The sequence below is a fragment of the Acinonyx jubatus genome, chromosome C1, assembly GCF_027475565.1.
Source record: "Acinonyx jubatus isolate Ajub_Pintada_27869175 chromosome C1, VMU_Ajub_asm_v1.0, whole genome shotgun sequence".
NCBI classification, from domain to species: domain Eukaryota; kingdom Metazoa; phylum Chordata; class Mammalia; order Carnivora; family Felidae; genus Acinonyx; species Acinonyx jubatus.
In genome coordinates, this window is record NC_069381.1 from 74,781,584 (window position 1) to 75,002,700 (window position 221,117).

General features: G+C 43.1%; 1 protein-coding gene and 1 long non-coding RNA gene across 5 annotated transcripts; both read left to right on the forward strand.

Annotated features, from left to right (window-relative positions):
* Positions 1–14,755: 14,755 nt before the first annotated feature.
* Positions 14,756–32,299, forward strand: LOC113599263 (uncharacterized). Its single transcript, XR_008295040.1, has 6 exons — positions 14,756–15,983; positions 20,278–22,044; positions 23,021–23,542; positions 24,724–24,866; positions 26,589–26,724; positions 30,847–32,299. It is a non-coding gene; the product is annotated as an uncharacterized LOC113599263 (long non-coding RNA).
* Positions 32,300–85,386: 53,087 nt separating this feature from the next.
* LRRC8D (leucine rich repeat containing 8 VRAC subunit D) lies at positions 85,387–206,598 on the forward strand. Of its 4 annotated transcripts, XM_053214393.1 has the most exons (3): positions 108,122–108,259; positions 111,444–111,493; positions 203,653–206,598. In XM_053214393.1, exon 3 carries the CDS (start codon positions 203,655–203,657, stop codon positions 206,229–206,231), a length of 2,577 nt encoding a protein of 858 aa, XP_053070368.1. In that variant the 5' UTR covers positions 108,122–108,259; positions 111,444–111,493; positions 203,653–203,654; the 3' UTR covers positions 206,232–206,598. The 4 variants fall into 4 exon arrangements, with proteins under 4 accessions (XP_053070369.1, XP_053070367.1, XP_053070368.1 ...); XM_053214394.1 differs by lacking the exons at positions 108,122–108,259; positions 111,444–111,493 and adding an exon at positions 85,387–85,688; XM_053214392.1 differs by lacking the exon at positions 111,444–111,493 and having other exon boundaries at positions 108,120–108,259.
* Positions 206,599–221,117: the final 14,519 nt, after the last annotated feature.

The window sequence follows — 221,117 nt, forward strand, 5'->3', positions numbered from 1 at the left end:
TTCTATAGTCATCTATGACTCGTTATTTTACTGATCAACTGATAGTCCTTTGGAGAAAGACTGTTGAGACTAGGAAGGATTCTGAGTTGGGGAGAGGCCCTGTGAATTTGGGCATCAGATTGTGTGTGAGCTCGAGAAATTTTGGACACAAGAGCAGAGAAATACAATAGAATAGACACAGCTGGTGATTTCAGTGCAATCTGTACATATGAAAAAGACTATCCACTGGTACCTTCTAATGTCCCATCTTCTGGTCCTTTCATTTATACAGAATAGTGAGATAAACACTGGAATTAAATAAATTCATTCACTGTTGGTCAGGCTAGTAAGATATAAGCATTTTTGTTTGGGTGCAGAAGTATATAAGAGGAAAGTCACTGAAGGCAATTTTTGACTCAGTGGGGGTACTTACATGGCCATAGGCCTCCATATTTCTAAATCTAAGTTTGAATGTTATCCTAAATATCCAAGTAGTAAAAAAAGTGAAAGGCTGAATTATTTTTGTGTGTAAATCTTTGAATGCAGGCTATACTTTACATTTCATATTTGAACGAAGCAACATACAACCACATATAAGATTGGGCCCACAATAGATGACAGTTTTTTCAAAGTTAAAATATTTTGCATAAAAGACACAGCATGAAGCAAAGGTAATATTACCAAATGTAAACCAAATTGGCCATTCTGATTATTTTGATTTAGGGATTCCTGTTAGAAAGTTTGGGAACAAGTAGAAAATGGGCTCTCTCTTTAATTTTTTAATCTTTCAAGGAATTTATTGTATTTCAACTCAAGCTACATCTAGACATCACCATTAAAAACAAAGTGTCTTAGTAGCAGTTATCAGGTAATAATAGATCTTGGGAAAAGCGACACAAAAGGGGTAGCATGTAAATTTTATGTTTTATATCTCCTCCATAATCTAAGAAAAAAATAAGAAACTTCTAGCAGTGATTTTGCTATAAAAAATTTTTTTTGTAACGTTTCTTCAATCTTTATTGCACAGGTTCTTGGGATTCCTTTCTGATTTCATATGGTCTTTGCGGAGTAATTTTGTTAAATCATACTCTAGGGGGCGCCTGGGTGGCTCAGTCAGTTAATTGTCCAACTCTTGGTTTCAGCTCAGGTAATGACCTCATGGTTTATGAGTTCAAGCCTCCTGTGGAGCTCAATGCCGACAGCGCAGAGCCTGCTTTGGCTTCTCTCTCTCCTCTCTCTCTCTCTCTCTCTCTCTCTCTCTCAAAATAAATAAACATTTTTAAAAAATCATACTCTAACATTTGGACAGGGCTATTAACTGACAGCCTTGGGGCTGTGAAGGGACATCATCCCTGTCCAAACTGGTTCTGGGACGCACACGTTCCTTAGGGCTGCCATAACAAACTACCACACACAGGTGGCTTCCACAAACAAATATATCGCCTTACAGTTCTAGATCAAGATGCTAGCCGGGTTGGTGGCTGCTAAGGGCTGTAAGGGAAAATCTGCTCCACGCCTCCCTCCTGTCTCTTGGTGGTGTGTTGGCAATCTTTGGCAATCCTTGACTTGTAGATGGATCCCTGAATGTCTGCCTTCATCTTCATTTGGCGTCCTCCCTGTGTGTGTCTACCTCTGTGTTCAAACTTCCCCTTCTTATAAGGATTCCATCCTACTGATTAGGGCCCATCCTAATAATTTCGTCTTGATAATCTGCAAAGACCCTATTTCCAAATGCTTAGGACTTTATCATTCTGAGGATGTTGAAGAGAAAGAATTCCTGTTCTCTTCCAGGTCCCTGGCCTAAGAATCAAACTGATACGAGAAAAAAAAATTTAGGAGAAAAAAAATGTTGATAGCATATGTATGGGGAATACACAGACTGGAAACTCCAAAGACAGTCAGGAAAAATGAGATCTGTATGTCATCATGAACTAAGGAGAAGAGGATAGAGGTCTGGGACTTTGAAGGGAAGGAATGCCATTCACAGGGCAATAAGACAAGCAGATGTTTAGTAATTAGATGTTTGCTCTGCCATATAGATAGGTCACTCAGATAAAATTTATCTGTTAATAACCCTTACTCTGGGAAAGACCGCAATTTATATTCTTCTATTTAGTTAAAGGAGGGGCAAAAATTTTCTCTTGAGCCTGCAGGGTCTCAACTCCCTTCAACTGAAAATAATCTTCATGCCAAAGTGGCCCATCTTGGGACAGCCTGTCCTTGGCCACTGCAGGGGACACCATTCAATCCATTACTCTAGACAAGATACTTCACTTTCTTGATAAAGCTATTATATTCCAGGTTTATTAGAAACAGAGAATTTGGAGCCCTTAAAGATTGGTTAGTTAGGAGGTTTTCAAATAGTGTTCCAAGAAACTCTAATGCTCCAACAAAGTATCTCAGGAGGATTCGGAGACTAGTTAGAGCTCCTGGTTTCATACCTGTTCCAATTACTATTGCCCTGTAACAAGCCATCCCAAAACTTGGTAGGTTAAAACAACTCTTTCATGATACTCCCAGATTCCATGGGTATGGAATTTGGAGGGCATAGCAAAAACATATCAAACATAGCAGAGCATATCTCTGCTCCAGAGTGTCTGGAATCTCATTTGGGAAGACTCAATGGCTGGGAGCTAGAATCATCTGGAGTCATCTTCACTCCTACCTCTGGCATTTGCTTCTGGCTGTTGGCTATAACCTCAGCTGGTCCTCTCCACATAGCCTGAGCCTTCACACAGCTTGTCAGCTTCAGGGGAATCAGAGGCATTATGTGATACCCTAGGGCTCCGAAGAGACTATTCTAGTAGGCAGAAAGGATGCTGTATCACTTTACTCTTGTGACATCACTACTGCCATATTCTATTGGTTGAGACAGTTGTAAATCTTGCCCAGTTTAGGAGTAGGGGAGAGGGACTACACACCCCACCTTTCAATAAGAGGTGTGTCAGGATTGTAAGAATACGTGGAACAAAAAATATTGTTGTGGCATCTGTGAAGATTACAATCTGTGACACTATCCACACCAGTCTCTTCAACCATTAAGCACCACCTCTCGCTGACACTCTAACATTCACTAGCAACTGTATATAATAAATACAGGATCCACAGAAGCCAAATAACACTGATAAATTTTACACAATCCTTTAGCAGATCCAATGATTATTAAAGAAAACCCGAAAACTGAGCCAGCTAATATTTCCTTCACCCCTTTCCTCTGTTTCTTCTTTTTTTGGACAAGCTGGGAGAGCCTGGCAGAGTTTGTTATGAATTTACTGCAAGGAAGTCATCATTTCATTTTACGGAATTGCATCTTAAGAAATCATTAACTTTTGGGGCACCTGGCTGCCTCTGTCGGTAGAGTACGCGACTCTTGATCTTGGGGTCCTGGGTTTGAGCCACAACCCCTGGTTGTGAGTAGAATTCACAAAAATAAATTGCACAGCTCTTAAAAATATTCTTTTTAACCGTCGACTTTTTGACGATTAAAGCAAGGTGCTTTCACAAAACTTTCCTGACTATCCTATGTCTCTCCCAATGTCAGCCAAAACTTCGTATGGTGTTGGGAGATAGACATGTACACGCACACACCCCTGCTCTGTGACTTAAAGCAATCGGAGGAAAAGTCTCATCAGAGTCTGTGTGGAAAAGTGGAGAGACCTGGGGCGACCCGCTAGCCACGTCCCTCTCTGCCGCCCCAGCCCAGCTCCCTGCCCTCCCCTCCCGACGCACCCGCCCAGGGAGCCGCCCACCCCTTGCTTCGCAACAGCCTTGTCTTGTTACCTCGCATCCTTTCAGCTCAGGAGGAACGTTTAGGGTTGGGGAACGTTTTCTAGGAAACAATTACTCACGGCAAAGGGACCAGAAACGTCCCAGAGATGTGCTCCAGCAGACAGGGTAAACTAATGACTCGCAGCTGGGCAGCCTGCCCCGTCGGGCCGATGTGAACCGAGGGTGTGTAAGCCTGCCTCGGGATCGGTGCCCTCCCTCCAGCCTACTCATCGTCAAACCACGCACCGCGGGCTCCTCTCGCTCGTGTTCGCTCTCGTAAAATCCACCAGCGTGCTCAGTTCATCCGGAAAGAATAACTCTTCAATGGCATGCCTTCCTTCCGTCGTAAGCTTGTACCGCGGAGGTCAGCTGCAGTCGGAATGGGTCTTAAGACTTGGGTGAAATTGGTCATACCCTCCGCTCCACGCCCTTTGCAGCCCCTTGCCCTCCCCCACAGCCTTGACAAATTTCCGGTATGTTTATGGTTTCAGGCCACCGGCTCTGAGCCTCTGTTTCTGTGGAATGTCTTGCGCGCATCACCTCACCGTTCCAAGTGTTGGATCCCCCTTCCAGACCTGAAAGAGGAGTCGGCCCTGGTCCTTGACTTCCCCCAACACACACACCAGGCGTGGGTGCGTTTTGGAGACTCTAGTGGAGGTTTGGGGAGAGAGCAGAGCATTCAGGAGAGCCATGCAAGCCACTTTCCAGCCTCATAGTTGTAAAAGCCCTCAGCCTGTCCACGGAATTCTTCGACCACCCCCCCTCCCCCCCTCTTCTCTGCCCCACCCCCAAGCTCAAAGTCCTCGGTCCAGAGCTGGGCAGTTTAACTTTCTCTATTCTTCCGCCGCCTTCCTCTATCCACCTCCTCGCTCATGTCTTCCACCCTGGCAGCTTGTCCAAGATTTTCTCAGCACATTTCGGTTAAAAGGAATGCTGGTGTCTGCTGTTAAATTGTTTCATCAGCCAGTTTGCTACAAACCCTTGCTCTGGGCTGCACCTGACTATGCCTCCTGTCTTCTTCAACATTACCTGGCCTTTCTCCAACCCTCTGAATGTGCCAAATCTCCAAGTTTCATCCTCAGCCCTTTGTCCCCCTTTGGTCCTCCCAGGAACCCTTAGTGACCTCATGACTTTCAGGGCGACGCCGGCTGCCTTCCTATAGCAGCTCCCAGATCTGTGCCCTTGGTTACCCCTGCTCTCTGCATCCCACTTCAGCAGCCTTCTGGGCATTTCCTCCTGTCCTGTCATCTCAGGTTGCATGTATATGAGAACAGCAACCTAATCTAAGCACAACTATTGGCAACAGCCTCCACAGGGTGCTGTCCCTCCATCCTTGCTTTCTCCTCTTCTCCATTGCTGGACTGGTTTTCCAGAATGTAATTCTGATCTTATTGCTTCCTCTGCTCAAAACCTTCTGCTGTCTTCTTAATACAGTCTGTAGACCTTAGCCTGTGTTTCAAGGTTTACCATAATCTAGGTCTGACCTACGTTTCCAACACAAGCCCCGGAATCCAGCGTGAATTCAAATCCTCTCTGTCCATTTACCTGATGCATAACCTTGGGACAGTGAATATAAACTCTTTGGTCTCTGTGTATGTTAAAAACATGCATATTTGGCCCCTCTCAGGAAATACTAAAATGTTATGTATCCCAATGCTGATAATACCTCAAATTATGTCCTTGCTAAACTGTAAATCTATTTTCACAGTTTATCACCGTCCTGGTCTCAATCAAGGTAAAGACCATCTGTGCTTGGAGCGCCTGGCTGGTTCAGTAGGTAGAGCATGAGACTTTTGATCTCAGGGTGGTGAGTTCCAGCCCTACATGGGGTGTAGAGATTACTTAAAAATAAAAACAATCTTAAAAAAAAAAAAAAGAAAAGAAAAGATGGGCCACCTGGGTGGCTCGGTTGGTTAAGCGACTGACTTCGGCTCATGTCATGATCTCACTGCTTCTGGGTTCGAGCCCCGCGTCGGGCTCTGTGCTGACAGCTTGGAGCCTGGAGCCTGCTTCAGATACTGTGTCCCTCTCTCTCTGCCCCTCTCTCACTCGTGCTCTCTCTCTCTCTCTCTCTCATAAGTAAATAAACATAAAAAAATAAATAAAAGACAATCTGTGCTCTTGAAATTCTACCAGTATCCTCAGCCATAAGTCATAGCTACTTGCAGGGCCTCTATGATATGACCTAAGGTTTAATAGCAAGAGAATACAATGAGGTGACTATGTAATCATATGTATAGTCAGCCAAGTGGATGGTTAGCTATATCCTGCAGCAGTTACTGGACTGTGAGGAGACATGGATGGAGTTAGGGAGCAATGACTTATTCCCTTTTCTCCAGGAGTTCAAATGCTGACAGGTAGTTGGAAATACAGGGGGTAAGGGCTGGAGCCAAAAGTCTTGCTGCTTCGTAGCATCCGAATCCAAGCCAGAATTGACCTCTCACCTGTGTCACTGTCCGGATGTGTGTATTGGAGCAAATCACTTAGCTCCTTGAGTCACAGTCTCCTCCTCTGTAAAATGGGCAGCAGGTAGGGGGTACCCCCCTTAAGCGCTGTGGTGATGCTTAGGGTGTGATGCATACAATGTGCCCAGCTCAGCGCTTGCACTCAGGAGTTTTGCCAGTATCATGATGACTGTGGACTGAGCTCTGGGGAATGTAAGAAATACCATACAGTATTGTACATTTTCCAAAAGCCAACTCGTATTTGGACGTGCTAGGCGTTGTCTTTGAGGCAGTAAGCTTGTAGCCTTGGCCTCAAGGAGCCGGTGCATCCCAGGAGAGTCACAGGTGAGCAGTGCCAGGGGGCCACGTGACGAGTGGTGTAGCAAGTGTGAAAGTGCAGTACTCTGGAAACACACACTCTTTTTCCACTAACCACATTTACCGAGCACACTGCAGGTAGCAGACACTCTTCTAGGTGCTGAGGGATCAAAAATGAAGATGATCCCTGCTTTGAAGCACTTTCTAATCCAATAGGAAAAGACAACCAAGTATTCAATAGCAATAATGTGTCACAAGAGCTCATGCTACACGTGAGGGCAAGGGTGCGGTCACATTCACCTGGTCACTGGAAAGCTTTCTGGGAGTGAACCTGAGCTGAGTCTTGATGCATGTGACCCCCAAGCAAAAATGAGAAGACTGTGGGGAAAGAGCTTTTTGCGTGGGCACAGAAACCTGCAAGACCACCCAGTGTCATTGGAGGGCTTAGGGCCAGGGAAGAATCATGAACCATGGCACTGATGAAAGGTGAAGATGAAGAGACATGGTGGAGCCACTGGCACGTGCCCTGCCCGTGTCACCCAAGCCCGGGAGCTCTTGGGCTTATCCTTCAGGCAATGGGAAAGGGCAAAGAATTTCAACCCATCTTCCTTTACGTTCAAAGCCCGGATAATCCTACCACATCTATCTGAGAATTTCCTCCCTGTTTTCAAATCCTTGTAAAAAGAAAACACTACCATCTGGTCTTGCAGAAAACCAAAAGCTGCAAGGAGAAGCCAAGCATCGGCAGACTGACAATGCCCAGAGCAAACTTGGCTGTGCATAACGAGACTCACGAACAATGTGTTGCTTGAACTTGTCCTTGGCATTAGGACACCTCAGGGAAACCACCCAGAGGACTCATTCTCTGTCCCTGCCTCTTCCTCTTCTTTCACACCCTAGTTTCTTCCTTTGCTTTGCTGCCATTTTTTTTTAATAGCCCAGCTAATTGCAGGAAATTTGCCCTGTTGAGAGTTTGGAAAGTCATAAAGGAAACCACTCAATTAAATTGAACTCTGTGTGTAATTCTCACGACATAACTCGCCTCCTTCCTCTGCCCCTGCCCCTTAGGTTTTGGTCATTTGGAGGTGCCATTGGTTGATCTCAGGGCACACGAGGATGTACACACTTTGTATCTGCCACCCTCTCTGAAGCCCACTCCTGGGCGAGCCCAGGCTGCCTGTTTGAGTCATGTGGGCTGGATGGTCCAGACCAGGAGAAGTGGAAGAGGACGTGGCTCGGCTCAGCCAAGTGTCCCCGTCTGACCTCTTGCTCTTTTTCTGTCCCCAGAGGAAAGGTGGAGATTTCCTGCCCACAGAACTTAATTTCCTTTTCCCGTTCTTTGCAACACTGCATTCCTGTCCTACCTCCTGGGGAGAATGGGACTTGGTGTATCCTGCGGACAGCACTCAGTAGAATCCTTTTTTTCTCAAAACCGAGGCCTTTGATGGGCCTCCAGGGAAAACTACAGGTTGAAGAGCTAGAGGTCATCCCCCTCCTCTGCTGGTACCATTTCTTAGTGCATTTCTCACTCCCTTGCCTCCCCCCAGGGTGAGGCTCAGAATCTGGCTGGACCCCAGTGAGCCTGCCACAGTGGGAGCATCTCTGGTCACCTGCCTTCTCCCCGACCAGAGCCTGGGAGCCCCTCCCTCCTCCAGTCGCTTTCAGACACAGAGGAAGCATGGCACCTCTGAGCATCACATCGTGCTGGCAGCGTCTGTCCAGAGGGACCAGGTGATTCAACCTGGAAGTGGGGGGAGTTCATGCCCCGTGGGGTTTACTTGAACCAAAGACAGAAAGGAGACCCCAGGGCGCTAGCAATATATTCTGCTCCCTTCGTTCCTCCTATGGATCATCCCTATGCTCAGCTGTTTGGTATGCCCTGCTAGAGCATCCCATGCTAGCAAGGGACTGGCTGTGTTGTATCATGAAGCTGTGACCAACCCATTAACCAGTATTCACTTTCCTCTTTCCCGGCCTTGATTGTCCTTTTCTCTCATTTTTGTAACCCTGCCATTGCACCTCCCAAAGAAGCATGAGCAGGTAAGTTTTGCCTCAGTCTGTTTTCTAGGGAACCCACTACCAGTGGCTCACTGACCTCAAAATAACACTCTGGACCCATTAATTTGGTTGCTTTGCTCCTAGGTCATCCTGGGCAGGTTTATATTCACCTCTGCCCATCATACTCTAAAACCCCAAAGGAAGGGCATTCTTTATTTCTGCACTGGAGAAATTCAGATCTACAGATCTCTAGAAAACAGAAGGAGAACCATCCATCACAGCACTATTAACGAGGGGGGTTGGGGGGGGACAGAAATAATCCAAGCTTCCAAAAAACAGTGATTTTTTTGAAATGGTACCTTTATAGAATAAAACACTAGATAGACATTAAAAATTATGTTGCAGGCATGTTTATTGCCACATTAACATTCATGATGTGTTAATCGAAAAAAATCAAAGTACAGTATGATCTCACTTTTGCAAGAAATAAAAATACACATATCTGTGATTTTAAAAATTGGGGGAAGTTACATGCCAAATACAAACAGAATATGTCATTTGGTAGTAGGATTATGAATGAGTTTTCCTTAAGTCCTTATATGTATCAGTATTTTTATTTTTTTTTCCTCTAAGAAATACATATTAATTGTGTTTTTTGGTTTTTTTTTTTTTTAGTTAAAAGGAAAAATGTATCCTGGGCCTGCTGCTCAAAAATGCACACTCTGCCAGCAACATGCTGTAACTTTAGAAGGAAAATGAGATGAAGACTCCAGAGAGACTCTGGAAGGCTAATAATAACAGTTAAGTTTTTATAGTATTTTATTTTGGGGTGAAAATTCTCAAGAGGATATGACTTGAAATTGTTCCAATGATACACATGTGTTCAAGTATAAAGGTCCTATGTCTATAGCTCTAACAAGAGAAAGGATCCATATTGCCATTGTAACTATCTTTTGTGAGGAAGCTCATAAAGAACACCCATGTATTTCATTATTATAGTTAATCATTGTACTATTCTTTAAAACATGGGCTGCTCCTTGAATACTTTTTTTGTGTGTGTGTTTTAATTCTTGAGAATTTTAAAGAATAACCCATTGCATTTGCACAGGTTGGGGCAAATGGTGGGCAGTCCATATGGTCCACTAAGCTTTGTCTGTTTCCCAGACACTATGCTGGGTCCTGGGGAATATGGAACTGAAGACGTGTATTCTTCCCTCGACGTGTTGGTTGGGGACGTGGACCAGTGAACTGATGTCTGTGGCTGATAATAGTGGACATGCTGTGGCCGGAGTTCTGTGAGCCACAGAAGGGCACGCCATCCAGACTCGAGACATGAGTGGTCAGGAGACACTTCCCCAGAGCAGGTGACATCTGAGCTGTATGTTGAAGGATGTGTGGAAATTAGCCAAAGAAAAGGAGAAGGGCCTTCTAAGCATCAGCTCAGAGAAGTAGAAGGGAGCACACCCAGGAACTGGAAAAAGCGAAATCTGTTGATCAGTGCTATCTAGATGGAAAAGTTCCATACCTCTGCTGTCCAAAACAGGAGCCACAAGATAACATGTGGCTATTGAACAAGAGAACTGAATTTTAATTTTCTTTTTTTTTAATTTAAATTTAAATAGCTGCATGTGGCTACTGTATTTTTCACATCACTTTATTGAGGCATGCTTTGATGTGATTTAATGTGGGGTCCTGGAGCAAATGGTCAAGAAAGAACTCTTGAGATATTTTCGGTACAAAAAAGGTGGTTTTTTTAAGGCACAGGGATAGGAACCAAGGGCAGAAATAGCTGCTAGTTTTCTGTTGGGGTAGAGACAAATAAGTTCCCAAAAGATTTTCATGGGTTAGAGAGGCCTTACAGGATGCTGGAGACCTGGCTATCATCAAGCTAAGATTGCTTTTTGCCTTTAGAAAAGCATTAAGACAGTTGGGAGTTCCTGGAGGAATGTCCTACTCTGCCTGTCCCAAGTATTTGTCGATGGGCTGCAAGTTTTAAGGGAATTTAATTTTACCACGTTTCCTTTTGCCTTTGTTCTCCACATCATGATTAACATACCAAAAAATTGTACAGAATCAATACAACTTGATAAGTTTGGAGGTAAGTATATACCTGTGAAATCATCACCACCATCTATGCCCTAAACACCTCCATCACCTCCAAGGGTTTGCTCCTGCCGTCTTATTTATTATTATTCTATGTGTGTGATAAGAACACTTCACGGAAGATCTACTCTGGCTACAGTATTGAACAGCACAACAGCGGTGAGATCTGCTGCTAGATCTTTTACGTCTTTTTCTGGTAAGTTTCATTTTCATTCTAAAGGTGAAAAGGAGCCACTGCAAAACTTCAAAACAGAGTAATGGCATGAGTAGACTTAGAAGAAGAAAGATTTCTTGCAAATTTGGAAGCAAAGTAATTTGGCCAGTTTTTACTATGTGTTCATTTTCCATGACTGTCGTGGAAAAGGTGACAGAAAGGAAGCATGTAAAACAAACATTGCCATAAAATTCAACTTTAGAAATGGCCTGACAGTGGAAAAGAACAAACAGTTAGCTACCCACAGACCAATCAGTAAATGATAACCATCACAGTAGGAAATTGAGTACATGGTACGATGGACCATTCCCCAGAGCCCACAAACAAACGGCCAATTAAATGCATAAAACAGTGCTCAACCTCACTGGTATTCAAAGACATTTCAATGAAAATGAGATTCCCATTTTCAAGAACCAAATTAGTAAAGCTTTATTTTGAAGATGGTATGTTGTTGAAGATGTAGATAAAAGTCTTAAAAGTCTTTAAGAGAATAAATGTATGCATCCATTTTTCAGTCTTTTAGTAAAAGACGTGAAAATGTTTAAGCCCTGTCAGTGAGCTATTCCATATCTGGGAATTTGCCATAAAGAAGTAATTAGGGATTCTTGAAAAGATTTATGCACAAGGCTGTCCATGTCTGTGTTATATACAACAGTGAAAAAAAATGACAACAACCTAACTGGAATTCCCAATAGATTTATTAAATAAATTATAACACATCTATACAACTGAGAACCAAATAGACATTAAATGTCCTATTCCATATGAATACTTAACTGCATGGGCAAAATGTGTGTGATATATTTTTTAGTGGCCAAAAAAAAAAAAAAAAAAAGCATCCCTATTAGAATGTAAGCTTTCAGTTGAATATTAAAAAAATCATATGGATTAAAAAAATACTTGAAGGATGTTCACCAAAATATTATGAAATTGATCACTTAGTTGTGTGATTATAGGTGATCTTTATTCTCTTCTTTGTTTCTCTGTATTTTATAATTTTCTACAGTGAAAATCTGTGACATTTAAAAAAGAAAAAGGATTTTTTTTTCAGGTTGAGGTTCTTAATTATGTAGGTAGTGTTCAGTTATAACAGAAGTAATTTGAAGTATGTAACTGCCACACTTCTGTTCTATGAAATAAAAAAATTATAAAACGGTGGTAAGCATTTGCCAGTCTAGACTTGTGGATAGCAGAGCTGTTAAAGAAGGCCAAGTGACTTTGGAGTCCTTTCCAGAAACTCTTTCCTGCTGCTGGGAGCAGCTGAAGGCCTTAATTAATCAAGATAAAATGTTTCAACCAGAGATAATTATGTATATGAAGATGATTTTGCAGCCAGATATGTGGATGGTTTATATAAATAGGGGGGGGGGATTTTCCCCTCATTAATTCTTCCTAGTATTTTAACCCTGATGTATCTAGAAAAGAAGAAGAGGACAAGAGCAAGGAAAGCTTCCACCAGAGACTAAACAACCAGAAACTTTAGCTAATCAGAAATTCTTCTGCCTTTGACTTTTAAGAGAGAATGCAAACTCTCAAGAAAGTGACTGTAAATTGAGAATTTCTCATAACCAACTTTCAGGATATTTCTTAAGGCTTTGCCAATTCAGACTACTCTCCAGACTTTCTACATCAATATTTGTCATATCCGATGAAAATAATTCCTAATGGTGAATCTGAAATTCCAGAAAGATTTTTATTATCAACTAAAACAGATTAAATGATGTTCTATATACTCTGTATATACGACTTCCCCATCAGAAGGAAGGGAAGAAAGGAAGGAAAGGAGGAAGGAAGGGAGAAAGAAGGGAGGGAGGGAGGGAAGGAGAGAAGGAGAGAGGGAGAGAGGGAGAGAGGGAGGGTGACTACATATACAGACTAGGAAGAGTGGACTCCATCCAAGCCTCACATGTCGGCATCAGCGATGTGGCTTCCAAGGGCTTGGTACATCTCTGTGTAGCCTGGACAAATGTCTAGTATCCTACTCTGCCTGATAATTCCCTGGAGGGGTGAGAGTCCTGCCCCCTTACATCCTCCCTTCTCCTCTCGCTGGTCTTGGAGGCTCATAGATTTCTCCCATGGAGAGCACAGCCTCTGTCAGTAAGGGTCAGGGGTGAACTTCATCACTCAGGCCAGGTGGAAGGTCCAGAAATGGCAGGGTGACCTGGTGGTTCCATCCTTGGGAAGGGGATTGGGGTTTGCTGTTTGTGTATTTAAGCCGTATCATAGGTACCACACTTTTCCTTATTGTCTGTGTATGTATTAACTTTTTTTGTTTAGGATATTTCCCCCATGCCAAGGTTTGTTTACATTTTTTTTCAATGTTGAAATGATTCAGGTAATTTTTCTTCCAAAAAAAAGCCATTTCCTGGCTGTGCAATTCCTCCCCCGCTGCCAGTCACTTCTCATACCTTAGTGTCACAGCAGGAACCTTCCTCTGCTCCTGAATCTCCCAGCTCTTCTGGGATTAGCTGATGAACTGTCTAGGCAATTCAGCTCACACATTTCACTTCTAGTTGTGTTTAGTGACAGGAATGATTTCTGTTTTGACATTTGGAAACTTCATTAATTAGCAATGACTTCTTCATCTCCTCTGGTTCTGGCAGATACTTAGAGGGAAAAGAAGAAAAAGCCATCTTCTATTTTCAAAGTGACTTGGGTGGATATTGGGGTTCGGGCCTAGAAGTGGAGGTAGAGGTTAGTCAATGACAGAAATGGCAACTATGGGTCTCGGCAGATTATTCTCACAGAGTTACTATTATGTGACCCAGCCTGCGTGGGGTGGGACCAGGGATTTTTTGGGTCTCAGTATGAAAGGAAAAACAAGAACAGATCTACTTACATTATTTTTAAGTGTATTTTAAACATCTACATTTAATAGATGCTAGGACACAGGCAGTGCAAAATGAATGAGCAATTTCACATTTTTGAGAACTCAATTTAGTAAATCTAATCCTGCCTCGGGGGCAGCAGGACTCATAAGTACCCCCTGCCGGTTTTCCTGTGGTTATAAACAGATACATTGGAGAATTCAAATGTACGGTGTATAGTATTAATTTAAACTCCACGGAAGCCAGAACTTGTCGGTAGCCCCAAGGCCTAGAGCTTAGCACATAGATGATGTTCAATAAATATTTGTTGAATGAGATGAGCAAATGAATGTGGATAATTTATGTGATCACTCCTACCTTAAATTGTTTCCTCTGCACTAGTTGATCACCTGTGACATCGTTTCCAAATCATGCCTCTGATCTCTGCCTTTGCCTGAGGAAATGACTAGTATCTCCTCTTGGATGAATAACTCAGCTCTTACAACTACCTGAAAGTTTTTTTTTTTTTTTTAATGTTTATTTTTGAGAGAGACGGAGACAGAATCCGAGTGGGTTAGGGGCAGAGAGAGAGGAAGACACAGAATCCAAAGCAGGATCCAGGCTTCGAGCTGTCAGCACCAAGCCCGACACGGGGCTTGAACTCACAAGCTGTGAGATCATGACCTGAGCTGAAGTTGGACGCTCAACCAACTGAGCCACCCAGGCGCCCCTGAAAGTAGTCCTTTTAAGCAAGCCTGCATCCTGATGGACCACCCAGCTTCTTCACTGCGCCTTCTGTCTGTACGTGGAGGCTGGTGCATTTCTGTGGGCTTCTGTGAGTCCACTCCCCTCTGGGGCATCTCCTATCGGCAAAATGAGAGCAAGGGATTTGGTGGGGGAGAGGGGCAGATTCCTTTCTGAAGGTGAGGAGAGCCCTGACCCTAGGGCCAATTTATCTACTTAAATAGAGACCCACAAAAATATTTTAATCTTAATTTCTTTTAAAATTCTAAGGAAAACGAATATCATAATGCTTATATAATAGTGGTTCTAGCCTGGATTATATTCATCTTTATACCGACACAGTTATAAATTATAATTTTTAGGGGCACCTGGGTGGTTCAGTCGGTTAAGCATCCAACTTTGGTTCAGGTCATGATCTCACAGTTTGTGGGTTCAAGACCCACATGGGGCTCTGTGCTGACAGCTCAGAGCCTGGAGCCTGCTTCAGATTCTGTGTCTCCCTCTCTCTGTGCCCTCCCCTGCTCACTCTCTCTCTCTCTCTCTCTCAAATATAAATATTTTAAAAATATATAATATAATATAATATAATATATAATATAATATAATATGATATATATAATTTTTAATTCTTTCTTTAATGAAGGAAAGTGCCCATGGTGGAAAAAAGGGAGCAGGGCCCACGAAAGTCCTAGCATGGCCCTGGGTGTCCTGAGCAGAGCAGCAGAATTAGCCAAGCTTTGTGCTGCCCAGGAGGGTGTCCTCCCCTCAGACTCTTTCCCAGAGATAAGCAAGCTCTTCATGGAGGAAGGCAAACCGCCACATGGAGGCTAGGACGCTCTGTAACTTCCCCAGCCTCTAATTAGCTGTACCCTCTCCCCTCACTCCTGGACCCCAAGTAAGGGACACGCAGCACGATCCCATTGTTTCTTCTCTCAAGTAAGGTAAACCCCAGTGTGACTTCCTCCCCTGACTCTCAAGTAAAGAAAGCTGGTCAATGACTTCAACTCCTTTTCCCTCAAAAGTCAAGCTCAAGCATGACCTCCCCTCAAATCCAGCAGGAGCAGGCATGATGTCACTCCCACCCTCATGCCTCTCTCCCACCCGCCTGGCGGATGACACATTTCCACCCCGACTGCTTCTCAGAAGTGGCTCTGCCCGAAGGTGTGGGTGTCTGGCTGGCCGCTGCTTCCTGCCAGCCGCGGGGCAAGCCCACCAGGCTGGAAGGCAGCTTGCAGTCTGTGACATCACTGTGACTCAGCACTCTGTGGCAGATGAGAATTTATTCAAGGCTCAACATTAAATAAGGAGTTTTCAGGCAAGTCTGGAGGACAAGCTGAGCCAACTTAGGATGAGAAACTAAAAAGCAAAAGGGGAAATCCAGGGCTGAGAAATTCCTAGAAACGAAATCATAACCTTGGACAGGAGGAGAAGGTGACTTGAGCTACTAAGCAGGGATGACCAGACCTGCAGCGGCTCATGGGCCTGCAAGCACACAGGAACCCGACCACCTGTCTGTGTCCCCTGTGTGCCTTCTGACCTCCTCTGCAGGCTCTGGTACCTCCATCTATGAGGGACAGCGGCAAGCTCCCAACAGACATGGCAGTCCAGGTATGCATGGGGGACTCAGCATCTGGGGAGTGATATGATTTGAATCTGCAGCCCAGATTTAATTCACAAGAAAGAAGCAAGACATGGAAGGAGTTAACCTTATAAATAAAAAGTCTGGTGGGATGTGGACAGTCAGGGAGGCTGTACATGTGTGGGGCAGGGGGTATATGGGAACTCTCTGTACTTTCTGCTCAGTTTAGCTGTGAACCTAAAACTGCTCTAAACAATCCAATAACTTTTAAAAATTGGCTAAGGGCACCTGGGTGGATTCTTCAGTTAAGCGTCTGACTTCGGCTCAAGTCGTGATCTCACGGTTCTTTGGTTCAAGCCCTGCATCAGGCTCTGTGCTGACACCTCAGAGCCTGCAGCCTGCTTCAGATTCTGTGTCTCCCTCTCTCTCTGCCCCTCCCTTGCTCACATTCTGTCTCTCTCTGTCTCTCAAAAATGAATAAATGTTAAAACAAATTTTTTAATTGGCTGAAATTTCTTTTTAAAACCTATTCTATGGCCACAGAACCCTGCCTAGCATCATGCAGAGGTTGATCCTAGCTCAAGAAGAAGACTGGGCAGAGAAAGACAAGTATCATATGACTTCACTCCTATGAGGACTTTAAGAGACAAAACAGATGAACATAAGGGAAGGGAAACAAAAATAATATAAAAACAGGGAAGGGACAAACCATAAGAGACTCTTAAATATGGAGAACAAACAGAAGGTTGCTGGAGGGGCTATGGGAGTGGGGATGGGGTAAATGGGTAAGGGGAATTAAGGACTCTACTCCTGAAATCATTGTTGCACTAAATGCTAACTAATTTGGATGTAAATTAAAAAAAAAAAAAATTAAAAAAAAAAAAAGAGGAAGAGTGGGTAAGCAGGCTGGCTAAGCCATGGTGATGAGAGGAGCCATAGGAAATGTAACCTTTTCTCTATCTCATGCCTTTGGCTGATCCCTCATGTTACAATTCCTTAACTGTGTACAACTGCTTTGCATTCTACAGCTAGGAAGAAGGCCATAGCAAATACTTCTGGGAGAGACAGACTCCACCATATGAATAGCTAATAGATCAATTTTTGCAAGATAGTTTTTACATCCTAAGCCTCAGTTTCTTCACCTGTAAAATGAAGATAACAATATCACGTGACCCAAGAGATGTCCTATGGATCAGTCTTCAGGAAATCTTCATCTAGAAGAGTCACACCCTCCCTTCCTGGGCCCTCACCAGTACAACCTAAAGCCCTTCCTCATTTTACTTTTCTACAAAGCATTTCCCATCTTCTCCATATCATACATTTTACCTTTAAATTTCTCGTTATCTTTTTATGACATGAGCCGAAGTAGGACGCTTAACCAACTGAGCCATCCAGGCACCACTTCATATTTCCTTTTAAGCATCAAGTGAAATACTGGAAGTTTTTAATGCCTGTATAGTTGCATAATGCCTATAGAAGTATAGTTGGCCCACACCAGATTCTGCTCTAGGAGTCAAGAAGAGGTGCACCAGCTGGCTAACGTGCACATGTACATTATTTTAAAGACTCTCTGGTGTAGACACAATGAACCATCCTTATACAGTGGCCCTTCGATTTATTTAACTCCCTGTTGGCTCTGCACTGACAGCTTGGAGCCTGGAGCCTGCTTCGGATTCTGTGTCTTCCTCTCTGTCCCTCCTCTGCTCATGCTCTATGTCTCTGTCTCTCTCTCTCTCTCAAAATAAATAACATTTTAAAAAAGAAAATATGAAGAATTGTCCAAAAACCAACTCCAGTTAGCCACCCCACAACACCATTACCAGGAGGGTACCAGGCTATGAGGATCAAAGCAGAAGCTCAGAGGGGCATCAGAGCAAAAGTTTGGAAGTACTAAAGCAGGCAGAACTGAGCTGCAACAGGCAGCAGGAAAGAATCATCTTAAGTAGATATTAAGTAGATATCAGGGCATCCTGATAAGGCATGTTCCCCTTATACAAGCTCATGGAGTATGTAAAGCCAAAATCAATCAACAATCTGCCTTCCATCTTGATGGGAAGTTGGTTCTTTCAAAATACACTTACATTGGGGCAACTGACTCTCTCTCTTTCAAAAATAAATAAACATTAAAAAAATTAAACAAAACAAAACAAAATGCACTTGCATTGCCTCAGTTCCTATAACACACGCACACACACACACACACACCCCAAATCCTTCTATAGCAAGCTCAGTTTTTTTTTTCTTTTTCTTTTTTAATGTTTATTTCTTTTTGAGAGAGAGAGAGACAGAGTGTGAGCAGGCGAGGGGTAGAGAGAGAGGGAGACACGGAATCCGAAGCAGGCTCCAGGCTCCTAGCTGTCAGCACAGAACCTGATGCGGGGCTCGAACTCAGGAAACATGAGATCATGACCTGAGCCAAAGTCTGACGCTTAACTGACAGAGCCACCCAGGCGTCCCTCAAGCTCAGTTTTCTTATTGAAATGCTCTGCTGACCCTCAAAAGGGAAAGCAGAAATTCTTCAAAGTCATGATGAAGGTCCTGTTGTCTTGATGCCTTGAAATGACCAGTGTGCAAGTATTTGGTTTCTTCGTCTCAGCTCCTTCCCTCACATGGAGGTCCACCCAAGCTCCAGACAGGAAGGACAGGAGCTGAACTAGTTGTGGGAAGTCTGCGAAGTCCAGCAGACTGTCCTGGCTTGGCTCTCCCAAAGGAAAAAAAGAAAAGTCTTGTGAGCTGTAGGCAACTGATTCAAGGGGCACAACTCTATGTCCAGTGCCTTTGTGCAAACCATAAAAGTTGCCTCCTCCAGGCCCATGCATTGGAAAACTTTTCATTCCTCAAGGCTGAAGCGTCCCTGAGCCTGGTGAGAGAAGCAGGGCTTATTTCAGCCATTTCCTTCCCCTCTCCTTGTTTGGACCTCTCTGTGCAGGACAGAAACTGCCTAACTGCCCCTGGGGGGTGGCTGTGTGAGAGGGGGTATTGCAGGGCTAGAGGTACAAGAAGAGCAAAATGCCTGACTCCTACTGCGTACGCCCCCACAGATGAGACCCTTTTCCTTTGCAGCTGGAGTTTAGTCTGTTGTTGGATCTGTTCTAGGAGATGCTAACCTCCTAGTCTTTCTCATGCATGTTGCCCCCTAACCACTAGCCAGCCCTGCTCTAGGCCTGTGGTATCAATACTCAGACTAGGTGGAACTAGGAAAAATGTCTTTCATGGGTTTAAAGATTGAACAAGTAACTTAAAAGTCCATTTGGAAAGGGACAACATGGTGTTATGGAAAGGCCACAGGATATGGAATCAGGTGACCTGGAATGGTGGCTTGATAGGTGTCAAGTTGGAGAAGCCGAACTACATTTCCCAGAATTCCCTTCCCTGCATTGTTCTCATTAGACTGCCCACAAGAGATGATCTTGTGTGAGATTTGAAGGGAAGCAGTGAGCAATATTTCATAGTTCGCACATGTTGCCACTATTCTGTGGCTCACCTCACTTGTTCCCCCAAACCAGTGTCTTTTATTGCTGGTCTTGCCTTCCCAGAGCTCTCCACTGTGAGAGCAGTTGCTGGTGCTGACCTACCTCTCCCACCCCATTCCAAACTTCCTACATTGCATTTGTCTCTGACTAAATAAACCATCCCTGATCCTGTTAACTGACCTGCCCCTTGCAGGTGAGATAGCATTTTCTCAAGGACTTTGAGAGATAGGACTTTCACACAAAGAAAGGATGTGAGTAGAGCTTATAAACACTCAACCAGCTAGTGGAGGAGGTATTTTGGGGTGGTTTCCTCCAAATCACACAGTGACTGGCACAATATACTCTATTTGGATTCACAATAAAGGTGATTACTTATGACCTTACTAGCAGAGAATATAACTACCTCAAGCCCTCTACTGTTTAAATTCTTTTCCAGCTTTGGGGGCTTGCTGGAATATGGACTATTCAGACAAAGACGACTTTTACCACTCCTTCAGCTGTCTGCACCCTCCCCTCCCAATGCATACACCCTTCATCTGCCCACCTTCTCCCTTTCATCCTGCCATGTTATAACCCTGGCTTCCATCTATCTTGTCAAAAGTGAACAAAGGGGTATGAGCTATCCTAGGACAGCTTGACACAGAAAAGATGTCCTATCGAAATCCCAGAATGTCACGATGAACTAGTTTAGAAACAGTATGATACACTGCATTGCTTTGCCAAAGGCAGTCTCTGGGGAAAAAATATTGAACATTTGACTCATTCACTGACAATGTGGGACAATTAAATGGGGGAAGAAAAACAGAGAAAAAAGAAAGGAATGAATAAATGGTTTCATTTCTGCCCATAGGTATCTGATTCAGAGCACTCATGAATCTTGGACTACATTCAGCTATAATCATGGGTGATTCTCCATGCGAAGGGGCTAAACACTGGCAAACGAAAAGCAGATTTGTCCACTGCATTCCTATCCTAATGGATGCTGAGATAATGGATGCTCTACAATCACCCACAAATTTCCTGGTACTGCTGCTGTTACTGCAAAATGATGGCTCCTTCAAAGTATCATCTCTTGCCCCTGCCAGAGAAAGCCAGCCTTTAAAAGAAACTAAATCCAAGGTCACTCACTTCCACATAAAGAGAATATTTTGTCAGCTGCCAAAATTCATTTATCTAATGTACTCTTACCCAATAACTTAAGCCTGGTGTGCTGGGCAGAGTCCAACTTGGGTAATTCCATTCTCCCAACCAAATTCCCCCAAGGAGTTTGAACGAGAGAGGACATTATTCTTCACTTCTTCAATTCTCCTATTATTAATCAAAAGAATGCTTTTCATCCCCAAAGCATGATGGGGATATGAGGATAGAATTTTTAAAATGGGATTATTCTTAAGAATTTAGTAATGAGAGATTCCATTATATAAACTTAGTAAAGTTCTTTGGAAGTAGAGTCTAGATCCATTTGTGAAACAAATAGTTATTAAAGTATATGCCAAGTACTGTTCTCAACACTGCAGATGGAGCAGAACACAGAAGTAGTTTCTGCTTTCAAGAGGTAGCAATTAGAATAAGTTGATGAGTTTGGAGAGAGGGCCAGAAATCAGACCATTTAAGTACTGATATGGAGTTTGGATATTATTGTAGGCGCAGCTGGAGAGTATTGGTGGAACGATATGATTGATCAGATTTTGAGGTCTTTTTAATAAGACCATTCCTTCATGGATATCTATGGGCCAAGGTCCTAGCCTTCTGCTACTTTCCACGGAATTGAATCATTTCAGGACCAACACAACTGTGGCTGTAATTTCCTCCCCACAAGCCTTCAAACAGCATTGAATCTTGGTTAGCTCAGAGCGCCAAGGAGGCCAAAGCCATGGTTTGGCCATACGGCCATCAGCATGGCACTGCTCCATGACAAACCGTACCCCTTCTTCCTCTGTAGCTGGCTGTACTTCATAGGCTCCCTTTGGTCTCATAGGACACCAGACAAGAAGGTAAATGAGGAAGAATTAGTTCATCTCCACTGCTCCAAGAGCTGCCTATGACCTGCTGAAGGTAGTTCGGTGGCAAGATCAAAGAGCAGAAGCATCTCTACATGTATGTGACCTATTGAATGATGGTGTTCTTGGAAAGAGCATTACCACTGACAAAGAACCACTGAAAACTTTCTATTTATTGCCCATCCTGTGAGCAGTGACAAATATAAATAAGAAAATCATAACATCTGAAAATAAAAGGGGACATTAGTGGTCATGAAGTCCAACCTCTCTCCTAATGTAAGATTCTTCTATGCAGACCTGACAAGGAGTCTTCCAGTGTTCTATACCCTTCCTATATCAGATGGGGTCAGATGAATAGCAATTTAATTGCGTGTTGTTTTGTTGGTGAGGAAAGATCATTAACTGTGGTACCTTTTGCCCAAAGTTGTGGTCTGAAGGGTCAAAGGACACATAGAGAAAGTTACATCTGAATGAGAAGTTAAGGTTAAGACCTGGAAAAAGAGGACCAAATAAGTTTTCCAGTCTCAAGTGCAAGAGGGAGAATAAAGAATATGGAACCAAACAAGAAGATAACCAGGATGCTGATGAATGAGAAATGTGGAGCAGGTGGATTAGAGGTGAGTAACTCTGGAGAAAGTCCTATGGGTGTGTACAAGTTTTCATGATGGAATTGTTAACATAATTCTCACACAAATTTGTATGATTGTGCCAAGTACTCTGGCAGGAGCTAGAAGACAACTTATATCCGTCTTCCCCTAAATGGTCACTGCCTCACATGGAAGCCCATTGCATCATTAGGAAATATCAGTGACCAGAATATTCTCTGTATTGAGGCACTGGGTGGCTCAGTCTGTTGAGCATCTGATTCTTGGTTTCAGCTCAGGTCATGATCTCATGGTTCGTGAGTTTGAGCACCACATAGGGCTCTGTGCTAACAGCCAGAAGTCTGCTTGGGATTTTGTGTACGTCTCTCTCTGCCCCTCCCCTGCTCATGCTCTATCTCTCTCTCAAAAATAAGTCAATAAACATTAAAAACAACAACAACAACAACAAAGAATATTCTCTGTATCCTTTTCCCTCTGGCCATAAGTCTGTTCTTCAATGACATACAGAGCAAATCTAATTCCTTCCCCTCATGACAACCATTCCAATGTAACATGGCAGAAGAGGGGAGGGGCAGGGGGAAAGGGGAGGGAGAGAGAATCTTAAGCAGGCTTCATGTTTAGTGTGGAACCCGACGTGGGGCTCAGTCTCAATCGTGAGATCATGACCTGAGCCAAAATCAAGAGTCTGACACTTAAATGACTGAGCCATGCAAGCGCCCCTCCCTTAGCATTTTTATTAGATGTGTTTCATTCTTAGCTTCCTTTTAGAGGTTATATTCTTTGTTGACTGTACTCCTTCCACCAACACTTTTTTAACCACCAATGACCATTTATGACGAAAACTCATCAACCAGCTCTCTTTGCAGGCACAATAATTCCTTCAGGATCACTTTCACTTATGTCATCAGAATTTTACTTTTGAGAATTATTTATCTCCCATGGTTGGATCTTTTGATTATACCTGTGAGTTTTTCTTTTTCTTTTACAGAAACTTTCTGAATGGTATCTTAAGAGTTTTGAGACCATATCAGAAGCAGCCAAGAGGTCCTTTGTCAAAAATTTTGGACTCTCTGATGAGAATCTACTCCCTTTCTACTATTCCTCAATGAATTCTCCCACTTAGTGTTATGCGTTGAATTATGTCCCCCAAAAAAGATATGTTGAAGCCCTAATCCCCAGTACCTCAGGATGTAACCTTTTTCAGAAATAGGGTATTTATAGAGGTAATCAAGTTAAAAGGAGATCATAATCCAATAATAATGATATCTTCATCTCCAATAAAGAGGAGAAATTTAGACACAGAAATAGACACCCCATGGGAATAATGCCATATGAACATGAAAGCAGAGATGGGGTGATGCATCTGCAAACCAATGAACACCAAAGATTGGGAGCAAACTCCCAGAAGCTAAGAGAGAGGCATGGAACAAATTCTTCCTCCCAGACTTCAGAGGGAACCTATCCTGCTGACATCTTGACCTTGGACCTCTAGACTCTGAAACTCTGCTGTGTAAGTCACCCGATTTTGTGATACTTTGTTACAGCTGCCCTAGCAAACTAATACAGTCAGAATTAGTACAAAGATGTGAGAGTTTGCCCACTGATTCTAATGTGAACGCTGCCTTGTTTCCCCTGGTTCTGCCTGCTCTAGTTCACTCCATCAGAGCCCATTGTTATCCCACTCAAGATTCTCAGACTTGAGACCTAACCTCCAGATATTTTCATTTCAGTAACTGTAAGGTGAAGCATAGGAATCTGATTTTTATTAAGCCTTATAGACAATTCTGGAATGAGAAGTAGGAAGGACTTAACTGACTTTGTGTAGTTTAGTCCCCTCCCTGGCCCCAGGGCCTTAGCACATCTGAAAACTGATGGATCCACTTCTGCTGCTAAACTCAGCCAGGATCCAATGCCCCCAGTGGTAGCCAGAGGGCTCTCGTGCTGCCTGGTGTTCCTCTGGTGCCTATTCTCAGGACCAGGTCTAGGCTGGGGGCCTGCTATTCCCTCATGCCCCTGTTAGTCCTCTCCTTGAGAAGCGCCCTGACCCTAGACCCCAGCCTGGTGGCTAGGCCACTAAACTCTGAAGACAGGTCCTCCCAATAACTGACTGATCACTCTCTTGCTTCTTGAGCACCCCCTACCATCAATTTCCAACCACACTCTGGTCTTTCAAGGGACCAGCATGGGAAATATTTGTGCCCAGCATGGGAAATATTCTTAGTGACTGGTACCTGACTTATGAAGGGCCCTTCCCTGCCCTCTAGACACAGGATGTACCAACCTGGCTGCTTCTCCATAACCAAGCTCAGCAACTATTTGGATGACACAATGTGCTAGACCTTGTACTATACACATCCCTTCTGACTTTCATGTTAGGCTCACTATCTAATGAGGGATACAAAAAGGTACATGGATGCACATTACCTATGAGTACAGGGTCCTAGGGGCACAGAGGTGGAGCACCTGACGTGGGTCTGGAGGGTTCAGAGGTAGAGAAAGCAACTTGAAGAAGCTTCCATTTAAAACCAAGACCAAATATATATATATATATATATATATATATATATATATATATATACTAATATATTATTATTAATAACATGTTAATATAATGTGAAGAATATGATAATATTTTATTAATATATTATCAATATATTATTTATTATAGTTAATAATTATTAATGTTAACAGGGTTGGGAAGAAGAAGAGATCTTCAGGCTCAAGAGGCAGAAAGGGCATGATGGTTTCAAGAGCAAGAAGCTGGAGGGGTGGGTAAGAAGTGAAGGTTTTCCAGCCCCATCCTGTCCCATAGGAGAATCTTCCCTAGAAGAGAGGTAAGACAGATTACCCACTCAGCCATATTTGAGAACATGCCCCCATCCAGGAAAGCATCCCAACACACGTATGAGGGGAAAGTGGGTGGGTGGACCTCAACTGACCCTCAGCCCATCTGTCCTTCATTCAGTCTCTGTACCCTCATCTGTTCTCTTCATCTTCCCGATTTAATTTCTCTTCCACGCGACTCAACCAGCCTCACAAGCCACACAAATAATCTGTTATTATTCTTGGCCTGCAGTTTTTCAAACTTTAGCAGGCAGCCTCTTCAACCTCATGTAGCTAAAATCTAAGAGATAGGACTTCGGCCACAGCCCGGCACTGCCCTTCCCCCATCCCTAACCATTCTGGATGGTCCTGACAGGCAGCCTACCAGAAAATTAATTCCCAGCTGGGATTAAATGACAAGAAGTTTCTGCCAAACTACACTTGCCACTAACAACTCAAGAACTTGAGACACTGACCATAAGACTGGCCGTGAAAGACTCTCCCCCAGTCCCAAGTATTTGAACTTACCTGTGATGTAAGTCTTAACCTGGACAGCTTTGGACAGATGCACTCGTGAAATGTCAGATTATCCCTTCCTATCGAAGGGACTACTCATCAGCACAACATGGCAGCTGATATGTAAAGCGAATGGTAAAAAGGAAAGGCAATCATTTCCTCACTAAATGAAAGAAGAGATATGAATCTGAGGAACACAATCTGGCACTGATTGAAAGTAAATTACCAGCTGATTAGATGGCTGTAAATACAGGGAGAGAAGCCTCAACAGGCAGCTGGATTGCGTGAGGAAGAGGGAAATTAGAGAGGGCACAGGAGGTGTTGAGCACAGACAGGGCTCGGCAAAGAGGAATAGTGGCCGCTTTGTTCTGCCAAGATTATAGAAGCAGGAAGGGATCTTCGGGAAGCGTTCTGTAGATGGAGCCAGCGTGAAAGGGTGGCCCCCCACCTCCCACTGCAGTCTCCCAGCCCCACATCCCTAATGAGCCCAAAGGGATTCAACACTCAAACCCATACCCAGCAGCAGCTAGGACGGGTCGTTGTTGTTACTGCAACACGGGAAGCATCGATGACTTCTGTTCAGAGAGGAAAACCTGTTTTAGGTTAGATGCAATCTGGAAGCTTCTCCCCTCCTATCAGAAAAGCCACTCTTCTAAAAACCTCATCCCTCACATCCCTGCAGCCTACAAAGACAGAGTCCATGCAGATGTCAGTGGAGGATACCATCCCCCAAACAGCAGCTAGGCATGCTCCTTCAGGGAGCAAGCACTGAAAGCAGCAGCCCCTGTGAACTGAGAGCTCTCTGCAGTTAGTAGAAGGAGCTTGGGACAAGGAAGGACAGAATAGTGTAACTAGGAAACCAGGGTTCTCCTGTGCATACCAAAAAATATCCCCTCTTCCTCCGGCAAACGGCAGAAGCGTCTGGCCAGCTTAGGAGGAGGTGATCAGGGGGTGATCGGCAGAAGCGATGGGGCGAAAGGAGGATGACCGTAATGTTTGTATTGGTGATGAAGTGAGTTTAGCAAAGAACAGACAATGGATGCCTTAGTCCCATGGGTATTACTGTTTCCATAGCCCTGAGCCCAGCCTTACAAGCTTCTGTAATCCCTAAGCAAGGCAGCTGTGTGCTCTCATTGACTGAGGAAAAAATACAGAAAGAATATATAGCTCTTGGGTTAGTTCAGCAACACTCCACCCTCATTTTCTTTGTGTTCCAGCCCTCAGGCCCTGGGTATGCTCTCACATAGTTCCTGGAGGGAACTACTGAGGGACATGGAACCCAATGACCACATCAGTTGCCATTTGCATGTAGAAGGAACCATCCCAATGTAACATGGCAGAAGACATAAGAGGGTAGGTAAGGCATAAAGAATAAAGAAAACTGGGGGCGGGGGGAGAACTTGGCAAAGAAGTTTTAAGGCTTCAGTAAAGTCATTTCTCTAGCCAGATCCAACTAAGGGTATTGCTAATTCTCTAAGATAGGGGCATTTTAGGTTACGACACACTGGATGCTTCTTGAAGCTTATTGTGTGGATACCACATTTGGATGCTATTGGTACAATTAACTGTTTACCTGCGTACAGTTCTCATTCCACATGGGGAGTTAGTCATTCTCAAGAAATCTTTTGATTGCCTCTGTACAACTCAGAATTATAAGAACCCCTCAAAGCACTGGAGGTGCACAAAACTGTCATTGTCAAGATTATGGTGTTCTGAGGGTAAATTCCAGGTAAGTAGTCCCTTTTATCAAGTGTGTCCTTACAGCTCTCTGGATGTGACATCCACCACAAAGGGCAGTATCAATCAGATCACTAAAGGGACACACATAGCTTACACCAGCCAAGGAAAACTGCAGAGATTCTGTGAACTAGTCTGGGGCCAACTTTTAGATGAGGACAGAAATGAAACTGGGTTCACTTCGTCTGGTGTTAACTGGGATGAACGTTAACGTGCCAAACATATGAGTCACTGGCTACAAATAACCGATTGGAGAACTGAAGGGTGTGACTGGGGGTGGGGGTGGGGGGGTGGGAAGAGCGATGTGAGGAAAAGGGTGCGAGAACATTAGGATCGCATGTTGACAGCTGCTTCCCAGGAGGATAAGAAATGGGAAGAGTGCACGAGCAGGCACTGCAGAGTGTGAGGTTAAGTTTAAAGACCTTCCACAAAACCATCCTCTTGTTGAGTCACCACATCTTCTCGCACCCTTGGAACAGTGCTTGGTGGTGCTGGTGAGATGGGTGTTCCCAGTAACCCCTCAAGTCCATTCAATCTTCCTTCTCTGGCAAAGCAGAGGTGAGGATCAAATGAATGAAGTAAACATTCGGACCTCACAGACTCAAGAAGTACAACCTACTTCTCTCTCTTTCTTGGAAGTTTACTTATTTATTTTGAGAGAGAGTAGGTGGTGAGGGGCAGAGAGAGGGAGAGAGAAGCCCAAGCAGGCTCCATGCTGTTAGTGTGGAACCCAACTCAGGGCTCAATCCCATGAACCACGAGATCATGACCTGAGCAGAAATCAAGAGTTGGAAGCTTAACCAACGGAGCCACCCAGGCGTCCCACAACCTACTTTTCTTAAGATATCTCTATTCCTTTTTCCTAAAGACAGCAGATGAATCCCAAGAAGCTACAATGTGCCCTTAAGGAGACAATTTAGAGCACTGAGTATGCTTAATTTCTAGGATTCTAGGTTGGAACAAAGCTTATTGGTGAACCTTGCACCAACTGTAGCTGCCCAGTTTTTCCACATGGTTTCTTCTCTGCAGCCAGATAAGAGATTGTAGTGGCTGGAAGTAAAAGTATATCCCAGGCAAGAAACATTTAACAAGGTAAGACTTCAGAACTGCTTTGGTTAAACCCTGCTCTCCCAAAATTCTGGTGCAAGAAAAAAAAAAATACAGTCCTTTTCTAAAACTGATCAGTATTAATGTAATTCCCATCAAAATCTGAGCAAGTTAATTTGTAGGCCTTGACAAGCTTATTCCAAAATTTATTTGGAAAGGAAAAGGCCCCAGAATAGCCAAAACAGGGATACCTGGGTGGTTCAGTCAGTTAAGCATCCAACCCTTGATATCGGGTCAGTTCATGATCTCACAGTTTGTGGGATCAAGCCCCCCATCAGACTCTGTGCTGAAAACATGGCGTCTGCTTGGGATTCTCTCTCTCTCTCTCTTTCTCTCTCTCTTTCTCTCTCTCCCCCTCTTCCCCGCTCACACACATGCTCTCTCTCTATCAAAATAAATTAAATAAACTTAAAAAAAGAATAGCCGAAACAATGTTGAAAAACTAGAATGAAGTGAGAGAAACCACTCTTCTCAACATTAAGGCCTAATGCATAACTCCGGTATCAAGACAGCATGGTACTGGTGGAGGGAATAGGCACATGGATCAGTGGAACAGAATAAAGAACCCAGATCTAGAGCCACACAAATATGTCCCTAATTCTGATAAAGAAATGAAAGCAATCCAATGGAGGAGAAATAGCCTTTTCAATAAGTAGTGCTGGAAAAATTGGACATAAACCTCACACCTAATATAAAAATTAACTCACAGGGCGCCTGGGTGGCTCAGTCAGTTACGTGTCCGACTTTGGCTCAGGTCATGGTCTCACGGTTTGTGAGTTAGAGCCCCACATCAGACTCTGTGCTGACAGCTCAGAGCCTGGAGCCTGCTTTGGATGCTGTGTCCCTCTCTTTGTCAACTCTTCCCCTGCTCGTGTCTGTCTCTCTCTCTCAAAAATAAATAAACATTAAAAAAAATTAACTCATAATGGATCATGGACTTACATGTAAACATAAAACTACAAAACTTCTAGAAAAGAACACAGGAAGGTATCTTTGGGACCTAGGGCTCAGCAGAGTTGACCTCATCAAATTGGACCTTATCAAAATTTAATACTTTTCCTCTGTGAAAGACCCTGTAAAAGGATGAAAAAACAAATTACAGTCTAGGAAGAAAGATTTACAAATCACACAACCAACAAGGGCCTTGTGTCTAGAATATATAAAGAACTCTGGAAACTCAACATTAAAAAAAATGGATCCAAGCATCCTTCCACACCATGGTTCACAGCATGTGTTCTGTGGATCACCCAACTCAGGATCTTGGGTGTGGGGGAGGGATTGGTAAAATGCAAATTCCTGTGTCTCATTCCAGAAATTCTGATTCCATAGATTTAAACGGGGCCTGAGAAATCTGCCTTTAAATGAAGCTACTCAGGATGTCTGGCTAGTTCAGTCGGTAGAGCATGCTACTCTTGATCTCAATGCTCAGGGTTGTGAGTTCAAGCCCCACGTTGGGGGTAGAATTTACTTTTTTTTTTTTTTAAGTTTATTTATTTATTTTGAAAGGGACAGAGACAGCATAAGTGGGGCAGGGGTAGAGAGAGAGGAGAAAGAAAATCCCAAGCAGGCTCGCGCTGCCAGCATGAAGCCTGATGTGGGACTTGAACTTACAAAACAGTGAAATAGTGACCTGAGCCAAAACCAAGAGTTGGTCACTTAACCAACTGAGCCACCCAAGTGCCCCTAGAATTTTTTTTTTTTAATCTGTTAAAAATTAACAGTGAAAAAAAATAACACAAGCTCCTCAGGAGATTTTTTTTTTTTTAATATTAAAGCTTGAGAACTCCCACAGCTATTCCATCTAGTGAACTATAAAACAAGAACGGCATTAGAAAGAAAATCAGGACTGGGCCACTTGTGCCCTGAGGGGGCAAATGAGAACAGGAACTATTTAAAGACTAAAAACAAACTGGAAGTGTTATGAACAATTTCTTTTTTAATGTTTATTTATTTTTGAGAGAGAAAGAGAGAGAGACAGAATGTGAGCAGGAGAGAGGCAGAGAGGGAGACACAGAATCTGAAGCAGGCTCCAGGCTCCAAGCTGTCAGCACAGAGCCCATTGCGGGGCTGGAACCTGCAAACCATTGAGTTCACAACCTGAGCCGAAGTCAGACAGTTAACCAATGGAGCCACCCAGGCACCCAATAAGTAATTTCTACGAAGCAACTACTCTAGATTTATTAGGATGTGAATGATGAAGTACCCTCCCCACACACCCAAGTATACAAGCATAAGGAGAACCTGCTGTGTGCAGAGCTTTTTAAAAATTCTCATAGCCATGCTGCTTGAGGGGCCTGGCGCCCTCTGAGACGTGCTCATGAGGGATTGTGAGAGCCCAGGAAAGACCCTGTTCTGTGGGGACAGGGCATGCACTTTAGCAGGTTGGTGGACACTCATGTCCCCAGCTAAACCAGTGTCTCTGGGCCTCGGGGAACCCACAGCCAGGGACCCCAGCTCTGAGGGCTGAAGGCCTGCCCCAGGGTCCTCTAATGCCCTCCCTACCACCACCTTTCCCACTCGCTCACACATAAATATGTGCACAGGTCTAGAGATAAGGAACAACTCCTTCTCACCAACCCACCAGACAGTCTGTGTTTCTGCCTTCACCATTCTGCTTCCAACCCCTGACAGGTGGCAAGAGGGGAGCCTGAGGACAAGGCAACATGACTAAGTGCGAACACAGCATGAAGCCGCGCTCCTCTGAGCAGCTGGTAAGAGGGCTCTCACCTCATCTCTGGGAAGAGACGGAGGCCAGCCTGACAAAGAGAACGAGAAAACTGCCAGGGGAAGGTGAGGTAGGTAGCTGTCCACCCATCAGAAAGTAAAGTGATGTTTAGTAAGACCAAGGCCAGACCGAAGAGCCACTGGCCAGGATGGAATAGCACACAGATCTGTGTCTGAGGGCAGGAATGACCCGTCTCCCGCTCCAGGCTCCAGAGGCGACCTTTGCTGTCCAAGGACGCTGCCGAGTGGCTTTGCAGACCCCTGCACAACCCAGGTCTCTGAGTTTCCCAGTGTTTGCTCCTTGGTGCCTGTTGTATCTCTGCTTGGTCAGAATTGATGGGAGCTAATCACTGCTGAAGCAGAGACTCCAGTTCATTTCCATTCACCTCATTGTCTTTTGGGCTGCAGCCAAGCAACAAACATGAACATTCCCCCCTGCAGAGCAGACACACACAGACGCTTGGAAGCCTGCCCACATGTGCCACGCTCTCCCAGGCATGCACACGTTTACACATACACGTATACACCCGCACACGTGCACACGCATACTCACCCATCCACACTCTCACGCGTGCACGTATATGCATCCACACGTACACTCACCCGTGCACAGGTACCGCCCATATGCATCCCCACACTCACGCACATGGGCACACACATCCGCTCCAGCTGCGGTTCAACTGTGCAAGTTCTCTGTCTTCCGCGACCAGGATATCTTCAAACCTGAGATTTCCTACTCCTGCCCTCCTGTTACCCTGGCGGCCAGGGCACCCACACCAGCACTCCGTAACTTATCACCACCTCTTAGGCCACTTCCAGCCATCGTCAGTGCGTGGGAGACCTTCCAACCTTCTGTCTCAATGAAAATCAACCGTTGTAAACCCAGGCTCTCATGAAGCTCCAGGGACCAGCAGGACTTGGATTTTAAACAGTCCCACTGTCTTCCCTGCGTAGGAATCAGTCTGGGCTCCAGACGAGATGGGGCAGCCCTCTAGTGGCCATGGCCGAAATGACAATAGACTTTGAGGGCTCAAGGATGCTGTAGGCACCAGTCTGCTCTTCTTGAAGGCACAGGAAAGAAACCACAGTTATACAATCTTTATTGACTAACTCCTCCACTCCATTGCCCCTAGATCCTTCTAGTCACCAGGTCCTATCAATCTTCCCTTCCCAACAGCCATCCCCATTGTCCCACCTTAGCTCTCCCTTATCTGCATAGTTGGGCTGCAGTGGTCCATTGCCTGAACCTGTGTCCAGTCCATTTTGGACCTTGCTGCCAAATTCATTGACACTCATTGTTGGGTCTTCTACGTTCTCTTTTTAAGACTTCCAGGCTTCCCCCATCATCTATAGTGGTGACCCTCAAAAGGGAGACACCCTTCTCTCAGGACAGAATGAGCAGCATTTCCACACACAGGCTGGAGATGTTGATGCTCTTCCCCAGCCCATGCTCATGTTGAACCATTTTTATCAAGGGGCTGTTCCTCAAGATATCCTATCAGTTAAATGTAGAGGGCTGGGGAAAAGATGGAGAACCCCTAGTCCTCTGGGCTAAAGTTCAAACATCTCAGCAACCTACAATGTGTCCTCAAATTGCCTTTCTAGCCTTAGTGTTACAGTATAATGTTGAGGTTAAGGACTAGAATCAGACCGTCTGGGTTGGAACCCCAGGTCTACAACTTATTAGCTGTGTACCTGTATGGAAGATTCCGAATCCTCAGTTTATTTCCAATGTTGTTGAGATTTAGTGAGGTAGCCCATGTATCAGACTTAGCCCAGTGCTTGCCACACTCAGTGCTCAATTAATGACTGCTGTTATCATTACTCCTCTGTTAAGCCAACCGGTTTGCTCACAGGTCAAGCACTTTCCATCTCTGCACTTTGGCTCTTGACACTTTATTTGCTTGGAATGGCCTCTCCCTCCTCTCTAATGTTCTGCTGAGCCCAGCTCAAATTTCTTCACCTGCTCAGGGAACTGAGATAAGAATAGTGGGCTTATGACTTCACATATTATCTGCTGTGAGACGAAACCAATACTTTGTGAGAGTGCACCATTTAAACTTATATATGTATGTAATAGACCAATGTGTGGGATATTTTACTGTTTGTGCAATCACACATACATAAAGCCTTGTAACGTGTATTCATGTGTTACTGGAATACTTACTTAAAATTTTTTTTAATTTTGTTTTAATGTTTATTTATTTATTTATTTATTTATGTGTGAGAGAGAGAGAGAGACAGAGACAATGTAAGTGGGTTGGGGCAGAGAGAGAGAGAGGCACAGAATCCGAAGCAGGCTCCAGGCTCCGAGCTGTTGACACAGAGCCTGATGCGGGGCTTGAACTCACAAGCTGTGAGACCATGACCTGAGCTGAAGTCGGACGCTCAACCGACTGAGCCACCCAGGTGCCCCTAAATTTTTTTAAACATTTTACTTCTCTGCCAAATAGATTATAAATACATGAGGGTAAGAGCTCTGTTTTATACTTATATTCTCCATGAACATATCTTACATGATACTTTCACTATATGAGGTACTTAGTACTCATTTAATTAAGAAGTGACTTATCTTTTATAATAATAGTAACATGTTTTTGTCCCTTAAAGCAAATTTTCATTCACTACCTTATGACCTTTGATTATCTAACTTCTACAACATCCCTGAAAGAAAAGAAAAGCTTAGGCCTGTTTCATAGGGACTTCTTTATTGGAAGTCATGCAAGCACATTGTGTTATTTATATGTGTTAATTACATCACAATAACAGTCTCCAAATGGAAAGGTATCTGGATCAAAAAGGGCAGGTGGTAAATTTTGTAAAGTATGCCAATATCATGTTTATTTAGAAATCATGGAAATCAAGCTGAGCACTTGGCTGGACCCATACCTCAGGTTTTTAAAATTAGAGAGATCTGTAATTGCCCACCCCTTTCTGAACCCTCAATTCCTATTCAAACGCAACATGCAGCATTTTCTGGAAGAATCAGAAAAATAAGACCTAAGTATCACTCCTAAGGAACAGAAAATGGGTACTGTTACCATTCAAAAACAGAAGCAAATACCCTTAACATATATGGTTGGGAAAAGAACTAGCAGTTGAATTCAAATTTATGAGACATGGGATATATGAAGAATACAGCAATCCTTATCATTTTGATGTTACTTTTTAAAAACTGATGCTTAAAATTAAAAAAATGTATAGCCAGGGTGAAATTTCGTATATCATAGGTATTATCTAAATTCTTCTACTAGGTTTTTTCATGAAATATTGATGTATTTTAATGTATTGTAAAATATCTTCAATGAGGAAAATGTCACAGACTAAATTTATGTGACACATTAAAAAAATATGGAATATGGAATTTAGCCTATAAATATATTCTGGAGTCCAAGATACTTTCACTGTAAATTTCAAAAAGCACTGACAAAGACACAGAGCAATTGTTACTTTCATATGGTGCTGGTTGACTTGCACAATGTTATAATCACTTTAGAAAACAATTTGGTAGTTTCTTATAGAGTTAAGCAAATATTAACCACATGGACTGGCAAATACATGCCTGGGCTTTTATCCCAGAAAACTGCACACTTACGCTCCCACAAAAACCTGTACACTCATGTTTATAATCAGTAAAGATGAAGAACAGATTAGGGGTTTCCAGGAATTATTGGGTGGGGGAGGGTTTGGCTGCACAGGTGCAGCATGAGAGAATTTGGGGCAGGCAGAAGCAATGGAAATAGTCTATATCCTGATTGTGGTAGTGCTCACGTAAATCTATGCATGTTAAAAGTCATGGAACTATATACCCAAAAAGTAAAGTTTACAGTATGTAAATATAACAGTAAAAGCCTATTTTTTAAGAAAATCCAGAAACAAAGTTCAGGGAAAAGTGAATGGTGTCAATGAATTCAATGTAAATATATCGATCACTATTATGTATAAGGAGCTGCCTGGGGTAGAGGCAAAACGGAAACCAGAACCTAGTGATAAGGCAGTTTTAGGAGCATTAACTTTGAAATCTGCTAGAGCTAAGATAGAATGCCTGGTCTATCTCTTATGAAACCTGTTAGGGAGGTTGCCTAACATCTTTGAGCTTTAGTTTACGAGAATAATAAAACATACAGTACGAACATAGTAAGAGATTGAAAATGATAACTATTATTATTACCATAGCATTGCTAATATTAAAGCTAGTGATGCCAATAAAAATGATTGCTCTACCTTCAAAATACACCCAGCATCTAATCAGTCTCAGCATGTCCACTGCCACCGCCCTGGCCCAAAAGCCACCGTCACCTCCTGCAGTAGCTTACTAACTGCTCTCCCTGCTCCCACCCTACAACCTGTCCTCAACCCAGACACCAGAATGATCTCTCTAAAATGGAAGTCAGATTATGTCACTCTTCTCAAAACAATGTTGTGACTCGCCCTGGCACTCGAGGTGAAAGGCCAGGTCCTCCCTGTGTACTCAAAGATCCTGTGTGATCTGGTGCCATTTGCCTCTTATAATATCTTCTGTTGCTTTCCCCCTCACTCGCTCTTCTTCCACACTGACCTGTTACCCTGACTCCAGCACACAGGGCCTTGATTTACAGACTTTGTACTGGCCCTGGCCTCTGCCTCCAACATTTTCCACATGCCTGCATTGCTCATGCCCTTACCTTCCTTGTGACTTTGCTGGAATGTCACCTTCTCAAAAAGAAAAAAAAAAAAAAAAACCTATGTTAACCACTGTATTTATTTTTTTAAGTTTATTTATTTATTTTTGAGAGAGAGAGAAAGAGAGCATGAATGGGGAGGGGCAGAGAAAAACAGAGAGAGAGAGAGAGAGAGAGAATCCCAAGCAGGCTCTGCACTGTCCACGTGGAACCCGATGTAGGGCTCAACCCATGAACTGTGAGATCGTGACCCGAGTCGAAATCAAGAGTCAGATGCTTAACTGATTGAGCCACCCAGGTACCCACTCCTCAACCACTGTATTTAAAATTTCAACCTGCTCCACTTTCTCCCAGCCCCAACAATCCCCCTCGTCTTGCCCAGCTTTTCTTTTTCCATATGTCTTACCACCTTCTATGTAACAACACCAAACATTGGCAGATGGTTCTCTCACAAATTGCTGGTGGGAGTGTAACTTGGTACAACCACTTTGGAAATCTTTTAAAGACTTCAAAATATTTAAGTCTTCCAGATTTAATTAAAGATTTAAAAACCTTTAAATCTTTAAATTTAAAGAGTATCTACCAAAGCTAAAAATACCCTATGCTGCTCCTGTGTGTAAACCCAACAGAAAGGAATGCCAAAAGACTCATATTAAGAATGTTAAAAGCAATTTTATTCATAATATCTCTGAACGGCAAACAACCGAAATGCCAACCTATAGCGCAGTAGATAAATAAATTGTGATATTTTCAAGCCATGGAATAATACACAGCAATAAGAGGCACATGATAGTACCCTTAACAACATGAATGAATCACAGACCTAATATTGAGCAAGATAAGTCTGAAACAAAAGAGAATATTGCATATGATTTATTTGATGTTCAAGAAAGGCAATGGCTTTAATGATAAAATCAAAATGAAGCTACTTATTTCCCTAATGGGGAGGTAATCTAATCTCTCTGAAAATAATGATAATAATATCCATCTTGCAGGGCAAGGCTAACTGCAGGAAACTTATGTTTAACATCTAGCACCAGATCCTGGCACAGAATATTGGCTAACTAAACGATAGTTTGTCTTCATGTGTGTCCTTGATTTACATTAGCTTAGTAATTGTCAAGTAAAGATAGTTTTATGATACTCAACACAAAAGTTTCCATTATATATGCCATTAGTTGCCTCCCAATAGCCATTCCCTTTTCCTTCTTTTTTTTTTTTTTGAAAGTTTGTTTATTTTGAGAGAGAGAGAGACAGTGAGCAAGTAGGGGGAGGAGCAGAGAGAGGGAGAGAGAGAGAGAATCCCAAGCAGGCTCCATGCTGTCAGCATGGAGCCCAGCTTGGGGCTTGATCCCATGAACTGTGAGATCATGACCCGAGTCGAAATCAAGAGTTGGACGCTCAACCGACTGAGCCACCCAGGCCCCCATCCCATTTTCTTCTTAATAATAGAGTCCATATTTGTTCAGAGAAGCCATACGCCCAGCCCAGAGTGATGAAGTATGACTAAGCCATGGAACTCCCATGTCCCTTTGCCAGACCCACTTTCCCAATTTCCCCTTACACCGAGGGGCACCCATGTGCCCAGTTTGGGCCAATGAGACCTAAAGAGGAATTCTGATAGGAAACTGGCTAGAAAACAGTTGTTTTCTTCTCTAAAAGGAGAAAGGCACACACTCTCTCACTGCCTCCCCCCTCCCGTTTTCTGCCTTTGGATGAATGATATATGGAGCTGAAGCAACCACCTTTTGATCAAGAAAATCATAGAGAAAAGGACAAATAGCCCCAACATATCAGAATTAGCAATTCACCTACCTTCAAAGCTTTTGTTCTAAGAAGTAATTATCTTTATTATTTAAGCCCTGTTACTTAAGCCATTGTTAGTTGAGTATTCTATTACTTCCCGCTGAAAGCATTCCTGTGACGACCCCCTTCTAGACTACACGTGTGCCACAGAAAATCCTTAAACTGATCATTCGGACATCTTATCGTGCTCTCTTTAATTTGCCCAAAGTCTGAGCACAACCCACCCCTTTCTTGTCCTTCCACGAGTCTCCTCCGTGCCAATTTACTAAACTGCCTCTACTTTCTAAGGCAAACACCTTTCAATTGCATGTGAACACACTAATGAGGTCAGTGAGGTTCCTTATGCCTTGAGGCTAAGGAATGAAACTTAAGACACAGGAAAACTCTATTCAGTTGCTGAATTTGTTGGAGGGTAGCCAACTGCCAAATGCTGGTGGTAGCACATACTAACCTGCATTTGCCCACATGCGCCCCAGTGCACCAACACTGTAAATGGAAATGTCTTGTGAATAGGTGGTGTGTCCAAACAGGACTCGTTCGCGCTTAGCAGGGCAGATAAGTTAATGACATCCCAGGGCCCTCATGAGCCCACACCTCTTTCAAGGCCCTGTTTGGGGCCCATGCAATGTGTTGACATGGTAATATGTTTTTGTAAAACTTAGAAGTATATTGGCCACAATCAGGACCTCTGTCCCTTTCCTCTCCAACCCACCCTCTGTTACACTTGCCCTTCTGTAGGCTGGTGTTAGAGAGACCATGGGGTGTTAGGGGTTCAGCTAAGGGGAAGGTGAGTTGAAGATCCGTGGAGTTTAGGTTAAGAAGGTTAGGTTTATGTGGTTTACTTTCACATCTAGTTAAGTTATTGCTAGCTATTCTGGTGCAGGAATGGCTTCTGGCATTCTTCCCACCGCCCACTTCAGCAATGCCAAGGGTCATATTGCAATATGAACATGACCTATTGCACTGGGCATCGAAAGTATGTGGATAGTGAAGAAGAAACAAGTTTCCAAAATAATGAAGCAAGAAGCTAGTCTGTGAAAAATTCTGCCAGTCTTCAAATATGCAAAATTATAGGCAGAGGATTTGATTCTCACACATGCCCGTTCAAAACAAAAGTCTGTCCTGCCTGGAGTATACTCAATAAGCACTGTATGCAGTTATAAACCCACAGTATTCTTTTATGTAACTCACACAAAATAGAACTTATCGGCATTCCTGCGCTTGTAGGGCACAAAGCAACATCAGTTCTATGGTGACTATGTTTGTTTAGTCACGTATTTAAAAAATCCAATATATTGGGGGTGCCTGGGTGGCTCATTCGGTTAAACATCTGACTTTGGCTCAGGTCATGATCTCTCAGTCTGTGAGTTCAAGCCCTGTGTCCAGCTCTGTGCTGACAGCTCAGAGCCTGGAGCCTGCCTCAGATTCTGTCTCCCAGTGTCTCTGCCCCTCCCCCACTCACACTCTGTCTCTCAAAAATGAATAAATGTTAAAAAAAAAATTTTGTTTTAATCCAATATATTGGATCACATCCTGAAGAGACAGCAATTTTAAACAAAATGGGATGAAAAACTACCCATCAATGGAGCACAACAAAAGAATGAAATCACTGTACCTATTTATAAACAAAGCAACGTATAGTGTTAAGAATAATGTGATTACATGATCAAGTAGCTTAATGCAATGTAGGGGTTTTTTAATGCAATTTAATTACTCCTCTGTATGTTTTATTTTCAGATACCTTTTATATTCATCCAGAATTGCTGACCATATCAAAATTCAAAAGAACTTCCAGAGGTATCTATTTAAGACCATTCATTCACTAACGCATTATGTAATCTTGCTGGGTTTTTGATGTTTGCAGTATAGCCAGCATTTCAAAATTTGTGGTTTGCTATAATTTTTTTCTCATTCTAAGTAAATATGTGTTTTTATACCAATTCTGTATTCCTAATTTTGTATTTATGTCCTTAAAGAGTGTCTTCTTGAACTGTGAAATGTATACAACCCAGAGCGACTGCTGCGATTAGTAAAGACTGCAAATATTATTTACCAGTGCAAGTACTTTGGAAGTTCTTTTAACTTCAAGCTTTGAAAGAACAAGAAAATTAAATGAGAAAAATTGAACTTACTTTGTAGCATGCCCTACATAGAATTTGTTAAGTGAACGTAACCTGATGTTAAATAGAACACTCTCTCTTCAGTTTCTCCAGGGGGACTCATAGTCTAGCTCTCACTTACCAAAGTATATCTGAGACAGAGTGCCATTAGAGGAATCTTAAAAAGAAAAAAAAAAAAAAAAATTCTGAGGTTGAGCTTCAAAAATTCAGGACATTTATCCAGGGACTTCTTTTGTACCTCAAGAATATAAAAAGTTTTTGGACGGTGGGAAGAAAGAGGAAAGATGGGACGGGGGAAATTTGTGCTGAGAACTTCAAGCCCTATATCCCATGAGGAAATAAGAGGTGGGGGGCGGGTGTCTGAACCTCCCCGCTCAAGTCTCGGGGGCCCTTCAACATGGCCACTTTGAGAGTCAGATATGTGTGGCCTGCAGTTTGAGGAATGGCGAGCTGCCCCAGAAAATATGCAGGGTAGAAGAGGCGGGGGTGAGCGGTATTGCGGGGGGTGGAGTCAGGGCAAGTAACCGCTTCGTGTGGAAAATGACCTCATCTACCCTTGCAGCAGGACACAATGGTGCACAGGATCAAGGACTGCCCTCCCGAGGCTGATTTAGGGTCTGCCTAGAAGACCATCTACAGGGGGGTGGGGTTCCAACAGTGTGGGAGTGGGTCCTCCGAGAAGGCTGGGAGCAACCAGCTAAAGAAGGGGTATCAACACATCTCCAGAGAAACCTCCAGGAGGACCCCCACAAGGGTGCTCAAGAGAGTATCGGCTTTTTTTTTTTTCTTAAGTTCATTTATTTTGAGAGAGAGAGCATGAGTGAGGGAGGGACAGAGAAAGAGGGAGAGAGAAAATCCCAGCGCACAGCTCGACTTGAGGCTTGATCTCAAGAACCATGAGATCATGACCTGAGCTGAAATCAGGAATCAGGTCACTTAACCAACTGAGCCACCCCGGAGCCACAAGAGAGTATCAGCTTTAAACACAAGCCTAACTCGGCACAAAGCCAAGTGATAGCAGATACAGCAGAAGCAAGACCGTTTTCTGCTCCTGTCTTCCCTTTGTCTCTGTTCCAGCGCTAGGGGTGAGCCCAATGAATGAAGAGGAACAAGAAAAGAGAAATAAAGGAAAAATGTGGGCTACGAGCTACTAGTGGTGTGGTCTGACAAAGGGAGGTTTGACATTATATAAAATTCATCATTTTAATTATTTCCAGGGCTGGGTATTCTAATGGGTGCCTTAGAGTGTGTTTGTGACTTAAAAGGGCAACAGGACTGACTGTATATTGCCTCTGGGTAAATCGTATTTATCTAGGGCAGGAAAAGATTACCACAGACAATAAACTTCATCAGATCAGCAGGAACAAAAGTAAAGCTGTGTTTTATCACGTTCCGTAAGTCAAATCTGGTCAACACTTTTGCTGCATTAACTTAAGAATAAGCAAATAGAAAACTATAAATAACCTAAAGCTACACTTGTGGCGTTGATTGAACATCGTTTTCTAATCCTTTCTCCAGAGAGCTTTACTGAAATCCATATACAGAAATGGCCAAATCCACATCTCTGTCTTGTTCTTAATCTGAATCACTCATTCAACAAATATTTAATGAGACTCTGACAAGTTCAGCTTCCTAAATGCTACCTCTGTCTTGCCACTCCCCTGCTCAAGAACCCTCTGTAACTCCCTACTGCTTACAGCAACGATTGTTCAGAGGATGAACACTCCTCTGGTGCGGAGAGGAGATATCAGTAGGGTGGAGGTTTAATTCACCCTTACCTCCCTCTCTTTTCATTCTGGGGGGGAAGGTGGCTTTACCTCCCTCTCCAGGCCACTGGCCTCACCTCCCTAAAAGCTACTGTGATGCATCAGAGGATTTATTTAATTTGCTCTCAGCAGAGTTCCTATCCTTTGTCCACTGAAATCACCTGGATAAAAAGGAAATAGAATTATATTTCATTTGGATTCAACTTACATTTTCTTTTCTTTCTTTCTTCTTCTTCTTTTTTTTTTTTTTATTAAGCTGGGAATAGAATATTCTCTGTTGGCAGCAGCCCAGCGATAATCGTTTTAGCTCAGATGGCTTCTCTAATGCCATATCCTGGGAAAGAAAAGCTTATTGGGGCTTTCATGACAGCCTTTTATCTCTAGGGGCTCTTTAGTCTCTACCTCTTGCACCTGGCCTGACAGAAGGTTTGGAGGCTTTGGGGGTCAAAGCACTTGGGTTGGGAGAGGCAGGATGGGGCAGCAGTTACAAAGGTCTGACCTGCACCCAGCTCGAAGGACATCTTTGCCATTCACACATTTACATGCACTATTCTTTTTTCTTTTATTTATTTTAATGTTTATTTATTTTTGAGGGAGAGACAGAGACAGAGCATGAGCGGAGGAGGAGCAGAGACGGGGAGACACAGAATCCAAAGCAGGCTCCAGGCTCTGAGCTCTCAGCACAGAGCCCGACATAGGGCTTGAAGTCATGAACAGTGAAATCATGACCTGAGCCAAGGCAGGCCACTTAACTGGCTGAGCCACCCAGGAGCCCCTACATGAACTATTCTAAGATAATAAGCCTCTGTACTCTCTCCTCTGTGGTCTCCAGTACACCTTGTTTGGGAAAGCATTAAAATGATTTTTTTGTTTTTTGTTTTGAGAGAGAGAGAAGGTGCACGAGTCGGGGGAGAGGGACAGAAGGAGAGAGAGAGATGACCCCAAGCAGGCTTCGAGTGCTGTCAGTACGGAACCCCATGCAGGGGCTCGATCCCACACCCCTGGGATCTTGACCTGAACCCGAATCGAGGGTCGGGCACTCAACCTCTTGAGCCACCCAGGCGCCCCAGAATGAATTTTTTGAATCAAGTATTATTATGCTGTTGCAGCTTGTTCTATATCCCATTGGAAATGCTAAAAATAATGATGGGAAACACATTCAAAGTCCAGGTGTTGTGAGATAAGATTGACACTTGTATTCCAAGCTTCCTTTTTTTTTTTATGACTTCTTTTATTTTAGTGTTTTTTATACTTAATACCACAGTTGCTTACTATGTGCTGGACATTGGGTCCTAAAGTAATCAACAAGAAAGAGGCTGGGGGGAGGGGTCTTTAGGGAGGGGTGTGTGTGGAGGAATTTGGCCTGCCCATAATCTTCAGCAGCCACCCCAAGACCACCCAGTTAACACCAGGATGAGGATGATGATAGTAAATCTTATGAACAGAGTGCAAAGGCTGTTTTGAGGGATCTAAACCTGTATTCTCAAAACATAAGCTAACGGAAATGCAGCTTCAAGATAAGATTTAGTCCTGTCTTCCCATCAGATTTTTAAAGCTGCCGCAAGAGAAGCTTATGGTCTATTGGAGTAGGAAACTGATGTGTGCACAATGAAATAAATTACTAGAGGGTAAATGCTATAATGGGTATTGTGTTTTCCTAATGAACCCTTCCGGGGTGGGTCAAGGGTGCTCATTTTCTTCTCGGAAATAGCTATCTGGCCCCAAGAGATAATCCTCTCTCAAATACCCGATCCGTTGGCACCAATGTCTTAATACCTCCAAGGAGTGTCCTCCCACAGTCTGACCTCCTGTATGAGGCCATGAAGAAAATTTGCCTTGCATCCCTGAACTCATTGCCACCCCTTACTAAGTGCCTTCACAGGAGGTCCTGCCCCGAGCCACCAAAGTTGGCCATGTATGGAAAGGTTATCGATCACTCAAGACTGCTGGATTTTCTTCTACATGGGACAAAAAACAAAAAGAATGGGTTCCATAAATGTATGCTTTACAGGATCAGGTGGCTTTCCTATCAGTAATTACTTCAGGGGCCTTTTCCATATGCCAGCACAGTGCTATGCATTGGCCATGCTATGATAAGCAAGATGGACGTCCCTTACTCCCTGAGTTCCTCACAAGATAGGTTACCCTGTCACTTTAGGTTTTCTTTTCCCTCTTTTACCAGAAAGACTGAGCCAAGCTTTCTCCCTTGGAGCTGCCCCCCAAAGATTCATTCACACACATGCAGACACCTAGATTTCTGCGCATTTAAGAAAGAACATACTTTCCCCATGATATTCTTTTTCACAGCACCCTATTCACAGCCTTTCTAAGACTTATAATCTGAGGATATTTCACTAATCAATTTATTCTCTTGTTCATTACCTCACCTTCTCGTTAGTATGGAAACTCCATGAAAGCAAGGACTGCTTGGTCTTAGTCCCAGCTGAATCCTCAGTTCCTAACCAGCCCCTTGCACATTGTAGGTGTTCAACAATATTTGTAGAATTAATAAATATGTGGAAGGAAGGAAGGAAGGGAGAGAGGGAGGGAGGGAGGGAGGAAGGAAGGAAGGATGGATGGATGGAAAGGAGGGAGGGGGGAAGGAAGGAAGGAGATAGAAGAAAAAAAGAGAGAGAGTCAGAAAAGGTTATATAAGGCCTACACAAAGATAGGGTCACCTAGTATCTTAAGGACTTCACATATCCATTTATAAGGGGATTACTGGTCTGGGGTGGCATCTTTGATGAGTCTAGAGACCCACATGCAGCTCTCCCGGACATTGTCTCAGGGTAAACAGTGACATACTTTGGACCTTGCAGACCTTGAGTCACACAGCTGAAAGGGGTTATTATTTCTTGATGTCACTGACTAGAGAGACTAGAGAGAAAGGAGCACCAACCTCTGGGCTCTCAGCAGGCAGTTGTATCTGGTGGTTGGATGTGTCCTTGGAGACAGAACCCAAGCAAGAGTCCAACAATGTTTTCCTTCGATCAAGGCAAAAATTCTAATGAAAATATCTCTTGTTTTATAAGACAATTTTTAAATACATTTTTTCTAATATCCTTGAATACATTTTTCTAGTTAGAGTTCACATAGGCTGAAAGCAAGCCCGTTAAATTGGCCAAGCAAAAATGTGTGCACACAATGAGGTCACTGCAAAGAAATACATGGGATCAGAGAGGTGTGATCCCTCAGAACCACAGTGTAGGCCCAAATTAAGAATTTTAAGTACCTGAAGTCATTTATTTATTCCTATTTCCTGCACTTATTAAATATTTATTGAGCACATATTATATCTTCAGTGGATTCATTTATTCAGTGATAAATATGGTGGACAAAACCAAATCACACAGGTTGGGGAGGGATATGGTAGTGGCCACTGCTGAATGCCCTGGACACGTAGTAGACTGTTCCATGCTGTTGTGTGTTGGATGTAAAGAACTCATCAGTCCCACACCTGGAGAGCAGTGTTTCCCAGCCCACTCCCTGTGGGACTAAAGTGCTTTTTGGTGCTACCAATGGTACAAAGATATCATTAAATTTATTTTTACATCAGGGGCACCTGGGTGGCTCAGTTGGTTAAGCGTCCAACTTTGGCTCAGGTCATGATCTCACGGTTCGAGTTTGAGCCCTGCATCGGGCTCTCTTCTGACAGCTCAGAGCCTGGAGCCTGCTTCAGATTCTGTGTCTCCCTCTCTCTCTGCCCTTCCCCCACTCACACTCTGTCTCTCTCTGTCTCTCAAAAATAATAAGCATTAAAAAAATTTTATTTGAATTTTTTTACATCAGAAAGTACAGTGGGTCTAGGAGGGCCTGGGGGCTCAGTCAGTTAAGCATGGAACTCTTGGTTTTGGCTTAGGTCATGATCTCACAGTTTGTGAGTCCGAGCCCACATCGAGCTCTGTGCTGACAGTGCAGAGCCTGCTTGGGATTCTCTCTCTCTCAAAATAAATAAATAAACATGAAAACAAATTTTAGTAATAAAAAAGGAAAGTACAGTGGGTCTCGCTGCTTTTTATCAGGCACCATTTAGATCAAAAAGCCGGCGAGATCATTTTCTTGATAATGCAGTGCAAATGCAAACACTAATAAGTAGCCCAAATTGTAGCCACACTATGTGTAAGAGAGTTTCGGGGCCAGGCTGCCATTTCTAGTCCTCTCACATTCACTTTTGATGCTAATTAATGCTAGAATTCACATTTCTCTGGGTTTCCAGTTTGCTAGCAGGTGCTGTGTAGATCACCTATAGATCACGCAGGGACTTAATGCTCCTGGCAGCCTTCCTCGTCAAACAGCAGCAACATAGCTGTCCCGTCCCCAGCTAACCCGCTGGAATCATGCCACTGGGCAGGCACTCTGGATCACCCTCTGGCATGCACTGATCAGCTGCTTTTCTGTGATCCTGCCTGACCATCAGATGTGGAACAGAGCTAGTTCACTTACACTATGAAGCATCGAGACTCCCAAAGTTCTTGGCATAGAGGGCACACTTATATATATTTTTTGACTGGTTTTGTTAGTCTCTGAATTTCTCGATTCTCTCTACCCGAATACTCTTACCCTGAGCTCAGAATGTTTCAGCTGCACCATTCATAATTTAGTTTTGTTGTTTCTCTCTGCCTCTCTTTGTTTTTTTGGTTTTTTTTTAATGTTTATTTATTCTTAAGAGACAGAGACAGAGACAGAGTATGAGTAGGAGAGGGGCAGAGAGAGAGGGGGAGACACAGAATCTGAAGCAGGCTCCAGGGTCCAAGCTGTCAGCACAGAGCCCGATGTGGGGCTTGAACTCAGGAACCGCAAGATCATGGCCTGAGCTAAAATCAGACGCTTAACTGACTGAGCCACCCAGGTGTCCCTCTCCACCTATCTTTGAAGTCAGGAAGCTAAGTATGGTAAGTGGAATAATGGCTCCCCAAAGATGACAATGTCCCAATCCCTGGAATCTGTGAATGTGATAGGCCACACAGAAAGTGAGCTAAAGTTGCAGATGGAACTAAGGTTGCTAATCAACTGTAGAGATAAGATTAACCTGGATCATGCAGGTGAGACAAATGTAATCACAAGGGTCCTTATGAGTGAAAGAAGGGAGGGTGGTTGGAGGTAGAGGAAACATTACAAAGAAGCAAGTCAGGAGTATTGCAACTGCTTGTCTTTCAAGATGGAAGACGGCCATGAGCCAAGGAATGGGGGCAGCCCCCAAAAGCCAGAAAAGGAAAGAAAACAGGTTCTCCCCTCGAGCCTTCAGAAGGAACACAGTCCTGCCATACCTTGATTTTATCCCAGTGAGACTCATTTTGAACATCCAATCTACCGAACTGTAAGGTAATACATTTGTGTTGTTTTAAGCCGATAAATTTGTGGCAATTTGTTATCACAGCAATAGAAAATGAATACTATGCTTGATTCTTCGTTTCCATAAGTGCCCTTGCTTTCTGCAGATATTCAATAAGCATGTGTTGAATGAGTAAATACCAAAGAACTACTGTTTTACACCTATGGTTGATTTTTTTATTGTGATAAAATATACACAGTATAATATTATGTTTACCATTTGTAAATGTACAGCTCAGTGTTACTAACTCTATTTACACTGTTGTATAACCATCAGCACCAACTATACCCAAAAGTTTTTAATCTTCTCCCTACTCTACTCATGAAACAATAACTTCCCCCTTTCTGTCTATCCCCACCCCCTGCTAACCTCTATTATACTCTCTGCCTCTATGGATTTGTCTATTCTAGGTAACTCATAAGTGGAATCTCACAGTAGATGTCCTTCTATGTCTGGCTTATTTCACCAAGCATGTTTTTAAAATCCATCCATTTGGTAGTATATATCATACACACACACACACACACACACACACACACACACATATTCCTTTCTATGGCTGAATAATATTCCATCGTATGCATATGTCACATTTTGTTCAGCTATTCATCTCTCGACAGACACTTGTGTTGTTTCCGTGTTTGGCTCTTGTCAATAGTGCCACTAAGAACATTGGTGCACAAGTATCTGTTCAAGTCCTAGGTTTCAGGTGTTTGGGGTATATACCTAGGAGTGAAATTGCTGGATCATATGATAGTTCTGTGCTCGACCCTTTGAGAAACCAGCAGAGTGTTTGCCATAGCAGCTTCACCATTTCGTATTCCCACCAACACTGCCTGAGGGTTCCAATCTCTCCTCATCCTCATCAACACTTCTCTTCCACTTCTTTCTTTCATAAAATCAAGTTAGAGCCATCCTAGTAGTTGTAAAGTGGTATCTTAGTGTGGTTTTGATTTTCATCTCCCTAACCCCTAATGATATTGCACATCTTTTAAAAGGGCTTATGGGCCTTTGTATATCTTCTTTGGAGAAGTATCTATTGAAGTGCTTTATTCATTTTTTGAATTATTTATTTTTGCCCTTGAGTTTTTGTTGTTGAATTTTAGAAGTCCTTGTGTATTCTGGATATCAATCCCTTATCAGATAAATAACTTGCAAATATTTTCTCCCATTCAGTAAGTTGTCTTTTTGCTTTCTTTAATAGTACCCTTTGATCCACAAATGTTCATGAAGTTGATAAAGTCCAATTTTCCTTTTTTTTTTTTTTTTTTTTTTTTGCTGTTGCCTATGCTCTTACAGTTCATCTCAACCGGGATGGCAGATGGGTTCTGTCTGAATATCTCACAAAAATCATCAGAGGCTTTTTTATTTGGTTTTCCGCTCTGTGTCTGTCCTCATATAAAGGATTGTCCAAATAGCAGAAGTCACATATAGCGAAGTGTTCTTTTATATGTAAAACTCTCTAACTAGTTTTATTCACAATAGTCTAAAAATGCAAATAGTCCAAGTGTCCATCAGCAGTAGAATGGATACAAAAACTGTGGAACATTGGCCCGTGGAGGAAGACCTAGTGATGAAAAGAATGCAGTCTTGCTGTAGGTACAAACCTGAATGACTCTCAATGACACACTGAAGAGTAAGAAGTCAGACACAAAAGTGCACACACCGTAGGGCTCCATTTATCACGGAGTTAGAGAGGTCTGTTTCATGGTCACCTGGAGTAAGGTGTTAACTGGGAAGAGGCCCAAGGAGACAAGAAAGTCTTCGGAGATATTGGAAATAGTTTATATCTTGATCTAGGCAGCGGCTACACAGGGGCATGGGTATGCATAATGGTCAAGGTTATGCCAGATTTGTGCGCCTTACTGTTATGTTATCCCTCAATCAAAAAAAAATTAAATCTCTGGTTTATAGTGAGAATCAGTGTTCCTGTTGGTAAGTGATCTTGGTAATGTTTCCCATCAGGACATGGGCTGAACTACCTCTCCAAAAGGCTCTGCCTTGTCTGGAAACCTCAAAAACGATAGCTGATAGAGCAGCAGCAGCAAATAGAAGCTCCCTACGATGGTCTAGGAGTCTTGGAAATGTGCCCGTGGCCGGAAGAGTTTTCTTGAGGGGTTGTTAGATGGGCAGTAAGTCATTAGCTTCTAGATTCCTGTTATATTCCTAAAATATGAAAATAGGTTCCCTGGAAAATATCAATGAGCAACCAAGTAGGATGACTTGAATGGTGTAATATTTGGGAACAACTATGGTTGTTGCTCAAAGGTGTTGCTAAGATACTTTAGATACCAAGAAACAGGATTCAAAATGATAATGAGCAGTAAAGCAGTTTGGTTTTTTTTTTAACATAAGTGCAAGTTGACACATGCGTATGTTAACACAGATTCAGGTGTGAAATTGAGAAAGCGTGAAATGATAGGGTGTGGCTGTAATTCGTTCACTGACTTTTCCTCTCGGAAAAATATGTGAAAATGTGGAAATAACCTTGTAATACCTAATGTTTGAGGAAATTAAATTTTTTGGAGAAATTAAATTTTAAAAATCATTTATATGAGGTCCTAAGTAACTAGAAATATCAGTTATCAGTCCATATCAAAGGAGCAGTCCTGGACTGTAAGGTTTGAGGGGCAGGTGAGATGAGCAGGCAACACTGGACAGGACTATCACACCTTAGAAAATCTGGCTGTTACTCAACATGAGATTTATAAAATGGCCCACCAAAGCCAAGGAAGGATAGGGGCCTGAGGCTGCATATCCGGTCCAATCCCTCTTGGGTCCTGAGACAAGACTGAAAAGACATGCAGCATCAACACATGCTACATCAAAAGTTTTCAAGATACTAGAATGCATTAACAGAAGTATGACAAAGAAAGACGTATGGTATGCAAGCACTAAAAGCAATCTTCCGTGTGCATTTTATTGTCTATGTCACATTTTGTTCACTATTTGGAATAGTTTTATTTTGATAGTTAAATTGCACAGTAGTTAGGAATTGTACTTGTATTAGGCAAGTGCTGTGGCAATAGGCATGGAAGTCATGGGGCACTTTGATAGGATTTACATAACCACACAGATTTCAGAAAATTCCCCCAACCCATCTCCTTAAAAAGAACTATTAAATCATTAGAGATCAACCTTATTTGAGGGGGGAAAAAAAAATCACAGGGGTTACTTCATAATCTTCAAGTATGTAATTTCCAGGGTTGTTGTAAACAGATCTGATGAGGTGCTGACATTAACAGGGATCAAAACAGAACTGGGCTTAAACACTACTAAGACATTCCAATCTATTGTCTAACTTTGGATTGCACAAGCAGCAAAAGACAGAGCGCGTGTCTTGAAAGATCTTTAAAATAAGACCAACCCCCTCCTATTCCTAACAGTTTAGGCATTCTGTACTTTTTGGAGTCAAGGACGGAACGATTTCAAGTACCTCACACATACAAGAGCTCTTTCTTCAAAGTGCTCACACAACCATCAGATGGCAGAAGTGGCTATGTTGCTCTATGGTCAGATACAAATCTATATTGATATTGAGTAAAATGAGTGAGAGAGAGACCATGTGAGTGGTGGAGAGAGGCAGAGGGAGAGAGAAGATGCCACGCTCAGCGTGAATCTCGACACAGGACTTGATCCCACGACCCTGGGATCACAACTCAAGCCAAAATCAAGAGTTGGACACTCAACCAACTGAACCACCTTGGCACCTCAATAGGTATTTTTTAAGGACAAGTGTGTATTTCCCCAGGAATCAGAATATCTTACACATTTACATGCACATACACTTCTCCTTCTCGTTTCAAAGTACATTTCTGAGCCTCTTTCCCCAAAACCCACCAAAAGAAGGCATCTCACATTTGGCTAGTACCCAGGGCTGACCACACACTCAGTTCAGAAAAGGATAAGGCTCGTGAACAAGGAAATAGATAGAGCTCTGAGCTCTCCCTTAATAGGAGTCCCGTCTAAACAGGGCAGTCCTTCCAATAACTGAAGAGTTTAAAATCACCATAAACTCCCACAAGCCACTCTGTCTCAGTATAACCGCTGGACATTCACCATTTCCCAGAGAGGCCCCGGGATGGATCAGGCCCCACCTGGAGCCAGAGCAGACATCTGACCTCTGTTCCTTGCACTCAAATTGTGGTTCCAAACAGAGCTCCAGCCCACACCCTCCTCTCATGTCCTTGATCACTTCCTGGATCCATGTGAGAAACTCAGACTTGTGCTTTTAATCTGTTCTAAAGGGAATTTAGCTCATCCCAAGGGTTGGCTCACACCCATAAAAGCAAGGGAACTAAGGTCCTAATCAGTGTGTGATACTACTTGTCTTCCTCTTCCTGCAGGATCACAGGATCAACCTCTGTATAACCAGCCTCTGAAACTCCAGGATTCTCATGAGCCCTTCTCTACTGGCAAAAACACTAGCTAACACTCACTGAGCATTTACGATGTGCCAGACACCATTCTAAATACATTTATGTATAAATGCATAGAGTCATTTATTCATTCAGCAAATATTTATTGAGTGACCACCATTGTCAGACACTGTCCTGGCAAACCAAACACGTGCTTTTTTAGATGGTATGGTCTAATAGGAGAAAAACAATAGCAAAATAATTAAATTATATAGTATATTAGAAAGTTACAGGCCCGGAGAGAAAACAGTGCAAGTAAGAGGAATGAGAAGTACCAGAGTAGGACAAGTGGCAATTGCTATTTTAAAGAAAGTGGGCAGGGCGCTCCTGGGTGGCTCAGTCAGTTGAGCATCTGACTTCAGCTCAGGTCATGATCTCACAGTTCATGGGTTCCGGCCCCTGGTCAGATTCTGTGGTGACAGCTCAGGGCCTAGAGCCTGCTTCAGATTCTGTGTCTCCCTCTCTCTCTGCCTCTCCTCAACTCTCTCTCTCTCTCAAAAATAAACATTAAAATAAATAAATATAAATAAATAAATATCTACTTTAAAAAAAGGAGAGAAAATGGGCGGGACCCCACTAGAAAGGTAGCCTATAAGCAGAGGAAAGAGTCAATATAAAAGCCCCAAGGCAGATTTGCAACAACATGGATGGAACTAGAGGGTATTACACTAAGCGAAATTAGCCAGAGAAAGACAAATATCATATGACCTCACGCATACGTGGAACTTAAGATAGAAAACAGATGAACACAAAGGAAGAGAAGCAAAAGTAATATAAAATCAGGGAGGGGGACAAACTATAAGAGACTCTTAAATACAGAGAACAAACTGAGGGTTGCCAGAGGGGCTGAGGGTGAGGGCATGGGCTAAATGGACAAGGGGCATTAAGGAGGACCCTTGGTGGAATGAGCATTGGGTATTATACGTAGGGGATGAATCACTGGATTCTACTCCTGAAATCATTATTGCACTACATGCTAACAAACTTGGATGTAAATTTAAATAAACAAACAAACAAAAATAGTCCTGGGGCAGGAGCTTGCCTGACATGTCCAAGAACAGCAAGGATGCCAGAGTGACTGGAGTAGAGTGAACAAGGGGTAGAATCATAGGAGGTGAGGCAGAGGAGGTGTTGACACGGTGATTAAGCAGATTATGAAGGAGCCTTTCAGTCACTGTTGGGAATTTGACCTTTATGCAGTGGGGGGGAAGCTATGGAGTCTTGATGTAATGTATGGGTTTTTTAGAAGTGTTTATTTATTTATTTTGAGAGAGAAAGGGACAGCACAAGCAGGGAGAGGCAGAGAGAGGGAGAGAGGGAGAATCCCAAGCAGGCTCCCCACTATCAGTGCAGAGCCCAATGCGGAGCTCAAACTCATGAAGTGCAAGATCCTATCCTGAGCTGAGAGTTGGACACTCAACCCACTGAGCCACCCAGGCACCCCTTGATTGAATTTACGTTTTAACAGAGTTGTTGTGTCTACTATGTGGAGAAGAACTACAGAGAGTTCAGAGTATAAGCATGGAGACCATTCAGGCAAGGTGGCCAGGTCTTTGTATCTTTGCATCAGCCCATCTTTGGTGGGGTTGCCCTTGGGAAATGATGTAAGTTTTGAATGAAGTAGTTCTCTTCAACCAAGGCAGTCCCCACGGGGAAAATACCTGTGTGCCTTCAACAACCAATAGTCCCAGCAGGTGGGGATGAGCACATCTGTCCTCAAGAGGACATCTGGGAAAAATGGGCACCAGTAGCCACTGCAAACATGAAGGTGGCCACAACCAGGTGACAGCAATGAAAGGGATACATAGCAATTAGATCCTGTATGTATTTCCAACTTAGATCCAACAGGATTTGCTGCTGAGAGAAGAGGGGTCAAGAATAGTCCATGATTTGGGGACTGAACAATGGAAAGCTAGGACCACTATTCATCAGACAGGGGATACTGAATCAGTGCTGTCTCATTTCACCGTCATAAATAAACTATGTGGCAAGTCCTTTTATTGGCTATATAATACAGCCGAGAAAATTGAGGCACGGAAATGTCAAAAGACAACACCAGAATTTGAGTCCAAGCAGTCCCTCTCAAAACACTTCACTTTTTATCATTTAAAACAAGATAAAGGGATCTCTTCTCTGAAATATTTGTTAAGGGGCCCAGAAACTGAGTTTATCTACAGAATCTTGACCTCTCACCTAGCTGAGAACAGTGACTGACACATATTAGAATGGTCAAAACTGTGTGAGGACTGTGTGAAGATACAGGTTGCAGAGACAGAACACTCGCCCGTGTGTAGTGGCTGGTTGACATTGGATTCTTGCCCAAAGCTCTTCGGTGCCTCCAACCTCCATATTCATAAAGTCCAAATCTTAGCTCAAAATCCATGATGTGGCTCAAGATTCATCTCTCACCGAGCCTTGGCCCCTTCTGTGCTGTTTCAGATGTCGCTCTCTTACTTTTCTCGCTCTTCTTTAGACACCACGGAGATGTGTTAACTATGCTCTGCCCAGACCCTCTGGTTCCTCACCTTCCCCTGAGGCCACCATCCTGGTTTTACTTCCCTGTCACTGGGTAGGACATACCCCATACCTCGGACACTTCTCTTTTCCCCCAGCGAAGCTGAATATTTCTCTTTCAAAGCTGTCGAACTCTCCTCCATGAAGGCTTTTGCAGAAGTGAGGATTTTGTTCAATTGTTTGTGCCAGAGGCTTCACTACACACATCAGGAAGTCCAGATGTAGGCGGTCCAGGACTGCTACAGCTGCATAAAGAAATCGTCAAGGACCGGGCTGCTTCTAACTTCCTGACTTGCCATCCTCAGCATCTGGCTTTAGTCTTCATGGTTGTAAGATGGCTGCTGCACCCCGGGTATTGTGTCCAGGTCCCAGGATGAAAGAAAGGGCAAGGACAAAGGGTCAAAGGTCCGTGTCAGCTGAATCTGTGCCTTTGTATCAGAAAAGTAATAGCTTTCCAGGGAGCCCCACTGGGGCTCATCTCACTGGGTAGAACCTGACTGCATGGCCACGTCTTAATGGGCTCAATGCTGTCCTAAACAAAACTGGCATCTGGTTAGAAAGCAAGAGGAAGAAACGAAAGATGAGATGGGCAATCAGCAGTGTCTGCCACCCCTTCAGAGCCAGGTCTGGCCTGTTTGAACTTTACCCTTCTCTGAGCAGCTATTTATGATAGCAGCTGTGTGCAACTGAAGAGCAGAGTCCATGTCTATATTTCCTTTAATTGAGTGCTGAGCATGGGATACATGTCCCAGAGACTAATGCCATGAATGTAGGGGTAATGTGGCATAATGGTTACTAGCCAGGTGTCCTGGGTTTGAATCCCAACACTGCCATTTGCCATTTATTTGCTCTTCAACCTCAGTCAAGTTACTTAACCTCTCTGTTCTTCTATTTCCCATTGTATAAAATGGAGATGATATAGTAATACATATTTTATACAGTTGAGACAAGAATTGATTTCAAAAGGGCATTTAGACTAGTAAGAACAATGTAAGTATCTATTCAGTAGGTACTTACTTGCTACCTATGTTTGAAATATTACCAGAAAATGGGATACACAAGTGGACAAGTTAGAGCATCTTCAGGGACCAAAGGGACAGAATACTTGAAGCCAGGATTGTTGAAGACAGTCTGGATACATGGTGATCACCGGGCAATGTGATCTGGGTGGTGTGCCGGTCAGAATTCAGGCTCTAAAGTCAGCTGCCCAGATTTGGCTATTGTCTCTTTCCCACTCAATAACTGTGTGCCCCTGGGCAAATCACAAAATCTAAGATTCAGTTTTCTCATACTTGAAATTCAGATAAGAATAAGCAAAGCCAGAGCACCTGAATGACTCAGTCGAGTTAAGTGTCCAACTCTAGATTTCAGCTCAGGTCGTGATCTCATGGTTTGTGAGTTCAATCCTTGCATCGGGTTCTGCATTGAAAGTGCAGAGTCTGCTTGGGATTCTCTCTCTCCCTCTCTCTTCCCCTCCCCGCCCCAAGTAAATAAATAAACTTAAAAGAAAATAAGCAAAGCCTACCCCTTAGATGTGTTTTGAAGATTAAATGAGATCACCTATATAGTGTGCTTAGCATGGCTCATGGTTTTTCTGAGTAACTGTGAGTTTTATTAAGAATCAAGACCGGGTGAGCTGGACCATTTCACCCTGGCTGGAGGGGTGCAGGAGTGCAGAATGAGGCTTTGCCATACATGTTGATCCTTTCATTTGAAATCCACTGGGAAAGGGTGTCAGAACTGCGAAGTCCTTTGGTCTCCCTATGGCACTAGGAGGCAGTCAGGGACCAGCGTCCTCCTCTTTGAGTTCTGACAATGGACCTTAAAAAAAAAAAAATGCAGCAAATGAACCTCTCCTAAGAAATACCCACTTTATTTTTTCTTAGAACTTGTGTTCAACAGACACCTGCTTATCTCTGGAAGTCCCTACCTAACACGAATAGAGGCTTACTGAAGCAGCCCTGCCTAAGAAAAGTTCGTGGGTCTTGAGTCCGGTGCAGCTTTTTTTTGAGGAAGATAGGTCACCACAAATGACCACAGCCATCTCTCTCCAAGCTCAAGCATTCATGTCTGTCCTTCTCTGTTTCCCAAGTTGAAGCAGGGATTAAGTTGCTGTTAAAAACAAAACACCAGAACTTCACTACATCACACTTCACAATTACTAGAGCTTTCTTTGGGCAGATATAACACTTTTAAAAAGCTTACATTAACCATCCAAGAGCCATGATAAAATGGCTAACTGTCCCTTAATGTTGCCATTACATTATTGCAAGAACAAAGTAAAATGCCAAGTTGTTAAAAAAAAAAATTGAGGGGTGCCTGGGTGGCTCAGTCGGTTGAGCGTCCGACTTCAGCTCAGGTCACGATCTTGCGGTCTGCGAGTTCGAGCCCCGCGTCGGGCTCTGGGCTGATGGCTCAGAGCCTGGAGCCTGCTTCCGATTCTGTGTCTCCCTCTCTCTCTGCCCCTCCCCTGTTCATGCTGTGTCTCTCTCTGTCTCAAAAAAAATAAATAAACGTTAAAAAAAAATTTAAAAAAAAACTGATTACATACTAAGTTGATGCTGTGTAACAAAATCTCCCTCAATTAGAATAATAGAAAAAACCTAGATCAGGATAACTAATATATATTTGCAGAATGAAAGCACAAAATGGGTAAAATATTTGTTGTGACATGTTTTTAATCCCTTTAGGTAAAGTATACCTAACTAGCATTAACATATTCTAATAAACTAAATGAGACTAATTAAATGACAGAAGCCACAGTTTAAAGTAGTTGTATGTCATAGCCATACAAGTCTTTGAATATAAAAGAAGTAATTTTTGGTTCCTATAGTAGACTGCATATTGAGAAATGTGAGTTTTTTAATCCCTTGATTTGAAGCTAAAAGAATGCTATGAATTTAACAAGTAAGTCTTTGAAAATGCTCAGGAGTGGGGCACCTGGGTGGTGCAGTCGGTTAAGCATCTGACTTCAGCCAGGTCACGATCTCGCGGTCCGGGAGTTCGAGCCCTGTGTCAGGCTCTGGGCTGATGGCTTGGAGCCTGTTTCCGATTCTGTGTCTCCCTCTCTCTCTGCCCCTCCCCCATTCATGCTCTGTCTCTCTCTGTCCCAAAAATAAATAAACGTTGAAAAAAAATTTTTTTTAAATAAAAAAAATAAAAAATAAAATGCTCAGGAGAAATCATTTCAAAAGCTTAAATCCAGTAAAACATGTTTGAACTACCATAGAAATTCAGTAAATTTTCACCAAGTACCTATTACTATTTGTATAAGATAGATATTATAGCTCATTTACTCCTAACTCTGATAAAACGTATACGATCACACACACACACACGCATGCACACACACGTGCACATGTGTGCACACACACACACACTTCCAAGAAACCAGAGGCTACATATCTTAGCCAATATCACATACTTAGTGGGATTTGAACCCCAGCCTTCTAACTTTATTTTTTGTTCTACTGTTTCAAAAAAAAATCTCTACAGTCAACATAGGTCTCAAACCCACAACCATGAAGTCAGGAGTCACATGCTCTACTGACTGAGCCAGTCAGATGCCCCCTAGCCTTCTAACTTTGAATTTGTAGTCTGTTACATTTCAAAACAATTCTGTGTATTATGAACTCGAACACAGGACTGTCCAAATTAATGTGCATTCTCCACGTTCTCTACATAAAATCCTTCTCTTATGATATATTGTTGCAAAAGCAGAAAAACGCATGACCTGCAGAGAAGATCAGAGCCTTTCAGTCCCTAACTCTGCGGTTGTCCCTAACCCTTCAGAAGCTACATATGTATGAACTGTGTTGAGACAACGAAAGCTTTGAAACCTGGGCTTTGGCTTCAAATACCACTGGACTCTGGCAGGCAAGGCTGAGCCAAGTAAAGTGGCCCGGAACTTGGCAATAACACCAATCACCCAACCTACTTGACCCTCCTGTCTAACCCCCTGAATGTCACCCCCTCAAGCCCACACTTGGTGGTAAGGCAAGACCAATCCAATGGAAATCAGGAACGAGAGCCAAGAAGAAGAGAACATGAGCCCGCGGGTGTACTGATGCCCAGGGCAGAGCCACTCTGGGCAGTCAGTCAGCCCCAGCCCTCAGCTGAACTCAGTTCAGCTCTGCCCTTTCGACTCACCCAGACAAATGGAAAAGAAGAAAGAAGGGAATGAAACAAAGTAGTCAGGACTCTCCCTCTTCCTTCTCCCTCCAGAAGAAAACCATCCCCAAGGACAGAAGTCTTATTTAAGCTCCACGTCCAGTGCCCCACTGTGGAAAGCATGGCCCAAGAATATCCCTGCATATTGGATTGGAACAGGACCAATCAATACAAACATCTCTCCTCCTGGGATTGACCTCAGAGGTAGAGGAGGGAACACCGAGAGCTTCCTTTGCCTACAAGCCAATATTTTATATTTGTGATGTAAACATTTTAGAACTTAATAACATCATACAGCATAAAATAATAAATTTTGCAGGGTGGGTGAAAGCCATGGAAATCCCTACTGAGTCTACTGAAGCTCCTACTGAAGATGCATCACATTCATCTCCTGGTGTCACCCTTACAAGCAGACATAATCTGTGTTTCTGAATGAATTTGTAATGCAGGACCTTTAAAGGGTGGCGTGTAAGTTCCACCTTCTTCATTTTTACAACAGGGGAAGGTTATTTCCAGGAAGAGATTTTGAAGATGTGAATACTAAGTGAGCAGGGCTATTATATGTATGTGAAATGGAAAAGTCTCCTGGTATTTGGCAACTGATGCAGTGGACCAGCACTGGTTTTAATTATGTAGAAGTGATTGGTTACAGTAAAACTCAAACTGGAAAATTGCCTCAGAGTTAGAGTAAAGAATTCTTAAGATTCTAGAGTAGGCAGAGATGAAAGAGCTCATCTCATTCAGTGGTGCCCTGCAATCTATTAAATCCAAACAACAAATGTTTACTGAACATCTATTATGTTCCAGGAACTCAAGTACAAAAATTGTTTCCTTTTTTTTTTTTATTTTTTAATCTTTTTTATTTTTATTTTTGAGACAGAGAAAGAGAGAGAGGACAGTGTGTGAGCGGGGGAGGAACAGAGAGAGAGGGAGACACAGAATCTGAAGCAGGCTCCAGGCTCTGAGCTGTCAGCACAGAGCCCCACGCGGGGTTCGAACTCACAAACCGCAAGTTCATGACTGAGCCAAAGTCAGACGTTTAACCGACTAAGCCACCCAGGCGCCCCCAAAAATTCTTTCTTAATATTAAAAAAGCTCACAGTCTTCCATAGGACAGTAATTGGGATTCTAGATATTTACGGAAGAAAAGTACCTGATGAAATCAAATTAACTGCAAACATAGTAAAATTTTAAATACTACTTTTAATCATTATGACAGCACCTACATTTGAAAATTGGTAGTATATGTAAAGATGTGTCATGTTATTTCTTCCAGTGATAGAAAATGCTTGATTCTCAAATATTTTCTAAAATTATTTGTATTCACACCACAGCTCCCTCTTAGTATAAAGCCTGAATGTTGGAAATTGCTGATTTAGTGCCGTGTGCTCATTTTACAGACAATACAAACCGAGGTCTAGAGAGGCGATAAGTACCTCGTATCTGGTCGCGTCACTAGTTAGTGGTGGAGCTACGTCATGAGGCCTCTGCTTATTTGCTGTCTAGTCACGTAGGGGACAGAGAACACTATCTCCCACAATTCATCCTTTCGGTCCTAAAAGTTTGAGCTGAGCACATGGGCAGCCAGATGGAGACTGTATTTCCCAGCCTTTCTTGCACATGGGCATGGCCATGTGACTTTGGCCAACTGGACTTAAGCAATGGCACAAGAATTAATGTATGCCATCCAGGTCACATTCTTACATGGAATGCTTTCACCTCTCCACATCCTCTCCCTACTCTCTTTTTACTTGTGAGCCAGCTTTAACCATGCAGTTGAAGTCAGCACCCTAAGGGCAAAAGCATAAATAGAAAGAACCTGAGTTCCCGGTGCCCTCAAAGAGCAAGGTCATCCTGCGTTGGCCTACCCCCTCTTGTCTAAGCTACTATAGTTTGAGGTCTTCTTGGTGCAGAAATTCAGGCTGAACCTAACAAAAATAACATACTATACTCAGAAGCCTACAGGGTGAGAGGGTAAGGGAAATAAAAACAATACTGCTGAACATAAGAAAAAATGGCATTTCATTTGTAGTTCTAAATAATGACACTACTATTGAGGGATCACAAGAGGAAACTAATCTCTGTGGTTGCCAGCTCCCCAGTATTTACACCCTGTGTAGTTCCCTCCCACATTGTATCAGGGTTGGTCTCTGATCAGCGGAATACAACAGAAGCAGTGGTGGGTGTTTCATAAAGTCCAGGACCTTGGAAGGACCATCATCACAGAGAAACAGGCTGAACTGACAGCCAGCATCCCAGTGAGCAATCATTCATTCCCCAGATATTCCATGAGTGTCCACTATGTGCCAGACTGGCCACTAGACGCCATGAGGAAGACAGGCCCAGTTGCTGCCCTTGGGGCTCTTACAGTCTAACTTTCAGAGCTACCGCCCACGCTCCCCAGGGCTCCATCAACGTCTCTCTCACCTCCACCACAAGCTGGAAAGTAGAGGTAGGCACCCAGCCTGTGCTCTCCCTTCACCTCCCAGAGCGAGGACTCTGTGGACAGTTGGAGCAGGGGGTGGTCAGAATGGCAGGCTCAGTTGGATGATGGGGGTGTTACCCTCTACTATGTCAAATAACTGGAAAAGAACTTGATCTAGGCAGATATTTTTTCGAACACCAAAGGAGCTTAGGGAGCAAGAGCTACATTTTCATTCTGTGTCAAAAACAATGTTTCGGTGGCCCAAACACTCCTTCTCTGACTATGACAGTATGTAAGGCCACAGTCAGAGAGAGTCCTGGGCTGGTCTCGGGAGACCTGTATGCCATGCAGTGGATGGCTGGGACATGCTCAGATGACAAGTTAGGCTTCAAAGCCGATGAAACCACAGGGTCTCCTACTGGTTACAAATGCACCTTCTTTTCTTCATAGAGTATTTGCCTGCTGAGATAAAGCAAACTAAAATAAAGATATATATTACTTAGATCCACTCTGGAAGGGGGATGAGGCTGTTGAGGGTGGAAAGACCTTCTCCCATTGTTTTGTCTGAGGAGAATATTCCCTACCTCATCAGATTGTCCTAGTGCTCCAATACTCACTGTGCTCTGTGGAACAGTATCCCACAAAATCCATATCCACCAGGGCCCGAGAATATGACCTTCTTTGAAAATAGGGTCTTTGTGGATTTAATTAGTTATGATGTTGTCATACAGAGGAGAATGCGCCTAAATCCAATAACTAGTATTCTTAAAAGAAGGCCGTGTGACAGCACAGGAGTGTGCACAGAGAAGGTCATATGATGGCGGAGGCAGAGATTAGAGTGAAGCCAAAGGACGCCCAGGGCCACCGGCAGCCACCAAAAGCTAGGAGGAGGCCAGGAAGGATTCCTCCCTGGACTTTGAGAGGGAGCATGTGCCTGCTGACACCTTGATGTCTGCCTGCTAGATTCCAGAACTGAGAGAATAAATTCCTGCCCCCCCCCCCCCCCAGTTTGTGAGACTTTGTTGCCCTAGGAGAAGGGCCCCCTTGCCTGAGGCCCAGGTGTCAGTCGATGGATCAGGCTTGGTGAGGTCCTTCCCGTAGAAAGTCTGCCTCAACTGCGTGAAACTGATGGAAGACTAAGGAACAAGTACGAAGAGGAGGGGGGACAGTGGTCACGAGCCTGGGGAGCAGCCAGCTGATGTGGGGCCCAGGCTGTGGCGGGTGTAGACTGAGCCCCGGGCCTCCGCTTAGTTGTCAACTACCACCGCCCTGAGCTCCTGGGGAAGCCCATGCCCTTCCTTCTTCATGGCAGAAAGTTAGGAAAGGTGACCCTGAGCACAGGCAGGCCTTTGACTGGGGAGAGGAGGGCAGGTGGAGGCTCAAGAAGGTGGGGTTGCAGAGAAGCCCTTCGATACGCTCCGCTCACAGAACCCCTCGATGATGTGGCGGGTGTTGTATATGCCACAGACACGGCCTCAGACTTCGTGGAGATCATCTTTTAGAAGGGCAGAAAATACTAATTACAGAATAAATGTGGCATTGCTACCACAAGAGGCACTGCTGTCAGGGGTGTTAACATGGGGTTTTGATTCTGCTGTTGACAAGACAATGGGTGGCCAGTGCTCTCAGGTTCCAGAGGGAGTTGGCTAGCTCAGCTGTGCAGGACGTGCAAAGGGGGAGGCTAAGAACTGGTCTGTAGACCTAAGCTGACTATGGGGCCCCAACCTGTGAAAGAGGCTGGGGAGTCTGAGAGCAAGGCAAGGACCTGCAGGACGAGGGTGGGGTGGGTGCATGGTGTGTGGTTCACCCTAAATATCCAAGATGCAGGAGAGGTGGGAGGCCTGCAGGGAGACTTTCTGGAGCATTGACATGTGTCCCTGAAGGTGAGGCTTAGACTGGTGTCTGCCTCCGTCCTAAGAAATCCAAAGGGCAGGAATGTGACTGAAGCCGCCTGTGGCAACAGTGTAGAAGGTGCGATTCAGGAAGTAAGTTCTCTCCACTGACAGCAGGTCAAAGGTGCATGTTTCTGTGAAACAAGAGCACAGACATGGGAGGGGATGCTGGGAATTGGCCTGGAACCTCCGTAAAGGGACTTTGCCCCAAAGGGCCATTCCTGAAGGTCCTCCCACAGGCAGAGTCGAACACCCCCGTGACCAGAGGCTAAAGGGGGGAGCCTCAAGTATATACATACTCTTTCATATGCATGAAAGAGGTCCGGGCACTGGGTCTCTGAAGAATCACAGAGCAGCCCCTAGGACCAAGGACCCGCTTTGGACACTTGCCCATCCCAGACAGCATCAACCACTGCCCTTCGTCAACTAGTCAGTAGAACCTTTCTGGCCCCCTCTGTCTACTTTCCCCTCTAATCCTGGAGGGGTCAGAGACTGCACCTGGTGGAGGGAGGGGGGCACTGGCATCATAAAGAACCTGCCCACACCCCCCTCTCCCACTGTAGGCTTCCTATCCGCAATGGGCCAGCTTTAATCCCGTTTGTATTATCCCTCTGGGCTGTGCATGATTATGCCTAACTGAGACTGAGATCCCAAAGTGACCAGAGCACTTTTCATGGTCTGTGAGGGATCAGTAAGCTGCGGGCCCCACCAAGGGTCTCATCCGAGGGAAACTCTCCCCTCAGGGCGATTTACAAGGGCAGTCATTGTGTGTGTGAGAGGGGGGAAATAAGTGTGCTTTGTGATTAGCTCTTTAATTCCTACGCTTTCAGTCACATTCTGAAGGAGAGACTTGTGCAGGAGTGCCTTCAGCAGGGGTCTGACCTAAGAAGGGAGGAGGTGAGAGAGCACAGAGAGAACAGACAGGGCTCAGGCTGGGGAAGCTTGAAAGTTCAGAGCCACAGTGAAAGGAGAGGTGAAGAGTAAAGGAGGAGAGGTGTAGGAATTAAGGTCAGAGTGGCCTTTCTGAAATACTCTTATGAGAGACGGAATAGGAAGTAGTGCCTGGGCTAAGTGAAGAGGAAGGTAAGATAAAGACGAAGAACCAAGGAAGCCAGGGGCTGGGGCTACCCAGGAGATGTGAACACCATCCAGAATGATGGCAGGACTTGAGACAGAGAGAGGGGCTATGACCGTAGTGAGGAGTGAGTGAGGAAGAGCAGACAGGAATCTGCCAGAACCTCAGAGAGACAGGGTTCCACACATGTGAGCAAGAGTTAAGAAGATAGGTGGTCCAGATGGATCTCCAGAAGGGCTTGGGAGAGAGGAAGTGAGCGGGAAACAGCCAGAGGAGAGGGAGCATCGAATTTGTTGTGGGTGAAATCATGGGGTGGGGCTTACACCCGTGGGTCACCCGGTGACAACGGGGATGTGACGCAGAGGTGATTCAGCACAGCCTCACCATTCCGTGTGCTCTGAGAACCACCAGCAGCGGCCCCACCCGAGAGCTGCGTGTCAGACCCTGCTCCAGGCTGTCTGCATCCGATTCACATTTTACAAGATCCCTAGTTGGTGCTATGCATATGAAAGTTGAATTCTAGATTATGACAAACGTAACCCAACTATGGCCCAGAAGTGGCACCTGAGGTTTTCACATGTATCCGGATATTCTTTTTCCTTTAGGTTTACAAAGGGCTGTTGCACTGGCCTCCAACTGTATGGAAATACATGTTAGGAGGTACAGAGTCACTTGCAGGTGGATGGGCCCAGGCTGCCGTGATGGTGCCACAGAATCTGGTCTGTGTACCCTTTGTGGATGGCTGTTAGGTGGGGACAGTGTGGCTGAAGGGAACTGAAGCCAGTTTCATGTCTGGACAGAGTAAATAATTGAAGAGAGTAAGCAAAGATAAAGCTCCAAATATCTCTTCATCAGCTTTGCTTGCTTCATGCCTGACATCCCACATATCTCCCTCCAGCAGCCAATTCCACAAATATTTGCTGGCTGCAAACCAGGGGCCAGGCAGACACTCCTAAGGTCCCCTTCTCGTTTCCAGAGCCTTTGCACAAAGCCTATCATGTTTTAAGTTTTATTCTTATAACCACCCTTTCAGGTCCATAAGGAACATAGGCTATACTTTCTCTATTCACAGGCCTTCAGGATTTGCCCCAAATCACAGAGCTAATAAGTGAAGGAGCTGGGTTTTTTTTTTAAATAGGATATTCTATATTTTTAGTGTTATATTTATTTTTGAGAGAGAGAGCATGTGTGTTGAATGGGGGAGGGGGAGAGAGAGAGGGAGGCAGAGGATCCAAAGCGGGCTCTGCGCTGACAGCAGTAAGCCTGATGAGGGGCTCGAACTCACGAACCGTGAGATCATGACCTGAGCTGAAGTCGTATGTTCAACCCCCCGAGCCACCCTGGTGCCCCGAGTTGGGATTTTAATCTAGATTTTCTCACTTGAGTCGGCCTCTGCAGAAAAGATGGGCTGTTTCACGAAGGGGTATCTTTCTTATTCCATAGATATAAGAGTTTAGTGGGCCTTGAATTGTTGTAACGTGTTTGATTTCTTAATGATATGCACAAGGGAGTTTGAAACGCAGAACGAGGGCCTTTTCAGTGGCAATCGCCTTTCTCCATCCTCGGCAACACATCTCACGGGACACTGCAATCAGAGCAAGAGGCACCACAGAAAGCAGACACGCCTACTTGGATTGGCTTATCTGGGACAATGTGCAGAGAAGCCCCGATTTCCTTCATGGAGGGGACCACTCAGGGAGACGTAGCCGTTGCTTTCGGCTCACCTACCCCCCAGGTGACTTTATAGCTGAGTGGCTGTAAAACACCACCATCTGGTCACTCTGATTCTAAGATGAAAGCTCATCGCACTAAATATATCCCTGGCAAGAGTCTTAATTTTTAAAACAAGAGAAACGTGGGAGGAATGAGCCAGCTGGCCTCCCCACTCCAGGACTGTCACACCTGTCTGCCCACGTGCCTGCACTGCCCTCCTCGAGGGACTCCCCTGTCCTCCGGGCACCTGGGCTGGGAAGGAAGGGGAGGGAGGCACAGAGCCTCTTTCATCAGTTTTGTTGTGCAACCTGGGCTCTCCCCTTGCAGTCACACAGCCTGAAAACAAAATTGTTTTTCAAAATCCAGGGGAAATAATGCTGACATGACGTTGGCTCATCGATGTGGTGGGCACCACTTCCTTCAGTTCTCCAAATACTGTCGGCAGATAAGACCAGCCAGCTCTTGTGGGGCATTTTCCTCAGCTGTTTATGCGAACCTTCTTTACCCATGATGGGAGGGACGGTTGTGGAAATCAAAGGCAGCAAGCCTACTTTCAGCATCATAACTGGGCCCCAGGAATACCTCCCAGAGCCCACAGCTGTTTGCTCTGACAGGGGTTTGTGGTCTTTAATTGGGCTTCCCGTTTTGTCTTTGGTTTTATTTTTTGAAGAACACAATATGGTGACCGGAATATAGGTCAAGGACCCAGCGATAAGGAGTGTCTGTCCTGCCACTCGTCCTAATGTTTTGCCTTTAAGTAGGCAGAATGTAGAAGCCTACTCGGGGCGGGCGGGTGACGGCTCTGGGAGCGGCATGGTCGAGCTGGGTAGAGATGTCTCAAGCCCAGAGAATCCAGAGATTGAGAGCATTTTGTATAATCATCCCGTTCATGTATCCCTGGCCTTCTGGAATCCATCAGGATACTGAATTTCTGAGTTGGCTGTTCACGTTGATTGCCAGAATAGTTTCACAGCCAAGCACGCACCTTAACTGTATTCCTACAGTCTGAGCCCTTCTGATGATTTTCCTGTTAACATGTTCCTAGAATTCAAGATGTACGGCATGTACCAGGTCAAAAAGAATTCCATTCAATGGCCTCAGAATAAAATCTTTGACTACTTGTAAAAAATAATGTAACTTTTCTTTCTTAGCTTCTTTACCCATTAAATGCTATAATGAAATTGATTAGAGAAAAAGAAGAGCAAGCACTTATTATGTTCAGCCCTTTCATATATTTCTTTTTTTTTTCCAGTGAAAAAGTATTAAAATATATTTTCATGAGAACACTTTCCTACTACTTTTTTTTTTGAGAGAGAGAGAGAGAGAGATAGAGAATGAGAGCCACCGGGTGGCTCAGTTCGTTAAGCATCCAACTCTCAATTTTGGCTCTAGTCATGATCACATGGTTTGTAAGATCGAGCCCCGTGTCAGGCTCTGTGCTGACAGTGTGGATTCTCTCTGTCTCTCCCTCGCTCTCTCTCTGTCCCTCCCCTCCCTCTCTCTCAAAAAAATAAACTTTTTTTTTTAATGTTTAACCACTTTCAGTTTTGCATTCCCTGAAGGAATATTCTTGTGGAACTTGACAAGTATGGGCTTTTTCTAATCCAGGCATCTTCGTTCTTTTTCCCAATATGGACATCTTTTTGTACTTTTCACTCTGGTAACAATATGCAGTTTACGAGGGTGCTGTGGATCCCCACCATATTTTTCATGATCTGCAGGTGAAGGCTGAAACACGCTATCTGCAATTCTTGAGTTGGTAAACTTGTGACACATCCAGTCTGTATAGATGAGACACTCCACACCATTTGTCACAGTTTGTAGTCTGCCTGGGAGCCTCTGAGCTATTGAGCGCAAAATCCGCACGAGGGTGGTATCATTCTCCTCAAAGGCCAGGGGAAGCAGGTCAGAGGAAGGACTCAGCCCTTTCATAGATTTCTTATTTAATGACCACAACGATATTGACCTCTCTTTCTTCATAGTTTATAAAACTGAGGTTGAGATTTACCTAAAGTTACAGGAACTACTAACCAGTGACTTTGAAACCCAGACGTGTTTGTCCTTAAAGTTATTAACTGCCATATGTTGTTTACAAGAGATGACTAGAAAGGGGTCCGTATTTTAGAAACTTGAATTTTACAGTATTCAACGTATTTTGTGAACAGCTCTTTTTTGTGTGTTTTATAAGAACTGTAAATAAGGCAGAGAAGTTCTTTCTCCCACTTTTCAGATGAGGAAAGTAAGGTCCGGACAGGTTAAATGGCTGGCCACAGTCCCAGAAGTGGTAGATACTGGAACAGGAATGAGGATGTAGGTCTTCTGACGCCTCTCCGGAATGATATGTCCTCCCTTCACAGTCTCTATTTAGGCAAAGAGCCCATGTGCTAGAAGAGACCTGAGTGACCACAGAAAGTTTGGCTCTCACTTTACTCTTGCAGAAATCAAGATCCAGAGAAGGAGTGTTACTTAGCCAAAGTCGCCCAATTAGCCAACAACAGAACTGGCACCAAAAATCAGACTGCTAATGTTCCCAATGTAATGACAGTTCTACTTTTTCAAAAGAAACTTATAAGTGAAACAATCAATAAAAAACACTTGAAGGAAGCACTTCTTCAGTTGCTTTGGAAGCATGGAAGGAGAAGACTCAGGATGGAGAACCTTCGTGTCTTTGGTTCTATCTTCAACCCCAAAGTATTTCCTGAAAGATTCTGTTTAGAGAAGAAAATTATGAACCAGTCATTTGTGAGAGCTACATATTACAAAGTAATTTTCCCTTGATGACGATGGGTATATTCCTACTAAAAATGTTATTTTTACGTAGGCTATATTAGCTTTAAAGAACAGTTTCTTGTAAGATCAGAAAACGTTATCCTCCTTTCGGAGACTGAATGAGTCATTATAGCATCCAGCACTAGGGGGCGCGCTAGGAGAAGGCTGGCTACACAGACTCCCAGGAAGCCACCTGAGCAGCTACAGATAGGCAGAGGGGAAAAAAGAAGGGAAATGAATGGTAAGCAGGTTCAGCAATTATCATGGGGCCAGACATCACAAACCACATGATGGGTTGTGGAAAGTTATGTGTGTGTGCGTGTGTGTGTGTGTGTGTGTGTGTGTGTGTGTGTGTGTCTGCATGTTCGGTTTTAGCTTTTGTTATTGTTTTAATATAAACTTGGTCCAGAATAGGACTGATTTTTCGCATATATACCATTCAATCTTCACAACTCTGAAAAGTAGATATTATTATCTCCCCTTTATAGATGAAGAAATTGACATTCAGTGAAATTAAGTGAGGCGTTCAATCATGGACAATGCAAAGTTAGATATGCAATGCAAAAGTACCTTACTATTAAGATACCATCCTTCCAGTGGTATTTCTATTGCACTGGGGCTTTTTCTGTTGGATACCATGTAATGTCCTCCTGTCTAATTAAATGCCCTTCATTTGCAGACTTTCTTAGAATTTTTTTTAGCTAAAACTCTGTAATTGCACAACCTTGCCCTTCTACTCCAGCCAGTCCAATATTTTTGCTGTTCCATGCACACGTCTTTTTGGACTCCCTATGATTATTCCAATCTCACCTGCTAGAAACATCCTTGCTTTTCTTCATCCACCTCTGAGACCACTATGCCTTCATGCCCCAGAATCTGTGAGGCTGTATCTGGGCCTTAGGCCATTTCTCTTCCATCCTGATTGTTAGGGCTTGTTGAGACTTGATGGGTACTGAATAAATAAATACTGGTTCACAGTGGTTCTCAAACCTTTAAAGGCACCAGAGTCACCCAGGGTGATTGATGAACTTGCAAATGTCCAGGCCCTCCCTCCAGACGTTATGATACTTGAGATTGGAGATAGTGTCCTTGCATATTTAACAAGCATCCTGAGTGACGCTGATGTACATCATTCATGAATTTCATTTTGACAAAATACTCTGAATATATTCACACTCATACATCACATCATCCTGATGTGATTTGCCATTTGCCGCTGTTACTTCAGACATTTTCTCAAGTTACCTCATTTCTTTTTTTTAAATGTTTATTTATTTAGTTTTAGAGAGATAGAGTGGGGAGGGGGCAGAGAGAGAGAGGGAGAGAGAAAATCCCAAGCAGGCTCTGCACTGTCAGCATAGTGCCCAATGCGGAGCTCGATCCCATGAACCGTGAGATCATGACCTGAGCTGAAATCAAGAGTCAGATGCTTAACGGACTGAAACACCCAGGTGCTCCTCAAGTTACCTCATTTCTATACACTTTGTTTCTCAAGAGCAGAAGCCCTATTCCCTGCCTCCCCCATACCCAGTAGGTTCCTATTGGGTTAGCACTTTTCCAGAGCTTCTCTCTGCCTAAAATATAACTTCCTCCCTCTAGCCCTTACCCATGTAGCTCCCACTCCCCTCCATCACTCAGTTTAGGCTGCTCGTTATGATCTTGCTGCCAGAGTCTGGGTGCAACGTTCCTATGATGTGTTCCCATGGCACCCCGCACCTCTCCCACCAGAGCATGGCACATGGGACACACACCTTTCTGTCTCGTGCGTGCATCATTCTGTATTTCCTTAGTGACTGTAGCCCAACCTCATCTGTTGGATACTTGCTGTATCCCTTTGTGAGAGCAGGAACTTTGGTTTTCTGGTTCGTGATTGGATGTCAGCATCTAGCACAGGGTCTGATGCATAGAAGGCTAATGCTCATTTGCAGAGTAAGCATTTATGATCATTTGTAGGGTAAGTGCATGAACAAACTGAGAAGAATGACTAAGAGAGAAAAGAAACTTTAAAAAGCATCTTAACTCACAGTGGGCTGGGATGCACAGAGGCAATGACTTGGGAGTCAAATGGGGCACCTAGGAGATGGCCAAGGGGAGCCGTGAAGCCCTGGTTACTTTACCAGCTTCATTTTCCCTATGGATGCAAGTCAGTTCAACTCAATACATATGCAGTGGTGCCTTAGATGTGACAGGTACTCTGCTAGACACGGCGCCTAAACTTGTAGACGGGATATTTAAAGCAAAACCATTTTGTGATCTATATGCCAGTGTGTGTAACTATTAATAGGAAACAAGAGATGACATTATTCCACTCTCAGGAGAGTTCAAATGACTGAGTCTTGTAATTGCCACATAATGTAAGAGAAGTCTTAAAGAGCAGTGCAGCATAACGGAAAAGAGCCAGGCTTTAACTCCCCATGAACCCAGGCTGGAACATCAGGGTCGCAGGGAGACTGGGCTCTATGTGTAACATAGGTGTGACAATAGTACTAATACTCCTGGCATGGAATAGCAGTGGTTAACAGTAGTGAGCACTGTGCCAGGCACTCTGCTAAGCCCTTCCCATGTATTAATTTACTTGCTCCTCTCAGCTATCCAGGATAAGTGTTTTATTATCCACATTTTACTACTTGGGGAAACTGGCTCAGAGAGGATAAGTGATTTGCCTAAAGTGACCTGGTAACAAATGGCCCAGCCAGGATTTGAACCTGGGACTGGCCGATTGATGAAGAGATGAGATAATGCAAGATGCCTGGCAGATAATAAGTCTTCAATACACGGTTTCTAATATTCTTATTGTAATTGTACTCAAGAAGTGGGACCCACAGAAGGATTGCTGTTGAGGTGAGTCTCTAGGAGGACAGTGCAGTGGATAGGGAGGAGGGCTGGGTTCCTGGGTTGGTGACATAAGCCAGAGGCAGGAAAGGAGCCCCAGTGCTTTTGCAACTCCTCCCACACTGTGCTTCCCAGACTCAGGAGCCATCACCCCCAGACCTCAGACCTGGGGAGCCAGAACATCTTGGGGTTACAAAGAACTCACAGATCACCCAGTCAGGGTCCCGATCTGTTGTATGCATGCCCCAACCACATCCCTGCCAAGTGGCTGTCTCTGCCTAAATGTCCATGCCCACTTTACCCACCCTATTCACACCACCTCGTTAGTGCTCTCCCGCAGTGAGGGCAGGGGATAGAACCTGAGCCCCAAAAGTCACCGCTGGACAACACTCTCAAGACCTTTTAAGTCAACCCTGTATGTTGTGCACATGGTGCGCCTGCAGTGAGGGACATAACCTTGGGAGAGACTGGAGATCTTCCCTCCCTCCTAGAGAATTAGACATTCCTTCCCACTGCTGCTCCACTCCTCCCTCTGGGAGACAGGGAGGGCAGGAAAGGTGAATCCAAATTAACCTTGGTGCAGGCAGAAGGGGCCCAAGTCACGGGGACCTGGTGGCCGGGGCACCATCGCTGGGTGCCTGGAGGAGCTGTCGGAGGAGAAGAACTGGCTCAGCACTCCTGCGTTAGGAGCCTGGAACATACAAATGCACCAGCCGAGTCCGGAAGCAACACGTCCCCAGCTGGCACGGGCCCTTGTTAAAGCTCTGGGCTACAGACTGTTCATTGATGACTAATTTCCATCTCCATGGCTCCCCTCGCTTTTCCTTTCGCCAACTTGAAAACCTGGGGAGGGAGGTGTCAGGGGCTTAATTTGCTGCCTCCAGAACCCTCCTGGTTTGGCTCTCAGCACAAGGGATGGTTAGTGAAGGACCAGTGGATAAAATTCCACTTCCTGCAGTATTCACACTTGGGTACCTGTCTGTCTTGCCTTGTCTTTTCTCTAGGCACACAGCAGGCAAGGCCTTATCATCCCCCTGATGAGTCAGCACAGCTGTCTTCTTCAAAGATCTGCTGCCTCAAGCTGGAGCAGCCCTTTGGGTTTTTCAGCCCCAAGTGTCTCATGAAATTGTACCAGGACCCTGACATCCGAAGCAGATGTGAGTCGGGAATTTATGTTTATAACCACTTGATAGCTTATGTGTTATATGTTGATAGGTGCTTGATAAAAGCAACATCACGCTGACTCTGAATGTGAGTCCCTACTGGAACAGGAGCTTTGCCCCCCACAGCCTTTGTCAAGGACCCCCCAGCCACCCCCTCCTGCTGGGGTCCCACGGCTCCTGCTGGGCTTTGAATTTCAGCTGCAGAAACCCTCCCTGGACCTCATCACCAGTTCTTCCTAACAACCAAAGCTTTCATTGTCTCCAAGACTTGTGCTCCGGCTATTTTTAACTTGTCCTTTCTTTAAAAAAAAAAAAAAAAAAAAAAATTACACCAGAGGAGCTTAATGAGCCCCATTTAGCTTTTTGTAGAAAAAGAAAATTTTCAGACATTAACCAGTAAGTACCGCTAAGTGCCTTGGCTGGCTAGCACGCCTCTTAAAACCAGCTTTCCCTCCTCGGTACAAGGGTTTATTTTGGGACAGCAGCCTCCGCACCACATCACAAACATGCCATACTGGGGGTTCTGGTGAACTCAACAGAAGGTAGAGAGTTAGATGAGAGGTTCAGAAAAAGAACCCAGAGGTGCGGTGGGGGGGGGGGGGGGGGCTTGGGGGAGGGAGGGGCAGGAGAGGGGAAGAGTTCCTTGCATGGTCCTGGCTGCCCAAAGCTGCCTTCAGTTTTCTCACCTGCCGTTCTGTGCTTCCAGCCAGCCAGCTGTGCCTCAGATAGGAAGCAAGTTGGAGAAGGAGTGAGATTTCAGATTTGTGTTCATTGTCACATCAAACTGACACACACATACACACATACCCCACTGCTGCCACCGCCACCACCCTTCCAACAACCACAGAACAAACGATAAAAGAGCTCTAGTGTTCTTGCAGGGCATATGAAATGATGGCAATAAACGTGTCCACCGTCCATCCACCCAAACCCCAGGGTCCCCCTGGGTCAAAGTTGATTCTAGGAAAGGTTCTCAGCTGTTCTGCAGGAAAACAGGTCCAAGTCACAAATTATAGCACTGACTGCCCCCAGCAGGGTCAAAGCTGTCAGGACATGGCCATTGGCCTTCTGGACTTTTAAGGTAAAACATGACGGAGGCCTTTCCAGGGGTGAAAGTACAGCCTCACTCCCCTTGATGCTCACACCCAGCCATGCATTTGTTCCAAAGTCTGCAGATGACCTTCCCAGGCATAGCACTTGCATTCTTCACTGGGGCTCGGCCATGCCTTCACTTAACAGACTCAGTACAAATGCTCTCTGTGGCCCAAAGTTTCTGCATGCAGTTAGAGGCACATAAATTCGGTCTTTGTAACTGCTGCTAGTGGTCTAAGGTCTTGTAGATGAGAGGGAGATACTTATACTTCATCGGAGGAAAAACTTCCTTCTGGTAAATAGCCACCCCCCCACCCTGCTTTCTCTCTCTTTTTAAGATTTTTTTAAAAGTAATCTATACACCAATGTGGGTATCAAACTTACAACCCCGAGATCAAGAGTCAGATACTCTTCTGACTGAGACAGCCATAGCCCACGTTTTGAGCTGTGTTAGTGTTATAATGCACCATTCTTCAGAATCCATGTTATTTCAAGCATTCCACGGTAACTCACAAGATAAAAATGCTTACTCAGAGCTGGATAAAGTGCTGTTGGACCATCTCGGCTAAATGAAAAGATTTTCAGTTTGCTGGGAAGTAAAAGGGAAATTTGTAAATACCAAGAATCTTTTTAAAATTTGTTATTGTAAAAAAAAAGAAGTTATTTGCAGTCAAAACGAATGTGAGGTACTTATTCATGATGTATACAACTTCAGTTAATTAATCAAAAGCAGACAAGATGAAAAGAGAAGGTCTTTTGAATTGACACTCAAATCTAGTGCTCATAATGAAAAAGGCAAAGAATCTCATGGTTAGACTCTTGACAAGAACTTTAAAACTCAGCAAAGCCCCATCTAAAAAGCAATTGGCTGAGGCCTTTACGTACATGGTTGCTAGCAAGGCAAAAGAATAAAGCCAATACTTTCGGTTTATACACAATATGAACAGAAATTGTATATTTATCCTCATTCGAGGACTCATCAAATTTAGGGTAGAAGAGGGCTTGTCCCTTCTTCTGTGATTACAAGGCCCGAGGAAGGTGGAGAATTAAGCTCTGCATTTGTGCTCATACCATTCCCATTGTCTGTGGGACTTTCCCTGCCCTCCTAAGTGAACCCTTATTCATCCTCTGGGACCCAGCAAAATGATCACCTCTTCCATGAAGCCTCCCCTGATACACCTGGCAGGGTATCATTTTTCTATTTGCATCTCTGCCCTTCCCTCCAGGTACTGGGATTAGGCTTTACTGATGAATGTGTTTCAGCACCCCACACAATGCTTGGCTCACAGTTAATAAGTACTCAGTAAATGTTGTTATTATGTGTTATGTATAGAAATAAATTCTTGTTAGGGTGCCTGCGTGGCTCAGTTGGTTGAGCGTCTGACTTAGTTTTGGCTTGGGTCATGATCGCACGGATTTGTGAGCCCCATGTCAGCCCCACACTAGCAGCATGGTGTCTGCTTGGGATTCTCTCTCTCTCTCTCTCTCTCTCTCTCTCTGTCTCTCCCCACTCATGCTGTCTCTACCTCTCTCAAAACAAATAAACTTTTTTTAAAACTTTAAAAATTCAAGAAAGAAATTCTTGTTGAATGCATGCATGTATGGCAATGGCAGGACAACAAATAATGAAAAGAGTTGATGATAGGTATCAATTCATAAATTAATAACCATCAAGCAGCTCATCACTGGGCAAGGCAGTGAGAGACAGTGAAGAAGCATAAGACAGAGTTTAGGTCCTGGTTGGAAGAGTCAAATGAAACACACATGAAATAGCAGGGGAAACACAAAACAGTATGTGATACAGTTAATGGTTCAGAGTAGCAGGAAGCGGGAATCAGCTCAGCACTGAGTTCTTACCCACCCCCTCCAATACACACACACAAGAGAATTACCCCAAAGCAATGTTTAAAAGTCAAGTCAGATCTCTTTTCTAGAGTGTTCCTGACCTCATTTTGCACCCACCTTGTTCTACTTTGCCTGTTCTCTCAACAGAGGACCCCCTTTCTCATCTCCCCCAATCCCTCACACCCCTTCCTGCTTTTTCCCTTGAATTCCCTACTCCTCCAGCCCAGAGTCCCCTCACCAACTCCTAGCCTGGGACTTCCCTCCTCCTTCCTGGTTGCCCCTGTTCAGACTGACACCCAGCAGGTGCCTTCCCTGTCGTGACCTCAGAACCTTTGCTCAGGAGTGAGGGCAGACCTGGAGGGTCTGGCCCAGTGGCCTGGGGTTCTCCCTTTCCTTGGCACTGGAGGTGTTCTCTGAGAGACCAAAGTAGTTATGGAAGATCCTGAAGGAAGAGTTGCTTCACAACACCATCCCTTCTAGGCTCCACATAAAGAAGCCCAAGCCCAGGGGTGCCTGGGTGGCCCAGTCGGTTGAGCGTCCGACTTCAGCCCAGGTCATGATCTCATGGTCCATGAGTTTGAGCCCTGCGTTGGGCTCTGTGCTGACAGCTCGGAGCCTGGAGCCTGCTTTGGATTCTGTGTCTCCTTCTCTCTCTGCACCTCCCCTGTTCACACTCTGTCGTCTCTATCTCAAAAATAAATAAACATTAAAAAAAAATTTTTTTAAGATAAAAAAAAAAGAAGCCCAAGCCCAGCGTTTGCAGACTTGACGTCCCAACTGTTGACACTCACCCATGTACACTGGCTCTCAGCAAGGATTCTGCCTGCTGTCTACAGCTTCATGTAGTATTGCCTTCCAGATGCCCAATTCCATTCTCCCTGGCTTCTGATCCTAATTGGCGTCTGGAATTTCTGAGCATCCCCTTGCCTCCTTGGTGAGGACCAGTCCAAGACAGCTGTCTTGTGGTTTAACCAGGCCCCTGCATTGCTACATATCACTTTCCCTGGGCACTCTCCCACCCTCCCTCCCAGTGTCCTAAAAAGTGCCAGGCTTCACGAGAAGGGTGGGTCTTAAAGACTGGGTCAGATAAAGAAGGGTGACTAGCAAATGTTGGCAGGTAGTGAGAACAGCAAAAAATGGGAATGAAGAAGACAGGATCTTGGCGAGATGGGGACCTTTGGATCAGTCTTCTGAGGGTCTCATCCTGGGGCCAAACCAGTGCCACTGCCAATGCCGCTATCTAGATTGGGGATGCCATAGTGTTCAAAAGAGCCTCCAGGGCAGAGCTAGAGTTTAAGAAGTCATAGAAAATGTCTAACTTGGGCAAATCACAGCTTACATTATTTACACCTCTCTAAGAAAGAAGTTGTAGGTTTTGAAGCCTGCAACCCCGTATGTAATCCTGAATGGTTGGACATTTAAGGGAACTGCTGTTTGATTAGTACCCCAGCCACTTGTAGTAAGGGGCAGATTGTTTGATCCTTCTGTTGTGTGTTCTAACAGACAATGTATGAGGTTCTAGGTTTACTGTTGCCATAACCTACAGAACCATAAGCAGAGCCATCAATCTCTAACTGAGCACATCTTTGAGGATTAGTTGATACCAAGCAAAATGATAAGTCCAAGCGGCTCTAATTCAGCAGGACTAGAAAAGCTGTGGACAGCATATACCCCAGTACAGAGCCCTGAAAAAAGAGCACAGCGTGTGGCCTGAAGGAAACAGATGGCTTGTGGAGGTTGTATCAGTCAGCTTTCTCTGGGTCATCCCCATGACAAACAGCGCCAGACTCTCAGTAGCTACGACAGCAAAAGTTGATTTCTTGCTCATGTCATAAGTCATCTCATACGAATAGGAGATGGGACCGTCTCCTCCTGTAAGTCCGCATTGCCTGAGGATCAGTCCCCATGCTCATTGGGACTCTGTTCCACAGTTTCTTCATTCCAAGATTCAAGCTGAAGAGGCAGTTCTAATCCAGCACCTTGCCATTTTCAAGGAAGAGGGAAAAGAGAAAAGATGAGAAACCACAGTGACTCTTAAAACTCTTTCTCAGAAGTGGTACCTGTCACTTTCACTTATATTTCATTAGTTCAAACAAGTCATATGGCCAAGTCTGAGGTCACTGGGTGGGAGGTATAATTCTCCTATAGAGAAGGACAGCAGATACTGGGAGCAGTATTGTAGCTAAGAGAAGGATGGACCTTGAACACCAGATCCAGTAGTTGATAGCTATTGTTTAGAAAACCACTACTACTTTCTGAGACAGACAATGTAACCGGGAAGCTCTATTACAAAGCCACTTTCTTTGCCTGTAAATACGGTCTGGAGGGACACAGAGTGCTGTGTAAGGGCCTCAGCTGGAGCCCATTACCTTAATCCAAGAGTGAGTCAGTGGATTTGGGGTGAAGATTGTGTACAGGGAATGGAGACAAACATTTGGGTAGAATAGTTGTTTTAAAGGAAAAACAGACAAGACCATCCACCCAATTAGAAGTGGGGTTGGAAGAATATAAGTCAAAGATGATTTCAATATTTCTCCTAACTAGCTGGGCTGTAAAGCATTGAAACATGTTATTGAGTTGACGGCAGAGGACTTTCTAAAGATTTCTCAGAATCACAGCACACTGGCTTTCAAGGACAATATGCAACAGCTACAATGTGCCATAAGGAGCATTGCGGTTGGCCTGAAAACTCTGGGCTTGTTCCTAGGCTAGGCATTTATTAGCTGGGTGGCTGTGGGCAAATTCCTTCACTTCTCTCTGCAATTCAGTTTTTGCATTTGTAAAAATGGAGGTAACGATACATACCTAGCAGAATTGCTTGAGGACTAAATTTCCATGAAAATTATTTACAATGATTTATGAAGTATGATTATCAGAGTCTTGGTTAGAAGTTTCTCCTCAGTCTTAACCACCTGATAATTATATTAATTATATAATGTCTTGGGTTGTTCAGGGCTCTTACCACTTCATTTTGAACACCGTTTAGAAGTTTTGTTGTTATTATTGTTGTTGTTGAAAACCAGGGAGGCCAGCCCGATAACACAAACCATGGATCACAGACTCAAATGCGTAAAGTCACCAGACAGGCAGTTAAAATGTGGGTTGGGTCTGGAAAATGTGAAGCACATTTGTAGGAAATATTAAAACATGGTGGAAAGAAGTAGGTCTCTGTTATAGAAAACACAATAGTGTACACAAAACGACAAAGGACAATTGCTCCTCTTTGCCTCAGAACCCGGAACCATAGGAGTGGCTGGGCCACTTGTGACCTGCAGAATGAGAACCAGCTGAAGCAGCAACTTCTCAGCCCTCGCAGGATTTTGCTACACAGGAATTACTCCAGGTTTGCCAGATAGTCTGGTTGTTCAAACTGCTGGAAATCTGGGTAGTTTTGTGACATTTCCCAGTTATTGAATATTGGCATCTAATTAAAATTTTTTCAAGAAAACTCTATGCAGTTACAACACATCCGTAGGCTTTGGGTTTACAGGTTGTCACCCAATTGTTGCACAAAAAGAGAAGAGACTCACACAGTTAATGCAGAAAACATTACTCATTTCGAAAGTGAGAAAAGAATAGAGATTCAGGGAGAGGAGGCAAACATTAATGAGGAAAGTGGCAAGAGGAACTATTCATTAGTGCACTGGAGATAAACTTCCAGGGGATATCACAGAATCTGAGACGTCTAAGATCTCCTAGTCTCATGTATTTAGATTTAGATATAAATCCAGACACATGGCCTGGGCTCCCCTTTGGCCCGGGAGCTGTGTCTAGGTTGGGCAAAGGCCCAGGAACAGGAAACGGGGCTGCTGTCTCCTCCGTGTGTCTGCAGCGCCCAAGAAGTGGCTTACATTAGGGCAACACTGCCTTTTAGTTCCATGATTCCAACCTCTCGGGCTCACCTTTACTTTCCAATCATCTCTAGACCACACTGTTTTGAAGAACTGTTGGATGAAGTTTCAGACAGTACCCAGACATATTACTCTTTCAACCCCAGAATGCTAGGATTTCACCCATGAGTAAGAAAACCCCACAGCTGGCTTGTCTCCCTGTCCTCGGCATTCCTCTCCTCAGCTCAAGCACTGCTCAGCCTCAGCTTGACATTTAAGATTTCTGGTTGTGCTCATCTTCTCTTCCCAAGGAAGACAGCTTTCAGGAGACAACCTAACGGAGTGAGTTCCGTGTGGATTTTTAAACATTCAACTCACCATTTGGAAACAGCCATCACTCCTCCTTCCTCTTTTCAAAGGGCCACACAAATCAGTTTGCTTTGGGAGCCGGTTTTGTTTTGTTTTGTTTTAAAGTATTGCCCAATTCCTTTTTACGGTGCTTTTCCTCCGGATTTTTGTGTCATTTCAACTTTCAAATGGCAAAGTTATAATTAAGAGTCCCGCTTGCTATTTTATGTCCCATCTAGGTTCCTCCACTTCATTTAAACCTTTTCTTTTAGCCAGATTGGAGTTCATAACAACTTTACTACACAGTAAGATAGTCTTAAGGTTAAGGAGTAAGTTACGAGGAAGTGAATGTATCATTCGTCCTTACTTATTCTTTTCACTGTTGTGTTATGTTGCTTACATATTTTCATTAATAAGAATATGATTGACAACTTTGGAATTCTTATTTCGCAATTTTGTTTGTCAACTCAGGGCAGATTGTTTTCCTTTTCCCTTTTTGCTAGGAGACTAGAAAAAAGGTAATATTTTCCATTAAGTTTTTCTTTTGCCACACAAGCTCCTAGGTGCCAGGTGCTACTTTAGTAGAAGGTCCAGATTTGGAGACTGAATACGAATGCCTTTTCTCGTTAACAAATACTTCGAGAACGGCATGATACAAATAAAATCTCTCCCTAGGAAAAGTTTTCCTGACTTTATACTGATTAGAAATCTGGACTACATTCATTCATTCATTAAAACATAATTATTGACAACCTAACTATGTGCCAGACACTATTCTAAATGCATGGAATACATCTGTAATCAAGACAGATAAAATTTCCTGTCTTTAAAGGGCTTATATTCTAGCAGGGGGAGATAGATACTAAATGAAAAAAAATAATAAGTCAATGATAAGTGCTCAGAGGAAAATAATAAAGGTGAGAGGAATGGGTAGGCATGAAATTTCAGTCTAGATACGGTTGTCAGGGTATGCTTCCCTGAGTAAGTGATGTTGGGAGGGAGGGATACAGACTGTGCAAGGACCTTGTAAGCCACTGTAAGGACTAAGCCTTTACTCTGGATGAAAAAGGGAGTTATCACAGGGTTTGGGCAAAGGAATGAGTTGATTAGTCTTATGTGTTAAAAGGCTCACTTTGGCTGCTGTTGAGAACCAACTGTGGGGAGGGATGGGGCATGAGTGGAAGCACATAGACTAGTTAAGTGGCTTATGAGTTAATACAGGAGAGAGATGATGGTGGATGGAACCAAGGCGTAACAATATGGTGCATGTTTGGAAGGATTTCCAGACAGTTTCAACATAAGTTATGAGAGAAAGACAGAAGAGCCAAGGATGACCGACTCCAAGGCTTTTAACCCAAGCAATTGGAAGGACAGAGCTGCCATTTACTGAAAGGGAGAAAGCTGTATGGGTTGCACAGGTTTTGGGGGGAAATCAAGAGTTTGGTTTGGAAATTGTTAAGGTTGGGATATCTGTTAGAAGTCTAAGTGAGAAAACCAAAAAAGTAGTTCGAAATGCAAATGGGGGGGGGCACCTGGGTAGCTCAGTTGGTTCAGCGTTGGGCTCTCTACTCAGCTTGGAGGCTGTTTGAGATTCTCTCTCTCTTTCTCTCTCTGCCCCTCCCCCACTCACACTAATGCACTCTCTCTCTCTCTCTCTCAAAATAAACATTTAAAAATTTTTAAGAAATGCAAATTGGATCTCAGGAGAGAGAAATATGCTGGAGACACATATGTGGGGTTGTTGGCCGTAGAAAGGGAACTCAAAGCCATAAGAGTGGATGATCTCCTTGGAGGGAGTGAGTGTGGTGTCCTGGAAGTCCAGACAAGGTAGTTTACCAAAGAGGAGGGAGCAGTCTAATGCAGCTGAGAGGTCAGTTAAGGATTTGCTGCTATATTTAGTGGAGTAGAAGTTGTCGGTTATCTTGGTCAGATCAGTTTCTGTGATGCTTTGGGAGTAAACCCCTAATTAGATTGAGTGGAAAAGATAATGGGAAGAAAGGAATTGGAAACAATATGTTTAGATGCAATGGAGAGATAAGAAATGGAGCAGGGATAGTAGGGTCAAGAGACAGTTTATTCCTTAAGATGGAAGAAATAATATTTTTAAAAAATGTCAGACACCTGGGTGGCTCAGTCGGCTAAGCCTCCAACTTCAGCTCAGGTCATAGTTTGAAGGTTCGTGGGTTCAAGCATCGCATCGGGCTCTCTATTGTCAGCGTGGAGCAGGCTTCCGATCTTCTGTCCCCTTCTCTGTCCCTCCCCTGATCTCTCTCTCAAAAATAAATAAACATTAAAAAAAAACAATTAAAATTAAAAAATGTTGATGGCAATAGTCCAGCAGAGAGGGGTAAATTAGTAATATAGGAGACTTGCTGGAATTATCATTTGAGATGGGGTTCAAGAGCGGAAAAACTGGCTTTCGCTAAGAACATGAAGAGTCCATCCCTAGTGGTGGCTGGCAGGAAAGCAGAAGATATGGGTACCAATCCTCACCTAGCTAAATTTGGTGGGTTTTTTTTAATGCTTCAAAAAAAAATTTTCCCCAGTGAAGAAAACACAGTCTAGGGCTACCAAAGAGCACTGGCGTGCCTAGATAGGCAACCTTAATTTTTTTTCACTCTATGAATCTATCTTAGAAGGGATAGATCCACTTCTCCTCATTGTGGGTAAGACATGTACCCTTTGTTTTTCTAGTTTCGATTTCACTGTCTTATTTCTAATTATAACAGCCTGGCAAATTCCCTTCCTCTTTGGACCTCGTATTATGTCAATTCTTACGGAGAGTTACCCCACACACCCACCCAGTTCTGTTCCTCCACCCCTCACTGTTCTCCTTCCTTGACCTGCTCATTTCTAATCTAGTCTCCAGCATTTCAGTTTCCTCAGCTGTGAGGAAAGAGGACAATTTGCTTTCTACCTCCTAGGTTGAGAGTTTAAATAAGTCTACGTGAAATGGGTTTAACCCATGTAAAATAATAAAAAGAAGAGGAAAAGTGGAAGTGGGACAGAAGAAGAGGAGACTACTGAGTGTCCATTTGCTTTGACTGAGCCCCTACTCTACCATTTCAAAGCACGATATGCATATGAGCTCCCCCACATTGCCCACTGTGTTAGCTGTAGAGTTTATAGTCACAATAGATTTGGAAATCGGGTCACATTTATAATAAATGGACACACTTATAATAGGTAACATTTACTGAGCAATGCTTATGTTCTAAGGCACTTAGCTAAGCCCTTTCCACATGTCATTTAGTCCTGGGCCTCACAATAACTTGAGGTATGTATCTTCCTCCCCATTTCAGAAACCAAGAGAGATGAGAGAAAAAGAGGCTCAAATAATGTGCAATTTTGTATCCCTTCCGCTCTTTGGCATTACTGCCACTTTCCAAGCAAATATAGTCTATATTTATTTATGTGTGGTTATGCAGGTGTATCCAGATTTAGCCCTGTGCCCCACGGCTCTTCTTCATGTTACAAGGAATTCATCATGCTATTATATTCATAAGCTACCCCAGTGTATTTAGGATCAATTTATAAAACTTGACTCCTGTACAATATTTCAAAAACATGTTTACAGATTATCGGAATTCATATTGCTTACCACATGTTGGGCATTCTACTAGGTGATAAAAAGGGGAACAATGCAAACTCGCTCCTCCCAGGAGCTCAGATGCTTCTCCATAGGAAAGTCAATTATTCATTCATTCATTCAGTATTACTGAGTGCCTCAGGGCCATGCCAAACACTATAGTTTAGGTAAGCACAAATCAACCTAGAATTACAATACTTGCTAAAAACAGATGCTCAGGTAATAATGTATAATGGCCTTTATCTTAAAAGGTCCTTTTAGACAATATGGTAGGTGCTTACCTCTAGAGCCACTTAAAGGCTGCGTAAACTTGAGCTAATTTCATAACCTCCTCAGGCCTTTGCTTCCAGTCTTAAAAAATAAGGCTAGGAATAGTATCTATCTCCTAGGGTTGCTGTGAGGACTAAGCAAACATATGTACAGTACTTAGGGCAGTGCCTGGCCCATCATAAGCACTGCACTTGTTGTTATTAGTGAGATACAGATTTACCGTGTGCCTGAACGGCTACCGGATTCCTGACTGTAACAACTCAGCAAAGGATAGTACCAGCTCTGTAAGTTCTTGTTGAACAGAACTTCTTGAAGTCTGTTTCCCCCACCTCATCCCTGTAGACATGCCTAGAGTAGCCCCAGGTTCCTTTTCTGTCATATTCCTCAACTTTGAATCCAATGTTACATCAATTATTGTCCTTCGTCTCCTTCCCATTTGTTTTCCTTGGGGAATAAAGGAAGCTGACATCCTTTTACATCCCGGACCATCACAGTGATTTTTCATTGTTTGTTATTGGGAGAGTTCTTACCAATTTTACCTTTAAAAATGTTTTTATTATTTTTCTTGTTATCTAAGTAATATGTGCTCAACATAAAAACAATGCAAACGCACAGAACTTTGTAAGAGAAAGCGAATGGCTGTCGTGATCCCACAGCCAGAGATAACCACTGCTAACTGCTTGTTACACATGCTTCCAGATTTCCACTAAGCATACATTTAATAGCATGTATGGTTAGAGACAAGAAAAAATGCAAATAAAAATGAGATCATAGCATCCATACTGTTCTGCAGTATGCTTTTTTCACTTATAGATTTTGAATGTTCTTCCATGTACAAATAGATCTATCTTTTTTATATTAGTGGCTACTTGGTTTCCTTTTACAGATCTAGTATAGTTTGCTTAAAGTTTCCTACTGGCTTGTTAGACTTGTACACCATTACATGTTTTTGTTATTACAGACAATGCAATAAACACCTGTACATGTATTTTTAGACACATGTATAAATATTTCTGAAATATATATTTTTTGCATATGTAAGCCTGAAGTATAAACTCCTAGAGGTGGACTTATCTGGTCAAAAAGAACACATATACGTATTTTTTCCAAAATTGCCAAATTGCCCTCCAAAAGGATTTACCCAATTTGTACTCATAAGTGTATGTGAATGCCTGCTTCTCCACACTTAACTGTATTCTAAGTATTACTTTTTTTTTTTCTTAGTTTATACCAATCTTGAAATCCTATTTCTCTCAAATCTCAAACCATAGTTTAAAGCCCCAGGAAGATCAAAACATGGAACAAAGTGTTTTTACAAACAGCAAAACATTCCAAATCAGTTACAATAGTGGGGTGTTTTCAATCAAACTATTACACCACTAGATGTTAACAGTTTTAAAACTGTTCTAACATCCAGAAGAGCAAATCTGGTTCTGTGATTAAATCGCTTAGTGCACAGCCCCTGCCCACATACCTCCTTCTCAGCTGGGTGTGTGGAATAGGAGAGGCTGCTGGTATGAGGGACAGGGCAAGGAAAGTGAGAAAGCAAGAGAAGGTCAGAAGGGTTCAAAATCTAGTGTCATGTGGTAATTCATCTAGGACAGTCCATTGAGTGTGCTCTGGACCTCTGTTCATGCTCCTCCCTGCCACGGCTGGTCTTCTTTGCTTCCAGGGCCTGATCAACAAGGGCTCCCTTTCCAGGGTCGGTTCTAATCACCCTCTTCTCTCGGAAGCCTTTCCTGGAACCTAGAAAACCACTCTTCCTAAGGCCTGCCTATATCCTATATCTAAATACACACCCACCAGAGTACCGTCACATTTTGTGCCACATGTTTACAAAAAACATGGGGACGCGGAGTTAATGGTGACTGAACATTCACTGACATGGAGAGACCTTAAAAGAGATGAGACTTTCCGTTGTTCACAGAAATGGGTGGATTCAGATAAAAGGAGATACTGAAGTATTGGGCTGAAGCCACTTGACTTGTTATAAAGCACCAATTCCAAACATCCCTCCTGGCTTTACTTGTTTATCCCTGCTTCTCCCCACGAGAAACAGGGGAAACACATTTCAATCTTACAACAAAAACAAGAGGGAAAACTATCAGGCTGGGGAACAGAGGACAGCCTTAGCAGGACAGTCCTTAGCAGAGGGCAGCCGTTCACCTGCCTGCTTCAGGCACAAGATAAGTTTGGTAAAAAGGAATGGGGAAAAGAGAGTAGACTCGGATTAAAACAAGAACCGACTCTCCAATATATCTTTAGTAGCAGAGACGGAACAAATGAAGTCGAGAAGCTATTCGTGCCAAGATAAAGTTGTGAGTGCCCCGAATCCGAGGCAAGTACTTAGCTCCTTAGACTAGAGCCTGCTTGAACTTTTACGCCAGTTCCCCCCCACCATGTCACTGCATTTCTCCCCATGTCTTAATATCAGAGTTTTAGTCAAAAGGACAGACCCAGGAAGGGCGAAGGTTGCTGACCTTGCCCCGCTCCCTCCAGGCGACAGCGTCTGCCTGGCTCCGCGCCCTGCTCAGGTAGGCGTTTGACAGGTAAGTCTTCAGGCGACAACGATCCTCCCCGCCCCATGCACCTGTTCGGCGGCCAGCAGCCTCCCGCCACCAATCCCCGACCCTGGGCCACCTAACTGGCCGCTAGCCCCCTCCGGTGAGCTCGGCCCGCTGCGGAAGCGCCCCGACCCTCCGCGGGCGCGGCAGGGCGGCCAGGGGAAAGTGCTCGCCGTCACATGGAGGCCCCGGCCCGCCCCATTGGCTGTGGCCGAGCCAGTCGCGGCGCTCGCTGGCTGCGGTTGGTCCCGGAGCTGCAGCGCCTGCACGGGCCCGGAGTCCATGTTACGCTTTGTCTAATTCCCCCCGTTACAGAGTCATGTGCTGCTGCTCCCGTCGTCGCCGCTGCCGCCGCCCGTGGTGCCCCGGCTCCTCCGCCGCGCTTCGAGGTGGCAGCCGCGGGCGGGGCCTCGGGAGCAGGGTCCAGGGCGCCGCGCGCCTTCGCCGCCCCGGCGCGTCCCGGTGCAGCCGCCGCCCGCCGCAGGTGATGCCGCCACCTCCCGCCTCAGCATAAGCCGTGGCTCGGCGGCCAAGCTGCCCCGACTGCCCCCCAAGGTTAGTGCTAGCCTCGCCGGGGCCGGGGCCGCGCAGGTGGGAGCCGCCCCGGAGCCGAAGCGCGCGCCCTCGGCGCAGGCGTCCTGCCCCGCGGCCGGGAACTGGCAGCGAGGGGCAGGGGCGGTGCGGGGGGGGGGGGGGGGGGAACGGGGCGCGGGCGGCGCGCGGGGCCGCGCCGGGTTCCCGTCTGCGACCTCCCGGGCCCGGAAGATTGCGCCGCTCTGGGCAACTGGAGCGGCGGGCGCCGCCGAAGCCTCGGCCGCCGGCGGTGGGCCCTGAGAGAGGAGAGTGTGGACTGCCTCCCTCCAGCTCCCCCTCGCGCGCGCTCCCTCCCCTCGCCCCCGTCCGCGCAGTCGGGAGGGCGGGGAGTCCCGGTTTCGGCTCCGCTGATTCCTCCCGGAGGTGGGTGTTTGGTGTCTGGCCTTGCTGGCCGGGAGCCCAGAAGGTGAGCCCTTTAACTTCTCGTGAAACGCCTCCCCCTCGCCTGCTTCCCGCGCCGGGTGGGCTGGGCGGGGAATGAGGGCCGCGCCCCGCCCCCCGCGCCGGAGGGAGGGAGCCGGGGGCCCGCAGGTGCACCCTGCCCGCCGCGGGCCATCTCCGGGTTGGGTACCGGTATAATCCGCTTCTAGCTTGTTTGAAGGCGTGGGCACTTGGGAACTGGACTTCTGCTCGAATCCTGGCCAGGGGCTTGGGAAGGAGGATTGGGGGAAGTTGCTTACTGGAGGGTTGATAGAGGCCTTCCTCCTAATGTCCCCCCTCATTTGGGGTCTCCCGTGGGGATAAACAAATTAGGCTTTTGGTTTTTTTGGAGGGCTGGTTTTTTTTGTTTGTTTGTTTTGTTTTGTTTTCTGTGTTGTGTTTCTTAAAAAGTCAGCCGCAGTGAAGGAGAGCTGCCGCAGGTCGAGGGAGGAGAGGTAGGTCCCTGCTGGAGAGGAAGAGGTGGGATTTGCGGTCCCAGTGGGTACGCAGCTGGGGGTTGTGTGGCAGAAGGTGGGGAGGTGAGGCTTCAGGACCGAAACAACGCAAAGGTGTGAGGGAGCGAGCGCTCAAGAGGTAGGCCGAGAGATGGGGAATAGTACTGGGGAGTCCTAGCCAATTGTGGGGCCCAACTTGAGCTACTTGGGCTCATACATGGCTCCTTCTGCTTTGCAAATTTCCTCCTTTTTCTTCCTTGAATTTCAAAAATACTTCTTGTTGGGCAAATCTGTGAGGATATATTTTGAAAGATAACTGAGTAAAAAGAGAGCAGGCTTCTGGAAACTTTCCTGAGCTTTGAAAATAAAATTCCATTCAGGCCACTCTTATTGAGCACCTATTTTGTGTTCTGTGCTGGACTTTGGAAGAGTCTGGACAGGCGAGGAGTTACTGTCTGCAGTAATGGTGACGGCTGTTTGCCTCATAAACAACCAAAGGGCACTTCCAAGTGCCAAGAATGACAGTGATTCAGACCTTCCCCACCAAAGCTTCTGGGACCCTCCCCCCCCCCCCCCCCCCCCGCCGCTCTTTACAGACCTGTGGGAAGAATCCATGGCTAGTAAAGGAGGTCCGTAGACAGCATTTCATTTTACTGTCCATAAATACTGGCCAAACCCCTGCCATCAGCTAGGAAAGGGTTAGAGTTGTCACTTCTCCTGTATTCCACATCAGTTGATTAAAATCCTGTTAAAGTGCAAAAGCAAGAGAGGAAAGATCCTGAGATGAGTTAAAATAAGGATCCAGCACAGTTGATTTGGAGTGTTTGGTCTCCGTAGGTTATTTAGGGAGTCTCCTGTAAAATGATTAGGTAATCCACGGAGCTGAAAGAAAATGCAAATCTTGAATTGGCATGGTTTACTTACATATTTGAACATTTTATCTTAGGTTTGTCTCGTTTTTATTGACGGTGTGTGAGTGTGTACTTTGTTGATTAAAACTCAACACGTTAGAAGTTTGCAGAGGAAAGTGTCCTTAGGTGACCCAGTCCCCCAGTCTCTTCTGTTACCACGTTGAGTAGTGTATGATGCAACAGTTAAAGTATTGAGCCATATTCATATCTTTTTCTCCTTGCCAAGGTTTACAGAATTCAAAAACTTGATCAACACTTTGCCGTTTTCCCTTCGCTTTTATACTGTGATGAGCTTTTTAAAATTAATTTCACAAAATGTTGATGTGTTTGTCATGTCCTGGTAGCTAAACTGTTTTGGTAGCTGTATGATGGAAGTTAGACTTGGTTCAATCTCAGTAACACAGGTAAATTGGCACTATCTGTGAAGAAGTCAAAAGTTTTGTTCAAACTGTGTACTCATGATCACACATGCTCTTGAAATGGTAGTTGGTAAGGGATTTCACGTACTTTTCATACATAATTGGAGCTGATACTTGACATTCTAAGAAACACCAGTCACTTTATTGAGTGCCAGCAGCAAGCGGAAAACCAGAGTGGGTGTTGTGGTTCCCTAACAAGGAAGGAGAAGATTCTTGCACAAATAGAGGGCAGGTAAGACAGATACAAGTGAGGACACCACCAGAAGCAAAGGATTGCATTTTTTAGGAGGTCAAGGAATACTGAAATGGAAAGGGTGTTTGGAGCCAGATAAAAGTATTGTGTGCTTTGGGGAAGGGGGAAGGAACATGTTTTAGGGGAAGCAGTGAGCTTTGTCCCAAGTCAAATATAGTAAATAGGTTTGCCTGGCTGGAGCAGAGAACAAGACTGATGGAGTTAGGGGAGATCTAGTTAGTGGAAAACGTGAAACACAGGTCAGTGATGCTAATCATTTGCCTCAAGAAGAGTGGTTCTCAACAAGGGGTGACTTTGCCTCCCAGCAAACATTTGGCAATGTCTGGAAACTTTTTTTTTTTTTTTTTGTCATAGCCAGGAGGCAGGTGCTACTGACATCTAGTGGAAAGAGGCCAGGGATCCTGCTGCACATCCATCCTGCAATGCTCAGGACAGCCCCCACAACAAAGAACTATCCCAGCTGAAATGTCAGTAGTGCCAGGGTTGAGAAACCCTGCTCGAGACAGCAAACGTTAAGGTCACTGTGAAGGAAAGTTACATCTCAGAATGGGCCTTGAAGGAGGTGGTTCTTGACCGGTGAGCAAGGACGTCAAGTTTGGGAAGCCAATCTAGGAGACCTGTGCTCTGCTCGGTCTGAAGTGAGTAGGATCTGGGCAAAGCCTAATCAGAAGAAAAGGGCATTTTTGAGAAATCATGGCAGATCAGTTAGCAGGGCAGTATAATACTGGGTAGGTGGGGAATCTTGGAGTCAGAACTGGAATTTTAGAGAGGTCCTGGTCTAACTTCTTTAGTAAATTCTTACACTTGCTAGACAGCCTCTGTTTAAACACCCCTAGAGGAAAGCCAGTCGGTTAAGCAACCGACTTCCGCTCAGGTCATGATCTCATGGTTTGTGAGTTGGAGCCCCTTGTCAGGCTCTGTGTTGATAGCTCAGAGCCTGGAGCCTGCTTCAGCTTCTGTGTCTCCCTCCCTCTCCCTCCCTCCCTCCCTCCCTCTCTCTCTCTCTCTCTCTCTCTCTCTCTCTCTGCCCCTCCCCTGCTCACACTAGCTCTCTCTCTCAAAAATAAATAAACATTAAAAAAATTTTTTTAAATAACCCCTAGAAAGTACAGGGAACCCTGTAGTTAGGAAGACATGTCATTATATCTTTGGATTCCATGTGTGATTTTTATTTGAGCTGAAGGCTGCCTCCTCGAAACTGTTCCGTTGATTCTGTGCCTCTGGAACTTCCCATATCCAGAGGACAGCCCCTTGAATTCACAAAGACGGTATGATGTCTCTCTCCCCATTTCTCAATGCAAAATAGTCAACGTCTTCTCACAATCCTGTGTGGGACATGGTTTCTAGATGTCTTTTTAGTTTGTCAGCGTCTCTCATGGAGAGTAATGGTATCTGGAATTAAATACGGTAATTGAGGTGTGCCTGGTCAACAGAGAGTATAGTAGGACAGCTTTTTCCTAAGACCAAGGCATAAACATCTACTTACTGCAATTTAAACAACTGTCTTTTTTTTTAAGTTTTTATTTTATTTTGAGAGAGACAGAGAGTGCACACACAGAGGAGGAGCAGAGAGAGAGTAAGGAAGAGAATCCCAAGCAGTCTCTGTGCTGTCAGCCCAGAGCCCAACGCGGGGCTCGATCTTGATCTCATGAGCCGTGAGATTATGACCTGAGCCAAAATCAAGAGTGGAATGCTTAACTGACTGAGCTACCCACGTGCCCCACAAAACTGCCTTTTTTTTTTTTAACGTTTATTTATTTTTGAGAGACAGAGTGTGAGCGGGGGAGGGGGAGAGAGAGAGGGAGACACAGAATCTGAAGCAGGCTCCAGACTCTGAGCTGTCAGCATAGAGCCTGATGTGGGGCTTGAACTCACGAACCGTGGGATCATGACATGAGCCGTAGTTGGACGCTCAACCGACTCAGCCACCCAGGCATCCCTAAAACTGCCTTTTTTAAAAAAACAGCACCTAGCACAGATTCGCCTGTAGGTTCTGTCCAGTCAAACTGTCAAAACATCCAGATATGGTGTTGAGCTGCTGCGACCCTATTCATTGGGCAGATTTTTGTATGTGTAGGTGAGATTGAGTGGACAGTTTTTAGTTTTTGTCCCTGTTCAGTGGTATCCTATTTATTTTGGTCCAATCTCAGGCCTTTTGAGATTTTAAAGTCTTGATTCTGCCTTCTAATCCTATGAGAGAGGAGTAGAGGATGACTTTGCCAAAAGCTTTATAGTCACTTGTATTAATACTGCACGAAACCCAGTAGTTTGGCACTGCTGGTCCTATTTGAGAGCTGAGGTGTTTAGTGATGGAGGTAAATTCTAGGGGTTGAATTGCCCTTAGGTCAGGGGCTTCTAAGAAATCTATGTTTGTGGTCAGACTACATTGCATTTAGCTTTTGCAGATGTTTGCACCTGAGGTGCCCTTTTGAAATTATTTGAGTTAGTTGCAAGCTTCTGAAATCTGTACTCCATCCTCTAGGGTCTTTGTAATTCTGTTTAGACATCTGGAAGAGAATTTCTAATGTTCTGTGCAAATCTGAAGCTTACCAGATCAGAGTTGCTTTTGAAATTTGTGCGGACATAAATAGGATAACTGGTATTGAAAAAACCATGTATGAACGTGGTTCCCACTCGGGCTAAGATTTTTTTCCTTTTCTTTTTGCTAGTATGCTCAAAATACTTAATTAGTGACAGGTTTACATTTGGGGCAGGAGAGAGGATTAGGGCTTAGAAACAAGCCCTTTTCCCAGAATTAGGGTTTAGCTTGTCATTGGTGTAATTTCATACTTACCAGATTTCACGTGTCTTCACTGAAATGACATTAGGAAATTACCACGCTCAGATGTCTTCTGAAGCAGGCAGTTCAGAAAGCATAAGTAACTTAGTGCCAAGTTCTTCAAATGTTCTAGATCTATCCAATAAACTAGATTTAAACAAATGATTTGGTTGGGATGGTAGCCATCCAACAGTTTTGAGAGTGTTAGAACAAAATTCCAGATCTTGTAGCTAACAAGTACAGCCTCTTTGTTATGAATATCCATCATGCCCTGATCCCCTGCTGGTGTGTTGTCTGTCCAGATGGTCTGTTCACTCTCACTTCTGTTCTGGTCCACATGGGAAACCTCTCCATGTCCTCTGGAGGTGAGAGATATTCCTGAGAGCAGAAGGGATGTTTTATGAAGGTATGAGATTTCTTGAGAGGGAAAATATTTGAAAGCCCTTAGGTATTGTCCTTGTAGACTTTCAAAGGCTATACCGAACTTGAAGCCACCTTGGAATTAAAGATGTGAAGTATCATTTTGAGTAGAAAGGTAGAATTTTGTAGATGGAAGGTATCAACACTTGAATTTTGTATCCATAAAATCGAGGAAATCCAGGCCCAGGGTGGTGATGTGATTAGCTGTAGCTTACCCAGGAGGTGACAGAGCAGGCATTAGAATTCATCTGCCTTAAAGACCACAAATAAAGGCTAAGGATAAAGATTTCTCCTCTGCTTGAAGGTGTGTAAACAGTGGGTCCCTCAGGCCTTATTTACCATAATTGATCCAGAAGAAGGAGCACACAGTGGAATTTCTAAGTTTACAGATGACAGCAAGCTCTTCTGAATTATGAAATAAGTAACCAATGGGGATTTACTCCAGGGAAACCGTATTAGGATATATGAGTCATCAGCAGATTTGCAGGTGAGTTTCTCTGTGGGCAGTATGAGGTCAGGTACTTAGAAATTATGGAACTGTCATAGGGTGGGTGTTTTGCTGGCAAAACCCAGGAAAGGACTTCAAAAACACTTTCACAGTGTTGTCCCAACTTGCTCTTGCAGGTTAAAAAAGGCAGGAAATGCTAAGCTTCATACAAAAGATTTTGGAAACGAAACAGAAAATCTTATTTGATTTTCCACTGTGCTTTGTTCAAAGCATGGGGCACCGGTCTTTAGGAAAGACCCTGGAGCTGGAACGACCAATGTAATGGTACCTAAAAAATATAGACATTCCTGCTAGAATGGAAGCTCCAGGAGGACAGGGCCTTCCCCGTCTGTTTTTTGATAAAAATATTGGGATTTAATAAAATAAAATAAAAAATAATGGGATTTTTAGTATCTGGAAAGAAGACTGCAAGGAGATATTATTGAAACCCATGAAACTGTTAGGATAAGGATAGAAGAACCTGATTGTTCCCCTAATCCCAGCAAACCTGAATGTGGTGTTTCAGTTGCCTGCTTCCTTGTCTCCATGGTCCAGTACTTGTCAGTGTGGCAAGGGCGGGGAGATATCTGTATTGTTCTGCACTGATTTCCTAGTGCCTCATGCATGGCAGGTCCTCTGTTCATATCTGTTGCCAGAAGGAATGCATGAAGAGGTATACGTTAAAGCTTTATAATACGCAAGTTCAGGATGAAGGCAAAAAAATATGGCACCAGTTTTTCTCAACCCTGGCTATCATCAGAGTCAGTCTGGGGAATATTTTTAAAGTTACTCAAGCCCCATCTATCGAATCCAAATCTCCGGGGAGTGGGGGCGGGGGAGTTTCGTGTTGAAACGAGCTCTCCTCCACCCCCCAAGTGATTCCATGTGTAGAGCCAAGACAGAACCACTCACTGTCTTTTGTACACAGAAGTCTGGGTCCCCACTGAAGACAAAAGGTTTTGAAACATTCGTGGCTGACAGGCTCACAGTTAGTTACTAAGACAAAGAACTTTAAGGATACATCTGTGTCCTTGGAAGGTGATGACCAAGGCAGTGGATCGTTCACAGGGTGGCCCGTGGTGTTTTCATGAGGTGCTGCATCCCCAGACTGGATGGCATAATGAACCAACTTGAAGTCTGTTCCTGAGCAGTTGTTTCCAGGTTCCATGGTGACAGTTGCACCAGCCTGTGGGGTAAAAGAGTAAAAGCAATGCGGCAAGCTTTTGAGTTTTGATTTTAATGCTAAGTTTATTCAATTTCAAAGGTCTTTTTAAAAAATCTTGGGTACTTCCTACTTTAAGGTGTTAATTTTGTTTGCTCTTGTGAAGGATGGCGATGATCGCTTTTTTGAGGTCATGTCTTGGTCACCCAAACCCTGGCAGTTTTATGACAGCCTTCCTGTAAGATTCTACTGGTCTATGAAATCAAGTGTGGAACTACTACTGCTGAGGTTTTCAAGATGTCCCTATCCTCCTGTTGACACCTGCTGTTGTGAAGGCTCACAGATATCCATGTTAGATGCCATTATGAACATTTCTTAAAACCCTTTTTTACTTTCCTCTTCTGCTTGCTGGTAATAGTTAGGAACACTGCCAAGGAAGGCTTCACTTTCCCAGCAACCCATAAATTCCATTGCTAAATCTTAGCGTCAACAGATCACCAACACTGCAATAAATTCTACAAAGGAGGGAGAAGAAAGGAAGCACAAGACCACCCTCCCCTCTGAAGGATGTTGATCACCCGAAAGCACCAGATCTCCAGATCTCATGCAGTGGAGACAGGACACATTCATGCCATCCCACTGTGTATGAAATACCATCAGTCAAAATCCTCTTTACTGATTGTTCCAAGCTTAGTTCTAAGGGATATTTAAAAATTGAAATTGTTTGGAAAATGGTCTCCATGATGCACCCCACTAAATAAGCTTTTAAAATCAATTTATTATCAGATGTAACTAGTTTTGTTTTGTTTTTTTAACTTAACTGGTCAAGAAGTAATTGGACAATGTGTGGACTACCCCAAATTAATACTAACAACTGTTAATTAGGCATTTTGTGATTGTCCAAATGTATGCCCTGAAATTTACATGCATTCTCATGCCATCCTCGAAGCAATCCTGAGTGGAAGGTAGACTTACATCCTACCTTACAGATGAGGTAACTGGGGCTTCAGAGGTTATGTGATTTGTAAAAAAAATCACACAGAAATGGTGGAAGTGGAATTTGAAATTAGCCTTGTTATTTCAAAGCCCGTTCTCTTATCTACTGTTCTCATTACTCTTGTATTCTTTGTATTCATTTTATAATACCTATTCATATTCTTGCCAAAAACAAAAACCAAAAAACGCCAAGAAAGAGAATGGGATTTTGAGGTCTAGAGGGACCTCGCAGCTTGTCCAGGTCATGGACAGATCTGGGGTCAGATCTGAAACGTGGGGACAGAGGCCGTAGAGAGTTGAGCCCCAGTGACACCTGCATCTTCTGGTTTCTAGGACAGTGTTCTCACCAGCACACAGGGTTTTAGAAAATAGCAACCAAAATAATACCATTTGAGTGAAACTTTACCCTAGAATTGAGAGGGTAATTTAAAAGCACTTGTTTTGGTGACTTTTCTAGCCCTATTCTGTTTTGTCACCAGTGTTGGTGATGGAATGCCACTTGTAATAGTACATACACATGAAGCGCCCTTCTCCTAAAGAGATCAGCCTTACAGTAACAGCTGGACACAAATATGGCAAGATGTAGCTGATATTTATTAAGGTGTTATACCCAAGTGCTCGCTGAACAACTGCTATCACAAATATATGCAATTAAAAAAATAATCATATCTGTATTCCTCTAAATAGACCATGAATCAATATCCAAATATCTATATCCTGTATTTATATTGTCTTAATATAGATTTATTATGATCAAGTATAAGTATTTCAGCGGAATGAATTCATCCTGCTAGAATCTCTCCTTTCACGGTTTTTTCATACTAGCATTTGACCACTAATAAAGTACAAATTAGGAAATGGTCTGCAACGTTAACACAGATTTCACAGATGCACCCCTTCCTATACACACAGGTACAGAGAGGGAGGGAAAGGCAGAGGGAGGGACACTTTTCTCTCTAGCCTAGTTCTTTTCAAATATTTTTCTATTATGGGGCATTTCCCATTTCTCTTGGTTCTAAGTTCTTTTCCTTATAAGTTATTTGTACCTGGCAAAATCTGTATGGAGCCAAAACTGGGTAATTGCATCTGTAGTTTCTGCACTAACTAGAGGGAGCATTAGAGTGGATGGTGGCTCTGCCTCGGGTCTCAGGCAAATACTAAGCACTGCCTGCAGCAGGCCTCAGGGAAGATGATGTGCAGCAGCTGGTCATCAGCCTCAGGGTAGGGTGGTCAGGAGGGAGGGGGCTGGACCTGGGCTGAACTAGAAAATGCAGGTCTGCCTTAAGGGGCTCTGTTTAGCTGATCTGTTCAGCAGCCAATTGTTGGCCATATGGGAATGTGGGCAAGTCTTGCCAGATCTTCTGATTTTTCACCGTAAGCCAGAAAATCTGGATTATTGCTTTAAAATCTCCTGATTTTAAAAGATCAGCTAACTCAACATTTTAAATAAGAACTTCCTGCCGACCAAACAAAATGGCTTTGTGGGCTGAGATACAGCCTGCAACCTTAGGCCCTTAGAGATGGACAGCCCTGAGGGGCCAGGTAAACAGAAGCATAGGATGTGAATAAAACCACAGCACACTTGGCAAATCAGTTTAAGTGGAAACAAATCAAAACTTGATTTCATTGCTTTGTGCTTCGCGCCACCCCCCTCCCTGGCCATGTACACATAAAGCAGAAAAACTCAAAAGCCGCATACTTTCAATGATGGTAACAGTTTCTGCCCTTTAAATTTGGTATGTTTGAAGTGAATGCATTTGAAGGGTTGTCTTGCTTGAGGAGTAACATTCAGGGAGAATGGTATAGTTTGGGAGGGAAGGAGCTAGGCAAAAGTGATTCAGAGCTGGGGGCTGAGGGGGCAGGTGGGCCGAAGAGCAGAGAATGAGGGGTGAGTACCACTTGGGAAGTGAAGAAAGAGATCATCTACCCCCCAAAGATAAGGGAAGAGGAACATTTATTTATATCTCAAAATTGATTTGGGGGTGATAGGGAAGACAGGGTTAGGAGAGTCCTTACCCAAGAAAGGGAAAATCATGAACTGATACATACTGCGAAGTAGTGTGGGATCTCTGTGGGTGGGCAGAGTGCCATTCTTTCGCCATTGCTAGTGTGTGCGCATTAATTTGTGTTGTGGCTTCTGCAAAAGGAGAACCGGAGTGAGAGGGAAGGTGAAGGGTTCATGTGAGAAGGGAGAATGTAGAAGCAGAAGAGGACACTGCACAGCAGCCAGTACCAAAAAGGAAACCGGGAAAGCGTTTGCATTGCAGAAAGTTGGCTGTGTTGGGATCCAGAGCGAGGTGGCCCCCCAGCTCGCACACGGCTCCCCGGGGCTCCAGCTTGTTTTGCTTGTGGAGGGCTCGCGTGCTCACCGTGGCTTGCGGTAGCCCCCACGCCCCCGTGTGTGAAGTTAGCGACAGCACGACCGCATCTGCCCAGTCGGGGCTTGCTGCTGGGGAACAGTGGAGGCTGACTTGCCGCCCCTTCTCCCCGGCTGGGTGCCTCCATGCAGGACACGACCTCAGACCTGCACTGTGACCCCCACTAACGCTGCCGCCTGGTTTATCTGCTCTTCTGGGGAGAAGCCTTCAGTCGTTCGCCTAGAATAGGTCGAACAAATGCCCTCTCTGAAAGTGGAGAGGTTCAGAGAGGTGACACTTTAGCCGATCTCTGTTGGTAGCGGAGGCTAGACTCCTAGCCTGAGAGGGGGATTTTTAAAAGCATTGTTCTCTTAATCATCCCGAGCATAGCACATTGTTCCTGGAATTTCAGCATTTTCTGGGAAAGAACTCTTTTGATTCATCAGCAGGTTCTATTCCAGTCCTTAGGACTGTCATCCCTGGGTGAGCTGAACCATGTCCTTCTCAGCTGGTGAAACTTTAAATTTTTAACACTTTGGTTGCTTTCAGAATAGAAGACGCATTTTAAAAATGTGCCCTCGCATCAGGGTAATGCAGTGAAGGTCTTCGGGGTTTTTTCTCCTTATGGAAGCCAGTTTGTAGTATTGAGAGAATGGGTGCAGATTTCCTTCACTATTGCTGGGAAAAAGAACAGTTCTTCAAATTCCACCGTTTGTTCTTCCAGTGCCTCCAGTCCACAGATGGGAACCCAGAAAGATCCTATCAGGAAGTGAAACTCGTAAATAATCTTTGTGCTGGTGTGGGGCATCATGGATCAACAAATGGGACAAGAAGTCTTCTTGAAACTTCTTATGAAATACACTTTGAAAAGAACACAATCTTTGCGATTCTCTTCTGGAAATAATAATAGGAAACATCTATGAAGTACTCACACGCACCTGGCACTGTTTGGAGCACTTTGCATGTAGTAGCTCATTTGCCCCTCACGACAGGCAGAGTGCCCCAGTGTGGACGCACTTCCCCGTGACCGTGGGCAGCAGTCAAGGAGCTCGGGCGTGTATTGGCGGTAGTAGCAGGGCAGTGATGGGAACCGAAGCCCTTGCTGCTTCAGGATCCGTCCTTTCAAGGATTGCATTATTGCCTCTTGCCCTCTCTCCCGGCAAGGACCTCAGATTGGCGTTAGAAACTCTTTTGCTTTCCACATTACCTCAGCTTTAAACTCAGGATCAAGGTGGGATTTTAAAAAAGAATGAGTATTATACTCCTTCCCTAATTGCTCCTCCACAAACAGAATGAACAGAGTTGTCAGGAGCTGTTTCCATCCAGGAACAGAAAGCTGAAGATCTTCCTGGAACCATGTGCCAGCATCTTGGACCGCTCATCCTCGGGGCTGCCGTTGGGGCCTTGCTGCTGTTACAACCCTCACTCTTGGCACCAGAATCGTTTTTAAGAGCACGAAAGCTGTTTTACGTTTACCTTTACAACTAGTGGGTTTGGAATGCTTCTGAGAACCCTAAAAAAAAAATTGTTTTTCACACTTAATGTAAGGCAGTGGGAGGTCCATGAGTCTGGAGCTTAGGGACTTGAGTTCTGGTCCTCGCCCTTTCTTCTACTGACCATGTGACCTTGGATTTCACAGGACTTGGATTTCATCCCCTTGGGAGTGATGGGGTGAATAGTGGCAATATGACTGGTTTCGTGAGGGTAAGGTGCTATTATACAGGACGGTAGTTTATCAACAACAGTAGTTGTGTGTGTTAGGCAGTGACTGGACCAGTGTGTCCTTTGTGAGCCGTGGAAGTCATTTTCCATGGGTGAGCAGTGAGGTGGATGCTTGGAAGTACTTGGGAAGGTTTGTGTTGATCTGAACTTCTTCCCTTTCCTGTTCTTCCCTTACCTGTGTTCTAGTGTGGACGATAGTGTGGGTGTGGACTCAGTTTCTGGCCCAAACTCCATTTCCTTGGCTTTTCCCCCTCCTACTTTGGGCTCGCCTCCAGTTTGCCTACAAAGTACTGTTTGTTGTGAGGGTGAAGCGGGCGATTCTGGGCAGCGACACTGTGGCTGCAGGCAGTTACTGTAGTTCAAAGCAAAAAGCCAGGCTGGAGTAGGAGGGACACTGACGGGGCTTGTGTATTAGAATTTCGTACATTGGTTTTTGAAGGAAAGAAAGGGGGATAAGACATGACTTGTCACTAGGAACGTTATGAAATGCCCTTCCTAACGGAATGGAATTGGGTGAGGAAAAGAGGCCTTTAGGAAATCACTGCCTATTACTCTGAAAGCAAATGCTTTTTTTTTTTTTTCTTTTTGGTGAAAGCAAATGCTTTTTGAGCAGTGTGTCTTGTGGTACATTCTAGTAGGATACAAACAAAAATTAATAATAAAAAATAATAAAAACAGGTGTCATTTTGGTGAATTTTTAGGTGGTCCATATTCAGCCAAACATTTTTCATGTTTTATCCTCACTTCAGTCATGGAGATAGGTATCATTTGTTGTTGCTGTTCCATTTCAAAGATTACAAAATTGAGGCTCACTCTGTTTAAATAACCTAGCGAGGGTCTGGGCACCTGGGTGGCTCAGTCAGTTAAGCGTCCGATTTTGGCTCAGGTTATGATCTCACAGTCTGTGAGTTCAAGCCCCACTTTGGGCTCCATGCTGACAACTCAGAGCCTGGAGCCTGCTTCGGATTCTGTGTCTCCGTGTCTCTGCCCCTCCCTGCTCATGCTCTGTCTCTCTGTCTCTCTCTCAAAAATAAATAAAGATTAAATAACATACCAAGGGTTACAGTGCTAGTAAGTACCTGGAGGAACTAAACTTTGAACCTGGATCTGTCTCTCATCCACAGAATAAAACATGAGTTACATTTCCCTCCTGCTTTCAGGGAGGAGACTGGCATGTGAACAGTGTAGTATAATTGAGCACAGTGTGCATGCAGTATATGCCGTAACCCCTGCATGAGCTAAAGTTTTTGGACATTTGCTTAGAGGAAAGAGAGACTGATTTTTTTTTTAAGTTTATTTATTTACTTATTTTGAGAGAGAGAGAGAGAGAGAGAGAGAGAGAAAATCCCAAGCAGGCTCCGCCCTGTCAGCACAGAGCCTGATGTGGGGCTCGAACTCACTAACTGTGAGATCATGACTTGAGTCAAAACCAAGAGTCAGACGCTTAACTGAGTGAGCCACCCAGGTGCCCCAAGACTGTAAAGACCAGCGAAGATTTCATACACACAGAAAAATGGTTTCAGAAAGGACCTTGAAGGATGCAGTAGACTGGGACCGTCAGGGTGGGAGTGGTGAGGTATGGAAATGAAAAAGGAAGTATGCAGTGTGTTTGGGGGAATTGATGCTGTGACAGAGTGAGAGATGTGGGAGAAAAGGAGAGCAGAAAAGCAGTTTGGGACAGGTTACTGAGGGCCTGGAGTGTCCTGCTACAGAACTTGACTTCGTTCCATTGCCTTTGAAGGTTATTCCACTAAAGGTTCACGAGAAGGGACTTTATTTGCTCTAGTCTCTGACTTCATCGATGGTAGCGTGAAGAGAGGAGTAAACGTCTGCAGCAGGGATTCCCCAACTGGGCTGCACCTTAGGTTACTGGGAGTTCCTTAAATGAACAGAATGGCGCACTCACCCCCAGCAGTGATGCTGATGGTGTAAATCTGGGGTGGGGCCTGGCCTGGAGGATTATATTCAAAAGGTGCTTCTGAGAGCAGCCAGATCCAGGAATAGTTCCTGTGGGCATTAGAACATCGGGGACTGGGGCTGGACCGAGCCCAACAGTCATTGTGTGGATAATTTTGAAACGACGCGAGGGGGCCAGTAATCAAACCTTGGAGAAGATCTGTCTTATATGCTCTATAAATCTTAAATAATAATCTCAGAACAGGGTCATTTCCACATAAATTTTCCCATTCATGGCTAGAATGTAGTATGGCTCTAATCTTTATGCCTGTGTGTTCTATTTGCCCTTTTTCTTTTATTTAGAGGGAAATGGAGTATGTAGGATTTTCTCAGTGACTGTTCATCAGCGCAGTCTCTCAGGATGTGAGTTCTGGAGTCCACTGCCTCAGGCAGGGTGGCTCAGTGCTCACAGTTCACTTCAGTCTCTTAGGAGTTGGCCGAAATGCTGCTCACTTGTCCATTTCCTGGGACCCAGCCTGAACCGAAGCCTTTTTTTCCAAATGTTGCAGATCTCCCTTACTCCCCTTTCTTGAGTTCTAAATCAACTATTGACGTTTAAAGTTTAGTTTCTGCTGGGAACGCAAACAGTTCTACCAAGGGAGAAGCGATTTCTCAAGATTAAAGAAATTTGAAATTATAATTTATGCTTAAAAAAATAATGTTAGTCCAAGTTTTAGCTCTCCTCTCTCTTCCTTCTCTACTGTTCTTTATCCTGCCGGGTGTCTGCAAACCATTCTCATGACCTCCTGCCTGTGTGGCATATTTGTAGTGGGGCCAGATTATACATACACCACTGACTGACTTTTTCATCCGACCTCCAAATTCAGCTTTCGAGCCCCGTCATTTCTTTGAATTTTGCTAACAAAGTCTTCTTGTTGAAAGGAATATTATTTTTCATGGAACTGTATTGATGGTGTGTGGAATAATAGGAGCATGCTTTTTAAAGTTCAGACCTAAGGCCCCCAAATCCTAAACCTCTCCAATTTGCTGTTGCTTACTTTATACTTAGCTCAGTGTTGGCATTTCAGGTCTAGAGGTGGTTAGCACCCATCGGACATCCCAGCCCCTCCCTGAAAATTAAAAGGAGCACAAAAATGAAACTGAATTCCTTGTTTTTCGTCACCCCTTGGTTAATTTAACGGACTCCATTGGCTCGCCCTCATTTGCCCTTTTTACACCTCCCAAATTAATGTTACGTGCGCATTTGATTATAACGGTGTGAGTAATTTCTGAGTTGCTTTTGAAAACTGTTCCTTACGGTTCTTTTCTTCACCATACCAGTAGATCCGGCCAGTGTTTTTCTTTCTAGCTGCTTAACTCCTGGGTGGTTCTTGTTGCCACATAAGTTTCAGTTGATTTAGTGATCCTGATTTCATGGCACACTGTATCAAATGCTTCAGAAAGATCAAAGTACACGGGAATCCTTGGATTCCCTTCCGTTGCTAACTCACTTGTGCTGTAGCCAGGCAGTCCTGGAGCCTTGCAGTCCAGGATTCTGCTCAAGGAGAGGAAGCAGCTCTTCTCTCTGGCTTTTCCATTCTGCAGATATCCTTTCCTTTCCTGTATTCATTTATTTAGCAACATGTAGTGGGCTGTGTATCTCTGAGCCCCTTCAACCACTTTTTGATGCAAAAAGGAAAAACTCTGAGCCTTTCATGTGCCATACCCATGGGACTATTCTCCCCATGAACTTTCATGCTGGAAACAAGTCCCATCTAATTGTACCTTATTGGTAGTAAAATGTGTTGGTTGAAAGTAGACTCTGTGGCCAGCCACGCTGCCCGAGTTCTGCTATTTGCTAACGGTGTTACTTCGGACAAATTGTTATCTTTTTGTCTGTTTCCTGATCTGTAATACAGAGGTAGTGGTAATTCCTACCTCATAGGGTTGTTATCAGGAATAACTGAGTCAGTGTATGTAAAGTGGCTAAAATTTGTTTAGTTAGGTTTAGTTTAAACATTGGTGAATAATCTTTCAGAAGTTTATAATAACGTTTCTGGGTTTTCTAGGTATTTTGTTACTCTTTTGTGCTGTTTGCCTTAGCCATCCCATTACAAGTAAAGGAAAGAAAATTAAATCAAACTATTCGATTTTGCCACCTTAGGGTTATTCATAAATTGCTTTTTTTCCTTTAAGATTCCATTATAATAGGGGCACCTGGGTGGCTCAGTTAAGCTTCTGACTTCAGCTCAGGTCATGAGCCACATCAGGTTCAATGCTGACAGCTCAGAGCCTGGAGCCTGCTTCAGATTCTGTGTCTTCCTCTCTCTTTGCCCCTCCCCTGCTGGTGCTCTGTCTCTCTCAAAAATAAACATTAAAAACATTTTTAAAAAAATTTTTATATTTTTATTTTTGAGAGAGAGAGAGACAGAGCCTGAGCAGGGGAGGGGCAGAGAGAGAGACACAGAATCTGAAGCAGACTCCAGGCTCTGAGATGTCAGCACAGAACCCAGTTCAGGGCTCGAACTCATGGACCGTGAGATCATGACCTGAGCTGAAGTCTAAAGCGTAACCGACTGCGCCACCCAGGTGCCCCATTAAAAAGGATTTCTTTATAATAGATAATTGAGAATTGATATATTCACTAGAACAGTGATGTGTGTGAATTATTCCCTCTCAGCTCCTATAATTTGGTACCTTCAGATGTGTACAGATGTTTATGATGTTTATGTATTTTTTAAATCCTTTTTAAGAACACGATTTTGTTGGTAGTGTAAGTTTTATTTGTTTGACTTGTTAGGAGCAATTCTTTTAAGTTGTTGGATTTTTCATATATTATTTTTTAATTTTTTTTTAACGTTTATTTATTTTTTTTGAGACAGAGAGAGACACAGCATGAACAGGGGAGGGGCAGAGAGAGAGGGAGACACAGAATCGGAAGCAGGCTCCAGGCTCTGAGCCATCAGCCCAGAGCCCGACGCGGGGCTCGAACTCGCGGACCGCAAGATCGTGACCTGAGCTGAAGTCGGACGCTCAACCGACTGAGCCACCCAGGCGCCCCCCATATATTATTTTTTAAATGGATGCACAAAGAGAATTAAATTTTTTTAAGACTTTGTTTTTAACTGAGCTCTACACTCAACGTGGGGCTCAGACCTATAACCTCAAGATCAAGAGTCACATGCTGGCCTGGCTGAGCCAGCCAGGCGCCCCTAAATATTTTTTTTAATAAGGAAGCAGAAATACTCACTACAGAAGATGAATAGACAAAACGTGCCTTCCAAAGAAAAATGTCTTATAGGGCAGTGTTTAGTCTACACAATACACATCACAGTCAGCAGTCAGTAAATAACCCACGGCTGTCCACGGCTAACAGTTTGTGCCAGACCATTTTGAATACTCTTAACTTGTGTACAGGTATTTGCATTTAGTCAAACTTACGTCGTTTCTTGCTATTCTTTCATACTTACGCTCTTTAAGTGACTGCCCATCAGCCAGGATGGCCTACTTTATTATGTATTTCCATACTAACTGAAGAATGAGAGAGAGACTAGGAAAAAATGTATTGAAATTTTGATTATCACAGTTTGACCTGTAGATCTGTCTTCTTTATTATTTCATGAAGTAATATTCAGCCACAGCCCAAGAGCATATGTAACCTAATTTGTATGGACTTGCATTGCCAGGGTTTAAAATGAGTTGGCCTGTTGCAAAATACACATTTACAATTTACACTTTACAAAAATTTGGCAAGGTGATGAAGCCACATGATGCAGCTAAGAGAACATTACAAGTTGGGTTTGAAAAGTAAGTAAGAGTCCTCTGAGTAAAAGTTGTGTAGCACAGAACTATAACTCCACAGCCAAAAAGGCACCCACTCGTTTCTCTTTAATTAAAAGGAGGAAGTTCAGACCCAGGGTGAGTTTTAGCTCCATTACCTGCTGCTTTGAGAAAATGACTTAACATCTGTGAGCCCCACTGCTTCTTCTCACATAGGGTTAGCGACCCTTCCCTGTAAAGGCAGTTATGCAAATTCAGTAAGGCAGGGCATGTGAGGGCCCCCAGGTCAAGTTCCTAATTCTGGGCAGCCTGGGTGAGTTCCTATGTGTGATTGGAAGCCTGTGACCCTGGGGCACTGGGCTGAGAGGTCTACCAGCCCAGGTCTATAGTCACCCTGGCCCTGTGTTTCTCCTCTGTGGCTGACTTTTCGAAGTCCTGCCATGGGGTGCTCCAAGCAGTGCTTTCCTTCTCAGCTCCTTCAAAGCCAGGAAACCCCTGTGCCCAGAAGGGACCCTAAACCATCGTGCAGGCAGAATTTTTTAAAATGGTGTGTACCCCTTTACTACATTTCTGCCGTGGGAAATGACACTCTAGCTCCTGGAAAATGGCTCATACCCCTCTGTGGGTAGATGCCAGTCTAGGCAGCCAGTTGGCTCCGAGGACGTCTTCCTTGAAAGCCATGGCCCAGGTTCTGCAAAGGCTGGGAGGTGAGTGTGAGTGCCAGAGACCTCCTTCACCGAAAAGCCTGTTCCGGGTGCCATCCTGGAAGTGCAGACAGACAAGGACGCTGACTGAAGGCTGCGAGTACAGAGAGAGACCGTCTCTTAGGTGACCAGACAGCTTGTCAGTTTTCTTTTTCTTGTTTGCAAAATCCAGCCGTAATAATGACCAAGAGTCCTCGTACAAAGAAATCTGTGGCAAACATTTTTAACCACCAAAGTAAGGTCTTTGTCTTTCTTTTTTATGATGAAGGAAGATAAGCAGCATCATTTGAGACATGAGTTTATCATCTCCTCCTCCACACCTCTTAGTCCTCAGAGAAGCTGTCTCTTGTCATTTACTTTGGAGCTTCCAAAATGGCTTTCACAATGTTGCCATCTTCATCCATGGACTGTCATACCTAGGGAGTGGAGACTCTCAAAATGAACTTCCAATATCCTTCCAAAATCAATTTTATCTCTTGTGGCATGATTTGTACCTACCGGGGAGCATATTTTTTCTCTTCCTAGGAGGTTGTGATATACATAATGTATGTGTGTGTGTGTGTGTGTGTATTTATTTCTCAACAGGTATAAGGTAGAAACACTTCTCCATGAAACACAGAAACACAGAAGGTGCAGGAGAATAGCTGAACAATGGGAAAGTATGATATGGTTCTTAGACCTTGTGGCTCTTAGGAAGCATGTGTGGGACTGATGCAGTCATAGGAGTGTTGTATGTATTATCCAAACTGTAAACTTTGGGATCCATGCAAGTTAATTTAAGCATGTTTCCTTTGGATTTTCTTAGGAATTCACTTTTTCTTCAGAGGTTTTCCTTCTAGGCTCTTGGAGTCCTAATGAGTAACAAATGAAGGCAGGGTTACCAAAATGTATTGTATTGTATTGTATTGTATTGTATTGTATTGTATTGTATTGTATTGTATTGTATTGTATCTATTTTATTTTAATGTTTATTTTTGAGAGAGAATACACACACATGAGTGGGAGAGGGACAGAGAAGAGACAGAAGATTTGAAGCAGGCTCTGCACTGACAGCAGAGACACCCTCATGGGGCTCGAAATCATGAACCCTGAGATCATGACCTCGGTCAAAGTTGTGCTTACCTGACTGAGCCACCCAGGAGCCCCCAAAAATGTATTTTAAAATAGAATTGTGTCCTCAAAAACATGGTAACATTGACAGTTTTTTTTTAAATGAGAGAGAAGTGAGAACAGTTCTGAGCTACGTGCCTTCCTTTCTGTTGCCTTCCCGCTGTGTACTTTATGGAGGGGGGGGATATGGTAGTGCTTTGGGAAAAAGGATGAAAGACATGAAGAGATCTGAAAAGAGATGAAGAATTGACAAGTCTAGGGAGGCAAAGGACTGGGAGAAGGAAAAGGTGGCAGCCAGGGCCCAGCGGGACCCTAAAAGGATGCTGAGACCCCTCAGAAGTTTGTAGTGACAAGCCCTCATTAGACTGGGCATGCCTGAAGGATGGGGATGTATCTCTGCCCCCACCCGGCCCCCGCTGCCCCTCTTGAACTGCTCTTGCCGTGCACCTGCGCACGCTCCTACTGCCGAGTGTGCTCCTTAGGGAGGGGGCAGGCAAGGGCAGGTGAGATGCAGTTCATCTGGAGACAGGATAAACTTTCTCCTTCACTCTCTGCAGGTGCCTGGGGTCTTGCCATTGCCAAGATTCTTAATCGCCTTTCTATATGTGCTCTATTTCTTGGCTTGTCAGGAGGGCAATAGCATACTATTACAGGTGAGTGTGAGCTAAGCGCTGAAGCAGAGAGGAATAGAAAAGGAGAGAATTTCAACAGTTTCACTCAAAGCTGAGGTCATGTGTATGTTGTTTTATTTTCCCTCTTAAAAAATCCCAGTTAGAGAAAAAGAATTCAGGGAACAAATATTAGTCAGCTGATTAGGTTCTGAACTTGCACAGACTTTGTACCTTGGCATAAGAGTGGCTGTCCTAGAACCTTTTGAACTTTTGCCATTGAGTAATTCTGAAAAGGCTGAAAGAGCCAGTCGTAGGCACTGGGGAAGAGCACCGTGTCCTCTGCTTGGGTAATAAAGGTACATATTATTGAGGTGGGTAAGGACCCTAGGTAGTCGAACAGGGTTATAGCATGTAAATTGCAGAATCATTTAGAGATGAAGAAATGGATCACAGATGGTCACTGGGCTTGATTTGTCTCCCAGGATTCACTATTGTTTTGAGAATTAGCAGAGTGTAGAGGAAATGGCCCAGATTTTATACGTAGGAAAGACCTGTTATTCAGCCCTCCATTTGACCACTTTCTAGCTGAGACATCAGGACAGTTACTTAACTTCTCTGACCCTATTTCCTCAGTTGGGAATAGGAGAATAGGACATTCATAGATCTGTTGGGAAATGTTGAAACTAAGAGCTGATTAAAATGAGATGCTGTCTAGCCAAGAGTAGGAACTTAATGTCCATCAATTTCTACTTCAGTCAAAATTTGGCTTTTTATATAGAATAATTGTCCTACTCTCCATGTTGAGTTTTGAAACATGAATAAATTTTATTTAAGTCATCAGCTTGTGACAAAAGGAGCTGTTTATCCAAGACAGGCCTGTAAGTACCTTGTAACCCAAGAGATTTGTGTGCAAGGACAGAGAGGGTACAGATGAATCCATCCACATCTGGAAGTCCAGAAACCAGGCACTAAACGCACATACAAACTCCTAGGGCTGGCATGCTCTGCATATAGCAGATTCTTAAACCATCTGTTTATTAATTTTTAAACATTACCCCGAAGTTCACCAAAGTCAGAGGGTAGCACAATCAACCCAAACTCAGAACTTTGGAACTGCTTTCTGATTTCATAAGCACAGAGAAATCCTTAGTTGTTCATTGAAAGAACGCACTATATCACTATCTTCTGTGTGGGATTGGTATCTGTCATTTTAGGGGACTGTGAGCTTGAGGTTGGTGCGCCTAGAGACCGTAGCCCCCCTGGAACGCTCTCCCCGCCCCTCCACCCCAAGTTCGCGGCGGTGTGCACGCTCTCTTGACTCAGCCAGGCGTAAGACAAGTAATTTCCTCCCATCCTCGGGTCTTTCAGTTGCTGAGCTGGAGTGAATATACTGGGATGTGGCTATGCGCTTTACAATTTTGCATAAATCCATCCTCCACTCCCTGGAAAGGCTGGGTCCCGGCTTTACACCTTCCCCTAGGCGATTTTGTTCCACGGGCGGGGGCGGGGAGGAGAGGAAAGGAAAGGAGGAAAACGGAGGCAGACTACACGCGGCACCGCGCTCTGCGCGCTCGGGAGGAAGCGTGCAGTCCATTGACTCGGTACTTGTGGGGAGGGGAGAACCGAGGCAGGGGCTGGAAACGGAAGGGCTGCGAGCGCTCCGGCCGCGAGGCCTCCGGCAGGGGGAGGCCCGGGCCTCGGGGAGCCACCTCGCCAGAAGCCGGTGTAGCGGGTCAGAGGACAGCGCCCGGAGGGACCATGGCGAGGCGGGCGGGGGCGGCGGTAGTTATGCAACCCGCAGCCCCCCTGTGTCCTCCCTCACGCGGGTCTGCGCCCCTCCCTCCACTCTGCCAACACTCGGATCTCTCCCTCTTTCTCTCCCCTGTGTTTTCAAACAGGAAGTGCACGGCTGTCTGTAACGTGCCGGGTCCCAGGATGGAGGAGTGAAGTCTCTGTCGCCGCTGGTGCCAGCCTGCGGAGCGCCCCCCTCCCCCCGGAAGCCAAGTCCCCGGAGAGCGCCCTGAGGGAGCAGGGTGGCCGCCTGGTCCAGGTGCGTGGGGCCGGGTCGGGGAGCCCGCGGGCCGGGCGCTGGGCTGTCACTGGCCGCCGCCCCTGGGTGCCGCCGAGCCTGCTCTCCAGCTCCGCGCCGCAGCCTCACTCGCGTGCGTGCCACGGTAGCCTGGTGGCACCCCCCTGCCCGCCTTCGTCCCCAGGGGTCTCTGCCCAACTGTGGCCTGCTGCCCCGGGCGTGTTGGTCCCCCGCCCCTGGAGGGCGGGAGGGCTTTGGGCTGCCTGACGCCTGCGGGACCTGCCCGGGCTTACTTAGCCTAGGCAGGCGCTTTCCAGGCGGGGCTGCCTTTGCCCGGGAGGCTTCCCCGAGTCCCCAGCTGCCCTCTCCGCCCTCACCGCCGCCTCCTCCCGCCACTGCTGCCCGAAGCGGGGCGCTCTGTTGCTCCGAAGTCTCTGGGAGGCTTGGATGTTAGGAAGGGTAGCTTGTGAGAAGTGGGGACCTAGGGAGAGAGAGTGAGGGTGAGCGAGGTGTAAGGTGGAAAGGGGAGCAAGAGTCTTGGTGCACGGCTTCCGAAAGCCCACCTCCTTAGCGGAGCCTTGCTGTCTGTTGGTGGGTTTGTTTGTTTTGTTTTGTTTCTGTTTTTCTGGGGGTGGGGTGGGGGGGGTGGTTGGGGCCAGGCTTTCAGAACAGAGGGAATTAGTGATGTAGACATGCACTGGAAAGGTAGCGACCAGGAATGAGGGACAGCTACTTCTGAGGTGTTTAGTCTGGTGTCTGGCTGCTTAACTCCAGTTGTGGTTTCTCTCAGCCAGGCTCCCTCGCTCAGACAGAAGGTACTCTTAAAGGTATGAGCCAGACGTCTTTATTCATTATATTCCATTTTCCATCAGAGGAAAATGGAGAATGACTTCTCGCATTCACCAAGTAGTTTATAATTTCACATCTGTGTCTTGCTGCATCTCGGATGTTCCCAGGTGGAGAGCACAAACTGCTCGAGAAGAGGGTGGTTTCATGCGCAGGCTTAGTGCTTCTTCATTTCCCTGGCAGCTCCGGTCTCTGCAGACTAAGTCAAATTGACTTCTCCCCTAATGAAAGCCTGGCCTTGTTTCTCCGCCTATATTTATCTACCTGGTGAAACTCCAGTCTGGTGGAGAGCCACTAACGGAGGTTGGATAGTTGAGAAGAATCAGTTTAATGGCGAGATTGGCCTCAAATGCAATGTTTGAACAGTGTTAAAGCCAGTAGCGTCTTCCTACTCTTAGAGGAAGGGATGTGAGCAGAGGACTAGAGGGGAGGCAAGTCAAGAAGGGTCTCTTTCTACAGCGCTGGAGGGAGTGTGTAGAATCCCACTACCATGTGCACTTATTAACTCCTTCACCTTATGGGGAGGCTAAGCTTCATCAGGGAGCAGCGTTCGCTGTGGATTTAAATTCATGATGTCATATGCTGGCTATGCTATTCTAATTTGTACCTTTTGTAATAAAATATATTCCCCTACATAACTAATTTTGCTTTGAAAGGAAAATCTTTTGTGGTCAGGTAGCCTGGTAAATTTGTACCGCCCTCTCTCTCCCTTTTTTAACGCCTGTCATCAGTGATTTTAATTCTGTGATCCCATTATTCCAATAGTCCCTCAGAACTTTAATCCCTTTTAGAAAGCAGCTGCTTTGAGTGTTGCGATAGTATCAGTAATTGGCATAATTGCGTTAGCAGTAAATAGCCAAGATACACTGTGAGAACTGAGCAATTAATTTCATCTTTTTCTAGATAGATGGACTTGGATGTCTTAAATTTGAATTTCATTGCGATATGTCCGTGTTTAGGCCTCTTCTCTTTGCCAGATACATGACATGATTAAAACAAGTCAGTGAGAGGGACTCTTGAAAGACCTGTACAACCATAGTGTTTTGTCTCTCTTTTTATACCCAAGTATACTCCTGGCTTTCCAGTTCGTTAATTTATTTGAGGAGTATCTTCAGCTTCAGGTGCTCTGCTTCAAGATAAAATAGAACAGCCTTTGTGACTCTCCAAACTCATACCCTGTTTAGAGACAGGATTTGCTCCCACCCTAGGAAAATTTAATAATATTAAGTAATAACCCAGAAATAATGATAATTGATCTTAAGAGCTCTTTATTTTCTGTTGACAAGCACATTTTCTAGATCACATTTATAATTTGTTACTCCCTTTCATAGTCTGGTGAAACAGGTCTTGTTCACTCTGTTTTGTGGAGAGAGGAAACTGAGGCTGCGGAAATGGGACTTGTAAAATGGGACTACGTAAATGGAGATGCCGGGACGTCTTTTGATGAACACGTCCTTGGCACATCTGTAATCTGGAAAGTTGCTGCCCGAGAAAGGGATGTCCATGCTGATTCAGGTGGTCTTTCGCTATTCCCAGCAAGCTGGTAATGACCGACTCCAGACTAGCCTTACCTATGTCTTTGGATCTTTTCCCATAACCTCTACCCAGAGCTGAGGGGTTTTTGTTTTGTTTTGTTTTGTTCCCACATCTGACATTTACACTTCCTCTGTGTTAGTCACTAGATTTAGCTGTGTTTGTATCAATCTGATCTGTTTTCTGCTGCCAGAATTCTAATGGCATATTTTAATTTGCAGATATTTTATGTCAAGTCTTAGTAAACTGTCTCTTTTTGAAGGGTCAGATTGTTTTTTAGAACAGAAAAGCGGTACTTCTGGTTTAACCCTAGAACACTTTATGTCCCAGAAAAGAAATAATAAATTATGAAATGATGTGTTGGACTGTCTCTACAGCCCACTACCATACATAACGTACTACCACCATACATAGCCCTGCAACTCCCCACCCCAGTTCAGGATACCCATAGTAAAGGTCATATCACATGGGTGACTGGCTGGCTCAGTCAGTAGAGCGTGATCTTGGGGTTGTGAGTTTGAGCCTTATGTTGAGCATAGAGATTATAAAAAAGAAAGAAAAGGTCATATTACAGAACAACAATAGCAAATCCATGTTTGCTTTAAATTCTATGTTAAGTAATTTTGTAGTATTCTCCAGATGGAAATAAGTTTATTTCTTCTTATCTTTGTGATGCTTAAAGTTAAGGTTTTCTTTAGCTAATATTTTATGCGGCATTAAGAAGAACATAAAATTGAGAGTACGTTTTTACTGGGAAATGCTGCATGCAATATTTATTTTGTCTTCAACAGAGTATCTGTAGTGATCTATAACTTCTGTTCCTTAGAATTGTACCAAGTATCAGAAGGGGAGAAGGTGGGAGAGGAAAGAGATAAAGTAAGTGGTCTTTCTTTTATAAATGAGGAATGAAATACGTATTTTTTCTTAATAAACAATGTACTGCCATTTCTGTCTGTCTGGGACAGTTCCAATAGCTTGTGAATAGGAATGAAAGCATACTAGCTTTGATGTTAAATGCCAAGGAGAAGTTTATGACCAAGAGAGGGCTAGAGTAGAGATTGATTGTGTTAGCATTTTCATTTTTTCAAAACCCTCTGGTTTTTTCATGTCCATTATATAGTAAAAATTGTCTTCTATTGGAAATTGCAAGCTTTAAAGCAGTGGTTCTCAACCCTTCACGCAAATTGGGAAGCTTTTATTAATACTTAAAGATTTCAAAGATTTTGATTTGCTTAGAGTTTTACTTCTTATTTCTGATGATTGCTAATATTGAGTGACAGAGGTACTATGTATCACTCAGCTGAATATATAGTGTAAATAATGCCTATAACATCTTCTTGTACTTACACAGTAGGAGTGTATATCTATGTGAGACGTGGGTTCAGTGCACTGAAATCTGCCAGCACCTTGAAGTCCATGGGCTGGAAAATCAGGACCAAAGTAAAACAACTGCTCCGGGCTAGGGATGGCGAAATGGTGATTTAAATGTACAGTCTCTTAGCCGTCAGATTATCAAGATACCGATCTCTGTCTTTCTTGTACATTAAATAGATGATGTGTAAAGTCCTGACTTTGAATCTGATTTTGTTTCCAGATTAATTGTTTTTCATGGTCAACTTTGAGGTCTTAGAAGTACTCAGTTATGGATAACTGGAATTCTTGTAAGACCATTTTCCCTGCATTACTTCTGTGAATATCCTTTCCTTACGTTAATATAGTCAGGACTCTGACACCAGTTGCATAATTGCCACTGGCTTAAGTACCACCAGCAGCAGCCTTATTTTCATTTCCCAGAAGCTAAAAGAAGCTTCCTCTCAACCTTAACCTTTACAGTTTTTGATGAGTACGTGGAAAGAGATACTATTTATCCTTATTTCCTGGTGGAAAAAATGGACACATAAGTTCCTACTGAATCGGTCTCTTTGGTTTCCATGCCTGTTTCTGTGGTTTTGGTGTTCTGTTAAAGACAGGATAGGCCGAGCACCAAAACTTATTAAGGTTAGTGCATAATGTCTTTTTTTCTGATTAAACAACAACAAAAAAATCACTTCCTACTTCACACTTCATGTGTGCTAGACCTTTACATGGATTGTCTCTAATCCTCCTGGTGTTGTGCACGGTGGATAATCTCCCTGTTTTATAGGTGAGGAAACTGAGGCAGGCAGAAATTATAGCTTACCCATTCACAGAAACAAGTGAAGCCCTGGACTGGGATCCAGATTTCTGATTCCCCATGCTAAAACTCTCCCTCCTTTATATCTGCTTCTTTCTGTCCTTAACCTCCCTAGTGAAGACAAATGGTCACACTTCGTTTAGTCTTAAGTTTAACTTTGCCCTCTCAGCAGGGGTTAAGTTACAGCCACAGAGCATATAAAGGCATTAGGAAATTAGGGACGTGGAAGAGTTAAGGTTTTTATGAATATTTTTGGCTTTCGCACAGTATGTATTCATTTTTTTCCCTAAAAAGCCTAGATATATTGACTCTGTTGGTGAGAGTGTCTTGAGGCAATATTGGCCACAAGCAGCCCAGCTGGATGTTAGGCTGTAAGCATATTGGTTTTACTGGGAACTCTGCAGTTTGTTGGCAGGTTTGTATCGCCACCAATACTGCATGATGATTTCTTTTTTTATTAACAAATTTCCTGATGTTGGCCAATCTGATAGATGTTTTTTGTACCTCATAGTTTAATTTTGCCTTTTTATGACTACAAGTGAGGTTGAGCATCCCTTCCTTTTGCTTGATTTAATTTCCCTTTTCTGTGAATCAGGTCTCTTGCCCTTTTCTGATAAGTTCTTTGAAAGAATTCTTCTAGCATTCCTGTATATTCTAGAAACGAATCCCTTCTCTGCTTTGGGTATTGTGAACACTTTCTCCTAGTATGTCACTCGCCTGATAACTGTGTAGGGTGACTCATTAGCAACAACAAAAATCTTTAATTTTAATGTAGGTGAACCCATCCGTTTTTAATGTTATTGTGGTCTGTGATTGAGTCATTTCAGGAATCCTTCCCTGTTCTAGGATCATACCATGGTTTAGTCTTCCCTCACTTTATTCAAGTTTTATAGGTTTTCTCTTGAGTTTTTAAACTATATGGAATTTAATATATGAGGTAGAAACTATTTGTGAATGAGAGAGAGCATAAGTGGGGAAGGGGCAGAGGGAGAAGAAGAGAGAGAATCTTTAAAAAAATTTTTTTTTAATGTTTATTTATTTTTGAGAGAGAGACAGAGCATGAGTGGGGGAGGGACAGAGAGAGTGGGAGACACAGAATCTGAAGCAGGCTCCAGGTTCTGAGCTGTTAGCACAGAGCCCGGCGTGGGGCTCAAACTCAGAAACCGTGAGATCATGAGCTCAGCCGAAGCCGGACACTTACCCGACTGAGCCACCCAGGCACCCCAGAAGAGAGAGAATCTTAAGCCCAGCGTAGAGCCAGATTCAGGGCTCAATCTCACGACTCTGGGATCATGACCTGAGCTAAAATCAAGAGTCGGACACTGAACCGACTGAGTCACACCAGCATGCGCATTTTTATTTTTTAAAAACTGGTCATGTTGTGAGTCAATTTGACCAACACTGTTTCCGAAATAATCTACTCTTTCTCTACAGTTGGTGCTGCCTCTAGCATATAAGTGTATATTGATAGAGATCTCTTTCTGAGATCTCTCATTTGTTTAGGTGACTTAATTGTGTGTTCCTGGGTCATTGATACCCTTTTAAAATTATTATGGCTTTCAAATATGTCTTGTTACATGTACATTTATATTACCAAGATTGATATAAATTTAAAAGTTCAAAAATAGCAGCACCTGGGTGGCTCAGGTCATGATCTCATGGTTTGTGGGGTTGAGCCCTGCGTTGGGCTCTGCACTGACATCACAGAGCCTGCTCTCTCCCCCTCTCTCTGTGCCCCTCTGCTCATGTTTGTGCACACGCATGCACGCGCTCTCTCTCTCTCTCAAACATTAAAAAAATAAAGTTCAAAAATACATTATTTTAGGTAGATTTCTTGCTGTTATTTCTGTGTGTGTTAACTCTTAACACCTGCAGACGTCTTCTAGAAATGTGTTTACTTCACTGGGAGCATTATTTAGTAACGTAATTTAACATTCCTTACGTTACATTTCTTTCTCAGTTTTATTTTTTTAGCAACATGGCTCCCTTCCACACTTGGTTATCTATGTAGGGCAGGGGGGTCTCACTTCAAAGGCTTCTCTTTCCTCTTTAGTGCTTTGCATGTACTTATAGATCTGGGATGTGCATTCCTAGTATGGCTTTTGAGTGAACGTTTGTGATGCTGTAATACATGGCTGAAAACTCTTGAAAACCTGTTGATTATAGATGTCTGTTTATTATTGGGAAAACATTGCCAGTTTTGACTTGGTTTTCCCCAAGTTTACTTTGCTCCACACTCTTCTCAGATCACTTGGTCTCATCCCTCTTCCAGGCTCTAATACATGTCACCCTGAATGCTGGATTACTTGATTTGATAAACAAGCATTTGCATACCTGTGCAGAATAGTGTCCTTTTTCCTTAGTTGATGAAATGGCATGAAACCATGTTGTATATAACATGGCTTATATTATTGTAAGTAAATGTGAAATTACTGTGGGAGGCAAATTTTGGTCTCAGAATAGATACTGCATAGCATGGTTGCCTGGACCAAAGATATTCTTCTTGGCCATCGGGTCTAGCATTATATGGGTGATAGGCTATGTTTTATTCTTCTTTTGTTTGGAGTTATTTATAGGTGCTTTGTGGATGTAGGGTTGCAGTCTACTGAAATTTACTAAGCTTGCACAAAGTCCAATAAAGTTATAATATAGAATGTTCTAGAGTCTAAAACCTGCTTAGACAGATAAGACCATGCCCTTGGGCTGTTGGAGTTGTTCTCCCAGTGTGCTTTAAACAGGATTCATTAGGTATTCACCTAAGTTTGATGATAACAACCCCAGCTACTGACCTGATTGAACTTACATACTCAGGAGAGGTCTTCATCTGTGCTGACATTTCCCATTTCTCATTCAGGTTCCTTTATGCTCACCTCACCAGCTGTCAGATCCACCTGTCTTACCAGCCTCCTCTCTTATTCAATTATTCTAATATAACTGACAGCAAAGCTACTTCATCCATTCAGCAGACATTTGCTGAGCTCCAGACTACTAGATCTTAGTTTCCCTTCTCTCTCTTCCTCCTACCTGCTGTGTGCCAGTCATTGTGCTAAGTGTTGAAGATATAGTGTGAATATGACACAGTGCCCGACCTCAGAAGATAGACACATAAATCATTAACTGGAACTTAGAAAGTGAGGCACTTTACCACAGTACGTTGTGATAAATAATAATAGAATCGGGCACAAAGGAGGCAGTGATTTATCCTTTCTTATTTGTGAGGGAAGAATTCATGAAGGAGGTGATTTTGGTGCCGATTATTAGAGGGATAAGATTACTTACCAGGCTGTAGAGAAGGGAAGAAACAAAAGAAATAGTCCAGGTTCGGAGCCCCGATGAGCTCAATGTGCGAGGAACATAGAGTATGAGTGACTGGAGCAGAGAGGTCAGGGTGCAGGGGAAAGGGGGCTGGGGGTACATCTTGGCCTCGATTCTTGATCCAGCCATGTCCAGGGCTACACATGCTATTTCTGGTAGTGGTGTTTTTTCCCGACCAGAGATGAAATAAATGCTTAAATCACGGTCTTAAGGTACATGAAAAGGAAGCAGGGAGAAGTCCAGTGACTATTAAAACAACCCAGATGGAAGTAGTGAGGACCAGAATTACGTTGAGCATGGTGGGAAAGGAAAGGAGAGGATGGGTTTGAAACTCATTTAGGAGAGAGAATTGGTTACTGATTGAATGGAAAGTGGGAGGGGAGGGAAAAGAAAGATGGCCCCTGATGTTTCTGGTTGGGAAAATTCGCTGATGGTGTCATTAGTCAGAATGGAAAGTATGAGAGGAGCAAGTTTGGAGAGAGAGTAGTGACTTCAGTTTGGAGTCAAGTTGGGGTGCCCCTGGGACGTTCAGTTGATCTTGAGAGGCCTTGCCCTAGAGAGAAGTCACAGCCAGAGATGTGCTTTGGGGAGTGACTGGAACTGATGACTGTAGCTGTGAATGTAGCTGAGATCACTGATGGATGGCCCTATGACCAGAGACCAACAGACAAAAGGGGAGAACGAAACAAGATCAGGAAATGGTACAAACAAAACCGATGGGAAGCTTGAGCACTAGGGTTTTTGTCTCGTTTCTGTCTATTATCATATGGTCCTTTGAATAAAACCTCCTGAAATCATTAATGTTATTGGCTTTTATTTACCTTATTTAAAAAATATATTTTATAATGTTTATTCTGGGGAGAGAGAGACAGAGTGCGAGCAGGGGAGGGGCAGAGAGAGAAGGAGACACAGAATCCGAATCAGGCTCCAGGCTCTGAATTGTCAGCACAAAGCCCGATGCGGGGCTCGAACTCACCAACCATGAGATCATGACCTGAGCTGAAGTCACTCAACCGAATGAGCCCCCCGGGTGGCCCCGTTACTGGCTTTTAGAGATAAGTTCTCTGAAGCTCTGGTAAGGAACTGGCTAAAGGACCCGGGTAGTAAATAGGGAAAAGCTCTCACGTCTGTGGGAAGCCCCGGGAAGGCCAGGTAGAGCAAAGACTGAAAGTGGGAGCCTGGATTTGGCCATGAGAAATTCAGTTGGTATTCGGTAGTTGGAAGAGTTCTTAAGTCAAGGGTGAGGAAGGACTGAGGGGGAGGCACCAATTGGAGCGTGTGTGCACACATTTGTCCATGAAGGAATATTTTTCAGGTGTAATTGTGACCAGAGCTTGTATTTTGTTTGAGAATAAGCGGAGAGAGTAACCAAAAGTAGAAGAAGAGAGAATGAGTGGTGGAGTAAGGCTTCAGAAAAGATATGATCTGGAATGTATGCACGATCAAAGGAGGTATCGTGAGAGGGAACAGGGACAGTCATTCCTTTAGGATGGGAGAGGAAGAGAAGATACATCTGACTGGGGGGGGCACCTGGGTGGCTCAGTTAAGTGACTTGACTCTTGATTTCAGCTCAGGTCATGATCTCAGTTCATGAGATCAAGCCCCACGTCGGGAGGGAGGGTTCTGTCAGCATGGAGCCTGCTTGAGATTCTCTCTCTTCCTCTCTCTCTGCTCCTCCCCGACTCATGCACACATTCTCTCTCTCTCAAAAATAAATAAACATAAAAGAAGAAGAAGAAGATACGTGTAACTATAGATGAGTGCTAGTGGAAGAGGAGGAAGCTGAAAAAGTTCGTTCCTGATGGCTTGGGTTTTCTTAGTAAAGTAGGAGCCGATGAATCTGGGAGTGAGGGGGCCTGGGGATGATAGTTGAGACTTGGTAACAATAAACTTGGAGAAAGGAGCTCACGGATTTAGGATGAGTAAGTGTATCAGTTGGTGTTTTGTCAGCTGGCAGGTGCTGATGGTGGGGTTTTCTTCTGGTTCATACAGTAAGATAAATACCATGACTGACCTTTTAAAATAAAACCCAAAAGCCTTGCCTGAAACGTTAGGTTTAGATGGAGATTTAAGGAACCTAAGGATGAGGGGGAAGGAAGGAAAAGGAGCACAGAAGGAGCTAAGAGATTGAACGTTAGGGAGCCCAAGTTGGTGTCTGAGTTCTCCCATCAACAGGCAACGGCCTTGGGGAAGTCCACTAATCTCACTGAGCCTCGCCGTCCTCACCTTTCAGGGGAGAAAATTACAATTCATGTCCCCTCGAGTCTCCCGTAGGTCCCAGAACATCTGCGAGACCTGTTCGTTATTAAGACAAAAATGAGTGGCCAGAAGAGTAAGAGAAGCTAGGTTCCTGTCATTTATCATTCAGGAGTCCCTCTGATATCAGCCCTCGCCAGTGCCTTTGGGGAGTTGACAGCAAGAGGCCAGGCCAGCTGTTGGATAGCATGCCCCGGATCCACTGCCGGCCTGCACCCAGGAGCTCAGCAGGAAAGGAGAGAGGCATGGGGCTGTGAGTGGTGCAGGGCGATGACAGGGTAGGTTTGCTGCGTGTGTGTGCCTTGGCTCCCCCAAGACCTCACAGGGCGCTTTGTAAAGGCAGTAGGAGGTCTTTGCATTCGTCATCTGTGGTATTTCTTTCCCTTGTATGATTGCATTTTATTTTCACTGGGTGTATTTCTCCCTCCTCATCAAAAAGATAGCATTGTGGAAGAGAATTCAACAGTCGAAGAAGGGTGAGCGTTATTTCCAGCATCTTGCCTCAAAAGACTTTTCTCCTTCCCATCTCCTTCACTACACCTTGATTTTTTTGCTAGTAGAGAAACCAGAAATAGTTTGAAGCATTTCATCACTGAAGGCTCAGTTGGGAATGTTCTTCCCCTGGATGAACATTTACTTTTCAAAGCTGTTTAAACTGTCTGATTCCTGTTAAGCACAGGGATGACAGGGTGCCTGGCTGGCTCATTCAGGGGAGTATGTGACTCTCGATCTTGGGGTTGTAAGTTCAAGCCCTACATTGGGTCATAGAGATTACTTAAAAATAATATCTTAAACAAACAAACAGGGATGACATCTTAAAGCCCTAGAGTTCAGCTAACATTAAAAAGTGAATCGAGATCAGGGTGCCTGGATGGCTCAGTTGGTTGAGCATCCAACTTCAGCGTGGGTCATGATCTCATGGTTTGTGAGTTTGAGCCTTACATCCAGCTCTGTGCTGACGGCTCAGAGCCTGGAGCCTGCTTGGTTTCTATGTTTCCCTCTCTCACTGTCCCTCCCCTGCTCGTGCTCTCTCTCTCAAAAATAAATAAACATTAAAAAAATTTTTTAAAGATTAAAAAGAAAAAGTGAATCCAGATCAGGGCGCCTGGGTGGCTCAGTTGGTTTAGCGTCCGAATTCAGCTTGGGTCATGATCTCACGGTTTGTGAGTTCAAGCCCCGTGTCGGGCTCTGTGCTGACAGCTCAGAGCCTGGAGTCTGCTTGGATTCAGTGTCTCCCTCTCTCACTGCCCCTCCCCTGCTCGCGCGCTCTCTCTCTCTCTCAAAAATAAATAAACATTAAAATTTTTTTTAAAAGATTAAAAAAAATGTGATGGGGTGCCTGGGTGGCTCAGTTGGTTAAGCGTCCAACTTCAGTTCAGGTCATGATCTCATGGCTGGTGAGTTCAAGTCCCGCGTCGGACTCTGTGCTGACAGAGCCTGCTTCAGTTTCTGTATTTCCCTCTCTCTCTGCCCCTCCCCAGCTTGCACACTGTCTCTGTCTCTCTCAAAAACAAATAGACATTAAAAAAAAATAAAAATAAATAAAAGAAAAGTGAATCCAGATCAGGTGAGTACCTCCAGAGCTTACTGTAATAATTTAACAAGCCTAAACAGGTAATGGGACACTCTTTTTAAAATTAATTCTCTAATCTTTCTCTATGCTATTACACATTTGAGAGAAACTTGGGCATTTCCTTTTTTCTTCATTAAGCCATTACACAACTTAATGCTTGGAAAATTCTTCACAGGAAGAAACAGGGTGTAACAGTTTGCATGAGACTTTTTTTTTTTTTTTTTTTTTAAATTCACCCTTTTAGCTTAAGTCTGAGAACACTATTCTCCCTCCAGGCAACTGTTCTAGTTTCTTTCTGAAACTCTTAATTTCGCCACATAATTAAATATTCATCTAAGTGAAACATAGTTAAAAAAAATTAAAACCGTCTAAACGTGAAGTTAAAACATAGTCTATAAATGTGTTCTTCCATTTCCTGAGAAACAACAGGAAAGGTTTGCTTTCTCAAAATAAACTAAGTAGCCTGACTGTGAACTTAGAGTAGTGGAGATCAAAGATTCCAGCATCATCACACAATGGGAAAGTTTCAGTTATTTTTTTCCAACCTCAGAAAATCAAATTGAATGCTGCCTTTTTTCCCCTTTTAACATGCGGAACCAGGATATGTATGTGGAATTCAGAAACTTCCATTGGCATATGTGAAATTGTCATCACTGGACCACTTCCTAGGTTAGCAGAGTCCAGTTCCAACGTGTGTTTGGTCAGTGTGGGCCATGCTAGAGATGCAGCAATGAAAATGTCCTTTTTTGGGCATTCAATTCAGGAAGATCAGAGAAAAACCCACTGAGTTTCTGCAAACATATAGCGTCTAAACTTGAACTTAAACATGCTAGATCAGTGAATTATTTCAGAGCTCAGCTAGTAATAAAAGCTTAGCAGCTCACATTGGTCATGAAACTGCATGGAAGAAGGAATCTACAGAATTACTATACACACACATTCTCAAGTAGCAGTAAGAACATTTGTTAATATTTCTCTACTTCCAGAAACAAGGAATGAGAGCTCATCTTTAAGGAAGGGCATCAGTTGTGTTATGGTTGGCAGATTTTTGTTAGATACAAGCAAGATTAGGGAGAAATAAGTGTGTTAAGTATTTATTTACCATTAATTTGTGGGTTCAAATAATATGCAATTCTGTATTCCTCAGATCCTATGAAATAGGTCAATATTTGGTCAGACCTATAAAATAGGTCAATAAATTGAAATATTGGATAATACTTATGTATACTGGGAAAATGACTTAAACATTGAGAACTTTACAGAATTTCTCGATAGACCAGTTTTTTTCTGCATTTGTCTTTCAAGAAAAGATAGAACAGATCTCAAAGCTCCATACAGCTTTGATCTCTTTGTTGCTGTTTTGTTTTTTTTTTTTAATTTTTTTTTTTAACGTTTATTTATTTTTGAGACAGAGAGAGACAGAGCCTGAACAGGGGAGGAGCAGAGAGAGAGAGGGAGACACAGAATCTGAAACAGGCTCCAGGCTCTGAGCTGTCAGCCCAGAGCCTGACGCGGGGCTCGAACTCACGGACCGTGAGATCATGACCTGAGGCAAAGTCGGACACAACCGACCAAGCCACCCAGGTGCCCCTCTTGCTCTGTTTTTAACCTAGGTCTGTGTTGACACTGGGTGTCTTATAGACCGTATATATTTGGGTTTATTTTTTAAAAATAAAATCTGTTAAGTTGTATCTTTTTAAAAAAATTTTTAATGTTCATTTATTTTTGAGAAAGACAGAGACAAAGTGCGAGTGGGGGAGGGCAGAGAGAGAGGGAGACACAGAATCCGAAGCGGGCTCCAGGCTCCGAGCTGTCAGCACGGACCAACACAGGGTTCTGACTAATGAACCGCGAGATCATGACCTGAGCCGAAGTCAGACATTTAACCGGCTGAGCCACCCAGGCACCCCAAGTTGTATCATTTAATTGGTGTATTTACATGATTCACATTTAAGGTGATTATTGATCTAGTGGACTTAATGTCTACCATGTTGGTAACTGTTTTCTATTTGTTGCAGTGGCTATTTGTTTCCTTTTTCTCCATTTTCTTCTGTGATTTTTAAGCGAACATTTTATATGATTCTATTTTATCTCCTCTTTAAGCATGTCAATTATACTTTACGAATTTTTTTTTTTTTTTGGTGATCACTGTAGAGTTTACAATTGATTTCACTTTCTAAATTTTTTTTTAAAAGCAAAAACATGTTTGTGTGCATATGCATAGAAAAAAATTGGAAGATTATATATACTAAGACATTAAGAGTAGTTAATCTTTGGGTAGAAGAATTATAGTTAGTATTTACTTTTTTTAAAGTATTTTTTTTTATTTTTTTTTTTCAACGTTTATTTATTTTTGGGACAGAGAGAGACAGAGCATGAACGGGGGAGGGGCAGAGAGAGAGGGAGACACAGAATCGGAAGCAGGCTCCAGGCTCTGAGCCATCAGCCCAGAGCCCGACGCGGGGCTCGAACTCACGGACCGCGAGATCGTGACCTGGCTGAAGTCGGACGCTTAACCGACTGCGCCACCCAGGCGCCCCTTAAAGTATTTTTTGATGTTTACTTATTTACTTATTTATTTGAGAGACACAGAGAGCATGAATGAGGGAGGGGCAGGGAGAGAGAAGGTGAGAGAGAATCCCAAGCAGGCTCGTTGCTCTTAGCACAGAGCCCAACGTGGGGCTCGAACTCACAATCTGTGAGATGATGACCTGAACCAAAATCAGGAGTCAGACACTTAGTCAGCTGAGCCACCCAGATGCCCCTCTTTTTTTTATTTGAGAGAGAGAAAGAGTGTATGCAGGCAGGAGAGAGCGGCAGAGGGACAGAAGGAGAATCTCAAGCAGGCACCACACTCAGTGTGGAGCCTGACTTAGGTCTTGATCTCAGCACCCTGGGATCATGACCCAAGCTGAAATCGAGAGTTGGATGCTCAACTGACTGAGCCAATCAGGTCCCCCTTTATTTTCTTTTCTATAGTTTTCTGTATTATCTGATTCTTTTCATGGCAAGTAGGTATTGCTTTTATAATCAGAAAGAAAAAAGGCTCCTTTCCTTTCGAAGGGAGAGGAGAGGGCAAATGACAGCAAAATAAGCTGAAAATTTCCTATTCTATGCTTTACCCTCTCTTGTCTTCCAGCTTGAGACCACCACACTGCCTCACAGCCCCATCACTGCACTGGTAGGAACAAGGGAAGGGGTCTGCTGCTGCTCCCCTTGCGCTGGGAAGGTTGTCACTCCTGCCCTGAACCTTCTCTGCCTACACAGTGAGAATGACTTAGGGATCAATCCACCATGTGGTTTGATGTAAAAAAAGGTTTTCACTTAATACAGAGTTAAGCATACTTCTCTGTTTCTGCCTAATTAAGTTTTCCTCTGCATGGAATGTCCTTATGCCTCTTAAGTGTCTTTCACAGAATAATGAGCAGTGTAAGAACACTTGAAAAGCAGTTTGAAGTGGAGCTTTCCTTGTAAAACTTGTAATCTTTCTTTGGTTTCCTGGTATGAAACCTGTGTTGGGCAGGGTGGGGAGAGACTGTTAGAGGCAGTACCTCTAGTAGTAGGTGAAGAGCTTGTAACTAATGTGAGGCTATTACTGTCTCTATTTCAGAAAACTCCCCCTCATTGCCGTAGTAGAGAAAATAACCATTGTTTTTTCGATGTTGATTATATCTTCTGAATCTATTTGGATTTGCATGTAAATCAAACCCGCATTAAAACTTAAAAATTGCATGGCTCAGTGTAAACAGATAAAATGTAGATTTGTTTAAAAAATGGTTCTAGGGTGGCTCATTTGGTTAAGCATCCGACTCTTGGTTTTGGCTCAGGTCATGATCTTAGGGTTCATGAGATTGAGCCCTGTGTCGGGTTCTGCACTGACAGTGCAGAGCCTGCTTGGAATTCTCTCTCTGTCCCTCTCTCTCTGCCCCCCCCCCCCAAATAAATAAATAAACTTAAAAATATATATGTATAAAATAAAAAATGGTTTTAGTACCAACTAATCTGCCAGGTGTTTTCAAGAAAGCCATAAATTTTATAAGTACTGTAGTAGTTCATTAGCCTCTAAAATTGGGATCATTATCTCTTGCTGCTTGCCTGCTGCATCCAAGTAAGCAAAAGACGAGCGAGGCTTTTTGTGTCTTCTGAAAGAAGAGAATTTTAAAAAAGCAAACCAGTTTTGTCTGTATTTCCAGGTGAAAATTATAGGTCTCCATTCTAATATAGTCTATTAATAGAGTTGGGAAATTTCACTTAAGGTAAGAAATGAACTAGTTGTCATATTCTGTTTAAAGCTAATAGAATCCAACAAAGACAGTTGGAAAAATTATGAAATAAGTGTAAAAAAGAATTTATTCAGAACACATTGATTATTGCAACTGTGCTGAAATACATACAGATTTCGAAGGAAATACAAAAATATAAATATCGCTGTTGAAGGGATTCTGGGTAGAATTGAATACATTTCCTGTATATTATTTTGATGTTTGGTATTTTATAAGAAGTAGAGAGGTCAGAAGTCAAGTTTCTGATTTGTGATGCTTATTAAGATAAGCTTGAAATGAATTGACATTTGCAGTATAAACCATATTAGTAAACCCTTCAGTTAGGTGTGGGATTAAGGATAAGTAACTTGATTCTTTTTTTAAACTCATTTCTGAGTGAGAGACTTGATACATGGAAATGTTAATGGAGAAACAATGGTGAGAATTCTAGTGTTTGTTTCTATGTTGCCCATTGATTTAAACCTTACCTGTGTTGGCTTTGCTGCCTTTGACCTGAGTTGCCATTGGTTCCTTCAGTTTTTAACTTGTCACTGTCTACACTGTGACATTCTATCTGCCTTTTTTGCTTCTCAGGTACCGCTGTGAAAATTACTTAAGTGAGAAATGGTTTGGGGCTAAGAACTGAATGGAAGAAAGAAATAATCCCCTCATTATTTTAAATATGGGGAAAGAGGATTATCTGCAACCCTGAGCTTTTACCCCCAAAAGAACTGATAGCATAATAGGTTATCTTTGCCTTTCTAAATGTAAACCATAATGCTTTAATAAGTACCCTCAGGGGAGAGTCAGTAGGCACTAATTTTGGTCTGCCTTACCACCCATTTATTTCATGACGATTCCCCTATGTTTCCTGATCACTTGCTCTTTGAAGGAAGTGTGAGCTTGTGATCCGTGGTGCCACAAATGCCCAGTATGAGATGGAGACGTTAAAGCAGTGTTCTCACAAAGAGGCGAACTCCCACTTTGTGCCTTCAGGAGGTGGTTACAAACGGCGAAGTGAAAATTCAAAAATTGAAACAATGATTTTGTCAGTACCTTTTACAAATACTGAGCATTAAAATATATAGTTGCCAAATTAATATATACATATATACGTATAATATATAAATACATGAAATCTTTTCTATATTTGTTTAAGTTTCCCTGCTTATTTTAGCATTTAATTCTAGATGAGTAATTTGTATATTTTACGGGGCAGTAACAGTAAGACCAAAAGGCAACATTTTTACAACAGTCCTAAAATACAGTGTACCAAGTAGTATTCCCACTTTATGGATGGAACTTAAATGCCAGGCATTTAAGTTGAAGGTCACACATTAGATGAGCTTTTCATTTTTAAGTAAGCTTTCATCAGTACTGGGAAAGAAAGCTTACAAATCTCATACTTAAGGGAGGCTTTTATCTGAACCATTCCAGGATAAAGGAAATGTACGATGTAAGCTTTTCTGGAAGAGAGAAAATCTCTGTACTCTCTGATCTCAAGTCAGTAATATTTTAAACTAAATCTTTTGTATTAAAACTTGAAGGCAACTCTGATTCCTTTCTTAATAGAAATAGATGTATATCATCCTCTATGAAGTACCTAATCAAAGATACACCCATGTTCAATCTTCCTATAGTAAGTTTGCAAATCCCAAGGCTCTTAACTCTTACCTTACAGGTCTTATTTAAAAAAAAAAAAAAAAAAAAAAAAAATATATATATATATATATATATATATATATATATATGGTTTTTTGAGATTTTCCTTGAAAAATTTCTGACATTTAGAAAATTTTAGTTACTGATGGGGGCTTTGACAGGAAACCTTATAGCTGCTAATGTGTTGATTTCCTGGGATAAAGGAAGGTCGAAGTTGCAGGGCAACAGACTTTGGCTTCATATGAAAAACAAATCTCCAAAGCTATGCCGAGCTGGACTGAGCTGCCCTGTCCTATCCAGGGTCCCAGCGCTGAGGGCACCTCAGAGAGGCTGTCCATCCTCAGTCATGGCTGCAGAGAGACCAACGCCTCCCGTGGGCACAAAGTGAGTTCTCTGAGGTCACAACGTGCACACATACCATTCAGTCTTAAATTAAAATCTCTAAGCTTCCGTTTGCTTGTCTTTAGAATGAGGATAAGATGATGTGAGGCTTGTCATGTGAATTTAATGTACCTAAAGTACTTTGGTGTAGTTATTCCTTCCAAATGAATATGATTCTATAGCTTTTCATTCTGTGTCCCTTTTCCTTTCTCTCTCTTCCATTTCTGGCCTCCTGTTAAATCTTGTAGAGCTTTTAATTCTTTTCTCTTCCTTTCTCATCCTACTCTCTATACCTATGCCTTGGGGTCCACCAGTGTGCCAAGGGATGCCCTGAGCTCCTTGGGTAACATTGCCATCAATGTCTGATACCTGGGCAAGTCAGTGAGTGAACAGCTACGGATCCTCTGTGTCCTTTGGATTTGGCACAAGGGACAGTCATAAAACCCTTGATGAAGCCAAGATCCATTACTACTTTAGCTTTCCTGTGAGCTTTTTCTGCTTCATCATTAAGGTCACGAAAGCACTAAATGGCAGTTGGATATGGATAGAGAAAAATCTCACTATACAAAGGCTTATGAATGTAGAAATCTATATTGGTAACATTTAATTTTTCCTCTAAGTTTCTTTTTTTGGAGCCAGGCTCCTAATTGCAGATATATTGTATTTGAGAGAGAAGAAGAATAGGTCCAGAAGGGCCAGAAGCATTATTTTAAGAGAACATTTTCAAGATAACTGGGGAATCTCTGTAGATAACTAAACCGGCAACATAAAAAATTTATTCATTACAAGCTATTTGAAGATCTACTTGCTTGACAGAGTGGTATCACTTAGAAATTTGATAGATCTCATCAGTACAGACTTCATGACTAAAAGAGTGATATCAGGTTTATGCCATCAAAGAAATACAGATTGTTAGAGCTGGAAGGAATCTTTGGGGCCACTCAATTCAGTTTTCTTTTATAAGCAATGAAATGGAGAATCAGGTGAAGTAACTTGTTCCTTGAAACTTAACTCTTCGTATCAGAAAAAGGCAAATTGGAGACCTGGTACCTAACGTTGTAGTTATTTCATACATTCCAGCGCAGCACCATAACCATAGCCTGTAGACCTAGAAGTCATTTCTTTGTGGCTCAGAGATGATCTCTACCCTGTTAGTCCTGTTGCTGACAGCTAAGTAAGGCATGGATGAAAACCTTTCTGGTTCCTACTCAGATTCTTTCTTGTGCCCATGTTTAATTATTTCATGAGATCTTTGGTTGATTTGATTGCCCTGGCCCAGGAATGATCTAAATAGGCAAATATGAGAGTTTAGCTCTATGTTCAATAGTTTTTTGACCTCTTAACTCTATACTAGGCACTCTTCTGTTTTTAAGTGTTTTATGTGAGTTAATTCTAGGAGACAAGTGTAGCTGTACAGGTCAGAAAATTGAGGCTTACAGGGCTTAAGCCACTTGTTCTAGGTTTATACAGCTTGTAGGCTGGAACTAGATCCAGGTCAGTTTTCCAGACAACATGTTCTTAATTGGTACTCTACACTCTCTGTTCCCTGTGCTGCCTGTGTAATGGGGGAGCAGAGTGTGGAATTGAAGATCTGTGGCAGGTAATCCAAAGAAGATCATCTGGCCCAACCCCTTGGTTTCCAGCAGATGAGTTGTTTATTCCTGTGATTTCATAGAAGAGGTATTTGAGGCCTTGTTTGTATGTATGTATGTATTTATTTTTTGTTTTGTATTTCAAAGTAGAAATGATCTTTTAGCTTTTCCTTATTATAAAAGCAGTAAATCCTCATTTAAAGAAAATATAGGAACTATAGGAGAAAATTAAAATAACCTTTGTAGCTCTACAGTCTGATGATTAAGACTGGGTTCATATCTCAGAGGTATCACTTACTAGCACTTTGACTTTTGGCAAATTTTATCACCTTTCCCTGCCTCATTTCTCTGCATGGAAAACAGGAATAATCATAGTGCCTCTCTCATATGGTTCTAATGAGGACTAACTAGGTTCTTATTTGTGAAGCATTTAGAACAGTGTGTGGCACGTAGTAAATACACAAGTGTTGATTAAATAAAATAAATGATCACCCATGAAAATACAGTTAATCGTTGAATAACATGGAGGTTAAGGGCTTAACAAGCCCCTATGTGGTCAAAGATCCATGTGTAACTGATGGGGTGCCTGCTTGGCTCAGTCAGTTAAGAATCCGACTTCTGTTCAGGTCATGATCTCATGGTTTGTGAGTTCGAGCCCTGCATTGGGCTCTGTGCTGACAGTCTGGAGCCTGCTTCCGATTCTGTCTGTCTGTCTGTCTGTCTCTCTCTCTCAAAAATAAATAAATATTAAATAAATAAACAAATAAACGTTAAAAAAAATCCATGTGTAACTGTTGACTTTCCCACAACTTAGCTACTAATAGCCTACTCTTGACCGGAAGCCTTACTGACAACATAGTCAATTAACACATATTCTCTGTGTTATGGTTGTACTGTACACTGTATTCTTACAATAAAGTAAGCTAGAGGAAAAAAGTATTAAAATCATAAAGAAGAGAAAGTACATTTATAGTACTGTACTTACTGAAAAACAATTGGGTGTAACTGGATCTACAAAGTTCAAACCCATGTTGTTCAAGGGGCATCTGTAGTCTTCCCACTTCTGGCCCCTGGAGGAAGAGGTAGAGACAGACCCAAAAGAATGTGCACTACAGTGAGTGGTAATGGGGCTAACCTGTGCACAACCAGGCAGGGTGGGTGGCCCTGGATCCTCTGCTTCTGTTTGTCTCCTTAGTAATCCTAATAACCAGGAATATTAATAAAATTCTACTTGCGAGGTGTTCAAAATGGTTGTGATTCTTCTTTTTGTACTCCTTGCTTTTAGGAAGCCAATAAAAACCAAACCTGTTTATTTGAGATTTTTCTGGTGTAGGCTCGGCCAGACATGATTTCCTTTCATGTGATATTTTCTGCGGTCTGTGTTAGTTTCATTCTTCCTTTGTTTTCTTGTGCTTTGGTGTGAAGAAGATGCCCTGTTTATAGAGCCTTGGTGTCTTTCATGTGTAATGCATTCTTAAACTAATTCCAGTTGCTCTGATCCTTTGAGATTTAAAAATTGCTTCGTTCCGGCTTTTAAGCATTTTTGAAATATTAAAAATGTTCATGAGGAGGTGGGTCATGGGAAAATTTTCCCAGAGTTGTTTGTTCCTAGAAAATTGTGAATTTGCATGGAGAGGTTTAATGCTGGGTTAAATTCTGCCAGGTGCATTGGTCATTTGAACTTGAGTTCCCAGCTCTTTTGATATTTAAATCCTTTTTCTGTGGCTTAAAATGTAGAGTGAGCCTCTTAAACCTAAGTGCCTATGTTGAGCTGTTGCCCTTTGTCCCATCAAAGAAAGGTCTTAGTAGTGCTTGGGGTTTGCATTGAAGCACCATGTCAGTAGGAAGGATCAAAAGATTTGTCTGTTCTCTGATTTTTGTCTTTGAACCAAGACTTCCCAAAAAGAACACAGAGTTGTTTTGAATATTGCCGCCCCTGGGTGTGAGTGATTATGCAAGTCAGTAGTATTTTTGTTTAAAAAAAGAAAAGCTATTCATAATAGATTTAGAGGTATGAAATTGCAAGAAAAACAAAATACTTTTTTTAAGACAACTTGTACAAAGCAGTCTTTGAATGCAGGTGGTCCTCAACTCCTAAGGATTTACAATTCTTCCTCCATCTTGGGAAAGACACCTCTGTCCACCAGTTACCACTTGGCCCTTTCTCTTAGTATAACCTTCTTCCTTCCCTGCCACTTGCGATGAGTTGCCAAGTAGTCTCAATTCAATCTTAAACTTAAATTCTTAATCTTTTCCTGCTGTCCCTTGAAACTCCCATATACTTCTTCAACACACAGCTCCAGAGTGGCCACTGCCCAGTCTTGCTGGGACTGCTGAAGCTACCTCCAGCCCCCTCCCTGTGTCTGACCTCTAGTGTTCTCTACTCGCTGTCTTAGGGGCTTTTACATGACCAAACACAATATGTAAGTGGCTTGCATAAAATCTTCCAGTGACTTCTCAGTGCCCTCAGAACTTCTTCATAAGAAGTTAAAAGCCAGAGTCCTTAAGAAGACTTTAAGACCTTGCATGAGAAAGTCTCCATTTCATGGTATTGCCTTCCCTTCCCCCTGACTGTACTCCAGACACACTGTTCACAGCCCCAAGAATGTCTTTCTGTGCCTTGAATCTGCTACACTTCCATGACAGTGAGCCTTCTCGATGTGTCTGATGCCTAGAATGCTCTTCTCCCTTTGCTGCTTCACTTTTATCTAGCTAATTCCTGTTTCTTCCTTTCGTCTCACCTTAAATGTCATATGCTTCAAGAAGTCCTCTTTAACCCCTACACTAAATTAGGTCCCTCTGATGTTTGTTTCTGCAGTACCTTGTACCTCCCTAACATTTCACTTACTACATTTATTTACCTTTTCTGATAGATTCCAAGCTCCGTGTGAGCATAGATAGATCTGTCTTTTTTCCTCTCTGTATCTTTGTGCTTTGCACACAGTAGGATCTGCTATGTTCTTTGAATGAATGAACATGTTCCAAATCACGCTCACGTTATTACATACAGTATTGCTTACGCGTGAATTTCTTTCAAGGAGATTTTAGTAAATTCCTCTTAATGATTTAAATTCTCTTTCCTTACACTAAATGTGTATAGTCACAAAATATATACTCCTTATGCTGATAGCACTCAGGCAACTATTGAAACATTTGAAAAGTCACAAACAAATGCAAACAATATTTTAAAACCATTAAAATTTAAATGAAAAATATTCATATGATGAGTGCTTTTTTTTCTGAAACTGAATCACCTATGTTGATTTAAAAAAAAAATAATATAAACTTGTTTTCCTTAGGTCCTAATAATTAGTGCATATAAGTCTTTTGATTTTGATAATAGTAATGCAGGGAATACTTGTTTGTAGCATAATCTGTTATTCAGAAGCCCATTATGGACTCGAAGGCCTTGCTTACTATCTCAGAACTGTGAGACCTTATCAGAACACATCTGTCAGTGAGCAGTCCTTGAATTACAATTTTGATGATTTTAACGATTTCTCATTTTCTTGCTAGTGCTGTAAATTTCTTGTACATTTAAAGGTAAGGTTAGCATTGTAGAATTACTGAAATCAACATCAAGCATATACCTACTTCAGCTGTTACTAAAACCAGGAACAGGGATATGTTTGTCGATTTTAGTTCTTATAGATGTGGAAAATTTTTAAAGTTTTAGCATGTGGCTAAGCATCAGAGTGTTGAAGGAAGTCAATAGATAATAGAAATGACTCATTCACACTATTTTGAAAACAACTTGAACATAACTCTTTTTCTTATAATTGCCTCCACTTTGTAATTTTTGAACCACTAAAAACAAACCCTTTGTTTTACAATACTTTCATGCTATTTTGAAGGCATTATTATGAAAGCATTAATGTAATATCATTTGGCTTTCACTTAGTGTGACTGCATCGTTGACGTATCAAGTCTACCTCTGTCCTTTCCTTATTAGTCTATAGCAGTTAATATACTACCATACTCTACTGTTTGTTATTTCATGGTGTCATGAAATTAAAGTCTTGTTCAGTGTCTTAACAATGGCCTTTATCGTTGCCTTGTGTGCTTGCTACCGTATTTATAAGTGCTGTTAGTGATGGGGATTGCTCAGAACCACTGTGATCATAAATGCAAACCTGGGCACTGTATTGGTAAGGGGAATAATTCAGATGGCCCGTTGTGTATTTATATCAGTTTCTTTTAGATTAACAGTGAAATGAAAACAAAACAGATTCTTTTGGAGCAGTCACAGACTCTTGAATGTCTCTGGTCCTCTAGAGCTCCTTAGAGCCCCATGTCAGAACACTTGCTTATGGCACGCATAACGTACTGCAGACCAAGCACAAACATATCATTGGATTTCCAAAGGTGTTTTGGCTCCGGTGGGTCATCCTCTTGGGTCTCTACCTCTCTAGCCTCCTAAACTATATCTGTATCTTACAAAGCCTCTGCTTGGTGAGAGGAATGGAGAGGCTTTGTTTTTGTTTTTGTTTTTTAAGTTTCTATTTTGAGAGAGACAGCACAAGTGGGGGAGGGGCATAGAGAGAGGGAGACAGAGAATCCCAAGCAGATTCTGAGCCTGAAATAGGACTCGAACCCACAAAACCGTGAGATCATGACCTGAACCAACTCCAAGAGTCAGATGCTTAATCGACTGAGCCACCCAGGCGCCCGAGAAACCTTGTTTTCTTGTCTCACGAAGGGCTCAAGGCTCTCTATTGTTGTCTGTAGGTGATTTGTGGTTACCCAGGTAACCCTGAAGCCCTGTCACTCAGGAGCACCTGTTGAGGAGGGAGTGTAGTAAGAACACAGCAAAGCAGCTAGGAAAGGCCGTGAGGACTTGAAGTGTATCAGATCCTTATACTTAACACTGAAAAGAAAAATCGGTAAAAATATTACTGATATAGACTGCATAGCTGAAGGCCTTTTATTAAGCTAAACAGAATGTCATGGCTTTAGCCTAAGGACCAAGTAATTCACTTAGTTGTCCTTTGTTTTTGTTTTTGTTTTTTTGCTTACATATTTTTGATAGCTTGATTAAGATATAGTTCACATGACATACGATTGGCCTATTTAAAGTGTACAATGGTGTTTAGTACTTTCACAGAATTGTGCAACCATCACCACAATCAACTTTATAATATTTCATCACCTAAAAAAGACTTGGAACACCTGGCTGGCTCAGTCAGAAGAGCATGTGAGTCTTGATCTCAGGTTGTGAGTTCAGGCTCCATGTTGAATGTAGAGATTATTTAAATAAATAAAACTAAAAAAAAAAAAAGAAAAGAAATTCATTACAAGTCATTCTCCATTCTCCCCGAGCCCCTGGCAACCACTCATCTACTTTCTGTCTCTGTAGATTTGCCTGTTCTGAACATTTAATATGAGTAGAATCATATAGTATGTTACCTTTGTGATTAGTTTCTTTCCCTGAGCATAATGTTTTCAAGGTGCATCCATGTTGTAGTGTCAGTATTTCATTTTTTTTTTGTCAAATAATGTTCCATTGTCTAGATATGCCAAAAAATTTTTTTATTTAAAGAGAGAGAGAGAGAGTGAGCAGGGGAGAGGGACATAAGGGGAGAGCGAGAATCTTAAGCAGGCTCCACACTCCGTGTGGGGCTTGATCCCATGACCCGGGGATCACGACCTGATCCAAAATCAAGACTTGGATGCTTAACTGACCGAACCCACCCAGGCTCCCCTATGGCAAAAAAAAAAAAAAAAAAAAAAAAAATCCTTAAGTGTCAGTTCAGCCGTATTATGTTCACATTGTGGTGAAACAGATTTTCAGAACTTTCTCATCTTGCAAAACTGAAACTAGATGTGATATACCAAATTTTATCCATTCTTCTTGGTTGACAGACATTTGGGTTGTTTCCCACGTTTGGGCTGTTGTGTGTAATGTTGCTATGAACATTTGTGTACACATTTTTGTGGGGGCCTATATTTTCCTTTCTCTTAGTATATACCTGGGAGTAGAATTGATAGGTCCTGTAGTAATTCTGTATTTAACATACGGAGGAACTGCCAGACTTTAATCCTTTAAACTGCATCATTTGCATTTAGGGGCGCCTGGGTAGCTCAGTTGGTTAAGCGTCCAACTTCAGCTCAGGTCATGATCTCACGGTTTGTGGGTTCGAGCCCCATGTCAGGGTCTGTGCTGACATCTCCGAGCCTGGAGCTTGCTTCCGATTCTGTGTCTCCCCCTCTTTCTGTGCCCCTCCCCCACTCACACTCTGTCTCTGTCTCAAAAATAAATAAATATTAAAAATAAATAAATAAAATAAACTGCATCATTTTGCATTGCCAGCAGCAGTGCATGAAGGTCTCGGTTTCTCCACATTCTGGCCAACACTTGTTATTATCTGTCTTCCTGATTATAGCCATCTCAGTAGGGGTGTAGTGGTATCTCATTGTGATTTATGTTTCTCTAGTGACTAATGATATAGAACATCTTTTCATGTAAAGATACTTAACTAAAATTTTTTCCCTTAAAATGAAGATTTCCTAGGTTCTTGGGAATTCTAATACATTTAAGAAATACATGCTTTGGGAATTCTTAAAAGGTACAAATTATGACCCACATTTTGACCCTGTGACTTCAGGGATTGGAAGGTTGAGAGAAAATAGCTGCCCTGACTGGAAGGACTGCCTGTTGACGGGGTAGAATTTAAGTGGAAGGGGTTGAGCAGTCTCTCATTCTCAGGGACCAATTAAGTAGAATCCTTGTCTGTGACAAGCAAAGGAAACACGAAAAGGTGGAAAATGGAACCAAATGTCAGAGATTTCTTTTAAAGGTACTAAATTTACCAGCACAACCAAGCCAAAGAATGGCCTTCTAATGGTGGGCTAATATAAGAGTCAACTTTATATTCCCCAGTACTCTGCTTGGTGTCTGGCACAGAGTTTTTATTCCTGGTTTTGAAGAAGATGTAATGAAGCAGACAAATCAGAAGAGTTTAAGATCCTAAAATGTAAGAATCAGAAACTACTGATCTCTTCCAGGGAACTTTACATCATTTAAAAAGGGGTTGCAATGGAGCGCCTGGGTGGCTCAGTTGGTGGAGCGTCCGACTTCGGCTCAGGTCATGATCTCACAGTCTGTGAGTTCGAGCCCCAAGTCGGGCTCTGGGCTGACGGCTCAGAGCCTGGAGCCTGTTTCGGATTCTGTGTCTCCCTCTCTCTCTGACCTTCCCCTGTTCATGCTGTCTCTCTCTGTCTCAAAAATAAAGAAACATTAAAAATAAAATAAAAAAATAAAAATAAAAAGGGGTTGCAAAGTAAAGCATCCCTAGATCAAGTCCTTAAAAGCTGACAGGCCTCCTCAGATCACACGGGTGTCTTTTTTTTTTTTTTTAATTTTTTTTTTTTAACGTTTATTTATTTTTGAGACAGAGAGAGACAGAGCATGAACAGGGGAGGGGCAGAGAGAGAGGGAGACACAGAATCTGAAATAGGCTCCAGGCTCTGAGCTGTCAGCACAGAGCCTGACGTGGGGCTTGAACTCATGGACCGTGAGATCATGACCGGAGCCGAAGTCGGACACTTAACCGACCAAGCCACCCAGGCGCCCCCACACAGGTGTCTTTAAAAACATCTGCGTCATCTCACCCACAACTGCTGCACACCCCATCACACGTGCTTGAAGAGTATTTGTGAATTCTGTGATGCCCGTGAGGTTTATTTATGTAAACATACCTCACTTCATTCCTCCCCATATAAAGCACATCAATATAAGCACTCACTGTGTCACTTAATTGACACAACACTTGAGGTGAGGTCAGCCCTCCTTAGTCCCGTGTTACAGAAAAGGAAGTTTAGGCTCAGCATGAATAAGTAACTTGTCCAGGATCACACCAGCTCTCAAGGGGCACGCCAGGAGGAGTCCAGGCTTCCAGCCTGTCCTCTCAGCCACTGTACTCAGTACAAAAAAAGTCCTCCTCCCCCGTCGGAGCCTTTGCAACAGGAATTGGGGAAAGGTGTAGAAGAAGAACCTGGTGCAGATATCACCACCGTATTATTTTGATGGGGATTTTGTCATTGCTCTCTTGGCCTGCTCACTGTAGGTACAGTTGAGGGTGGCAGGAACCTCACAGGGTATGTGATCATGGTGCACCTGAAGTAGTCGTTGCAGCTTTGTGCACACTTGTGAAGGTTGGACTTGATCCCAGAACCAGCAGGGGAAAAGTATGATTAGATTTCCATTTTCTTTTCTAAAGACAGTAGGCTGCAGTAGATAGAAATAGGTGGCAGGGAGTTTGGTTGTGGTTAAAGCCTGGATTTGGGCAGTGGGGAGAAGAAGGCCGGGTGAACAGTTTCTAAGCTAAAACCGTTAGGACTCAGCAACCTTCTGGATATGAGAGTTGACAGATGACTTGAAGAGGACTTCAACAATTCTAGCTGGGGGACGTAGGGTAGGTGCCATATCAGTGCAGAGTTAAAGGATTGGGAAGGAAGCGGGGTGAAGGATACCAAAGCCGGTGGTAGACTTAGGTTCAAGCTCTGCTCTGATGGTCTGAGAACCGTAGTGGTTCTCTTAAGCTTGGTTGGGTGCTTAAGTCAACTTAATTAGAAGATAAAAGCAGTTAAGTTGTGTTTGCTTGCCTTTTAGTTTTTCTAGAAAATTGATGTACACTGAAGTTTTTTTTTTAGTAAGCTCCACTCCTAGCATGGAGCCCAACGTAGGGCTTGAACTCACAACCTGAGATCAATACCTGAGCTGAGATCAAGAGTCAGATGCTTAACCAGCCAAGCCACCCAGACACCCCTCAGGGGCGCCTGGGTGGTTCGGCTGGTTAAGCATCTGACTTCGGCTCAGGTCATGATCCCACGGTTCGTGAGTTCGAGCCCCGCGTCGGGCTCTGTGTGACAGCTCGGAGCCTGGAGCCTGCTTCGGATTCTGTGTCTCTTTCTCTGCCCCTCCCTTGCTCATGCTCTGTCTCTCTCTCTCTCAAAAATAAATAAAAACATTAAAAAACAAACCTTCCTTTTAGGTATGGACATTTAGAAGGGAAACTCAAGAAACACCATTTTGTCAGGAAATGAGAAGCATTTTGCATTCTGCCACTCCCCAGAGGAATCCAATCTGATGTCATAGGCGCTTTCATGGTTGTAGCTCCCAGCATCCGCCCCCTCCTTGGCTGTACGATTCTTCAGGACTAAGCTATAATGGAAGAACAGCTGACAGACAGCAGTGACCGCCTGGGACCGGGTACCCCTCCCAGTTCAGCTTGATGAACATTGGTCCAGTTTGATAACCTGGAAGTAAATGAGTAGCATTCTCAACAGAACTATTCTGTTCTTCTGGGAAGAATTAAATCTAGATAATTTCCGTAGGACACTCTATACCTTCCATTTGAGCATAGAACCGCGCTTTAACAATTCTGCTTCAAAATCTGTTCCTGAGATGAGATATTTCATAAACACAGCATTGAAGCAATCGATGGTGAAGTTACTTCCTGTGTTGGTTCATTCATGCCTCAAGGTTGCAAAGTTATGTAAGTTGTTTACAGATAAAACGCCAGTGAAGGAAAGTTCATTTGCCACTGCTAGAAGGTACGAGCCCCAAGCAGTTAGCATGATGAGTATCTTTGGCCTTTTCTTGCAGCTGTCTTATATTTACAGGGTCGAGTTATCTTACCCATATCTAGGGTTAAAGGTCGTAGTCTCATGGGTAATACAGTGTAGCATAGCTTCTGTTTTGTACTTTGTTAAAGAAAGTGGGTAGATGATTACCTGAGGTTGAATTGGTATTTGGAGCCTCATTAATGATTAATTAAAACATACAGAAGTGCTTTTTTTCTAAGTACCTGTACCTAACGGTCTTTGAGGGTTCAAATATTCAGAAGATATCCTCTTACACCTCATGAGAAATATATTTACTCTTAGACTTAAAATACATTTGAACAGAATTCAACGCTTAGAGTTTTTAGACTGCTTGCATTTACATTAATTTACATAGGGCATAATTACTCTTAGGTCTCTGATAGCAGTAGGGTTCCGTTTTTTGTTTTTGTTTTTGTTTTTTCATTAACACTTGTTTCTTTCTGCTACTTAGAGGACCACTAACAAGATACCTTAAGTATCATCTCAAGAGTTAATGATTTATGTCAGTCACCTTCATTATAAAGTGCTCTGGTGATTTGCAGTTGGAAGATGTTGGTGACTTATCCTATCTGGTTTGGTTTGGTACAGGTGGCAGACAGATTTATTTCAGTACCTTTGGTGACTCTTTTCCACAGTAAAGCTTCACTGAAAATATTGTGGGGTTGTTTTTATGTTTTGTCTTCATTTCGGATTGTTTGCTTTTAAATGCTATCTTATGTTTCTCCAGTTTTCCTTTTGGGCACCTATGGCTTTTACCTTCATTCATCATTGGGGTCATTCTATTTCTCTTGACCTGGTTTATATAGCTCAGTCCCTTGAATGATTTCTTCCTCACTACCTAGGAATATTCTGCAGAATTTCAAACTTAGAATTTATAAATTTGAATATGGCTTAGGTCTATACATATTTGCTTTCCCGAGAGTATATTCTGTCTCCAACTTAAGTGTAAGTTCTTTGGGGACAAGTACTATAGTTTAAATGTAAATTGTCGGGGCGCCTGGGTGGCTCAGTCAGTTAAGCGTCCGACTTCAGCTCAGGTCACGATCTCGCAGTCCGTGAGTTCGAGCCCCGCATCGGGCTCTGGGCTGATGGCTCAGAGCCTGGAGCCTGCTTCCGATTCTGTGTCTCCCTCTCTCTCTGCCCCTCCCCCATTCATGCTCTGTCTCTCTCTGTCTCAACAATAAATAAACGTTAAAAAAAAAAAGATTATTTAAAAGTAAAAATAATAATAATAATAAATGTAAATTGTCCACTGACAGAAACTAGCATGGCGTTAACGACATGGAACTGCCATGGTAAGTGCCCGTTGAGTTGAGCTGCCCTGCGTGCGTGAAGGGCAGCCTTATTATCTGCATGCAATGTAGAGAGTGTTCTAGCAGCTTTCAGAGATGTTGCATATCCATTCCAGGTCGCAACACTTCATTGCCAAGACACGAGTTCTGAACCTGCCCAGTGAGGGGTGGACGGGGGAGTGGAGGCAGGCAGGTGGCTGTCGATGCTTTCCTTAGTCTCTATGGAGGTTCTTCTACTCTGGTGACCAGGACTTAATTCTCCTGTTTGTCACAGAGGAAGCAAGACATGAACCAACCTAGTCATATTCTGTACAAAGACATTCGCAGTCTATTCTGCTTCCCCCAGCTTCTGTTTCTTCATTCCGCATCTCTGAGAGAATTACCATGATAGCTGTCATGAAAAGTCCATCCTATTGATGGCGAAGGGCTACCTCTATGCGGTCCTTTGGAGAAACCAAGCAGTGTCTGTATTTCACTGTTTTAACTTTGCTGTGTGTTCTATCTGCTTACTCAATACAACTGCATTTCCCTGAAGTTGGTGTTGGTGTGTTTTTTGTTCCCTTCCCCAACTCAGCCCTTTCCCTTTCAGGAAGTGACTTTACAGTGTGCCCTGCTCTGCCTCCTGCACGGTGCCAGGTATATAATAAGTGCTTATGGTGTTTGTTCAAACTTGTATGAATGACTACTTTTAAGAGATTTAACTCTTAATTATTTTGCCTAATTTCCGTAAGTTTGGGAGAGGGTTAGAGTTGAAATCAGGATAAAGTCTTGGGAATTTAGGTGGGAATAGTTAATAACCTAAGAGGAATAAAGATGGCTTTTGTAAGCCACATTACAACCAGGCATCTAGTACAAACGATTTAGTTATTCTGTCCAGACTGTGAACAGTTGTCTTGTTCTCACTAAAGGCAATTTTGTTGAAATGTTCTTAGAAACAATGTGTGCAGGCTTCTGTAATCATACAGGGGAGAGAGAGAGAGAGATCTAGGGAACATCAAGATACTGACTCAACCTGTCCTTTTTGAAAAATATTTGACCCCTTTGCTCTAACTCAACAACCCCTCAAAGTTGTTGATACAAAGTTCCAAAATAGGAAAGAGATCAAAACCAGTTTCTGTGTTACAGCTTTCTGGGAAGAGGATGCTGGGAGAAAATATATGTATTTCTAAATGTATCATTTCATATAAGCCATTCTTAGGTTGCTCTTATATTTTTAATGACCTAACCTGGAACATTTTTGATAAGTTTAGTTCTTAACAGAAACACTGAACTCCAACACCCACCCCCCACCCCCACCACCCTGCCCCACGGCAAGCAACTGGAAGCAATGAAGAGCCAGGCAGTTATTGAAGCTCATGGCTCTTTCCCATGGCTTCTCATGTTTATACCCAGAATGAACTGACAGCATTGTTATGTTGCAGATATGCTGGATACAGTAGAGGAGGGGACTCACCATCATATAAAATAGGGCCCTTCTGGAAAGCTAACACTAATCATTGAAGAATGAAAATACCAAAGACCTCCTTGTCATTGTGTAGCATTGGAAACTATCTTGATTTAGACTGTTGCGTCAAATCAATGGTATGGTTTTTCAGTCCTGAATTTTATAATCCCATCTGTTAAACTGGTTAATAAAGCCTAGTGCCTAAAACAAATCTCTAAGGGCTTCAGCTATATCATAGCAAACTTGGAGTGCCTTTCAGTGCTGAATGACGTAATAGGTTGTTAATCTTTTCTATGGGGAATGCTTTTTCTTCATCAGCTGTCTAAAATATTTGGGAAATTATATCTTGTGGGAGTTGCCATTCATCAGGAAATGCTTGTTCATAGATGTAAGCCAGACCACATGTAGCAGTAAATGTTATGTATCTCTATGGAAACCAAAAATCACAAATGGATGGTCTTAAGCATTAAGCATTCTGCTTCTTACAGGGATAAGTCATATCCAGATTCGGTTCAGTTCACTCAAATATTTATGGGGCATTTAACGATCAAAAGGTCTGTGGGTACTTTGTTTAATGACTAATTTTCCTCTACACAAAACTGAAAAGATCATTAAAAGGAAAAACTAGGAGGAAAAGATCCCAGTGTATGTGGATTGTCAAGCTTGTAAATGCAGAACTCTGAAGTGGGAGGCAGGAGACAAAGGTTTTAGCTCTGGCTCTTGCCAAAACTAGTAGTGTGGCTTTGGACAAGTCTTTGAAACTATTTGTCTCCATATTCTCATCTGTAACAAGATAGAATTGGACTCTGTGACTCCTGAGTAATGAATCTGTTTTCCTATAAACTATTTTTTTTAATGAGAGATATTATACCTGGATGTTTCTCATTATTTCAGAGTAATAAGGATCATTGTTATACTGCAGTGACTTTATCACCTAACAAAAAATTCACTAAGGACTGGGGTCACATTGTAGCCATTTGTCAGTGGATCCTGCTTTCTTCTCCACTCAGTATATATTGACAATGGGGTGTCCATAGAATCTAGTAGTGACAAAGTATGCAATAATCTGAATTATAGATGTTTAATTTAGTAGTCAAAAGGTGGCATTTGAAGAGTATAATTGCCATTCCTAGTTAAAGGTAAGGACAGTGCCTTAAGTAGTAGTTCAAAGATGTGAGGAGGTTGGTAGAAGAGGAGGCTGGGGCTGAACTGGTTGGTGATCATGTTTATTCATAGATCCATTTAATTCTTAGCTCCAAGACTGCTTTGTCTGTCATTTCAGCAGTTTCTATAACAGGAATATCTCGTAAGTGGAACTGGAATCAGTTGGCCCTAATGATTCAGTAGAACTTGTGAGAGAGGAAGGGTGTCCATGTTGCCAACTTTGTTGCTGATCTGGGTGTGTGTGGACAAGGAAATTTCTCTGGACTATTTTCTCATTGTTAAGTAGGGGGAAATATCTGTCCCATCCCTACCCCTCGAGAACATTATGAGGATAAACAAGAGACCTGAATAAAGTTATAAACAATGTTGATTTATATGTTAAATAGAAAAGTAGAATCTTTGGACTTGTGCAAAATACAAACATCCTTTTGATAGATCTTGCAATTTGATTTTTTTTAATATCGGAGAGTTTACCATTTTTTTTTAATTTTTAATGTTTAGTTATTTTTGAGAGCGAGAAAGAGCATGAGCAGAGTAGGGGCAGAGAGTGAGGGAGACACAGAATCCGAAGCAGGCTCCAGGCTCCGAGCTGTCAACACAGAGCCTGACGTGGGGCTCGAACTCACGGACTGTGAGATCATGACCTGAGTCGAAGTCAGACGCTTTGCTGACTGAGCCACCCAGGCACCCCTGGCTTTACTATTTAAAAAAATTTTTTAAATAAGTCTTTATGTTCAAAATTGTTTTAAGTTTAAAAAAAAGTTTAAAAATATGCATGTGATTAAAGGTGAGACACTCCAAAATATTTGACTACTTGGCCCTTACAAAATACCGTAATACAATAAGGATTTGTCAAGTGTTCTTCATACACACTCCAATTCAGGTCATAAATAGTTTTTGATCATTTACTCTACAGCAGGCACTGTTTTAGGAGCTAGAGATACAGTAGGGAACATCACAGAGTTTTTATCCTCAAGGAGACCATGTAGTGGATGGAGCCGATAAGAGTTATCTATCCTATAGCAAGTGCTAATAAGAAAAATAGAGCAGGATAAGAGAGCAATGGGAGGAGGGGGTGTTAGTCAGTAGACATGAGCAGAGACCTGGAGGAAGTGAAGGTATGTGCCAGATAGGGTATCAGGAGAGTGAACGTTCCAGGCAGAGGAAACGCAAGTACGGAAGCCTCTGGCAGCTGGGGGGTGGAGGACGGCACCCTGGCAGAGCAGGGCTAGCGATGGGGGCGGAGCAGAGGAGACTGTTCTGAGGAGGATTCAGGAGGTGAGCGGATCCGCCGGGGTCTTCTGGGCTACCATACACACTCACCATTTGAGCTTTTGTTGTTGTGTCTTTGTTTTTTGGAGTAATGATACAGTGTTTATTTTTCAATAAGATGACACATTCTTACCTAGGAAGATAATACCACATGTCATAAAACACCACCACAGAAATCCACAGTGGAAGTCGTGATTAAAGAGTCTTCGTGGAATGTAGTCTCTTGGAAGCAAAATGACTAGTTTGTAACAGGAGAGTCAGGTACTTGATGTCCTTTAAAAAAAAAAAAAAGCCCCCATTTTCTGATTGATAATATTAAGTCCCAATAAATAACATTCAGGGGTTTGGGGTTTTTTTTGTTTTGTTTTGTTTTTTTGTATTTTGGTTTCTTGTAATTGCTGGAGATTTAATGATGAACAAACTAAGATGCCATTTCAAACAACTAGTCTAACCCCTATGCTTCCCATGTGACACCTCTGAGCTGCATCCCCAATGTATCCAGGAATGCAGTCTTCCATTTAGGAACTGGGTCTACCCTTCCATCCTCTCTGCATCCCTCCTGCTTTTGTCCAGTCCCAAATTACCCCCATCAACTTTTCTTCCCCTTTCTCCTCACGCCCTCCTTTTAATTTTCATTTGTGATCTTTTTTTATGGTGGTTAAAAAAAAAAACAAACAGGTAATTTAAAACTTCCCATCTTAACCATTTTTCAGTGAACAGTGCAGTTGTGTTTATATGCACATTGTGGTGCGACACACTTCTAGAATTGTGTCTCTTGTGTTCCCACAGCACTCCCTTATTTATACATAGAGCATATCCAGCAGTGTTTCCATTTGAGGTTCTCTTTGTTTCTGTGTTTTGCATCTAACACTGTACCTGACGGGCAGGAGGCGATCATTAAATGTTAAATGGCATTTTTTCATTTAACAAACGCCTCTAGAGCACTTAACTCTGAGCGCGTGCTCTAAGTGCATTGCACATACTCACTGATTTCATTTTCACAAGAACCCTCTGTATACTTTGTTTCATTTTAGGGGGAAGCTGAGGGATTCGCACAAGGTCACAGCTAATATTGAATGAATCCATTTATAAAGGAAAAAAATAATGTAAAGAAAGAGTTGAAAATTCTTTGTGCTGCTGCTGGGTTCCAGGAACAGCAGACAGGGTGGGAGTCCACGTGCTGGGGAGTATGTCCACTCCTGAGGTCCTTTAGGAAGGCTGCTTTGTCCCCTGCCGTCCCTGCCAGACCAACTGCACTCTCCCCGCTTGCTCCTGCCCAGAGCTCTTTCCTGCTGGCCTGTTTGGTGCCTCATCTCCTCAGTTGACATTTGCACTTTACTGGGGCTGTTGGGTATAAGTGCTAGCTTCTCTCTGCTTGGCTTGGGGATTATACCTTCTAGAGGGGAATTTACCTCCTAACCCTCCCTCCCTTCTCCCACCTGGTGTTTCAAAGGCTTAGCATTTTTCATGTTGTGTTGCACAGAGTAACTCCCCCCCCTCCCCCCATCCGTGGGTCTCATTTAACATGCACCTTCCTGGGCTCCACCGCAGACCCACTAAAGCCTGCTTTGCAGATGGGGCCCCAAAATCTGTATTTTAGGCTTCTTAAGAGCTACTGTGTTAGAAGATATGCCCCCTTGCTCTTGTGAGGGGAGAGAGATGAGATAAGAAAAGAGAGTTATGTGACCCAAGCTTCCCTCCACGGAGTGCAGGGGAATCTTGCTGCAGTTTTTTCTCTGCTAATTAAGAGAAGTTGCAGGATGGTAGAAAATCAAACCTTGAAGGCAAACCTGTGGCAAAGTGACCTGTAGTAACCATAGTAAACTGTGGCCTGTGGCACAGCTGGCTGCATTTCTGGAACATAGCCACATTCATTCTTCATGTATTGTCTACAGCTGCTTTGCACTACAATGGCAGAGTTGAGTAATTGCTGCAAAGACCGTACAGCCTGCAAAGCCTAAAATATTTACTATTTGGCCCATTATAGGAAACTTTGTCAGACAGCTGAGCTATCCAGTAGCACTTTCTGTCAAGGTGGAAATATTTGCTCTGCTAGCCAGCAACACTTGCCTTTTGGGCACTGAGCACTTGAAGAGTGAGCGATATGATCGAGTAACTGGAATTTTTGTTTTATCTGGTTTTAATTAATTTGATTTTAAAAATTTAATTTAAATTTAAATAGCCACCTTTCACTGGTGGTGACAGTATCAGACTGTGCAGGACTAGAGCAAAGGTTTCAGATTGGGATTGGCTTTGAGGTGTCAATTAAATACTGGCAAGAGTTTCCTTCAGGCCACTGGGAAGAGGGAAACCAGGGAAAGAAGTCTAGAAAGGATGCATTTTATACCTTTTCACTTTTTCCATTGTGATTTTTAAGGAGTTACTTGTGTCAGGATCTACCTCTGTACCACTTAATCAGCTTTTTGACCTTGGTTAGGTTACCTAGTTTCTCTTTGCCTAATTTTCTCACCTGTAAAAGAGATAGTGATAGTACCTACCTTCAAAGACTGTTATGAAGTTAAAGTGCTTAAACAGCATCTTGCACATAGTAAAATCTTTGTGTTTGCTGCCCTTATCATTATTTCATAAGTTTTTTGTGGCCTAGGTTAGGAAAATAATCCTTATTATTTACCCCTCTCCTTTTTTTTTTTTTATGTTCATTCACTTTTGAGAGCAAGAGACAGGGCATAACCAAAGGTGGGGCAGAGAGAGAGGGAGACACAGAATTGGAAGTAGGCTCCAGGCTCTGAGCAGTCAGCACAGAACCCGACATGGGGCTCGAACCCATGAACCTCAAGATCCTGACCTGCGCCAAAGTTGGATGCTTAACTGACTGAACCACCCGGGCACCCCTCCTTTTTTTTTTTTTTTTTTTTTTTTTTTTAAAGGAAAGTGGATTCTGAATTCCAGGATAACTTGCACGCTAATGTGACTAATGTAGTTTGTTTCTAATTTGGAGACCAGCTGTGCTTCAGTAGGTTCATTACGGTTAACCCAGATGGATCCAGCATGTGACATAGGCAGCAAGGTATTGTCAGAGTTTTACTGATGGGTCACTGCAGACAGATGATAGGTGATAGATATATCTATCACTGATGATAGATGGCCAGATTGTTTTGCAGAAACTCTTCGCAAATGAACTAGGTATGTTTAATTAGAAGCAGAACATTTCTTAGTGACTAAGTTGAAGAAATCCTCGTAACATTTGAAAGGAGGTATGTTTCTATTTTATCTTGAGACACGTCAGAATCTTCTACCATGGTCTTCCCTGTTAGAGAACTGTGAGCAGAACCAGCAGGAACCTGCTGGGAGGGGGGAGTTGGCAATTGTTTGTAAATGATAATAGTAGTAGAAATCCAAAAGTGAAAAAAAATTCAGAATAAGATCACTTTGAGTTTTTTTTTTTTTTTAACTGACTCTGGTAACTTTCTCATCTTCAGTAGTGTCTACTAATAAATAATCCAGTGCTATGTATATACTTGCCATGGCTAAACAATACCACTTTTAAAGACTTCCCAGAAGCCAATGAATGTGGTCTCTTAAAAAGTCTACTTTTAGGCTTTCTGAGATGGTGATGATATGACAGTACTTTTTAGCCCTTAGATCTGTTCTCCAAGGCTGGAACATCAGTGTTCAGCAGATATTCTGTGCTCAGCAGTTGCTCTCCAAGGCTGCCTTTTTGATCTGTAAGACCATGTTGCAACACTCCTCGATAAGCAAATAATATAAGGAGAAAACCTTGCCCAGATGGTAGGCACTGTTTCATTCTACAAGTAGTGATCCCATCTTTAGGCCATCGCGTGCTGTTTGTTTTCCGTTTTCAAACTCTAGATTGTGTTTGAATATATCTGAAATACAGTGAACCTGCTGAAAGTTTTCATGGCCCATTTGACATAGAGCAGAAAGAATGAGAAAATAGTCAACTATTAATATCCTCTAGCTTAAAATCATGTGTGGTCTGAAACTTTAGTCATCTTAGGGAGGGAGGATATGGAAGTATCAAAGTCTCCGATGCGATGTGGCCCTTAAGGGATTAGGCTGTACAATAAGCACAGCTGTTGGACTTGCTCGGTTTTTACATGCACTTGTCTGCACCTCCCTGCTCCGTTATCACCCCACTGCACGTGCCTGTTCAACTCTATCTACTGCTCTTCTAGCACATTTATCTACAGCCCATTGACACCCATTTGCATCACTTGAATTGAAAGAGAGTAAGCAGTAAAAACTTTTCTCCTGCTCTAAATTCAGTACTTCCCTTCTCTTTTAGTCTGAACTGTGGAGTGAGGATGCAGCTTAGAAGACTGTGGTTCCAATTATAAGTTTTCTTGGGGTGGAAACCTTAGTAATACAAATTGCAGAGCTAGAATTAACATGTAGAAGTTACAGACGTAAGCTCAGTATAAGGAAACATTTGTTAAGCACCAGTGCTGGCCAGCAATCTGCTATTCATAGACCTTGGATGAGCTCAATCAGACCATTCTGTTAGGGATGAGGGAATGGATAGGAAGCTGGACGAGATGGTGGTGTTTGCTGTGATACTGCACACTTCAAAGATACTAGAACACAAATGAATATTTTCCTGTGAAATCTGTGATGTTACCTTAAAGTGTCTTGTAGAAGGAATTATTTCTTTTTAGATAAATTGTATGTGAATGAGACTGACTTACTAAATGTGACGCATTAGTAGGTACATTTGTTCCAGTGATGTGTGTTGTCTAATCATCTTCCTGACAAATCCATTTTAAGATTAATCAGCAGTTTACTAATGAAAGTATACATGGATGGATTCAGCACCTATGTATTTGGGACCTACTGTATCCTTCACACTATACCAGCCTCATTGAAGATAAAAATGTAAATGAGATAGTGCCTTAGTTTTCTAATTGGAGAAGTAGACATGAGGATTTTAGCCAGAACATAAAGGAGACTATAAAAAAAAAAAACAAAAAACTAAAATCCAATTGCAAACAGAGGGAGCCATTTAATTCTTCCTGGATCAATCCATGGAGTCGATGCGGACTGAACTTTAAAAGACAAATAAGAGGAGGCTCCACTGAGGTGGCTCAGTCAGTTGAGTGTCCTACTGTTGATTTCAGCTTGGGTCGTGATCCCAGGGTCATGGGATTGGGCCTCACATCGATCGGGCTCCACACTGAGCATGGAGCCTGCTTGAGATTCTCTCCCCCTCCCTCTCCCCCAGCCCCTCTCCCTCACTTGTGTGTGTGTCTGTTCTCTCTCTTTCACTCTCTCAAAAATAAATAAAAACAAATATGTTTGGGGGGGTGCAGATGTAATAATTCACATTGGTTTGGTATCTACTGTGTGTGAGACTTTTTTGTGTGTGTTTTGTATGTCTCTGTGATGTTTGGTACTGTCTTCTTCATTCTACAGATCAGAAAAGCAGTTGTGTAAAGGAAAATGTGGTCCGGATATGTGAGGCAAGGAATGTTAAGAGTCTAGCGTGGCTGAACACAGGGTTTGTAGAGACACAGAACTGGGTAAGACAAGGGAAAGAGGTGTATTGGAGGCATATTATCTAATCCAAATGAAAAAGTTGACTTTCCAGAGTCGACTTCTAGGACCATCACAAGCAAAGTGTTTCCTGCAGAATATATTGACATTGGAATGATGAACTTTAGATTCCAGTTCTAGCCTGGAATGCAGAGAAATCTCATTAGGTTGAACATGTGTCATGACCGGAAAGAATACCCGAGACACCAGGGCTTGATTCCCACCCCCCCCCAATTTCTTGCTGAGCGTGCTGCAGAAACTTTGTCTCCATCCATAATGTGAGGGGCAGTAATACTGCTCCATGAGCGTGTGACGGGTCTAAGCTTGGTATCATATATGCATATCTCTGAAGGAGTTAATAGAGTATCGGTTGAATCTAAATCAGAAAATGGGATTTAAAGCAGCAGCTCTTGGGGTGCTTGGGTGGCTCAGTCGGTTAGGCGGCCAACTTCGTCTCAGGTCATGATCTCGCAGTCCGTGAGTTCGAGCCCCGCGTCGGGCTCTGTGCTGACAGCTCAGAGCCTGGAGCCTGTTTCAGATTCTGTGTCTCCCTCTCTCTGACCCTCCCCTGTTCATGTTCTGTCTCTCCCTGTCTCAAAAATAAATAAAAACGTTTAAAAAATTTTAAAAATAAAGTAGCAGCTCTTGCCCAGTCAGCCAGATACCCTGAATATATTTTCCTTTCTATCCCCTTTCAACCTCTTGGGTTTAGCACCTGATTTCCTCTTGCACAGACTATTGCAAAAGTCTCTGAACCAATTTCCACACTTGCTCTCTTAAATGTAGACTGTCAGACTAATTTTTTCAGGTATAACCTGTATCACTTTATTGCCCTGTTCAAAGATCTGCAATGGCGTTTCATCTCCCACAGAATGAAAAACAGGTTCTTACCAACTGGTTCCAACTATTCCAGCATTAATCTCTCCTTCTCGCCCACCTGTCTTTGGCCTTTTCTCATTTCCATCTCCATTTCTATTTCTCAAGCCCCAAGTCCAAACTAATTTCTCCTTCCTTTGTTGCACTTTATAGCCTGTGACATTTTCCCCTCAATTATCTATTCAGCCAACATTTATTGAGCATCTGATATGAGTCACAAACTCTGGTGGTGAAGACACACAGGTAAATAAGATAAGAGTCACATCCCCATTTGAATCACTGAGTGATATTTGCAGGTGTAAACATCTTACCCCTCCTCCAGACCGCAAGCTCCCTGAGGACTAGAACTCTGTATTTATTACACATTTCCATATAGCACTAGGCATCTTCATTAGTGATGTGTAAATTTTGTTGAATAAATGGTTGAATTTAAGTGAGTTTAACAAAAATATTCCAATTTCTTGTATAACTCTGGATACACTGAGGAATTTTTAGTGAAACAGTGAACACTCACTGTCAGTCTTTGCATTTACAAAATGAGTACATCATTCCTTTATAATTAAAAACATGATGGGCCAGTAAAAGAAATAGCTATTCTTTGGACTCTTCACACAGAAAGCGATTTTGGTAGGTATTTGTACGTAATTCAGTCTGCTGAGAGAGGCAACAGATTCAGGTGTCTGTACCTTCGGTATCTGTGTTTTTCGGTATATATTTTTAAGTTGTAACTTTTATAGAAATCTAAACTAGTTGGGAATTAAAACCACGTTACCATGTAGAGAAGATTATCTGAAACTATGGAAAGAGGAAGTCAGCAATGAGTGGGGACTTGGTACAGGATGTGGAGTCAAGTCTCAAGACCCACTAGTTCACAAAACAGCACGTGCAGTTGAGCCTTTTCGTGTATGTGTCAAAATTGTCTTTTCTTAATTTTAAAATTTAGATATACTTGTTTTAAAAGTGTTTTTAACGTTATTTATTTTTGAGAGGGAGAGAGACAGAGCATGAACGGGGGAGGGGCAGAGAGAGAGGGAGACACAGAATCTGAAGCAGGCTCCAGACTCTGAGCTGTCGACACAGAGCCCAACGTGGGGCTCGAACTCACAAAGCACGAGATTATGACCTGAGCTGAAGTTGGATGCTTGACTGACTGAGCCACCCAGGTGCCCCTACATCTAAATTATAAAAGCAATATGCTAAATTTTGGCACGTAGAGAAAAGAAAAAAATAGCCTCACATAATTATTACAATAAATCTTGACCTCTTTCTGTGTCTCTAAAAATGTAAAGTTGTTCTGTAGTATGCAGAACATTTGGGATACTACATTTTTCCATAGTGATATATTTTTTTAAAGTTTCTTTGTTTATTTTGAGAGAGAGAGAGACAGTGTGAGTTGGGGAGGGGGGGAGAGAGAGAGAGAGGGAGAGAGGGAGAGAGAGAGAATATCCTAAGCAGGCTCCTCACTGTCAGCTCAGAGCCCAATGTGGGCCTCAAACTCACGAACTATGAGATCATGACCTGAGCTGAAGTTGGATGCTTAACTGACTGAGCCACCCCGGTGCCCCCCATATCAATATTTAACCATCATTGTTATACAATATTCCATTTAGTGGCACACATCATTTTACTGTGGTGGGAAGATCATGTGCTTCACTGTCATGCAAAATGCTCTAACCTGTGATGCTGGGTATCTTGTGCTTGTAGTTTTTCCTAGATTTGGGCATATTTCCTTAGGTGAGGTTTACAAAATGACTATTCTTCTCTTTCTAATGTTAAAAATAACAGCAGAACCATTTGATAGAATCATTTTTTCCCCCCAAAACACAGGACTTGTTTTACTTATCCCCTCCCTGGACAATTGATGAAGAAATGGTGGCACCATTTTACCCAAACAGTAGTTTGAATGTATTCACCACAGCTTTGAGTGATTTGGTAAAAAGAAATTTTATGTCTGTCTGCCAAGTGACTTTAGCATTTGAGTGATTAAGAAATAACTTTGAAGACTGGTGCACCTGGATGTCTCAGTCGGTTAAGTGTCCCACTTTGGCTCAGGTCGTGATCTCGTGGTCCATGAGTTCGAGTCCCATGTCGGGCTCTATGCTGACTGCTCAAACCTGGAGCCTGCTTCAGATTCTGTGTCTCCCTCTCTCTCTGCCCTTCCCCCACTTGTGCTCTGTCTCTCAAGAATAAAAACATTTTTAAAAATATTTGAAAGGAAATAACCTTGAAGACATTGTTGGCAAGCATCTGATTGAATAGAGTTTTGTTATTCATGTGACTTAGTAAGTGGAAAGTTTATGTGTAATCCGTCACTGCAAGGTGTCTGAAGACTTGCACCCAACTGCGGGTGTCGACCATGTCGAATGACACTCCTTGAGTGCTTCCTAGCAGCCTTCTCAGACACTCACCCAAGAGTTGCAGATGGGTCTCCCCACAGAAGGGAAACTGCTAGAGCGTGCAAATTATATGCTTCAAATGATAATCCAGGGAGCATTCTGTGATCTTGGAAACATCCACAGGTCGTACAGAACAGAAGCCGCACACGTTATCGTATTTAAAACTTTAATAATGAGACAGCCAATGAGAGGGGAGAGAGATGGGTAAGAACCAAATTTATTTAGAATATGCCATGTGGCAGTAAGGACAGTGGGGAAAAATAAAACACAGGAAGGGGACTGGGCACTGTGAAGGTGTGTGTGTGAGAAGGTGGCAGGCAGGGAAGCCTGGGGGAGATGATGGTAGGAACCGTGTGGAGATATCTCCGGGAAGAGTGTGTCAGGCAGAAGGGCATCCTGGGCAGAGGCTCCAAGACAGAAAAGTGCTTGGCCCGTCTGAGGCTCAGTGAGGAGCCTGGGTAGCTGGTGTAGAGTGTTCTGGCAGAGTGAGGGAAGAAAGCCTTGTTCTGTGTCTTTTAAAGAGAATGAGTGTGGGCATCTCTTGAGGAGTTTCCCTTTAAAGGGGAGCAGACGAGTAAAAGAGAACCTGGAAGAGGATATGAGGTGATGGGGAGAGGTTTTAAAGATAGAGAAAATGGCAGCATGAGGTTTCCAGACAGGTCCGACCCAGTGGCGAGGGGAAAATCCGGTGACTTAAGAGAGAGAATGTTGCTGGAAGATTGATGAAGTCAGAGAAGTTGTTGGGGTATCTACAAGGGCAGGACTTGCTTTAGATATGGCAGACTATGGAATGTATGTCTAAATGCAGGAAAGTTGGTAAAGGTGGAAACGGGAGTGTGGAGATATTCTCCTTCTGTTGTTTCTTTGCTCAGTGGAACACAGAGTGCACAGTTTTGCAGCCACGGGTAGGGAGGAGATTTCTATAAAGAGAGGAGAAATGGCAAAATAGTCACCTAGGAGAGAGGAAGAGTCATGGAGTGAGGAAAAGGTGGTCAGGTTGCAGAGGCTAAACTAAGGACCCTGCAGAGATCAGTGGTCATGAATTTAAAATAGAACTTGTCGAGTGGCACCTGGGTGGCTCAGGTCATGATCTCATGGATTGTGAGCTCGAGCCCTGAGTTGGGCTCTGCACTGACAGTGCAGAGCCTGCTTGGGATTATCTGTCTCTCTCTCTCTCTGTCTCTCCTTGAGCTCTCTCTGTCTCTCTCTCTGTCTCTCTGTCTCTCTCTCTCTCTCACACACACACACACACACACACACACACACACACACAAATAAACATTTTTTAAAAAAATAGAACTTGTCAGTTACCATGATTATGTGTTTTTCTCCAGCCACAGTCAGCAGCTTTGGAACATGTGCAGAACAAGCAGAGACTTGCATTTAGAACAAGGCTATGTTACGGTCTGCCAGATCACTGGGATGAAGAAGGAGAGAGAGGTGGGGGTGCGGGGGGTAGGTGGAAGGAAGGGTTGAAAATGGCAGGAAAGAGGAGGCTGAGTGACAGCTAGGAAGTATAGGATCCGTGGAATTTAGTCCCAGTGGCATTAACAGATTATTAGACTGAGTACTAGAGGGAGCGAATTGGAAAATTAAGAGTTTCAGAAATGTTTAAAAGATGAGTAGAGCTTTCTATCAGTTAGCTGTAACAGTGAGGAAAAGAGTGAAGTCAGAGATGATATTCAGGCGCTTGCTTGGGTTGACTACATTAAATATGGTTTCCAGACTCAGGTGTTCACCAGGCCAAGCAGATATGAGTATCAGAAAACAGGAGTGATCTGGGACTGTTGTGAACTGGCAGACACGTGGTCCTTCTGAGAGGGGACAACTCAGCTGGGGTGGTTGTTGCCATGCAGTAAGTGGATCCCAGACTGCTAGATCTTCCAGTTTTAAAAGCAAGAGTCAGATTTTTAATGTGCAATCTCTCAATTTATAAATGCTGACTACATTTTTTTTTCTTAACTATACAATGGTAAATTATATTTAGATCCCAGACCCCTTTTCCCTTGAGAACAGTCTGTCCAGTAAAGAAAGATTTATTATATACATGAAACTGCATCTATACTTCACCTTAAGAAGGAATTTGAAGCGGAGCGCCTGGGTGGCTCAGTCGGTTGAGCGTCTGATGTCACCTCGGTCATGATCTCACAGTATGTGAGTTCGAGCCCTTCATCGGGCTCTGCGCTGACAGTGCAGAGCCTGCTTGGGATTTCCCTCCCTCTCTACCCCTCCCGGCACTCTCCCCTTCTTCCCTTCTCTGTTTTTCTCTCAGTAAATAAATAAATAAGTAGTTTAAAAAAAAAAAAAAAGCTTTAAAAAAGAGAGAATTGGAAGCCACATGAGGTAGAGGCAAACTGGGTGCCGAGCTGTGTGGTCCAGGCCACACAGCGAGAGCAGTTCTGAGAAGGGGCCCATGAGAGGTTACAAAGCGCTGGCCAGTGTGGTGCTGATTATGTGCTATCTCCCAGAACCATGGGCCTTGCCCTCAGGCACGAATTCTTTTGTGGTTTCCATCCCATTAACCTTGAACAGTTTCACTGAACTTTATTTTTAGCTTCTGCTTTTCATTTCCAAATTGATAACTGAATGCAGAAGCATTGGCCCAGAGTGGCAAGGCCATGGGTTGGGGGGGTACCACTGGCCAGGAGCTAAGAGGTGGAGTTGGCGCTGGTCACTTTATGCCTTTCTGTGAGCTGCTCATGGGTCTCAGTCTGGAAGCAGTTTATCTGTGCCTCTGCATAGGTGATGTCTCTGGAAGATCGGGTGCTAAAGGCCTGCCCAACAGAGCAGCTGCCAGGGAAGGAGTCATGAAGCTAAGACCTTGCTCCCCTGGGAATTGGGCCCAGGACTTCTGTTTCTCCTTATAATCTTGCCTAAGAGCTTCCTCTGGCCATGTGCTGAGAGAGGAGACTGGAAACGTGACCGTAGGTAAAGAGACAAGTTCTTCCAGGGCAGCGGATATGGTTATTTGCTAAATGTTTGTTATTTCCCATATGGGCCAAACCCAGTACTGGACCCCAGGGACAGAGATGTGAACAAGACAGACATCCCTGTTGTCACGGTGGCTTGCTTCTTGCCTCCTTCTCTTCATTCATTCCTCAGAATTACTGAGAGACTGCTACATGGCATGCATCAGAATGGCTATTGGGAATATTAAAAAAAGTAATGTCAGTCTGCTCAAGGATAAGCACATAAGTTACGGTACATTTACACTCCGTGACTGAGAGAGCTTGAGAGTTTTTACGGGTCCACAGATGGCATTAAGTGCTGTGGGAGATACTGAAGAAGAGGGCTCATTCCCTGTCATCAGGGAGTGTATGGTCTGCTTGGAAGAAGGGAAGCCACAGTACCTCCAGAAGCACATACCACTAGTTGATCGTTTGTATTTCTGATTCCAAGTGTCTTTGTATGCCCAGCAGGGTACCTGGTGCCCAAGTGCTTTACTAATAAGCATTGGTTGAATTAATGTATAAAGAATAAATGAGTATTCTTTGCAAGACAGAAATTAGCTTGTTGCTGTAATAGAGAGCCATTCTTTTAGGAAGAGTGACATTTGAGCCAGGCCTGGGAAAATAGGTGGGCAGCTGCACATGAGAAGAGAGGAGGTGCCCCGAGGCGTATTCCGGACATCAGAAGTGGCATGAGCCACTCATTACGCCCAGGAAACAACAGGGGTTCTGTTTGGTGATGAGCACAGGGCATGTGGGAAAATGTGGAGAGACGAGAAAGGATGGGGGCAGGTAATGGTGGGACATTGACTGCCCGGCAAGTGAGTTTAGGCTTTAATAGGCTACAGCGTTTTTAAAGGGTTGCTCCAGAGAGTACTTCCAGAAACTACCATTGGTGGCAGTTCGATGGGTAAATTGGAGGAGTTGCAGAATCAAAATAGGGTCTTATTTTTTAGGGTCGGGGGAGACCGAGGCGGGTTTTCTACGGTGCAGGATGCCTCTGACATGCTGAGAGAGGGTAAGATGAGCAGCATGCCTTTGGAAGGCCTGTGCGAGACCTCTTGGCAAAGCCCCACTGGAAAGAGATGCTCTTAGAGGGGCTGGCCCAGGCTGCAGACTCTGAGCCTCTGAGGTCCTCGTAAGATGTCTGACCATGGGGTTTCAGCTGGGCAGGGGAACAGGAAGGAAGGAAGAAGGAAGAGGTGAATTCTCCACCCCTTCCATGTTCTGTAGCCTCCAGCATGTTTTCAGTGGGTGTAATTGGGAGATTGACCATTGGGCAGAAAATGCAGAACGTTGTGCATTCATCTCTTGGGACCTTAATTACCTTCTTTGTCAAATAACTCTTCAGATCCTGTTCAGCCCCAGCAGCCTATGAGTCTGTCATTGGAGACATAAGGGACTTTAGAAAAGCTGGGTGCCTTCTGAAAGCCCAGCCAGACACCATCTGCCAGCACCGGCCAAGGCTGGGGTGGGGGAGGGCATCTGAACCTGGCAGAACGTGGCTACTTTGATCCACTTCATGCTTACTCATTGCTAATACTTTGTAGGTAGAGTTTATAGGAAAACAAACCAGCTAGTTGAGAGTGTTTCACTTTAACCTTTTTTCTCTTTGTCGTTGTTAAAGAAAGTAGGGCATGTTGTTTGCACAGCATCTGGTCGTGCTACAGCCTGTACCCAAAATTGCAGATGGGCCTTTCTGTAAGAATCCCAAGCACGTGGACACAGATGCTTCATTTGTTCTGTCTATCTTGGTATAAAGGAAAATGACCTCACAAAATAAGCCTTAATAAGTTCATCTTTGGGCTGGGCTATAGGTAAGACACACTCTGTAATGGAGCCCTTTCTATTTCCTGACATTAGTCACCGTAGGAAAACGCCCACATAATAATAAAAATAATACCTAACATCTGTTCGGCACTTTAGAGACCCCCAGGTGCCATATATATTCACAACGAAATATCAGAAATCGTGTATTTGATATTATACTGTGAACTGGTGAAGGCAAAATAATTGTAGCTTTTGGGTGTATAGGAGGCTGCTGCGTTAGGTCGGGACTTGTGAAGAGCGGGCTGCTTCTATTTCTTGAAGCCTTGACAGTGGGGAAGCAACAGTGAATAAGAGCCACGGCATTAGACAGACATGGGTTCACATCCCAACTCTTCCAGCCAGTGGCCTCAATGTCTTTGGGTCCAAGCTTCCTCGTTGTAAAGTGGGGTGATAATTCCTCTCAGAGTTGGTGTGACGATGGAAAGAAATGAGGTCCATAAATCTTGTGGGACATGACCTGAACCAGAAGTGTGCGGTGGCTGATAATCCCTAACTGGGATGTGGCTTGCTTGCCGGTATGCTTTCAGATGTTTGCGTCACTGAACTGTCCTCCCCTCTGTTCCCCATGGCCACACGATTACAGTTCTCACCTGTGTTTCTTGTGACCTGCTCTTTCTTTCTCAGTCCCATTGATACCATATATGACCTCTCCAACTAAATAATGACAACAATCCCAGCCAGTCTCCAGTGTCTCTCAACGCCCCCTGCATGGCTGCTACCCTCTACCTTGTATCTCATATATCATGACGTGACTAGGCTTTCCAAAGCTGTTTCATGTTACTGTGAATTTGCACAGTCTCTCTGTTGCCCTACTAAATAAAACCAAACTCTCTCGGATTTCAGTATACTCTGGAATCTAGCTAAACCTTAACCCTTTGACTTCATTTCTTATGACTCAGTACAAATGCTGTGCTCCAGTCAACACAGACATCTATGTTCTTCTCAAAAATGATGAGGAGCTTAATATCTTGACACATAGCCCTCTGCTTTTCATTTTGTTTCTGCCTCGATAATTAATTTTCTGACACTGTTGGGATATGTTACCTTCATACTGACATCAGTACATCCTAGTGAGGACAGTACCAGAGTATTAAACTGCCCAGAGGAAGGTGTTTTTGATTTAGGGGATTTGGAAAGAACAAGAAGGTAGTAAGTTTGCTGTTTATGGCACTAAGAAACAGTTTCCTCAACCTTCCAGAGAATCCTTATTTTACTACTGCTAGATTTACTGCCATGGCTTAACCTTTTACTTAGATGGAATAAGCACATCACACTTAGGCATTAGTGAGGAACTTGTGTGCGGAGCCCCGCATGGGAAGAGTGCCAGGCCTCAGATCTCAAGCTGTGGAGGCAGAATAGTCACAAAGGCACTTAAGTTCACTCCCCAGGTTCCCTCCCATCACTTGGCTTTAGATGTTAACCAGATATCTTTTTGGACATGTAGACTGGCTTGCATTTTTCCTTCTGTCCCTTTATCTCCGTAAAAAGAGGTGAGGGAAGGGAGAGGGATATTAATGAGAGGATCTGTTCCCTGTCACACCTCATCCATGATGAATTTCATCAATCTTTGAAGTTCTGTCTCCCATTTTCTTAAGTATAGTACCTCAATAGGTACTTCCTGCAGGTAGCAGGAACTTCAATATCCAAAGATTTCTCTTTTTGCCAGTTCATTTAAGAGTAGGAGAGACTGCCTTAGGACAAGGAGGAGTAGTGATTTATAACTGCCTAAGAGATAGCAGTCACATGTAGGATTTTCTTTTTTTTTTTCTTTTTTTTTTTACCCAAGTTTCTTCTTAGAAGTTTAAGTAGTGGAAAAAGGATCTAGCAGTTCTTATAGTCTAGCTCACTCAGTAAGATTTCTCATCTAACAAGTGCTCATTAAATCACAACAGCAATTAAGAGACTACTTCTCTTTTTCTATTAGCATTGATTTGCAAGGACAAGGACATCTTTTCAGAGGCCTTAAAGCCCTCAGTAATGAGCGATTTAAAGTGGGGGGCACGGAGGAGGAAACATTTTCCTTGGTTTTTATCTCAAAACATATGGTACATTCACAGCCCCATAAATTGATGGTAACAGCCTATTTAGTAAAAGAGAAAAATGCTACTCAATTTCACTAGGTCAAATAACAAATATGCATGTGCAGTATGATGACTTCAATGTAAAGTGGAAGCCACAAATGTATCCACAGCAAAAAGTGGAGGGGAACTCCACAAATGATAACAGTGGTCAGAAAATCATTTGATTTGTTTTTCTCTTACTTCTCTCCATGTGTCTGTGTTCTCCAGTTTTTCTTTCAGTGTTTATCACCTTTATAATAAAGTCACTTTTAAAAAGTCAAATGATGATGGATATATACCAGTTTGGTGTGTGTTAGAGCATGAGTGAGGGAGAGGGGCAGATGGAGAGAGTCTAGAGAGAATCCCAAGCAGGCTCCACACTCAGCACAGAGCCTGACTCCGGGCTTGATCCCACAACTCTGGGATCATGACCTGATTTGAAATCAAGAGTTGGATGCTCAACCAGCTGAACCATTCAGATGCCCCAGTTTGGTGCTTATTAGAATTTTATTTTATTTTTAATTTTTAAAATTTAATGTTTATTTTGAGAGAGAGAGAGAGAGACAGCACGAGAGGGGGAGGGACAGAGAGAGAGGGAGACACAGAATCCGAAGCAGGCTCCAGGTTCTGAGCCGTCAGCACAGAGCCTGACACAGGGCTCGAACTCAGGAGCTGTGAGATCATGACCAGAGCTGAAGTTGGACGTTCAACTGACTGAGCCACCCAGGCACCCCAGAGTTTTATTTTTAACAAAAGAAAAGTGGGGGGAAACATGGTACAAAATGTGGAAGAATAAGTGATTAAATACAACCTGTTGAATGTAGGGATGGTTCACTTGGGCAGAAATGGGGAAACCTCAGGTATCTAGAAGATGACCAAGAAGCAAAGTAAGCTGTTGGGTTAAATGAATGAATACATAGAAAGTGCTTTGAGCAATGCTTAGGATATATGCTAGTTATTTGCATTGTTATCATTTTCATTCATTATCATCCCTGGGTACTAGCACACTTTATAGTACCTTGCACAAATCATAGTACGCACCGAAATGCTTTCGAGTTAATTTTTCAAGACTACACAACCCTGGTTCACCTACTAGCTATGTCACATGTGGACTTATACCCAGAACTGAACTGAACACAGAAGGGCAGGCTTGATCTGAGAAGCAGAAAGATTAGTGGGACCACTTCCTCTCCTGTCCCAGCCATTGTCTACCTGGTAATGTTTGTTTGGTGGCCGGTCTCCTCTTTGGCTCATATTAAAGTCCCAATCTGTGAAAACATCAACATCTTTCTCATAGATATACTAACTGGTAAGCCAGTTCTTTCTTTCACCCTGATCTGTGCTCTTGAAACCTTTTGGATTAAATTATTTAACTTGATTCCTTCTAACTATAATCTGTTTTGATTTGGCCCATCTTTCAGCCTTTTTGAGGTGTTTTAATTGCTAATTCTCTTTTGCTCTCTCTCTTTTTTTTTTTTTTTTTTTGAGAGAGAGAATCTTAAGCAGGCTCCATATCCAGTGCAGAACTCAACATGGACTCTAAACCACGACCCTGGGATCATGACCTGAGCAAACCAAATTCAAGAGTCGGATGCCTTACTGACTGAGCCACCCGGGCGCCCCTCTTTTGCTCTCTCTCCTCTTAAGCTTTGTGCAATCAAAACTTTTTTTGCAGCAATATCACCAATTTAAAATGTGGGACTGGAAGCACCTGGGTGGCTCAGTCAATTAAGTGTCCAACTCTTGATTTCATCTCAGATCATGATCTCAAGGTTCATGAGTTTGAGCCCAGCATTAGGCTCTGCACTGATAGCATGGAGCCTGCTTGGTATTCTCTGTCTCCCTCTCTCTCTCTTTCCCATCCCCTGCTTGCACTCTATCTCTCTCTCACACACACAATAAATAAACATTTTTAAAAAATAAAACGTGGGACCAGACAGGAACAGGACAGAGAGCCCTGTGCACTGGCATTCAAGGTCTTTTCATAGGTTGGCATAGGAGAATACCTCAGGGTCTTTTTTACGACCTGCTTATTCTTATTTTATGTATAATGCTAACAGAGTTTGTGTGCAAAAGGAGCACAATATTAAGTAAGCTGAAGTGTAGGAAAATAATCTGTACTTATCCTTATTTGTATGTGAGTGACATAAGTATATTTTCATAAAGGCAAGATAGGGGCGCCTGGGTGGTTCAGTGGGTTGAGTGTCCGATACTTAATCTCAGCTCAGGTCTTGATCTCAGGATTGTGAGTTCAAGCCTGAAGATCGGCTCCTCACTGGTGTAAAGTCTACTTAAAAACAAAAACAAAAACACATAAAGATGAGATAAATAACCACTTAAAGAATTGTCTCCTTGCTTTCGTCATGATGCAAGCTCTCCCATATAGGTGAGGAAGCTCTTGGCTTACGTGTTATGGAAAGTTCTGTCGAGTTCAGAAGGAACCATGCAGTTGCCAAAGGGAAAAGCTGTGTTCCCTGCAACCTGCTCATGTTCTTTCATTGTTCTCCTCAGGACCGGGGTGTGTCCTCCACCCTCCCCTCCATCACTCAGGAAACAGGCGGGTGCTCCAGTGAGCAGTATGGACTAACTCCTCTATTTGCTTGTCTGAGAACAGATAGGTATGCTGGATGATGAGTAACAACATGTATGATAATATAGTGAAAATTTTTGAGAAGCACAATTGTTACGTGTTCCTAAATATATAACTGAGTGTACTAGAAACATATGCAGGGCTTTTACGTTACTTCCCCAAAAAGATAAGCCTGCCATATTCATGGAATATATTTTAAACATCTGTTAGATGGCATTTAAATGTGTTTGTTTCTCTTATTTGATGAACGTTTTAAATCTCTGTGTATTTACAGATTTGGCAGACTTGGTATGTTTTTTTCAGCTATCATTGTAAATAAGCAAATAGCTTAGAGAAATTCACAGTGAGATAGTTGTATCCGAAATATCTGCTGAAATTTCAAAGGCCACTTGAGTCAGAAAACTATATAAATATGTGTGTAGTGAAATTTTCCATGTAGTACATGTATCTTCTAGGTGACATATATGTTGATTTTAAAAACTCATATATAAAGGTGTTTCTGTTCATTCTTTTTCTGATTTATCATCATTTCTAATTTTCTTTGTGAATAGGCTTGACTTATGTAATTTTTTAAATTATGTAAAATATCTTTGTATCCGCAGGTTTCTATTCATACATGATCTGTTTCATTTTATATAGCAATTCAGTTGAGCTTCTTAAAAGTTGTTGAGGCTTTGAACTCTTAAAAGAGAAATTCTTTTGGGGCGCCTGGGTGGCTCAGTCGGTTAAGCATCCGACTTCAGCTCAGGTCATGATCTTGTGGTTGCTGAGTTCAAGCCTGGTGTTGGGCTCTGAGCCAACAGCTCAGAGCTTGGACCTGCTTTGGATTCTGTGTCTCCCTTTCTCTCTGCCCCTTCCCTACTCACATTCAGCCTCTCTCTCTGTCTCTCTCTCTGAAAAATAAACATTAAAAAAATTTTTAAGGGAAATTCTTTTTAGATATCCTAAAAGAGCTCTTTTTTTTTTCTTTTTTAAAGTAGGCTTCACACCCAGCCCAGAGCCCAACATGGGGCTCAAACTCATGACTGTGAGATCAAGACCTGAGCCAAGATCATGAGTTTGACACTTAACCACTGAGCCCCCTAGGCACTCCAAGAGCTCTTTAAAAGAATAATCATCTCTAAATGTTTCTGTGATCTCAGTGATGTCTTTATCGTATTTTTAAAAGCAGTTTACATCTCTGTGTACAGTCTGTGAGACGAGGATAGAATGTCTGAGTTTGAAACTCCTCAGTGTCCTCTCCAGCCCTGGGAGGGGCAGTGTTTGCATGAGAAACACAAGGGAAAAAAAGGTGTGCCAGAAAATGTTTATGAAACATTTCCACAGTATGTATGAGTGTGTGTGTGTGTATACATATATATATATATATATATATATATATATATATATGTATACACACTATATTATTCTAACAGGCAGTAGTTGGAATCATTAGTGGAGATTATCATCTTAATACAATCTCAAAATGGTTTATGAATACATTCTCTAATAAACATAATGTAATACATGAGTTTTAGTTTCCAGACCACCCTCCAGAAATCTATGTCTTAAGTGGCTTATTATAAATTCTTTGCCACTAATAGTGTGTTTCCAGGGCTTGGGCAGAAGTCAGAGTGTGGGGAGAGGGTCAGTACTCATGAACTTCCCTTTGGTGGGCTGGAAGGCAGAGGAGTGCATTGGGAATGATCAAGGATAGCTGGGAGGGGGCCCGGAGGTGGGGGTGCGGGGGGAGAGGAAGGGGGTCGTAAAACTTTGGATCAGGAAGAGGCCTTGGAGATCATGTTGTGTGATGCCATCGTCTTACAGAAGGGGAAACAGAGATCCAAGAAGTCTGTGTGGCTGGCCCAAGGTCACATAGCTAGTGGCTGAGCAGGACCTAGGATCCAGGTCTCCCGACTCCAGTTCAGTTTATACACCAGCAGGTGCTGATAGGAGCCAAGAAGTCCACATTCTGGGGCTTGTGGGGAGAGAGGCTGTGAAGAAGGGCAGAGGGCAGGGGAAGCTCCCGTGTGAGGACCAGATTTTACCTGCCCCAGCGGACTGAGATGGCAAGAACTAAGCAGAGAGGTCAGGACCCTAGCCAAATAGATTAACATTCAGGACAGTCTAGTGTAAAAATGGGAAATTGCCATACCACAGTGTTGATAATAATTACTCTTCTAGTTTTTTGGATACCTGTTAAGTACTAGGCACTGTGCTGTGTGTTTTATTGTAACATATCACTTAATTTCCATAGTAACCCTGGTAGAAAGGTGCTGTGTTTCCATTTTCAGAGAAGTGTGCTGATATTCAGAGTTACATGGCTTGCTTTGAGAGAGAGTGCCATGATTTGAACCTGTCTTAGCCATATCTGTTTGGTTTCTGCATTTTTATGTTGCCAGGCCAGAATTATAGATAAGAAAGGCACAGCAGACAATGGGAAGAATTCCCACCTAATCCCTGTACTTACTCCTGAGGAGCTAAATAAAGAGGACTCATCATCCCTCCAAAATGTCACTGTACCTGCACAAATGGTTTAGTGCCCATTGGCAACTGATACCGAGTATATGCGTGAGAGGTGGGGGGAATCTAGAGCTCCTAAAACTTGTAAAATACTTAGCGTGAATCAGTCCGCAGTTGATGTTATGCCACCGTCACTGTACTGGAACCCACTGATGCTCTGGAAGCGATGCCACCACAAACACTTGTCACAGCTTAGCATTTCACGGGGGTCTGGCTGAGCTCAGACGGTAGATCGTGAGAATTCAGATCTTGGGATCATGAATTCAAGCCCCACATTGGGTGTAGAGCTCACTTAAAAAAACAAAACCAAATCTAAGGATTCAGAGCAGGAGAACTGAGAGGATGAGGAATGGAAAAACCACAGCCTGATGAGTCATTAACTATCTGTGGATTGTAAACATGAGCAGTGTTTAGCCTGAAAAAGGACTTTGGGGGAAGACTTCCATTCCACCTTTATGGAGAGAGGAAGGGAAGCTTTATTCATTGAGCATCTTACAATGTTCCAGCTACTAGGCGCTTTCCAATCCTCACAAGTCCTACAAAGGAAATACTGTCACTCCATATGGATCAGGAAATTAATGCTTAGAGATCACTTACTGTGGACTACTTACACACACACACACACACACACACACACACACACACACAGCCTTACTGAGATATACAGACAACCCCTGATTTATGATGGTTCAACTTAATGATTTTTTGGCTTTACAGTGGTATGAAGTGTGATACACATTCAGTAGAAAACGTGCTTCAGATTGTGAATTTAGATCTTTTCCTGGGCTAGCAGTACTTGGTCCAGTAGTCTCTAATGATGCCAGACAGCTGGCCGCAGCTCCCAGTCAGCCACAGGATCACGAGGGCACACAACTAATACACTGACTACCATGCTGTGCCACACAGCCATTCACTTTCAATACAGTATTGAATAAATTACATGTGACATTCAACACTTCGTTATAAGGTAGGCTTTGTATTAGATGATTTTGCTCAGATACAAGCTAATGTAAGTGCTCTGAGCACATGTAAGGTACGCTAGGCTAAGCTACAATGTTTGGTGTGTTAGGTATATTAAATGCATTTTTGACGGACGATATTTTCTTTTTTTTTAACGTTTATTTATTTTTGGGACAGAGAGAGACAGAGCATGAACGGGGGAGGGGCAGAGAGAGAGGAAGACACAGAATCGGAAGCAGGCTCCAGGCAATGAGCCATCAGCCCATAGCCTGACACGGGGCTCGAACTCACAGACCGCGAGATCTTGACCTGAGCTGAAGTCGGACGCTTAACCGACTGAGCCACCCAGGCGCCCGCGCCCCAACGGACGATATTTTCAACTTAATTGTGGGTGTGTCGGAACTCAACACCATCCTGGATTGAGGAAGACCTGTAATTTACATACTGTAACGGTCACCTGTTACAAGCATACAATTCCAAAGTGCCTTTTCAAAAGGTAGCGAGTTCCCTGTCATTGGAAATGTTTGACCAGAAGAGGCTGGAAAATCTCCCAGTCAAGGATATCGTAGAGGAATGTTCTGCTTCCATCTCTAGAAAAGTTTAAGTAATGAAAGAGCGGTTTCAACACCTCCAGAGTGCTGGCAGCCATTCGCTTCAGTGTTTTAAACTTTGATGGACACATGAGAAAGGAAGGGCCCAGAAGACGTTTCGGTTGTGTTTATCATCTTAACTTTGGCTGTGCGCTAGAATTGTAGAGGAGCTTTTATTTGTTTTTAATGTTTATTTTTATTTTGAGAGAGAGAGACAGAGCGAGTACATATGGTGGGAAGGGGGCGTGGGAGTGTGGGGCAGAGAGAGAGGGAGAGAGGGAATCCCAAGCAGGCTCTGCACTGTCAGCACGGTGCCCGACATGAGGCTCTATCTACAAACCACAAGATCATGACCTGAGCCGAAAGCAAGAGTCAGATGCTCTGCCAGCTGAGCCACCCAGGTGCCCCACAGAGGAGCTTTTAAACACTTCCGATGCAGATATGAAAGCCACACCCCAGGCGCAGCTAAGTCAGCACCTCTGTGGCTGGGGCCTGGCTTGGCCACACTTCAGAGGCTCCCTCCCATTATTCTAGGGTACAGCTGTGCTGAAAACTGCTTTCCTCAGCTGAGGAGAAGTTCAACTGCACTTAAGAGAGTCATGAAGGGTCAAAGACCAAACCAGCCCCGTCCTGCCAAGCAGCCACAGTTCCTACAGGTTGTTGCTTCTCAGAGCATTAATGGTGAATCAGCCACACCCAGGTGACTTCTAGCTTGGCAGCTGCTGCGGCCCTACGTCCAGCTCGTTCAAGAAGTCTGAGGCAGTGTTGGCAGTGTAACCAGAGACAGTTTGTCTCGTGACCTTTTAATCAGATGAACTTTTGTTTGTCTTTAACTCATATCCACCAGACATTTCTGCAGAGCTTTAGGATGGAAAGGTGCTTGAGAAAAGAATGAGTGTAAATTCCATCTCCAGATCGGATCAGTGTTCCTCCCTTCAGAGCAATGATTTTATCCACATTTGAAGGTTCTGTGTTATTTCTTCAGATAAGCAGGTCACTGCATATATGCTTACATCAGAGGATCTGAGCTTTCTCTTTCATCCTCTATATAGAACTTGTATAGGTAACTGATGGTAATGGGGTCCAGTGAAAATCAAGCCTGGAGCCAGAAGGTGCCAGAACTGGTGGCCTTGGGAGCCTATAAAACCTTTCTGAACCTCAGTTTCTTTGTAAAGTGAGACTAACAATTCCTAAGTGTCACTTTAAGAATCCAGTTAAAGAGGCGCGCCTGGGTGGCTCAGTAGGTTAAGTGTCCAACTTCAGCTCAGGTCATGATCTCACGGTTTGTGGGTTGGAGCCCCTCGTCGGGAGCCTTTGAATTCTGTCTCCCTCTCTCTCTGCCCCTCTCCCACTTGCTCTCTGTCTCTCTCCCTCTCTCTCTCAAAATAAACATTAAAAAGAAGAAGAAGAATCCAGTTAAAGAATGGGGGCAGGAGGGCTGGGTGGCTCAGTCAGTTAAGCATCCGGCTTTGGCTCATGTTATGATCTCTCAGCTTATGAGTTCAAGCCCCGCGTCAGGCTCTACGCTGATGGTGCAGTCTGCTTAGGATTCTGTCTGTCTCACACACACACAAAATAAATGAATAAACTTACAAAAAAAAAAAAAAAGAATGTGTGTGACACTGGCTTACAACCATGTAAGTGTTGCGCTCTTGCTGTGTGCCAGGTGCCATTACTCATCCTCGGGGAAACAAACATGAATAAGTAGTGATCCCTGCCCTGGAGAAGCCTACAGTTCAGTGAGGAAGACAGACTCAAAGCCAGGTAATTGTAAAAGGGTGTGGAGGTGCCAAAATGCACAGGATACTCTGAGAGCCTCACAGAAGGAATTAGAAGGAGTAGGTTACTGGCATAGAGATTTGGGGGAAGGCTTCCCACAGGCACTGATGGGTGACAAAGGGGAAGTCAAGGTGAGGGCAGGAAAGCTGGATGTTCTCTGGATATACTTGGCAGAGGGAAGGAGTGGCAGAGGCTTGTAGGTGAGGACCAAGAAGGGGGACATTGTGATGCTAATGATGACAAGCTTTTTATTCAAGTCTCACTTGCTTTCCCTCCGGAGAAATGACCTTTTTATTAAGTAGGGTGCCTTTGAGAGCTGTCAAAGGAGAAAGAAGGCAAGAGATGGAGTCATCTATTTTCCTCTTCATTTGCCTGATTTTGTGTAGGTGTTTGGAATAGGGAACAGGAATGCGACTGAGTGATTTATGTACATCGTCAAAATCCCAAGATTAAAAAGAACACTGTGTCCAGGTCAGGTACCATATATGTGTTTAACACTTGCAGTGGGCATTGAAGCATAGTGATACTTGCAGAAAGTTGCTCTCAGAGGAAGGAGGCTGGATCTTATGAAGATGGCTTTTATAGCTCAGGAGGTCCGGATTGTAATTAAACTGAGAGATGGTCCACAAGCCATGCAGAGCACTTAGCAGGAGCATCTGTTGAGCCTCACAGTCATTTTCTGTGTCTGCCCTAATTTTATAGCCAATAAAACCACAACAGTATCCCTTTCAAGACTGTTCGTAAAGCAGCTTCCTCTGTTGGTTTACATGTCCTATACTCACCCTGTGTTCTTCACAGCTGTACTCTTAGGAATCAAGAAACCACAAAGCCATGCATCCAGTGGTGATTTCATTTCTTCTGCCAGTGGAGGCAGTAGGGGCACTGGGATTGGAAATGGTGCGTACTTCTTGTGCCGTGTGCTTTCACGCCATCAGTTGTCAAGCCTGGGCCTGATCCAGCCAGACGTCCTCCTGGCTGGGAAACATTGTGCCCATGCATCTCTAGTCCAGCAAATCTGATCAGAAGGGCAGATGGCTTCATCAAAACAGTGAATAACCAGGAGCCTAATCTCTCTCACCTCTTCTCTTGGCTCTTTCAACATGTGGCACTGAGGCAGGGGAGACTGGGGAGCTGTTTCGTGGCTGCTTGAGTTCTGAGCCCTGATCCCTCGTGCCCTGTGAGTGTCCAGAAGGGGCACGTGCCCACGAGGTAGGGCTCCAAGGAGGCATTGGGAGACCCAGATTCCAGTTCCTGCTCCACCCCACACTGGCAGCTTTGGCGTTGAGTAAGTCATCATCAGTGGGCTGTCACTTCTGGCCAGTAAAAGGAGAAGATTACAGTTCTCTCTAGATTGAAGCTGGCAGGAATTGAACTCACGAACCTCACTCTGCATCGTTGTCCAATTCCTAGCTGCCATCTCTGCCCCTCTGCTTTGGTTCCTGCTGTCTTCACTCCTCCCTCTCCACCTGCTGACTCTTGCCCGACTCCATTCTTCCACGCCTGCCTCTCAGTGTCCGCAGGGAATCCTTTGGTGCCCAAGTAGGACTAGATTACCAGATAGGTTAAACGTGTATTTAGGGCACCTGCAAAGCAAAGGTACCACTAGAAAATTTTTAAAAGAATTTGATGTTCACTGTTTAAAAAAAAATCAAAGTGGCCATCATGGCGGCGGGGGTGGGGGGGGGGGTGGTGGAGAGCAGAGTTTTGCTGGACTTCCTTATTACTTTATGGTTTGTTATTTAATTCAAATTCTCCTTGGAACTGAATCTTTTCAGTAGTTTTACTGACAGCTTAATGTTCTACCTCTAAACTTTAGGGACTCAGCGTTTTCACTGAAGCCTCAAAAAGGAAGGGGCAGGCATGCTTCTCTGTGTCTTTTTCTCTGCACTAGCTATGTGTGTGCTTATTTTAATATAATACCATGTATCTCTATAGCACTGGCTCACTCAGAGCCTTTACATTGTGTACTTCCCATTTGAATATGTCCATCGTGGGAGTTAGGTGCTGGGATAGGCCAGGAAGAGAGATGTGAGAGTATAAGGCACACACATACCTCCTTTCAGAATTTATAATTGAATTGAGACATCAGTTATTCCCCAGAATGATTACATGCCAAAGGTAACCATGAAAATGTGAAAAAGTGCTCTAGGAACTTCGAGCAGTTTCTGGAAGATGGACCTTGAGGGAAGGGTGGTGGAGAGTTTGGCCATATTAACAAAACATGCATATCTGACTGGCCTGTTACTTTCTTTCTAAGTTCTAAATCCCATGATTGTGAACTGTTGGCTGCTACCACTTCTCGGAACTGCCCCAAACGAGTTTCTCCCAGACTCAAGCACTCTGTCTCTGTTCCTCCGTATCTCTCCTGCCCTGGCTTTGGTCCTTTGAGCCTGACCCTTCTGATAAGCTGCTGTAGCCACTGAGAAGAATCACTTTGAGTCCCCTGGGTCCACAGAATAAGAAGGCTTTTTTCTAGTCGGTTGTGTGCTTGCTTGGGGGAACTATGTGATCTCCAGGTTCTTGTTTGCACCACAGTCTGGTTAAGCCCCTGTCCTTGTCATTGCCATCATCACCACCATCATCAAAGTTAAATGTATAGAGTGCTTATCGTGTGCCAGGCACTGTGTAAGCGCAGTACATGTATGGATTCATTCAGTCCTCACCACAGCCTCAGATGAGTGCTATTTTTTTCCATCTTACTGATAAGGAAAGGGAGGGACGGAGATGTTAAGTAACCAACCTGAAGGTCAAACAGCTAATACATGGCAGAGCCAGTATTTTTACTCTAGTGATGGGATTTCTGAACCCTGCTCTTAACCATTCCGCTTACTATGTGTTCAAAGAAAGAAGAGTTGGGAGGTTTGGTGGGCTGGGAACAGCACAGGGAAAGTGGCAGTGCTTTCTGTTTGAGGAGAGGAAGAACTGATTTTGGATTTATTCTCATCGAGATGAAGGTGGTGTGAATTGTTGACAAGAAGTTCCAGGAAGTGCTTCCTCTTAAATATATTAGGTAATGTCTTTTCTCTGCAGTGCCATCTTTTTTTCATTCTCCTCCTCCTGTTTTTCTACCCTGTATTTGATCAAAATAAAAGTTGTCTGATGGGGATGCCTTTTCAGTGAGGTACACAGTATCACATTGCCAAGTGTAATTTCCACTCAGGTGACACTGTTCTCACCGCTGAGAGAAATGGCAGGATTAGCCAGAAAGGCTGGTTTTAGGTATCTTACCTCTCACTCTTCAAGTGAGCACAATTACAGACATTGAAATGTGCTTTTTTAGCATTCTGGTGTTGTTGATTGATTTGTTCTAAATAGGAGGGTTTCCGGGCCACCTGGGGGGCTCAGTTAGTTAAGCATTGGACTCTTGATCTCAGCTCAGGTCTCGATCTCAGGGTTGTGAGTTCAAGCCCTGCATCAGGCTTTGCACTGGGCTTGAAGCCTATTTAAAAAAGAGGAAAAGAAAAGAAAGAAATAAAAAGGAGGGTTACCTTCTAAAAGTTCACTGTTTTCTCTGGTGCTTTACCACCATTGACTTTTGAGGTTATTTGCTGGCATTCGTAATAGTGGTGATAACCATGACTCATAAAAAGGAGTCTCTTATTTTATGAATATTTCAGTCTGCTAATTCCCTTGAATGGAGTCCTTAAGACTAATTTGATGCCTCAAATTGAGCCCAGAAATTTTATAGTTGGCTTTGAATTGATTTCTTCCAAAACACAAGTATACTTTTTTAAAAATTTTTTTAACGTTTATTTATTTTGGGGAGACAGAGAGCGCAAGCAGGGGAGGGGCAGAGCGAGAGGGAGACAGAATCTGAAGCAGGCTCCGGGCTCTGAGTTGTTAGCACAGAGCCCGACGCTGGGCTCGAACCCACAAAGCACATGATCATGACCTGAGCTGAAGTCGGATGCTTAACCGACTGAGCTACCCAGGTGCCTTGTGTAAGTATACTTTTAAGATTATCTTAATAACTCTGGTATTTTAACATTCACTAGTCATTTATTTATTTAGTGGCTTGAGTGGCTCCAGTCCATCATTGTTTTTGCCCCCAGGAAGAACTGTGATCATGGAATTCCCATGGAATTAGCCTGAGACCACCCAACTTCCCCCCTCTCAGGACTCAAGCCTGTTGCTGTTTTTCCAAGGACAAACCAGAGAAGGTGGGGTCTAGAAAATAAGTGAGGGGATAGGATGAAAACTTTACAATAGAGATGTCATTGGGAGCATTCTGGAGGAGCTCTCTTAGCCTCCCCCCACCCCCTCCCTTCAAAGCCAAAGGCTTTTCACCCTTGGATGAGCCCCCAGGCTCAGCTGCGGTTTTCATCACAGCTGTACTGACCATCTGATCACTGGGGAATTCAAGAAAGCTGGACCCTCAGCTTCCCTTTGGAGTTAGCAGAGCATCCTATAGTTTAACAGATGTGAAACTGTTTTTAGAGATCTCAGCTCCCCACTGGTCTGGTTCCCGGGCTGTGTCTTTGTGGGTCAGGCATGGGGAAGGGAAGGAAGGAAATTAAATGAAATGAGTTCACTCACTTTTCTTCCTTAAAAGGGCTGAGAAAGAATACAGAAGGTCAGGGGAATCTGAACTCAGTGAGCTAGCTTGCTCTTCTGTCTGCTTCAGATTACTTCTTTTGGTTGTTGCTGCCCAGGTCTCTGGAAAACTGGAGGGAGGGTGTAGGCACCTTAGCATCCTAATTCCAGCATCATGACTTCATAGAAAGCACTTACGTTTTACCATCAGAAGACCTGGGTTTGAGTCTCCCTGCTGCCAATGTTAATTACCTGAGTAATCTTGGGCGGAGTGGTAAACCACTTGAACACCATTTTCTCCCCTCACTTGAGGTTGATAGTAGTACTTAGTTCACAGAGTACTTGTGGAGATGAATTACAATAATGACACATATTGAAGTCACTTTGTTAGCTGTCTAGTGTCTCTGCTTGTTACGATTCTACCCATGACTGGCTTTTTCAGTTGCAAGCAAATGGCTAGCTGTAGAACTTTTACACAGAAACACTTCATTTTGAAGGCTTTTAATAATGCTTTTATAGGGGCGCCTGGGTGGCACAGTCGGTTAAGCGTCCGACTTCAGCCAGGTCACGATCTCGCGGTCCGGGAGTTCGAGCCCCGCGTCAGGCTCTGGGCTGATGGCTCAGAGCCTGGAGCCTGTTTCCGATTCTGTGTCTCCCTCTCTCTCTGCCCCTCCCCCGTTCATGCTCTGTCTCTCTCTGTCCCAAAGATAAATAAACGTTGAAAAAAAATTAAAAAAAAAAATAATGCTTTTATAAAGGATTGAGAGTGTAAAATATTCACCTGTTAGAAACAAGGAAGAACTTGAAGACATTTCGTGGTGCCCTTCAGAACATACAAATCATACTAAGGGTAATAAACTTTTTACTTGTATCATTTGGCTTGTAAAGTGTTTGGAAGAAAGTTTCCAGGTGGTTCATGCTTCTCATAGGCCAAAAACCTATTTCCGTGGGCTAAGTCACCGATAATATTTTTGATAGAGTTGTTTCTCTTTCGAATATATTTTAGATGAATTGTTTCCCTCTAAATTTTACACAAATTGGATACCATGTTTTGGACTACCTTCCCGAGAAGCTGGTGGGATGGGATATGGTCACAGCCACCCATGAACAGATTAGACCAGACAGATTATTTTCATTTCTTTCTCGCCACATTGTGTAGTGTACATATATCTTCAGTAAATAATTGCCACGAACTGTAAGTCCAAGTGGCCTACCCACTTTTGAGGTTTGAGAGGGGCCAGAAATAACTCCTCCATTGCCCAAATTAAAAAGCCACTGAGAAAGATAAAGGAGTCAGGCTGATGGGCAGCAAAATGCCATCTTTATTACTGAAAGTACTTTTTGGAGAACGTGGCTTTGGGTCTGCAGCCAAGTGGGTCTTCTGAAATTTCATCCTTGAATTAGATAGACTACCTGCTTTTTCCCCAACATAGCAGGACAGCGGAAGCTGGCAGCCAGCAGGTAAAGCCTTCTAACACCCAACAAGAGAGGAGTCCGGAATGCACCATCTCTGCAGGCAGGCAGGTCCCAAAGAGAAGAAAGAGGAAGGGGAAGGTGGAAAGAGAGACCAGGTCTATTATTATGGGGAATTTTGTCTGGGTGATAACATGGGGAGGGTAAATGAAAGTCCTCTTGCAACACCTGTTCTTGTATTCAAAAGTAGGCCAACCCTGGCCCTGCTCACCAGGGACATTTAGCGAGGAAGGGAGATATGGAAGGGAGATATGGCATCTGTCAGTGTGATTGAACCTGAGATTGCCCTTCTTTGCCCTTCTCTGCCCTTTAGCTAAAGCTTCAGATGTAGAGTAGAAACACATGATTTATGTGGCTGCCACATTTTTTTCCTGGTGATCTGGTGGCATATATAACTTAGCCCAGGTGAATAAGCAACATACAGAGAACCCTGTGTGGCAACACTCAGCTCAGACAGAAGCAAATGCATTGCAGTTCCTGAAGAATAGAAAAAAGTAGAGTCTCATTGAAAGAAATATTATTATTACCATGATAAATTTCATAGCTTTGGAAATTGATTTATAGTACTTAGCTGACAGAATCCCACAATCCCACCTCCCACCCAACTTTTCTACTTTCCCTAACTTCTGTGCCTTTTCTAAATAATAGAATTGTACAGTTTAAGGAGGACAGTGACCTTTTTGTTAGTGTTCTCGGCCAAACTCTTGGGAGCTGGTTGTCAACCAGGAACTGGGGCTTTCTTCGGGAAAACCTGCCCATGTGTCGTGCCAAGCTGTGTTAGCCACTCCATGTTCTCAGATGGGCTCTGGAGTAAGACCAGTCCGTGCTTGTGCATTTGTAGTAGCCATGGGATAAGAACCAGAATAATGAGTCCAGAAGTAAAGGGTCACAGCTCTAACCTGCTGAGTCATCTCACCTCAGCCTTGCTGGCCAGAGTTCCCAAGCTACGTTTAGTTTGCTTTACTGCGTGGTGCGGCTCATGTAGAAAGGGAGACGTCTGAGCAGAGCCCAGAAATCTGGGTTTGCAATGTGCACCCCGGCTCATCTCAATTCAGGTGCTACTTAAGAAATGCAAAGAGCGGTTCCCCTCAGTCTCCTCCATGCAAATGTGTCAGCATGTATTCATGCAGAGAGCCTATTATGAGTTGTCAGCAAAGGGTCTGAAGGGCTTCTTGGCCATCCTTCAGGTGCTGGGCTTCCTGTCTTCCACGGTGCCTTTATGTACCAGTGCTAGCAGCCTTTACTCCCTTTTGTTGCTAACCGCCGGGGATGTGCATGAACAAGAGAAATAAATACCAGAAAACAGACGAGTACTACACAAAATGATGTTTTGGAACTTGAAAGCTAAACACTTCCAGACTAAAAAACATACCTTTTTACTCCTTTTCTTTTCCGTGCTCCAGCGTGAGGTAACTTCACATTTAACTTACACCTCCCATTACAAATTTGTATTAGTCTTCCCTAAATGTTTTTTCTTTTGTTTATCTTCAAGTATCTAAGTCTTTGTCCACTCTGAATCAGTCTCTGCTCTTTTGAGATCAAGATCACTTTGTCTTCTGAACAATTGAATCATTAAAAAATGAGTATGAAGGGTGCCTGGGTGGCTCAGTGGGTAGAGTGTCTGACTTTGGCTCAGGTCATGATCTTGTAGTCCGTGAGTTTGAGCCCTGCGTTGAGCTCTGTGCTGACAGCTCTGAGCCTGGAGCCTGCTTCAGATTCTGCATCTCCCTCTCTATCTGCCCCTTCCCTGCTCACACTCTTTCTCTCTCTCTCTCTCTCTCTCTCTCAAAAATAAACATTAAACATTTTTTTTTAATTAAAAAATAATAAAAATGAGCATGATACAGGGGCGCCTGGGTGGCTCAGGCAGTTAAGCGTTTGACTTCAGCTCAGGTCATGATCTCGTGGTTTGTGAGTTCGAGGCCCACTTGGGGCTTTCTGCTGACAGCTCAGAGCCTGGAGCCTGCTTTGGATTCTGTGTCTCCCTTTCTCTCTGACCCTACCCCACTTGCGCTCTGTCTCTTTCTCAAAAATAAATAAACATTAACAAATTTTTTTTTTTAAAAAAGAGCATGCTACAGAGTCATACCCATAATATGGAGAATGGTTGGAAGAGGGGAAATGGTAAGCCTTTGCAAGGTCACTCACACAATGTTAAAGCATCAAAAGGTCTTAGATATATTAAACTCCAAGAGCATGTTTTTTTCTATAAAACTCACTTAAAACTTATGACTTAAAACATACTAAACTTGTATTATTATTCATCATCACACATGATTGCCCTGTTTCTAAATTGCAAGTGCTTTATGGGCAGGAACTTTGGTTCATCTCCAGAATGTGGTCTAGAGCCCATACAAAGGAGGTACCAAATGAATGCCTGCTTCATAGGGTAGTTCAAAGAATTTATTTTTAAAACATCTGTTGCATATTTTTTATATACCAAGGAATTAGAATCTCAGTCTTATATGACATACACGAAGATCAGTAAGGCACAGTTTCTCCTCTGGAAACACTTATACTCTGTTGGGTAAACAAATAATTATATCCTAATGATTACCCTAATGAACTGTGAATAAAGCAGTGTGGGGACTCAGCTACTCTGAGCAGCTGACTGTGCCTCCGGGTGAGGAAGGGAGGCAGATGGCTCTCTTTGAAGGATATATTAGAGTTTGGATTTTAAGTGTGAACTGAATCTTAAAATTTAATGTCAGGAAGGAAGAGATAATCTAATACAGTCTTATCTGTTTTACAGATAGAGAACCTAAGACCTAGAGATTGCTAGGATCCAATAGCTAGTCAGGGTGAGAACTAGAGTTCTACTAGCACTTTGCTGTTGCTTCTAGAAGTAGAACTTGGGGTACCCAAAGAATGCATTATTCTGGGAATATGCGATCAACTTTGCATAGTTTCTCCTAGAACAACCTAGTGTTTTTAGAGTCACGTTTATCATAAAGCTGTCCTAGATGGGTTGATTAACTATTAAATTCTCTTTTGTATGAGCCTAAAGTAACAGCTGTCCTGATGCATAAACTAGTTACATTATTTTAGTATTTTATTATAAAACAGTAAAAGGCAGGACAGTCTGGAAACCTGCTAATAGGAAGAGTTTATGGCCCTCAGGTACTCTAGGAGTTACAAATCATTGCACCAAATATAGCAGAACGTCACACAATATAATTAAGCAGATAAAAGCGTGAAAGAATCTTACTCCTCTATTTTCTGAGCATACTCAATGAACATCAATGACTCAATGAACTCAATGAACATACTCAATGTACATCAATGAAACTTATGGCACTGAATTGTTTGAATGTTGAGCCCTATTTTAAGTAAACCTTTTCTATAAAATTATTAAAATATCACTATACTTTTTGGTTTTAATTAACTTTGATTATAAGGATTGGTTAGTTGAGAAAATGGCCTTTTGACCTTACAGGGGCACCTAAAATTTCTGTTCTCATAAGGTTTATTCCTAAATTTTTGACTGTATGTCCACAGAGCACTTTTAGGTTCGTTTTATATCATTTGTAATTCTTAATTAGCAAAATGAAGTAGACTCATCTAATTCCCTCATTAAGAAACATTTTTAGTCTTCTTTATCTGTCTCTGAAATGATTACCTGGATAACCTACAAGCAAGTGTGTGTGTGTGTGTGTGTGTGTGTGTGTGTGTGTGTGTGTTTAGGGTTAGTTTTGTTTCCCAGTCTTTCAGTTTTTAGCTCTGTGACTTTATGAGGATATTACCTAACATTTGTAAGCTTTTTTTTTTTCACCTGTAAAATTAGGGAAATAATTTGTCTCAAAGTGTTGTGCCAATTAAACGGACTTTTGTAAAACCCCTCCTCAAATGTGCCTAGCATGTACTTGAATCTAAGTAAATTATAGCTTGAATTATTTTGCTTCATTTCCTATGGATACATTATAAAGCATTAAGTAGAATCACAAAACAAACCTGTTTTGTATTGAGAAAAAGTATCCCATTCTTTCTAGAACATAAGACTGATAAATATCCTGCCTCTCTTTATTTTTGTGGGGTTCTAGTGAACATTTTTTGCAGCAGCAGATTTTAATGATTAATTTTGAGGCCTGAAGCTAAGCATTATTGACTAAGATGAAAACCACAGGCCCCAAGAGTCTGCAAGTATTGATGTTGGTTGAGAGCCAATGGGATGATGATGTTTAATATATTAAATATTAAATGCAGAATCTTCTGGTTTGGTGAGTGTTGCTAATGCTACCAATTAAAATATGGCAGTTTGATTTACAGAAGTTTAATTTTATCTGGATACAATCCATTTCACGTGATGGCTACTACATAAAAATGATGAATACTGTTAGCAGCCCAGTAATTTCCTGAAATTCTGCGTGAATTCAGTGAGAAAAGTGAAAAGAGCTTTGTTGTTTAAACGCTTATATTTTTCAGTGGGTAGCTACATTTGCATATTTAATATTCCTTGAATATTTATTTTAAAGTATTAAAATGTTTTAAACATAAAACTAAATTTAAAAAAATTTTTGTGAGAATATGGGCATTCTCCCTCTTTCATTTTCAGCTCTTTTATAATTCCAAAGTATCATTCAAAACTCTGGTATAGTCCCTTTAAAGGCATCTGGTTTTCTAAAGTGCAAGCATTTCTGTCACCATAAACCTGTATTGCCTATGTTAGTTTCAGATCTGTCCCTGGAAATCAGTTTTTTAAATCATACTTAGTGTGTTTCACTTAAGCAGAATTTGGGGGTATGTATTTCTGAAGCAGATAACCTATATTTCATTCTTTTTTTTTTAATTTTTTTAAATCTTTGTTTATTTTTGAGAGTGAGAGAAAGAGACAGAGACAGAGTGCAAGCAGGGAAGGGGCAGAGAGAGAGGGAGACACAGAATCTGAAGCAGGCTCCAGGCTCTGAGCTGTCAGCACAGAGCCCGATGTGGGGCTTAAACTCACAAACTGTGAGATCATGACCTAAGGCAGTCAGACGCTTAGCCAACTGAGCCATCCAGGCACCCCTATTTCATTCTTGATTAATTGAACTTTTGATAAGTTTCTGAAAAATGAAAATTGTGGATTGAGACCAAATTGGAAACTTTCAGGCTTAAGAGAGTATCTGTAGAAGTACAATCCAAAAAATGCCAATTCTTATACTTCTGAAAATCATGATAGTAGCTAACTCAGCCTTTATCGTGTGCCAAGAATTGCTCTAAGTATGTGTATATAGTAGTTCTTTTTTTTATGTTTATTTATTTTGAGAGAGAGTGCGCGCGCGCGCGCGCGCACACACACACACACACACACACACACACACACACACACACACGACAGGGGGAGGAGCAGAGAGATGGGGAGAGAGAGAATCCCAAGCGGGCTCCACACTGCCATCACAAAGCCCACACAGGGCTCAATGCCATGAACCTTGAAATCGTGACCTGAGCTGAAATCAAGAGCCAGAGACTTAACCAACTGAGCCACCCAGGCAGCCCTATAGTAGTTCTTTCAGTCCTCACAACAAACTTGTGAGGTAGGTGTAGGTGGTGGTGTTACTACTCCTCTTCCTCCTCCCCTGCTCCTGCCACCACCACCAGCATTTCATCTGAAGCACAGAGAGGTCAAGTAGCTTAGCTAGTTACACAGCTAGAGAACAGGTAGAGTCCAGAGTTTAACCCAGTGTGGCTCTAGGATCTAAGTCTTATAACTACTACAAATAAGGCTAACTATAGACCCAGCTCCCACAGACTTCTACAGACTTGCAAGTATGATTTGTATTTGAGTAATATTCTGAAAAATCTTGTTGCTCAGAGATTTATTTTTTTTTTAATTTTTTTAACGTTTATTTATTTTTGAGACAGAGAGAGACAGAGCATGAATGGGGGAGGGTCAGAGAGAGGGAGACACAGAATCTGAAACAGGCTCCAGGCTCTAAGCTGTCAGCACAGAGCCCGACGCGGGGCTCGAACTCACGGACTGCGAGATCATGACCTGAGCCGAAGTCAGATGCTCAACCCACTGAGCCACCCAGATGCCCCTCAGAGGTTTCTAAAGTACACTTTTCTACTGCTTAAGATACCTGCATCATTTTATTTTTTTATTTTTTATTTTTTTTTAAACGTTTATTTATTTTTGAGACAGAGAGAGAGCATGAACGGGGGAGGAGCAGAGAGAGAGGGAGACACAGAATCTGAAACAGGCTCCAGGCTCTGAGCAGTCAGCACAGAGCCTGACGTGGGGCTCGAACTCACGGACAGTGAGATCATGACCTGAGCCAAAGTCAGACGCTTAACCGACTGAGCCACCCAGGTGCCCCACCTGCATCGTTTTAAATGCAGTATCAGCTGTGCACAGGTGTCCAGGAAGACTTGTACTGTGTATCAATATTGCTGACAGCCTCTCTAAGCCTAGTTTTCTCAGAGCTTTAGCTCAGAGAGACATTGATAAATGTGTGGTCTGATTTCCTTCTTTTCCCAGTTGACAAATGAAAGGAATTCTTCCATGAGTTCCCCAAAGTTAGTCATTTCCTGCTTTGTGATCCCAAGGCATTTTGTTCAACTCCATCTTTTAAGCAAATACCATTTTGTAATTAATCCTGTTTATATGTCACTTCTTTCCATCCCCCACTCTCGCCTGCAAGTGAGCTCTTCAAGAGCTGGAACCAGGTCTAATTTTATTTTTGTCTCCCACCAGCCTGATGACAGATGGATGAATCATATCGCCTGCAGAGGTTAAAGGGACTTGCCCAGAGTAGCAGACCTGAATTGTGCACAGCTTTCATGACTCCCAGCCTCGTACTTACCTCTCATGTGCTGCCAGAAGTATATTCCAATGGTTTGGATGCTTGCTAGGGAGTGAAGACGCAGTTTTCCTATGATGTTCTTCTAGACCAGCTCATTTATAAAACACTACTAATAACAGTGTTGGTGGTGATGATGATGCAGCCGCCACCACCTAAGCTACTGAATCATTTTGAGGGTCAAAGGGAAAGATAATATTTGTGCAAGCTTTGGAACTGGTAAAACCCCTGCTACAAGGGTATGTATTGCTGTTACTCTGGGGTGTTATTATTGACGGGGGACTTGCAGGGTATTTTGACATTCATTGTCTCGTTGCCCATGTACAACCTTGTGAAATAGGCCGTGCCGTTGCCACTTCACAGATGAGGGAACCGAGGCCAAGAGAAATAAAGAACTTGTGCTACACACAAGTGGCTGAAGGAAGCCAAGCCCAGCTCTCCTGCTAGAGCCCCGGAGAGAGACCTGGGGCAGGGGGGTTGTTCCTGGGCTTTCCTAGACCCTGGGCTATTACATTATGTGTGTTTAACTTCTGGTCAGATTTCTCATTCTGTCAAAGCCTAGGACCTGGGCACGCAAAGCTTTGGAAGACAAAGTGAGCGGGCTGATTTTGAAGTGGCCAGCCAGTGCACAGCAGCATGTGGCTCTGGGTCCAAGCAGGAGTAGGCTACCCCTCCATTGCTTTTGTCTCAATGGGGAGTTCCTTACTACAACTCTCAGAGGAAATGAAGGATGATAAATCCAGCTGCTGCTTCCTGTTGCTATAATTCTAAGATTCTTTTTTTTTTTTTTAAAGGGTAGAACGCTTTATTTTTAAACCAGTGGAAAATACCCTCAACCTGTTTCTTGTTGTTAGTATTTCCTTAAAAACTAGATGCACTCACTTGGGCTTTAAATGGTATGTGTGTGTGTGCCTGAAATTCCCATGTTGCTGCTTGGGGTGTGTGTGTGTGTGTGTGTGTGTGTGTGTGTGTGTGTGTGTGTGAAATTCTCATGATGCTGCCTGGGCTGGCTCACTCTTTCTTTTTTTTTTCTTTTTTAAGTGTTTATTTTTGAGAGACAGAGCCTAAGTGGGGGTAGGGCAGAGAGAGAGACAGAGAGAGACAGACGGAGACACAGAATCTGAAACAGGCTCCAGGCTCTGAGCTGTCAGCACAAAGCCTGACGCGGGGCTCAAACTCAGGAATGGCGACATCATGACCTAGGCTGAAGTCCTGACGCTTAACCAACTGAGCCACCCAGGCACCTGTCTGTCGGTTTTTCAACAGTAACAACAGCAAGAAAACCAATCAAGGCAGACTTTACTGGGCAGGAAGCTCTCTGTGAGATTGAGGATGGTCTCTGATTTATAGGAGGACTGTAATTTGTATTGGTGGTATTACCATCTTTCAGCGATGCTTTTGCAATTCAGGTCTGGTTTTCTTCTCCTTGTGATTATGTTATTAGTGAATAAAGACCCAAGTTACTTGAGAAACACACTACCTGCTCACATACTATACTTTATGGAAAGTAGCCATTAGGTATAGATTATTAGGATGTAACTTGATGGGCTTGATTGTGTAACCATTGAATTAAAAATAATAGGTAGAAATATTTTCCCTAATACCAGTATTTTTCATTCTCAGAGACTGAGAATGTTACAGGCATGCCAAAGGTGCATCTTTTCAGAAGCACTGAAGGAAATTGATTTGTCAAGGTAGAATTATAAGAATGTAGTAAATGCAGGCAGTCCCACCACTGACTAACATTCTTAGCACTGATTGAAGTCTCTTAACCTTCCTGTAGGATTCCTACAGCATAGCTACAGCAGTACTCTGTTCACCCTGGGCAGTCAGTACATATTTTGCACCAAGAGCTGGCAGGCCCAAGTGAGTTATTTACTCTTTAAGAAGTACAGTTACAGCTTATAGTAAATGAATTCAGAATAAAAAGGAAAGCTTCATAAACTGCAGTGCAAGAAGAGTTTCTAGTGAGTATTTGGTCTGACTTCACTAACTACTCCTGAAGATTAGGTAAAATTGTGAGACCATCTATTCTAGTAAGTACACTGTTTGACATTACAGAGCTCTCGGCTTCCAGTATCAGCTGGGCCACTGCCTTGTTGCAACAATTTCTTGGCTAAAAAAATGACGTTGACACTATTTCTTTGTCTCCCAGGGGTTTGTAAGGATCAGATTAGTTGGAATCCACGTAAGTGCTTTTAAAAGCTGAGATGATGATAAAGGTGTTAGGTAATCCTGTTATGAAATGGCAGTGGGATTGTAAATGGTCATTTCACTTTTTAGACTTTGCTCCTGTGTCCTGAGGCAGCCTTTGAACACCAGGGTTATGTTCCTTTACTTAAGCATTCCTTCTAATAATTCATAAATAGGGGGACATTTTTTAATTTAATTGGAGCCAATCTCCAATTTAAAAAAAAACATTTTTTTTAATGTTTATTTTATTTTTGAGAGAGAGAGAGAGAGAGAGCACAATCTGGGGGAGGGGCAGAGAGAGAAACACAGACTTTGAAGCAGAGCACAGAGCCCAACGCAGAGCTCGAACCCACCAACTGTGAGATCATGACCTGAGGCAAAGTCGAACACTTAACCCACTGAGCCACCCAGACACCCCAGATTTCCAATTTAAAACAAGCTCAAGGGGATAGGAATGGGCTTGGTATAGTCAGATGGGGCTTTGAATCCTGGTTGGTTGGTTGGTTGGTTGGTTGGTTTGTTAGCTGTGTGATCTTGGTAATTCACGCTTTCTAAACCTCATTTTTTTTTCTCAATAAAACTCGAACAGGCATTAAAACTGCTCAGGGGGATGTGACAGTTTCATGAGCTTGGGTGTGTGTTGATTCCTCGGTGGGGGCAGTTTTCCTCCTGTCTCCTGTGAATGTTCGGCGGTCTCCTTGTTATGTGATGGTATCTCACAGCCAAGATAGTCACTCACAGGGGCATCTGGGTGGCTCAGTCAGTTAAGGTTACACATCAGTGGAGTCTCTCTCTGTCTCACCCTCCCTCTCTCTCTCAAGTAAAAACAGAAAGATTGTCACTGACAGATGCCAGCATCATACACTACCTCCTCCTCACCCCGTCTTCCCCTCCATGCTGTGGCCGAGGAAACGAGAAGTAAATTAAGCTGCTTTAGGTCACTAACACTCTCCTTAGCAATGTTAGATAGTTCTTTGACCACCTTCTTCCTTTCGGTGTAATCTGACTTGAGTTCTTTTAATGCTCGACCTTAACAGTTTTTTCAGGGGGTGAGAGCTCCCGATGCTGTTTAGATTACTTGAACGTACACAGAGCTGTTCACTCACAGGTCTGTGTGTGGTGTTTTCTTTTCAAAGTGAGAGGAGTTGTGGAACTCTTTTTTTTCTTTCAACGTTCCCCACAAAGGACCCTTTAAAGTTTTACAACTGGGTAAGTAATATAGTGGATAGAGAGATTAATGTTTACCGACTTACTGAAGAGAAAAAGCAAACAATATATATCCAAACTCGGTTAAAGAATTTCTGTAGAACTATGCATTCTGTAATCTCTTTACCTTAACTTAGTCAGAACAGCATGTTGCATCCTTGAGCTGAAGCTTCTTGTAGAAATGGGTTTACTGCACTATCTTTTAACTTTATGTTCCAGGTAACAAACAGCCATATAAAAATGTCTCTGTTCTTTCGCACCCTGTTATTTTTAACTTCCAACTCCCCACTCCTTTCCCATCCTAAAAAGTACACCCTTCCATCAAACCTGCTTCCCTTTCTTGCTATTGTCCCAGCCTTTTGTTTTTCTTCCCAGCCCACGTTCCAGAAGCAAACATTACCATTCCCACTAATATCCTTACACTCAGTGAGCTGGACTTCTTTGCCAACAGTGCTTGGGCTCAGGTCTCAAGTGACCTTGACTGCCGACCCACCAGTCACTCTTTACTCCTTAACATCCTTGACTTGCCCCCTTGGGCTTCCAGAACACAGTTCTCTTTCTCTTTCTCTGACCCCCTTCTCCTCCTTCACGGAATCCTTTTCTCCCACCTGTTCCCTAAATGGTAGTGATCCCCAGGATTCTTTGATCTTTTTCTCCATTTGTACTCCCCTTGCGTCCTCTCATCTTTCATGTACTGATTAGTCACAAATGAATAATTCCATCCTGGATCCTTCCCCTGAGATTTAAGTCAAGTGACTTCTAGTAATCTCTACTTAGTATATTACACCAGTCCTAGCTATTCAAGCTGAAAAACTAAATTTACCTGGAAGTCACCTCAACTTAGTATGACTTTCACACTCACTTCCCCCCTTCCAGTCTTTCCTACCTCAAGTCCTACTTCCATACTCTGGGCAGAATTCTTTCTAAATCAGGGCAGTGATCTCATCGCCCTCCTCCTCGTTCAGGCCCTTCAGGGGTTCCTTATTGCTCTTTTAATAATTTGGATCTGACAGTGTCATGCTTTCCCTGAACCCTACTTTTGGGAAAGCCTCCACTCTTCGGTGTTCTGGGAAACCACAAAGAAGTACTCACAAATGAGTCCATCCAAATCTTTCTGTTTCTGGACCCTCGTATTTAAGAGGCATTTTGGAGTAGTTTGAAATTTTATTAATTATGGTACCAGTTAAACTGCTGTAACAGCTGCATCTTAAATAGAATGGCTCCGTCCAGATGCGAGCAGCCTGCGGCTGGCGCACAGCTCTGCTGTGCCTCACCCGTGGCTTCTAAGGTTGTGCCTGCTTCCTTTTCCAGCCAGCAGGAAAAAGGAAAAAGGAAGGCTGAATCAAGAAGCCTTGTCTTTATGGAGCTTACCAGGAAGTGAACGGGCACCTCTCACATTCTGTTTCCCCAGCTCAGTTACATGGCCATACCTGGTTGCAAATAAGACTAGAAAATAGGATCTCTACCTGGACAGTACACGTGGCTCAACTGAGTGGTGACGGTAGCAGGTGTCTGTTACCAAAAAGTAGGAAGGGAGAGTGGTTTCTGGAGGATAGTCAGTTGTCTCTACCACAGGAACAAAGAACTATGTCGATTAAAAGTCAAACTGTGGGGGAGGGGAGTCAAACTGGGAGAAAATGAGTGTTTGGGTTTCCCCCCCACCCCAATCTGGACCTACTCTGGAAGATGTAGCAGTTGCCATATGTAGGTAATAATGGGATTCAACACCTCTTACTTTTTTCCTTCCCTTTCCAGAAGGTGTGCCATCCACGGTTAAGAGCATAAACATGGAAAGGGCAGTTTATAGCTCTTATCCTCAACTAATGGATTTGTGGTAAAAAGTGGTGACACCAGACACATAAGCATACACAGCATGGAACTTCCCTCCAGGCTTTTTGCTTGGCACTTACATTTTCACACTCAGTACAACTCCAGGTAGCCTTTCATCACCGTCTACAGAGCGTTTTCTGAAAGATAATATTGATATATTCTCTTCCTAAGAGAAATTATCATTCATCCTGCCCTCCTGTATTCTTCACTATCAAATGACTAAACAAACATCATCCATCAATGTGTTGCATAATTTGGGTCAGTTTCTCAGTTGGTGTGGTGTGGCACACTAATAGCACAATTACATACGTGTTTGCCAAAATACGGATGCTCTCAGCCCACCTTGCAGGGCACTCCAAGCTACGAGCAGCTTCAGCGGCCTTCTGCTTCGTATAGGACAAGTATTCTGTACATTCTCTGCACATTTCCTAATGGATAGGAGATACTGTTTAGATGGTTTATATCTATTTCATCTTTGTAAACATTTTAGATTTCTTGCTGGAAAATAATTATAATACGCAACATACTACCATGATAAAAGATCAGTCCCCATTCGTAAAGTTGTAAAGACTGTCTTGACATATCAACTACTTTCAATCAACTGCTATAGGATGAAATATTTAAGATACGATGTGTCTACAGATTATTTGCCTAACGAAAATCTGGACTCGTGTTTATACATCAGCCTCGCATAACAGCCTCAGATATTTCTAGCTCAGGTGGCCTGTAAACGTGACAACTCACGGTTTTCCTGAGGTAGTCCCAGTTATACCTTCTCCTGGCCTCCTCTTGTGTTTAGCATTTGTCACTCAAACATTTTCCATTTCAGAAAGCAAACTATATTTTCACTTTCATTGCATAGTACTGGTCTCAGCTCTGACAGGTTTTTTAACAGCCATACACTTACTTTGTTGCCGTTTTAGATCAGGATGTGTTAGGACCGTTGACCCTAAATAATTCTGGACAGAATGGTGGTAGTGGTTCATGCTTCCTGTTTTCCAGTATACATACTTAAAAGTAAGCATGGGCAGATCTTTAAGCTCTGGGAGGTCAAGGACTGTATGTGTCTTGCTCTAGTATATACATATTCTCAGCACCTATCACATTACTTAAGCCAAGTATTTGTTGATAACATGTAGTGATGGGAGCTTGAGGGCTTAATGACAACAAAGGTTTCCTGAAGTCTGTGATAGGCCAGGTAAGTTAACTTCAACTACAAATCCTTAATACTTTCACACAACATACAGTGCTTGATGCTGAGTCAATGAGCGATTGAACAGCCATCCTCCATTTTAGCATTAGCAGGTCTCTACCTAATGACATCGGTCCATCAAGACACTACACATTATTGTAGTTCTAAAGTGTCGCATGTAAAATTAGATAAATGAGCAAATTGTTTCTTGGTTATAATGATCTGTTTTTACTGGGGTTTGGCTCTTATGAGGAAGAACAGAAAATAACATTTAATCATTCCAAAAATTATCACACCTCAGATGGGTAAATTCTATCACTTGGAAGATTTTAGACCTTAATTTACATCAAATATCTTATATACACTTTAGTCTGCAGTTCCCAGTCTGTGCCAGGAATGGGTACCAGATGGTTGAAATATCCGCTCATTTGGGTGGAGCCCGAAGCCCACGGCCTTGATTGTGTTTACCCTCTTCAGTTTACCCAAGGGTGTGCAAAAATGTCCTTTTCTCTGTGGGCCATGGCATGAAATCGATTGAGGAACACTGTTTATGATCTCTACAATTAAAACAGGAGATGCTTCAATAAATACTTTGGTACTTGAGTATGTAACACTTTTTTTCAAAAATGTTATCTTGAGCCATTTTTTCAGAGTTGAATAGATGTCATGCTTTTTCAGAAAGTAAATACCCCAAATTTTTGAAGGTCCGTAATTTCATGTAATCTTTAAAGAAGCAACTCATCTAAGATAAGTAGCAGTGTACTAAATTAAAAATTATGCTTGTTTATACTTAAGGTAACTGTACGTATAGGTAAGGTCATTGTACCTTCTCAATACGAAAAGTTTCAGGACTTTTTACAAACTATGGACTATTCAATTGTGATTTGGCTTTACAGCTTCACTAATTCTTTATAACTAGGAGAAATGTTATAAATCATATCATCATGATTGTGGCTTTCTATGAAAACTCCACTAATTCATCATAATTTGGGAAAAGGAAAAGACCATTAATTCCATACACACCATAGCAAGTGAAGGGCTACCAGTTAAGTATCCTATCAGATCTGCTTTTCTAGAGATGATTTGTAATTTTTACAAGAGCTACACAAATAGATGTTAAGCACTTAAAAATAAGATTAGGTAAGTTGAATCTGAATAAAACATTGTTTTATCAAACCCTTTGAAATAGGACAAAAGTTATATTCAGCCAAGTTTACCAGTTTATCACTAATTCGGAAATAAAGTTTTATATTTATTACTTTAGAAGGCTGACCTTTGGGAGAATTTTTTTTTGTTAAACCTAATAAGATGGTTTTGAATGTCAGTAATGAATTCCACTGTAATAGAGATTGTCAAAGGTCATTAATGATTCTTCAGAGTTTTGATAGTTTTTTTTAATGTTTATTTATTATTTTTGAGAGAGAGAGAGAGAGAGCTCATGAACAAAGCAGGGGCAGAGAGAGGGTGACAGAGGATCCAAAGCAGGCTCTGCTCTGACAGCAGAGAGCCAGATGCAGGGCTCAAACTCACGAACCATGAGATCATGTCCTGAGCCGAAGTCGGACACTCAACCAACTGAACTACTTAGGCGCCCCAGGAATTTTGATAGTTTTTAACCTTTACGGTATTTGATTTACACCTTTATTATTATCTTGAAGTCCCCTCCTTCTTATCTTGGGTTGTTGTTGATTTTTTTTCCCCTATTCTTTTTTCTTCATTTGTTTTTTTCTTCTCCCTCAAATCCTTCATGGTCCTTTTTTCTCTCAGGGCTTTCTTCAGGGGCTCCAACCTTCCTTAATTTTTTTCTGGACATCTAGAGCCAGGTTTGGAGAGTGGTGTGTGTGGGAACATTCAGTTAGCATGCCTACTGTGTGTTCAAGATTATACTGGATGTTTTGTCTCTCTTGCCACAGTGGTATTTTATCCCCACTTCATTGAAAAAGAAAATGAAGGCCCAGGTTTACACCACTAATGATGGGTGAGACATTAATTGTGTGTCTGTTTTACAGATGAAGCAGTGAGAGGTAGAGTTGGGATGAAAACTCAGGCAGGCTACCTCCTGAAGCCACATTCTTCTCCATTATGCTTACCACCTTACAGGAATTGAAAATTTTTTTTTTAATTATTAGTTCAGTAAAAAGAGACTCTAGATTATTTATGCATAAATTATGCCATTTGAATATTTTTGTATAGGTTTAAAGTATTTGGTTGTGTTCTCATACTGTTCCCCCTTATATCTTTGCCCCATCTTCACAGCCATTGCACTCCCTGGCTATTGTTTACTTATGAGACATAAACTCATTTTAATATTAACCTAAAGAAAACAGTACAGAATGAAACTCTGCTGCCTTTCTGTATCCCCTGTGAAAGGTCTAATGAAGGTATTTGGGGGGGAGGGGTTGTTTGTTTTTTAGAGATGGAAGGAGAGCGCACACATGTGTGTGAGTTGGGGAGGGGCAGAGGGAGAGAGAGAATCCTAAGCAGACTCCACACTCTGCGCAGAGCCCAACATGGGGCTTGATCCCACACCTCTGAGATCATGACCAGAGCTGACATCAAGAGTTGGACGCTTGGGATAGGGCACCTGGGTGGCTCAGCTGATTGAGCATCCGACTTCAGCTCAAGTCATGATCTCATGATCTACTCCACCCCCGCTCATGCTCGCTCTCTCTCTCTCTCTCTCCTTCAAAAATAAATAAAAACATTTAAAAAAAATTTTTTTAAGAGTTGGACACTCGGGGTGCCTGGGTGGCTCAGTTGGTTGAGCAGCCAACTTCAGCTCAGGTCATGATCTCACAGTTTATGAGTTTGAGCCCTGCGTCAGGCTCTGTGCTGACAGCTCGGAGATTGGAGCCTGCTTCGGATCTGTGTCTCACTCTCTCTCTGCCCCTAACCCATTCGCATTCTGTCTCTGTCTCTCTCAAAAGTAAATAAACATTAAAATTTTTAAAAATTAAAAAAAAAAAAAAAAGAGTTGGACGCTCAACTGACTGAGCCACCCAGGTGCCCCTGTTTGTTTTTTTTACTAGTTCCTATTTTAGTTTATTACAGAAAACAGGTTTTATTAGCACAAAAAATCACAAGCTTTGACTATAGGATTCTTACAGTATTATATACTGGCTGTCTCTTGATTATATTGCATATAGTGTTGTAGAGTGCAGTGCATTATATGTATGTGTTCTCTAAATATAGATGAAGGCAGAACTATTTTTGGTTTTGAAATTGTGCTTCAACCCAGAAGTACAGTAAAAACATAGTTCCCAATCATCTGTATGTTGATAGCACTAAAGCAGTGTTTTTCAAACATTGCTTATAGATTTCATGCCCTAGCATGTGAGGGCTTATATTTCTTTTCACTTATATATAATCTGCTTACTTTTAAAAAGGATTTGGAAAAAAAAAAGAAATAAAGGATTCTGGAAGATGCGTGAAGGGGAAAAAGAAGATTTGAAGGGTTTAGGAAAACATGAAATCCTGTAAATGGATCTAAAAGAACAAGCATATGAAACAATGAAGTAGAGAATTGAAAGAAATCTGGGGGTCATCCCTGACATCTTTCTCTCCTTTGCCTTCCTCACCCAGTCCATTAAGTCCGATTGTTACTTCTTCAGCTTGTTGGCTCATAAGTCATCCAGGCTACCGTCTCCGCCCCTTGTCCACCCACAGTCCAGTCTTCACCGTCATCTGTTGCCCAGAGTAACCAGTAGCTGCATTCCTAATCTCACTTCTTCCATCACTAGCCTTTCCCTGAGGCCCACAGCAATCTTTGAAAAGACACAATCCCGATTTTCACCCACCTCCCATCTCCAGCTCAGAACACATCAGTGGCTCCCTGCTGCCCTTAGTTTGATAACATCAGAAACTTCCCTATGGCTTACTGCAGGCTGCCTGCTGGCTGCCGACACCTCAGTTCCTCAGAGGCTCTTTCCTCATCTGGCCTAGCACCCCCGCACTCTGTCCACACCTGGCTCCACTCAGGACTTCTTCCTTGACCTTGCCAGCTGGAGGAAAAGCCCCTATTATCCACCTTCATGATGCCATGCAAGCAGGGGAAGGTCAGGATCTTCTGTTATCTGACACTGGGGAGCTGTCTTTAAGGAAAAGAACACAGAGTTAGAGATGGAAAAGTAGGTGCAGGACCTTGAAAGGGGCCTGTTCAAGCAAGGGGTCACAAAGCTTACTCTTCTCTCCCTGCAGGGCACATCTGCCTGTCTGGTCCTCTGCTGGGTAGCTCCTCTCGGTTGACCATTTTGTATCTTCAATTCCATGAATAGTTGTCTCTCCTACACTGTGCACTCTAGGAGAAAGGAAATCTGTCCGGATGTGCTCACCAGAGTTTCTCCAGGAACTTACATCATGTTAACGCTTGAGTACACAGACCTCTTTCATGGATGGAGGGATGAGGGAGTGAATACGTAAACAAAGATTCAGGCCAAGGGTTAATGGTTATAACGCCTATATAAAATTTAGCTGAATTTCTTGGAAGCCACAGCTAAGTGGAGAACATCTGGATTCCATTGCTTTTACATGGGCACATCATGAAAGACAAACTTCTCTTATTACCTAGTAGTAAAGAATGTTTATAGGGTCCTTTATCCAAAATGCCTTATTCAACATGGTGAATAACAGCAGCAGCTCTCACTGAGCACTTACCATGTGCGAGGTACTTATTCAGCACTTTGACGTGTATTCTGACTGAAGTGTTTCTTGACTCCGGCAAACTGCGCACACAGTTAGATATGGGCAGAACATCTGCATCCAGTACATGGTCGGAAGGGCAGAAAACCTCAGGAGGACAGGGAGAAGGACAGTCAGGTTTTGGCAGCTTCATTGTCTCAGGGAGTCTGTCTCTCTCAGGCCCATTCCCGCGTGGCCTTTATATCACCTAGCTATGTGCTAAAATGGTGCCTCTTTGCCTCTGTCCCAAAGTTCACACTGGCTTATCACCTGCCCTCCGTCAAGAATCAGACCTTGGTCTTATCTCCTGGTGAGGGCGTGCCCAAACCTACCTTTGTCTTCTTGTTTTTCTGCAGAATGTTTAATCATGAGCCAAACTGCATGGTCTATCAAAACGAGTTACCTTCAGAATAACCCGTTGAAAAGAGTTGTATAGTGTTGTCCATTTGGACTTTGAAGAACTCCTGTCAAAGCCGATTATGTTGACTTCGGCATGATTATATGTCACTGTCATTAACAGTATTTGGCTCATAGGTTCGGTGCCTTCTGTGCCCACTCCTAGAATGCTGTTATAGGTCACCAGGATTCCGTCTTTTATTAAATTTTTTCCCGTGTCATGCCTGGGAACATGCAGGTAAAAGAAATTCTCCTCTTTAGGGTTAGGATTTCAGATGCAAGTGGAGGAAGAAAAGGAGAGAGACAGATGAAACTTACAGTTCAGCCGCGATCATGAGCAACAATTGTCTAACTCTGTGTTCATTTTTAGTCCTGATGGCTGGGGTCTCCTAATAAACTGCCAAGTAGCCTTTTAATAGTGTAGCTATACCTGAGTATCTGTTACTAACTTTGAGAAGTTCTCTCAGAGTTAGTAAGATGAGCACTAGGCAAGGTATTCAGGTGCTTTCTAGCAGTCGTGACTAAATCAGGAATAAGGACTGGTAGGCTCCCAGCTGTCTATATCCAGAGCAGATGTCCGTGGGTTTGTGGTGAGAAGGGCTTTCTGTCCTAAAGGTAACTGGAACAGAATGTGGCAAGACTTCCCAGGACCATGGAAAGGTACTAAGGGGATCAGGGAACTCCTTGATAGTTCACTCTCCTTCAGTCAGTCCCAGGCATGTGCCAGTCATAACTCTGGAGAGGCAATATTAAAGGTGAGTAAACTTAAAAAGAAAATGGTCAGGGGCACCTAGGTGGCTCAGTCAGTTAAGCATCTGATTTCGGCTCAGATCATGCTCTCACGGTTCATGGGTTCAAGACCCACATTGGGCTCAAGACTCTCATCGGGCTCTGTGCTGACACAGCTCAGAGCCTGAAGCCTGCTTCAGACTCTGTCTCCCTCTGTCTCTGCCCCTCTGCTGCTTGCACTCTGTCTCCCTCTCTCTCAAAATAAATAAACATTAAAAAATGAAAATTAAAAAAAAGAAAAAAGAAAATGGTCAGTTTGGGCTAAGATGACTATCTTACAGGTGGGCAGAATTTAGAAATGCAAACAGAACTCCCCTCAGAAATCCCACTGGCTGCCTCACAAACCGGATGAAGTTAGTATTAAAAGCATTTGACCAAACACTTGTCGTTGAGTGGGATGGCTTTCTGTGGAGCCTTTATTGAGGTCCATTAGCTGTCGGCTCTCTTTTTAGGGGCTAATCAAGCCATTACCATACCTCTTTCTCTGTTGGTGTTTCCTCTCAGCTGCTTTTTCAGTAAGGACAGCTACTAATTTTTCCTTACTTTTATTTCCCTTTTTATCCCCAGCACCTGTACCTAACATATAGATACCTTGTAAATATTTGTTGAATGAAATGAAGTTTCTAGTAGAGGGTACACTAAGCGGGTACACTAAGGATTTGTGAAATTCTGGTGGCCTGAGTTCCTGGTCAAGCAATGCTAGTGATAAATTGTGAAAGAAACTCTGATGTTGCCTAAAATGAAGTGTGGGAACCTTTGATTTCAAGATTCTTTTGTTCCACAAATAAGATCTCATTTTCTAGCTTTAAAACATGGGCCATGACTTTTATTATTAAGAGCTAGAAGAAAAAGCAAGAAAATACACAACAGTGTATTGGCACATTTTTTGTTAATTCCTAAGATATTTTGCCTTGGGTCTACTAAAATGTATTTAGAGTTATATTCCTTACCTTTGAAGTAGATTTTCTCTGTGAATAGCAGTACTGTAGAGAGAAACTCCAAATAAGTACTAAAATATACTTTTGTATAAGTTTGTATTTGTAGCTCAGAAGTTCTGAATTTTCTAAAGGCCTCTTCTTTCAGGTGTTAAATGGATTTATTAAAAGTCTTTGGAGATTAGCAAAATGGGTGAATTTTGCCCCATGTGAAATTTGATTTTAGTAAGTTTTATATGGCAAGAGGTTTGTAAAATCAAGGGATAGGGTCCCTAAACATTTTTTTTCTTTCAATTATTTTTGAGGTATCTAGACCAAAGTTGTGTTAGGAGAAAACTCTTTTTTTAATTCTTTTCTTAAACATTTCTCTCTCCCGGGGCGCCTGGGTGGCTTAGTCAGTTAAGCATCCAACTTCAGCTCAGGTCAGGATCTCAAGGTACGTGAGTTCGAGCCCCGTGTTGGGCTCTGTGCTGACAGATCAGAGCCTGGAGCCTGCTTACAATTCTGTGTCCCGCCCCCCTCTCTTTCTGCCCCTCCCGCACTTGTGCTCTGTCTCACTCTGCCTCTCAAAAATAAATAAATGTTTAAAAAAAAATTTTTTTTTTTTTTAATTTCTCTCTCTCTGTCTCTCTTTTTTGAGAGCGTGCACAAGCCAGGAAGGGGCAGAAGGAGAGAGAAAGAACCTTAAACAGGCTCCATGCTCAGCCCAACATGGGGCTTGACCCTGAGCCAAAATCAAGAGTCAGGCGCGCTCAACCCACTAAGCCACCCAGGTGCCCCTAAAGATTTTATTTTTAAGTAATTGCTACACCCGACACAGGGCTCGAATTCACAACCCCCAAAATCAAGGATCCCATGCTCTACCAACTGAACCAGCCAGGCACCCCAAAAGAAAACTATTTTTAAAAGAAAACTTCTTATCATAATCTTTTAAGAGGAAGTAACATTAAGTAAGTCGTATTTGTATATGGAATTACATCAGCCATAGAGTGTCTTGCATAATTATAATACCAAACCCTTAATATTTGTTAATACCATGTAACATCTGTAACAGTTAATACTTACATAATATCAGGGATACAGACCTCTGAAAAAACTAAAACATTCTTACTGTCTTGTTGTGCATCTGAACCATTTATTTTCTTTGATCATATGAATTTTGATGTCTGAATTGGGTGTGGCATGCGTGTATACATACACTGCTGTGTTTACATGCACACTGGATATTGAGGAAGGGTTACTTGTAGTGATGATAGTTTATTACCTCTTTATGAACTTTAATTTGTTCTGCTTTGAGTTATTTCACTGAAGGATTTGAGAATTTGATCCTCAACAGTCTGAGTGTTCTCCCATTTGCCCAGTTTGGCCAAGAAAACTGACTGGGTTTTCATAGAACACAGTAGAAAGAAAATGAAAATTAGTATCTGATTGGACAGGAAACTCCTTCCTCTGTGAAAAATATATATATTAGGTTAATTAATTAAGCTCTTATGCTTCTTCCTATTCTACACTCTACATTAAATAACATTTGAGAACCATTTGTATTCCTTTTAATAGGGGTGTTGAAGGCCTCCTCCTGGTGCAAATGGGATTAATTTTTAAAGTTTTAAATTAGGTGACCATTTTTTTCTGTTTTGATGCTGGGATTTTGCTGTATGTTAATAATAATCCCATTAATGTAAGTTTTCCAATAGACCCTAAGTTACCCATGTTTATACTGGTAATAAACATGAACAAAAAGCAACATTTGAATCCCGCTGTCTTTGGCATCAAAGTTACGCTCTTTCTAGTATAATTTGCCACTGCCTAATACAAGTAATTTCCATTGTAGGGCACCTGACTGGCACGGTCGGTGATGCATGTGACTCTTGATCTCAGGGCTATAAGTTTGAGCCCCACGTTGGGTGTAGGGATTACTTAGAAATAAAATCTTAAGAAAAAATAAGTAATTTTAATTGAAATGTTTTTGAAAGAAGTGAAATTGAGTACAAAGTTGTATTGTCATTTATTTTAGGATTATTTCTTTGTACATAGTGCTATATGCTTATTCAAAATTCAAGAAATTTACCTGATCATCTTCACTTAAAGACTAAGTAAAATGGACTTGCTTTTCCCCTGTGTGATCCTTTTTCTGCACTCAGATTCAGCAGACATCTTTGGGACTTCCTTTGTGTCAGACCCTAAAAACTGAGTTGTTTCCAATACATGCCCCTAAGAGATAGGTATTGTTGCCAATATTTAATAGATGAGGTGTGGATGCTCAGTGAGGATAAGGAAAGTCCTAAAGATTTTTCTCCAGAACCAGTTCAATGTAATCAAATGGAATAGCAATCATTTTAGAACATATTTGAACCTAGAATGCAGCCTAGCTTGAATACCTACAGTGAGGCTACAACCCTGTCTACTTTCACTATCCTGTCTCTGTTGAAAGGCAGTTGAGGCAGTAAAATAAACAAAGATTGAGGTCTGGCTTCTCAGTTTTAACAGCTCTACTGAGATATAATTCATATACCATACCATTCACCCAGTTAAGTATACAGTTCAGTGTTAGTATATTCACAGGGTTGTCCAATCATCATAGCTTCTAATTTTTGAACCTGGCTATTGGTCATTGGTTTATTCCATTATTATTGGTCATATTTTCAGGTAAGAAAATAGAATCGTGTATCGGAAAAGAATTTAGACTGAATCTTTTCTGATTCGTCTTTGTTCAGCCAAAGTCCATTAACTTCCCTCTTTCACTTCTAGTACAAGAGCTTTCTCAATTTCCATGAGAAATGTGTGCTTACAGGAATGTTAAGCTGATTTTCACATGTACCATAAACAGAGAAGCCTTGGAATGTGAAATCCTCATCCTCGTAATGTAATTCTTTAAGTCCTTTACAAGACATATTATAAAAGAGAGCCCAAAGAATGTACTTACTTACTAAATGTGCCTTCCTTGGGTTAAGAAAATATCTGCTGATAACCATGTATACCCATTCTTTATTTTAAAATTTATTTATTTATTTTGAGAGATAGAGAGTGCACACGAGGTGAGGAGGGGCAGAGAGGATGAGAGAGAATCCCAGGTGGGCTCTGTCAGCACAGAGCGCAATGCGGGGCTCAGTCTCGTGAATCTTGAGACCATGACCTGAGCCAAAATCAAGAGTCAGATGCTTAAGTGACTGAGCCACCCAGACACCCCTGTGTATATCCATTTTGAGTCTTGATTCACTAAAGAGATCAAAGATACAGAAGTTATGTACCGATCTTCTCTCTCATTGACTTGACTTTCACATGAGAAAGTTCTTGAAGATCATCATGTACTTAATACGCTGTATTATATGAGTATGTATTTCATATACTTTGTGTGCACTCGTGTATATGAAAAGCAACTTCTGTTTTCAAAGTGCTAACTGCATTCTGGGGCAGTTAATGGTTGAAACACTCCCTGGGAGGTAGGAAGTTTTTACTAAGTTTTTGATGGGTAAAATAGGATAACAGATGCATTTATTGAAGCCCTGTGCTTGAGATAAGAGCTATCAAGAGGCTGACATTGCAGGAAAGTACTGGTTTCCTGCCCTGTGGTCCAGGCACTTCCTTAAGACTGCATTTAAACCATCCATGCCTTGGTTTGTTTCTGTCTCGTGACTTACCCGTAAAATGTGATATCTGTACAGGAGCATACTAGACTAATAATGGGATAACATTAGAATTATTTGTAGTTACTTTGTAGTTTCTGTAACAGATAATTCCCAATATCTCCACACCTTTGCACTGTTTCTTCTGTCAAAATTATATTTCCTCCCCCCCTACCACCGCATGATGGTCCCCCTCCTTCTGATCTCAAGTTAGAAACCACCTCTCTGTGGAGCCCTCCCAGTTATCCCAGTTATCAGATGCAGACATGGGTTTGTCCTGTGCTGTTCCTCTTGTATTTTGTATTAACCCAGTCAGAGCAGTTTTCTTACAGTGTTGTAATAGCACACTTAATGCTTCTCATCCCCATTTGACTGGGAACTCCTTGGGGGCACAGACTGAGTTACATACGTTATCTCTGTATTCCCCTTCGCTGTGCCTGGCTCATGGTTTTCTTGAATTCTGAGTGAATGTCATGAAAGGTTACCTTAAGGAAGGTTATGATTACATAATTTCATTCCTCTGTCTCCTCAAAGCCAAAGACAGTGGTTGGCTCCCTCCTTCAGCAGCCAGCCGTTAGCCAATAGCACAGCCATTGGAGGACTGGGTGATGGAGAATGAGATTTGGAGATGAAAGATTCTGTTAGCTCTGTCACTTAATCAGCCCAGGGAGGTCATTTAAGCTTTTTGTGCCTCAGGTTTCCACATACTGTTGGGCAATAGCAGTGCCTAATTCACTGGGAGTTACTGTGAAAATCAGCCAAGGAACTTTATAGAGAAGTAGTTTGCAAACTGCAAACATGCGAAGTAAGGAAGAGAGGCAGGATAGTCTGCTAGAAGGAACATGCGGTTTGGCCCTAGATGAGATTTTTCAATCCAGACTCCACCGCTAATTATTTGACTTCCACAGCGTCACTCCTGCAAGCCTATTCCTCTGTCTGTCAGGGGAAAATAACAACACTTGAGCAGATGAGAGTAACGTTGTGAAGGTTAGATGGAATTCAGGCAGTGTTCCACTCGTGTTCTATCTGTGCACGTTCGACTGTTCCCAACCCCAGCTTTCGCACATTTCACGCATTTTGCGCACCCTCTTTTCTGTAGCAGATTCGGTCTTTTGTACTCCAGGGAGAGGAGTACTTCTCCCAGGCCAGGCAAGATAGTCAGTGAGGGGAGGCTGCCAGAAGGTTACGGGCTTCCCTGGCCTGTGACGCCAGCCAGCAGGTGTGTGCCTTGGGGTGGGAATAAGGCGAAGCCTCCGTCCGCTGTCACTGCACATCCGTGGGGCAGGGGTTTGTGCTGCAGCTTCTTTTCCTATTTCTTCTTGAAACTTTTTATTGATGTTAAAACATATATACCTGAAAAGGCATATGGCCTAAGTGTACAGATCGCATTTTATAAACTGGCCAGACCCATGTAACCAGGCCATTCATTCGCATTGATGCCTGATACTTCACTTTGTGACTCTACCACATTTCACTTTTTCGTTCTACCGGTGGTGGACGTTTAGCTGGCGTCCACTTTAGGGCTATTGCAGAGAGTGCCGCTGGGAATGGCCTTGTACATGCCTTATGATGAAGATCTGTGTTTCTCATAGGTATGTAATTCACAGTGGAATTGCTGGGTCGTAGAGTATGCATATATCCCATTTTTGTAGATATTCACTCAAAAGTTTCCCAGTGTGGTTATGCCCATTTACACCCCTGACAGCAGTGTTGAAGGGTTCTGAGTGTTCCACATCCTCACCAGCATTTGGTATTATCTGTCTGTTTAATTTTAGAAATTCTGGTGGATTTTATGATACTAGGTAGCATTTTGGAAGTAGAACTGTTCCCTTATCCTCCAGAACTTGAAACTCTAAACTTTCATACATTCATTTTCAGGAATGCATCCTGCACAAAAGCAGGGAATTATACCAGATACACAGCCCCCAGTACAGTGTTTGGTGTGTGGAAGGAAGATGGCAACATGACAGCTGCCATTATTACTCTCATCCTCATCATTGTCATCACCAAATGCCTTCTCTGTTCTTTAGAGGGGAGAGAACAGGTCACAGTGGATCAAGGGTGAATAATAAGGCACAGTCTGTACCCATAAGGAGCTCAACATCTGGAAGAAGAGACAAACATTAGAAACAGATTATTATTAGACCATGTGACAGGAGTTTGGGGAAAGTTTGAGTTGGAACTTGAAGAATAGGAGTTCAACAGACAGGAAAAAGGGAGGTGGGCTGGAGGAAATGGCAGAGCCCCAGAACCCTTGGTGGGCAGTGGCAGAGAAGACAGCATGCTGGAGGAGGAGAGCCCACCCTTGCATGCCCAATCTCAGTTGTTCCGATGTCATCACCCTGGGGTGATGTGGGGGCTGAGCTAGTGACCATTCAGGGTCATTGTGAAGTTATAGTACTCTAATGCTCTGTCTTCTCCTTGTAGCTTTTTCTTCCTCCTCTTGAGAAAGTGATCGACTTCCTCTTCTCTCTCGGGACTCCTGTCCTGAGTCTGAGCCCCAGGTGCCTTAAAACCACGGATGAAGCTTTAACAGCTACAGAATATCACTGGTTACAAGGATCCCATAGTTTCTTTACTTTGTGTTTTTAGCTATTTATTTTTATGTGGAAGCCTGACTTGTAGTTTTTATTCTTGTAGGCCTAAGTTGCAATGTGGCAGTTAAGTTTAATAAAATGCTCTTCTGCCAATACCATGTGTAGATAGTTAATAAATGTCCTTGAGGAATTTTGAGGAGGAGGAGGAGGATGCTGAAGATGACCATCAAGAGCCATACAGTCTTTCCTTGATTAAGCACCTACTAGGTGGCAGGAATTGGCTGTATGGGAATAAGGAGGCTGGACATGGTCCCTGGCCCCGCTGAATTTTAAATCTAGTATGAGATCAAACAAGTAATCAGTCAGCCCACCACAGTGTGATAAGGGCTATTATGGGTCGAGGTACAGAGTCCTGTGGGACACATCAGAGAAGACTAGAGGTCAGGGAGGGCTTCCTAGAAAAGGTAACAGAAACCTGATAGCCTCATGAAGGGAAGTGGGAAGGAAGTAGAGGAAATAATGCGCGGGAGGACCTACATACAGGGAAGAACGGCTGTTTGGAGAAACTGGAAGACGTTACCAACCTAGGGCATAGAGAATGTTGGGAGAAGAGGAGTTTTAACTGAAGGGCGAGCAGCAGGTGGGAGGTGGATTGAAGGAAGTCAAGAATGGAGGCACATGGGGGCACCTGGGTGGCTCACTCAGCCCAGATCATGATCCTGGGGTCGTAGGATTATGCCATGTCAGACTCTACTCTGAACATGGGTCCTGCTTTGGATTCCCTGTCTCCCTCTCCCTTTGGCCCTGTCCCCTGCTCTCTCCCTCTGTCTCTGTCTGTCTCTCTGTCTCTCTCAAATTAAAAAAAAATAATGGAGGCAGATAGAAAAAGACAAACATCATATGATTTCATTTATATGTGGAAAGTAAAAAACAAAACGAAAAACAGAAAAATAGACTCAGAAATGCAAGAACAAATAGATGATTGCCAGAGGGGAGTGGCTGGGCAGGGATGACTGAAATAGGTGAAGGAGATTAGGGAGTATAACTTCAACTTATAAAATAAGTCACAGGGATGAAAAATACAATGTAGGAAATATAGTCAATAATATTGTAATAGCTGGGGCACCTGGGTGGCTCAGTCGGTTAAGTGTCCAACTCTTGATTTGGGCTCAGGTCATGATCTCATGTTTCATGGGATCGAGCCCCACGTTGGGCTCCATGCTGATGGCACAGAGTCTGTTTGGGATGCTCTTCCTCTCCATCTCTCTCCGCCCCTCCCCTGCTCACGCTCTCTCTCTCTCTCTCTCTCAAAATAAATAAACATTAAAAAAAAAACCCACAATAATATTGTAATAGCATTGTCTGGTGACAGATAGTAACTACACTTAACCATGGTGAACATTTCGTAATGTATGTAATTGTTGACTCCCTATCTTATACGCCTGAAACTAATAGAGCATTTAGTGTCAACTCTACTTCTGTAACAATAATTAAATAATAAGTAGATAAAAGACTGGAGGCAGAGGGGCGCCTGGGTGGCGCAGTCGGTTAAGCGTCCGACTTCAGCCAGGTCACAATCTCACGGTCTGTGGGTTCGAGCCCCGCGTCGGGCTCTGGGCTGATGGCCCAGAGCCTGGAGCCTGTTTCCGATTCTGTGTCTCCCTCTCTCTCTGCCCCTCCCCCGTTCATGCTCTGTCTTGCTCTGTCCCAAAAATAAATTAAAAACGTTGGGGGAAAAAAAATAATAAATAAATTAATTAATAAATAAATAAATAAATAAATAAATAAATAAATAAATAAATAAATAAATAAATAAGGACTGGAGGCAGAGAAGTAACCAGTAGTCTCAGCAGGGTGACTTTCAAAATTCCCTTCTCCCCTCCATCCTCCAACCCAAACATCCTGACTCTTTTAGAGCCCAATACAGCTATTTGAAGAGTAAAGAAAAATCTTACTAGAAAGAAGTGTTTTGTGCAAAAAATATATATATTTTTTTCTATTAGTTATACTGATGGCCCTTTAAAACCATCGTCCCTGGGTGTGACCATATGATGTTCTTTGCCAGGAAGAAATTTTGTGAGCTGTGTTCTGCAGTCTCTGTATGTGAAGTAAGAGCTGCTCCGTAGCCTGTGGCTCGGTGCTGTGTTTTGTGCATCCTCTACAGGGACCAGAGAGCTCAATGTGACACGTGGGTGAACAGTTTCTCATTTAGCGTGGCCCACTGTGCATTGCAGTAATCTTGCTTTTTGCTTAAATTCCCAGCCACTCACAAAACCGTAGACACACACAAGATACAAGAGCTCAGAATAAAAGGATTCCAGTGGGGATGTTGTCTCCCACTTACTTGATCATTTTTTTAATAAAGACTGGGTGCCAGACATTTCATACTTAAGCCCTTGAAATCTAGAAATGTGATTTCTACCAATTTTCACAAAATAAAAGTAAATAGTCTGGCTGTATTTGGAGTTCTTGGGCTTATGTTTACCTGATTAAATAAAAGACATTTCACTTTAAAAAAAAACAAAACAAAACTGCAGGGGTGTCTGGGTGGCTCAGTGAGTTGAGCATCCAACTGTCAATTACTGTTCAGGTTGTGGTCCCAGTGTCGTGGAATCGAGCTCCGAATCAGGTTCTGCACTGAGCTTGGAGCCTTATTAAGAGATTCTCTCTCTCTCTCTCTCTCTGTCTCTCTCTCTCTGTCTCTCTCTCTCTCTCTCTCTCTCTCTCTCCCTTCCCCCTGCCCCATTCTTGCTTGTGTGCACGTACTTTTAAACAAACAAGGGGCACCTGAGTGGCTCAGTTGGTTAAGCATCTGACTTCGGCTCAGGTCACGATCTCGCAGTTCGTGGGATCAAGCCCCACATCAGGCTTTGTGCTGACAGCTCAGAGCCTGCAACCTGCTTCCAATTCGGTGTCTCCCTCACTCTCTGCTCCTGTCCCACTCATGCTCTGTCTCTCAAAAATAAATGTTAAAAAATAATTTAAAAACAAACCAAAAAACCACAACAACTCCAAATATGAGAATTGCTGTTACAATTGAATAGATATTCATTGTATTTTATTGAGAAAAATTATGTGACTCCTCTGTACAGTACCAGATATGTGGAGAGAAAAAATAAGGTATGGTCCATCCCAACTCTCAGAGATTTACTCTACAACAGAGAGAACAAGCAGAATCAAAGTACTGATATCATCCAAGGGAGACACTAGTAACCTGTCATGTAACAGTATTTCCTGCCACAGTCAGAGTCAGCCTCAGAATCCTTTTCAACACAGCATACCAGGCAACTTTTGTAAGATAAAAATTTTTCTTCCTTTATTTAAAAAAATAATGTATAATGTATTCCCAGAACTTTAGATATTCACCTGGCCTTTTATCTTTTTGTTTTTTACTAGCTTTTCAAAGAAATAAGTCATTTTATATATGAACGTTGGAACCTGACAGCATCTCGAGAAAGTAGAATATAGTAAATTTCCTTTTCAAGAAGTTTCAACTTCCAGCGGTGCCTGGGTGGCTCAGTCGATTAAGCGTCTGACTCTTGATTTCAGCTCAGGTCATCAGCTCAGGGTCATGAGCTCAAGCTCCAAGTTGAGCTCTGAACTGAGCGTGGAGCCTGCTTTTAAGATTCTCTCTCTCCCTCTGTCTTTGCCCCTCCCTCCCTCTCTCTAAAATAATAAGAAATAAAATAAAGAAGTTGAAACTTCAAATTCAAGAAGATAAACACCTGTTTCACATATATGATTACAGAAACCCATTCCCACTACTTGCCCTATAAACATTGTGTTTTTCTTGGTTATTTCTAGGATGATTGTCCTTGGTACTTTGACTCTTTGTATAGTTTCAAGACTGTAAAGCTGCCAGCTGTCAGTGAATGGTGACCACATTTTCAGGTGTCCTGGTGCTGAAATTCCCTTCATTGCTTCTGGGCTCACCCACATTGGTAGAGATCAAAGGTCTTACAGGGCCTGACCTATTTGGTGTCATGTCACTGATCATTCCACCTGTGTCTTTGACCCTCTTCTCCTTCCACATGCTTTTCACAGGTGCTGTATCCAGGGCCATAGTTTCAGTTTACATATATTGATAAATCCCAAGTATGTATAGTAAGACTCCTCTTAAACTCTGGACCCTTAATTTCAACTGTCTGTGGCACATTTCCACCAGAGTGATAAGAGCTTTATAGTCCTTACTTAATCTAAGCTTTCCGAATAACCCTTAGAAGTAAACATCCCCAGGCTTGGAGAAGCACACCATTCACCATTCATAAACAGTAAGCCTGAGTCTGGTACACAGGCTATCTAGAATTTAATAGTGTACATGGACCATTCCATTTTGGCTTGAACAAAATAGAAGTCATCTCACTCCTCTCCCTAAAACTCCAGTCTTAACCTTAAATCAGTCCAGTCCACAGCAAATACCATCTTGTTCTCATATCCTTCTTCATGGTCCAGGAAGTTACAAGACGTTTCAGTTCTGTTCCTAAAATAGTTCTCAAACTGCCCCCGCTCCTGCCTCCATTTCTACTCTAACCCTTGTAGACCTTCAGCAAAGTGTTGTAATTTCTTACCTAGCAGGCATTCTTATTATTCCTCTCCCATTTTTTTCTCTTCTCTTGGGCTAGGAGAGAAAAGCTACAACAGACCGCGATTTTTCTCATATGTGTTCGTTCCTTTTAGTTTATTTACTACTATACCTATCTTGGATAAAAAGCTAGGATGTGGATGAGAAAACTTTACTTTGGTGCAAGTAAAGTGTTGGGTTTTGTCTTGTTTTGTTTTCTACTTAATGTTTTCACTTGTATCTTTGTAATAAAGTCTTTTGTTTCCTTGTTTTCTAGGAATGTTTACCCTTGCGGAAGTTGCTTCACTTAATGACATTCAACCAACTTATCGAATCCTGAAACCATGGTGGGACGTGTTTATGGATTACCTGGCTGTCGTTATGTTGATGGTAGCCATCTTTGCGGGAACCATGCAACTTACCAAAGATCAGGTGGTCTGCTTGCCGGTATTGCCATCTCCTGTAAATTCAAAGGCACACACCCCACCAGGAAATGCCGACGTTACCACCAATATCCCCAAGATGGAAGCAGCCACTGACCAAGACCAAGATGGGCGGACGACAAGTGACATTTCCTTTGGCACATCTGCTGTGACACCTGACATACCTCTCAGAGCCACATACCCTCACACAGATTCGACAGTTTCAAATCAGGAGACAAAGAAAGAGAAGAAGGATCCAACAGGCCGAAAAACAAACTTGGATTTTCAGCAATACGTATTTATTAATCAGATGTGTTATCATCTGGCCCTTCCGTGGTATTCTAAGTACTTTCCATACCTTGCTCTTATACATACTATTATTCTCATGGTCAGTAGCAACTTTTGGTTCAAATATCCAAAAACATGCTCAAAAGTAGAACATTTTGTTTCAATATTAGGAAAGTGCTTTGAGTCTCCGTGGACTACTAAAGCGTTGTCTGAGACAGCGTGCGAAGACTCAGAGGAAAACAAGCAGAGAATAACAGGTGCCCAGACTCTACCAAAGCATGTGTCTACCAGCAGTGATGAAGGGAGCCCCAGTGCCAGTACCCCGATGATCAACAAAACAGGCTTCAAATTTTCAGCCGAGAAGCCCGTGATCGAAGTCCCCAGCATGACCATCCTTGATAAAAAAGATGGGGAGCAGGCCAAAGCCCTGTTTGAGAAAGTAAGGAAGTTCCGTGCTCACGTGGAAGACAGTGACTTGATCTATAAGCTCTACGTGGTCCAAACATTTATCAAAACAGCCAAATTCATTTTTATCCTCTGCTATACCGCAAACTTTGTCAACGCAATCAGCTTTGAACACGTCTGCAAGCCCAAAGTGGAGCACCTGACTGGTTACGAGGTATTTGAGTGCACCCACAATATGGCTTACATGCTGAAAAAGCTTCTCATCAGTTACATTTCCATTATTTGTGTTTATGGTTTTATCTGCCTCTACACTCTCTTCTGGTTATTCAGGATACCTTTAAAGGAATATTCTTTTGAAAAAGTCAGAGAAGAGAGCAGCTTCAGTGACATTCCAGATGTCAAGAATGATTTTGCGTTCCTTCTACACATGGTAGACCAATATGACCAGCTCTATTCGAAGCGCTTTGGTGTGTTCTTGTCGGAAGTCAGTGAAAATAAACTTAGGGAAATCAGTTTGAACCACGAGTGGACGTTTGAAAAACTCAGGCAGCACGTGTCCCGCAACGCCCAGGACAAGCAGGAGCTGCATCTGTTTATGCTGTCAGGCGTGCCCGATGCTGTCTTTGACCTCACAGACCTGGATGTGCTCAAACTTGAACTGATTCCGGAAGCTAAAATTCCCGCTAAGATTTCTCAGATGACTAACCTCCAAGAGCTTCACCTCTGCCACTGCCCTGCAAAAGTGGAACAGACTGCTTTTAGCTTTCTCCGAGATCACTTGAGATGCCTTCACGTGAAGTTCACCGATGTGGCAGAAATTCCTGCCTGGGTATATTTGCTCAAAAACCTTCGAGAGTTGTACTTGATAGGCAATTTGAACTCTGAAAACAATAAGATGATTGGACTTGAATCTCTCCGAGAGTTGCGGCACCTTAAGATTCTCCACGTGAAGAGTAACTTGACCAAAGTTCCCTCCAACATTACAGATGTGGCTCCGCATCTTACAAAGTTAGTCATTCACAATGACGGCACTAAACTCTTGGTACTGAACAGCCTTAAGAAAATGATGAATGTCGCCGAGCTCGAACTTCAGAACTGTGAGCTGGAGAGAATTCCCCATGCTATTTTCAGCCTCTCAAATTTGCAGGAACTGGATTTAAAATCGAATAACATACGCACAATTGAGGAGATCATCAGTTTCCAGCATTTAAAACGACTGACATGTTTAAAATTATGGCATAATAAGATTGCCACCATTCCTCCCTCCATCACCCACGTCAAAAACTTGGAGTCACTTTATTTCTCTAACAACAAGCTCGAATCCTTACCGGTGGCAGTGTTCAGTTTACAGAAACTCAGATGCTTAGACGTGAGTTACAACAACATTTCGGCGATTCCCATAGAAATAGGATTGCTTCAGAACCTGCAGCATTTGCATATCACCGGGAACAAAGTGGACATTCTGCCAAAACAGTTGTTCAAATGCGTGAAGTTGAGGACTTTGAATCTGGGGCAAAACTGCATCACCTTCCTCCCCGAGAAGATTGGTCAGCTCTCCCAGCTCACTCAGCTGGAGCTGAAGGGCAACTGCTTGGACCGCCTGCCAGCCCAGCTGGGCCAGTGTCGCCTGCTCAAGAAAAGCGGGCTTGTTGTGGAAGACCATCTTTTTGACACCCTGCCACTCGAAGTCAAAGAAGCATTGAATCAAGACATAAATATTCCCTTCGCGAATGGGATCTGAACTGAGGTGATACGTGCACATCCGTGTGCAGGAACCACTTCCTAGATTGCAAACACTCACGTACAAGTTATTGCAAGATAATGCATTTTAGGAGTAGATACATCTTTAAAAATAAAACACAGAGAGGACGCATAGAAGGCTGATAGAAGACATAACTGAATGTTCCATGTTTGTAGTGTTTTCAGGCATTCCTTTCCAGATCTTTTCTCTTTTCTTTTTTTCTTTTGGGGAAAGGGAAGGAACGATTATAATCACTAATCTTGGTTTCTTTTTAAATTGTTTGTAACTTGGATGCTGCTGCTACTGAATGTTTACAAATTGCTTGCCTGCTAAAGTAAATGATTAAATTGGCATTTTTCTTACTCTACCACCTTTTGGGAGGTGTCTTGATTTACTTTGCTTGACCGGTGCAATATTGCTTTAACTCAGACCACTTAAAGACACATCGGGTCCCAACTTGTAAATGTAGATTTGCTGAAATATTGATTTCCTTCCTGTTTTAATTTAAAGTGCCTCAGATAAGCACTTCTTATAATACTGGGCTAGGGCTACTGCTTCTGAGAATCCCATTTTATAGATTTTATACTCTTGGAGGCCTGGAACACGATAAAGGTGTGTAGACTTTCAGTTTGTGGGGCGGGGGGGGATTATTTAAAAAAAAAAAAAACAAGGAAAAGTAAATAACATCCCCCTTACTAATGGCTATTTTTCTATAGTCTGGAGTTTGGATTATGAGATACATTTTTCTACCAATACTATAAGGTTGCCAATGAATAGAAAATGATTTTTGTAAAAATTAATTACAACCAGGACAAAAATTATAATGGCTTAATGATTAATACTTTTCAGTATATCAGGAGCACCTGGGTGGCACAGTTGGTTGAACGTCAGACTCTTGATTTTAGCTCAGGTCATGATCTCACAGTTCTTAGAGTCAAGCCCACATTGGGCTCCACACTGACAGCACAGAGGCTGCTTAGGATTCTCTCTCCCTCTCTCTCTATGTCCCTCTCCCCTGAATCTCAAAATAAATAAACATTATTTTTAATCTTGAAAAAAAAAAAACTTTGCAATGTATGAATATTTGGATGATAACACAAAATCAAGGATCATTAATTTCTTGCCCTTTTCACTGTTGTGGGGGAAAACGGGACTTAAAGTTCATTAAATTGGAAAACTGACTTTCGCTATTGATTTCAGTGACAAGCTGTATTTCCTGTGTTTGTCTGCACCTAGGAGGGGTCACGTCCAAGGAAATGCTGGCAGAATGTACTTTTTGGATGATGGTTTTCCTTCTTTAACCTACAAAGTGTACAGAAATTCGCTGCCATCTGTTTAAGTATTGGTCAGCAGGTGTTTCTTAGCCTTTCTACAGGGGTGTTTTTTCAAGAGAAGAGGACTGTTTGACATTCCTGATGACAAAATAATGTCCTCTCTAGACAAGACTGGACTCATCTAGTAAGATACTGGAGGGGCCTGGCTGGCTCAGACAGAAGAGCATGTGACTCTTGATCTCGAGGTCGTGAGTTCAAGCCCCACTTTGGATATAGAGATTACTAAAAAATAAATGAACTTAAAAAGAAACTGGACATTCTCTTGTCACACTTTAGCGTGAATTGAAGGATTTTGCAGAGAATGTGAAAATATGGACTCACATCCTTGCTTTTCCTCCCCAAACTGGTCTCAGAGAACTGGCCCGTTGCAAGTGGTGATGAATCTTTGTTGGCTGTAGACTTATAAATACTCTGGGAAGTGTTACCACTAATAGAGAAAGCCTTGTCCTCTCTGGCTGCCTTAGGAACTGACCCTATCTCCAGCATCCCAGCCACTCTCTCTCTTCCTAAAAGACAAGTGTATAAAATCCCAGGTTCAGAAAATCAAAGGACAAGGGCAAATTTGGGATATATAAGCCATTTGTCTTCCATATACGCACCTTTGATTTCTCTACTATGCGCCTAGCCAGTCCAGGGAACTGGGAATTCACTGCTGGAACGAGTCAAAGTCCCTGGCTACTGCAGCTTTTTAGCAAAGGAAGAGAATACTAATAATGCCAGTTATACAAATGATTAATTATAATTGTAATCTAGAAGGTGTGCAGAATCTACGTGAATGAATTACGGCTGGGAGAGGTAACACTTAAAGAGGAGCTTCAGGGAGGTTTTGTACCCATCAACTCTGCCTGTAAACAGACGTTTCCTTCCCACCGGCCACATAGGGCACTATTCTCCCTGCATAGTAATACCACCAGCAGACTATGGGCACAGCATTTTTAGAAGGATGCCTCATAATCTTGCTTGTGAGGTGAACAGGCCAGATCTCAACGATCCTTGCTTTATGGACTAGGAAACTTGCTTTCCTTTCTTAAAACAAGTGTATGTTATTTTGAAGGGCATAAATGGCAAGACACCCCCTGGTCACCGTGCTCTGCAGAGAGGTCTTCTGTAGGAACCAGTCTGTGTGACACTCCCAAGCTTGACAGCTGGCCCTGGCCTGTGGGTACCCGTTTCCTAATCAATACTTGAGGTTCAGTTGCTTAGAACTGATTGGTGTTACATGCCTTCAAACATACCCAAACTTCTATTGACTTTATCAGCCCTTAATGATTTCCTTGAACTCTTCAGAGTTCATGGTCCATTGATTTAAGTGCCTCATTCTTTGCCACTGTTTGCACGTAGCAATATTTTAAGAGAGGTTTCACAAGAAATGCTGATTCATCTTGCAAACTTTAAATATACAGGGTCTTGGAGTCTCAACAAAACAACAAATGAGATGATGAAATATACTGTCAGTCCATGTGTCTTCACAAATTTACGTTGCCACCACATGTACCAGACATGGGAGAAAAACAAGTTAGAATGTACGACTTTTGGCTTACCAGTATTTTCATTTCTTTTTCCTAAGCCCCTTGAGCACCATTTGGAGAGAATTCATTTAAAGAAACTTTAAATATTCCATGTCTGTGTGAGTCCCACAAAGTCTTGAGGTTTACTAGTGCCTGTTTGACCCCCCTCCCCCCACTTTCAGTTGGCTCAACGGAGAAAACTGGCTTTTTTGGAGATTCAGAATGAGCTGAAATTGTTACAGGGACCTCAGTCTTTGTAGTGGAGATTTAGCAATTTAATAATAGGTAGAAAGAGTTCATTCTGTAAAAGTCCTGGCCCACAGTTCCTGCCCATTTGACATTTTTCATAGATAAAGGGAAAAGTCTTACATTTTATTGCTAGCACTTTCTCTGACTGCCCCCTCTGAACTCAGAGGCAACCAGCAACTAAACCCGAAGTTGCTGATGGCAGTGAACTCCAAAGTGCCCTTGATACCCACGCCCAGTAGCTGTTTCCATTCACCTTGCTGAATAAAAGCCAGAGTGCTGGCCTCTCACTAGGATTTCTGGCACCACTTGGCCAGTAATTCATTACAATAAAATGGTCTCTTTATCGACTGAATCCCCAAACAAAGCCTGAACTAACAAAAAGCCCTTTTCATGGAAAGAAGAAGGAGGGGGTGAACTTTGGAAAACAGTTTTCAAATGTCCTCTAACTTGTGACTGACACAAGAAGTGGTCCCATCTGGTCCTGGCCAGCTGTGGCTCTCCCAGGACAACCCTACCAGGTATTCGGAGTAGTGTCTGCTTGGGGGGCTTGGTGGGCGGGGAGACAACAGCAGGGCCACAGACCATCGCCTTTCAAGTCTGGTATAGCCTGAGGTGACCACCATGTCGCAGCTATCAGGGGAATAATAAGCTCCTTGGTTCACAAATCTTCAAACTCCAAAGAATAGCAACGTATACATTGTCGCAGGTAAGCATAGTCTTTCTCGTGGAATGCACAAGATTTTTTGCAGTCAATTTTTTGCAGGGTTTCGTCTCAGACTCAGGACCCACACCCGCACCTCTGAGGGTTGAAGTGGCCTAGCCCCACCTGCTGTTCCTATAATCAGTCCTTTCCCTACTACTAAGATTCCAGGCTCTGGATTGACAGTGGCTGGATTTGAATCCTGACTCTGCCTCAGCTGTATGACCGAAGCAGGCTACTTAACCTCTCTAAGCCTCAATTACTTTATCTGTGAATGGGAATAATAATACTGCCTCCCAACGGTGCTTTTTGTAAAGACTGAATGAGGTGATTCATTTAAGGTGCTGTGCCTGCCAGATAGTAAGTACTCAATAACGATTACTGTTACTGATGGAGGAGCATGGGGCAAGCTGAGGGCAAAGTACAGGCTAACAGCACCCCCCCTACCTTGTATGATATTCCATACATACACTCCCACTACCCAAAAACAGGAAAGAACAAAAAAATAAATAGGAGTCTCTACCAGTTTACAAGAACAAGACAATCCCGTCAATGGCCTAAAGTCCAGGAACTCCCTACTGTCTTAATTCTTTGCTAGAGGGAAAAACAACCTTAGCTTGACAATAGCTAGGCCTCCAGTAAGTCTTTAGCATGTGAAAGCCTCTTTGGAAACTCCCTCTAGACTTTCTCTCTCCCAACTCCTTAAACTGGTCACCAGCCCCCACCCCACCCCCACCCTTGCCTTACAGCTCTTCCTGCCCTCGGGTCCTGTCCCTGTGCTTTAATAAAATCGCCTTTTGCACCAAAGACGTCTTCCAAGAATTCTTTCTTGGCCATCAGCTACGAACCCCGCCGTCACCCCCAAAACTGCATCATTACCATTATTTTTATCCCCAACCGTCAGAAAAGACTGTTAGTGTCCCCTAATACGCATTCTCTCCTTCACTTCCTTGGTATGGAATTTTCAGTGGACACCGGGAACACAGCATAAAATATGTACAAAATAAAATATTTCCCAACCTTACTTGGGGCTGGCTGTGGCCATGTGACTAAATTCTAGCCAAAAGAGTGGGAGTGGAAAGGGAATGTGCACTTTCTGGATTGAGCCCTTTAAGGGAAGGGCCTGCCATCCCTTTCCCCATTGCTTCTGGTTAAACTGCAGATTTTAGAAGGGAGTCCCGTGTAGACTGCAGACCCACGGAAACAAAGCAGGCATGGGCCTGCAACAGAAGACTGGGTGGGCCTGACAAATTCAGAGAGCCGGATTACATAAAGGAGGAGTAAATTCTGTCTTGTGGAGGCCTCTGTGCATTAGGGGGCTCTCATACATGCAAGTCCCAGAGACTTTGCTGCTCAAGCTGCTGCTGTGCAGGGAGCTTCTCAGAAATGCTGAATCTCAGATCCTTACCCAGACCAATGGAATCAAAATCTATATTTTAACAAAGTAATATCCAGGTGATTTATAGGCATGTCAAAACTTGAGAAGCATTGTCCGAAGTAGCACACCTATCAAAAACAAGTTGGCTGGCCATCATCAGGAGCTGGGAAGAGGTTGGTGCCGGTGACTAGTGTTTTTTCCACCATTGGGCTCTGCCTCTCCCTTCAGCCCGTTTCTGGGCTCTCACTGGGGAGGAAACCAGAGTTGGGCTGCTGCTTGTGGCTTATGCCAACTTCCATTCTTCCCCTTTGCTCCTGCTGGCAACCATACCATTCCTATCACTATGGCAACCATAGGAAGGCAGTGTGTAGTCCTACTGTTGTTGACTGCTTGAAGAGATGGTGGAGGAGTCTGAAGTTTTGAAGGTCCTATAACTGCTCTAATGACCTATGTGTCCATGTTCAGGCCATGGACACTCTTCACAAGCCCAGGTGGCTAAACAACCCCATTCCATTGTTTCACCTTCAGACTGTGTCTGGGTTAGCTGCTTAAAGCTCACTCAACCGTGAGATAACCTGCTCATTTGAGCCTTTCCAGAATGTCCCTGGGGAACTGCCAAATAGCCTGGCATGGAAATTGGCTGGAGTCATTTCAGGGGAAGACCCGCCCAAAGGAATCACCCAGGTGTTAAGCCAAGTTGTGTGTATACTGTAGAGAAATCTGTGTTTTCAATTTGCCAGTGGGAAGCTATAATTCAATAGTAGCCACATAATTCAGTACTTTGAAATGAAATACTGCCTGGATGGAAACCTCTTCAAGACGTATCTCCCAGGGTTTAACCCCAATCTTTCCTATGACTTAGGCCTGCCGGCTCTTTATCTGCTTTGGTTGTGGTGGGAACAGCTGGTCACCATCCAGACGACAATCCTTCATCGTCTTGAAGATGGTGATTCAATCACTCATCAGCTCCTTTTCGCCAGGATGTTTTGAAGATTATGTCAGCATGGTGCTCAGAGCTCCCTGGAGATAAACGGTGAGCAAACACAGCCTGCTATTAATTTATCATCACACTAGGCAAACAATTTAGCCCAAGTCCATTTTTTCATTCCTGCCCAAGAAGTAGCTGATGCATATTCAAGATGATGCCTTCCACTTATCAGTTCTATGTAACTGCTATTATCTAGGGGATTATGTGTTTCAGGTTTCCATTTCTGAAGGTGAAAGAACACCTTTGAACGTGGATTGAGCAATATAAGTAGCGATAGCAGCTCAGACTGTATACTAGATGGGCACCTGACTGACTGACTTGTTCCAGCAAACCTGGGTGGTGTGAATTATCCCCATTTGACAGATGAGGGAACTGTGAGTTAGACAATCTGCCTGAGGCCACCTAGCCAACAGGAGACCAGGGCACTGTTAAATCAGAGGATGTGCCTAGCTTATCTCGTTCAATCCTCACCAGACCAGGAAGAGAAAAGCATTGTCCCCAGTGATGAGAAAACAGATTCAGGCAAGCTAACCTGTCTCTGGTTCCACATTGTAGGTAGCAGACACTAGCCGCAGACTCAAGTGTGTCTACAACCAGAGTCACGCTCTCCCACCAAACGACATGGCAGATGTCTGGTGCTCTGTCAGCAATTCAGAAAGAGGTTGTGAAAGCTGTGTTGACATCTGGTTGTATAAATCCGCCCCAAGCCAAGGCTTTTCTTCATTCTTTAGTAATAGGAGGTTTTGATGTGTCTCAGCATCTGTCCTTAGCGTTACGACTTGTTTCCTCTGGTAGGCTGTCTGACAGTTGTGAAAAGGCAATCCACCCAAGGTAATGTAATTATTTTCCCCTCACTAAATGTTCAAGGCATGACCGTCTTTACTCATGGTCGTTTACTCCGAAATGAGAAAGCTCTGTCTGGACTATTTGATGCAGAGTGAATGTGGTGAAGAGTGACATTCAACAGGTCCAGAAAGGTGGGTGCAGGAAAACACTGTAACATTTGCTGGGCCCTCCAGGCAGATGTGACTTTTCTTTCCAGCATGGCATTTGAGACAGATTCTCAAGCTGTTACCAACCCGGGCGGCACCGGCGCCTGCGTTGTCCTGACCTTTATTTTTACTGGATCTCTTTCTTCTTCTGTTGACGGTCCCTGCACTCCACCATCTGGGCTAGGACAAGAATCAGATATTTGTGGTCCCTGGGGAGAAAGAACCAGTTTTACTGGAAGAAACGGCTTAGAAGAAAGAAAGAATGTATAAAGTTGAGGAAACTAACATTCCCACCCCTGCTGGTACCTTTGTAACCCATCCCGCTTCAGATTTACATTTCAAAGCCTCCAGAATGTTTTGATTTGGATTTTTTTGTTTTTTTGTTTTGGTTTGTTTTTTGTTTTTGGCATTTCTTATCCTTTGTGATTGTTCCTTATCCATTGTAATTTGTTCTAATATCTTACCTAAAGTGAGCTCAGTTTCCTGGGAGTAAATTTTTTTTTAAGTTGACTTAGGTATTTTGAGAGAGACCAAATAAGCAGGGTAGGGGCAGAGAGAGAGAGAGAGAGAGAGAGAGAGAGAGAGAGAATCCCAAGCAGGCTCTGTGCTGTCAACACAGAGCCCCATGCAGGCTCGAACTCACCAACCATGAGATCGTGACCTGAGCCTAAGTGGGACGCTTAACCAACTGAGCCACCCAGGCGCCCCCAGAGTTAATTTTAACCAAAACGTGAATTGTCATTTGAAAAACACTTATGTGTGTCGTGTATCTCTGACTCCTTGTAAAAGTGAGTAGAACTTTTACAATATAACACAAGTAATACACAGACAATATAAGCAGAAAAATCTTGTCATTCACCACGACTAAAATTAATCTCGATTAGACTAAAATTTTCTTGGTCGGGAGTGACCAAGAAAGTATGCAGATGGAGCAATAAGAAGGAGGTCAGAGGAGGCGGAAATAGGTGGAGATGTTTTAAAATATTGTCAACAGTTATTCTATTATTTACAGAATAAAATTAGCCCAATGACACATTCTAAGTATGGCCTCAGTTCTTCCACCAGCCGGAGCTGAAGACGGGGTAAATAACACGTGTGCTTGGTTGCCATGAATCAGGCCCCGTGTAGTTTTGGGGAAGATTGCAAGAGGTAGTAAGTTAACTACTCGTACTGAGTTCTTAGTTGCTAGAACTTAGTTGATTTCCTGGTTGTATGAAATTAAATTAATTCGTGGCCTCAGACGTAAGCCCTGTTTGTAAATAGAGCCTTCTGCCAATAGTTCAGCCACTTGCTCTTTGTCACTGGAACTGAGGGAATGCAGTGTGGTGGCCAGGGTTCCAGCCTGCAACCTAACAGACAAGTCACTTAACATGGGTGTGCTTTTGCTTTCTCATCTGTGAAATGGGGTTAATGATAGTATTTCCTTCGTGGCATTGTGTGGATTCAGTAAGTTAACACGTATGAGCACCTAGAACAGGATTAAGCATGTTGAGGGCTTCATACATTTTAATGGTTTTCATTAATAAAGTTTCTAAAACATTTGGAGGATATATCCATAAGCAAAAAAAAAAAAATCTGGAAAATAAAGCTATAATGTAATATTATAGTAGAGCTAGGAAAATGGACACTGACCAATTATGAACGAATTGTGTCTTTCTCTCCTTTCAAAAGCCAGCAAAGACAAGTCACAGGGTACTTAATGTCTTAGAAGCAGCTTTTCATACATTTATTCACTTGTTTATTTTGCTCAGCAAATCAGAGTAACCAGACTCTTTATCATTAGGAACCCTCTTTGGTTGGTTATGAATGTTTCTAAGTAGTTCTCTAAACTTGGGTCAGACCCTGTGACCCATGTGGCCAAAGGCCGGAAGACAAATTTCTGAAGAACGGCAATAAAGGACTGTGTCTTGAGCTAGTTTTTTGGGTCCTCAATAAGGAATGCTGACTATTTTAGTTACATAAGGATAAGGAATTGGTTGCTGATATAAGGGAGGAAAAAAATTGTTTTCCCTCTACCCATCTTAGGTTCACAGACCCAGCCCTGTAAATTAGACTGACAAAAGACATTATCAAGAGGAAATCAAATAGAAGTTTATTAACAAGTGCGTGATGCATATACAAGGGAGCACCCAGAGAGGAGTCATTCAAAGGCGTGGTATAGCATTTTTTACAATTCTACCTACAGTGTTAGGTTAGTTTCAGGTGTACAGTATAGTAATTCAGCAATTCCATATGTTGCTCAGTACTTATCATGATATGCATACTCTTAATCCCCATCACCTATTTCACCCATCCCCCCACTCCCCTCCCATCTGGTAACCATCAGTTCTCTATACTTTAGAATCTTTTGTGGGTTTGTTGTTGTTGTTGTTGTTGTTGTTTTAACGTAAGCTGTACACCCAATGTGGTGTTTGAACTCATGACCCAGAGATCAAGAGTTGCATGTTCTACCAACTGAGCCAGCCAGCTGCCCCTTTGTCTCTCTTTTTTCTTTTATATATAAAGCCTTGTTTTTTTATTATTTTTTTAAGTAGGCTCCATGCCCAGCATGGCACCCAACTCAGGGCTTGAACCCACAACCCTAAGATCAAGACCCTAGTTGAGATCAAGAGTTGGACACTCAATCAACTGACCCACTGTATCTCTTTTGTTCATTTGTTTTGTTTCTTAAATTCAACATATGACTGAAATCACATGGTACTTATTTCTCTCTGACTTATTTCACTTAGCATTATATCCTCTAGGTCTATCCACATTGTTGTAAATGGCAAGATTTCATTCTTTTTTTTATGATTGAGTAATATTCCATATATATATATATATATATATATATACACGCACACACACACATACATGTCACAACTTCTTTATCCATTCATCTATTGATGTACACGTGGGTTGCTTCCATAGTTTGGCTGTTGTAAATAATGCTGCAATAAACATAGGAGTGCATATATCTTTTCAAATTAGTGTTTTCGTATTCTTTGGGTAAATACCCAGTAGTGGAATTACTGGATCATACAGTAATTTTTAATTTTTTGAGAAACTTCCATATTGTTTTCCACAGTTGGCTCCCACCAAGAGTGCACAAGTGTTCCTTTTTTTCCACATCCTCTCCAATACTTATCATTTCTTGAGTTTTTTATTTTAGCCATTCTGACAGGTATGAGGTGATATCTCACTGTGGTTTTGATTTGCATTTCCCTGATAATGAGTGATATAGAGCATCTTTTCATGTGTCTATTGGCCATCTGTGTGTCTTCTTTAGAGAAATGTATGCTCATGTCTTCTGCTCATTTTTAAATTATATTATTTGGGTTTCTTTGGTGTGTGTTGTATGAGCTCTTTATATATTTTAGAATATTAACCCCTTATTGGATATGTCTGTCATTTGCAAATATCATCTCCCATTCAGTAGGTTGTCTTTGTTTTGTTGGTTGCATAGCATTTTAGCAAAAGAACAATACATGTTTAGTGAAATCTTAAGAAAATAAGAAAAAAAGGGCTTCGAGTTTCTAGGAGTGACAAATTGTAGGAAGGCAAATATATGGGGAAATTAATGGTAGATAAAGGCTAGTTTTAGCAAAAATTGTTTTGTAGATTTCTCTGGTGCTGTCTCTGAGCTGATAAGGTCTAGGGTCATCTCCAGTGGTGAACTTCTGTCCTCCTGGTAGAGAAAAGAGACGGGACACCTTTGCAAATTTACATCCTACTTTTAGGCAAATAGGGGTGGGCAGAGAGCTTTTTTTGTATCTTTTTCTTCTCAGTTGCCTTCAGCTCAAAATTATCCTTATGCCAAAGTGGCATATTTGAGGATGGCATATTCTAGTACCCTTCACTGTGCTGATCATCATTCTGTATTTCTTTTTCATTAACTTGAAACTTGCATTAAGACTGGTCATTGGGGCTAAACATGTTCAAATTTTTATAATCTATTCAAGAAGATAAAAAATTATGATCATGGGGGTTCCTGGGTGGCTCAGTTGGTTATGAGTCCAACTTTGGCTCAGGTCAATATCTCATAGTTTGTGTGTTCAAGCCCTATGTCAGGCTCTGTGCTGAGAGCGTAGAGCCTGGAGCCCACTTTGAGTTCTCTGTCTCCCTCTCTGTCTGCTCCTCCCCCATTCACACAAACTCTCTCTCTCTCTCTCAAAAATAAATAAACATTTAAAAAAATTATCATCAGAAATTGTTGGCCGATGTTTCCTTCAAAGGATTTTTAAAATACCTGATCCATGAAATGCCAGATTTACAGAACAGATGACTAAGGGGGTGATCATTCACAAAACACAAAGAATCTTTCCTTCTGTTCATCAGAGTTAGCGCCTCTGGAACTCAGAAAAAGAAACGGGTTATACGTAATGTTTAGAAAATGCATCTGTTGCTGATAGCAAAGCACATTTGCACTTTAAACAGAATGCTCATTTAAAAAGTACTCTCTGTCCAGGCTTGCATTGAGCATCTTTGTCTATTCATCTACTCCTCTGCCAACTAAAGAATAAAACGAAGTGAATGGAGGTTTTACAAGAAAACACAAAAGGCAGTGTTTCCGTTGCTTTTTTAACTCTGCTAGTCCCAGCCCATGATGATGAGGTGTAAAGTGTTATCTGAGAACCTGTGAGATCTCAGCCTTACTTGAAGATTCAGCTCAATTTGTTACATTTATTTATTTTTGATAGAGAGCGTGGGAGAGGGGCAGAGAGAGAGAAGGCTCCAGGCTGTCAGTGCAGAGCCCATCACAGGCTTGAACTCATGAACCAAGAGATCATGGCCTGAGCCAAAACCGAGAGTCAGAAGCTCAACCGACTGAGCCACCCAGGTGCCCCAATTTCTTACATTTGAAAGACTAGGAACCAATCACAAGGTAGGCAGGGCTTAATCCAGTGGACTTTTAACCCTTTCATTATGCCAAAGATCCGCCCTCTACTACACTAAAGGGATTTAAAGATCCCCTTTAAACTTCGGCTATACTAACAAAAAATAGGGGTGAGAATGGGGGGCGGGGTACACAATAACTGCTTAGGCCAGGTCATCTGTTTCTGTAAGAAATAATCCAGCTCTTGCCCTATAGAAGCTGGGCAATGTGTTAAGTTCTGGGGCAAATCAGATGTAGTTGATCCCTATCAAGAAAGAATTCAGGGGCACCTGAGTGGCTCAGTTGGTTGAGCACCTGACTTCAGCTCAGGTCATGATCTTACGGTTCCTGAGTTTGAGCCCCGTTCGAGCCCTGTTCGAGCCCTGAAGTGGGCTCAGGACCAATACTGTCAGCACAGAGCCCACTTTGGATCCTTTGTCCCCTGCTTCTCTCTGCCCCTCCTCTCTCTCTCTCTTTCAAAAATAAACATTAAAAAAAAGGCGGCTTGGGTGGCTCAGTCAGTTTAGTGTCTGACTTTCGTTCAGGCCATGGGCTCACAGTTTGAGTCCGAGTGTCACGTTAGGCTCTCTGCTGTTGGCACAGAGGCCACTTCAGATCCTCTGTCTCCCTCTGTGCCCCTCTCCCTGTCACGCTCGATCTCTCTCAAAAATAAATAAGCATTTAAAAAACTAATAAATTTAAAAAAAGAATTCAGCCCACACTTTATTCTCTGTTCTTGCCCCACCGTCTGCCCCCATGTTTGCCCTGCACCGTCCCACAGAGGTGCAGCTCCCAAAGAACAGGACAAGTCCTCAAAGAAGCCAAGACCTTCTCATCAGCTGCAGTCTCCCCCACCCTTTCATTTCTTGCTGCCCCTCCCTGCTTTCCCCTGTACCCACATGTTGGCATTAAAGGACACAGCTTGTACTTGTTAGCTCTTTCTTATGTAGTCTTCTAAATGTCCTGAAGTCTTTTTTTCTGATTACAAAAGTTAGCACATGTTCATTGTTACATAAAAGTCAAATATGACAGAAATGCATGTCCTCTGAAAACATATCACTCCGTCCCTCCAAACTGCAGACTTTCCTTTAAACTTCAAGTAATAGTCAAAGTCTTTCAATAGCCCTCTGATTTGCATGCATCTTCCCCTCTCTGACCCTTTATCCTTCATCTGGCCCTCTTTACTGTGCTCCAGCATTACCGCATTCAGCTTGCCTGCACTCCAGGACCTTTGCACCAGCCCCTCCTTTTGCTGCAGTGCTCTCCCCAACATACCTACATGGTTCTGTCTTATCAGCTTGGGCTGCCATAACAAAATACCACAGACTGGGTGGCTTCAACAACAGAAATGGATTTTCTCACAGTTCTGGAGGATTTAAGTGCAAGATCAAGGTTGCAGCCGATATGGTTTCTAGTGAGAATTGTCTTCCTGGCTTGCTATGTCCTTACCTGGCCTTTCCTCGGCACATGCTCACAACCTCATTTAACTTTAGCTACTTCCTTAGAAGTCCCATCTTCACACATAGCCACAGTGGGGGAGAGGGCTTCCCCACATGAATTTTGGGAAGACACAAACATTCAATCCATAACCACTTCCTTCTTCCATTCCTGTTTACACATCACCTTATCAGAGAGGCCTTCTGTGGCCTGCTCTTAAAAAAACAGATTTAGGGGCACCTGGGTGGCTCAGTTGGTTAAGTGTCCAACTCTTGATTTCAGCTGGGGTCCCGATCTCACGGTTCGTGGGATGGAGCCCCACGACGGGCTCTGTGCTGGCAGTGCAGAGCCTGCTTGGGATTCTTTCTCTCCACTCTTCCCTCACTCATATGTTCTCTATCTCTAAATAGATAAATAAATAAATAAATAAATAAATAAACAAACAAACAAATAAATAATTATTTAGAAAAAACAACACACAGATTGATTATTTTTCACAATTCCATGGGTCAGCTGGGGTCACTGGGGTCATCCAAGAGCTTCAGTCATCTGACTGAGACCAAAGGGTGTGGGGTTGCCTTACGCACCTGCCTGGACCTCAGTGCTGCTGTTAGAGAGTCTATCTTTTCAGAGAAATCTCATTCTTTTACAGTCTAGTCCAGCATGAATGCTTCAAAAAGTCAAGAATGGAGGCTTCAGGGCTCCTAAGGGCCTGGGTTCCTGATGAACAAGTCAGGAATAGCAGAATCCATCACAAGGGGATGTGGACACTCAACAGTATGACTTGTCAGGTGCCATGCCTGTAACGATCTGCCACGTGATCCTACTTTAAGTTGCTACTCCACTCATACTTTTTTCTTTTCTTTTTTCTTTTTCTTTTTTTTTTGAGAGAGAGACAGAGTGCAAGCAAGGGAGGAGCAGAGAGAGGGAGACACAGAATCCGAAGCAGGCTCCAGGCTCCAAGCTGTCGGCACAGAGCCCGACTCAGGGCTTGAACTCACTAGCCTTGAGATCATGACCTGAGCCAAAGTCGGACCCTTAACCAACTGAGCCACCCAGATGCACCTACTTGTACTTTTTTTATAGTTGTTATCCCTGGTGAACAAATGACAAACTTTACACGGTATTTGCCTGGTTTTGTTCCCGGATATATCTCTATCACCCAGAATAGAACCTGACCAATGGTGAATGCTTAATAAATATTAATTTGAAAACATTAATTTGAAAATGAACTTTCCCATAAACGTATCCCATTTGACTTTTCACAACAACCTCCTGAAGCAGACAGTGAAAGTATCATTGCTCCCACTTTATAATTTTTTTTTTGAGTGTTTATTTATTTTTGAGAGAGAGAGAGAGTATGAGTTGGGGAGTGGCAGAGAGAGAGAGACAGAGAATCCGAAGCAGGTTCCAGGCTCTGAGCTGTCAGCACCAAGCCCAACATG

What these genes read in the sequence shown, in the direction of transcription:
- LRRC8D (XM_053214394.1), top strand. Translation starts at nt 203,655, where the DNA reads ATGTTTACCCTTGCGGAAGTTGCTTCACTTAATGACATTCAACCAACT.